At 40.6% G+C, this 280,023-nt stretch overlaps 16 protein-coding genes across 18 annotated transcripts; 13 read left to right on the top strand and 3 right to left on the bottom strand.

Annotated features, from left to right (window-relative positions):
- Window positions 1-2,346: 2,346 nt before the first annotated feature.
- On the top strand, window positions 2,347-8,632 carry kat2a (K(lysine) acetyltransferase 2A). The gene is made up of 18 exons (XM_053339309.1): window positions 2,347-2,574; window positions 2,910-3,033; window positions 3,197-3,342; window positions 3,456-3,545; window positions 3,722-3,903; window positions 4,069-4,260; window positions 4,383-4,489; window positions 5,297-5,401; window positions 5,849-5,985; window positions 6,066-6,274; window positions 6,351-6,477; window positions 6,890-7,000; window positions 7,087-7,230; window positions 7,358-7,472; window positions 7,560-7,596; window positions 8,056-8,119; window positions 8,220-8,304; window positions 8,430-8,632. Exons 1-18 carry the CDS (start codon window positions 2,347-2,349, stop codon window positions 8,621-8,623), a joined length of 2,397 nt encoding a protein of 798 aa, XP_053195284.1. The 3' UTR covers window positions 8,624-8,632.
- Window positions 8,633-11,130: 2,498 nt separating this feature from the next.
- On the top strand, window positions 11,131-15,512 carry LOC128379624 (ATP-dependent RNA helicase DHX58-like). Its single transcript, XM_053339312.1, has 12 exons — window positions 11,131-11,223; window positions 11,468-11,658; window positions 11,835-12,039; window positions 12,176-12,366; window positions 12,460-12,573; window positions 12,834-12,966; window positions 13,120-13,305; window positions 13,428-13,678; window positions 13,784-14,095; window positions 14,177-14,364; window positions 14,463-14,556; window positions 14,681-15,512. Exons 2-12 carry the CDS (start codon window positions 11,482-11,484, stop codon window positions 14,867-14,869), a joined length of 2,040 nt encoding a protein of 679 aa, XP_053195287.1. The 5' UTR covers window positions 11,131-11,223; window positions 11,468-11,481; the 3' UTR covers window positions 14,870-15,512.
- A 1,468-nt stretch (window positions 15,513-16,980) lies between these two features.
- LOC128379623 (ATP-dependent RNA helicase DHX58-like) lies at window positions 16,981-21,481 on the top strand. The gene is made up of 12 exons (XM_053339311.1): window positions 16,981-17,079; window positions 17,324-17,514; window positions 17,676-17,880; window positions 18,001-18,191; window positions 18,285-18,398; window positions 18,735-18,867; window positions 19,022-19,207; window positions 19,330-19,580; window positions 19,696-20,007; window positions 20,089-20,279; window positions 20,378-20,471; window positions 20,600-21,481. The coding sequence occupies exons 2-12, from the start codon at window positions 17,338-17,340 to the stop codon at window positions 20,786-20,788; spliced, it is 2,043 nt and encodes a 680-aa protein (XP_053195286.1). The 5' UTR covers window positions 16,981-17,079; window positions 17,324-17,337; the 3' UTR covers window positions 20,789-21,481.
- A 1,645-nt stretch (window positions 21,482-23,126) lies between these two features.
- On the top strand, window positions 23,127-27,537 carry LOC128379622 (ATP-dependent RNA helicase DHX58-like). The gene is made up of 12 exons (XM_053339310.1): window positions 23,127-23,243; window positions 23,488-23,678; window positions 23,880-24,084; window positions 24,205-24,395; window positions 24,495-24,608; window positions 24,933-25,065; window positions 25,249-25,434; window positions 25,548-25,798; window positions 25,904-26,215; window positions 26,297-26,487; window positions 26,571-26,664; window positions 26,793-27,537. The coding sequence occupies exons 2-12, from the start codon at window positions 23,502-23,504 to the stop codon at window positions 26,979-26,981; spliced, it is 2,043 nt and encodes a 680-aa protein (XP_053195285.1). The 5' UTR covers window positions 23,127-23,243; window positions 23,488-23,501; the 3' UTR covers window positions 26,982-27,537.
- Window positions 27,538-89,890: 62,353 nt separating this feature from the next.
- znf385c (zinc finger protein 385C) lies at window positions 89,891-166,429 on the top strand. Its single transcript, XM_053338422.1, has 9 exons — window positions 89,891-90,218; window positions 144,423-144,565; window positions 151,347-151,457; window positions 155,834-156,053; window positions 162,026-162,394; window positions 162,538-162,725; window positions 164,082-164,180; window positions 164,746-164,835; window positions 166,199-166,429. The coding sequence occupies exons 1-9, from the start codon at window positions 89,891-89,893 to the stop codon at window positions 166,427-166,429; spliced, it is 1,779 nt and encodes a 592-aa protein (XP_053194397.1).
- Window positions 166,430-174,424: 7,995 nt separating this feature from the next.
- nkiras2 (NFKB inhibitor interacting Ras-like 2) lies at window positions 174,425-179,312 on the bottom strand. Of its 3 annotated transcripts, none has more exons than XM_053338059.1 (4): window positions 179,259-179,312; window positions 178,077-178,199; window positions 176,704-176,945; window positions 174,425-176,124 (listed from the first exon to the last, which is right to left on the bottom strand). In XM_053338059.1, exons 2-4 carry the CDS (start codon window positions 178,168-178,170, stop codon window positions 175,882-175,884), a joined length of 579 nt encoding a protein of 192 aa, XP_053194034.1. In that variant the 5' UTR covers window positions 178,171-178,199; window positions 179,259-179,312; the 3' UTR covers window positions 174,425-175,881. The 3 variants fall into 3 exon arrangements, with proteins under 3 accessions (XP_053194034.1, XP_053194035.1, XP_053194036.1); XM_053338060.1 differs by having other exon boundaries at window positions 179,263-179,276; XM_053338061.1 differs by having other exon boundaries at window positions 179,132-179,264.
- Window positions 179,313-179,348: 36 nt separating this feature from the next.
- Window positions 179,349-186,212, top strand: dnajc7 (DnaJ (Hsp40) homolog, subfamily C, member 7). The gene is made up of 14 exons (XM_053338734.1): window positions 179,349-179,440; window positions 180,202-180,290; window positions 180,415-180,539; window positions 181,120-181,233; window positions 181,537-181,611; window positions 181,700-181,818; window positions 182,699-182,852; window positions 183,056-183,220; window positions 183,625-183,716; window positions 183,859-183,932; window positions 184,085-184,231; window positions 184,364-184,516; window positions 184,636-184,698; window positions 184,806-186,212. The coding sequence occupies exons 1-14, from the start codon at window positions 179,367-179,369 to the stop codon at window positions 184,841-184,843; spliced, it is 1,482 nt and encodes a 493-aa protein (XP_053194709.1). The 5' UTR covers window positions 179,349-179,366; the 3' UTR covers window positions 184,844-186,212.
- Window positions 186,213-186,463: 251 nt separating this feature from the next.
- odad4 (outer dynein arm docking complex subunit 4) lies at window positions 186,464-189,251 on the top strand. The gene is made up of 11 exons (XM_053338719.1): window positions 186,464-186,589; window positions 186,674-186,805; window positions 186,944-187,097; window positions 187,203-187,264; window positions 187,533-187,683; window positions 187,783-187,989; window positions 188,069-188,276; window positions 188,362-188,448; window positions 188,694-188,890; window positions 189,036-189,136; window positions 189,216-189,251. The coding sequence occupies exons 1-11, from the start codon at window positions 186,464-186,466 to the stop codon at window positions 189,249-189,251; spliced, it is 1,461 nt and encodes a 486-aa protein (XP_053194694.1).
- Window positions 189,252-193,942: 4,691 nt separating this feature from the next.
- On the top strand, window positions 193,943-199,357 carry cnp (2',3'-cyclic nucleotide 3' phosphodiesterase). Its single transcript, XM_053338769.1, has 4 exons — window positions 193,943-194,028; window positions 195,853-197,502; window positions 197,603-197,730; window positions 197,903-199,357. The coding sequence occupies exons 2-4, from the start codon at window positions 195,891-195,893 to the stop codon at window positions 198,362-198,364; spliced, it is 2,202 nt and encodes a 733-aa protein (XP_053194744.1). The 5' UTR covers window positions 193,943-194,028; window positions 195,853-195,890; the 3' UTR covers window positions 198,365-199,357.
- A 1,823-nt stretch (window positions 199,358-201,180) lies between these two features.
- Window positions 201,181-219,084, top strand: aclya (ATP citrate lyase a). The gene is made up of 28 exons (XM_053337910.1): window positions 201,181-201,294; window positions 204,045-204,224; window positions 205,570-205,692; window positions 207,103-207,165; window positions 207,262-207,452; window positions 209,196-209,275; window positions 209,902-210,032; window positions 211,021-211,139; window positions 211,752-211,888; window positions 211,982-212,043; window positions 212,131-212,248; window positions 212,353-212,507; window positions 213,261-213,354; window positions 213,812-213,953; window positions 214,091-214,259; window positions 214,343-214,447; window positions 214,549-214,745; window positions 214,820-214,901; window positions 215,020-215,130; window positions 215,253-215,380; window positions 215,517-215,610; window positions 215,960-216,114; window positions 216,197-216,347; window positions 216,447-216,590; window positions 216,824-216,937; window positions 217,061-217,143; window positions 217,243-217,319; window positions 217,413-219,084. The coding sequence occupies exons 2-28, from the start codon at window positions 204,066-204,068 to the stop codon at window positions 217,505-217,507; spliced, it is 3,279 nt and encodes a 1,092-aa protein (XP_053193885.1). The 5' UTR covers window positions 201,181-201,294; window positions 204,045-204,065; the 3' UTR covers window positions 217,508-219,084.
- A 1,963-nt stretch (window positions 219,085-221,047) lies between these two features.
- On the top strand, window positions 221,048-225,035 carry LOC128378568 (kelch-like protein 11). The gene is made up of 2 exons (XM_053338131.1): window positions 221,048-221,605; window positions 221,854-225,035. Exons 1-2 carry the CDS (start codon window positions 221,139-221,141, stop codon window positions 223,436-223,438), a joined length of 2,052 nt encoding a protein of 683 aa, XP_053194106.1. The 5' UTR covers window positions 221,048-221,138; the 3' UTR covers window positions 223,439-225,035.
- A 1,711-nt stretch (window positions 225,036-226,746) lies between these two features.
- Window positions 226,747-232,304, top strand: LOC128378460 (cytosolic 5'-nucleotidase 3-like). The gene is made up of 9 exons (XM_053337984.1): window positions 226,747-226,833; window positions 227,231-227,329; window positions 227,973-228,042; window positions 228,170-228,216; window positions 228,793-228,878; window positions 229,128-229,217; window positions 229,828-229,990; window positions 230,092-230,292; window positions 231,324-232,304. Exons 1-9 carry the CDS (start codon window positions 226,831-226,833, stop codon window positions 231,432-231,434), a joined length of 870 nt encoding a protein of 289 aa, XP_053193959.1. The 5' UTR covers window positions 226,747-226,830; the 3' UTR covers window positions 231,435-232,304.
- A 1,066-nt stretch (window positions 232,305-233,370) lies between these two features.
- fkbp10a (FKBP prolyl isomerase 10a) lies at window positions 233,371-239,167 on the bottom strand. The gene is made up of 10 exons (XM_053338130.1): window positions 238,867-239,167; window positions 238,053-238,198; window positions 237,227-237,416; window positions 236,972-237,117; window positions 235,158-235,347; window positions 234,929-235,074; window positions 234,631-234,820; window positions 234,224-234,366; window positions 233,948-234,111; window positions 233,371-233,829 (listed from the first exon to the last, which is right to left on the bottom strand). The coding sequence occupies exons 1-10, from the start codon at window positions 239,055-239,057 to the stop codon at window positions 233,644-233,646; spliced, it is 1,692 nt and encodes a 563-aa protein (XP_053194105.1). The 5' UTR covers window positions 239,058-239,167; the 3' UTR covers window positions 233,371-233,643.
- A 2,618-nt stretch (window positions 239,168-241,785) lies between these two features.
- On the top strand, window positions 241,786-246,444 carry p3h4 (prolyl 3-hydroxylase family member 4 (inactive)). Its single transcript, XM_053337858.1, has 7 exons — window positions 241,786-242,229; window positions 243,518-243,667; window positions 243,758-243,929; window positions 244,013-244,141; window positions 244,231-244,376; window positions 244,579-244,662; window positions 246,113-246,444. The coding sequence occupies exons 1-7, from the start codon at window positions 241,786-241,788 to the stop codon at window positions 246,254-246,256; spliced, it is 1,269 nt and encodes a 422-aa protein (XP_053193833.1). The 3' UTR covers window positions 246,257-246,444.
- Window positions 246,445-249,507: 3,063 nt separating this feature from the next.
- LOC128379268 (disintegrin and metalloproteinase domain-containing protein 11-like) lies at window positions 249,508-266,212 on the bottom strand. The gene is given in 26 exon segments (XM_053338894.1): window positions 249,508-249,628; window positions 250,989-251,079; window positions 251,883-251,994; window positions 252,317-252,485; window positions 252,599-252,718; window positions 253,021-253,126; window positions 253,271-253,385; window positions 253,468-253,548; window positions 253,978-254,070; window positions 254,183-254,254; window positions 254,510-254,609; window positions 255,174-255,225; window positions 255,763-255,853; window positions 256,326-256,410; window positions 256,521-256,687; window positions 256,957-257,028; window positions 258,385-258,566; window positions 259,015-259,075; window positions 259,191-259,254; window positions 259,364-259,446; window positions 261,597-261,663; window positions 261,988-262,064; window positions 265,071-265,267; window positions 266,015-266,115; window positions 266,117-266,172; window positions 266,174-266,212. Coding segments are annotated over 26 exon segments (2,574 nt in total).
- A 3,342-nt stretch (window positions 266,213-269,554) lies between these two features.
- On the top strand, window positions 269,555-272,067 carry 42sp43 (P43 5S RNA-binding protein). Its single transcript, XM_053338892.1, has 9 exons — window positions 269,555-269,689; window positions 269,786-269,886; window positions 269,959-270,055; window positions 270,193-270,281; window positions 270,554-270,627; window positions 270,843-270,923; window positions 271,026-271,255; window positions 271,400-271,453; window positions 271,804-272,067. The coding sequence occupies exons 1-9, from the start codon at window positions 269,555-269,557 to the stop codon at window positions 272,065-272,067; spliced, it is 1,125 nt and encodes a 374-aa protein (XP_053194867.1).
- The last annotated feature ends 7,956 nt before the right edge of the window (window positions 272,068-280,023 follow it).

The following is a 280,023-nucleotide window of genomic DNA, read 5'->3' as shown; positions in this document are numbered from 1 at the left end:
GCTATGTGGTATTTCTCAATTACTTAATCTGTATTCCTTAACAATTCGATCACAAAAAACTGGAAAGTATCATTTACTGTTAATTTTTCTGCAGATAATCTGATCACAGGTGTAATATGAGTTCACATTTCTTGGCTTATCTAAATGAAAATAGTGTTAAACTGTGCTACCTGTGAAAGTGCTTGAAGGTTCAGCCAAGGTTTGTATAATAAAATGTTGGTGACACAAGTTTCAATCAGCAGTTAAAACATGTAAAGTCATCTCATCCCTGCTCTGAGTCCAGGAAATACTTTAAAATACTCAAATGATAAATTCAAGTAAACAAAATCTACAAAAGTAAAATAAAAATTAAATGTTTTCCTGAATTGAAATATTACCAGTGTAAAAGCTGATCAACATTTGCACATACTTCCTTTATTTAATTATTGTGTCCAAAAACTACATTACCCACAATGCTTACTACAGACGAAACATGCTGCTTTCAAATGCACTTACGTTGCTGGGTGGTGTGATTACAACTCCTGTATAGTAGACTAGGTCATGTACTACGCTTCGTTTTTGTGCTGAATCATGTCTTACTACACAAGACCCTAACCCATACAGTCACTTCCGAGGAAACCTTAACATAAGATTTAAAAAAGAGACTAATATTTATTGCACAGCTGTTGAGAACTCATTGCATGGTGCAGTCCTTGAGATTATTTGATAATAAAATTATTATTATTGATACATATCCAATTAATATGACTACTAAATGAGAATACGCTTATGTTATTGCTTAAATAAATAGCCTATATGTATTACTCCCACTGAAGAATGAGGATGTAGTCTTTGAAAGTGACCACTAAAAATAAAAAAAATAAAATTAATTAATTCATTTTCTCTGCTGAAATTATTTGATCATGGACTTTAGTTTTACCTATTTAATGGCTGCGCTTATGAATGTGACCACTAGAAGGTAGTGAACACTTGTGATTGTAGACAGTCAAATTACATTTTAACTAGGCTATAAATACCAGGACCACTGTGTAAGATTTTTTTCAAATAGGCTACATACAAACATTCATAATCATATTTTCATTGTATAATCACATGAAAAATAATAAATGTTGTGTTTTCGTTATTTTAGAATGAGCCTTTTATATTTATATAGGACGAAACTCGCCATGTTCCTACAGTAGCCCAGAACAAAATTAAATACATTTAAGGTAAAATTAGATAAAAATATGAATCAGGAGAATAACCACATCGCAATGAAAGAGAAGAATGAATTATCTCAATTTATAGTCAATACGTGTGTATTGACTATAAATAGGCCTACTGTAGTAGGCTACATTATACTAACTAGTGGGACCTCTAGTGGTGATGTGACACATCTACAAGACTCTCAAGGCAACAATAAAACCACCAGTGTTAATTCTTTAGACACAGCATATGTCTACTACCAGTTTCCAGTAAGCTTTCACAATATGACTTTAACGTGTACTTTAATCACTGAACACTATGACTATACAATACCTATCACTTTGACGAGCATCTGTGTAAAGGAACAGCATACATTTAATATTTTAATTGGGTATAAGTGTAAATTCGTGCTCTTATCACAGGAATATGGAAATCTGCTTGGAGTATAAAATGGTGTAGTGTGCTCAAGCACCCCTAAATCTGATCTCAGCACCCTTAAAAAAATTTAAAAAATAAATTATTATTGTATTTTTCCCCCCTAAAAAATGATTATTTTGCGAGCCTGTCTATTAAAGACGGAACAAATACTTGCTACAGGTTTATTTTAACAGGCCTAATGTACTCTAATGTAGTTGTAGCTTCAGGGTTCATTAACTATCTCAGGGTCCTTTCTGTAGAAATCTGTGATTGTTTATTCTGGACCATTATTATTATACACTATAGTAGACCACTCTACTATGTATTAATATTTCTTGTTGTAATTTACGTTATCCACTGAAATCAGGATTTAGGATTGTAGTTGTACGTTTAAAAAAAGAAGAAAAAAAGGTGTCATTTCCCTGCAAGTGTGTGTGCACAGCTTAGGAAATAAATTGGAGTAAATTTAGCAGAGGGGTTTGGACACTTGCAGAGCATTATATGTCATATTCTCATTAGGAGCTGAGCCCCCCTAGAGGTCTGATTTTACAGTCGCCCCTGTGTTTTGCTGCCTCGACGTCTGATCTCGACACCTCTGCTTGAATGGAAAAATCTGGAAAGCTGATTTTCCAATTCTAAACACTGCTGCTGCGGAGCTTCCGATGTGATTCTATTTTTCCCGACGGCACTTGAAGGCAGCACATGAGCTAACCGGGAGCAGAGGAAGAGCCGAGCAGCGCGGACATGTCAGACCCGGCGGCGGCGCAGGGCCTCCAACCCCGGCTTCTCCAAGCCCAGGCGACTGGGTCAGCTGGGTCCAGTACCGCCGCCACAGGCTCCGGGTCAGGGAGCAGTGATCCGGCCAGACCGGGACTGAGCCAGCAGCAGCGTGCGAGCCAGAAGAAAGCCCAAGTTAGAGCTTTTCCACGGGCGAAAAAGCTCGAGAAACTTGGCGTATTCTCCGCATGCAAGGTAGCTTAGCTTAGCTTAGCCAGCCAAAGTTCACCACAACAAAGCACTCATAACATAGCGTTATTGTGAGCGGTGTAGCAAAGAGGAGCACACTCAATATATAGCAGACATAAACAAAAAACAAATAAGTAGCTTAATGAGCTCATGTTAACTTTTGCAGCTAGCTAGCAGCACAGCCTCTTTGCTACTTGTGTTATTCACATTGCATCTTTGAAGGTGCATTTATTATCAGCTAGCATAATTGTGTAGTCATTGATTGACGCATAGAAACAACTAATGAGCTGACTGTTCATGTCGCCTTCATTTGGTGTTTTGCACGTTTTGCTTATTCCCAGGCTAGTGATACATGCAAGTGCAATGGATGGAAAAACCCAAATCCACCGACAGCCACTCGTATGGACCTGCAGCCGCAAGCAGCCAGCCTGAGCGAGCCTTGCCGCAGCTGTGGACATGCTCTGGGTACAAACTACTCCCACACACACACAGACACACACACTCCCCAGTACTCCCCCAGCCCTCCTCCCAGTAGCTAGTAAAACTGTATTCCACTGTTTTGACACCTCAGATGTTTGTGCATTGACTTAAGTCATGTGTTTTTTTGTATTTGATGCCTCCTTTACAGCTGATCATGTGTCCCACCTGGAGAATGTCTCAGAGGATGAGATTAACAGGCTGTTGGGAATGGTGGTGGATGTTGAGAACCTCTTTATGTCTGTGCACAAAGAGGAAGACACTGATACCAAACAGGTCTACTTCTACCTATTCAAGGTAAGCAAAGTGTAGCTCATGTCTGTGTAACAATAGAAATGATAAGTTAATTTGCAAGATTTTTTTCCAGCCCAGTTAAAAATCCCTCTTTATTTCTGACCCATTACCCTTAGCTACTGAGGAAATGCATCCTGCAGATGAGCCAGCCAGTTGTAGAGGGATCTCTCGGAAGTCCACCCTTTGAAAAGCCCAACATCGAGCAGGTGGGGTACAAACATATCCAGTTCATGTCCTGATCTCCAACAGTAGCTGAAAGAGCAGCAGGCACCAAATAATCACATTTCTCAAAGTTGTGACAAACAGTTATCTGTGGAGAAGAATTCATGAGGAGGAACTCATTTAACATTTTCTTGATCTTTTGTTTCCTTTTCATCCGAAGGGGGTTTTGAATTTTGTTCAGTACAAGTTCAGCCACCTGGCACCAAAGGAGAGACAGACCATGTTTGAGCTGTCAAAAATGTTCCTCTTGTGCCTAAATTACTGGAAACTGGAGACGCCAACGCAGTATCGCCAGCGCACCCAGAAAGATGACGGGACAGCGTACAAAGTGGACTACACCAGGTTTGTGCTTTTGCCGTCATTAAGTAAGCAGTAGGACAATATCAGTGTCTTAAAAACATCTTTTAGTCAGTATAAAGGCCAATTCCTGCCTGTACATGTTAGTTTTTTGTGTTGAATACTGTGTTATTAGTTTGTAAAATCGCAGTTTTTCCTTTTGATTCCCAGGTGGCTGTGCTACTGCCATGTCCCTCAGAGTAATGACAGCCTACCGCGTTATGAAACCACTCAGGTGTTTGGTCGTAGCTTGCTAAAGTCCATCTTCACTGTGACGCGACGCCAGCTCCTGGAGAAATTCAGAGTGGAGAAGGATAAACTGTTGCCAGAAAAACGCACGCTCATCCTTACACACTTCCCCAAGTAAGGGCAGATGCATTTGAAATAGTGTATGTGTGTCTGAAATTGAATGACAAAACACTGTTGAAAAGTCAAAGTGCTTTAGCTTCATTTTGTTAAGTATATTTGTGCACGCATGTCATCAGGTTTTTGTCCATGTTGGAGGAGGAAATCTATGGAGAGAATTCACCCATTTGGGAGGCGGACTTCACCATGCCTGCCTCTGACGGCACACAACTGGGACATCAGACAGGTGAGGCAGGTGTATAGTCTTAACTATGATCTGTTAAGTTGGATGGGACCAGACCATATTACAGGATCACAACATTTTGAGTTTTATCTTTTGAGCTGTATTCATTATAATTGCCATAAACAATAACTTCTAGTCTCAAATCATCAACTAGGTCACCTGATCATAGCAGCAAACATACTGCCATTATTAAACTGGGATTCATTTTCCTTAAGTCATTTTATAAAAATCACAGGTGTTGAAACTAAGCAATAAGTGAGTGCAGGCTGATAAGGGTGGGAATCACCAGAGACTCTACGATACAATATTATTGCAATTTTATATATATTGTGATATGCTGTGATATATTGCAATTCATTACCTTTTTTTACCTGCAAATTAAAACCCTAAAGGAACAATTTTCATTTGCTATTTCTATAATAAAAGATAGGTACTTGGTGTCCGTGTATTGATACAATATTGCCATGCAAAACATCGCAATACTTTGCTGTATCGTTTCCCCCCCCCCCCCCCCCACCCTTACAGACTGATGAACGTAGAATCGTCCCATTACAAAAACAATTGAGTTTTGGGGTAAAAAGTAAAGACTTTGAACATTTGCAAATGTGAAATACATGCACCTAATGAGTGTAGTAGTACAACTCTGAAAGCCTTATTGAAGGAGTATGGTGACAGAAGCCGAGATAGGTATCTACAGTGTATGTAATTTGCATAGTATAAATATACTGTGTCTTCGCTAGCTTTTACTGTTGTCACAGTTCCTGTTGTACAATAATAAATACAGTGTATCTTGGTGTCTCTCCTCTGCAGTGATCAGTCCTGCTGCAGTGTCCGGCTCCCCCGCTCTGGCCAAGGGTCTGAGCAGTGGCTCCTCTCTGGGCAGTTTGGACACTGGAGGTGCAGAGCCCATCCCAGGTGTGTGAGCCCTGCTTTACTTCTTTGATTCTCTCTTTTTGTACAGTGGCCCTTAAAAGTGTCTGTTGGAGCATTGTGTTATATTGAAGGTCATTATAAAGCATCCAACACACCTGTGACTACATGGGTCAATTAAATACAGAATTAATGTGCTGTATAAAAGTCACTCAAATGCCAATGGGATCACAACCATGTTTAGCTGTTGTTGGTATTGCCTGCTGCAATAAGAATAATTATTGTTTGCAGACTAACATACAATTATTTATTGGATACAATGTGGATTTTTATGCTTTGTGAAAGTCATAAACAACAACAAATAAGTTGGCAGCTTGGAGGCTTTTACTCTGTGTCAAACAAAACCTTTGATGGTTATAATATCATTGTTAGCTATATTTATTCTCTCACCTTGACTTCACTTTGACTTGAGAAATGTCACTGTCTGCTCAGGAGAGAAACGTAAACTTCCAGAGGCGCTGACATTGGAAGATGCCAAGCGGATCCGTGTGATGGGAGACATTCCTATGGAGCTGGTCAATGAAGTCATGATGACAATCACTGACCCTGCTGCCATGCTCGGACCAGAGGTAAGTCAGTCAGTGTTAGAGGTAGTTATATTCTTACAAATAAAGACTGTAGCGCTCACAGTTTATGTTTATACCCCCAGACTAATCTGCTGACTCCAAACGCTGCTCGTGATGAGACTGCCAGGCTGGAGGAGAGGCGAGGCATCATAGAGTTTCACGTCATCGGAAACTCTCTTTCCCAAAAGTCCAATAAAAAGATCTTGATGTGGCTGGTTGGCTTGCAGAATGTCTTCTCTCATCAATTACCTCGCATGCCCAAAGAGTACATCACACGGCTGGTGTTTGACCCGTAAGTAGATATCTAACACCACGTGGTCGACATAGAGCTGCCCCACACACTATCCTGACATCTCCAACTTTCACAGGAAGCACAAGACCCTAGCCCTTATCAAGGACGGCCGGGTCATCGGAGGCATCTGTTTTAGGATGTTTCCCACTCAGGGCTTCACGGAGATTGTCTTCTGTGCCGTCACATCCAATGAGCAAGTTAAGGTACATAACCCGCCATTAAGTCTTGTGAGAGCTGACGGATAAATTAGATGTTTGTCTGTGGCTCGTTTAGCAGCTTTTTGGCACCATCTGTAGTGAATGTATACTGACATTCAAAAGTCTAGAGCATGAATATAAGACCATCATACTTTTTCAGACGTATAAAAACCCTGTCTTATATTTGGATCAATACAGTAATTATAAGCATTTCTTAAAATTTCTTCCACGTTCTTTGCTCAAGAAAGAAACAGCCACACAGTACTTCTTCCAGATCATCCTTTATTCATCCTCCTCATAGCCACGCATTACTTTTTAACTTAAGAAGGCTGAGAATATTATTAAAGTGGCATTGTTTTAAAAAAACCCAACACATTTTTAAATGTTCATATTCTTTCTCTGGTCTTTTTAATGTAAGGGCTATGGTACCCACCTGATGAACCACCTGAAGGAGTACCACATCAAACACAACATCCTCTATTTCCTCACTTACGCTGACGAGTACGCCATCGGCTACTTCAAGAAGCAGGTACTGTAGGCACGACCTGTACATTATCTCTGCTCCTGTCCCCTCTTTCTTCCTGGACCTTTTTGTAATTTGTTCCTCCCTCACAGGGCTTTTCCAAAGACATCAAAGTGCCGAAGAGTCGTTACCTCGGATATATCAAAGACTACGAAGGAGCGACTCTCATGGAGTGCGAGCTGAACCCCAGAATCCCCTACACTGAGCTGTCTCATATCATTAAAAGGCAGAAAGAGGTATGTGAGCGACCCAAAAGTTCAAGTGAGGCTGTGCCATGTTCTCATTAAAGCAAATACTTTTTTTTTTCCTGTTGTTAATCTACGTGTTTTTTAATATCACATAAACTTGAAAATGTCACATCAGATCATAAAGAAGCTGATTGAGAGGAAACAGAGCCAGATCAGAAAGGTTTACCCAGGTCTCACTTGCTTCAAAGAAGGTGTGCGACAGATCCCTGTGGAGAGTATTCCAGGCATAAGTAAGTGTTTGGTTTGTGTGCAATGAAAAAAAAAAAAAAAATTACAAATCTGTATTATCATGTTACTTACAAGTCATTTTCTTCTAGGAGAGACAGGCTGGAAACCTAGTAACAAGGAAAAAGGGTAAACACTTGCATATACTATTTAAATTGTGTTCCAGTCTTGAGTTGCTATCTGCCTGTATTTTTTTTTTTTAATACTACCACTGGGGTAAAGTAAAATAGTTTGTGCCACAGTGACACTCGGCTCTCAACGCTTCACTTAACATTTAAAGGGTTAATGTTTAAAATCAACAGTTTGTTCACTCCAATCATGCATAGTCTTCAACAACACAAATGTCCAATCAGACTTGTTTACTTTCATATGCATAGTTGAATTGTATGGAAGTAGTAGGCTATAATAAAAGCTCAATTAAATCCAGCTGCAGGAAAACTAAAACTGAAACCTTAATGTCACAAATGTGCAATCTACTATGAACCAGAGTACAGTGAGCAATCTCATTTAGAAACCTTGTGTAGGTTTTTGTGTGTAGTTTATTTACATGTAGTCTTTTACCCATCTATCATTTCTCTTGTATTGCAGAAAAGAGGTGAAGGACCCTGATGTGTTATACAACATGCTGAAGAACCTCCTGGCTCAGATAAAGGTAAGTGACACTTTGGCACCAATCTAACACCCACCACAAGAGAAACAATAATGGAGACAAACTAAATCTTTTTTGTTTTTTTTTAAAATCATGTTAACAGACCCACCCTGATGCCTGGCCATTCATGGAACCAGTGAAGAAATCAGAAGCTCCAGATTACTACGAGATCATCCGCTTTCCCATCGGTGAGAAAGCATCCGTTTGATTATACTACAACTTTCCCTCTTCCTGATTATATTGTCTTGTTCTAGTAACATGAGCTGTTCATTAGTTTAATTATGAGTAATTTACATACATTTTGTCCCCACAGACCTGAAGACCATGACAGAGAGACTGAAGAACAGATACTATGTGACCAAGAAGCTTTTTATTGCTGACCTGCAGCGTATCATCACCAACTGTCGCGAGTACAACCCTCCAGACAGCGAGTATTGCAAGTGTGCCAACACCTTGGAGAAGTTCTTCTACTTCAAATTAAAAGATGGAGGCCTGATTGAAAAATGAACTCGGCCACAAAAATATTTACAGATTTCCCAATGGATGTGGATCAATTCTCACCGCTGGCGCACAGCAAGGTGGAGCAGGTCGCGAGGAAACCATCGCTAGTTATTGTCATATGAGTTAATAAAAGGGTATGTACACGACTGACAGATTTTACAAGGGAATTGTTGGACTCTAACAAACATAGCAGAGGGTTGTTTGGAAATATCAGAGCCTGTTAAGTTCAATGTAAAAGTGTCAAAATGGCATTACTTTCCCCTTAAAGTAATCCTGTCTTTTTTTCTTTTCTTTTCCAGTACTCACAGGGGGTTAATAATCTTATTATACCTGTTTCATTACGTGTACCAAAGTTGTAGGTCCAACTTAAAACGATGCCACTCCTCCACCCTTATCTATATGGGTGCCATTCAATGACATTATTTCATTCCAGTTTTGTCCTGCTTAAAACTCATCACTCATACAGAAGTACTGTATATGTACTGTAGAGTTCCTTCACAGAAAACTGGACCTCGGGACCTAAAGCCACGTTGCCTTCCGTTACTGACAGACACTTGAACATCCCAGCCATTTTCATGGGTATAAAGATAGACGTACTTTGAAACTTGACTGTTGAGTAGCCCTGACACAAAATAACTGACTGATTAGTTGATTGACAATTGATTGAAAATTAATCGAAGACAGTTGCATTAATTGGTTAATCATTTAAGCTGTTTATCTGTGCAAATACCAAACATTTGCTCATTGAAATGTAAGGATTTGTGTCTTTAATTCCATTGTATATATTTGTTTGACTGTCAGGATAAAAAGGCAAATATTAAGCATTATTGATTATTGGGCTTTGGTAACATTATTATCTTATTCTAAACACACAATTGGTTGCTAAAGAATTCTAACAGATTAATCAGTAATATCAGCCCTACTCTTTCTGGAGTAGTTTGAGACACTGCCAGGCTGCTAGTGATGGACAGGGCTCATGTGCTAAACAAAATAAATTCCCTTGATCGTTGCCTTCAAGGAAACCGTTGTTTTCATGTGGACAACAGAATATATGTTTATTTATACAGTAAATGGGACACATATTGTTTATGCACCATTTTCCACTGGCAGGGTTTTATTCCAGACCATTTAGTATGAGGTCTCACGTTAGTATAGCTTTTACCATGCTTGCAGGTGACACTGTAGTAGTTGGCATTGAATCGTTCTGTTAATAGACTCTAGTATAGTCGCCGTCACACATATGCTAATTAGTCCTATTTACTGTACAGCCACATGTTTGTGGTGGTCACAGGTTTACTGGATAGTTTATGTTAAGAGTTAAACATAGCGGGGGAGAAGCTAACCATCAGTTCACACACGTTCTGGGCTTTTGGTCGTCAGTCGAAGAAAAGAATTCTGGTTTATTTATCGCAACATACACAAGCTGTAGTGGCTGTTAATGCATGGCAGATAGTTTACAATTTGCATTCATAAAAACCATCCAACTTTTGTTCATTTATGGAAACTGATATTGCAGGTTGGTTTTTTTACAGTGCTACAAACGTAATTAAATGTTTGAAACATTTCTTTGTTCAACGGTCAGTATCACATGGAGGGCGTCCTGAGATGCATCCATAGTTACTGTCCAATGCCGGTTGAGCCTGCTTGTTTGTTCCACTGACGTGAGTGTATGTGTGTGAGTGTGTTTTATTTTGTACTTGAATCATGACTAGCTTTGAATTACTGAAGTGATGTCAGTGTTGCATTATTCAGGGTTGTCAATTGCGTACTTCTCCCTCAATCTACCTATGCTGCATTTCAGATTTTCTTAAAGGTCAGTCTTTCCACCTGTTTGAGGATGGCTACTGTCTCTAGTTATGGTATAAATGCCAATTACTGTAACTGTAATACTGTTCATGACAATAAAGTTTTTTTATAAACAACTTTTCAATGTGCAGGTGGTTCTTAAGCTGTAAGGTAACTGATAAAGGTTGGCAGAGATGAGTTCACAACCAGACTGGCGTGTATTTGAGTCACTGATTTGGACTCAAGACACAACGAAATCAAGATTTAGGGGATTTCACACTTGACAAAATAATATTAATAGTATTCACTTGTGACTGAACTTGGTGTTGATCACCATGACTTAACAAATGTTACTGTAAAAGCAGCCACACGCATTTCTTTCATTAACATTAAACAGAGGCTTTAGTTTTGCTTTCCTGAGGTAATGAAGCAACCACTGGGGCCCAGTTAGGGTCTATGTGACAACTAAGGACGTTTTCAACACTCAACAAAGCACCTCCGCTGTGAGCCACACATAAAGGTATATAAATACATGAGGTACATAGGTTACCTTTTAAAATTGGATAGTGTATGTTTGGCCATGGCTACATTACAAAAGACCTAATCTATGATCTAATCTATATAAACTCTCTGTCACTGCATAATGACCACTAGTTGTTGTTCCTCTAGAGCCTCCCTCAGTAGAGCCCTTTTTCTGAATGCAAAGGGTTTTAACTTTCGTTTCAGACAGCTGATCGCAAACCAGTTTCTACCTACACTAGTGCTGACAGTGGTCAAGAAGAAGCTCCATAAGACACACTGTTCTTTATCACAGTTGACTTGTGAGTTCATAAATGCTGATTTACTACCTAACAGCTGTTAGATATGTAACAATGAGTGGCTCACTTACCCAGCATGCATCTCTCTCAGAATGCTTGTTGTTTTGCTCTCGCCAGCTCTCTATTATGATGTATTGAGACTTTAGGGTGTTAAGTATTATAATTATTATATACTATTGAAATGTATTGTTCAGTTCTTTCTTACCAGTATGTGAATTCTGTGTAATTGTCATGTGTTGTCAAATAGGAGGAGAGTGTAGGATGGCAGATTTTGGACTTCGTTCTTACCAGGAAGAAGTGGTTGAAAGGGCCCTTCGAAGAGAGAACATCATTATTTGGCTGCCAACAGGAGGGGGGAAGACTCGTGCTGCTGTGTATGTGGCAAAAAGACACCTGGAGACTACTGAACAGGCTAAGGTGGTGGTCCTGGTAAACAAGGTAAAAGACACAAAACAGAAAAGGAAGGCAAAGTTTATAATGATTTTCATCACATTAATATGAACAATAGTTAATTTTCCACCATTTAGCTTGAAGAAAGCCAAACATATGTGAGGGGTAGACTTGATAAGTGTTGTTACCATAGTATAAATGCATTGATGTACTCTGTACTGCAGGTCCACCTCGTGGAACAACATTTCCACAAAGAGTTCAAACCTCACCTGGGCCCTGAATACAAGCTGGAGGCAGTCAGTGGAGACAGTGTACAGAAGGACTTTTTTGGAAAAGTGGTGGAAAAATCAGACGTGGTCATCTGCACTGCACAGATCTTATTTAATGCGCTGACTAACACGGAGGAAACCAAACATGTTGAGCTCTCAGGTTAGTAAATGGAGCTACAACAGCCTTGATTATAATGTTTTTGAAGAGGTGAAATGTGGGATAGGTTTTGTAATTACATTCCTGATAGATAATAAGATGCAAGAGAGATCCTTGATGCATTCATGGTTCCTTACAGACATTACTCTACTGATTATTGATGAGTGCCACCACACCCAGAAAGAGGCTGTCTACAACAAGATTATGAGATACTATCTGGAGAAAAAATTGAAAGGAGAGCAAAAACTGCCACAGATCCTGGGTCTCACTGCATCACCAGGGACAGGGGGTGCAAAGATTCTGGAAAAGGCTGTGGAGCATGTACTGCAGGTGAGGGTTTATCTAGTTGCATTTGGCTCTCACTGTATTTCTTACTAATATGAGCAGGTTTGTCTGATCTCCTTTTATCTCTCTCCATCATAGATTTGTGCCAACCTGGACTCAACCATAGTTTCAACTAAAGACTGCACTGCCGAGCTGAAGGAGAAGGTACCCAGACCCTATAAGTCAATGGACATTGTGGACAAAAGGCCTCAGGTAATATTTAAAACCTCCATAGCATTTAAACATTTCCAAATTTGAAAACATATGCACCACACCCCGAAATGACCTGATCTGGGTATACTGAGATAAATTGAGTAAAAGCAACATAGACTACTCGTAACATTCAATGGGATTGTCAGATTTCTTTTTTTAAATAAACAAAATCTTAAGCCATCAAAATAATTTCACATATGCTATAATCACATAAAAACTATACAAACATTTGACAAAAAGAAAATATTTGTATCTTTTAGGATCCATTTGGGGATCACCTGAAAAGTATGATGCAGAAGATCCACAACTTTATGCCTCTACCTCCAGACTTCAGACTGAGAGAGTCTGGCACACAAGAATATGAGCAAGATGTGATGACACTGGAGCAGAGAGGCAAGAAGACAGTTTCTGTTTTCATCCTGTAATATAATGTCATTGCACATTTGCCTTTTTGACTGGGAGGGGCAAACATTAAATAAAATTAAATGTCCAGAGAAAGGAATGCTTCTTTTGACATGTGCATAATTTGTGTATTTATTGGACCAGGGGTAGAAGAGCAAAACAGAATTCTGGCACAATGTGCACTCCATCTCAGGGAGTACAACGACGCCCTGCTCATCAATGACACCCTGCGAATGATCGATGCTTATCGCTCCTTAGAGGATTTCTACGATACCAAGACCGACAATTCCATAGATGAAACAGACGACTTCCTGGTGGGACTTTTCCAAGGTAGGAGTCCAGATATATTTCTTTCTTGTCTTTTTGTATATTTGGCTGAATGGTTTTTATGATGTAGCTCACAGTTTTCACCATGCAAGCAATCATATATAATCACTCTCAATTATACGCAGAGAATCAAGTGAAGCTGAGGAAAATAGCAGAACATTCTCAGTATGAGAACCCCAAGATGGGCAAACTTGAAACTGTTCTTCTAAAGCAGTTTGGTCCAGATGTGCAATCAAGGGGGATCCTTTTCTGTAAAACTCGTAGAAGCACCCACTGCCTAAATGACTGGGTCCTCAACAATAGAGTCTTGCAGGAAGCTGGCATAAAGGCAGCAGTCCTCACAGGGGCTGGAGGTGGCATAAGTCACATGACACAGGTGTGTTGGCAAACAATATTCATTTATTAGCTTTTCAATTAAGTAACAACTTATCTATTGACATGTTTGTCCTTACTTGCTTATGTATCCATCCTTCCCTTGCAGAATGAGCAGACAGACACAATCCGCAAATTTCGACAGGGTGCTCTCAACCTCCTGATCTCCACCAGTGTGGCTGAAGAAGGCCTTGACATCCCTGAATGCAACCTGGTGGTACGCTATGGACTGCTTACAAATGAGATTGCCCAGCAGCAGGCCAGAGGACGTGCCCGAGCACCAGAGGCTGAGTATTCAATGGTCGGTCAGACAGGGGGGCAAGAAGTGCGTAGAGAGGGCATCAATGAACTTTTGGAAGAGCTGACTGGACAAGCCATTGCTAAAATCCAAGAAATGAGCCCCCATGATTTTAGCACAAAGGTAAGGATGCAGTCCATCCCTATCCCTTGCTTTTACTGCTTAGTGTTCCTGCCAACACATTTTACTTTTCTTTGTCTTCAGATAAATGCGCTTCAGAAAGAGGCACTTATTGGCAGTAAGGTTGCAGAGATGCACCAAAAGGAGAAGAGGGGTCGCTTTGATGCCTCCAGAGTCCAACTTTTGTGTCGAAACTGTTTCAAGTCTGTGGCCTCTGGAAGTGACATTAAACTTATTGAAACACTCTTTGTCAATGTGAACCCTGACTTTCAGTGAGTTGAACTCTTTGGCCTGTATATACTTGTATATGAAATCTTAAACCACAGAGTCTTTACAAACCACTCTAATCTTGGCTTATCTTTGTTCTCAGGAAGCACTACAACGTCGGTGAGCAGGTTATTAAAGACAAGATTTTTGAGGACTGGGAGCCTGGGTGCTCAATCAGTTGCAATGACTGCAACAAGGTACAGTAGGCCTTTTGCCAAATATTACTAATGTAAAACTCAGAAACACATGCTGTCCTGCTCAAGGCAGTTCATCAAGTTGATATTGGTGCTCATTTTGACATGTGAGTTTTATACTTTACAGGACTGGGGATTTGAGATAAAGTACAGGAAGATCGTCCTGCTGCCCACAATAGCCATCAAGAACTTTGCTCTGCAAACCCCTGAGGGCAGGACGACTGTGAAGAAGTGGAAGAATGTTAGTTTCACTGTTGAAGAGTTCGACTTTCAAGAATACATCCAAGACAACTTTCCTGACATTACTATTGATTGACACATCAACATAGCTCTGTGTGGGGTCTTTCCCCATTTCTCAAGTCAGTTTTCATCAGTTTTTTTTTTCAATTTGTGGCTGAATCTTAGATTGTCTGTGCTCATTTAGAAAAGGTATACCATCATTTTATTGTTTGAGGTACTTAAATGTGAATGCATGCTTTTTAAAGATTCCCTCAACATAGTTACCCCATATTTGTGCTGCTGGTCTAGTGAGGCAAAACTCATTACACATCGATCATGATTGAACAAGCATGACAGCTTTGTTTATGCCATCCAAAACCATCCAACTTTTGTTCATTTATGGAAACTGATATTGCAGGTTGTTGTTTTTATTACAGTGCTACAAACATTGTAATGAAATGTTTGAAACATTTCTTTGTTCAACAGTCAGTATCACATGGAGGGCTTCCTGAGATGCATCCATAGTTACTGTCCAATGCCGGTTGAGCCTGCTTGTTTGTTCCACTGACGTGAGTGTATGTGTGTGTGAGTGTGTTTTATTTTGTACTTGAATCATGACTAGCTTTGAATTACTGAAGTTCAGTCTTTCCACCTGTTTGAGGATGGCTACTGTCTCTAGTTATGACACAAATGCCAATTACTGTAACTGTAATGCTGTTCATGACAATAAAGTTTTTTTATAAACAACTTTTCAATGTGCAGGTGGTTCTTAAGCTGTGAGGTAACTGATAAAGCTTGGCAGAGATGAGTTCACAACCAGACTGGCGTGTATTTGAGTCACTGACTTGGACTCAAGACAGAACTGAATCAAGATTTAGGGGATTTCACACTTGACAAAATATAGAAATAAAATCACACCTTTCACTTGTGACTGAACTTGGTGTTGATCACCATGACTGAAAAATTGATACCACCAGCAGAAAACTTGAGCATATCAAACATTCAGACCTGTGATCAAGGTGTACGCTAGTTCTGGGGATTTATTTTTGTCATTTCTTGCCTGCAAACGTGTCTATCTAAGATCCTCCCCATTGATTAAGCTTGTAAATATATTAACACTAATTACAGTGAAGTATTCACAATACAGTTTGGATTCATAGTTGGTGAAGAAAGCTTTTTCCCCTTTTGATGACTTAAATTCCAGTCAGTGTGCTGCCTCGGCTGACTTTAGTAGCTAAAATTAAAACCACTTGTCCTGTCCTCAACCTGTTTTTGAGGGTGTGGTAATAGTCCGTAGGTTTTGCTTTCTTGACACAAGGAAGAACATCAGGTAGGGCCCATGTGGGTGAATTGTACAAACAAATAATCTATGAATAACCTTGGCAGTGGCTTCTTTTGTCTTTTCTTTTTTTAACTCTTTCAATGAAACACTTTTACACTCAGACACATTCACAGAATAAGATGTGATTCTCCATAAGTAAATCATAAAAAGTTTGTTGAATAAGTATTTAATGTGTCTAAAGTTTAGACTTACCCTGTCACTTCATAATGAGTATGAGGAGCTTTTACTTCTCTATCACACAGGTTATAATAACAGGATTTAAAAACCTTACAGTGAATGTAAGGTGCTGTATGTGTGAATCACTTGGACAGGCAAATAATGGTTAATATACTTAATAAACATTTCCTATAGGTCCTTTGTATCAACTTGTGCAAGGTTAGGGATCCCCTGAATATATATCTATTATGTATATTGATTGTATTAAATGTAGTATATTAACTTCTTATACTTGTTCAGTATCTTGTGATATCTACCGTAGAAAGTACTGTATAAGCAGCTACACATATTTATTTAATTAACATTAACCAGAGGCTTTAAGTTTTGCTTTCCTGAAGTAAGGATGAAACCACTGGGGCCCAGTTAGGGTCTATGTAACAACTAAGGACGTTTTCAACACTCTCAACAAAGCACCTCAGCTGTGAGCCACACATAAAAGTATATAAACACATGAGGTACATATGTTACCTTTAAAATTTGATATAGTGTATGTTTGGCCATGGCTACATTACAAAAGACCTAATCTATGATCTAATCTATATAAACTCTCTGTCACTGCATAATGACCACTAGTTGTTGTTCCTCTAGAGCCTCCCTCAATAGAGCCCTTTTTCTGAATGCAAGGGGCTTTAACTCTCGTTTCCGAGAGCTGACCGCAAACCAGTTTCAACACCACCCACCTACACTAGTGCTGACAGTGGTCAAGAAGAAGCTCCATAAGACACACAGGTCTCTATCACAGCTGACTGGTGAGTTAATAAATGTCCATTTCTTATCTAAGAGCTGTTAGATATGTAACAATGAGTGGCTCACTTACCCAGCATGCATCTCCCCCAGAATGCTTGTTGTTTTGCTCTCGCCAGCTCTCTATTATGATGTATTGAGACTTTAGGGTGTTTGGTATTATAATTATTATATACTATTGAAATGTATTGTTCAGTTCTTTCTTACCAGTATGTGAATTCTGTGTAATTGTCATGTGTTGTCAAATAGGAGGAGGGTGTAGGATGGCAGATTTTGGACTTCGTTCTTACCAGGAAGAAGTGGTTGAAAGGGCCCTTCGAAGAGAGAACATCATTATTTGGCTGCCAACAGGAGGGGGGAAGACTCGTGCTGCTGTGTATGTGGCAAAAAGACACCTGGAGACTACCTCACATGCTAAGGTGGTGGTCCTGGTAAACAAGGTAAAAACACAAAACACAAAACAAAAAAGGAAGGCAAAGTTAAGAAGAACAATAGTTAATTCTCCACCAGTTAGCTTGAAGAAAGCCAAATATATGTGAGGGGTAGACATGAAAAGTGTTGTTACCATTATATAAATGCATTGATGTACTCTATACTGCAGGTCCACCTCGTGGAACAACATTTTAAGAAAGAGTTCAAACCTCACCTGGGTCCTGAATACAAGATAGAGGCACTCAGTGGAGACAGTGGACAGAAGGACTTCTTTGGAAAATTGGTGGAAAAATCAGACGTGGTCATCTGCACTGCACAGATCTTATTTAATGCACTGACTACCATGGAGGAAAACAAACATGTTGAGCTCTCAGGTTAGTAAATGGAGCTACAAATGCTTTGATTATAATGTTTTTGAAGAGGTGAAATGTGGGATAGGTTTTGTAATTACCTAATGAACCTAATACCTAATTACCATTCATGGTTCCTTACAGACATTACTCTACTGATTATTGATGAGTGCCACCACACCCAGAAAGAGGGTGTCTACAACAAGATTATGAGACACTATTTGGAAAAAAAGTTAAGAGAAGAGGGAAAACTGCCACAGATCCTGGGTCTCACTGCATCACCAGGGACAGGGGGTGCAAAGATTCTGGAAAAGGCTGTGGAACATGTACTGCAGGTGAGGGTTTACTCTGTTGCATTTGGCTCTCACTGTATTTCTTACTAATATGAACAGGTTTGTCTGATCTCCTTTTGTTTCTCTGCCTCACAGATTTGTGCCAACCTGGACTCAGTCATAGTTTCAACTAAAAACTGCACTGCTGAGCTGAAGGAGAAGGTACCCAGACCCTTTAAGTCTATACACATTGTGGACAAAAGGGCTCAGGTAAGATTACTTTCTTTCTTTTTTCACCATTAAAACCTCAATGGCATTTAAACATTTCCAAATCTTGCATCCTCTAGTGCTAATAACAGAGACAGATGCAAACATAGGCACACAGTAATCAAACTATATGCACCACACCCCAAAATGATCTGATCTGGGTACACTGAGATAAATGGAGTAAAAGCAACATAGACTACTCGTAACATTCAATGGGATTGTTGGATTCCTTTTTTTAAATACACATCTTAAACCATCAAAATAATTTCATATATGCTATAATCACATAAAAAAAAATATACAAATATTGGACACAAAGAAAATATTTATATATTTTAGGATCCATTTGGGGATCATCTGAAGGAGATGATGCAGAAGATCCATGACTTCATGACCCTGCCTCCAGACTTCAGACTGAGAGAGTGTGGCACACAAGAATATGAGCTAGATGTGATAACTCTAGGGCGGAGAGGTGAGAAGACAGTTTATTTTTTTCATCCTGTAATATAATGTCATTGCACATTTGCCTTTTTCACTGGGAGGGGCAAAAATTAAATAAAATCAAATGTCCAGAGAAAGGAATGCTTCTTTTGACACGTGCATAATTTGTGTATTTATTGGACCAGGGGAAAAGGAGCAAAACAGAATTCTGGCACAATGTGCACTCCATCTCAGGGAGTACAACGACGCCCTGCTCATCAATGACACCCTGCGAATGATGGATGCTTATCGCTCCTTAGAGGATTTCTACGATACCAAGACCGACAATTCCATAGATGAGACAGACGACTTCCTGGTGGGACTTTTCCAAGGTAGGAGTCCAGAAATATCTGTTCCTTGTCTTTTTGTATATTTGGCTGAATGTTTTTTATGTTTTAGCTCACTGTTTTCTCCGTGCAAGCAATCATATATAATCACTCTCAATTATACGCAGAGAATCAAGTGAAGCTGAGGAAAATGGCAAAAAATCCTCAGTATGAGAACCCCAAGATGGGCAAACTTGAAGACGCTCTTCTAAAGCAGTTTGGTCCAGATCCGGAATCAAGGGGGATCCTTTTCTGTAAAACTCGTAGAAGCACCCGCTGCCTAAAAGACTGGGTCCTCCACAATGGAGCCTTGCAGCAAGCTGGCATAAAAGCAGAAGTCCTCACAGGGGCTGGAGCTGGCAAAAGTCACATGACACAGGTGTGTTGGCAAACAATATTCACTTAATAGCTTTTCAATTAAGTAACAACTTATCTATTGACATATTTGTGTGATTTAGTCCTTATTTGCTTATGTATCCATCCTTTCCTTGTAGAATGAGCAGGACGACACGATCCGCAAATTCAGCCAGGGTGCTCTCAACCTTCTGATCTCCACCAGTGTGGCTGAAGAAGGCCTTGACATCCCTGAATGCAACCTGGTGGTACGCTATGGACTGCTTACAAATGAGATTGCCCAGCAGCAGGCCAGAGGACGTGCCCGAGCACCAGAAGCTGAGTATTTAATGGTCGGTCAGACAGGGGGGCAAGAAGTGCACAGAGAGCGCATCAATGAACTTTTGGAAGAGCTGACTGGACAAGCCATTGCTAAAATCCAAGAAATGAGCCCCCATGATTTTAGTGCAAAGGTGAGGATGCAGTCCATCCCTATCCCTTGCTTTTACTGCTTAGTATTTCTGCCAACACATTTTATTCTTCTTTGTCTCCAGATAAATGCGCTTCAGAAAGAGGCACTTATTGGCAGTGACATTGCAGACACGCACAAAATGAAGAAGAGGGGTCGCTTCGATGCCTCTGCTGTCCAACTTTGGTGTCGAGGCTGTTTCAAGTCTGTGGCGTCTGGAAGTGACATTGAAGTTATTAAAAACATGCACCATGTCAATGTGAACCCTGACTTTAGGTGAGTTGAAGTCTTTGTGGTTTAAGATTTCATGCAAAAGTATATACAGGCCAGAGTCTTTACAAACCACTCTAATCTTGGCTTATCGTTGTTCTCAGGAAGCACTACAAACTCGGTGACCAGATTAAAATAGGCAAGATTTTTGATGACTGGGAGCCTGGGCGCAAAATCCATTGCAATAACTGCAACAAGGTACAATAGGCCTTTTGCCAAATATTACTAATGTAAAACTCAGAAACACATGCTGTCCTGCTCAAGACAGTTCATCAATAAAGTTGATATTGGTGCTCATTTTGAACTGTGAGTTTTATTCTTTACAGGAGTGGGGAACTGAGATAAAGTACAGGAAGATCGCCCTGCTGCCCAACATAGCCATCAAGAACTTTGGCCTGGAGACCCCTGAGGGCAGGATGACTGTAGAGAAGTGGAAGGATGTTACTTTCACCGCTGAAGAGTTCGACTTTGAAAAATACGCAAAAGACAACTTCCCTGAAATGACCATTGATTGACACAACAACAGACCTCTGTGTGGGTTTTTTTCCCATTTCCCAAATCAGCTTTCATGGGGTTTTTTTCATTCACAGCTGTATCTTAGATTGTCTGTGCTCATTTAGAAAAGGTATACCATAATCTGATGTGCTTAAATATCAACGCATGCTTTTTAAAGATTCACTTCACATACATATTTGTGCTGCTGGGCTGGTGAGGCAGCAGTGTGCTAAAAACCATTACACATTGATCATGATTGAACAAGCATGACAGCTTTGTTTATGCCCAGTGTCTTAACTGCCTTTGCGTGTGATCATGTGACAGTATTTCATTCCAATTTTGTCCTGATTAAAACTCATCATTGATACAGATGTACTGTATATGTACTGTAGAGTTCCTCTACAGAAAACTAGACCTGTGGGACCTAAAGCCATGTTGAATTGTATGAATGCATTTATTGTTGCTACAGGTTTACTGAATAGTATATGTTAAGGGTTGAACATAGCAGGGGAGAAGCTAACCATTAAGTTACAGTCATTCTGGGCTTTTGTTGTTGTTGTTGTTGTTGTTGTTGTTGTTGTTGTTTTTTTACAGTGCTACAAACATTGTAAAGAAATGAAAGGAGGGTGTCCTGAGATGCATCCATTGTTATTGTCCAATGCCGGCTGAGCCTGCTTTTTTGTTCCACTGACGTGAGTGTATGTGTGTGAGTGTGTTTTATTTTGTACTTGAATCATGACTAGCTTTGAATTACTGAAGTGATGTCAGTGTTGCATTATTCAGGGTTGTCAATTGCGTACTTCTCCCTCAATCTACCTATGCTGCATTTCAGATTTTCTTAAAGGTCAGTCTTTCCACCTGTTTGAGGATGGCTACTGTCTCTAGTTATGGTATAAATGCCAATTACTGTAACTGTAATACTGTTCATGACAATAAAGTTTTTTTTATAAACAACTTTTCAATGTGCAGGTGGTTCTTAAGCTGTGAGGTAACTGATAAAGGTTGGCAGAGATGAGTTCACAACCAGACTGGCGTGTATTTGAGTCACTGACTTGGACTCAAGACAGAACTGAATCAAGATTTAGGGGATTTCCAACTTGACAAAATAAAGAAATAAATCACATATTTCACTTGTGACTGAACTTGGTGTTGATCACCAGCAGAAAACTTGAGCATATCAAACATTCAGACCTGTGATCAAGGTGTACGCTAATTCTAGGGATTTATTTTTATTTGTTGCACGCAAACATGTCTATCTAAGCTCTTCAGCAGTGATTAAGCTTATAAATGTATTAACACTAATTACAGTGAAGTATTCACAATACACTTTGGATTCATAGTTGGTGAAGAAAGCTTTTTCCCCTTTTGATAACATAAATTCCAGTCAGTGTGCTGCCTTGGCTGACTTTAGTAGCTAAGATTAAAACCACTTGTCCTGTCCTCAACCTGTTTTTGAGGGTGTGGTAATAGTCCGTAGGTTTTGCTTTCCTGACACAAGGAAGAACATCAGGTAGGGCCCATGTGGGTGTATAAACAAATCTAACAAAAAAAGTGGCAATGGCTTCTTTATTTAACCCTTGCATTGAAACACCTTTACACTTAGACACATTCACAGAATAAGACAAATATAAGATGTGATTCTCCATAAGTAAATCATAATATGTTTGTTAAAGAAGTATTTAATGTGTCTAAAGTTTAGACTTACCCTGTCACTTTATAATGAGTATGAGGAGCTTTTACTTCTCTATCACACAGGTTATAATAACAGGATTTAAAAACCTTACAGTGAATGTGAGGTGCTGTATGTGTGAATCACTTGGACAGGCAAATAATGGATAATATAATTACTAAACATTTCCTATAGGTCCTTTGTATCAACTTGTGCAAGGTTAGGGATCCCCTGAATATATATGTATTATGAATATTGATTGTATTAAATGTAGTATATTAACTTCTTATACTTGTTCAGTATCTTGTGATATCTACTGCAGAAATTACTGTATAAGCAGCTACACATATTTATTTAATTAACATTAAACAGAGGCTCTAAGTTTTGCTTTCCTGAAGTAAGGATGAAACCAGTGGGGCTCAGTTAGGGTCTATGCGACAACTAAGGACGTTTTCAACACTCAACAAAGCACCTCAGCTGTGAGCCACACATAAAAGTGTATAAACACATGAGGTACATATGTTACCTTTAAAATTTGATATAGTGTATGTTTGGCCATGGCTACATTACAAAAGACCTAATCTATGCCCATGTGTTTCAAGCTTCCTGTCACTACATAATGACCACTAGCTGTTGTTCCTCTAGAGCCTCCCTCAATAGAGCCCTTTGTCTGAGTGCAAAGGGTTTTTACTTTCGTTTCCGACAGCTGATCGCAAACCAGTTTAAAACCCTCCCACCTACACTAGTGCTGACAGTGGTCAAGGAGAAGCTCCATAAGACACACAGGTCTCTATCACAGCTGACTGGTGAGTTAATAAATGTCCATTTCTTATCTAACAGCTGTTAGATATGTAACAATGACTGGCTCACTTACCCAGCATGCATCTCCCTCAGAATGCTTGTTGTTTTGCTCTCGCCAGCTCTCTATTATGATCTATTGAGACTTTAGGGTGTTTGGTATTATAATTATTATATACTATTGAAATGTATTGTTCAGTTCTTTCTTACCAGTATGTGAATTCTGTGTAATTGTCATGTGTTGTCAAATAGGAGGAGAGTGTAGGATGGCAGATTTTGCACTTCGTTCATACCAGGAAGAAGTGGTTGAAAGGGCCCTTCGAAGAGAGAACATCATTATTTGGCTGCCAACAGGAGGGGGGAAGACTCGTGCTGCTGTGTATGTGGCAAAAAGACACCTGGAGACTACTGAAGGGGCTACAGTGGTGGTCCTGGTAAACAAGGTAAAAGACAGAAAACAAAAAACAGAAAAGGAAGCCTAAGTTAACAATGATTTTCATCACATTAATAAGAAGTATAGTTAATTGTCCAACAGTTAGTTTGAAGAAGCCAAACATATGTGAGGGATAGACTTGATAAGTGTTGTTACACTTGGTGGCGATGGTATTGTAAGTATAAATACATTGATGTACTCTGTACTGCAGGTCCACCTAGTGGAACAACATTATGAGAAAGAGTTCAAACCTCACCTGGGCCCCAAGTACAAGATACAGGCAGTCAGTGGAGACAGTGGACAGAAGGACTTCTTTGGAAAAGTGGTGGAAAAATCAGACATGGTCATCTGCACTGCACAGATCTTATTTAATGCGCTGACTAACATGGAGGAAAACAAACATGTTGAGCTCTCAGGTTAGTAAATGGAGCTACAACAGCCTTGACTATTATGTTTTTGATGAAGTGAAATGTGGGATTGGTTTTCTAATTACCTAATGAACCTAATACCTAATTACCATTCATGGTTCCTTACAGACATTACTCTACTGATTATTGATGAGTGCCACCACACCCACAAAGAGGGTGTCTACAACAAGATCATGAGACACTATTTGGAAAAAAAGTTGAAAGGAGAACGAAAACTGCCACAGATCCTGGGTCTCACTGCATCACCAGGGACAGGAGGTGCAAAGATTCTGGAAAAGGCTGTGGAGCATGTACTGCAGGTGAGGGTTTATCTAGTTGCATTTGGCTCTCACTGTATTTCTTACTAATATGATATGATGAGGTTTGGCTGAACTTTTCTTTATTTCTCTGCCTCACAGATTTGTGCCAACCTGGACTCAGCCATAGTTTCAACTAAAAACTACATTCCCGAGCTGAAGGAGAAGGTACCCAGACCCATTAAGTCAATGGACATTGTGGACAAAAGGCCTCAGGTAAGTTTTTTTTTTCCCTTTCTTTTTTTACCATAGTATTTCAACATTTCCAAATCTGGCATCCTCTAGTGGTAATAAGAGAGACATGCAAACAGTGGCACACAGTAATGAAAACATATGCACAAACCAAAAAATGACCTGATCTGGGTAAACTGAGATAAATGGAATAAGAGCAACATAGCTTGCTCTGAACCTTCAGTGGGATTATCTGATTTTTTTTTTTAAACAGACAAAATCTTAAACCATCAAAATAATTTCATATATGCTATAATCACATCAAAATGATACACATATTGGACACAAAGAAAATATTTTATCTTTTAGGATCCATTTGGGGACCATCTGAAGAGTATGATGCAGATGATCCACGACTTTATGCCTCTACCTCCAGACTTCAGACTGAGAGAGTCTGGCACACAAGAGTATGAGGCAGATGTAGTGATTCTAGAGCAGACAGGTAAGAAGATGTTGTTTTTCTCCTTGAAGTTTCTTTTTTCATCCTATTGTATAATGTCATTGCTTTAAGGGATTGCACATTTGCCTTTTTCACTGGGAGGGGCAAAAATTAAATAAAGTTAAATGTCCAGAGAAAAGAATGCTTCTTTTGACACGTGCATAATTTGTGTATTTATTGGACCAGGTGTAAGGGAGCAAAACAGAATTCTGGCACAATGTGCACTCCATCTCAGGGAGTACAACGACGCCCTGCTCATCAATGACACCCTGCGAATGATGGATGCTTATCGCTCCTTAGAGGATTTCTACGATATCAAGGTCAACAATGCCAAGGATGGAACAGACTTCTTCCTGCTGGGACTTTTCCAAGGTAGGAGTCCAGAAATATTTGTTCCTTGCCTATTTGTATGTTTGGCTGAATGTTTTCAGTTTCAGTTTTCACCATGCAAGCAATCATATATAATCTATCTCAATTATACACAGAGAATCAAGTGGAGCTGAGGGAAATAGCAAACAAATCTCAGTATGAGAACCCCAAGATGGGCAAACTTGAAACCGTTCTTCTAAAGCAGTTTGGTCCAGATCCGGAATCAAGGGGGATCCTTTTCTGTAAAACTCGTAAAAGCACCCACTGCCTAAATGACTGGGTCCTCAACAATAGAGCGCTGCGGCAAGCTGGCATAAAAGCAGCAGTCCTCACAGGGGCTGGAGGTGGCATAAGTCACATGACACAGGTGTGTTGGCAAAGAATATTCACATATTAGCTTTTCAATTAAGTAACAACTTATCTATTGACATGTTTGTCCTTACTTGCTTATGTATCCATCCTTCCCTTGCAGAATGAGCAGACAGACACAATTTGCAAATTTCGCAAGGGTGCTCTCAACCTTCTGATCTCCACCAGTGTGGCTGAAGAAGGCCTTGACATCCCTGAATGCAACCTGGTGGTACGCTATGGACTGCTTACAAATGAGATTGCCCAGCAGCAGGCCACTGGACGTGCCCGAGCACAAGACAGCCAGTATTCAGTGGTTGCACAGAGAGGGGGACGAGAAGTGCACAGAGAGCACATCAATGAACTTTTGGAAGAGCTGACTGGACGAGCCATTGCTAAAGTCCAAGAAATGAGCCCCCATGACTTTCGCGCAAAGGTGAGGATGCAGTCCATCCCTATCTCTTGCTTTTACTGCTTAGTGTTTCTGCCAACACATTTTATTTTTCTTTGTCTTCAGATAAATGAACTGCAAATACAGGAAGTCATTGGCAGTAAAGTTGCAAATATGCACAAAATGGAGAAGAGGGGTCGCTTCGCTGCCTCCAGAGTCCAACTTTTGTGTCGAAACTGTTTCAAGTCTGTGGCCTCTGGAAGTGACATTAAACTTGTTGAAAATGCGCACTATGTCAACGTGAACCCTGACTTTCGGTGAGTTGAACTCTTTGAGTTCATGCAAAAGTATGTACAGGCCTTTACAAACCACTCTAATCTTGGCTTATCTTTGTTCTCAGAAAGCACTACAAAGTCGGTGGGCAGGTTAGAATAGGCAAGAGTTTTGAGGACTGGGAGCCTGGGCGCACAATCAGTTGCAAGGACTGCAACCAGGTACAATAGGCCTTCTGCCAAATATTATTAATGTAAAACTTCAAAACACGTGCTGTCCTGCTCAAGGCAGTTCATCAATAAAGTTGATATTCGTGCTCATTTTGACATGTGAGTTTTATTCTTTACAGGACTGGGGATTTGAGATAAAGTACAAGAAGATCGCCCTGCTGCCCAACATAGCCATCAAGAACTTTGCCCTGGAGACCCCTGAGGGCACAATGCCTGTGAAGAGGTGGAAGGATGTTAGTTTCACTGTTGAAGAGTTTGACTTTCAAGAATACATCCAAAACAACTTCCCTGACATGACCATTGACTGACACACCAACAGAGCTCTGTGTGGGATTTTTCCTCTTTTCCCAAGTCAGTTGTCATCTGTTTTTTTCCTATTAATAGCTGTATCTTAAGATTGTCTGTGCTCATTTAGAAAAGATATACCATAATTTTATTGTCTGATGTGTTTAAATAGGAACACATGCTTTTTAAAGATTCACTTCACATAGTCAGCACATGTTTGTGCTGCCGGGCCAGTGAGACTTTCTGTGTGTTAAACTCCATTACGCATTGATCATGCTTGAAATTAGCATGACAGCTTTGTTTATGCCCAAGGTCTTAACTGCCTTTGAGTGTGTTTGTGTGTATTTCCTCTGCTTCAAGTACAAAATGAACTCTGCTGTTACATGAACCTTAACCATTATGGACCATAACATTAAGACAATCTCTCTTTTTAGCTATTTTCCAATGTTTTTACAACTGATCTTGAACATGTACTGTATGTATGTATTGTATGCCGATATTGTGATTTTTTTTTCTGTTGATTTTGGCCTATGTAAATAAACTAAAACAAAAGATGGGATGAAATTTAAATAAATATTCTGGTGAAAAAACAGTTTTTGTTGTAATTATTATTGCCCACTAGATGTCACTGTTGGTCAGGAAATGCCGACACCGGAGGACAAAGTAGATCAAAACAGTATTCATGTTAAAAATACTCAGATTTTTGAGTGTGGTTTGGTGTGAACGGACACTATTCTCTCTCAATGCAGCAGACATATGAAATATAGGGACTACTCACAGCTGGAAAAAATGTAAAGTACTAGTGGGTTGTGGCATTCTAAAGCCACAACTTAATGCCTTTGCACAGCACAGGTATTACATAATTTACTGCTAGTATCAAACTATTTTGCATGTTGATTTCTTATGAATGCATACTATGAAGATATGAAGATACTATTTTTCTCCTCTACTTCCTCTAACTCCTCTATGGAGACTTTCTCTAGTGGTTGTCAAACTAGGGTTACAGGAGTGAGTCTGAATCCTCAAATGGACTATGAGTGAGGATTAGGGAGATTAATACTCACCAAACTTTGCTGATGTACCATGGAGAAAGGCACTCATCCCCAGCTGCTTCAATGAGCATCTCATTTGCTGATGGTGCAACATCCAAATGTGTGTACACGACAACTGGAAAAGAGAAAATGTACTCCGTTGACAGGAAAAAAGAACAAAGTATTTTCTTGCATCATGTCAGTGTTTCTTAATGTATTTTTGAGTACAGAAGCAAGAAGGATCCCTGAAACCTCACTGCAAGCAGGAGCTTCTCTTCACTGACTGTTACTTGTGAAATATTCTGACTCCAGCAGCTCTCCATGCTGCTTCTGCATCAGAATGGATCAATACAGGGTTATGTATTTCAGTTTGGATCATTTAACACCATCTAAACAGTCTACACAGAGGAACAGATTTATTAGACTTGCAAATGATCATTTAACACACTGGCTTCAAAGATACATTTTTATTGCTTAATAACTTCACTGTCACTCAGAACTCATAACAGCTTGATTTTTAACAACCCCCAAAAGATAGATTTAGACAACTAATCACAGAAACTGTTTATTTTGCTGCAGTGTTTATATACTGTACATGAATCAAGCTTAATATACAGTAGCACATCTTCAGCTATAATGAGCAGCCTCCAAAACAAACCAAGATTATGAAAAGAAAGCAACTGGCAAGGAAACTTTTCATTTCAGGCTGGTATTGGGTAGATTCACTTTTGACCCACTGCACATCTTTATGTGTCTACAGGCAAGACATGATTAGGTCAACCTCACTCTGTGTCACATGCACCGTAATCCTTTCAAATCTGGCAGTGGTGCTGCCATGGACATAATCACACTAAAAACAGGCTCTGTTCCGGTGTCATGCCTGACTCAGATTCAGGCAGGCAGAGTGGAGGCGAACAATAAGATTTGCTCTGATCAGGCTCAGGCTCTATAATCAACACTGATTACTTCCTTTTACTTCCCAGCTCAACACCCTGTGCATCTTAATTGCAATTAGCTCACTTCTGAAATTAAAGCGGCTTGGAGAAGTTGAGCAAAGGATGATAACACAGCACTTTGTGTGTGTGTGTGTGTGTATGTGTGTGTGTGTTTGTATAAATTTAGAGGATGCCACTGACATTTATAGTAGGCCCCTTATCATTGGTACCTAGGGAATCTGTTTGTCTACTGTATGTCTCATCTAATAGAATATATGGGAACTATTTTATGTGAGTCATATTTTAACTTTACAGCTATGTGAGGGGACGTAGCTTAGCTGTGAGATGTTACTAATCTATAGAAACATTGTCTAACATTCCAACTATATTACTAAAGATTAGTGTTACAAATTCACCAAGTTATAAGACATCACATACAGATGTAATTCAAAATGTGAAAGCAACTGGATCATTATCTGCACAGTCTTACACAAGAGGGATCCCATTTTCTGTGAGGTATGTTTTGAATCAAGTTTAAGCTAACTGTGTTGTAATCAATAACTGTTTATGACTTACCTTTTTTCTTCTCCTTGTTTTCCGGTCCAGTTTTGAGTAGTTTTGTCACAATCGAGTAGGCCCCAAATCTTCACTGCTCAACCCTGGGTGTGGCCTATGGTGTGTGATTCACAGGTTAATCTAATTAGCTACCAGAAATTGAGGGAGGATGACCTATCGACCTCACAGTGTTGAACTGAGTAAGGGTCAGACTACTACAGGAGAAACTTGTCCACTCAGGTGGATTTCTCACGAAATATCCAGAAGCAGGATGTTTATATTCAGCATTCAGCGATATTTACTTGACACAAAACAAACATATTTCGCCAACAAGACTTTGTGCAAGATGTGGCACAGCTTAAAATCTCTGCAGGAATCCACCACCAGGTAAGTGTTTCCAAATTAATTATGAATTGGCAGCTCATTTATTACCTACTCACATATTGCTTTATAGTTGTAGCTCTGGGAGAACGTGTGGTCTTAAACATTTGCTGCTCCTGCTTTCTTTTCCGCAAATAGGCCTACACACAAATACCTTGTTTTCCCTCTTCGTGGCATTGTGTTGAATCAATTTGGTGCGTTTGGCGTTTGTAAACTGGTGGTCTCTCAGGTGCATTGACTCAGCCACAAACTTTCTATTAGGTTCGTTGCAGGATTGAACATGATTGTAGCTGCTCTGAGTTCACATTGTTAAACACTCATCCTTATCAGTTTGGCTGTTTTTCCTCTTTTCGCCAATGTGTGCTAAATTGTTTCTATGTTGTATTTACATAATAGAGACGCCCCCTAGAGCCCGACCGATATATGGGTCAGCCGATATTGGCCTATCACAGATATCTCTGATGTGCATCGATATATTTTTTAAGTAGGCCTAATACAGGAAACATTTTATTTATATCTGATCATTTTTATTGATTCAAGTTAAATATATACGTACATGTATTTGGTTGTTATTGTGTTTTATTATTTATAGGAATGTATAATTATTAAACTTTACTTACTTTAGTTTCAGTGCACTAATGTAATTTTATAAAATAAAGTTTATAGTTAGACTGTAAAATATATGCATATATTCTCGATATCGGAATTTTTTTACTCCTTAATGTCAGTATTGGCATCAGGCCCAAAAATCCAGTATCACTCAGGCTGTAGCCCCTACTATGGACACCCAGAAAAAAGTCAGGGTAATCTATATTGTTATATTCACTTTAAATGTGAATCTGTGTTTAGATGCGTCACCTTTTTGGCTCATGACCCCATAAAATGAAGCAATGTGACTCTTGCTCATGGTTAATACATTTTGCAGACGAAAGTTATGAGAAGTTCAACTAAAGAGTGTTTAGTGAATTTGTGGCTTGTAAGATTGTTTAATTTGATGATTTTTTAAGAGGCTTGTGTAGAAATATAAACAAGGTGTGTCCACTTCCTACAGTTCCATGAAAAGGGTCTCTGGGAGGTGAGGTCATTTGAAGCCAGAGTCTGCGCAGTAGAATTGGACGACGGGATGAAATACCTAAAATGACAGAAATCATCTTTATGAAAAATTTAGTTGATGTGTACTTTCTGAAATTTGGCTCATGTCCCATCTGCTTACATGGAGGGGGTGGTACTTATGACCTGTACTGCAGCCAACCACCAGGGGACGATCAAGATGTACTGGCTTCACTTTTGTGCAGCTGTCATGATCTTATACAGTCAGCAGGTGAAACTGTATTTTAGAGAGAAACAGGAATTTTTTCTTAATCATCTTGTGACACATCAGATTATCCAGTTCGCATTACATATTATTGTTTCAGTGATTTATTTCCTCAATTTCCTGTGACTTTTAAATAAGAAAAGAAGTCACAAACTAGCTCAGGATTGTGACAAGGCAGGAGTCCATACAAACATTATACAACATTAATTTTTGTGTGTAGAACAAGGTGTAAAAAGTAAATGAAGGTGATGCAGGACGAAAGGAGAAAGAGTAAGTACATAAGCCAGCTCTTCTAGCCTGGAAGGCCCAGTTGAACCAGATTTCACTTCCTTCGAGAAAAGGAGGGGTGTCACAGAATAAAATTAGCATGGCAAGGCAGCATTTATGCAAGACTGTAAAGCCCATCATTTGATCAATTTCCTGGTTGTAGACTGAAGTCACACCTGCTAGTCTGGTCTCACACACAGCTACACACTCACACTGTCAACAGTTTTGAAACACACAGTTGTTTTCTGCCTGTGCAGTCTTCACATACTCTGTCCAGGATACTCTCTCATTGGACACAGACAATGACATACTGAAATATCTCATACAGTTCAGTAAGCCGGTCACCAGGACGGGGCATATCCTCCAGGACCGGTACACTTGTCAGCCAGCTGCCCATGCTGTCTGTGAACTTGCTGTGTTGCTTGTCAGCGATAGAATGATGTCATTAATAGTCGTACTGTACGTTGTTATGTATGACGTTTGTAGTTCAAAGTGATTATCAAGCTACCGCCCAGCCTGCTTGGATGTACAGAACAGCAAGTCAGCTATGTTGGGGATCTTGTGGGTTGGAGGGAGTGTTGGTATCTTCGACATCTCTGTCTGTTAATGCCATCTGACCTTTTTCTGGACCATCGTGTCAAGGTCATTAAAAAGCTCTTGGCAAATTCAAGATGGAGAGTATTTAGAGTTTTATACAGAACATTCCTTTGTACATTTTAATTTAGTTCCCTTTTGACGCCCAGACGCTTGAAAACATGTTTGTGTGTATTTATAGAGCAACATGAAACCAATTATATAACGTGAAGGGTGCATCTTTGTAGTTACACGTCTCCTTTGATTGAGAATGTAGCCCTCTGAAGTGGACTGGAACACTGCTGGTGCCAGAGTTGAGAGTTAACCAGCCTATTTCATGCTTTATTATAGAGCAGATAAAAGAGACGCTTGTCTTTGCTGTCTGCCACTTTGTGGCTGTTTTTTGTCTGCTACTCACTGTCTTGTGCCTTTCTTCAGTCCTGCTTTTGACAGAATTGCTCGCTAGATTATTGGAGTATGGAAACTCAAGGATGAAGTCCTTATAAGCCCCCCCCCCCTTCCCCCGCAGATTATTCAGATGTTTCACTGCCAAAAGATTTCAGTTCTCTATGTTTTAGCTCTGGGGATGGGCCATCCATCGCTGGTGGTTGACAGTCATCAACCGCTGAGCACTCTACCATCGTAAAATTGTGATTTAAAAGCCACCAGCTACCCCCCGCATACACACTAACACTTGGGCATACCCTGCCACACAAACACACACCCGTGTCAAATCTGCATGCCACACAGTAAACTACACCTAAGCAGATTTGTTGTCTGTCTATTTGTTCAGTCACAACCCAAAGTCCCAAGGTTTATTGCCTGCTATAAAGCATGGTGATTTCCCAATGTCACTGATCAATATCTGCTCAGATTTGCTAGGCTGACGTCCATTATCTTTACATCACTATGACTATTTAAAATATTTTTATAATCAGATTATCTGCTTTATGATGTAAATTAAGTATACTATAGGGAGGAACAGTAAGGAAAGGAGGGGCTGTGAACAGGCTCACATGTGCAAAAATAGAAATGGTAACTAATATCCACCAGACATGCATATAAAAAGTATAGAAGAAAGTATATAAAACATTATAGTGCCCCCCTCCCCCCCAAACAATATCATCGTCCATTATGATGTTTCACTGTGGGCCTATTGGGCTCATAAAACATTATGACACAGCAGTAGCACAGAAATTAGCACTTACATCAGAATGTAGAATGAAGTAGAGACTGTTGACAGATTCATGATCTTGTTGTGCGAATCTATTGTGAGTATGTGCCCATGAACATAGCTCTGTGTGTGTGTGTGTGTGTGTGTGTGTGTGTGTGTGTGTGTGTGTGTGTGTGTGTGTGTGTGTGTGTGTGTGTGTGTGTGTGTGTGTGTGTGTGTGTGTGTGTGTGTGTGTGTGGTTTGGACTAAAATAAATGTCTTTCTGTCCTTCTTCCTCTGTCTCTGCCATTGACTGCAGTTTGTGTCACTCTAATCCCTGTTATTAATCCATGTTGAGTCGCTTTGAGTCATTCAGGCTAGTGGTGGGGATTATTGTGGACTCGTGTGACAGCCCACAGTTATTTATTTACTCTTTTCTGTGCTGATCACTGTAGGAAGATTGAGGGTGGCCTTGTTTGCAATGCGGATTTGTGTGTCCGTGTGGATTGAGGAACCTTTCACTTTGATCAAGAAACTGGAACTGAAACAATTATTCATTTAATCAATCAGCTGTGTTGCATAAAATGTGTAGACAGCAATATTGATAGTCGATTATGTTGATTCAAGTCATTTTTCATGTAGAAAAACGGCATTAAAGTTTCCCAAAGAATTATATTTAAATTGAATCTTTGGGTATCATTAAGCATTTGGGCAGGGTGTAAGGAACTGCAATGGGTATTTTTCTCTATTTTCTTAGATTTTATAAATTAATTACAAATACATTTGGCAGATTATTCAAAAGTGTAAATAATTGTAACCGTGGCAGCACCACAAGACATTATACCCCAACCTGTGTACACGCTGTACCTGTACATGAGTGCTTAATGCATAAACTATATTAATGTGTATACAGCTGACAAGACTAGGGGCAATTTTGTGGGCTTAAATAATTGTATAACGCAAGAGGAACCCAAAAACCATGTCAGTAAAACAGGCTATCCCTGGGGTTGCTGCTGAGGGTATTGATTACACCATGAAAACCACACCAGTATGAAGCAGTCAAGGCTCAGACGTGCAAGCTCTGTTATTTCTAATTTTTAAAGATGAAATGAATGAGAAGAGTTAATATGACTAGTTTCCTGAAATGCATTTTAGAAAAATTCTTCATGTGACATATGAGGGGGCAGAAAGAAGAGGGTGCAAAAAAAATGATTATTGAAGGAAAGAATAAGGAGAGACAGATTAAGACAGAAGGGAGGAGAGCTGTAAATACTTTTCATAGAGTGTAAAAAGTGGGAGGTTGAATTGGCGAGAGAGAGAGAGCAGCAGCATATGTCCTGGAGGAGGAATACTGCTATACGAAAGTAAAGTCGTTGATCATCTGTAACCTTGCAAGGACACTGGGCAGACTCCCAGAGATATGATGTAAACAGAGACAGCAACAACATAACAGTCTCGCAGGGCTGGTTGATACACAGCATTACAATCCCAGAGAAGCACAGTCAAACCTAGAAAAAGCCTTGTTTCTGTGTACTAGTTGGAGCCAGAGATAAGTAGAGGGCTCATATGGCATAAAAAGATTTCTACAGATTTATGAGGCTCTGGCACAGTGAGGTATTGATCCCTCTCCCCATCTGAACCAGTCAAAGGAGAGTGCAACTGCAAACCTCACAATGGCTTTCATACATTTTTATATTTTGGGTGTGTAGGTTGTGTTTGTTTCCAGAGAGACTTACTGTTACTAGAGAATAAGGCATAAGCAGAATTGCTGTGAGCAAAGGCAGCTACAGAAGGTCAAGTTACCTCAATGTCAGGAGTGGAATCGTAGAAAATAAGAAGAAAATACCACAAGTGTTAAAAAGCAAGGTCTGTAGATTTCCCTGAATAATGACGTTATATCTGTTGAGTTTATTACTATTAAATTCGTATTAGGATAGCAGTAGTTATTTCAATGGGTTACAACAAAGGTCAACAATAGATATCATGAGGGTTGAGTGTTTGTTTTTAATTGGGATTTACTTGAACTCTGTCCCTTAAAGGATATGGCTAGTGGTTTTCAATATGCTTCTGTTTCTCAATAAATCTTACATGCAGAGCCAAACAAACTATGAATTGATCATAGTTGTGTGTGTGTGTGTGTGTGTGTGTGTGTGTGTGTGTGTGTGTGTGCGCGCGCGTGTATGTGTGTGTGTGTGTGTGTGTGTGTGTGTGTGTGTGTGTGTGTGTGTGTGTGTGTGTGTAAAGCCTGAAATATCTTATTCCTCTGTATGCTAGACCTCTGTTGTTATTCAGAAATTGATTATTTATATATATAATATATTATACACACGTCAATGAGCCACAGCATCACCATAAAGTTTAAGGCACATTAGCTTATGCAGAAACCGCTCCAAAGATTAATAACACAATCACATTTTAATCTCTGGAAAGTAATTCACTGTACGGCAGACCCCATTGTAGACCTTCAGTACAAAGTCAAAAGGTTGTGATGTAATCTTTCTTTTTTTTTAATAGCTTTTGAACAACGGAGGAACAACAGCACAGAGGAATAAGGCTATAAGTAGATCAATTAATTGTTGGTTTGGCCCTGCACAGGAGATTTGTTGACAATAAAAAAAAAATCTTAAGGAAAATCTTTTGCATTCACAAACATACTGTTTATTCAGCATCCTAAAGATTTACTAAAGTAAAAGAATAACACATTTTTGAAAATGTTCAACAAACTCTAGCTGTTTATCCAATATGGATAATCTATATTATAATGAAACAGCATTTTTGACGTGTCCACAAGGACCAGCTTTATAAACACAAACGCCTGTCTCTGTTACTGAGTGATGAAGTTACACCATAAGTCGATAATATTATCACCTGCCTCGACTGGGCATCACTACTTGTCACCACTTTATTTTCAATTCATTTCAGTTCATTCATTGACATTCATTGGTGACACTGAATCAGCTTGTTAGTCTCAGTCATTTAGCATAATATCTTGAATGTAGTCATAAAGAACACATTAAAGAGCCCTTACTCTTAAAACAAGTAAGCAGAAAAATGAAAAATCAGCCAAAGACAGCATTTTCAACAAACATTAATGTAACTAAAGTTAGCTTAGATTAGTTTAGAGCTGATAAGACCTGGCAGCTCCTTTTTGTCTTTTTCATTTGACATTGATTCAGTAATTCAGTAAGAATCAGTAAATCTACCACCACTGTCACTGTAAATTGCATGTGTGCCAAAAATCTTGTAACAGTAAAGGTCCAGATACAGCTTAGCGAACAGTCGTTTTATGCCCCACCTCATTATCATCATTATCATCATCATCGTCAACGTCATCAACATCACAACCTACAAAAACAAGCACAGCAACAACAGCAAAATAACAAATAGAGCCATCGATCACGCTTGGAGAGCAGCAGGTCATGGGCTGCAGCTTTGCTTAATAGAGGCACTACATTAACTGGTGGAGAATTTTGACAGATCCAATTACAATGAGCTCCACACCTCTGCCACTGCCCTGCCCGCCAGGCAACCCTCAGACAAGCTGTGGTACGGCGGCATGGCATCCACACCACTCCAGCTCATGCATGGCCTCACTCATGGGGAACTGCACAAGTAAGTACATGCAATAGTAATTAGTGCCATCATGCAAACATTTATTGTTGCTTTTTCTTGTCTTTCTTGGCTTTGGATATTGTCATAAAACTAATCATACAGTTTTCACATACAGTATATTGGTAGAAAACACATGTTTCCACACTGAATACTTTTCATGGTGCCACCACACCCCCCGTTTGCCGCATCCCTCAAAATGTCTATTCCTGTCTTTTGGTAAAGCTGCTTTTCTCTCGTCTATCCACAAATGTCCAAATGATAGGTTTTGTGTCTGAGGAGAAAAGGGAGTCATGCTTCACAAGACGGAGCACAGCAAAACATCTGACTATTGCCAAGGAGGGGAAACAAAGCAGCCTCATTTTTGCAAAATCTATTCTTTTGTCCTCATCCGAGGCCTGCTTTCATTGTGTACCCTTCACTCTTCCTCCAGCCGCAGTCCTCCCTCTCAATTATTCCTGAGAAACAACGTTGTCAATCTTTTCCCTTTCAATAGCTAATGTTCTATCAGCTGTTGAAAGTCATTTTTAGTCGCAGTAGGAGGGCAGTGCCAGACTGACAGAGTTGACTCGCATATCCATTGTTAAGAGAGAAACAACACTGAGTAAACCTGAGGTAAATTAGCCTGAATGGATCCCAAAGTAATTTTTTTTTATCTGGACCATTCAATTATGTTTTTGTATGTATCATTTCCCTGTTATTTCTTCTCCACCACACATGCATGTGTACTTTTGCAGTCACATTCATTGCAGAACATGTGGTCAGGCTGGCATGAATCAGTATGCCTTGTCAGTGTGAAGACTAGTAGAAAACATACAAGGCCATGAGAAAATTCAGTCTGCGGTGTGGCCTTGACACCCGTGATGTTTTATGTGAAGAGGGTAAGTTGTCTATTTTCAGGTGTCATACTGTACCTGTAGTCCTTACATTTTGTATGCTTTCCACTCTTGAGTCTCAAGGCAGCGTGCACATGCCATCTGAAAGGAAATATCTGAGAAAATGCAACCTCTGTGACAAGTGCACTGAAAGATGATGAGTTGTCCAAATACTGAGCGAGAATTGTGTGTGAATGATTTTTTTTTCTTTTCTGTTTTTTTTCTTCTTCTTTTTTTTCGCTGATGCAAGCTATCAAACCCCTCATGTAGGCCTTTGATGTAGCTCTCCATTGTCTTGCAGAGCTGCAGGAAATTGAAAGGGAAGATCAGGGGAGTGTAGGGGGAGTAGAGGTGGAGGACGGGAGTGACGCGCAGCACGTCAGGGTTTTCTGGGACACAGCACACGGAAATGAACTAGCCTTGCATGACCTGCGACAGCTCGCTCTCAAAATGTGAAAATATACAGGGCAGAAATGCATTAAGAGTTGTTTTAGCAAACATAAAAGATCAAATAAGTGATTTTTTTTTTAAATTCACATAGAAAGACTTGGAGAATATATCCAGATTTAATATTTCTATAACATCCTCCCAAGCCCACGCTGCCTCTCACCACTGCATCCAAAGCTGTATTCTAATTCAGAGAAAACATTAAACCTTTGGAGAATTGCACAAAACACACTCACTCAGCCTTAAAAGAGCATCAGTCCCTTGAGTTTTAAGAGTAAAGTTTTAATGGAACCAAAAATTGATTTGAAGCTGTCAGTGGCATGAAGGAAAGACAGAATCTTCCTTCTTTTTTTACGCTGGCTCTTATTCTCCTCCTCACTGTAAGTGCTTTCTATGTGTCTGTCAATGAACACACATTTTCACATATTTCTACCTGGGCTGATAAATTATAATGACAGTATGAACCTCCAGTTTCAGGTTAGGGAATTGAAAGTGGTTTTAGGCAAGGTTAATAAGTCCATTTCTGCTCTTTTGTGAGACCTGGAAAGTGGAATTAGCATTTTATTTCAACATGGTGGTTGCATATTTCTGTGAATATATTTGAATATTTCAACCATATTTCAAGGCGTGATTAATAGTAGCTTGGTCGTCCATTAGAGGCTGTAAATACAGAACATTACAAGTCGCACAGTTTTCGTCTTGCTTTCATAGGTAATATATTTAATTAGCCTATTCAACTTCAGATTAAATTTCTGTCCTAATTAGTATTAGCATAGGCTAATCAGTACAGGAATGAGAGCAGTTTCATTTGAATTTATGTAGCGCAGCTTTTACCTTCTGAGTGTAGGTTGTTTAAATGGAGAACGTGGGGGAGATGAGTACAGAGGACAGTGGCAGAAGTCAGTTATATTAAAATGACAGATGCTCAGGTAGTGTAGAGAAGGAGTGGGAAGTGTGGTGTGCAACGTGGCAGGTCAGACCCGGGAAAGTGGGTTTGCTCTGGCGGGAAATGGCTATTTACGTAGCTAGAAAATGGAGTGGGCCTTTCTGACATTTTCATAGCCCTGCAGGCAAGAATAACCTTCAGCAGAAAACAGAACGATTAAAGAAAAGGGAGGGGGAGAGGCAGAGCAAGAGGTGGGGCAGAAAGCACGGGATGTGATTGCATGGGAAAACTGAAAAATGACAGAAAACTGAGTTTGGGAGAAGGGACGGGAGAGAAAATAAAGATGGGTAGAATCAGACTAAAATGGTTTGGAGGTCATTGAAAAGTGTGAGAGGAGAATGAATGCCTTACAGTGATTGACAATAGAAAATAATGGGAATTGTGGAGTTTAATGCTGGACAAGGGTAACAAAATATTTACATCTCATCTACAAGATTACAGCAAACAACATGTATTACTGTATTTCAGCCTTTTTATAACAGCTTCACACATTTTTGTAACTCTTAATCACTGCTATCTAACCATGCAAATCATTCAACCGTGAAACTTCAACTGATGTGACATGTCAGAGAAATGATGCACATATAAATCCTAATAGCCTTGAGCAACAGCCTCAATTAATACTTCAGTCGTCAATAAATTTGACATGATAATGTGTACCATAAAGTGTCCTCTTCCCTGTTATTGTCTTGTGCGACTGAATAAGTGAATGCAACCAGTTATCTCCATCAATTACTTGCATCAATGGGCTGCACCAAGATTTTCAATCACAGGTGCTGTCAAGGATAGCGTATTTCTGTGGCACAAACTGAAAATGAAATATATTACAATAAAACCACGTGACACAGGGGATCTTTAGGTGTATCTCAAACAGGACAATAGAAAAAATAAATGTATAAGTTATGATTGGTTTTCTATCTTTCACTCCCTTACTAAAATGTTGAAAGCAACAATAAACAATGTTATATAAGTAAAATCAACTGGGTAGATAAGCTGCCTCTTTCTATCATTGCTGTTGGCATGTTTTGCCCCCCCCCCCCCCCCCTAAATATTTAACCAATGAAAAGTTTTACGAAGAGCTTGTGACTAAATCTCATTGCTCCATTTGATCCATTCGATTTAATTTCCTGAGAAGTAACAGTTTTGGACATAAAAGGTTTGCACTTGACAGCAATGCAATATTACATGTTCAGAATAATTATTTAAGCTCTCAGAACCAAATTCTAGATCTGTTTTTTACCTCTCAGGGACATGAAGACTGGTTTCTATCCTAGTATACAGTCAATGGAAAGCAGGGTAACACCATTGGCAGGTTGCTTGTCAATCACAGGACCTCCAAATAGCCATATTTCACATTCACACCTACAGGCAATTTAGAGTTTTTACTTAATTGGGCCTGCATGTCCATAGACTGTGGAAGAAAATCCAAGCATAAAAGCATAAGTGTAACAGCGTCTATAAACGAGGCGAACTCCAGTCAGAAAGAACAAAAATATTCCAATTCTATTAAATGATAGGAACTCCAATTAAAGGCAGCATGCAGTGGTTTCTTTAGGCTTTCTATCTCTCATACATCTCTTCTGCTGATACAGTAGCTAGTTTCCTGATGGAAATTGTAATAATTATTACTGTACTATAATATATATGGCTGTGTCTCTTATCAGAGGGTCATCAGACGGGAAATATTCAGCAGAAAGTACATTTTTTCCATGTGATTGTGTTGCCAAGGAGGGATGATTATATCAGTAGATGCAGCTAATAGACCCTGATTATGAGCAGCTTCATTTCCTATAAATGACTCCTTTGCTGAGCCACGAGGAGAGTCGGAATATATTATTTTACTATAGTCACTCTTTCTTTCACAGCATAACAATGACACTGTATTGAGAGACTTGTAAAAGACACACATTCAACTAATCTCTGCATTTTCCTTCCTATAACTTTGTCTCTCTGGTGTAATTAAGTGAGGCGGTGGGTTCTTGAGCTCTAACGTTTTCATTACTTTTGAATAGGTGAAGCTGTGCTGATATTGGTGGGAATAATATATCCATATGTCCACTGTTACTCAAGTCTTTATTAATTTTATTCTACCATTCACTTCATCCTTCACCTTCAGTATCCTCCTAAGGCTATATGCAGAGATAGAAAATATTTTTACGTGACTATCATTTGGTGATTTTCTTCTTTTTTTTGAGGCGAAGCTTTGGTTTATTTACGTATGCATTTTCTCTTGGATTGAACTAAATATACATGTATCATCATGTTGAAATCAATATACAGTGATTTAATAAAGATGGAGCACAAATACAAGCTTTTGATGGTATATTGGTCCAGCGCGAAGGCTAAAATTCAGAATTTCTTCCTCTCAGTGCTGCAGAAAGCTACAGACAAGAGGTGTGTGGATGGTTCCTGCATGTCACTTTAACAATTAATCCAGCTGAGACCTGGTAGGCGATCATCTATGATAATTTAGGTTCAAGAGTAAAAAAGCCTCAGTTTCAACACAGTGAAGTGCTTTTCTGGACTCTCAGGCAGGGTCATTGCCGAACAGATGATAAATTCTTTGCTGCATTTAAATTATTATTCTTAGCAGACTGTGTACAATAAACTATTTTTAGAGGTTGCCCATAGAAATATGCTCACATAAGTTATACATGCCAGAGGGTGAGCATCCTGGTAAACTGACAGTGGTTCAACTCAGCAGCAGATTCCTCTGTGTAAAAGGTGGGGAATAAGCATTTCTACTTATTAATATGTATAGCTTTTTCTTCCTCGTTCTCCCTGTGGAATAAAAATCTGATGGTGTTTGGTAGTGTGAGAGCTGGGAGGCTTTGTTCCTCAGCTGGTACTGTGTCTCCTTCACAGGGAAAAATGCCATGAAAGTCACTAACAGCCCTGGGAGGTTAATTGCTATGTTATAATAACACAGAACTGTTAGATTATTGATGTTGTTAGCATATGGCTACAGTTACTTGGGTTATGGCTAAAAACTCTCCTGTTGTATGCCCAGTTTGCCGTTAAATAGCACAATATTAATGTCCCTTTTGATTTGTAATATTCCAGGTAAACAGAAGCTGCATGTCACAACCAGTACTGAATACATTTTTTCTCGAGTCATTTTAATCACAATGTGACCCTCATAGGATGTGTGAAGGTTTGCACTGTGCATACTAATCCAATCAGTGCACATTTTGATTGGTGTTCAAAGATTTAATCAAGCGATTTCAATCACACTTATTCCAAAACATTGTTGAGTTCGCGAAAGGTGCTCATCACAAATTCATTATGTGACATTTCAGAAATGTTGAGAGTCACTCTATCAGAAAAAAGTTCAACTCTGTGTATAGAAACCATTAATAACTGATGCATCATTACTTTTGTTCATCATGTGTCACTAAGACAAGCAGTTCTTGCCCACATTAACTGTTTAATGCTAGGAAAAATGTTGGCTGACATTCCCTTCAAATTATGTCTTCATTTATAAAAACTACATAAAAATAAAATTCACACTTGCTGACCCATTTGATATTTGCCAGAAGGCCAACAGTGACCTCATATATCACCATAACTAGTAATATGGAGATCTAACCATTTATATTATGCTGCACTCTTCATCTTTAGCAGTGATTCTTCCTTTAGTAACTGTCAGTCACATATGAATCTGTCCCAGTTTGAGCGTCAGGAAAATTGATTGAGCTACGATGGGAAACCAAAGTCTGACTGACAGTGTCTGTGGTGCAGATTATTAAGCAATGTGTCTCTCTCAGGAAGTCCATAAATGTCTGAGAAAATGCCAACGTAGGGTCTTCTCCACTGAAACTTATGAGTTGTGATGTGCCTTTGCCTTATATAACCTCACCTAAGTCAATGTGCTGCCCTCTAATTTGTACCAGCCATTTGCCATTAGTGCCTCGATGGCCGGCCAGCATAATTAGCTCTATGGTTATCCCATTGGACCCTTCTAATTAAAAGCAACGCCAAGGGCAAGTGACCACAGACGGGGCAGCAGTGTGCCCCTGCTGTGGAGAAGCAGTGCCAGTAAACTATAACTCATGTTGCACTGGGTTATGGGATTTTAAGTGGCATCCTATTTCTTTTATACAGGGCACATTAAAACTATGACTTATTTCCCATGGAGCCCAGTGCAGCAGCTAGGTATACAACAGTCACACTGATGTGGCGCTTTAAACAAAATCACGGAATATCGTTGAGAAATGCCTTCATTTACAAGACTGAATGTGTTAAAAAAAAGTTCCTTACAATGAAAGCAGAGATATTTCATTATGAATTTTTTTTTTTAATTCATCCTTAGATACTGTCAAAAGAAAGCACAGAATACAGTGTGAAATGATCCCTGAGTGAACTTGTGCTTAAAAATTCATGAATGAACAAAATGAGCTTTGAAACAGGAGTTTGTATTCCTTTCATACTTAAAGATGACAAAACCGTCTCTAACAGAATATGTATATATTTTTGTGCAACCGTTTCAGAGCTACATATTGTGTTGGAGAGCGACAGGTGTTATGGATTGTGAACACAAATGTCCATGAAAAGACTCGAAATGGAACCACTCAGAAGACTTTTCATGGATTGCTCTCTTGTCAGCACCCTTTTTAAACCTTTTTTTAATTTCTTTGCTCTTCTTTTTTTATCTCCTTCATACTCTTTCTCAGCTGCACTGAAGCTGAAGTTAATCAACTGCCTGAAGTGCCATTGCTCCTTTACCCACCCTCCTCTTGTTTTGCTTGTTTCCGACTCCACTCTCTCTGGTCCATCAAAGGCTCCATTTAAAGATGGGTTTTTTTAAAGTTCACGTTGGATGGACACAGCTTGCCACTGTGGTTGCTGTGGAAACCAGGTTGACGCATGGACAGGTTCTTGAGTATGAGTCTGAGAGGCTATAGATGCCTGTCAAGATTTATGGATTGTACTGTACAGTTCAACTTTGGTGATTTATCCACCAGGAGGAGAAAGATTTCACAATTGCATGCAGATAAAAGAAGAAATAGAAGTCCAGAGAAAAGACATTTAATAATAGGGAATCAGTTCATCTTAGTTTGGTGTACAGAATGATTTACCTTTTTATTCTGATATAAATCTTGATTATTTGTGTAATTATTTTCCAATATGGAATTTTGTGGCAAAATTTAAAAAGAACATAGCTGCGATTTTGCATTTTTAAGTGGCTTACTTACACCTCCTGTTAGTTCCAATGATTTACAAAAACCTATAGCTATATTTTAGCCTTAAGTTTAGTGTTTCATTTTACAAAATTAAAACAAAAAGACAAATTATTAGCATTCTCTGTTAAGTGTTCAAACACCATAGCTTATGAATGCAATGCTATGTTTCAGCTGATTGGAGAAGCTCTCTTATCAGACTTTCATTTCAACACTTGAATGCACCACCAGGAATAATTCACTGATCACTCGGATGTGTGTTTCATTATGTTGTATTAGTTATGTTGAGTAAGTTTCAAGTCTCTGAGATAATTTGGGAAATGGCTATTGGTAAAAGGTAAGTTGTACTGTGCTTAGCTGATGGTCCTTTTAATGCTTATCTTATTATTATTTCTCTTTATATTAGACAGTGTTCTTTAATGATGACCACCAAACAAAGGTCAAAGTTACCCACCTCTAGTCTATAATCGGTACTGTCAGCATGGAAAGGGCAAGTTGCACCAATAGTGTGGTCTAGGGCCTCATGTGAGGCAGGTGCATGCTGGTTTGATGGGGTGCAGGGTTTGGACAGTGACTTGTCAGATACCTCTTGAGGCTCTGAATTTGGCTTACATCCTGCTCTGTGTGCAGGTGGATGGGACTAATACTGGGGCCATGAGAAATGAGCCATGCTGTTGGCACATGGGATTCTTTTGAAAGCAGAACACCACTGTAAAACTGACACGCACAAAAAAACTACAATTGATGGATTGAAGACATTTTGTTTTAGACATGGTTCTTTGTAGTGTTAGGCGTCAGCGGGGAGAGACAGCGGTGTTGTGTTTCACTCACACCGTGGTCCCCATGTTCTTGCCTGTGGGTTATTTTTGTGATCACTGCTTGTTTGAGTGCCAGGACATTTGCATGAAGAAGGACATATCTAGTGCTCATAAATAGGAGAGCCGAAAGTATCCATCACCTCACTGCTGACAACCCCTTCTTTGCATCTCTCTGTTAGAGTCACGCTACTGTAAAGGAACCCAGCACATGTTATTCAGGGCAGTTGGCCTCTCTGATAATAACAACATGTGAGATTATAATCAGTATGCAAGCCAGTAGGAAAATAGAATTTAGTGGAACAAATGAACGATAAAAAGGCCCTAAAAGTGGTGAGTATTTAAGTCATATCTTCAGCAAACTCAGCATACTAAATAATGTTTTCTTTGGATGAGAAAGACCAGGCTGGCACTGTGGGGTATTTATTGTTCCTGCAGTCACTATTTTTGAGTCTAGGAAACTGTTCAAAACTGCCAGGATAAACACTTAATTGAGTAGACTATACACAGTCGGTCACATTAGATTTGACCAATAGGACTTTTGAAGCAGATCAACATGAAAGCACGGTATGGTGTCAAACAGTGACATTAACAGTCCATGAGGGGCAGCCACATGAATGGGGATGACTCAAGTAACGTAATACTGATGAATCTCTGTGGCTCATATTTAACTAGCTATTCATTTGTGGTGGCAAATATTAAAGTCATATTACATTAAAGTGACTAATATGATGGCATAAGCCAAAACACAAATCCACATAAAAGTCTGGAGAAAAATAGAGAGACTCCTTTTGATGCTAAAAGTGTAATAATATAGATGTTGACATTGTTAAAATCACAAGTGAATCTAACAGTTTGGATCCACAGTGGGTCGATGCACCGCTGGGTCAGTGTGAACTGAGAGTCAAGCAGAGTCAAGGTTTACTCAGAAACAGTATTGCCAGATGGGAAATGTTGAAAATGATCATATCATATCATATCATATTGAGGAAAGTCATAGCCAAGAGAACAAATAGGTGTAAATATGTAATTTGAACAAACTACTTTTTGACACCGCCTACAAATCTTATATAGAAAGCCATGTTGTTAAAAAAAAAAATACTGAAGTAGTTATATGATGAGTGAAAAGTCTCTCATGACTCACTCAAATAAAAATGTCCCAGCATTGAAAATAAAAACCTTTCCTTTTTTCTACATGGATGTAGCAGTAAGCTATCTCTTTCGCGACAGAACGACAGTTGTGCTCGTGAGTCATGATCATCACAGCAAGCATGATTGGCTGGAAAGATGTCACGTGAGAATAGATGCGTAAACACCATTGACTGCATATAAATATGGACGTTATGACAGCTCCCCAAAAATGAAGCCAAAACATCTCGATCGCCCCCTGGTGGCTAGCTGCAGTATATGTCATAAATTCTGTCCCCTCCATGTTAGCAGATTGGACATTGGACAATGTCAAAGCACTTGCAAAATTTATCTGATGGTTTCTGTCATTTTAGGTAGTTATTATCACACTGATGTTTGTCCAAGTGTTCATTTTTCTGATAAGTTTGTTTTTAATAAATACATAAAGGTTAAAAATAAGCTTTCAAACAGACCTTTTTATGTATTTGGTTTAGTCTGAAGTATGTCTGGCCTCCAATGTTGAGTGTCAATGGGATCAAATAATATAATCATGATCATCATCATAGGCATCCAGGACGTGAGTGAAACTAAGCCAAGGGTGGGGGGGTGGGGGGTATGGGTGCGGGTGCCTTTTTCCAAACTTTGTCTGAAGGGAGGCCCACAGTGTCAGACTTTGAAATCCCCTGGCCTAGACCGATTACAACTACCAAGTGTCACAAAATTATCAAATTATCATTCATTACGGTCATTTTAACATTATTGATTGTGCAAAATGATCGTACAAATAAAATTATTGTACATTTGGCCATATAGCTATTTCAAAATGAAAGTCTGATTTTGGGTTATAAAGTAGACTAATTTCAAAATGTCAACAAAGCATGTTTTCTGACCTACTTTTGACCTTGGTTTGGTTTACTGAAGTGTACCAGAAACTCAAATTGAGCTTCTAGGCATTTATAGAGCAGTGATTCCTAAGTGAGGTCTGGGGACCCCCAGGGTGCCTTGAATTGGTTACAGAGGGTCCCCAGCAGAAAGGGGAATCATTTATTTCCACTATAATTCTCTCCATAACTAACACGAGGACAGAATGTAGGACTGTTTTGGACATGGGTCTCATATACACTTTCTGTAATAAAACATCTGAAAGCAAAAATCAGATGGGGGGACCCTGGGAAAAAATCTTACCAGATAGGGGGGGACTGTGGTTTAATTTGTGTCAGTTTAGGGGTCCTTGACGTGAAAAAGATTAAGTCCGACTGACATGTGCAGCTGTGCAGCCACGTTTTACTCTTTTATTATGAAGGGGCACTTCCAGCAGTATCCAGCCTGTCTGTGTCTGAGCTGACAAACCGCTGCACAGGAGAGCTCTGCTTTTTTGCGTTGGCAGCCAGTCTTTACCAATCTGTTTCCACTGTTGCTGGGCACGGACGAGCGCCGGGAAAGTCGGAAACGGAACGGGACCGGTAAGACGAAAGCGCTTTCAGAGGTTTTGATTTGGCTTGATAAATGAATGTGGATATAGTTTGACGCGTACAGTTGTGCTGACAGGCTGGAGTATTTAAAACATGCGGTGCTGTAAAGTTTTATTTCGCTCATCGCTTTCGTTGGATTTGTGGATTAACTGTGTGGTTCAGATAAAGACTAATTGCGCATCAGCAGCACCAGACGTCTAATCCCGCTTTTTCACACTTGTCGTCCCATAGGAACAATAGGCTACTGTAAAGTGTTTCATGAGTCAGAAAGTAAACTAATATCACACATAGATGAATGAATAAAAGACAAATAACACAATAGAATAGCTTTAATACAACAAAGTGGGATGGATCTTAAAAAGAGGTACTGTATCACTGTAACATGGATTTATGGATTTTCCTTCTGGACATTGATAGTAATACTCTTACCAAAGAAAAGGTTGGATATGAAAATGTTATAGTCTGCTGCAAGTCGATACTGGCAACATTTCCTTTACTCATGTCTTCCTCTGTACCCAACATTATGCCCCCATCCCGATTTATGGCTTAATAGTATTTTTCCACTGAAAATGGTCAATAAGTTCCTTGTTATGCACTTTCTGCTCTGCTGAAACCATGATATTAAATTTTGTGTAATTATGGCAAATAGAATATGCACTTTGCTCTAAAGGGAAATGACTTTAATTTTTTTTACACTTACATTACATATGGAACTTATTAATGAAAATGACAGTGCCCTTATCAGACTTTGCAGTGTTTCTCTCACATTTGCTAGCAGGAGATAGTGCTGAGGAGATGATATTAAATGAAGACATTCAGCTTTACTTTAATAATCATTGTCAAATGTCCCATTACATCGTCATATACTACTGATGAGCGTAAAGTTACATTTTTATAACAGACTGGACACTGCAGGGTACATTACCTTTGAATTAGGCATACATTGTACTTTGCATGTAAGACATGTTTCCACTATTAGTATTAATTCTGCACACACACACACACACACACACACACACACACACACACACACACACACACACACACACACACACACACGCTGTGAATCAGATCTGGTCTACTGGGACCAATATTGACAGATTTAACAGCCTTCTGCTCATGGAGGAATTCTTGAAGTTTGACATCAATGCTGGCAGTGCTCTCATGAAAAAGAAAAACAGGCAGTAAGTACATATTATAATTATAACTATACAGAGAGAAGGATGTTGGAATAGACTTCAGGCTTCCTAAAGAAAGGCTCAGAGTGTGTGAAACTGTCACTTTAGTAGCCTATGTTGAATTTCTACTGAACACCACTTTTGATGTAGTCTTGGTGCTCAGTAGTGGTTGTAACAAGAAAGAGCTCTGATAAATCAAGTCAAATATCACCGGGTTGATTTAGAGAAAGTACGACTGCTCTATACAGACTTTATTTATGGACAGCACATTTTGAGTTGGCTTCTCCTGCTGAATGGCCCTGGCTGATAAATGCTGCAATCTGTCTTGCTGTTATGATAAAGTGCTCTGTAAGTTTCTCATAGTAATTTGTGTTTTATTGTTTTGTATTGTTTGCTGCAGGGAAATTTATATTTTGAGACTTGTTTTTTAACCCAGACTACATGAAGTAGAGCAAACAGAACATTGTATTTAATGGTATACATATTGGTAATGAGCTGCTCAGTACAAGACCTTTGCTTCCAGGGATACAGTATAGTAATTACAGTCTGGGTGGATATGTGGTACATAAATTCAAAAGTGCAAATTCAATGCTGAAGTCTTTGGCGTTGTATCAGTTGTCGGCTGTTAGATAAACCATACTAGTTAGGTTAACCCATGTACACAATTATGGTGAGCACAAATGAAAAAGATGGAACAGCCTCCCAGACCACCTAGATCCCCTGTTATGGGATATTATGATTTCCCAGTAAATTATAACAACACTGAATAGTAGTGCAGATGAAAACTGCTTCAACATTTTCATGGAGAACGTGAAATGCTCAAGCTTTACTCTCATGCTCATTAGTGCTGATTCTCACTGTGCAAGATGTATCAGTAGTGACATACATATTTCCTTTCTTTACTGACTGTATCCAAAAGTTTGAGTGCTTTAAATTTTTGGTGCATCACTAACACGCCGTATAAAAAGCTCAACTTGCTCGCAAATTCATGTTTAGCGGACTACAGATTCTTCACAAGGGGGAGCTGTCAGCTGTCAAGTTTGTTTTTCTTTGCATTACTTGCGTCATTAGCTAAAAACATACGAAAAAGAAAAAAACAGCCATGCAATTCCAGGGTAATTTGCAGTAACTGGTTGAATTTATACCAAAAGGGTAAACTTCCATGTGTTTTGCCAGCACAGTGGAAAACCAATATTTGAGTGTACAGGTATATCCTGACTTCCTTGATTTGTAACTTGAAAAGTTTCATATACATTAACTATTCTACATTTTCCATTATATTGTAGAGTGTCATCTCTCAATAATATGATGTATATAATATTTATGGTTATTTTCAATTAACAATTTCACTAAAGAATCATTTCAGTTGCTTCAGGAATTCAGTCTGTGTGTGACAGAGATAGATAAACAGAAAAGTGTTGGCAGCCATGATAAACCACAGTGAGGACGGGTGAAGTTGTTATGTAAATGCAATTATTTTTTACAACTTTCTGTGCCTGTAATGTATGTATGTAACCAGCAACCACATTCAGTACAGCAGACAGAATATTCCACCTACGTGCTCCTACTGTATGTAGATGATCACATTCACAGCAACAGGGTAGGATGTGGCCATGTTACAGTACACCACAAATTATGGCCCATGATCTACTGTCTAAACGTATCTCTTTTTATTATACCGAAAACATATCGAACCGCAAACTCATATTGAAGTTTTGTGTTCTGTTACACCGTGAGGAGTTGTAGGTTGTATGTGTGTGAGTCAGTGTTATTGCTTAGCTTTAAATCATTTAATGCTGACAGCAGGAAGGCAGGAGTGGCAAGGGACCAACATCTTGTCTGCTACTATGTAATGTAAGTAGCGGATACTTGTGTTAACTTCCACCTCAGAAAGCCCACACTGAAGTATGTCCTGGTAAAATGCATTAAAGTGGCTTCATGCTCAGTAGTGCTCAATGCTGAAGACACTCATTCATCTCACAGGGTTATTTGAGGGTGAGCATTAATGTTAGATGTGAGACCGGTTATACTGGAGAGAAGCACTTCTGCCAATACTGTCAAACTTGGGATATTGAAGGGAACAGTTCTTTTCCGGAGACTAGGAGTGTTACTTAATGGAGATGATGGTGTTGGAGTGCACCAAACAAGGAGAAGGAAATGTAAACATTGTTAATTATTCAAGTCACTACAGAGACAGAGTATGATTTATCTTAAAAAGAGAATCATCCCAGCCCACATATCTTGATGAAGACGTTGAAGTTTAAATTGTTTTTGACAGACCGAGTGAAAAAGTTATCATAACGCTGAGTGGTTTACAGTCACATTCTCATTATGACCACAATGCAAGGCGAAGCGGAGTGTTTCTGTCTGGGTGTCTTGACCTCAGAGCCTTCCAGCCTTCCCCTCCTCACCCACAGATGCATTGCTTGGGCATCAGGCTGGCTCGTGGCTCACACACATAACCCCATGTAAGAGCACAAACTCCAATGAATAAGTATTTGCATGTTAAGGATGTTACTTGCACTGTTTGCGAAGGTTTTCTTCATAAATATACCTATGTGCAAGGCAGCCTTATTCAAACATATTTAACTGCTATGTATGTTTATCCTTTCAGAGCAGGATGGAGCTCTGTTGTTGAAATATATTTGCAGGGTTTTTCTGTCTGTCATTTGCACTTATATTGCTGCCTCTCACCTTGTAATCTGTGATTTTGCTCATCTGCAGTTGAAATGGCCTCTCACTATTTTGCTTTGACCTTCTGTTGATCCTCCTCCTTACTGCTGTTATCTATGGTATCATCACCTGCTGAGCCAAGGTGACCAGCCCGTTCACACTGATCAAAACACACAGCTTGAGCCTGCAATGTCCAAGACTGAATTTAGAGACTTTTGGATGTTTATTGACCTCTTTGTCTTTCGTTCTCTCTCTCTTTCATTCTCTTTCTCTCTGTGTGACTGCTACTCTTGATTTCTTCCTAGCATAGTGACCTTCAGCTGGAGTCTATGAAAAGTTTTGTGCTAAAATGGTGACGTACTTGCTGGTCTCTTTTCCAATTGCCAATACAAACATACAGTTAATTCCCAATTAGCCAGGGAAAGCTTGGCATCGGAGGACATTGCTGTCCTGTCATGGCTAGGCAGAGCAGCACTTTCTTACAATAGCTGATAGTTGCTCATGTGAAACACACACACACACACACAATTCCACGGTATTCCACGGTAGTGATGGTATACCAAAACATGTTTTCATATGTTTTACAATGATTTCTTGAGATTTTGAGATATCACTTGAGGACTGATCTGGATAAACTGGGGATAGATCCATTCCCACATATCATATTTATAGAGATGTCACATCACAAATTACTTCAACAAAAAAGTTTGATAAATTATAAATTCCTTCACTACACCACACTCCAGGGGTTGGTTGAGGAGAGAGGCCAGATAACATGCTGTGCTTTTCTGGGCATTGCATGACAGGTGAAATGAAAAGGAAAACTCTCTAAAAGGCATGAACACTGACCCTTCTAGCCATGCTGTCTCTCTCTGCTAGAAGGAGCAATGGAGTTGTGGTACCCTTCCACCCCTGAGCCCCTCCGCTGGCCAGGGTTGGTGCCCTGTATGAGCCTGGAGGTGGCAACGACAGGGTGGGGGTCAGAGATTCTGACAGCTGCACAGAGTCTGCCTCGGGGCATGCAGGCTGCCCTTTTCACGTTGTTAGCCCCCTCCCTCCCTTAGCCCCCTGCCTGGCTGACTGGCAGGCCCGACCAGAGGTGTGCAGCCTGGGGATAGACTCAGCAGAGGCTGCCTCACGCCTCAGCGGGGAGGTGGAGAACCGACACTGTTGACCCCAAGGGAGGCCAGGCTTGGGTTTCAGTTTCTCCCTGTCTGTGTCTCTATGTAATCCCCCCTCACCCATCCTCTCTTGGCGCCTTTCACACCTCAACCTCCCCTCTTAGCCCGTTGCCCAAACAGGAGGTGATCTGGCAAGAGGTTATAGCAGAGAAGAACAGAGAATGGTGGGTTGCAGGGGTGGGGGGGTTAGTCAGGTTTTTCAGCTACAGTAGAAGCGGGGGGCAGAATCCCCTCTGTGGCACATTCAGCATCTGTGTTGAACTTCATTTGATCTCGTTTGATTCGTTGTTATGAAATCATTATCCTCATTAACAGAAAACACCAGAAGTCTGCCTCACTGCCACGAGCCATAGATGAATGCACACGCACACTCGCACATGTGTAACGACTCGCGTGGACAGTGGCCCCAGTGTTAGAGCGGCGCATTCATTTAGACAAACACATGCACACACACAGTGGTGCGTTTATGCTGCTGAGCTGCTGGTGAGTGACGGTGCAATGGGGTTGAACACTGGCTCAGTGTGTTGGGCCAGGTAAACCTCCTCAACCATTCTGCACAACAACAAACACTAAATAGACCACTTGTTTGGGTCCAGCTGCACTCAGCAGGAAGGGTGTCGGCTAAAATCATTTGATCAGAAATATTATTATAGGTTGCTTTCATGAATATGCAGTGTGTGTGGGTATGTGTGTGTGTGTGTGTGTGTGTGTGTGTGTGTGTGTGCTATCTGGTATTGAATTTTTAACATTTATTTATGTAGGAATGGCTTGATGAGCATGCATGGCTTTTTTCAACAACGCCCCGCTTCATACAGTTATTCATTCAGTTACACACATTCACACCTGGTGGCTGCCCAGTACAACCAGTCTTTCACACACTGGTGTTCTGCTGATGCTGCCGTGGGTTAATTGCCTTGCTCAAGGGCATAATCGTCATCAATACTGACAGAAGGGAAAGTATTACTTGTTTGCTTTCCCTGCCAAGAATTATTTATAGCTGAGAGAAGACTAGTTTTTCAGTCTTGATGGTGTGTGTTGAGCCCTTGTCCTCATCGCTTCGCAGACTTTCCACCGTCAGGATTATGATACTGTAGCAACATTCATGAAGGCTTTTCATGTGGTGTATTTCGATAGAAAGTTTACTTTACTGAGAAATTGCAGCCACTGCAGCAGAAAAAAAATAATACTGATTTTCTCACAGGCTTTTTTTATGTTTGGTGGCTAAATCTGAATGAATAAAATGCATTAATTTAAGTAAAAGATACTCAACTGCCAGGGATTACTCAGAGGCTAAATTTTTGAATAGCTCTGCACTCTAAAAGATTTACAAAACATAATATTATTTTGATGCCACAATACTTTATCTGTCATTTAATGGTGGTGGTGGTGGTGGGGGGGGGGGGTTCTCAAGTTTAATCAGGTATGCTGAGGTTTGCACTGACTTTACTGTCACTCTGGCTTACACAAAATCTAGTATTTAGTATCATAATAATTATGAATAATAGTCTGTCGTTTGTTTGCTCTCACTATCTTGCTCCATTTCGTCACACTGAAATGGGTATTTGCTGTCATTGGAAAGATTCAGATGTAGTTTGGCATAGAAGCCATATAAACATGGCATATTGTAGCATTAATGTTTGAGCAAGGTAAAATAGCATTTGAGGAAAATAATATCTGAAAAGACAAATTTTTTAACAGCAGGTCAAAGACATTTTGCAGTCGCTGCTGTCACCTGAATGTGAAATACTGGCAAATGATGAATATGTAACACTAGCAGCCGTCAGGTAAGACTAGCATCCCGCAGATATTTGGATCAGCATCTATTTGGATCAGCATCTATTTTGAATTCAGCTATCAGAGCAGCTTGGGGTGAAATTAACATTTTGTTCTAACTAGTGAGCCTTGTCATTCGATCACAGTGACAACTGTGTGTAACAATATGTGCTATTTATGAAATATTGTTGGAAAAAAAACAAGCCCACAGTCTTTTTCATGAGTGTGAAATATTAACAGGTCCTATTTTCAAGTATTTGCTCTGAAAATGACATGACTAATAAGTTAGAAGAGCTTGTTGTTATGCAGAAAAGCTTCATAGCTTTGTTAATGAAGCAGATGTGTGATTTTTGTGTGTCACACTCAGATTCCACTTGACCCGAGTCTTTTTGATTAAACACAGTGAGCTCCAGAGAAAATGATGCCTGACAAAAATCTGTTACACTGCTGATGATCTAAATTATTTTTTTATTTGTGTTTGACAATAATACTTTCACTTGAGCATCATTTATATATATTACAGTGCTTTCACTAACCTAACTACATAATCTGGCACCATGTGTGTGAATGAGAGACTGTGTTTCTGTGGCTTTTCTGCTTACATTCATACGCTTGTCCTTTGGGAGCAGCATTTGTTTTATCTCCTGCACAGCAAACAGCTTCTCTTCTGCCTGCCACAGCTACAGATATCAGCTATCAGAGTCATTACTGCCCGCAGGAGGTGGTACCAAAGCTTCCTCCACCCCACCAAGCCACCAACCCCCCACCTCCATCTCTCATTGATCAAGCTGGAAAGACATCTAATCCATGCTGATCACAGTAACCTCCACCGTCTGTGGCACACACTCTTGTCTTACTGTGTCTCTTATTGAACCATGCAGGCTGTGAGGAGAGGAGGCTGGATATTGATGGGTGTGGCTCAGGTCGCCTCAGATAGCCTGCATCCGTGATGCTGAAGATGGGCCTGTGATGCCACCATTGACGTAGCGGCTGACTCAGAATTGCTTATATCATGCAGGTCTGCCGTCTTCTTAGAATGAAGTGCGGCTTAGCAAACCTATCACTGTTGTCCTGGCCTTTGATTAAAAGTCAGATTATCACCCTTTTACCAATATGTTGACTAAGCAGCTTTAGGAAACTGAGCTTGTTTATGTATCTGAATTCTTTCCACAGTATTTCTTCACCTGTTTTGGTTAGTTTAGCTTTCTTTATCTCCATCCTCTCATTTATAGCTGAGGTGCTTTTCATTTCTGTGTTGCACAAGTCTGTGTGGGTGATGTGCATTTGCTCTCTGCTTGTGGCCTCTTATCATCTGTGTGAAACTGGTGGGCTGAGAGTGGATGAAGAAAGCAAGGCCACCTCTCTACTCTTCAAGATCCCACATTAACGCCACTTCCTCCAGTTTAAAATCCCTCTTAGCCCTGCAGCAGCAGCCGAGACATCAGCTCTTAACTCACACGGCTGACGCACACATTGACTCACTGATCCGCTAAATCACTTCTGTTAACTGCATTGATTCAGTGTGTCTCTGTCCATTCCTTACCTGTTCGGTGAGTCAGTGCTTCTACAGTACATCCGGCGTATCCTGAGTTGACTGGCTAAGTTGCTTCTGCCTGTGATTCATTGCATATTTTTCACAGTTTCAATTTGTTAATTTCTCCTTTTGTTTGCCAGTCTGACTTTTAAACAAAGTTGTGTTGAATGAGGCAAGAAAAGCTGAACCCACAAAGAGCTCCTTTTGTACTACATAATAAACGGCTTGACTTTATCTTCCCCTAGCTCAGTTCAAGCCATCACAAACTCATACTGGCCTGACAGACCCTGTAATTGAACCATATATTTTTTCCTCTCAGTAAAGAGAAGAAGGGGCATCTTTCAGTGCTCGGCTCCTGGGAGCGTTTTTGCTGACAAAACGGGCTGCTGGGGTTGGGTTAACATCGTAACGACGCTGCTATCAGAGAGGGGGCACAGCGAAAGATAAAGGGTGGAGAAATGGATGCACCTGCTCTCTGGAAGAGCCTCATATAGCTAACACTTAGTTTGTTCAGCCAAACCTTGAGACACAGGGCAGAGGGGAAAGTACAGAAAGCAACTTTAAAAGGCTTCCTGAAACAACAATATTGTATTAGAAAATGCTTTCAGATAGACCACCTCCACTTTGCACTAATAACTGTCTGCTGCACTCTTGGACAAAAGCATAATGCAGCCATTTCTTTACGATAATGGACATGATTTGGAAACCTTGAACCAGACTATCTTTAAAATGAAGGTTATGTTAGTGTATCAGGGTTGTTTCATCCAATTTTTGTCAGCAACGTTCTTCCAGATTTTGTTCTTGTATACATAATATAACATCTGTTTGATATATTTACATACATTTTATCAAGAGGATTATGTACTTATTGCTCAAAGTACAAATTGTTCTTATCTCTACTTCTTACCGTTAACAGACTGACATACAGTATACTGAAAAAGTCTAGAGGAACCTGAGTTGGGAGCTTATTGCATCTTAATTCTCCTTTTGGTGTGAACAGGGTGGTTCAAGATCTGCCACCCAGGTACACCTCAGTAACTCTGTTCTAAGAAACAAGGCAATAATCAAAACAAGGCACTCTTCTTCTTCAAAGCCAAATTGAACTACAAAAGTCTGCAGGAAATCAATCACTGTACTGAAAGAGAACACGCTCGCTCTGGGCTCTGCTAATGTTTTCTGACGGTAAAGAAAACACAGGAGGGGAATGTCTGTCTGAGCAAGAGGATGTGAGAGAACCTTTCATGCTCCACTTTTCCTTTTTCTTTTATATATATATAATGTGTATATTTATATACAGTAGATGCACATATAGTATATCCCCAGACATATGGAGTTGTGTGGGGCATGAACATACACACATAGTATACGCTGAATTTAGTCGACGTTGCACACTCTGGCGTAAGGAATTGAAATAAATGCCAGTGGAATTTCTTCAGTGAGGTGGTAAAAATTAAATCTCACATGCAGTATGTAGATTGCTTGTCACCTGTGTATCCTCATGATTGCAGAAAAAATACTACATGCTGTGTTTAGACAGAGGAGACATCAATTATTAAAATAAAATAGTATAAATGCCATCTGAGGTAGGTAGCAGCAATGAAATGCTGTGTTGCAGCAGAGTTACAGGTGCTTGTTTGATTACATCACCTTGTTACATCCTCTTGAGCACATTTACATGCCTCCTACTGATGTAAACACACACTTACTCACATTTTATTTTGCTGATTTTTTTTTTTTTTCCAAACACATTTGGGTGGAAACATGAGTTGGACGGTGTATACTTTACTTTGCCTAACCTTACAGTATATTGCCAAGCACTTTTCCTCGGATATCTCTATCGGACACTGTAAACTATGCTATCATTATAGGACAATTAATACCAATGATACCAATAAATTCTCCAAAGACTTCTCCCTGCATGTTTTGTACTGTAGCCATGTTGAATAGAGGAATGATATTTCGCTTAAATTCTTTTTCACAGCAGGATGGAAATGTGTAGTACAGTTCAAGGAATTTGTTTAATATTCGTAACACTGTGCTCAGTCATTGCCTGCTGGATCTCGACAGCCTGCCCACTTCACAGCCTGTATCAAGGTACTCCTCCTTGAATGTAAACTTTTCTGTGGCACATGAACACACAGCCCTCCTCGCCCGGGCTCACATCTAACCCCAAAAGCACACAGTAAACGCTGCTTACAGGGAGACTGACCCCTCACAAGATACAGAAAACACAGAGAGCAGCCCTGTTCCCCCTCTGGCCAGGGACACAGGGGCACACTGGAGCCTTTAGATGGATGAAGGCAGAAGGACAGCACTCGTAGGAAGGACATATATTGGAGCTCTGTATTTCTGTATTTAATTTCTTCCTCCACCTCCCTCTGGCACAGCCCTTTCCGCCCCGTCCAATTTCCCTTCTGTCCACACATACGCTTTTGAGACACCCTGCCCCAGTGTAGAGTCTGATTTTGGCGGCTGCTATACCTTCTGCTTTCTTGCCTGTTTTTCTTGTCTGCTCTGTGATCTCCCAAGCCCATAAATCCCAGCCAGGTTAATCCAAGTCCCTCAGTACCAGCTAGCCAAAGTCTTCCTAACAGCCTGGACATATAGTGATTTATACCATAGAGAGAGAGGGAGACATGAGAGGAAGCCTGTCTTTCAAAGAGAGGAGTAATGGGCCCTGAGGGCACTTCTCAGCTCCCATGTAAGCCCGCTGGCCCTTGTTTTTTCTACATGCCAAGAGAGGTATTACATAAATGACAGAATATCCTCGATGGCCACTTTTTGTATGCTAAAAGCCTTCTCCCAGGTTGGTGTTTATGTTAATGACTTTAGTCAGGGTTTTGAAGTGCCTGGATGATGAGCATCTAGCCTAGAAACGAAGGAGTGCCTCTGACCTTGGCCCACTTCAGGGAAACGCTCCGGTTTCTGACTAATAGACTATGCCCTATTCTTTCTCCCACAACATGCACTCAGAATAGCTCTGGCATGCCCCATTAAGCAGCATTTTAATTGTTAACATGGCATACTCTGTCCTTGGCACACATTAACTACTTCATTTAAATGTCAATCCCAATTAAAGAGGGACTGTGGAGACGATCATTTAACCAGGAGTAAGCATGGTGCAATAGCCATTATCAGCTTTTAATGGTGTTTGAGTGCAACCTCAAATATTAGCCATCAGCTTTTTGGTCCTTACTTGATGACTGACAGATCACTCGAGGGAATCAATCGTGAAATAGATAAATATAGAGGATATATATAGAGCATATTTTACAAATTTAGATCAGTTTAATACTCTGCAAAACACTTTTATAAAGTCTTCTGAGGTTGAGAAAATATATCAGCTATAGGACTTCAAGACTTGACTGACCCTGCTTACACCACAAGTGGATAGCCAAGACATATTGCTGTTCACACCGGTCTTTATTATGCATCTCGAGCTGTCCAGGTTTTGTTCCCATGTCACTTCTACTAGAAGGTCAAAAGGCCCCGCTCATAGTTAATACACCCGTCAGACAACCGTCAGATTTGTTTTTAGAGTGAGTATTTCAAGAACTAAAATATACATGCACTGGTTATTCAAGGTTCTTCCTGTTCAGATTACTCCAGCCACATACATCTGTGCTCATATATATTTGTATTCAACCATTATCACGTTTATACCAAAACAACTGCCACGTCCTGCATTGAGGACATATTTTCCTGTTATGTATAAGGACACATTAGCATTTACGCTACAAAATATTTGTGGTCAAATGTGTCTCAGACTACACTATCAAAAGTTTTAGAACACCCCAATTTTTCCAGTTTTTTATTGAAAAAATGTTTTCAAGCTTACCATCCTGGGCTTTTTTCCTAAGGTAGTTCTGGCTTATGTTTTGGGTCATTATCTTGCTGTAGGATGAACCCCTGACCAACTACATGCATACCAGAGGGTACTGCATGGCGCTGCAGAATGCTGTGCTAGCCGACCCTGGATCAAAACAACAGAAACAGCCCCAGACCATCATGCTTCCTCCTCCATATTTGACAGTTAATGTCACACACTGAGGAACCATTCTTTCGCCTACTCGATGGCATACAAAACTCCTGCGTGATGAACAGAATATTTTAAATTTTGATTCATCAGTCCATAACACCTTCTTCCAGTCTTCAGTAGTCCATTGGTGGTGTTTCATGGCCCAGGCAACCCTCTTCTTCTTATTCTGACATCTTAGCAATGGCTTTCTTGCTACTTGACCTGTCAAACCTGCAACTCAAAGTCTTCTCTTCACAGTTGAAACTGACACTTGCTTACTACAACCACTATTAAGCTGTGCTTGAAGCTGTTGTCTTGTGAGCCGCCAATCACACAAGCTGTTGTCTCTCTGTTGTGGCTTTGGGTCTGCCAGACCACCTTGACTTTCTTCGCAATTTCTCTGTAGGAAAGACCTACATTTTTAAGTGTTTTTGTATAATTTTCAGTTTTGGGTAACCTTACCTCTTTTTTAACCTCTGGCAGGTCACCACTTACCTTTGTACCATTTCAAGCTATTCATTGGACTTGAACTGCTTGAAATTAAAAAATTGGAAAAATTGGAGTGTTCAAAAACGTTTGACTGGTAGTGTACGTCAGCAAGTTGTTGGATCACAATGCGTCTTGGTGGTTGTTTACAATTGTATTTCGCGCTGATGTCCACTAGTGATCAGATCACCTGAGACACATGTTAATGCTGGGTGCAAACAAAGTAATTGTAATGGAAAGACAACAGAAATACTTTATTACAACCTCGGGGATGGGAGTTTGAAAGACATGTGAATTTACCAGGTAAAGAAGGGTTAACGAAGAGGAACTATTATTATTTTATACATCATGGGAATTATAGGATCCAGTCAGTTTGACTAAAGCCTTGGCAAATATGTTTTTTGACCATTGAAGGTCCTTGTTTTGTTTGCCTCATGCAGGAATTAAAAAAAACATGCAAATATTTTATCAGGAAGGGAATGAATTCAACATTTTACTCAAGTTATGGTGAGTATTATAATTTGTTTGTTTACAAGAAAACTCCACAGGGCACCATTAAAATCTGTCATCTCTTTTAAGTCCCCCTACTTAATGGAAGTGCAATATTAAATGGCTGGAGTACTCTTTTAAATGAAATGGGGGTTAATGGGGTAAATGTTATTCATGTCATCACTTAGTCCCAGACTTCTGCGCTGCATGGCTAAAGAGGAGCAGTTTCTTATTTGTCGTAATGCAGTGACTATGCAGAAGCATGTGACGGATGTTTGTTTCCCAGTGTGTACAGTTCCTCCCTTCCTTCCTCTAACTGTTGCCGTAGGACCTACCCTCAGTGAAAACGTCTGTGGTTGGCAACCCCCTCTTTCATCCCTCCAGCCTTACCCCTCATGGTCTACCCCCACCCCCTTCAGCCTGCAGCCTGCTCAGCTGTGCTGGGACACGAACCCCGTTTACCCTGGAGAGCAATAATGCTAGCATTAGGTTCTACACAGAGTGGTGCCAGCCCAGGGCCCTGGCATGCAATCGTCCACTGCTGCAAACAGAAGCACACATCCACTGAATCCATTCCCAGCACTGCAGTACCAGATGGATGGCAAACAGGGATGCTCCCAGGTCCAAATCACCTCCTGCAGCTGGGTGATAGAGTCCCACAGCAGGGAGATGGGGTAGGCAGGGATTGGGACCTATTGAGTCTGTTTCTGCTGTTTTGTTGTCGTGCTCCTATTTGCTGCCATGTAGGTCTTTAAATTTTGGATCATTACCACAGTGTTGTGATTGTTTCAGAGTGTATTTGTATTGCTTTGTTGTTTTTGGTGCGTATTTTTTCAATGAGGGACTAGCTGCTTGTTATGCACCATCTGATAATGGGTAATGCATCGGTGGCTGCCTGCCTAATGAGTTAGATAGGTAGAGGTGCTCATATTGGCAAGCAAGCGTAGTGTTGTCATGGGGATGATGTGTGGGCCTCTTCTCCTCTACTGGAGTGAACCGGTGAGCGGTACTTGACCACCCACCACCAAAAGGCACAAAAAAAGGCTAATACACACATGCTTACACACACAAGTACACATGTAGAAGCACCAACATTGAAGTACTAGCAAAGTGGATGAATCAGTGAGTTCTCTAGTGTCTCAAAGTGGAGGAGGTGGTGGTGGAGGAGGAAGAGGAGGAGGAGGAAGAGTTGTCTAGGTTGATCTCGTCACATAGTGCGAGCAACAATGAATCACAGTGTTACCTCAGTGTTAATCAACATACTTAGGCTACAAATGACTCACTTGTGGAAACATGCATCATTTGCATTGCTGGTTGTTTGCTATTTTAATGCTAATGTGTTCTCCAGTGCCCACCAGCCTACTTGAACACACTTCATCATTCAGTCTTTCTTTTTATAGCATAACTCTTTTCTATATCTGTCTATCTCTTGCGCTATCAACCCCTCCACCCACTCATCTATTCCTTTCCTGTCCCACAGTCCCCCATTTCTGTCTGCTGCCATGCTCACATATCTCCCATTAGGAAAGGAAATGAGGCGAGGTACCGATGCAAATATCTTGGACCCCTTGCTGCTCCCTGACTCATCATCCGCAGACAGAAACAAGGATGGAGTGAGGAAGAGAGCAGGAAAATGGATGGAGGAAGAGGTGGAAGGGGGCACGCCGATTAGATAGAGGAAAAAGAGGGACACAAAACATGCAGATGATACAGAATGGAAAAACGGGGGAAGGGGGGGCTCTCCGTGAAGGAGTTTATTATCATGCAGAAAGGTTTCTCCAGCAAATACAAGGAAGAGAACATAAACTACCAAACACACTGCAATATTTCTCTCTTTCTCTATCCCTCCTTCTTCTTTTGTGGTGTGGCTATTCTATCATTGAGCCTGCACTGCTATTTCAGCAGTTCTGAGAGGTCATTCCTTCTCTCTGCCTCTTGCCTTGTCTATATCTCCTAGCTTGCTAGATTGTTTTGCAGATTGTATTGTGAAGTGCTCAGCAATGAAGGCTTTCCTGTTGAGAGCACAGTTTTGCTATTCATTAGCAACTTATTTTGTTTTATGACCGGAGGAGGTCAAAAGAGGGGTGTATTAAGATTATGCATTAGTGATAGACAGAGTAATAGGGAGGAAAATAATGTAATAAATTAGACAAAAGAGTGTGGGACATAAAAATGTATTTAATGTCACAATTGGCACAGAGCTGGCAGCCTACGCAAATTTTCAAAAAGTGCTGTCAGTCTCGGCTCCACTAACCAGCTGTAGGTGGAACACTGTTCAGCACAATCACTGTGTGGTTAGAAGAAACTGCTATTGTAACAATGTTCAGTCAGGATGTGAAATCTGTCATGCTCTTCTCAGGGATACCAATCACCTTCCTTATCTGTAGGATTATGGAAATGTACTGTAGGTGGGTATTGCTGTGTCATATTACATTCACAATCACAATATGTAACTGTAAAAATAAATATGAGGTTTTAGTTGCCCCAAATAGACATCAGTGTTTTCACTACTCTGTAAAGTGACTGCTACAACTGCATTTTTTGTTTGATCTCAGTGATGTTTGTGGATACAGAAACAGCAGTGAAAAATGATCAGTGAATTACACGTAGCAGGTTGGAAACAAATCCTCAATTTGCCCCAAACATAATGCTTCCGAGTTGTTATGGTTGGAATCGAAACTGAATGTGAAATCAAAAGTTATCACCAAACCAAATAAATATTTATTACATTTTGTAGCTCTGTTTCATCGTTCAACGATGATCTCCATACTTGCTCAGTGTTGTGCACACATACACATGTTAGTACTGTAATAAGCATATTGGGGGTGTGTTCATCTCCATTTTCACCTTATTAATAATAAATATAGGGTTTGTCCTATATTAGATAATAAGTGGTCTTTTGCAATGTTGTTCAGTCCTCAAATATCAGAAGTTAGTCAGTAACATGTTATCACTTTGCATAAGAAATGTAACATTTCAAAATCAAAACACAACACTACAACTTTGTTGTTGTTTTTTATTCCATCAGTAAAATGAGACAATGCTCTGCCATGTGAAGACATTTGTCCCAGCTGGATGGCTGGCCCACAAGGCTTGACCATGCCTCCAGCATGACAGTTTTGCTATAATGGCATGGGGTGCCCAATGATTTGAAGAGAGCGCAGTGGAATCCTAATGAGTGTAATGATTATCTCTGTGGCCAGCTGAGCCATTTGCCCGGCTGGACTCTGGCTTTACTGGATCTCCTGCTCCATTCATGCTGTTTGACAAGCTATATGTGAACAGAGAAGACAACATTTCTCTTTGTCCTTAAAGGGAAAATATGTATCATCCAGACAAGAGCTGAAGGGAAGAACACTCATCTTTTCATTGCAGTGCCTCCTGGTAGTCCAAGCTTTGTTTGTGTGTGTTTGTGTGTGTCTGTGTGTGTACTTTTGTGTGGTTACCCATGCTGTGTAGACTGCGATACACTTTATCTCAAGTGTCAATTCCAGCTATGTTGTTGCCTGGTCATACATTTTGTGTGAATGTTCTCTCTCTCTATTTCTGTTTGGCACTTCTAATATTAGTTAGGTCTAATTGCTGTGTTGAGTGCTAACTAAGAAGTTAATTAGGCAGTGATCTCTGGTCAAGGAGGAGGAGGAAAGTGAAGAGAGAGTTGTTATTAAGAGGATTCTCCACTTAGACTCTGACATGGTGGTCTCTGACCTTGTACTTATTGCTACAACCAAATGATCACAGGAAAAGATTTTTTTTGTTTTCGCAACCATTTATTGGGTTAATTGTTTGGTCTATTTTCGCACCCACACATAGAAATGTTGGCTCAGTCAGTGCATTATTGTGACTGTCAAAGTTGCACTCAAGCAATTTGGAAGTAGTTGCCGCAGAGAGATTGGTTGAGGATTTTATTCCACTGCAACATTTCCACTACAATGCATTACAATGAAATTTAAACGTCTGCCTGTAAACTCTTTTGGTTTGCTGAGGAGTTATTTCTGCCTCCATTTCAAACATGAATCTACAGGCATAGTGTGCTCAGTATAGTGTGTATGAGTGTGTGTCCAGGTAAATTGCACCGAGGAACAAGAGGACAAATTAGCTCCAGAGTATGGAGGTGGCACTGCCAGTCTGCATGTATAAAAATGATGTGTGATATCTTAACCCACTCATTTTCATATCAATTATCTGATTTTTTAAAACATTTTCTTGTTAAGATCTTATCTGCTTTGACCTTTTGTCATTTTTGTTCATGAATGTTCCTCCTTGCTTTCTCTCCCTTTTTTTCTTTTTTTAAAAAGTACGGGCAACGTGAACAAATTAAGATCTAGCTTATTAAACAAGTGAGCCTTTAAATTACAACAGACTGGCCTTGCATGCATGGGTGACTGTCAAAGCCCTTTCCCCTCCACCTCCAGCGAAAAACAAACACAACAGGGAGGGGCTGCGCTTCTCTGTCCCTTATGTTATGTCCATTCTCATAGAGTGACCTGATCTAACACTAATGTTTTTAAGGGTGCTGTAAGGGTGATTTAACATGATGTTGATGAACCGAGTGTATGAGTGTGTGTGTGTGTGTGTATGTGTGTGTGTGTGTGTGTGTGTGTGTGTGTGTGTGATGTGCTTGCATGCCTCCTGTTTTTTTTTTTTTGTTTTTTTTTTTTTTTGGGGGGGGGGGGGGGGGGTTGTCTTTTTCATTAGAGAGAGGATAATGAAGCTAAATGTTGATGCAATGTTAATGCAAAAGCCTTCCTTCATGCAAGGGAAAGTAGTTTTTGTTTGACTTGATTGAGTTTGAATCCTGACAAAATCTTGATGCTCAGTTAGGTCTTTCCTAAGTTGCTGATTGTTGTTGATGTTGAGCACATATTATGTCTTAGTCTGTGTTAAATTGCAAGGATGTTTTTGAATGTGGAAAGAAGATATACATTGTTTTATTTTGAACACCAGGCTCAGAGGATGTGGCTGTTATTGCAGAGATTAGTCTTTTCTGACTACTATATGCTTTAATGTAGTGACTGTTCGAGCTGAGTCTATGTGTATATTTTGTCTCAATGAGCCTTTTATATGAGACATTATATTCTTATTCTCCTTTTGTATACTTCAACATTTCCTACTTTTGTGTATGACTGTGTGGATATGATATTCACACTGCCAAATCACTGTAAACACCTTAATTGTGTTTTCATAATCAAGACAAGCAGTTCAGTTAAAGCTGAAATAGTGTATTTGCAGCGTGAAAAAACAATTTATGCTACAGCTAAAAGGGGTTTAGAGCATGATTTGAAGACTTTTATCACAAAGCACTGACTGTATTTGTTAGCTAAGAATAAATTGGAGCAATTAGACTTTGGGTTTGAGTGTAGAAGAAGCAACATTGACTCAGATATGTATCCTTCTTTATTAGTAGTGACTGGAAATACTTTGAGGTGTCTTTTTCAGGAGTGCACATCCTTAGCATTTCTTAAAGCTGAATGAGTAACAGAGTCTTTTGCCAGAATATATTATAGAAATAAATTCAAAGGAGCATACAAGCATCATTAATCCCAACATTATGTATACCGGTATAGAAAGGTGTGTGACTATCAACCCCTTCATCCTCAACCCCCCCCCCAAGGGTTTATGCCTCCAATAACTGGTGAATAAGACAGGTTTTGTCATGGAAATGCTGTTGTCATATTTTGCTTCCTCTGTGTACAATATGTCTTTGGCTGAGCATCCCAGTATATTTTTGTATCTGTTATGAAGGCATGACTTTCTTTCTTGACCGACGTTGGATGTTTGGGTCTGATGCCGATACCTATATTATTGAAAAAAAAAATTCAGATATTGATATATTGCCCGATAATGTTATATTTACAGAATATAGTTGTTTTTTTTGTGTTGCAGTGATCCCTCAAATGTAGTTATCAAACGGACAAAGATAGGTAATGGAGGCATCAAATTTCCCAGTTTAGCAATAAACTTATAAAATGACATCAATGCAGCGAAACAGTAAACTTATAGAGGCCCATATAAGACAACATACAGTATACTCCAATACCAATATATCTGTGATAGGTCGGGTTCTACACTGTGACTTCGCCACATCTTTAAAATGCTTTTAAAAACTCCTTACAATATAATGGTGACATGTTCTTTTGAGGTACTAGGTCACAGAGCTAAAAAAAATCTCTTTGATGTAATCTGTTGCCTCTATGTCAAACCTTAGTATTTGTGTAGAGTAGTACGCCTCTTACAAAACTCACCTTGGACAGTTTAAAAAAAAAAGATTTGTATGAATGTTCTGACTTTCACTTCGAGGACTGTAGAAGGGTTTTGGAGCACTCGCCTTTGACAGCAGAGTGTGGGCTGATTCGGCGAAGTGTTACTGTCTAATTTGAAAAGGAGAAAGAGGCTCAAGAGGAGAATTAGTGTGAGAGGTGTAAAACCAGCTCTCAGGTATGTGCTGGTGGTTGGGATCACCGGTTAACAATGTGTATTAAATCAATTACCTTTGCAAGTTTACTTCTGTAATTAATTCATATAATATTTTTAAACTAACTCTTTGTAAGGCACATAGAATGATAACCGAGCATTGATTGTGCTAATCAGTTGTGTTAAATCAAATATCAGCTACTGACATCTAAAAATACAGTGCTGGTGTTTGCCAAAAACTCATAGCAGATGAATCTTAAAGCATAATATAAATGCAGACAGTATAATAAAACATTCTAGACTGAGAAGTTTCTGAACTGTACTCTCCTCCGCACCATCGTCCAGACACATTCATGTCTAAATGGATTTGACGTGCTTGTCATGTTGTTACAGCTACTGTCGCCCAGATTCCTGCCATAATACAACCAGTTGCCTTTTGACCTTTTTATTGTTGCCATCTTCCCTTATGTGAAAGGACTATTATCTGATGGGGGTCATACAGCCCCAGCCGCAGCTGCAGCCCTAAGCCCTCTGTACTAAAGATGAAAAGTAAGCTGAAGCCGTGCAGACATATTGGAGGAGGCTCTGTCTGTACCCAATTTTCCAGAAAGTCCTTCCCGTCTTGTATGAAAGATAATCACTGGCTCTGGTATGTATATATAGAGACCATTCATGTAATGAAACCAGAAAAATGGCTTCCTAAAATATAGTCAGGCTCATCCAGGGATGTCAGCAGGCTCACAGAGTCTGACATTGTACTTTGATTTGATCTGATTTTGCCACATTCTCAGACTGTAATAACTGAAAACGATTGGAGTGACGCACTCCTTATTTAATCCCTTGTGTGTGTGTGTGTGTGTGTGTGTGTGTGTGTGTGTGTGTGTGTGTGTGTGTGTGTGTGTGTGTGTGTAAAAAAACAACAAAATAATCCACCAGTAAATGCTTGGCTGTAGGGGTTTGACGGTGAGGAGGAGTTGAGAGCAACCACGAGGCACAGATGTTGTTGGGATGTAGGTGGGACATAAAAAAGTGTGAATAAATACTCAGTATTTCATCCCTTACAGGTGTGTGATTTAGTCTGCTTGTCTGTCAAATGAGAAAGGCATAAAGGACATGATAAAGGGCATACCGTACTGTATATAGTAAATTCATTTTCTGGCATAAGACACTGTTCCTCTCAGATGTGGCAGACCTTTGTATGTATGTGTGTGTGTGTGTGTGTGTGTTTGTGTGTGTGTCACTGTTTATTTCCGATCAGGATCCCTCCACACTGACGGCCCAGTCAGTACAGCAGGTGCCCTCTCCATTGACTGGCATGTTAATCAGGTGGGATTAGGCCACAAGAGAGTACAAATGTGATGGAAAATGGTTTGAATTACATGCTAAACCCCGACTGGCCTGTAATCCACCACCCCTCACTTGGAAAAGTCATCCACCGCGTGTGTGTGTGTGTGTGTGTGTGTGTGTGTGTGTGTGTTATTGTCCTCGTGCAACCATGTACCTCTGTGCCACACACTCTCTCATGATACAGCCTCACATGAACCAACCAAATACTAATTAATTACACTCTTAGCAAAGTTTGTGCCCTGGCAGTGACATCATCTGTTTATTGTGGCTCTCCTGAACTGACACATTAGTTAATAAGAAGGCATGTAACTGATGTGTGCAGGGGATGGAGGGAGTGAGAGAAGAGGAAAACATGGAGGCAGGGAATGGCTTGACAGGCTCAACTGAGACATCCCCTGTTTTTTTTTTGAGCGACATCTAATCAACGTGTTTGTCCCCCCTGAGCGACAGACGGTCTGGATTGAGATAGTCTTGCCAGCAAAGCAATAGATCAGTATCTCAAGGACAGTTTACCCCCATCACACAGTAAATAGGGCATTGGCTTTGGGACAGTTGTGTTTACCCTTTTCCTGTCACTCAGACCTCATACCACCTCTTAACCCTCTCCAAAACAGCGTGGTGAAAAATCTATCTGACCCTCCCCCCTTGTTGCTTATTGCCTCTCTGCCAGGTGGTCGAGGTTACATTATCATCATGATTAACAGATGGTAAATAATCTGCGCAGAGAGGACTAAAATCCCTTCAGTCGATGGGAGAAAGGTGAAATCTTTCAAAGGCAGCAGAGTCCAAGAACAGTTTGTGCTTGGAAGGTGAGCGTAAGTAAATTAAATGGGTAACATTGCAACAGCTGTCATTGAGATGCCTTTGAGGAAGATACTGATTCCGTATAGCTGCTCAAATGATGTTGGTAAATATAGTTTGACAGAAATGTTGCTAGGTAGCTTACCTTAGCACAAAGACAGGAAACAGAGGGAAACAGCTCGTCCAGCTCTGTCCAAATTTCACTAAATCTGTCTACTGAAACAACTTAAAAATTAAAGCATTAGCCTATATCTTTTTATCTACACACTGTTCAACTGGTCTCACTGTTTCCAGCCTTTTTGCTGAGCTAAGCTATGCGGCTGCTAGCTCCAGCTACATATACTAACATGAGAGCACTATTAATCTACTCATGTACTTCTTCACAAAGTAGCAAATACACACATTTTCAAAAATGATGAACTATTCCTTTAAAGGTCAGTTCACCCAAACTATGAAAAACATAGTTCCCCCCCTAGTGGCATCTAGCCATTAAGCTAGTTTCAGATATACAGTGCCAACAGTTAGGAGACACTTTCCCATTCCCTTGAATAAGAAAATGTGTCTTTTGACTGGTACTGTATATGCTGTAACATTTCCTTACAAGATGTATATGTTTTTTATTTACCTCCATTATATTGTGATTTATATGTATTTTTATTGAAAACATTTAATATTCTAATCATCCACACATTACATGGTGAGAAATGTTTACTCAAACTACTTTTCCACTGAAGAAATAGCACTTGTCGTCAGTACGGTCACTATTTCTGTCAAGAGATTTTGCAATTTTGCAATTTTTCAGCCATTTTTAATGCTCTAAGATCTACATAAAATAAAATCTGTTTACCTCTCAGAGATCAATCTTGAAACGTGCAAATACGAACATAGCTATCTGCATGTGGACATGAGTAAATTAAGTTGGATAAACTGAAAGAGTAACTGTGCATAGTTGACATTCCTTTACTTAATAAAAGTCTAAAGATTTTTTTTCACACGCTAAGATACAGATCTTTGTGTGCGTGTGTGCGCGTGTGCGTGTGTGTGTGTGTGTGTGTGTGTGTGTGTAATCATTCATAGGCTGTTCCCACCCTAGAGATGCATCAAGGCAGATATGAGCACAGAGAGACCTGAACACACACACACACACACACACACACACACACACACAGATGCCTCATGAATAGATAGTAGGGTCATTTGAAATAAGTGTTGTCCATGCGACAAGCAGAGTGACTGTCCTCTGTGGAGGAGAGGGGTAATTCTCTTTCACGCATCATTAGCTCTCATCATCTGTGTATGTGTGTGTGTGTGTGTGTGTGTTCAGCATCTGCCACAGCCAATCAGAGCTGCTCATCAGTCTTGGACCACTCCAACTCCAAATTACTCTATGATGGCATCTTGTTTCTGTCTCATCTATTCCAGGGACCGGCCCTCATTTCTTCATTTTTCTCTCTCTTTATGTAGCTTTCTCTTCTTCCTTCTCCCGTTCTCCCTCATTGTCTCTTTTTCCGCCTCTTTTTCTCAGTGATGGAGAGACACAATCAGAGTTGCTCCTGGTTTTAGCTGACAGTCCATTTAGTGTTGGAAAAGTGATTTCATTTCGCTCCTCGCTTTCAGCAACCTTTCCCGTTGTTATCATTTGTAGTGCAAAATAGGTTGTAATGGCTGCACACTGCCATTCTCCTACCTGGGATAATAATTGAATGAGATCATGAGTAATGGGGTGATAATGGCATAATTGGTTGAAAAAATTAGCATGTGCTCACCATTTTTGCACAGATTGTTTGTGAGAGAGGTAGCTGTGGTGAACACGTGGACATCTTTTCATTTCTATTTGGCTGTAAAGGTGCTGAGAGCAGGGGGGTGGGCTTCCAAGATGGCTACAGACTAAGGTTGATATTGCCGAGCTCCTCCATTAAAGGTCCTCCATTTGACTAATTTTCATGACAGTTGCACTAGCTTCTTTGTTGAAAGCAACCAAATGTCGAGTTGTGATTGAAAAAGAATCCAAAAAAGCAAAAATCACCCTCCTTGTGCCATGATTATGCTAGCACTACATCAACAGTCGCAGTCTCCATGTCAGAGGAAGAATTTAATCCGCTACCTTTGACTCTGTGTAAATCCCTTGCTGCAAAAAAGGCTCTTTATAGGATGGAGCATGAGCCCACATCCAAAAACCCACATCGACGTCTCTCTACTCTCTTGCAGCTCATAAATGAGTGAGCAGAATCTACTGAAAAGTTAAAAACTTCTCGGAAAAAGCACAGAAGAAAATGGAGAAAAGGTTTGTCAAAGTTTGTCTTAAAGAGGAAGAACATAAAATGGTCAACTTCAAACACGTGTGTGCGAGTTGGAGAAGTGTTCAAGAAAATCTGAGAAAAAAGGACAAGCTTCCAGATGCTATTGAGGTTGCACGTGTGGGCACTGTGGACCAGCTTGGGTTAACTTGGTCTATCCAATGTGCTCGTTTGATGACTGGGATGGGAGCAAAAGTATCACTTAACTAAAGTGGCTAATGTGAACCATTTTTTCCCCTTTTTAATTTACTGTAGGTCAAGCTGTCTTTAATCTGTTAGCAAACCTATAAAACCATGTGTGCTCACAGTGTGGATTGAATTGAAATTACTCTTTGTATTTTTTACTTGTCATTTGGGGAAGTGCATGAGGGATTCGTGGGAGGCATTAAGATGTCTCATCTTTAATCAGTGGCTTTTACGCGACTTATCTTTAAGAGGCAGGCACTGTCGCTCTATGTAGATTATCATGTGTGTAAAAGGCAAAGTGTGATATTGTCTGGAAAAACAGCTCATTATCTAAAATAATCTGTTTGGTTAATGAGCAAGTTAAGTAAAGGTCTTGATGTTGTAAACTAAACACTAAATTAATTGGATCAGGTGTTGCACAACAGTCTACAGTATGTCCTCTCCTCAGTTGAGGGTTTTAAGTTTATGTTGTTATAATATTGAGAAAATGTCCCTCAAACTTTCTTTATTCCATAAACAAATGCTATTGGCATGGTGTTTAATTTACACGCATAACTTAACTCCTCACAGTATTTTTCTTTCTTTTTCTGGAAGAATAACCCATAATTTGAATGAAAGTAAATATTTTTTCAACAGTGGTTTAGTAATAATATTTTAACTGTTTGGTCAGTCAATTAAATCAACATGGTGAACTCAATAATGTTGAATTTCCTCAACACAAGGAATCCCTATTTTACCAGAGGACCCCCCCCCCCCCCCCCAATTGTCTTTGATGCTGTCCCTTTGAGTATTATTTCACTTTTTTAAGGTTATAAGGGAAATGACGATCACACTGTACTGTCAGATACAACTGAAACAGCTAGTCATTATTTGAAGAAACTCAAGAAAGACATTGATGTAAGTTGTACCTTTTTATGGGAAGCTCAGAGAAATGCTGGTACATTTATTTTGGTCGTGCCTATAAACAAAACAACTGTGGAGTAAATTGTCAAAATGTATTATTTATACTGATCATATCTACTCTCACTTCACATTACTTTGGAAAATGTATTGTTTACATTCACTAAATCTCTGTTCGCAGTTCTACTGATTCATTTTCGTACCATTTTGACAACAATTTGTATTCACAAATCCAAATTCTTAAGCAAAAACCAAAGTTGTCAGAGCTGACTGTCCATATCAAACAATACATTTCTTCAATATCTGAATGTACAAACAAAAAAGCTCTTAAAAAATATAACTATTGTAAGCTTTACAAGATATTAAACTTGTTTTTGTTTTATTATTACAGCCTTTATTCCACCTGGCGTGTTTGTGATTGTAAACACCAGATGCTGTAAACTTGATGTATACTCCTCCACAGTCATCATCATCATTATTCTGCTAGTTGTATATCAATAGTCATGCTCCATAACCTTCCCCCGTCTTTTCTTTGGGATCTATGTAACTATATTGATCAACACTGATATGTTGATCATTAAAGCTGCGGATAAATCGAGTGAAGGCAGTGAGCCAGCTCTGGTAAACACCTTTCATCAGACGCAGCGTATTAAGTCATATTTTGACAGATTAATGACTTTGTTTGGGACCCTTCCAATGTTCAGCGACATCAGACACAACAGAGCTTTTACTGTAAAATATCACAAACCATGTCCATTTATAAACTTTGATTATAGAAGATACAATCAGGGAAGTTTCCCTGATTGATTCATTTCTGTCAGTCGACTAATCAATCTGTTGACTAGTTCTTTTTCCTTTTACACGTTTTAATAAAATATTGGTGGTTGATTTATAAGTATTTTTTTATTACAATGTCTAAAAATTTAAAGGACTGTCTGCTCAAATTTTTCCAGTTTTTCAAAGTTTAAGATGGAAAAGTCTCAAACATGATGCTTTAGGTCTAATGCGTGTTTTCTGAAGTTTACCCTTGATAACACTAATACAAGAACAAAGAATATCAAAGTTGTCACGACTGAGATGAAAATGATTGGGCAGAGAGATCATTACAGTCTCTGGAGTCTCTTTTACCAGTGTGTACTCAGACAGGTTAAGATTATCCTCTGTGATCCATCCCATTTCCTGCACTCTGAATATGAACTGTTACCATCAGGCAGAAGATGCAGAGGATGCAGAGCTGATGGAATAGCATTTGGAATATTAAATAATAGCCTAAAATAAGTAGAGGTTACAGAAAGGGTGGCTGACAGTTCAATGCTGTTTGTCGGCTTTTAGGCAGAATCATGCCTTGATGTTTTTGTTTTGTTATATGCTGTTTTGGCGTTTCCGTTTTGGCTGCACTGGAGGTGTAATACAAACCTTAACTGACTGATGCCTCAGTGTGTGTGTGTGTGTGTGTGTGTGTGAGTGTGTGGGGGGAATTCTACACTGTACCCTGCACTATTTTTACAATATTGTTTTGTATTCTTTTGTATACTCAGTGTCTTATATGTGCTGCTGGTGTGCCCATATTTGCTGACAGGTTTAGCTTTGTAGAATCCAAGACAAATCTCCCCATGAGGACAATAAAGTATATATCTATCTATCTAAAAGACAGCCAGTGATGAAGCCATAATTTAGTTAAGCAATCAAATCAGACATCTCAGCTTAATCAAAAGACATTCAACATCTGTTATCGTTAAAACTGCTGTAGCTAATTTAAATGGATTGTCAGTTCATACAAAATAAATAGAAAATACGCACCTTGGTGTATTTGTTGAGAAGAAGCAAACAGGCTTGTACTTTTCGCCACAATACCATAAGCTCCTTTCCTCTGCTGTTCTGTGTTTTAAAGTTTTACATGTGCAGATAGTCTTTCAGCCAAGAAGGTGAATCTTTATCATCTCTATCTAATCGACCATAGCTAAAAAGAAGTTGAAGGAGAAGCTCATATAAAAGGAAAATGTAATGCAGGTGTAGTATAATAGTTTGATACCTTTTTATTATGGGCTGGCAAAAGAGTGGAGGACGCTCATACAAACATCTGGAGGGCCTAAACACTCACAACCAGCCTTAATTTCATTGAGCCTACACATGCTGGCTGATAAGAAGCTGCCACACGTCTGTCAACGCAGAAATCTTGTGGGATGGCTGAAATAGACTTTATGACCAGCTAATCCCAACAAGAGCTTTTAAAACAGCTTTGCTTACTGCTGGTTTTCCGGAGGGCTTGTGTTGGTTTGAATTTCTCAAGCCTCTGTTCTCTCTTTCCGTCGTTATGGTATTTACAGCAGCTTGAGCTCACCAGCGTTTGATATTAAATAAAAGGCAAACATATACAGCTTCGGCCTTGTTGATATTCCACACATGGCAGGTGGCCTGGAGGGTTTAAGTCAGAGTTTTTCTGTGGTCCCAAGGAGAGAGACTGAGATCTGTGGTAGTAAGGCGATGCTTGAAGGCCCCCTGCCTCACTCTCTTATTGCCAGTCTGTCTTTACCGTCTGTCTGCTTCTTTGTGTGACCACTGGGGCATCAAGTTTGTGCAGTCAAAATTGGATCAAACAATTGCATTTCTTTTCAAGCAAACCCCCCCCCCCCCCCTAAGAATCGATCAAAGTAAACTGGACAGTAGGCGTGACATGTTCCCAGTACCAGACCAGAAGTTAATCAAGCAACAGCAGTGAGCCAAGGCCAAATTTCAGAGTGACCGTATATCCATATATCACACCATATCTAAGTATAGGACTGCTGTTACACCCAGTGACATTCTCACTTGTCACCACTGTATCCACTGATCCATCACACTATTCTAAGAGCGTATCCTGTGTAATAGACAGTGTGGAACAACAGCAGTAGCTCATCATTGTGTCACACTGACCCACTGAAGTGTTAAACTTCTGGTGGCAGGCCAGGTTGGAGAGATTACTCTGAACATGTATTTGATTACAAATGATTGTCAGAGTCTCAAACATGTGCTGTCAAAGTTGTAATTAGTAACATATAGCGAGCAAAGGGGATTACCCAAGCCCTGTAATTAATCGGGTAATGTATTCAGTTACAGTACTTTGGTATTACAGGCTTATTAATTCAGTAAATGGAAAAATGAAGTCAGGCAATTTATTGGTGTTTTGTTCTAAAATATAATATGAAGACATAATAAGATAACTTTGGATTGTACTTTCTTAATCAGAAGCCCATTGGTGGTTTCTATCAGTTTTCACTTCACTTTGTGTTACTAGAATAAAGTTTTTAATGTAACAAAGGGCTTATTAAAAAATGTGGTATTCAGTGTTCTCTTAGCAAGAAAAGTAAAAATGTCTGGGTTAAAATCAGCTGTTTGTGTCAGTTTCACATCAGAGACCTTCAATGTTGTTGTTTTTCCCAATTTTACATTTATCTGTAATAAGAGGAAAATGGAAATATACATCTTAAATGTATATGGAAATATACATCTTAAATGTATATTTCCATTTGTGAGCGTATACTTGAAGAAGGTCAGTGACCAAAAAAGTATCTTTATTGAGCAAGTGAAGACTGCAGGTGTTTTATTTTTTGTGTTCACTCCACCAATGCACCTGTCAACAAGACTTCACAGGTTTTTTTACTTTTTTAAAAACATTTATCTGTAATAGAATAATGTTCGATTTTATAACATAATCCTTTTTAAATATAAATATAACTACAACCTTTAGCTTCCTTCATTGGCCAATGAGTAAACCATTTAATTTAGGTCCTGTATGTTCGTGCCCTGGGCATACATTTGCTCATCGACACCTTCTACAGTTGCTTATCGACACCTCCTGGGCTTTCCTCTGCCACGGGAAGTTGCTCCTACACTTCTAAACAGCTGTTAGCATGTTCATTCCTCTACAGAGGTTTAGCGTGTGATCGATGAGCACCAGTTGGCTCTGTCACTACCACTAAGACAGTGATGGAGAGAGCCCTTGATCCTTGCTGTTATCCCAAAATACATTATGAAGCAGATACATAACCAACACTGAATTGTCGTTACAGCCATAAAGAGCATGCAAATTCTGTTTACTGCCAAGTGTTGAATAATTGATATGGTGATAAAACTATTTTCCTACAGGAGTCATTCCTGACTGTTATGGCTGTTGTGGAGGCAACGGCGGAGTGTTTTGTTATTAATAGCCTGGTAATTGTGAGTGGCAACCTGATTGATTCACTTCACTTCCTGTGAGAGCAATCGCCAATATACAGACGTTACCACACGCCATACACAATCAGGCAAACGCACGCTTAAATCTCACACACTCACATTGCTTGCACACACACACTTTGTCAGTGTTAAAAAGTGTCTGCTACATAATTAGCCTAGTTTAACAGTGTTAATAGGTTCCTCAGGGTCTTTCACGTGCTGATAGAAAAGAGGATGCGAGGGTGAAAAGTGTGTGTGTGTGTGTGTGGGTGTGGGTGTGGGTGTATGTGTGTTGGTGCATACTGTACAGGTGTCTGTTGTTATATAGAAATACAGCTGGTTCTTGTAGCTCTGCATTGTTTCATTTAACACATACACATATGGTGCAATGTTTTTCCTCGTGACCCTGATCTTAGCAGGTCACTTGACCTTCTCACATCAGACAGGAAATTGGCAACATGCTTAAAATCCCAAAAGGGCCTCAATAGGGCTAGTGTGTGCTGTGCCAAGTGAAGGGTAAGACATGAGGTTTAGCGCTTTCAGACACAGATCTGGTCACATTGGAGGGAGGGATGTTAAGGGGCAACTTAATTGGCCCATAGAGTTCAAAGGTCAAGCTAGTTTGTCTTTTATGACATTGTGACAGTTTGGTTTCCGATCACCAGTAGGACTGGAACGGGGTGTCTAGTGAGTTTACTGTGTGTGCACTGTGCATGTGTGTGCTATTGTAATTACACTGCATCAATCATGGCAATACCACAGTGTCCCCCAGACAAGCCACGTTTCTCTCTCCTAAAAGATTGCATGTGACCCAGATACCACACCGAGGTTACTGCAAGTTGATTTATGACTATGAATGTTTGAACGCGTCTATTCATTTGTCTGTTTTGCTACGCCTGCTCACTTTAGCCCATCAGCTCCCACCATGCTCACGCTTTCCGTTTTTTGGAAAGCGTCCAAAACACAGAATGCATCTGTAGTCTTTTTGTCAGTGTCTGAAGGTTAATAAAGCAGATACACTTTCTCATCAAAGCCTTGGCATGGATGTTGCTCGGAGTACAGGAGCGTGCCTGGCTCCATCCACCCTGCACCACTCACTCCCACTGCTCTCCATCTCTTCTTTGACTTTTGGAGTCTCTGCAGGGGCAACGGAGTGCAGCCTCGCTCTGATTGCTGTAACTTTGTCGATCACAGCAAGGGGAGAGGTCTGGCTCAACCACTTTGTGGCATAGGACCGTAGCCATGATTGTAATCTCTTCCATACATTTTGGACAGTAGGGCAATGCAGTTACACTATCTGTTTTTTTCAGAGATGGAGAGTTAAAAAATGTGCCTTGAAAACAGACCCCTAAATGAAGCAACGTGTTTTTGAATGGATATTAAGTCAGTGCAAAAAATTGGTAATACTTCTGCTAAATGGATAAACTGTTAAATATGAATATGAATTAATTTGTTTTCTTTTACAAAATAGAAATCTAAAATTATAAAATGACTCCTTTAAGGTAACACTGAGCATGTGCTATTGCTATGAATACAAACCTGTAAATCCTTTACTAGCTTATACAGATTTATGACTGCCAGCAGCTCATTTCTCACACTTGGACTCTCATATATCCCGACACCAAGGACTTGTTGACAAAAGATCTGGATTATGTAAACCTAGACTAAATTAAATTAGATTAGTGGCTTAGATTAAATCAGAGATGCAGACCTGGCAAAGCCCTGTGATCAAAGAAGTGTAGTACAGACGAACGTTTCTATGAGTGACAAACAAGCGGGGACCTACATATGAGCTGAGAGCTTTATGTGTGTCTTTATGGTAGGTGAGAGGCATGGGGATATACAGTATAGTGTGCTGTGGGAGCTCTATGGCAGTGGCCGGTGTTAATGTGTTTATAGGTCCACTGAAATGAACTCAGCAGGGGACTGCATGCGTCACTACCTATTATTCACAATGTCAGTCCTTTTGCAGCATTGTCCTTCTTTCTCTTGATTTTCTTTTCTGGATACACTACAAAAAGGCAATTCAAGAAACTCATGATATTTTTCAACCAGTTGCTTTTGATATTAAACTGGTTTCAAGGTAAAAGTATGGCAGAAAGAAATAACACTGCTTATTTTCTTTTCTTTTGTTGAATTGATGAATGGCTTTATACCCATATACATATACTACTAATCATAGTAAGTTATTCTATGATCTTTTATTTAGATTTAAATGTAGATGCAATAAGGAAAGCTTCATTTTAAGAGGACTCAGCTTTGTGTTAGGGTTGAACTGGAGGGTTCGACCTGCATGGAAGGGTGTGTGATGATGTCTGTATCTGTGCAGGAATTCATGTTTTCATGGATTCATATTCTAGTTTCAACAGTTGAATTTAAAATCAGGCGTTTTCCTACTAGTTACAATGTCTGATAGTGTTTTGTCATGGCCAAATTTGTCTGCTAATTTGAAGACATTTCATTAAAGCCACACTCAGCGATAGTATTATGTTAAAGAATCCTTAAAATGTGTAATGTGAAAGGGGTTTTTCACAGTGACACACCCACAGAGTATCCTCATCCTACTATACAATTTCGATCTCCGCCCACTGCAGTCTGGGCATTTCTAAGTTCACAGTAGTTGCTCGAACGGCTGCTAACAAACCCCTCACATTTTATGACTACACCTAACATGAACGACCACCTTAAAGACTTTGGATTGGTTCTGCAGTACAAGGTTTGTTATTTTAAAACTCTCTAATTTTTTCCACCCAGTTTTAAAAACGAAAGCTGAGAGATTGTCCTCAGTCTCTATGAGCGAAGTGTTTAGCTTTGTGGTGTCTTTTTAGCGTCTTTCAGCTCACTGCTTTGGAGATGTGTAAAAAACAGTTGTTTGCTGTAACAACTTTATAAGGTGATAAAAGGTCAAATTTGTGTTCTCATCTACTTCCCCTGCCCTCAAGTGGCAAAAAAAATTAACGTGTAATTTTTAACTTTTGTCTACTTTATTGGCAGTTTTTTCTTCTGGTGAACATAAAATGTACTGTATGTCTTTTCATCCTTTCATCCTTTTTGCCCTACACTTTATATCCACGTACTCCTCTTCCCTCCTATATACACATATATCCCTGTGTCCTCCAGTCATTTTTTTTTCTTCTTTGTGTGTCCCTCTGAGTAGCATGGCAACATAAATAACGAGTGCTCGCAGTTCTGGGTAGGTAATCCTTCCTCTTGTCGGAGCTGGCACTGGGAGTGCGACAGCGACTGATGGATGCAGGAACAGCTTATTGGCAAGGACAGCTTGCATGCCAGCATCAACACCATAGCTGATCCCTGGATAAAACTATTGGATCCTTACTCTTGGATACCACAACACATGCACATAGACAGACATACGCAGCTGAATCACACTCAACCCGCATGCTGACACAGCATCTCAACAGCAGAAGAAATGCTCTTTATCAACCTTTATTGGGACAGTTCTGCCTTTTGTCTTTCCTCTGAGACCCATTCTCTCAGCTCTGAGGGGGTGTGTGTGTATGTGTGGATGTGAATATGTTTAGTGTATCAAACATGCCCCCTCCATGATAAGGCGGCCATTTTGCTTCATTACCTGTGCATTTGATGTCAGAAGTTGTTGGGTGTTTGTGTGCTTGTTGCATAAGTACTCCGCTCAGTGAATTACATTTGTTTACAATGGAGCAGGCAATTTGTCTGTTTGTCTAACTGCATGTGCGGGAGACCAACTCAGCTCTCTCTCTCTTTCTAATGAATTTCCGATGTCATTAATGACAGGTAGGGATGAGGCTAATGTAATCAAACGCTTGCAGTAATTACAACTCTCCCCAGCCAGGCCTAGGTACGCCACATGATGAATAGAAGCAGCTCATTAGGAGCGCTTGTAAGCAATACAGCATCAACGAAGGTGCCTCCTCCCGCGAAGTTGCCATCAGGAAGATCCAGTGAGAGAAAATGAAGCAGCTGAAAATCCAGTGGGAGTTTTTTTTTTCCTCCCCCTTTTTAATTGGGCGGGACATATGAGGAAAACATTTTCAGTGTCAGCAGGTCATTGAGCAACATTTTACTCCCTCATTCTGAAAGTGTGTGTAATGTGTTCATAAGAAACAATAAATAAATGAGTTTATATCTTCCTCTGTCTGTTTCATAGAATACACTGACTTTGGTCTTATTTATTACATTTACCATGTTTAGAATTACACCAGCGCCCTTTTCGGTAAAATACAGAATGGAAGCATAATATTTCAAGTCTCAGCCAGCATAAGTCAAATAATACTTTGAAGATAGTTTGCAAATTGTTACAACGTAAGCCTTTAAGGTGAGGCTGTCAACAGAGTATGCAGTATAAAAGCATTATAGTGACAGTTTTTGAACCCATTGTGACAGATTTCAAGCAGAGCACTGACTTGTGCAGCGAAGTGTTGCTGGAAAAGAGGAACATGATTGCATTAATGTCATGACAGCAGGGGTCCTTACGTTCTCTCACTCTCTTTGCCAGCCGAGGTGTCTGATTCTGTTTAGGTCACTCTTGTCTAAATAGTGTGTGGTCGGAGCCCTGTGGATTCCTCAGTTATATGTGGTTTATGAGAAGCTTTATGAAAGAATGTCTGGTCTACACATCTTCTGTGTCCCTTGAAAAGAAACAGACCAGAAGCTATTCCTGTCCACAGATGCCAGCTGATTCACTGTGGTGTACTTTTTATTTAAAGAGTTACAGTCATCTACCCACTTAAAAAAGTATTAGCGGGATAACATGTTTTCATGAAGGGAGGAGTGTGGGCGTGTGGATGTGTTTGTCTTTGGGTGATGTGACGATACAGTATGGTCTTTACACATGCAGGAATGTGCAAGCATGAAGGAAAGTTCCTCAAGAAGGGATTTTCAGTGCATAATCTCAACAGTATGAAACACAGTGCTGCACCCGCACCAAACTTCCATTCCTCTTCCTATTCTCTTGTCTCCCGAAGGCAATCTGTATCCACCCATCTCCATCAGTCATGCTATCCAAGCTCAGGCTCTCTGTCTTTCTGCAGAGTGCATGCAATACCTGTTTGTCACACAAGCTGTGTGGGGAAAATTACATGGTTCTGTTGCTGGAGTGTGGGAGCTTGTTTGGGCTCTGCAGATAGCTATTGGAGCGTATTAAACAATAATTGCATTGGTGTTTAGAGAAGGAGATGAGCTGATAGATGCACATCATTCTTACTTAGCATATTAAAGTCTCTTATCTTAAACCAAAAATCCATCTTCTTCTTTTCCTGCAAAATCTGTGCCCAACCAGCACTGAATTAATCCCATTCCCCAAACATATGACAGAGCACACAACACCACCTGGATATTGACTCTGATATAGCTGGCTGTAAATTATTAGTTTAAATTAGAGGGAAAACTAGTATAAAGACTTCCCTCAGGGGTTGTTGTACAGCTTTTCTGGCACGATTTAAAATGAAAGTGAGTACAGGGAAATCCAGTGCTAGTCAGTACTAATAATTCTGAGTGATTCTCTGAACCTTTCATGTTTAAGCCAATGGTGGCAAAATGTCCTTGATGCTATTTCTGAATCTGGTCATCATCGGCACAGGCCAAACACCATTGGCATAGCTCTCAGACCACTAGCTTTTTGTGTAACACCTCAGCCAATGGATGCCTCCAGGGATGAATATGACCACTTATTAAGAAATTAATTGGATTAATTCCTGGCTGGGGAAAGCTCTTCTACACGTCTTCCAAATATTGCTATGACTTTGGCTGTAGCCCCTAACTGTCATGAGACATAGATAGATGTTACAGATTGTGACAGATGTTTGCTGAAGCAGGCAATAAATTGACAAAAGGTGGAAGGCAGTGGCCAAAGCAGTTTGTAAGATAAACACCTCTTAGATAGGCCTTGGCACAGATTGCCATCCAAAGTGTTTGCACTCCAGGCCGGGAGAATAAAGAGTGTGTCCTCTCAGCTGTGTATGTGTGTGTGTGTAGCTGGTTGACTGTGCAGTGTGTGTCTGTGTATGTGTGTGTGTGTTGTGACTGTGACTGTGGCTTAGCCTGGGTTTGTCCATGTCTAAGTATATCTAGTGTTGTATGGAACCTCTCCCAGTGTCGGTGGTTACTCTTAGTGGGCAGTTCCCCAGTTGAGTTTGTGGTGAAATGTGAACAAGGCGAATGTGGGCCTGTTTTCTTGCATAAGCTAACTTTAGCAGGCTTAAGGCAGATGGATGTTTGAATAGTGGTGCAAAAACTGGACCGGTCTGTTTTTTTGTGGTTGAAAAATGAATAGGGCTTCATTGAATGGAGTCAGTCAACGTAATGCAGTGGTTGTTGCAAATTGTGAAACCTGGCCTGCTTGATGAAACACAAAAATAAATGTTATTTGCTGAAGTTCAATTAAATGTTTTTCAGATATATTTTTCAGTTTGACAAACAACACTAAGCATATGATTACATGCAAATGAGCAGATGTTTTCCCTCGTCCTTTGATGGGCTTTCTGCTCAATAACTCATACACAAGATCTATAAGGCCCCATTCATACCATCCTTTCTACATTGTTCTCCAAGGTAGTACTTAAATTTTGAGCAGTTTCAACAAGAACCTTACAGAAAGGATTAAAAGGCACTTCAGAGACAATATAAACAGATGAATAAAAGCAGAAGATTGCCCTCGCTTTTCACAGAATTCATGTTTATGTTGACCAAGCCTCAGTGTGTTTTAACCCTTCATTATTAGTTATAACAAAAGTGGGTCTGCAATTTAGTACAATTTTCAGGATGATATTTTACAGGCTGTAATTATACTGTATTATTGATCATGTTGTTAAGAATGCCTGCAATCCATACCAGCAAATGAAAATGTAAAACACATAAATCCACAATTCTCTGTGTATTTACATTTCAAAGAGTATAAAAAAACAGGTCTGCCTTTCACTTAATTTGGGACCGCTCTGCAAATATTAATAGTTTATCTGTTCCCAGAGGCTGCATGTTGTAGATGAAATATATCAGTCTGAGAACATGCAAAGTAGTGAGGGATGAATAAGACTCAGAAGGGCTACTTTAAATGCAGTATTTAATTATTTGCATTACTGCAACTTTCACAGAAGGATCCTAGAAAGTAAGTGGAGTACATTTAACAGTCTTGTATGTTATTGGAGTCTAAGCTTAGTGTGCCAAGTAAAAGAAGAACTCAGTGCATGTATCTCCAATTCCAGTTAAAGAATCTCCAGCTGCCACCAGTTACAGCTGTGCTGGTAGCTGCTGTAGTCAGTCATTTGATCTATTTAGCCCGCATTTTGTCCAGAGTGAAAAAATGTTTGAATGGATTTCCATAACAAGATACTTAAAATACTGACCTCTGGAGTCTGATGGCACATATATCTAAATAATAAGATGGTCTTTCATTTGACGGCAATTCTGACAGTTTATAGTGTAATTTATATCACTTAAACATCCCATAGAAGGTATCAGTATCCCAAATGAATACACAATATTAATACACCACTTATTAATGGAGATCACAATTGATTTGTGTATAGTTGAGTCTATGTTGCAACAGAGTCAGTCAGACTCCACTCACATGTCTTCAGCTGGTACAAAATGCGGCTGCAGGTTTGCTAGCTAAACCCAAAAAAGTCATGTCGCATTACTCCAATTTCAGCATCACTGAACTGGTTACCAGCAAATTTTTGTTTCGTTTTTGAAGCTTTGAACAGGCTAGCTCCAGCATATCTTAGTGACCTTTTACATCCCCACTGAACTCATCTGATAAGCTGCTGCTTTCTATCCCAGATAGTCGTTTGAGACTTAAAGGTGGCCGAGTATTTTCTGCGACCGGGTCAAAGTTGTGGAACAGCCTTCCTCTACTTCTTCAATCAGCCTCTACCATCAAATGTTTTCAATCTAGGCTAAAAACCCACTTGTTTTCTCTGGCTTTCAATGGGTTGTACTGTAGATGTACCAGTATGTGTTTTTATCATTGTATCTGTATCATTTGTCATTTTGGGTCATTTGTCAATTTCTGTACTTTCCTTTATTGTGTAAGAGCACTTTGGTCAGCCTCTGGTTGTTTTTAAATTGCGCTTTATAAATAAACTGACTTGCTCTCAATATTTGGAACAAAATAGCACCCGCTGAATAATGTGCGGTTGCATTTGAGTGTTCAAACTGTATCAAATTGCTAATTGTGCATTTATGGTATAAATTATGCATGCTCTCCACCATAATCTGCTGGTATAACATGTATTGTGTGTGTGTGTGTGTGTGTGTGTGTGTGTGTGTTAGCTCCAAACAGGGACAAAATGAAAATCCTTTAAAATGTCAACCTTTTCATGTTTGCTTGCTTTTTTAAATTAGCTATCTTGTCTTGTTCTTATATCTCCTCTGTCTGATGTGTGTCCCAGCTTGCACACATACACACATATACGAAGGCACACACAATACAGCTTCAGTGATAGGATCAGTGTGATGCTGTATAAATTTCCCCCTGGTGAAACCCTTTTTTTTTTTTCTAGGACACACTATGCACAAGTAAATACACACACGCACGGTGAACGAATGCCCTCCCTGTGCACTGCCAAAGAACTGCTGCAAACAAAGATTAGAGAAAACACATCAATTTATGTGCCACTGCGTTTTTATTTACTCTCACGCTCGGCCCAGGGGTGACAGGGTCTGCAAACACTCAGTTCTAGCTTTTCGACTCCCAAGCCCGCCCCGCCATAGTTGAAGCTTCTTTTTCAATAAGCGCCAAACTGATACCTGCGTAATAACACTCATTAGATAATCGTAGTCTAGACTTTTAATAATCAACACTGATGCACAGGACACAAAGACATGGAGCTACAAAGACCTCAGGCCCGTTCTGTAGTTGCAGTGATGACAATACAGCAGTAATGATACTTTGATTATGCCAATTATACAAGGGCCTTTGTGCTCCCTTTACCAGTCTCTTTCTCTTTCTCTTTCTCCATCTGTCTCTCTTCCATCACTGAATTGATGTAGTGAAGTGCCCTGAGCTCCAGCTGATTGTCAGGAGAATTTTGATCCTTATCCATCTGATAAATGTCAAACAGGGAAACATAACATACTCGACCGCAGTCACAGTGAGGAATGCTAAATATTAATGTTTTTGCCTCCAACTGTTTACTCAAGAGAGCCATTTTTACTACTGTTTCCTTTTTTTTCATGCTTCTGTATCCATGTCTCCTGGGAGCTGGTATATGTTTGTGTGCTCTGGCTGCCGCAATTGGCTTCATCGTAATATAATTATTTTTGTTGATTGTGTTTGTTTATATTGCTGAGGTCAGTCCGTGTGCTCTGGGCAGCAGAGGATATATTTAGTCAAGTTTAAATACCTCTGTTTATTTCTGCATGTTTGTTGAATTGCTTACTCCTCATTCTCAGAATCTGAGCAACTTATGTTTGTGCCTGTAACTCTACACATGCATGTGTGTATGTCAGCAGTGTGCGCATAAGCTTGTGTCTTGCCGACAGTTTGAATTGCATGTGGTCATGGCCTTTATGAGAATCTCTCCGTCTCATTGGCTTACACTCGCTTTCGGTGTCCCCCTCTTATCAGAGTGATTTAGGAGCTGCTAACATGCCTACAGTGTTTTCACTGGTCCATCTGGAGGCCAGTTTCTGCCTACAGCAGGAAGAACCGACGCCCCCAGTGGTTGGGTGGGGGTGCTCTTCAAGGTGGGCCCTTGGTTAGAGCTGGTGAGAGCTGGGGAAAGTGCGATAGTATTTCAGGATCAGTGAGCAGCAGACACAAGATCATAAATAGAGTTTTTATTGCTGGGCTGCTATGCTGGGTGAGCTTGGGTCTTTCAGCAAGATCACAGCAGTGATTGATGGTTCCCATGTGCCACGGCAGGAGGGTGTGTGGTGTAAGCAGGGGGCGGGTGCACATCAGACAGCGGAAACAGCGGACATGGCAAGGCTGGCAAAGCCCCCTGCCCTTCTTCTCCTCCCTCAGGGTTACCCCCTGACAATCTCCTGTCCTGTATTAGCCTACAGATCTCTGTGCCCAGCCACAGCATGGGATCCTGTCTCACACAGCTTCAGTCTAGAGCTGAAAGGGTCTCTGCGATCGCTCTGACATATGTACAGGTGAACGCTAGGAAAACCTTTTGGTCCTAGTGAGCCTCCATTTATTTAGCAGGTGGATATATAGCTACTGTTCTTAAAAGCAGCTTGCCCCCTTAACTCTCCAGCTACTAGACTGCACAGAGAAGTGTGGACCACCTGGGGTATTGGTTTATAGTCTTGCCTTGCCTTGCCTATAATCCTCAGATGTGACATATATTTCTTTCTGTATTTAGAAATATCCATCAGTACCATACACATAATGCAAATATGGCACAGGAGTATAAATGTGTGAGATTTTGAGTGTACAGCAGTCTGCACATGCCATTTTTAAAACTGAATTATACCAGATAGAGTGCAAAATGGCAAATTCATGCATTTATGATTTATTCGTATTTTTGTCCTGTTGCCCACAGCATGTATCACGTGCCCAATTATATGTTATTAAAACACCTCTTACTGTTTAAAAAGCTAAGTTCAAACATGTTTTCATTTTCTAATAGATTTAAAATATGCAATCCTTGTTTAAAAAAAAAGTTTTCCTGTTGCTCCATAATAACATAACTCACATTCAAAATGCAGATGGTGTAGCGGGTAAAAATACTCTCCTCTCTGCAATCTGCCCAGTTTTGTATCATGCTGCATAAATATCCATTGAGGCTCTAAGGTTAGTGTTGGGTAATGTACCAATTTGGAGGGGGAAAAAAAGCACTGTTAGCATCCAAAGCTAAATGTACAGTTTTTGCAGCAAGAAGATTTTGTCAGAGCTGTGCCAGTTTGGTCACTATGGTAACGGGTAACTGGTATACTCATTTAATCTCTGCAGGAGGTTAAGACCAACTTTAGCAGGATAGATACTGGACTTTCTTTTTATCCTCCAAAGCATGAGTATTTTTTGAGATTCTGGTCTGCTTTATGTGAATGTTGTGATGGAGGACAGAGGGATGTAATATGTCCTGTATGTTATATTCTATAGGTCGTTATTGAGGGTTTTGTTTTTACTACCATGCTAATTTGGGGTGGCTAGCTGAGTAGTTTGGCAGGAGTGTGAGGAGGTTGTGTGGTTAAGGACCACAGAGATTTTTTCATTCAGTGCCAGAGAACAGCATTGCTCAAAGCTTTCGAGAAAACATCTGATGGAGCCTCTTGAGTGCTCCCAGATTGGCAACGTGAATGGCAGCTTTCATGGAGACTGCTTGCCCTAATGTGTTTTTGAGCGCTGTGTGTGTATGTCTGAGTGTGTGTGTGTGTGTGTGTGTGTGTGTGTGTGTGTGTGTGTGTGTGTGTGTGTGTGTGTGTGTGAGAGAGAGAGAGAGGGAGAGAGAAGAGAGAGAGAACACATTTGTGTGTGTTTTTTCATGCATTTAGGTATGTATGCATCATAGACTTCACTTTACTTTGGTCTCTGTGTATGTATGTGTGTCTAAGCGGGTTTGGGTGTTTACGCAAATAACTCGAGGTGGAGGCCAAAAGCCAGAAAGCACAAATGCACAGCTGGGTGTATTTCAGGGACTTTTCCAATGTTGATGTCTCAATCCTTTGCAGAGCTACTGTAGACCTATCTTTTCATTTATTTATAGAGAGAGACAGTAACTGAATATGAAACAAATAGCTCCTTTCTCTGACTCTCTAACCTGGGAAGGCTTCTTTTCTGACCACAGAGTCCTCCTCGGAAAAAATGAGGTGTTTAAGCTGCAGCTGTTTTTTGACAGAACTGTCACTTTGCTTCTTTTTCTCCTTCTACATCACTGTCATGTTTTCTCTTTTAGCCCCCCATATATCCAGCCCTCAGGAGGTTTTCAGACATGTTTATAGCTAGAGGTTTCTTGTAGTCACAGGAATGATTTTTGCTTCCGCAGTGACTTCTTTGAGTTTCCAGTTTAAGCTCATACAGTTGTATATTTAATGCAGCTTCGGTTGTGTCTGTAACTAATTTGGATCTAATGCCTTTCCATAGTAGCATAGAGGCAGTGTAGCTATTCCTGCAGCATTTTGGCTTGTAGGAGTGCACAAACAGTGAGCAGGCATGGAGTTATCATCATAACTAAAACAGATTGTCATAGGGTCCTCACTAGTCATCAGAAAGCCACACTGCAAGCACTCTGTCTCCCCCAAGTGGTGCCTCATTGCACCCCAGGACCACCAACACATGGTCTTACCATTTGAAGTATAGTACAGTATGATCATGTGTCATTTGTGCCCAGTCTGCTCTTTTCACTGTGTTTCCTGATGTCTTCAGTGTGTTTGTGTACACTGAGGGTGTAACTGTGTTTGCAAGGTGCTGACAAGCATGACTTGCATTGGACAGGAAAGGGGTCAGATTCCACACACTCCACTACAAAACTTTAGGAATTTTTGCTTGTGTGTGCTCTGTGCATATCAGATTTTATCAGGGTGGCTTTGTATGCTGGCTGGGCCAGGTCAGACTAGGCTGGGGGAAATGATACCTCCATCCGCTGGAGACAGGATACACTCTGTTGCACACTGTGTTCCGCATGCTAACACTGGAGTGTTTTAGGAAGGGAGGGGGCAGCATCAGACATGTGGTCTATGATAACCTCTAAAAAGATATCATCCAAGCAATACTACTCTTTTTGTATTTTCGTTATGTCTTTTCATTTAACTATGTCTGTTGTTTATGTTGTCACTCTGTATGTCCTTTCTTATGTATTCATCACCTTCTGTTCTCTTCTTCTGTTACAGGTATGAAGCGTCCGTTCAGCCAATCAGCTCTGCCCAACACCCAGCTGGACAGGACTGGGTTTGATGCTGGGTTGGGAGAGCAGATGGACAGTGACACTTGCTGTGATACCCAGAATGAGGCTGCTGTACCAGATGAGCAGTCACCAGGGGGCGCCCTGCCTTCTGCACTCTACAGACCCAAAAGGGAGAGGAAGCAGCGGAGCTACACATTGTGTGAGGTTTGCAACATCCAACTCAACTCAGCCGCACAGGCCCAGATCCACTACAACGGCAAATCCCACCAGAAAAGGCTCAAGCAGATAAGCAATGGCAAGATGCCAAGTAACACAGGTAGGCCTGGGGTGCTGCTTGACTGACCATTTGTTTGTTGATTGTTGCAAATTTAGATGTAAAAGCAGAACACTGGATATAATGCTCTGCCACTGGATTTGGGAACATTGTCTAGCACAATAGGGCCTTGCAGATTAACAGAATCCCACACACTGTTCACAGCACACTGTCATGAGTCTCTCTGTGCCAATCCCCCCTACTTGTATTCAATAGAAGTTAAACAAATGGGATTCAATTTGCTGAAATGTGTTCAGATGCAGCCTTAGGCTGAGAACACATACACACACACACACACACACACACACACACACACACACACACACACACACACACACACACACACACACACATACACACACACACACACAAGTAGAGCAGAGCTGAGTGAAGTCAGCAAGTGAGAAGCTAATTAAGTGTCGGTTGTGTTTGATGGTTGTGTTCCTGGGAGTGGTGCGGCTGGAGTGAAGTTGGACATTTTGTGATTCTAGTCACAGCCTCGATTAGGACTGTGCTCCAGGAGAATCAGTCTCTCAGTTAAGTTTGACTCTTTCACACTCCTGGTCTGTCTTTTGCTCTTTTCCTCATCCTTGTCAAAAGATGCACACACACCCAATACTCACACAAAACACCTAAACACAGAAACAAATGTTTGCTGACAGGCAATAGTCTCACATATCCCTGTACAGAATATATGGAGAGAAATAAAAACAATACCTGGAAACCAATGTCAAGCACAAATTGTCAAATATGCTGTATCTTTTAAGTCTTGACATCTTGACATGGATGATGATTGTGTCTCAGTACAGCAAGTTTCCTGAGCTGGAATATGTCTTAATTAACCAATCACATGACTTGCATGTACCCTCCAGAATTGAGCTGAGAGACATCATGTATAACCAAAAAGAGAAAAAACATATTTCAGTGTTTGCTTTTCTCCCTGATGATGACGATGAGTAGTTTGTAGTCAAGGATGATGATCAATCAGTCGATCTGAGTCGCTCTCTGTATCAATGCCTAACCTTTGCAGGAGATGGTTGCTTTTCTCACTCTTTCCCACTGTACTCTTGGAAGGATAAATGAATTACATTAACTGCACTCTAATTCAGTGCAATTAAGATTACATGTCTTCTTGGGATTAGTTTAGTTTGGGCTTTGTCATCCATTCTCAATTAAGGATTATGCAAGAGCCTCAGGAATCATATTTTGTGACTAATGTGTATTATGTTTGAATCAAATTGAGACTATTTGATTGACAGGTATGCAACTCTTCAGTATATTTATGTTTTGTCTTTTGTCATATGCAAGACGTCATGTTTTTGTTAAAGGTAAACTTTTTTTTTTTTTTTTACAAACATGACTAACATACAGCACACCTGCTTACATTGCAATGTTAAAAAGCCAACTTTTGATGACTGTGATTCTTCCTGCGATCAATGTGCATATCCTTGTCATTTTGTCAGACAACTGCACAAGTTCAAAATATTGATTTAATTCAAAGTGTTTCTATGCACTAAGGAAATACTTTTCTTAGGCAGCAGTTGTGACAGTCAGTCAAATCAACATTTCATAGGCTGTGCCTCAGCTGACAGCAGACAAACAGAAAATACATCTCTAATATATATATATGTATATATAAGAGCACATGGCCCTATGGAAACGGGAAGCTTATTACAGAGGAAACAAGTATGTTATCAACACTGTTTGTGGAAGGTAAAGCAAACATCAGTCAATGTGGACAGCAAATCTTTTGGAAACTTGTTGTGTAAATGCCAGTGCTGAAAGAGAGCCATCGACAGTGAACAGTGTTTTCAGATTTATCTTCATTAGCGTGGTTAAAGCCTGAGAGCAGCACAAAAGAATGCCACTTATTTTTAGCTAAAATTGGTTTTAGCATTTATATACAAAGTGCATACGTCCAAGTTCTTGGTGAGAACTTCTTCAGCCATTAAACACAGATGAGTCTAGTATTTCTGTGATTTTGTATTGTATGCTGATGAGCCCAGATAAATATGGATCCATAGATGTTTTGTCTTATGCTGTATGTTCATGTTAGCCACGCACAGGTAGACAAATAACCCATCAGACTGGGTGTTTCCTTTTAAAAAAAAAAGACATAAATAACATACACCCACTATAAAAGGGCTGCATGGTCCTTTTTATAAGACATGAATAATGCGATTCATTTACACATACAGGGACACACAGCAAGCCCTGGCACCGTTGACTCTCATCACCCATTATCAACAACTTTTTACCTTATTCAGCATGTTGAAGCTGCAGCAGGGGTGAGATGGAGCCGTCTGACTAACTGTGCAGCCCAGCGAATCAGCGAGTTTACCAATTACGTGGAGTAGCTCCTTAATTTTCACCTTCACATTTGCTTTAGCTGTTTCGCCTGGAAAACACTACAAACTGACTACATCAGTTAGAAATAAAACAAAACATAACTTTATATAGCTGAGACTTTTTTATCATCAGAATGGTTGAAAATGATTTACTAGTGGTACGACAATGACCTTTCGTTCTTTGTATGGCTCTCCTTCATGCAGGGTTTTGGGGTTTTACTTATTAGATTATTTCTCCTCGTGGAAGCACATGCCGGCAGTCAGATTGCTGCTGGCTGTAGTCTTTGCTGCGTGTTTAAGTGCAACCTTTAACAGAAGACATGAAGTGTTTTATCATTCAGCCTTTGTTGTCACTGGCTCTTTGAGGTCGTCTTGGTGTGTCAGGCCACTTACACGCAGCCAAACATGAAACAAACTTAATGAATTCTTTAATATACCAGAAACTTTGTCAAACAGGGCACAGTGCACATGTTGTCTAGTCTAAATCCCCCGATTTGGTACACAGCTGCAGGTGATGCAGACTGCATATATAAAAGTTTGTGTGTTTGTGTGTTGTGTTGTGTAGAGTAAGTGTGTGTAGAGTAAGTGTGTGTGTGTGTGTGTGTGTGTGTGTGTGGGGCGCAGGGCATGCTGAACTGTTGTGGTGTGCAGATTCTCTCTGACATGCAGTCACAATCACACAGCCTTATCTCTGCTCACCTTCTGCTGACTCCCCCAGGCAGCCAGCTCCACCACAGCTTCTCTGCCCTATATATGTGTGTGTGTGTGTGTGTGTGTGTGTGTGTGTCTGTATGCATGTGCGCATCTTGCATGTCTGGTTCAGATATTTTTAGAATTTCTTAAATGCTGCAGTGTCTCTAACTTGTGCTGTGGAAACATAAATATGCGGTTCGTTACATCTGTGTCAGCTCACATATGTACAGTAAAGGCAATCGGTATGGATGTTTATAGGTTCATAGATTACAAGAATAAAGAGTAGAGCAAATTTTTATCTCGTAAAACTGTGTGTGTATTTCTCGCCGTCATTGTGTCGGCGTGTGTTTCCTTCCTTCTCTGCTTCACTGAGCTGACAGTGGGTCCAGGCTCTTTTTTCTCTCTCCTGATTTCTCTCCTTCCTCCTCTTCTCTCCATCCTTCTGGCATGGATGCTGGACATGTGGCGCAGCCAGTCCTACTAAAAGATGAATGTGTCAGTGATTAAGTGATTTCACTCTGTTATCATGGAGAATAATATGTAGAATAGCTTGCTGACAGACCTGGAGAGAGAGAAGAAGTCCAGATGTTTGGATGACAGTATGAGTTCAGGTGTTAATTTATGCTGTTTAAATCTATAATATTTCACATGGAATAATATTAAAAATTCACTGTGAATTCACGACACCGTTTTTAATACAGTAAACCTATACAGTATTACAAGTATTAAAGTAAGTTGGTAATAACATGATGTGGCAGTACATCACAACAAAGCAAAAAAATTCAAATTCAAATTAGGTGTTTTCCATCAACTAAGCCGAAGCAAACGGCTTTACTGAATATAAAATATATAATCTTAATATAATCCAGAGGGGTAAAGCTCAGAGTTGATCAAAATGTTAATATAATCATCTGACTCACAGTCAGTTATTAAAGTATTTCGTATTAAAGTATGTGCTCACTTCAGTGAAGTTTTTTGCCCTAGGTTTCACCTGTCATGCAGCATACACATTGCTCTATTATCTTAGGGTCTTTCCCTGTCCCTATCACTTAAGTGCAATGTGACCCCATACTTGATGCTCACTTTTCTTAATACTGCTTTAAAGTCATATTCAGAGCCCAGTGTATCCCACAATTCCTTGCAGTATATAGACAACACTAGTCTAGTTGTTGGCAGTAGTGTGCTTATCAGATGGCTTCAGGACCAACATTAACAGAGAAGAAATGATAGTTCATGGTATGTTAGATTATTAGTGAATAAGACTATTAATATACAAACTCCAAGTTAGGGCAGAACCTCTACAGGTTATCGCATAATACTATCTGTTCCTCTTGATGAGACTGATAAGAGTAATATTGCATATCTGGCACTGTAAATATTAAATAATATATCCATTATTAAAGATTTTAAGAAAACAAAATGTTATCAGAGAAAAAATAACCCTTTTAGCCTAACTCTATTGAATGCCTTAGTATTTCTCCCTTTTAGGTCCTGAATGTGTCTAATTGGACTGTAACTTTAATACCATTCAGTTGATCCTCCTCCAACAAATCATCTGAGCTAGATTATAACAAGCACAGTATTTGTATTTGCATGAGTGTCCTTATTAATCAAGAGTGAACCAGTGAGCTCCAACAAGCCTTCACAGTCTTGCGCTCTTAACAAACACTTGGGCACTGTGACAGATACCAGAAATAAGTCACACAAGTACCCACTAGACTATTGGGACAGACCCTTCATCAAAACCATTGGAGCTGAATGAAAGACACTACTCAGGGCTGAAAAGTCTCCAATCACCTCTCTTAAAAGGACAATAGAACTGATCATCAATCAAAGACGATGCTGTAAAATAAGCCCTCCATGCTGGCTATATTTTATCCTATGTATGTTTCACCCATTTGCAATAGTAGCATTTTTACATTTTTAACCTGAACAAGAGCTGGTAGCCGATAGCTAACATTTTACAGATACTGATGTGTTCATTTGATAAATGTGTTGACATCACTTGCCTAATTTGCGCAACAATGGAAAATAAAAAATAAAAACCACACCTCTTTATCTCAAGTTTGGAGAAACTTGACAGTAGAGAGGAAAATTAGGACAAATTTTCCATTCAGTCTTTGTTCATCATTATTTGCATAAAAATACAAGGAGAACAGCCCAGGTTTTAAGGGTGACTCATCACTCCAGTCTTGCTCACTATCTAACTTTAAGCTGAAAACAGAAATTGGGTCCAGATGCTATTTCTCATTCTCCTTATCTCATTATGTCTGTCTCGCTTGAGATTTTACCCTCACAGTATGATCCATGTCACTGAGTCATACAATTATGTGTGATGTGAAGCTGCAGATAGATGCATGTTTACAGTACACCTTCAAAAGACCTGTGTTTTGTTTGTATTCAGCTTTCCTGATTTACATCTCGTCTTTTCAGGATCAAGGCTACTGTATGTCTGTAAAGTTTGATTGTTGTTGAACTAACATCCCTATGGATATTATGTAAGACACATTACTTGACTGTTGGCAAAGGGAGCCTCAAGGGAAGTCGTCAGAAGACCTGAGAGCACGTCTGCCCTATAGAGACCTGAAATACTTATGATAATTGGAGGTCCTTCAGGTCTCTGAATGCTGTCGATTAAAAATAACATGGCATTTGAGTATTTTTGAGTTAACATTAATAGTGCTTTTGTATAGCTGACACCAAGTCTTTTCATTGCTGGCTTTAAAATAAATAAAAAATCAAGGTGCTTCATTGTGCCAGAACTTCAGGTGGGATAGTAATTGTTATTGATCATCACTGCGTGTGATCTTTATATAAGACTTAAGACTTTCTGTAAACAGCAGGCAGGGCTACTCATATAAACTAGTTTTTTACTTAATTATTTGCATGTGTATGGTAGTAAGTGTGATGATGCATGTGAACGTGTTAGCATGTGAGCATGAAACCCCATCTACTTCCCTTTTTCCTCCAGTGCTGCTGTTGTCAGTGGTGAGGCTGGGAGGGCTCAGACTTCCTCTGACCCAGCAGTAAACAGCAAAGAGTCCAGTCTTCACAGGGAGACAGGCTGTAATCCTTTATAATTAGCATTGTTATTAATTCTGGACAATGTCACACGCACAGACACACCAAAATATGGAGACAGGCAATTAAAACATACCATGCCCCTGATGGAAATGCATCTCACACGTACACTCACACACTTGCTCACACTCTTTGTCTGTCCCCTTCTCACTCACACATGGCTGGACTGTGCCGTAAATCTCCCTCCTCCTTTTCAGAGCAGATGATCAAATGATGATGGAAGGGTGTGGAGAGAGAGACACACACACGGAGAGAGAGGGGGAAGGTTTAGAGAGAGTGGACAGCGGCCTCGCCTAATATGACCCAGCAGAGGCACCTGTGCATCTATAAATCAGTCTGACAACACATTGTTTGCGTGTTTGCGTGTGTGGGTGTGTGTGTGTGTGTGTGTGTGTGTGTGTGTGTGTGTGTGTGTGCCCTTACAGTAGCTTTGTAAGCAGGCATAAATGTGTCATGTGTTTTCTGAGAGTGAGAGTCTGAGCGAGAGAGAATTTGCATTTGTTTTTTTTCATGGTCCTCCTTATCTCATTTTCCTTTGATTTGTGCTTTTTCTTTTTTCTTTTCTTTTTTTTTTGCAGTGCATGTGTGTTTGTGTATGTTTGTGTTCTATGTGAGCCTCCTCTTCATGGTTAGTCTCTTCATCATGGTCCCTGTCTGACGCTATCTCTCTGGCTCTGTTTTAATAAAGCGTGAGGAATTGGATTAAAGGCAAGGATTTTCTGCATGAATGCATTTGCGCATCTGCGTTTTATTTTTGTGCTGCCTTGCCATTTTCCTATTTTTTCCCCCAACGGAGTGAAATGACTTCTCCTGCCCCCCACCCCACCCCCCCCACCCCACATCTATGGACATGCATGTATGTGTGTGCGTATCGGCCTTAGCGGTCTATCTTGATTCTTTTATTTTATAAAGTGTTGCTAGGACTGGTTGCTTGATGTTTTTTATCAGTTCATCTTTTCATATAGTATGAAAGCCGATAAATTACCATGTAGCTGCTGGTTGGCGGCTGTGTCTAATTCCAGAAAACAATTGCTCCCACTTGATGTAATTTCATAGTGTGGAATAACATTAAAATCTCCACTGACAGTTGCATCTATAATTACAAAACCATCTTTCTTTAAATAAATACATACTGTGTATACAAATCACTCAAAATCCAGTGAAGGCGTAGAGCTGATTGCAGTGACCTATTTTATTTCTACACGAGTTAATCATGCTTTCAATTAATTTAACTAACGGAATAACCTTTTCTTATCATTGGTGCCTTTTCCTGGTGTTGGCAAGTGCTTAAAATTATCCTCAAATGCAATGTGGCGGTGGAGTTCTGTACTTGTGACGGGGGTGAGGGGGGGGTGGGGGCTCTCCCGTTCTCTTGCTCCTCTACGCTTTGCCCCAGGTGACGGCAGTTCAAACTCTGGGAAAAGGTCGATGGGCATACCGGGTCGGCACACAGGGCCCACTGGAGCGAAAAACATGAGGAACGGCGCTTATAAGGCCACGGGGAAAGGGGAGCATCTCTCAGAAATCATCCGATGTCTGTGTTTAGCTGAGCTCTGACAGGTCGAGCGGCTTTGTCTGTGGAGAAGGCCAGGCGAGTCTCGCTATCAGCCCTTATCTGGCCTGTCTGATACATAAAACCCACATTGCCACAGCTGCTGCACACATATCTGCTAAATGAAATGAGCCGTTTGCCAGTTTGCTAAATGTCAGAAAATATCAACCGGTTTCAACAGTATTTTGTCAATTTGGTCACTTAGTATGACCCTCCCTTTCTCTTTCTCGATCAGTGTTGCCCTTGTTCCCTTTTACTCACAGTTATTTTTCTATCTCCATATAGATTTTAACTGATTGGACTTCAGTAGCTTAAACACTTTATATCAGTGTGTGTGTGTGTGTGTGTGTGTGTGTGTGTGTGTGTGTGTGTGTGTCTGCACTTCATGGAGAAAATTATATTTATCCTGCTCCTCCAACACACACTAAGCATCAGTGGATATCTTGTACATTTGATATATAAACAACAAAGGCACAATGTGACCTGATGAGCCTCCTTCTCTCACACTCTCTCTCTCATTTGGCCAATTTTGCCCTCTTCCCCCATGTGGCTTATTGCAGAAAGCCCCATGAAAGGCTTTCTTTCTGGGCAAAGAAGAGTCCCTTTAACCCCCCTCATCTCACCTCCACCTTAGCCATCCTCTAAGCCCAATCATTACAGGCCTCCTAGAAGGGCAAAATTACAGCAGAGTGACTTATTACCAGCTGTATCCAGGGACAGGGATGGAGGTTAGAGAGGGAAAAGGTAGGCAGGAATAAAAAGGGAGATAGAGAGTGATAAAGATGAGGCAGAGTGACAAGGAAGATGGAGGTTCTAAGAGGGGAAGGATCACATCGTGTGAGACTCAGCTAGAGGGAAAGGGGTAAAGATTAGAAAAGAGATTGAGAGGCTTGCTTGAATAGAGAGAGTGTGTGTGGTGTGTGTGTGTGTGTGTGTTGAGAGACAGAGAGAGAGAGAGAGAGAGAGAGAGAAGCAGACGTAGACAAACACTGTCATTTACTCAGCTAGGCATAGCTGTCTGCTAATGGATACATGATATATGGCCCCTGAAAGTTTCCACTGCCTCACAGTTCCCAAAGTTCACACATACCTCTCATCCTTCACATCCACTGCCTTGCCAACGGATGCAGTACACTATGGGATGCCAAAACCAAATCTGTGGTGGGTCACTGAGTTTCGTCTCCCAGCGTTGGGACGTTAGAGCATTTTTATTTATTTATTGTAATTTGATCTAATCTCATGAGAGTACTCGTATCACATCGAATAAGCAGAATCAGCAGCAAAGTAGTCTGACAGTGTCGGAGTGTGCTACTACACAGCGTGGTGGACCTCCAGAGACCTTCGCTGTGTTGTACATGGAACTGAAGTCGACAAGCTTTAGTAAACAGATGTAACCTAGCTGGAGTGGGACGAGAATGAAAGTTGGAGGAGGGCATGTATGGCGTGCTAACAGACAATAGCTTCTCGCCTAACACGCCCACCAAGAAAAAATGCACATTCACATAATTATGTCTTTATTTTACTGCAAGAAACAAACATGTTTTACTCATCTGTGTTTGCACAAAACTCTTAACAACAGTGCACAATAATACATATTTAAGTAGGTGTTAAGACAGTACAGTACACTGTGAGCTAAATCATGTTTCTGCTAATCTAGTTTTATTCCGACAGCAATGCAAATTTACACCATATAAATATACATGTTAGTAGTTTTAAACTGATAGAATATATAAGAAACAGATTTATTTGTATAGAATTGTTCAAAGTGCAATATGGATTTGAACATTTAAAAGCACAATTAAAGTGGGACAATTTAAATTAGATCAAATGAATCAAAGTAGTCCAGTCATTTATATTTATATAGCCCCAAATCACAAATTAGTACCACATAAGACACACTCCTTAGACCCCTGAACTGCAAAGTAAAAACTGCAACAACAAAAAGGAAAAGAAAACCTTCTAACCAGGAAAAGTTCAAATAAATTAAATATTGACAAAAAGGAAAAAAAGATAAAAATACAGTTTCTGTGCAGTTACAGTGTTGTAGTTACTCCAGATAAGAAAATCAATCCATCCAATGTACAGAGAAACAAAAGTGAACATTGAACAATACTTCCAGGCAGATTTTTATTTCAGTTCCTAATAACTATGATCATTTATATCAGTGCACAGAATATGATGTTTCTCAGGACATCACTGGCCTGGAACCAGTTTGTGCCCTGACATCCCATTGCCACCTGACTTGTGATCTTTACCTACTGTACTGTACAGCAGGTATGTCTGTTCTTAAGAGGTGTTATGCAAATACAGTACGTCCAGTTCCCTGGTGAGTACAGGCTAAAAGAGAGCAAATGCATCTCCTCCTGACTCTCTCACACACACACACACACATACACATGCACACGCGATGCCATTTAGACAGCAAGCGAGGCAACTCATGGATGATTTTCATTGTTATTCATGTATTAATTTATTCGCTCATGGCAGACGTGAAACAGGGCTGTATTATGCAGATGTGGGTTTGTTTCTCGATGGAAATTTTCCGGTCCACTGCCTCTGGCTGCCACTAATAATAAAGACAGGCAAGGAAGGTAGAGGAGGAAAGAAGGAGGTGGAGGGGGATGGAAAGAAAGAGAGAGAGAGAGAGAGAGAGAGAAAGAGAGAGAGAGAAAGAGAGAGAGAGAGATGAAGAACTGGGAGTTGGAGAGGGAAGGTTGGAGTTTTTAAGATGCCTCCAGTCAGACATCAGCCCTCAAACAAATCCCCCCACTCCCTTTTCTCCACACACACACACACACACACACACACACACACACACACACACACACACACACACACACACATTCAGGCAGTGACCAGGTGTGATCTAACTGTGAATGAGCTTGTCCTTGACATGAAGGTGAGCATGTACAGTTGTCCTTTCGCTATAGTTGACAAGACGCCTGAGCAGCTGCAGGCTCTTGCTCTTCTGTCTTTAGATCAGCGTTAGTGGCTGATTGTAAAGTGGAAACACTCAGTAATTGCAACACATTAAGATATCAAGCAAACACACACATAACCCCCGCTACCCATGAGACAATTAAAACAAAAGATGTCGACAGTGCTATTTACCCACAGTGATCCGTAAAAGACACAAGTATGTACTTCTTGACCCTTGTGAACATGAGCTTTTGTTAGCTCATAAAAAGAAATCTCTGTTATGCAGCTGCTAAAAAGCTAATTCATTTTTATGTGCTACTTTATTGAAATGCGTGCAGCCTTGGTAGGTTGAATAAACTGACTGTGTCACTACCCGAGACATAAATAGCCAAAGACTGTAAGACACCCTGTAGGCAATTGGCTGTGAGACATGTTGTTTTCTGTGCGTGTTGTTGTGGTGTGGCACCGGGGTTAGTTCCTGCGGGAGGGTCATAGGCGTAGAGCATTGCCGTGCTGGAGGAGTAATGATGTCAAGCACAAGATGCTAACAGGCAGCGAAAGATTCTCTTTATTTTCATTCCCTTGCTGCATTCATAAAGGATGTTAACCCTCTCTTGTCTGTGTGATTGAGTGATGAATTGCCAGCTTTAGGAGGAGAGGAAGGGGAATGAGGTCCTGGGGGAGTTTATATGAAGATGGATGAAAGACAACGCCACTCAAACAATGACGTAAGTCACATGTTGAGCTATTTAGAATTACAGAGGGAGGGAAGCAGGAAAGACATGTCATCAAAAAGGAAGAGAGACAAGTGGAATAAACAATGTAATATATAATGCTTATACTATGTAGAACATGTTACTATCTGACATGCAAGGTTTAAAGTGGTAATCAATAAAATAGCAACTTAATTAAAAAGGATTTTAACTTTGTAAAAGCTTGATTACAATTGTATAGCAATTTTATAGATATTCATTTCCATTAGGGGATGAATCCTACTGACTTTGGTGATCCTCTGACCTTTCTGCAAGCATCACCAACAAGTCAAAATGTTTACATTTCCTGTGAGAGATATCAACATCTACAGGATGGATTGGCACAACATTTTATACAGACATTCATGGTCCCCAGATGATGTATCCCCCTCTCCTCGATGATCCCTTTGACTTTTCCTCTAGATGAAGGTGTGATGAAAAGTCTCAACAAGTTTTGGATGAAATATCTATATAAAATGTCATTCACACATTCATTTTCCCGTCAAGAATAATTTAATTAACTTTGATTATGCGTATAACTACTTGTTCAATCTGTCAAATACTTTGGTTTATGATAAAACACATGCAAAAGTATTGATATTGCCATCAGCTTCAGTTGTTGTCAGCTTTGTGTTTAGTGCTAATTACCACATGTTAGCATGCTAAACGCTACACTGAGATGGTGATCATAGTAGAGATTACACCATTTAGTATCAGCATGTTAGTACAGTATTGTCATTGTGAGCATGCTGGTGTTAGCATTTAGCTCCAAACATTAATGTGCCAAAGTACGACCTGACAGAGCTGCCAGCATGTCTGTAGACTCATCTTGTTTCATGATGTGGTTGTTATTTTATCTATTAGGTTTTCTGCCAAGACTTCTGGGTATAGTCTACTCCATGAATAAAACAAAAAGTGGGTAGGTTTACCCTTGACTATAACCAAAACACATCTCAAAAACATAAAGTAGAAATGTTAAAAGCAAAATAAAGTCTTAGAGGTAAACGCAATCATAATGTAATGATCCCTAGCAGAGTTTATTACCTTATTTTATATTATTGTACAATTATACTGAAGCATAAACAAGTAGGAAGCATGTTTAATGTTTCAGCCAGTCGGGGTATTGTTAGTAATCTATAAAAATGTATACTTTATAAACCGATAAAGTTTTTATCTTAGTAACTATAAACTATAGATTTCAAATACTTGGTGTAAGAACCAGAATATTTCCTGAGGAGGAGGAGTAGTAGCAATATAAGGTTGTATAAAATAGTCGTCCTCTAGCAAAATACATGTATCACAAAATTGAACCTAAGTGCAGTATTTGTAAATGGGCTTTTACATTTCACTGCTGCTATAAACACAAACCTCACAGCATTCATCATGCATCCTGACGTCTTGTTCCGCTCAGATTTGTAGACACACGCGCATGGCTATCTGGAGCTGAAGCCCACAGGCATGCACCCAGGCCGGTGTCCAAGCCGTGTCAAATCAGCAGAGACTTCACCAGAGGCCAAATCTGTAGCATATAATTAGCTTTTAATCAGCACCCTCATTCAGGCGAGCAGTAAAGATTAGCCCAGCTTGGGCTCTGCTTAAAATAAGCATTCATAAATGCGTGTGAAAGCCTCTGACCCATCGCATCCAATCATACACACACAATACAAAGCTCTCTCCCTAACTCTCCTCTCTCTTCTTGCTTCCCCTGCTCATGCCCATAAAGCTCCTCTTTATTTTCCCCACTGTCTGCGTGTCTCTTCTCTGAATGTGTCAGTATTTTCCAGGGATGTTGGTGTGTCCATTCCCATTTTTTTAAGGAAATGTATACATTAACACCTGCTGTTCCAATCTATTCAATAGTTTGCCTGTTAACAAGGCCACAAGGACATACACATGCACTCAAGCCTATACATAACATAACAAGCCTGACCTTCATGACACCTTCTGTACTGGAGGGTCTATTTGGATAATCCAATATGGAGATTTTAAAGTGAGTGTCTTTATTAAAAAAGCTGCTGGGGTTCGAGAGCGTAACATTTTAGATGAGCTCGTCTCGTCTAATCCCTGCCTCTCTCTGGGGTGAGCCGCAGCATTTATGCCAGTAATGAAGTGCAGTGAGATGAAAGCCTTTTTAATGGGATTTAGTTAAACTGGGACACAAACCAGAAAGTCAGGGAGAGGGGAGGAAAACGCTTCCGCATCATCACAGCCAACGTCATTTTTATTTCTGCTCTCTGGCGTGACACGCTTACATGTCTTATTTAATGAACGAGTGTATCACCTCTCTCTTCTATTGGCTATGAGAAATGTCACTTCCAGATCGCTCCTGTTGTTTTTGTTTTCCTCCAGTTTATTTTTCCAATCGACGTGGTAATATTTCTTTCCTCCTTGCTCTTTGCTCACATGACTCATCTTCTGTTGCTCGACAGTGAACAAGGAGTGACTGTAGTGTTTGTTGCAGGTTGAGTCGGCACACAGTGCGAGTGTATATGACAGGTAGAGTGTCTAGCAGCTAGTTTAGGTAAAGTCTGGCAGTCTTTAACAGCCACATGTGTTTGGATTCAGACCTGCATCGTGTGTGTGTGTGCATGCGTAAGTGTATGACACAATCTCCTGCTACACATATTTGCAAAGTGCAAGTGTGTGTGTGTGTGTGTGTGTATGTGTGTGTGTGTTAGAGCTTGTTTCCCATACTTTACTATATCTCTCTTACATCGAGGCATTATGTTGTGTGCAGCAGACAGTCAGTGTGCAGAAGAAAGGATGCTTTGCTAGAAGTTGAGACACAAAAGCTAGCAGCCCCAGGCATTCTCTTTCTTCTGTGATCTGGAAGAAACCACAGACACACACACACACACACACACACACACACACACACACACACACACACCACAGCTTTATTAAAGCACCAAGGGACCTAAACTAGAGTAAAAGATGCATAACTACCCACAAAACTGCGTATACAGAGTTGTATACTTTGTTCCAAAAGCATCAGCAGCAAACTTATCGTAAAGGTGTTGTTCGCAGATATAGATTGATGGTGTATTGAGGTATTGAATGACAGTTGTAGTTGGTATAGTAATACTGCACACGAACAGTGGCATGTAAATAAATAAATCATTTCACATGCCCAATGATGGCAGCTAATCAGTCTTAAATATTGTACGGTAGATAAATATTGCTCGTGCCCAATGATGGCAGCATATTAGTCTTGTTCAGGCTGAGGAAATCTCTTAGTTCAATAGTGCCACAGCTTTTGAGAAGTAGCTATTTTTCAGTTTATTTGTGTGTGTGTGCGGATCGTTTTGTACCGTCTGCCTTAAACAGATGGTGTCCAGGGTTTGTAATATCTTTTTATGATGTTCTTATAGCTGTCCTTACACAGGAGCTGGGCTGTAAAGCTGTTCTGTAGTGATGGCAGCTCAATGCTAACAGTATGCTGTGCTGTTTTCACAACATGCTGGAGAAGTTGACACCGGGTAGAAAAATCAAACTGTGTGTGATGTTTAAGTGTTTGTATATTTGGCCTTCTAGTCCAGTTGTCGCCAATCTTTCCAGTTTTATTGACCTTGTTTTAGTTTTTATGACAAGAATCAGGGCTTCTGGTGTGACAAATGTGAGAAGAGAGTAGAGAAATAACATAAAAAATGCTTGAAAAAAGAAAACAGAGACAGTCATATTGTGCCAGTTACAGTCCTTGTTGCACACATTGCTCCATTTGTACCATGTCATCTAAATTAGTTTTTTCTCTTCTGTTTTTTCACCTCCCAAAATTGTATTACAATTGTTGCAAATGCAGTGACTGTTTCATTGTGTCATCTGATTCTGTTGTTTAATGTGTGCCTCTCTTTGACTGGTTATATGTGTGTTGAGTGTCTGGGCTCTGTATTATTTTTTAGCATTCTTCAGGTCAGTACCCAGCTTTAGAAGTACCACACTCTGCACCCTCTAACACTGCAGACAAAGCAAAATGGGATTTGCATACCACGAAACAAATCACTGTGAACGGCTATCGCAGTGAGGCGTTCAGCCTGCGAGAGCCAGTGTGTGTGACTAGCGCGGAGTCCAGCTTGCTCCAGCCAGCTAGCGATCCTGCTGCTGCTGTGATGAGTTTGGCTCATGACCTCCTCGGGGCCGCGCTGCCGTATTGGCCCCCCGCTTATTGTTCTGTCAACAGCATCTGTTGGGCCTGATAACAGGATTAAACCAGCCCCCTATAGGGCTGCTGGAGCTAGCCTGGATTAGCCAGCAAGGCCTATCTTTTTCATACATGTGAGTGTGTACTATAGTGTAGTATAGTTTGGTGTGTGTGTGTGTGTGTGTGTGTGTGTGTGTGTGTGTGTGTGTGTGTGTGTGTGTGTGTGTGTGTGTGTGTGTGTGTGTGTGTGTGTGTGTGTGTGTGTGTGTGTGTGTGTGTGTGTGTGTGTGTGTGTGTGTGTGTGTGTGTGTGTGTGTGTGTGTGTGTGTGTGTGTGTGTGTGTGTCTTCTATCCTGTCAGTGAACCTACACCAGTGCAAAAGAGGTCTGAAACTGGCTCTCTTTCTCTCTCACATCCAGGAAATACAACCCAGTTTAATCTTTCCTATCATATTTTCCAATTATAAACACTGTCTTTTCCAGAGCTCTTCTAGTGCAAAGAACCTATATAATGTGTTCACTACAAAGATGGACATTTGTATTAAGAATGGGCTCTGAAGTCTGAAGTGCAAAATAAATCGAGCTTGATAATCCTGACCAACGGATCGAAGGTCATGCCAAGGTTCAGTTGTGTGTTACTCATGAATATTATATGTGTCTCTCCAACTTCATTACACGCCGTCCTGGTTTTCCAGGTAATAAACAGTTTTGCGGGTCAGAGAAGCAGGAATCTATGCTCTTCTGCATGAGCAGAGATGATTCCCTGGATTACAATAACCATGAAAAGACAGTAATAGTGTGTTTCGAACGGTGGTCTTGTTTGTTGTGGCACCTTTCGGAGTATCAGGGAATCAGTACAAAAGACAGGCCAACAATAGCTCACACACAGGTCGATAATGGCCTTGGCATCTGATAGGGATGTGAGAGGCACACAGGAAGGGCACAGTCCCAGAATACACAGTGGGAATCTCACAGGAGCGTGGCAACAACGTCCCCAGCCACCTCTACTTCCCCTTGGGATACACAAATCCCACCACCCACCACTCCTCCCAATGTTTTTTTTTTTTTTTTTTTTTTTTTTAATTTCCCAGTGAGAATATACCTGCCAAAGTGCTCGTGCTCCTGTGACATTCCTGCCAGGCCCCGCACCGGCTGATGTGTTTGGTTCCACTCGACCCAGGAATTTGGCAGTATTTTAGATGAAATGAGGAAGAGGAAGACCTGGTTTGCCGTGTGTATATTTCCCATGTCTGTGTGTTTCTGTGTCAAACAAACAGGCAAGACCTTTGGTGAAAAAATAAATAAATCAGAGCTTCTCTCAGTGGCTCAGAACAGTGTGGTGACTGTGGAAAAGAAGCTGAGGCGAAGAGTAAATAAACTAGTTGTCAGTCACGTACCACTCCCCATCCTCTCTTCTCCACACTGCCTGTCTAATCTCCATCCTACTTTCCTTCCAGAGCTGTAATCAGGGAAAGGACTTCCAGCTGCTTAAAACATGAAGCTATTGTGCAGCTTCATGTCATGACACCACAATTTCTGCCATCGCCAGCCCGCCATCTTTCCCTGGTCAAACTGACATGCAATGTTCTTATGAAAATGATTTAAGACATTTCACAGTAAAGCCGATTCTTTTTATTTCCTCTCCCATCCTTGCTTGTCAAGAGCTGCATTTCAAATGGCTGGCAGATGCCACGCTGCAGTGTGGTGATTGTTTAGTGTGTCACCATGACTCGCCGTGTCAGACTGCACCATTCCTTTCCGACCAGTCAGATTAATCAGACACTCTTCAGAAGGGGCCAGTGGCCATCGAGCCTTCATCTCATGCTTTCTAACAGAAGCCGAGCTGAGGAATGGACTGAGAAAACTGGTGGAGAGATGCAGTTTTAATCTTAGCTGGCCTCCCGCTCCAACTCCAACTGGTCACTCTCCACTCTGAACACATATTCGCAGTATACACAGCTTGCAGAATACAAAGCAAATTTATATTATTTATATTTTAATCTATAAATCATCAATCCTCAGTCTAATAAAAGATGCACGGTGTGTATATACTTTGAGCTCACAAACATTTTAATGTCAAAGCCCTGAAAATACGTAAATAGATTAAATTCTATCTGATCCGGATCTGAGAAAATGATAGATATCCTTTTACTTAGACTGAAACGGCAGGATAAGGAGAAAGACCCTATCAGGCTTATTTTCAGTTTGTAAACTGCCTGATTAAATACTTATGTTTACAGGCTGCAAATATAACCTTATCTTAGGAAATGTGTTTATATAATTCTACAAGTCATGATTTACATACAGTGACAACATTCAGTGCTAATAATGACTTTCATGCAGTAGACATTTTTAACTGTGACCACACCTTTCCCTTATCTTAACCACAGTATACAGTATACTGTAACAGCAATGTTTCTTTTCCATACTGTATAATTCCCTCATTAATATCATAAAGAAACAAGAAATACCTAATTGTTTGAAGTATTGTTATTGAACATTAACAAACATTGTGATTGCATATAATCTGCAGAATTGTCCATTTCTTAAAGCTCTGTCTGGATATAGGGTTGTGACAAATGGTTTTCTTTGTTCAGGGGATCAATATGTGAAGCTACTTTCACACTTCAAAACTCAATATGGATTGTTTTAAACTCAAGTTGAAACTAGAGAGAAAGAGAGGGAGATTCAAATTCAAATAAGCTTTTCAAATAAGCTTTACTTGCATGACTGATCAGAAACCAATACTGTCAAAGCAGTACAGAAAACTATTTACATTGACAAATGATTAGCAATAAATACTACAATATACAAACATATGAAATGAAATATAAAATTGCAATATTTTTGAAGAGATGTAGTCATACAGAAACATACTGCAGAGCTTGTTTCTCACACAGTATGACAATATTTAACATATATTGCAGCCATTACTGCACGTTGACTTCACTATGCATAGGGCAATTTCTGTGGGTTGGGGAGATGAATGAACTCAGGACATATATTATTTATTTTTTCAAAGAAAAGCTTTCTCAAATCCTTATATTTCTCACAGTATAATAGGAAGTGAGATTCCGTCTCAGCCTCTCTTTTATGACTAAGTGAACACAGTCTGGCCTCCCTGGATAGCCTTTTCTGAATTTGAATTTAAGAGGGAGATGCTGGGGTTGTTGCATGTTGATGTGCCCATAAAATTAAACATTATTTAAAGCAGCCATGTGAGAGTATTCACTTGTAGTGATGAACCTACAGAGAATTATCAACAGCTCCTCGCGGCTTTACAGAGCTTTGTAGCAAGTTTCAGCTCATTGTTTACAGCTGTACGGCTGCAACTTTACTGTTTCTGGTTCACTCTCAACACTCTCATAGTGTCATTTTCAGCTCCAGGTATTTCCCTGAGGTGTTGATAGAAACAAAGCTGAAGAAGAGTGAATATTGGACTTACATTCACCAGGTAGACAGAAACATGACTCTAATCGAATGCTAATGTTGTTCCCATAACTTCTGGATGTCAAACAAGTTCAACATATCAACTTAAAAAATAATGCAAGTGGTACAGTATGTTCACAATTCCACTGCCCCCAAAGTGGCTTAAAAAAACAGTTAATTCATGTTTAAACAAATAAACAGGACTTGCAGTGTATCAAAGGGGTGGATGGATGAATAAGTGAGAATGAGGACCATTGTTGGTGTCTGTCCATCTAAGCAAAGGAGGATGTCCTTGTGCACAGCCCGAGAGATTGCACTGAGGTGATGGAAAGAGTGACAGCTAATCAATACAGACACTCCAACATCATTCTCTCATTGACCTCTCTTCAAGCCAATTAATCAATAATCAATGATAGTGAATGAATGAGCCCCTTTAGGAGGAGAGGGTGGGAGAGGGTGATGGCATTGTCACTAAAAGGAGCTTAAATTGCTTCTTTCCCTCCAGTGTAGTAGGAGGAGAATGTTGTAAGGGCAGACAGAGTCCTTCAGACGCTCCGTTTTGCAACTTTCAACAAAAAGCCGCGGCTTCTTTCTGCCCGCCTCGCTCCTCTCACTCCATCTGGCTCCCCTGACAAAACCAGTCGATCTGTCTATTGTCTTGGCATCACATTGACTGCCTCTATCTATTATTCGAACTCTTCTGTCTGTCAGTCTCTCCTGCGTTCTCTTCCTCTGTGCACTGTTAGCCTGTTTCTGTCAAACAGTTTTTCATTCCCTGTCTTCACGGCGGCCCCTGCTCTTCATCCCGACACTTGCTCTGTTTCTTTTTAACAGGCCTTTTATCATATATAACCACGTCTGTCTATGTGCATGCACACACTGCAGGCGTGTGTCTGGCCCGGATCATCTTGATGATGACATGTAGGTACAGGCACATATTATTCAAACAGGTCCACATTTGCATCCACACATGCACACACACACACACACACACACACATATACACACAGACACACACACACACACACACACACACATGGTTGCAGTTGCACACAAATACACAGATGGTGTACAGGTGTAAGATGTGACATAGTCCAGATATAAGGCCCTCACCTCTTCCAGTCCACATCGCAATATCTAACAGCCGAGGCTGGATTCCAGTGGCGCAGCTCATTCCCCATGGTTGCCTCTTGCTGTACCTGCTTTGTGGATCTGTGTTTTTTTCCCCTTGTCCTTCCTCAGACTTGATTTGTGTCTATCTGCTTGTGGGCCTTGTGTTGTCCCTGGTGATCATCAGTCATATTTTGTCCAATTTTTGACCCGTAGCAAGGTTACAAGGCAGTCTGCACCATCAAAACAGAATGAAATACAATGCTTTTACTGGTTTTATGTTTGTTTGTTTGTCTGTAAGCCTGCAAATATTATATTATGATGTCTTAAATAGTAATCATTCATAACTGTTTCTGCAAAAATACAGTTGGCTTTATAAAGCTCCAAAATACCTTCTGGTATGACTCATATTTGTACTGTAGTGACACAGTTCCACATGCATACACACTGGATTTGCACAGTGGTGCACTGTTGCTATGTTGTTTGTTCCCTACTTTATATGTGTGTGTGTGTGTGTGTGTGTGTGTGTGTGTGTGTGCGTGTGTTTGTGTGTGTGTGTGTTTGTGCATGCATGTTTGTGTTTGTGTTTGCCCGCGGAGGGAGGGGGTGGCAGTTGCAGATTGTGCTCGGTCCAGTAGACCCCTCCCAGTCAGAGTGGAGCTGTCTCAGCTCGTCAGCATTAGACTCGCGTGGCACCCTGATCCGCGCCGACAGTCAGCCACAGGAAATGATGGGACGTGAAACCGCCCACAGCACCCATGTGACCCCGCATGCAGGGGCGGGCGGGGAGCTGTTGGATGGGATGGAAAAACATGAAGGCAGCGAGGCGATGTGTCCTCACTGTTGCTGTGGCAGAAACCATAGCACTGCCTGGCACGACGCAGACAAGACGCACAACACCTTGGCGCGCACACATACATCCACAAACAGACAAAACTCACACACATGCACACAAATAGGCACACAGACAGACCCGGGCACATTATGACATTGGGTGCAGGCCACAACTGCTGTGATATTTTATCCGGTTGAATGGCAGTGAAATGAATCTCAGCATGCCTGGCTCTAGACCTTTAGGATTGTGCCATTGTCTTTCTCTCCACATGCCTCAGCTGCTTCAACCAAACACAGACACAGACACCGACACTTACACACAAGCACAAATACACACACTTGGGTCCAACCAACTTATGGAATAGACACAGAAATCAATTCTAACTGCAAGAGTAGATTTAGTCATAAATGAAGTGTCTTACATGCATGAAATCCCACGTTTTAAAAAAAATGTATTCATTCATTTTTTTAATGAATCACATGCTAACTCAGGTGTGGTCAGCCAATGCTTTGTTGTTTGGTCTGGAAGAAATAAAATAAAAAGTGTTTTTTTTTATCAATATGCTAACATGTTAGGTTGAATAAAAAGGAAGTTGTAAATAGTTTTTTATTGGGAGATTTATATTATACTTGGCATAGCTTTTTGGCTTTTTGAACACAGCTTTCTGATTCATTGAAATGTTAGAATATCATTGTATTTTACGATTTTAGATTAGCCTTTGAAATAAAATACTGTCTAACCAACAGCTCAGTTTTTACCTACGGTGCATGACAAATAATTAAGATCAGATTAGGTGATTTTTTTTTTCTTCCCATACAGTGTCATGCAGCGTCTCTCCATGCAGAGTAATTCCTCCCAGCAGGCCTTCACGGTCAGAGGAGAGTGATGTTATGGGCTGGGTGGGGCTGTAACTTGGCCTAGATGTGAAGGAAGAGGACAGGGAGATACAGCATGCGTATGTGGGGATTTTCCAAGGCGCAAACCCTATAGCCTTTCACATTTATAGGCCCTTTTTTACAGATTTTCCAGGCCTTCCATCAGGTGCGTCAGACGCTGTCATATTTCCAGAGCCGAGTGTTTCCACTGGGCCGTGCGTGGCTCAGTGCATACCTCTCTGTGGATTTCTTTCCCCTCTCACCTTCAATATCCTCTCTCATCCCTTTAGATTGAACTGCATCTCAGATCATAGCTGTTTCTTCTCTCTGTGCCTCTCTTTCCATCGACCGTAAGATGGTCTGCTTCCATACTGTCATATTGTGTAAATCTGACAGAGACTGAAGGAGCCCCTTTGATTCTTTCTATTTCTCTGTTTTCACTGTCACTCTTGCTGCAGCTTTGATGTGTGGCACGCGGTAACCACACTACAGCTATAATGGCTCTCCATGGTAGTTTCAAGTGTGTGATATTTTCTCTAAAGCAGGAAGCCTTGTTCAACATTCGCACGCCACCCATGTCATGTATTGCTTAACTTATGGACAAAGAGATAAAAATGGTAAACATGGCTTAGCTGTTATATTTTAGTGTCTGAGGCACTTCATATCGCCCATTTTGTTACTTTCACTTCACCTGGATAAATGTTAAGTTGACCTTGCTCACTGTGAGGACAGTCACTAGTCACATTTATTATGTGAAGGCCCTTGCTTTCAACTCTGAATAGCCTTATCTTCAGTGTACAAAGCAGCATTTTGCCACTGCAATGATTCTTCTTCCCTTTATCTGAGTCAACGAGCAGACTTGCATCCACAGACTGCCTTATTGTATTATTTATTGAACTCAAAGACACAAGCTCTTTCAAGGTCAACACCACCAAAAATGGACAAACATCGTTGAGTGCTGTGCCTAAATATATTCACTCTTCATATTTATACATGCATGTACTCACACAACAAACAGAACATCATCAGAAATGACTAGCTCTTTATTTTTTACCTTGAATTTACTGTACTGTAATTACCATACCCAAATTAAAGTGAAAAAATGTCTTAATGGGTTTTCCATTTGCTGCACAATAAAACTTATAAACATTTGAAAGCATGTGTAGACATTTTTCTTTTTAATACTAGGTTAGGTGCTCTCATCGGTATGTGTGAACATGAGCAACCCCGCAAAAACAAGAGAACAAAAGTCTAAAATGTGGTAATGTACAACCCGAAACCACTCCACTGGTAATGAATAAGAGATTGATTTTTGGCTGCAAATAATGTTTGTCTGTTATAGTAGAGCACTAAAGCAGCAGATGATGCATTTATTCAACATCAGTCATGTTGTCACTGTAATCGTTTCCATATTTTATGATATATAAGTGACTCACATACTGTAGGAGCTGTACATCAATCTGACAATACAAAGTAAATCTGCTTTCATTTCTGCCTTTAAGAAATAGTCATCAAATATACAGTCTGAATAGTCCTAAAACATCATAATAATACATTACAACTTTCCTACAAATGTGTAATAATGCACAGATTGTTGAGAATGATGTGAACATGAAGCTGTTATTGGAAAAAACAAAACTCAAATCAAATCTAGCAAAATCATCTTCACTGCAATCCCACCTTGTACTTGAATTACAAAGTGAATGACATTTTAAACAATTACTGTAGGGAATATAATGAAAGCACAATAAAGTACCTTACGTCCATCCAGTGTTGCAGTAGTGATGTCATGTTGTATCAAATTCAAGATTGAGCTATAAATCAAAACTTGTAACAATCACAAATCTGGTTTTAGAGGAAAAGTAAAAGATAAAGAATTTGTGTATTTAGAATTGAACCGGTACAATGTAAGATTATCATCAATATACTGACAATTGACTCTATTGTTGGGGAAAACATTTCCTCGTGAAGGTAGGCAGAAGAAAGACCATTAGGTCACTAAAATTGAAATGGGTTAATCAAATCAAATTTTATCAAATTTCATGGCAATCTGTCTTTTAGATCTTTGGATATTGTGCAGTAATTATTGCCTGAAGGAAAGGTCAGAGAGTCATTAAAAAAATATTAGGATTCATCTGTTGGGTTAACATGAATATTCACAGCCAATTTCATAGAAATCAAATTATTTTTCTCATGATTTTTTGTCATGAATCAAAGGTCGATCCCAGAGACATTTCGACCCAATGGCAGACGGTGAATATTCATAATGAATTTCATGATAAAGTGACCAGTGGTTGAAAAATAATCACAGTGCAACTAAACTACATGTAACACAGTAACCTTCCAAGGAGGACAACAGCAGCAAATATTTCAAATATGGTAAAGCTAAACATACCCAATGACTGTGTGTATGAGTGTGTATCTATCTACTTGGCAGTAATTACGTCAGTTTGACTGCAGACATTCCTGTTTGTTTTTTTTAATTCCATTTGAAGTATGAAACAGACATTAGGATTCCCACCTGCCTTTCTTTCCCCTCAGCCGGTAGTTTCCCTCTCCACCTGATCTGTTTCACTCTCCCTCACCACCTCCCCATCCTGCTCCTCTCCTTCATCTTCTTCCACTTGTGAACCCAGCCAAGGCGATGAAACACATTGATGATTTATTTATGTTAGGGAACCATCTTTCCCCTCTTTCCTTACAACTTTCTGTCTCTCTCTCTCTCTCTCTCTCTCTCTCTCTCTCTACTCACACACACACACACACATACACTTTTTCACTCTGTCTCTTCTTGTATTTGTCTGTCTGTGAAACCGTATGTGACGGTGATGCTAAATGGGGCGTCCTCTCTCCCGTTGTGATGAGATAGAATGTGCAGGTGGCAGAGCTTACAAGCACAACACACACACACACACACACACACACACACACACACACACACACACTCACACATACACAAACATACCCCTCCTCTGCAGCGTCATGCTGAGAGCATCACCCTGCTCTGAGGTTAACTCATATGATTTTATCATTTGACACTATCTGCTCCACTTTTTAAAGAAAAACACTTCAAGAAGCCCATATGTCGAGTGACATTAGGCAATGATGTCATCTGACATAAGAGGACCAGATGTTACAGTTTTCATCATATTTCCATTAGTTAAAGCATTTCTAAGATTCAAATTCATCAACTCCACAAATCTCTTGCACCCCAGGTTTATTTTTGGAACAGTTTACATCTCCGTTCCCTGCACTGTGACTGTTTGCTGCATACAGTCTCGCCAGCCATCGCCCACGACAGTCATGTCTTATGTAAACAGGGGAAGGCTGTTGGCACAAAACATTATGTTTTCTGTACATGTAAAAATCTTACTGATGAGCAAAACTGACAAGTCTGGCCATTTGAAGATCCTTACTGTGCCATGTTACTATCTCCCAGGCAGCATACTTTGCACGGAGTTTAATAATGTATAACTAATAGCTTTTATTAAATAGTTTATTAATGTCTTTTGGATCCATTATAAGAACAAGTTTTGGGTTGCCAGGTTGTGAAAAATCCCTTTAGCCTGCTGCACTTCCTCCACCATGAATGTGCTTTTTCTTTTGTACAGCTCTTTAATTCATCAGTATAACCTTTTTGTAAAAGATCTGCAAACCATTGCACCAAACTTTATCTATTAACAACTTATTCTTGCAACATTTGCGGCGCAAGACGTGATGAATTATTGGAGTGAGCTATTTGAAAAAGACAAAGGAGGAGGATGTATACCTGAGTTCTAAATGTTGCAGTATTAAGTTGTTAATCAATGCACTCTGGCTCGATGCTCTACAGCTCTTTTAAGTTAAGGTGAATTAAATGATGCATTAAAGGCAAAACATGTTATGCTGGAGGAGGACATCATACAAATGGGTTTTTATAACCTGGAAACCAAAAACTTCTTACTTCTTATCATTGATCATTAAAGTATTAAGTTATTCGATCAATAAAGCCATTAGGTATATGGAGGTAATAGAAGTATGATTTATTAGAAATGAGTGCCTAAAGGATATGGCTGGTGATTTTCCATAGTTTTCTTATTGTCGACAAATCTGATCTGCAGAGGTCACCAAAGTATGTGTGCTGTAGTCTTCTGTTGTTGTCAAAAAAATATCACAAACATTGGTTTGACATGTTCCTTCGCCCGGAAGATTACAGTCATGGTAGTTTGTTGTAGGAATGCCTACAAAGACTAACTGATCACAATTTTTTTATCTCATGCACGGAAACTTGGTTCGGTCTGCAGAGCTTCACTAGCTTGTTGTGCTAAATATCACAACAGAGGTTTATGACACGGAAGAATAGGATACAACTGGCTTTGGATACACTTACAATACTTCTCCAGCCATATGCGTTAATATTAAGCAAGCTGTGTTTTCTTCTGAAATCCTGCAAAATGACTTATTATTGTTATTCAAGTCAGTATACCTATGAGCAATCAATGCCAGGATATTTTGTCATGGACAAGTTTACTAATAAGCTAATTACCTAAATTGTGGTCTGTTCCCTGTAACATACTGAAAGTGTTTCCTTCAGGTGCCTTCATGGTCCCATCCACCCCCCAAACCGTATGTCACCCATCAGCATATGTCTTTCTTGTCCACCCATCTTCAAATTACTTTAGCTTCTCACAGTCAACCCTCTCAGTGCTTCTCCAGCCTCCTGTCAGTCTTTCTGTCACTTAGTTAGTTAGTCTGTCTGTCAGTCAGTCAGGTAGCTGGCCGGGTTGTTACGCTCTGAGGGTGTTCCCTCCCAATGCTCTTCAATTAATTTGTTTGTTTGTCAGAGGAAGAGGGTGAGAGAGGTGCACGGGAGACAGAAAGAGAGAGATCGGGGTCTTGAGAGAGATTGTGAAAAGGGGAAAAAATATGCCAAAGAAGTAAACAAAGTGAGAGATTGAGAAAGAGATAGGGAGATGTCAATTTACAGAGTGAGAGCTTAGTGTAAGACTTTAAGAAAGAAGAGAGTCTGAGAGAGAGAGAGAGAGAGAGAGAGCGAGAGAGAAAGAAGTAACAGGGGAAAAGAGTGAAAGCCGTTAATTTGGGGGTTAGGGGTTGAGAGAGCAAGAAAAGAAAATTGTTATTTAAGAGAGAGAGAATGAGGGTGAAAGATAGACGGCTGTTTGCCTCCTCTGCTGCTGCCAGTCATTACCTAGTCGGGCCTTGGCAGCAGGTTGGCAGAGCGAGCTCTAATTGAGGAGGCCGGTGGCTCGGAACATCGGAGGGAGTGAGAGAGAGGGGGGGGCGGGGGGGGGGGGGGCTGGCTTTCCTTTTTGCTTGTTCTTAAATTAGCCTGTCACTCATTACCTCCTGGCATGTGGTTGAAATCACAAAACACGTTTGCATTTGTCACTAGTTTCTATATACTATAAAACACAAGCTCATAAATTCTTGATGAATACTTTGTTGTGTTTATGGTCAGCACCATTTGCTGTGAACTACCCAGTAAATTCCTTCTACACAATAATGTTACCAGTTGAATAAAGAAGACAATATCGATATCTATATCTATTATAACTGTGAGGACTGGCAACAGCATCTTGTCTAGTATAAGCTACAAAACTCCCTAACCCTCATTCTGCACTATCACACACACAAACACCTGTCACTGCATCACACTCTTCCATGTCTGTTGCATATTGGAAAGCAAAAAGGTACACATTATGACGCTTTCTCGCCTTGAGTATTGAGGTATTGATCAGGCTGCTACTGAGACAGAGCTAGATGAACTTCACATCAGCACCGACGAGACGAGAGGCTTTCCAGGGGGTTTGTTGCCATCTGTTAATGACTAATGCAAGTTGGGATATGTGAGGAGAATGTGCGGAAGAGAGGAAGGGGAGGCGACTGGAAGGATGTTGTAGAGATGCCCAGATGCCACCACTAAAAAGATGTCACATGGTATTAGGCTTGCAGGAAGCGTTACGCCGCTGTCATCCTCTCAGGTGACAGCAACTGTCTCCATATTTCATGGTTTCTCTTCTTCCCTCCACTCAGGTCTCGTGCCCTCACTGTCACACTGTCCCAAAGCAACCAAAGCCCTGCCAATCCTTCCCCCCCTATCTCCACCGCCACCCACACCCACCTCACAGCCCATCCACCCTGTACCAACTCGGCCCATTGTGGCAACAGCACCGGCATGCTGCAGCACACACACACACACACACTGCATGATAATTACGAGCCACTCACCTCTTCAGTACCTTCCAATCCTTAAAATCACAAATACAATGCAAAAAGACAACAATGCACATTCACCATTTTTATACATCTGTAACCGTTATCACGAATCTTCTGTTCAAACATGTAGGATATAAATGAGGCCTGATTAGTATTTGCAGACGCTAATTTCCCCATACGATCACAGAAATGTAATTTGCTTATGTAAAGAAAGAATAACGTGCGTGCTCATCCCTGCTGTGCACACTCATCTTACCCAAACATGCTACTGTAGCACAAGGAGAGTGAAAGAAATAACAGAGTTGTAGAATGACAAGACAATTTCATGTAGACGTGAAGTGTGACAGCCTGACCTTCTCCTCTCTCCAGGGTCCATCACCCATCATCATAGATATTCAGCACCCAGCAACCCAGTAAATACTATGAATATTAACATTACGCATCATCATTATTAAATTCAGATTCACCACCCTCTCCACTCATAAAAAGTAACAATCATGTGAGAGATTATTTGAAAACCGATGCTACTTTTTGCTGTAGTGTTATTTTAACCTGTGTCAAATTATCATGTTGATATAATGTTGGACAGTGTGAGGAGTATGATCCCCATCTCGGCATATGCACTGCAATTATTTTCATCTTGGCAGTTGGCAAGTCAGTAAATCTACTATTACATCTTAAAAGACTGTCTACTAGTGAATTGAGGGGAGAATGTCTATGTTCCCACAATTTGATAATACAATAAAGAATTTCACCTGTCTTTTAAGCATCTTCATAGATGAAAAAACAGATTAAGTAGGGGGGCAACAACACGTTATGTGCATTAGGGAATAGCCATACCTGTGCTGTGGGAATGCAGGCCTGAGGAAACATATGGCCTAATTTGGTTGAAAATCCTTGAGGGGAATATAAGGCTTGGGGAACATAGGGATGACCCCAAATTGAGCTAACATGGTGTGAGAATGTTTGTCATGGTTTATCAAGTCAAAACTGTAAAGCAGATCACTGTACTAGCTCTAAAAACCACAAAAATATGAAACACTTCAAATTATATTTAACTGGCTTTTGTTAGTGCCTGTCATAACATCAGTTTGGGTGTCAGAGTTAGAGATTTTCAGTAATTCCAATTCTTAAAAACTAAAAAATAAGTATTCACAAGGTAATAAATCATCTTGGCTGAGGCTGAATGATGTAAAGCTTGTAGCCGTTACTGCATTTCTAATTATCCCTGGGTCTGGTGTGCGGGCCAGCAATCTGATGGTTGGCATGTGGCAGCTCAGCTACTCCTGTGTCCGCCACTTTGCCCCAGGGAAGTGTTTGTGGGTCCACTGTGGCCCCTTCTGAATGGTGAAGAACAGAAACCTGGATCAGAGGGGAAAGGTAGCTCACACCCCACATAACACTTTGTCAGAGGCAATAATTCAAGTTTAAAGGGAACTCTCCATCAGCAATCTGATCCTTGCCCCCCTCCGCCCCCCTCCCGGCGCTGCCACGCGCCACTTTCATGCTTGCAATGTTACTCAGAGGAGCAGTACTCCAACTACACCATAACTAACTGATGGCTAAACAATGTCATAAATGAATTAGTGATATACAAGTCTGAAATTACAGATTTTAAAAGCGCAAAAGAGAAAACAGATGAACCTTTATGATTTCCAGCCGCACAGTGGATGTCAGGAACAATCAAGACACGTTTAAGGCCTTTTCCCTCAATGATGATTAACACAACAGTACAGTGAGACCAGCAAGTGCAAGAAGGAAAGAGGGAAAGCAGAGAAGATGAGCAACAAGAGATATAGAGAGAGACACAGTTTGAGGAGAAGCTCAGAGAGAGAGAAACAGAAAAAGAGCAGGAAGGGGGAGAAAATAGGAAAGAAGGGGGAAGTGAACTGAGAGCGGGAGCGAGGCAGAGAGGGAGCAATTTAATGCTGTAATTAAGTTCCTGATAGCACCCTGGGAGATGTGCTTTGGCATAGCTCCAGGACAGCTTAACATTGCACCAAGGCTCTTCAACCCACAATCTATGTCTTCACACACACACACGAGCGCACACACACCATTTGAACAAACAGAAATTTAATACGAGCAGGCTCTCTGTGCTCTCGAGCCAATTCCGAATCCCTGAATATGTGTCAGCTTCACCAAATGATGCATCGACAAGAACAGACACAAAGGAGGAGCAGACTGGCAAGAGAGATGGCTGTGAGAAACCATCACTTGCAGTCACTCTCACGTCGCTCTCCCTCACACACTGTCATTGCACACAAGGCAGCAGCCTTGACAAGTGCACACAAATTATTCTTATGGGAGCAGCAATGGGAACCTGTCTCAGAACATATTCTTTTCATTCTCTTAATGTTTACAGTGCTCCTATCATGCTTCTGCTACCCAAAGCTTTTCAGTGCCTCCCATTCCACCTGGTGCTTTTTCCTTTTTCTTTTATTTCTTTTTTTCCCCCCAACTCTCCTCTTTGGCTGTATGACAGGACATATGATCGAAACATATCAGTAACTGACCTGTAAAACAATAAGTTTGACAAGAAAGCCAATGGAGTGTCAAGTTGTACAGGCTTCAAAATTGTGAGGAGAATACCAGCTAATTTCCCCATCTGTGCAGTCCTGTCAAGTTAAAAGGTATGCACTGAGTGGAGGAGAGAGAGAGACAGAAAGGTAGAGGACCACAGAGAGAAAAGGATGACAAGGAGCAGACTCAGAGAGAGAGCTAGAGCGCAGAGAGAGAGAGAGGTAGAGAGAGGGAGAGAAGGAACAGGCAATTACACCCAGCTCCTCTCCAACAGCCCCATTCCTCGCCTCCTTCAGGCCGAACGGAGCAGCAGCACGAGCAAGAGGATTTTAACTGAGGATAACGCGCATCAATAGGATCTGAGATTTCTCGGGGATCGGTCACCAAAGACTGGGAGGAAAAGGATACAGTATCGCAAAGAAAGAAAGAGTTGTCATTTACAGACACAAGAGAAGGGAACGAGTCCATCGAAATCGGACTCCAGTACATTTCGAGGCTTCTTTTTTTTTTTTTTTTTACAACTACAGCACGCTTCTAGTTCGCACCTGTGCGTCGTGCATGTCCCCTTTCTCTGGGGATAAAAGTGCGTAAATTTTGCCGTTTTTACGCACGGTGACACGCCGAGCTGGAGAGACGCGGATACGGTCCTGGACGCACGATGCTGATCGGTAAGTGTAAAATACCATCAGTACTCCACTGTTTACCGGTGAGGATGTGGCTGCATAACTATGTAGTAACCCGTCTGACAAATTTATGACGGAGCCCAGAAATATTCCGACTTTACGTCCATATGGATATTAATGAAATATCGCAACGGGAGCCTACTTTTGGATTTGCAATTATCTTAAAGTGAGCTCTGCGTTAATGTCACTCAAAACGCATTACTGAGTGTCAGAGGCGCACTGAAATTCGCTGTTAAGAAATTTTTTTTGAAATACTGAGAGCTGTTTTAAGAGTGAATCTACTCGTGTATACGCCATTGTAACATTGTTACTGTTTACAACAGAATTGAGTCACTCATGAATCAAGTAGTAGGTTATATGGAGCTCAAAAATATAGCCGCAAAAATACAATTATTGCGTCCTGACTGATGCGGAGTTACGGATGCCTCGGCATGGTAGAAGTTTAGTCTTAAGCGGGGAAAAAATAAAAGTGTACTAATGCTGTAAATTAATAGTGATGTTAACGATGTGTCTCTTTTTAGAAGTGAGGAAGTCAGAGTGCATCCTGAGTATTTGGAAATAGGCCTACAGTAACCTGACCTGCTCCCGTCAAACATCAATCTGTCACCAGTTAACCAAATTAAAATTCTCTCAATCAGCAAATACATTTTCGTTAAAGATTCATTGCGCATGAATTATTGGCTATGTGTTTATATAGAGTATTGATTTGACTGTGAAACATGATTATGGAAAGTGAACATGGTCTTTTTTTTTTTTTAGAAATCCAAAATATATATTTTTTAAATATATTTTGTCTCTGAATAATAATACACGGAGTAAGATGCATCTATAATAATCAATAAACATGTTTTTTTTAGGTTTCCAGGTGAGGCTTCAGACAATTTGTTGTTCATTTATTTTATTATAGGCTATTGAACACATTGTCTTTAATTATCATAGAAGAGAGGTTGAAATAGAATTAGTGGATTTGTTTTTTTAAGGGTGGAAAATGAATAAAACTTTGAGTATGTTTGGTACTTTTGATTGGAATTGATTCTGGCATACCTGACATTGAAACAAAATGACCCACTAAATCCAGGAGAGAACTTATTTAGTTCATTTGCATAATGAACTCATCATATTTCTGATTATATCAGAGAATGAAGGTGTACATTTCTTTTGTGTTAGCTGAGCTGGGGGATAACTAATGGACCTGCACTACTGTGCTCCCTGCTTCACCTGAAATGCTTATTTATACCTATGGGTTCTACCTTATGGCTTTTCTTCCTTTCCTCTGCCACAGTGCAACGATTCTTAGGTATCTACATTTCACTTGCTTGGATTGAGCTTTGAGCCCTTCCCTCCATTTCAGAGACGAAGAAAGAGAATACGAAAGAGAGTGTGGAAGTCAAAAGGATGAGATTATCCCGAAGATCCGAAAGAAATGCGCTGATAGTCTTGTTTACTGACTTGGATTTAATGGTTGTATATTCACACATGGGCACACCGGGCCTCTGCTTGTGATCGATCTCGCTATAAGTGAGATTGTGGGGGGGCTCTGAAATCTCAGTGCTCTTAAAATGGCTTCGGAGCACATGGGCCAATGACTCATGCAAATGGATGCCACATTAGCATTTCTCCAGATATTTACTTCCTCCTCCCAAACGCCACCTCCTAATCTTTCCACTAGTGAAGATGGAGGTCACCAAGAACTCCAGCGTTGAGGTGTTTGACCATAATGCTGTTTTTCTCCCGCTCATGACAGAGAGCGCGCCCTTTCTCTTTTCTCGTCTGCTCATAAAAGAGCAGCCCTACTGTCAAGTGGAGCCCTAACTGCTCAGGTCTTGTCTTGTGATGATTTCACCTCAACCATTATGTCGTCTTAAAAGCTGTTTGGTGGGTCACAGGGGAGCTCTGTGGTCGCAGCAGCTTCTTCTCAGTTCCAGATAACAGCTGTTACCTGACAATGGACATGATTATTCACTATGTTGTTGCCTTCTGAGAGGCAGGGCTCTGTTTTTCTTTCAGTAATGCCTAGAAGAGTTGAGGAGGAAAAGAGCTGGTGCTGGGGAGGGGGCTTGACCTTGTCTCACTTTACCCATCCATCCGCAACCCCCCCCTGCCAAACCCCCCAGGCAGAGGGCAGGTTGTGGGGCTGCGGGAGGGCTGATTACAGGGCTGCCCCTCTGGGAGTGGGTGCTATTCTTCCTCTCCCACTCCTTTTTATCTGCAGGATCTGTGGTGGGGGGGTGGGGATCTGGGAATGCATGGGAAGCAGGGTTAATCTGCGCTAAACAGGGTCTCAAGCTTGATCAGGGCTAATTACATGAGGTTAGGGTTACAGCCTGTGGCCCCTCAATGGGAGTTGACCACACCCTGAAAGCTGTGAGAGATTGATGGAATGGCACTAAAAAGCTGGTTTGTTTCTCAGCAGATATTTTTATAAAGATAGCATACTCCCAAATTTGGAGCCCACATCTTACACATATTCATCTTTTAATATATAGCCCAACTGGCAGTCCTTGACCTTGAGATGTGTGGGTGTCCACTTGCCCCCAGCTCCAGCTTTAATGTGCAGAGGCTGGAGGGCTTCCCGAGCAGCAGGGAGCAATAGCACGTCTGTTTTGAAGTGGTCGTGCAGGTGGAGGGGGTGTAAATCAGGGGGAGGTTAATGAAAAGGCAGTACTGTTTCTTCTGAGGGCTTTGGTCCACTTCCCACCAACTCCACATCTCTCAGACAAACCAGCTCCTCCTCTAGTGTGTGTTTTTCTAAATGTTCATGTCTTTTTTGGTGAAAGCAGCTGTGTGCCGCTGTCTGGACCGGCTGTCTCCTTGTGAGAAGGGAACAGACGAATGTGTGTGTGTGTGTGGGTGGGGGGGCGTGTGTGTGTAGATGCATGCTAAAGCAAAGTGTGAGGCATTGAGACATGATGATGGATGGATCTCCTGAGCCTCCCGTCTCTTTTCGTTCATCCCTTGCGGGCCAGAGGGATGAAGGTGGCAGCTCTCCAGCTCCTGCTCAACCCACTTCTACCTACTCTGTCTGTCTCTCTCTCTCACTCACACACACACACACAGACACACACAGAAGAGACAAATAACCCACCGCTCTATTAGCTCAACAAACACCTCAGCTCAAATGACAAATCTGCAGTCAAACTGACTTTTTTATATTTCATTACCTCAGCTCCTATTAGTCTGTGTCATTTCAGTAAAGACTCCTGTGAGAATGAAAGGAAAGTCTAGTGTGATCACAAACTGTATGATATATTATTTCGTAGTCATTATTTCTCATCCTGCCGCATTTGTCGTCCCGCTGCAATAACGTTCTCTCTCCCAGTTTTATTCAGTATAGTCAATGTATGTGTGTGGCTCTTTTTCACTTTAATGTGCCAGTCAGCCAGTGCTTCCAGGTACAGGAACAATGGGTTGTGTTATCACTCCAAAACTCTTTTTCTCTATCCTTTTTTTTTTCCCGGCATTGCCGTAGTCACTATTCTTGATCTTGTTTTATCTTTCCCTGCAGAGATCAGTCCAGGAGGTGATGTGAGTTTAGTAGAGGATTCTATTCAGGGAAGCTCTCACAGTGTTGTATATCATCAACCTCTGATCTTCAGCGCTTTTCAGGAGCTGTTTTGTGATCAAATGCTGGTGTTCGAGAATGAGTCACACTTTCTAGACGTAATACAGCGTGCCATGTGGCATTGTACTCTGTCTATTGAGGCAATTGTGGAAAATAGGAATTTTGGCTCTTCTTTGATTGATTTCTCACTGTATTATTAGTCCATAATGAGGCCTAGAGCTGTTTCTGAAGCTTTATATTCATTGCTTATGTTGTATTTATTCACTTTCTTTTTTGTGTCCTAGATTAAAAAAAAAAGTTTTCTTACTGTACTGTATCTCTTAAACCAGCTCCACCATTAGCAACACAATACAAGATACGCGTCATGCTGTAAAGATTGGCTTTTTATGCTTGTGTGTGAATTATATTCAGAAGGGGGGTCAGAGAGCAGAGTGTTGTGTGTGTGTGTGTGTGTGTGTGGGGGTAGACTGGCTCCAACCTTAATGATTAGACCTGTCTACATGTACCTGCAGGTGCTTTTCAGACAGGTCAAAGGTCAGAGCCCGGGGCAGAGGTCACAAGTCAGTGTAGTTACTGAAACGTTACCTATTTCATGCTAGTATTCCCTGACTCCCATCTTTCCCATCAATATTAATGAGATTTTTGCTTTTCGTATGCTGTGTCTAGCTCAGTTTATTAATATGTAAGTGTGCAATTTGTATTGTGACAGAAATGACATGGCTGCTTTTGCACATAGAGCGTTTGTATGCACGGTTCATATGTGCCCCTTCCTGGCCCCGAGGCCTCCCTGTAGAGATAATGCCTGTGTGTGAGTGACAGTTTGAGTCATTTCATTGAAGTGGCAGCATGGGTTTGATTGGCCCGCCTGCTGAAGTGATGGCTTCTGGATGCTGAGAGCTGTAGGCATATGCGAGACCCAGCGGGAGCTCTGACAACATGAGAAATTGTCCCATGCTACACATAGCACCAAAACCTCACTACTTATCCTCTCATTCCCTGGGTGCTAAGGCTAAAGATGCGGCCCTTGAAGGGAAACAGCAACAGTGTGTATTTCTGCGTATGTGAATTCATCAGTCTCCGGCAGGTAAAGCACATTTCAACTGAAGTGGGTGATGCTCTAACCTTGACTTAAATGAGCAAGAGAATAGTTGTGTGTCTTAGCTATAGAAGAGAGAGAGAGAGAGAGAGAGAGAGAGAGGGAGAGAGGGAGAGAGAGAGAGAGAGAGGGGAAGAGAGAGGGAGAGAGACAGAGAGAGAATTGAAACATTAAGTGAATATAACCTAAAAAGAGGATGGAACTCTTATTCTCCTTTGTGGTTCTCAGTTCTCTCTCTGTCTCAAGTGTATTTCCAAGTCATCAAACCACTGTGTATATAACTGCCCAGCTCTCCAAGCACTAGGATCAGCAACTCAGAAGGTAACAAAGGCCATCGATTTTACAGTCAACTCCAGCCATCAAAACCTGGTGCCCTGACCACCGATCTGCAATACTCCAGGGTCCAATGCATATAATGGAGTGCAGCTAGTGTGTAAACGGTGGTAAGTGTAAAAAGAAGACACAGTGATCCAGCTCTAATGGTTGTCTTTGCTCCAGCTCTCTGTTAGCAGTTGGGATGCTGATCTCCACCTGTACTGCACACCATGTCATGAGTGTTTAACAGCCGGATTAATTACAGTGGCTGGGAATTAATGTTCAATCCTTGTCCTAGATGCACACGGGCAAAAGCACAAATAATATGAAAAATACTGGATGCAGAAAAAAGACTGCTTACACACACACATGGGACATTTCTTATTATTATAGACAGAATAACACAAGACAACTGCTTAATCTGAGTTATTAATGTTTTCTGGTGATGTTAAAGGGTTTTTTTTACATCACAATTTTTTATAAAAATGGTCAGTGGAGAAACACAAATAGATTTCATATTTACAGTATGGTTGAAACATGAAGAATTAGGTTTCTAATCATTGGAGAAAATAGTATATGGTTGTTATAGACACATGCAGAAGGTAGAGCTCTGGAGACTTCCTAGCAACAAATGAATAGAGATAAATCAAATGGCAAAACGCAATCACCAGCACATACAGTTTGCATTTCCTGCACACACACACACGCACACACACACACGCGCAAGATTCAATCACCAATATATATAGTAAGCAATTTCTGTGCACAAAACACACAGCTAAACATGCAGGGACACATACAAATAGTCAGAGCTCAGTGCACAGAGGACCGCACTTTGGCAATTTATGACATACATTAATGACATGAAAACACAAACATAAATAACATAAATTCTACCAAGCCTTTTTGTTCACACACCCACACACTGAAATGCAATCAACGAACGGTAAGTATGAATTTGTTGTGTAATTGGACTGCGATGAGTGCACACAAAAGTATATGAATATACATAAATGAGCAGATAAAAAGGCAATTTCAAATACACAAATACAGTGGGTGTTATTGGGCACACAAATGTAATTACATATAAAACATGTGGAGTATGTACAAGCACTGTACATAAATACATCTCTAGTCATCTAAAGCCTGCTGTTTAGTTCAGCTGTCTCACTTCAACATGTCGATATTTTGCACTACAAAGGTGTCTGTGTGTAGTTGTAGTTGGTGTGTGTGTGTGTATTGGCTTGCATCTCTAACAGGAATTGGCATTCTCACTTCTTTTCGTCAGTGCCAAGCTTGTGTGGAGAGAGCCTGACTGAGAATGATCAGCTCTAATGATTTTATGAGAGTCTACATGATTAATGTTGGCACGGCAGTGTGTTTGTGAACAAACCTCTTTCTCTGCTTCTCTGTATCTCTGTCTCTCTCTCTCTCTCTCTCTCTCTCTCTCTCTCTCTCTCTCTCTCTCTCTCTCTCTCTTTCTCTCACCCCTTCATCCCCTCCCACGCCACCCTTCCTCCCCCATCCTAAAGACTCAGAGGGAATATCCAGTCTCAGTGTGTGCTGATTTCTGTGGCGCTAGTTGCCATTCGCCACGTTAGTGTGTGACAATGGGTCTCTTTGAAGTGGGTTATTCTAGCGCGGCTCACAGCACAGCGGAGAAGATGTGCCAGCTCGCTGTGCAGACAGGGCCAGCTACGAGCACAGGGATAGACAGAAGGTACAGAGGCGCACGTGCACACCCGCGCAGACAAAATACCGGGGTCAACACAATGGCTTTGACACCCACATCCTCTAAATACACTTTATATAAACACTTTCATCACAGACAAGAGCCAAGACTGCTCATCTGTATGCATGCATCTGCCTTAAAGCACAACACAGCACCAAATAAGAATCAGCACCGTCTTTCCATCACTTCATCAACAGTGCACCCATCTATCATCTGTCCATCCTCTCCCTCTCTGTTTTTTTCCCATCCTCCTCTGTTCCCTCCGCAGGCCCAGTCCAATCTGAAAGCTTAGTTGAGCTCCGTCTCTCTCTGCTTATCTCCAAAAGCTGCCTCTTTCATTTGAGTAAATGCCTTCATTCCCAGCTCCTCTATGAGGAAGCTGATAAGGGATGTCTTTTATCCACAGCAGATAGCCCCCCCTACCCCCCAAACCAGTGTGGGTGCTCGTGTGTATTTATACGCCTGCATCACATATGCAAAATTATGTGTGAGAGATTATATTTGTGAGTCTTCTGTGAATGTTTTTTTTATGTATGAGAATAGCTGTTGATTCTATGATGTAAATATGCAGCACATCATGTTTAGATCCGCCCTCTCATACTGGTTATCATTCAAATGTGACATTTCTTTGATTGCACATAATCGCACAAGACTTCTGCAACCTTGCAGGTGCTTCTAATAGGAAGTGATTAAGTGGAACAAGCTAATCATCACAGTGCCTCACTCACGTGTATGCATGTATGTGTTCAAGAAGAGGCTGTCTAACGAATTGATTAGGGCTGCAGAGTGGATTTGGCAGCAGGCATGGAGAGATTAGTTTTGTCTGTTTGACTCCGTCTAAGCCGTTGCCAAATGCTGCACCTCTGCTCCCCCCCACCCCACCCCCGAACACAACAAATGTATAGATTGGCATCTGATGCCGCAAATGTCACTGCGTCATTGAAGAAATTTTGTGCACACAAGACTTACTACAGACGTCTGAGCTGAACCAGCTTTTGACCGTCTTGATTTGTGAGTAATACCTCTACATCCGTTCTGTATTTTCTACTAATTGTCCTTGATCTGTCTTTACTGTCTTCCTGCTTCTGTCTCTCTCTGATTTTACTCCCAGTGGTCACACCCTGCTGTGCCTTGTAGTAATGTGTCTAGTAATGGCACTACACTGCTTTTCTCTGATCTGGGTGTAGTAGTAGTAGTAGTAGTAGTGAGCTGGAGGAGCTGCCCCGAATCGCTTTTAGCCTCAGTGGAAGTCGCAGCTTGTCTCCTTGGATCTGCCTTTTCCAACATTGCCTTGCCTGTTTGGAGTTCCTGCCCTCCCCTCTAGCACAAGCACTCTGCAGCTGGTTCTCTCAAGGGACATATGAATAAAATTTGTAAAGCTATTGGAGCCAACACCAGGAAAATAGTCCTCACTGCTCCCTGCGGAGATCCTCAACCTCATTGACTTGGATTTGTTTGCTTGAGGCCAACAATTGTGCTCCGGCTGATCTTAACGGAATGGCAAACGCAGAGTCAGTCAATGAGGATGATGCATTAGGAGCCCTGCATCTATTAAAGCTACTTGTTTTGGTTGAATCCAGACACCCCTTTGCAGGGATTTATCAAGCCGCTTACCAAAGAGAGGTTATTGAATTCATTTGCTTACTAATGAGATGGGATTGCGAATTGTACACTTCCTCAGCTACACTTCCACCTGTTAAAACCATTCAGCTCATTACTGCTATGAAATCCAATGTTTGTTCTCTATTACAATCAAACCCCTTTTTATCACCTCATCAGACGCTTTTGTGCCTTTTTGGTGCTCAAACCCATTTCATGTGTGTTTGGTTTTTGTTGCCTTGTGTAGTTAGGGGTGTGAGTAACTCTTTTGCAGCAAATTGAGTGGCAGAATTCATATCTTACGCCAACATGTTCATGTTTTTCAGTGGAAAGTCTGACTAATTCATGTTGTTTGAGGAATTTTCTAGAAATTAGTCTGACTATCTTGAAACACAGCTGAAATTATAAGCTCATTTACATTAAAAAGAGGCTGAAATTAGCTTACACCAGGGTTATTTTTTATTTAATACAAACACAGTCTTTTTTTACTTCTTTTCTTTGCATGATCCTTTACAAAATACTCAAGTGTAATCAAGTCAAATCAAATCACTGTGTCAGCGCTTGCTCCTCTAGTCAATCAGCAAAATTGATTTCATTAGAGGTAATTGTACCCTGTTTGATGTTCATGATGTCTTGATTAGTCCTATTCTCTGGAGTGTTGTTGTGGAGGGAGTACTCTCCTGCTATTGTTAAGGCCAGATTAACGTTAAATCCTCTTTGTCTCAGCAGACAGCAACAGACAGACTGTAGTAAATCAGCTGAGGCCCACACGGTCATCTGAGGTTACAGTGTGTTACCAAAGGTCAATAAAGCATTATGTTTGCATCAATTGTATATGACAAGGAGGAGTAATACCAGTAATACCAGAGGGATTCTTCATTTTCAGTTGATGATATGACTATTACTCACTTTTCTTGTTTATAACAACAGTTAATGTTATATTTGGCACAATACTTGCAGCAGTTATTGAATTTGAATGTATTTTATATTTATGTGTGATATAGCAATATGTGATTATACAATTATGACTGCAGAAATAAGCAAGGAAACAATATAAAAAAAGTATAAAGAAGCTAAGACAGGTGGCTAATTAGGCCTGGCAAACACATTTTAATGTAAAATCAAGTTCTTCACTCTTACCAATTGTAGGCAATAGGCAAAGTTATAGATTTCACAATTGAAGACATATCCCACAAACCTGTCAGTGAGTAATGACTAGTATTTTCATGTATATTGATGTTTGCAGGAGGAAAAAAGAACAGGTTTCTCCCTCACAACAGATAAAGGTACCTCTACCTCTGGGAAGCATGGCAGTGAATTAATTGATGTGAGCTGTCCATGATGACAGTTATTAGGAATATTCATACTATTATAATGAAGGCTTCTTAAAAATCCCAGTGAAGTCCGATTATGAAAGACATAAAATGATGATAAACAAAGCAATATTCTTATAGTCTGACAAGTTGCAGAAAAACAATCTTGTTCTATTATTTCTATTATATTATACAAATATAATGTCAGTGTGGTATTTGGTTGCCTTTTCCCTTGTATGTCTGTTTACTTAGAGGATGCGGTGGCGTTTTCCTTAATGTCATTCTAATCATATCACATCTAAGCTTGTAAATAAAACATAACAGAGCATCCTAATTCCTAAAAGCCATGAAAAACATCTCAAATCAGTTTTACCCAAAATAAATATTACATAGTAGGAATAGATACTACAATCTGATGAAGAGTTTAGGCAGTGTTGCACAGTGAACCGGTAACAGTACAGCTAGAGTAACTCATTAAAGTCATGTTTCAATTTATTTAAGTCCATGTGAGAGGAACCTCTTTTTTTTTTCAGCAGCCAAAACTGTGATGATGTGATGCTGATATGAGCAGAGGAAACATCAAGACCCATGCAGCTCTGACAGCAGCAGTCCAAGGCTTATTACAAGCAGGTAGACAGGCAGGAAAATCAAGATTTCAAATGATGAGGGCTTAATCCTGTGTGTGTGTGTGTGTGTGTGTGTGTGTGTGTGTGTGAGTGTGTGAGTGTGTGTGTGTGTGTGTGTGTGTGTCTGCATACACTTCACAGTTTTGACTGCTTTGTGGGTGTTCGTCCATCCCAAATGACCCCGGAGCTTATTTTCCGTCTTTTCATTGGGTCGTCTCCACCGCACCCTCTCGATAAGTAGTAATGCTTTGTCGCTTGAGGACACTTCAGTAACTTTCAATCGAGATTAATCTGTCTTTGAGATCTGCCAAGGTCTCTGTGGATGCACAGCTGAGACAGCGAGAGAGAAAGAGATGGCGGTTATAGAGATGGGCCATTTGTAGCTGCTGTCTCAGAGATGTGGTTCCATCCCCACTTTGCAACCTGAGGGGACAGCTCACTATATCATTCAGCCGTTTGTTATTTTGTCTGAAGCAAGAGTTGGCCGAAGGGAAGAAACGTCTGTCTTTTCCCCTTGTTGCCCGAAGGTGAAACCCATGCATCACTCCGCAGCGAGAGCGCGCACGCCTGTTTGCTTTTGCATGCATTCTTGTGCGTGCGTGTGAGCTCATGCAGATGTCCACATCAATATGGGTGCATAAATGGGAGGCTTACTCTTCAACTATCAGGTGTCGGAGACTATTGTTCAGGCTGAGTGAATCAGATTGAATTCCTGTGATTCAGGTTGGTATTTCATTGGTGTTAAACTAAACAAACGCGACAGGTTGCCTGTGTTTTTTTGACAACATCCGTTTATTTCTAGCCTGCTCTCTCTATTTATCTATCTCACCTTGTTTGCTTTCAGCTGTGCCTCTCTTCTTTTATTTGCTGCTGTACCTCTCTGCTATTACATCTCATTTGTGTTTTTTTTTTGTTTGTTTGTTTTTTTTTAATGGAGCTGACTCTCAACTGCAGCCAGTGAACATTAGACTTCACCAGTCCATTCTGGATGTTTATGTGCTCGGTGTGGCCACGAGCGGTGGGGGATCTGTTTGCAATTCCCCATGCTCCCGAATGAATCGCAGTGATCCGTGTTTCTGGTGTTTCTGCACTGGTTATTAAAAGCCAGGGGAAAGGTTACAGTAAATGCCACTCAGCTGATGTGCAGCTCAAGCTTGGCAGACCTCCCCAACCCCCACACCACCCAGAGTTACGCACTAACATTTTTGGTATATTTTTTTCCTGCTACACCCCCAAATTTGGCACCTGCATCTCCACTTTCTGTCCAAAAATCTGTTTCTCTCTTTGTAGCTTCAACTAAAAGTCTGCTAAATGTTGTATTTCAAGCCACAGAATTCAAATTCATATCATGAAAAGCAAAATCAGCACCTGAGTCTGACAACCTGGCTGTTTCCTTTGAAACCTCCCTCCCTCCTCCTTTCGTCTCCTGTACTGTCCCTTCAAGGCCCCCCACTTCCCCCTCCTCCTCCCCTTCCCTTGTCACCACTTCTCCCAGACACCCATGGGCACTCATCACAGAGGTCACGCACCTGTTCCCTGCTGTAAACAGGAAATGAATAATTCAAGAGTCGGAGCTGATTGACTGCAACAGCTGATGGTCTCTTCATGACGAGCAAAGATTCATCCCAAGGATTCGCATTATAATCCTCAGCTGGAATCACACTAATTAGAAACGCTCTGCGGAGAGTCTGAGGACCCACTTGGAGCCAGACTTCACGTCCTTGACCTCTGTGGGTGATAAAGTTAGTTTGAAATGACAACCTGTAGTGGCACAAGAAACTTGCTACACACACTGTTTTGCATTTGCAGATTTCCTGGACTGTCCCAATGTACAGTAGGGCCAGCTGTGAAGAATGAAAGAGCATCTCTCTTGGCCTTTAGTATTTCCTCCTCTCCCCTCGATGCCCAACCTCTCCTCTCTGAGGTGTCAGCCCCGCAGAGGAAGTTGACCTATAACAGAGAACCAGTTATATTTGAGAGAAAAACCCAAGTAGCAGATTGAGAGGCAGAAAGATGCCAGTTGGGGCTGCCGGGTAGCTGGAGAGATTGCTTTTCACTTCTTATCACCACACCAGCAGGTGTCTAAGATGTGCTGTATACTGCGGCACTCTCAGGGGATTCACAATTATAACACCCTGGCCACCAGCCACCCATCACCCCCATACACACAACTCCCATCCCCACCTCTACACATTCTTCCTTTTGCAATTTTTTTTCTCTCTACTCTCTTCTCATCAGGTGAAATCCCGCTGTCCAATTGTAACTTAGGAATCCCGTTATGGCCTCACTCCACCAAACACCTGCACAGGCTCTGATAAGAATCCTTATCTGCTGAGGTCCATGTCTCTTCTCTGCACCCAGGCAGAGCGGGAGGGCCCTACAGCTGGAGTAGAGCATATATAACATCACCATGGGTGGTCATGTTGATTGTTTTTTAACCACATTATCCTGTTTGGTGCGTCATGTGAGGAAGTAGGCAGCTGCAGCAGAGGAGCGATGTGTTAAATCCTTTACTGTGGTGAAGTTTTCCTATTTAAAAACATGCTGGCTTCCCGGCTTGGGTGTGCCGCCTGCAGTACAATGCCTCATATGAAGAATCATCTCTTTATGTCACTCTCGCATCTTTGTAATTACACATGAGGAATGAGAGGAGACATCTGCATGCCAGCACTTTGAGGAGAGGAGGAAGGAGACAACAAAGGACAGCCCGGCATTTCACAAAGGCTTTTCAATTTGCGGCTTGCAGCTGTTTCTCTTCAGAGAGCTCTTCTCTCAGCCTGAAAGTGGCTCACAATCCAAATGCTGATTTCTTAGTCGCTGCTGACTGGAGGCCAATGTTTGGCAAACAATGACACGTTTCCTCCTTCGTAAGAATTAGTTGACTGTCTCTGCGCCTGACTCTTCTCCTCCATTAACAGGTGTTTAGATTTGGAAGTGATAAGAAACAAATCAGGGAGGGAAGAGAGGAGGGAGGGGAGTTAGTGGAATGACAGTTTTTCATAGCTACACTACCTGATCCTGTCTGCACTGCAGGTTAATATACTCAAATAAAATCAACTGGCACATGCATCAGCCACTGTTCATGAACCAAAGTCTTTCTGCATCTGTCTTCATTAAACACTATCTATGCATGTATTGACACAAAGTGTGGAAAACTGTGCACATGTCAGTGTGTACAAACATTGAGCAGTTTGTCCATTGTGTTTGCTTGTTTCCTGGTATTTGCCCACCATTATTTCGACTTTATTTAGCTGCATATGCTGTACAGGATTGAAAATGAAATGAGTTTAATGGATCCACAAGGCATGGCACCGCGACCCGTAAATTAAGTCCCACAGATGTGCTTCTGTAGATTAATCTTCCCGCTCATGAGCAATTATTGTGGCAGTGACGCTGAGGCATGAGGCTGATTTGAAACAATTACAGCCCAGGTTGGGCAAAATTAGCTCGTTCATTTCCCAAGGCCGCTGCTGATTGAGAGTGAGGACATTTTGAAAAGCAGCCAAGGGGTAATTGGTTTTTAACATCAGCATGTCCTTCAGCCATTCTTTTAAGCTGAGCATGAACACTTAGGGGTTAAATCCTTTCCAAGAAATTATCAGTTTTGTTTTCAGTCCACCAAGATATGACTCAGGATTTTGTAAGGACATGTTGCTAATTAAAATGATCATTGTATTGCTACTGTATTTGTTTTGTATTTTTCATCTAGCGTTATCTACCTTATAGAAAGTGAGGTAATTTATGCATTACCACTGTACTAACCTTCACAGCTGGAAGACTTTTTATTATCACAGTTGTTCCTATGCTACTGTATGAGTCTAATATGAGAGCATTTCTGTTCTTCAAATAATATAAAAGCTGTCTTCTACTTCCCTGCTATGTGCATGTATTAAAAGGTTGAGGGAAGAAAGTGATTTGGGCCTAGAGCTAGGACTTAAAAAGAACATGAAAGTGCTGTCTTTTTATAACTAGTACACATTTCCATTAAGAGTTTTAATTGGCCATAGACACATGCCTTAAAGCAGAATTAAAATTAGATGTGTGTTATAAGAAAAGTGTAAAACAAAGATCCTTGAAAAGTGGAAATGAGTGAGGGAAAGAGACATTTGGTGGAAAAACAAATTCAGGTAGATGATCAGGAAGCCATTTGATAACAAGAATAAAAATGTGCTCTGAAAGGCAATTTACTAGCTCGCTGCAAACTCAACTTAGCAGGAGCTCTCTTTTGCATAACAATGAATGTAATAATACACACATAATGTACAGTACAATTCTTTCTGCAAGCATTTTGCCAGTGTCATTTATATAAATAAAGTGAACGCTCTCGCCTGCAATACCGAAGAATCTCAGAGAATATTTGCGACTTTGTAAATGAACCATTAATAGTAAAAAGCTTTTGTCCTCTGCGCGTGTCGTAACGCAGTGTTCATCTCCGAGGAGGAAATTCAGGAACGGATACTTCCACTCGCATTTAAAACAGCTACAACTTCATTTTCATTTTACATTCGTCACAGCCTCATAACCACCTTTATGTCTTCCTGCCAGTGTCTGAGTGAGCATTTTCATCTCTTGCTCTTCTCATCTCATCAGCTGAGGAGTTAAAATTAGAAAGCAATCTCTGTCTTGTGCTTATTTTCTTTCTCCTGTACGCCACATCCTCTTCCTCGAAGATACAACCGGCCTGGCTCACCCACCATATCTAATCAATTTATAATGAGTTGTCACAGTTGGCATGACGGCTGTGTGATGCTTGGTTGACCAGCCTGATATTTATTCATGTAAAAAACGATGTTGCACTTAATGCCACTTCCACAAATGACTCAATTTGCTGAGGAAATGAACCTCATCTGAGTTCCTGTCAATCTTCCAGAATTCCTAGACGTAGCTTTTTGCATATGTGTGGGCATGACAGAACTTTGAATATGTTTATTTTGTCCTATTTGCTTTTTGATGTGTACCACTAAGGCAGACAGCGTATCAGCAAGATGCTAATGCTACTTATGATAATGAAGATGGAGGTGACGCCAACGTTAATTCTCTCCGACAGATGTTTAAACTGTTCGTCGTATTTTACCTTTCATCATTCTTCACCTTTTCACCAGCGTTTGTGTTATAGAGATTCATTTTGTTTTACCTCAAGGGAAAAGGTCCGACAGCTGTCCTTATCTTTGTAAAGAGAACGAAGCAGATTAGGAAAAGTGCGGGAGACTTATTAAAGCTCCTCACCCGAAGGCTTGAAAGTGAAACCTAACAATAACAAATCTTGAGTTTTTTATTTTCCTTTTTTTTTATTTTGCTGTTTATCGTCATGCTGAAGTTCTGTGTGCAGCTGCTGCAGAGCAATGACTGGCCATCGGCACCATCTGCATAGATTAATGTGTTTGATATTTCCCTTCTCTGCCGCCTTTTTCCCTGACATCAGGAGTCAGTAGCTTTTCTGTTGCCCGCTTGTAGCCGACTGCCTAGTAGGGCTTCACAGTGGGGAAGCTGAGCAATTTGTTTCTGTATGGCTCCAGGCTTATCGTCTCTGCTTGACAGATGGGCCTTGCCTCTGCTCAGGTTGGGTTCGGTTGCAACGTGCTGCTTGCTGCTTGCCTGACAGAACTCATTATAGACACTCCCCGGGAGAAGAAGCATCTCCACGAGGTCCTGTTACCACTGCGGGACTGCCACGACTCACTTCCACGTCGTACACCCACACATACTGCTGAAAGCTACTGTCTAGTTTGAGATAATGTGTTAAATTTAGGAATTACTCATTCAAAAGTTAAACACGTTTGCTACTGTATGAGTCAGCACTCATCAAATATTACATCTCCTCATTTAAAAAATAATGTCAACAGTTTTTGCTCTGATTATTATCTCCTTCCAGCTATTAATTATATCATGTAACATTTATTATTTAAAAAGAGAGAAGATGAATAAAGTAAGGTAATTTAAGGAACGTATAATCCTGACGTCCCTCATCGTACAGCTCTTAATTAAATTTGAGCCCTAACCTCGTTGTTTGTCAATGCAAGTAAACACAGGCAAAGGTTGATATCTTAGTCTGATGAGGCAATGTCTTTGCCGAAGCCAGAGGCTGTGTATTGATTGTATTTAAATTTCAATGTCAGGTCATATTTTATTTATTGGCAGTAAATTAGCTTCCATATACCTTTATGTACACCGTGATGGAGCTGCCTGCCTTTATAAATCCCTTCGCACTCATTTTCAACTCATACTTCTTCCTCTCCTCTAATTAATAAAGCACTAAACCAATCCTAATGACATAACTGTACCCCTGCTTACAAGAGAGCTGAAGCATCACTGAGTACAGGTGAGGTTTTAGGATCGACAGAGAGGTAAACTCAACAAATTCAGTGTCTGACTTTGTATAATTTCTCTAAATTTTGCATGTGAGAGAAAAGTTATGAAGTCATCTCCCTTCCTGGGGGTGCTCTATTTTCAGTCGTGGGTCAAACTGTGCTTAGCCTTGCATATAATCAGGCCACATGGAGCAGTCTGCCACCTCCTGCAATCCAGGGAAAAGAAGGAGAAAAGAGGACAGAACTACACATGAGAGATTTTTTTTTTTAAAAGGACAAAAGAAGACAGAAGTATACGTAAGAGATTTTTTTTTTTTTTTTTTTTTTTTTAAGAGCGGATTACCTTAAAATAGTGTGCCAGGAAGGAGGTAACAGTGCTGAGATTATATTTAATCCTCATAAGATAAATCTTCATAACCTTATTAGAGCTAAACTCCAGTATCTCTGCTGGAAATATCTCAGCCGACTGTGAGCTCAGTGGACAAGCAGAGACTTGAATGTCCAGACGTTAGACGGGGTGAAGTTGAAGTTCAGTTGTGCTCAAATATTCCTTGTGCATATTTACAGCATAAACTGTATCTTGCCAGCTGCACACACACACTGGAATACAAACTGTCATGTGCAGCTCACACAGTCATCAACTCACACACTCCACTACACAATATACAGTTGCAGTGTAGCTGGCATGGCGAGTGACCCAGAAAAAAAAAAGAGGGAGAGTGAGGAAATGTAATTCACATAAACAACTTTAAAAGGCTTACAGTTAAAGGTCAGAAAATGACACACAGAAAGGAGGGGGGATAAAATTGGAGGCGGCTTTGTAGATTTTTTTAAATTCAGTGCCATTGAAGATATTTTACATTTCTCTACTGAAACAGAAAAAAAGCTTGCAGACATAAGTCTTCAAAAAGGTTGATTTGTATGCAAAAGCACTTAGAATCATATCTTTATTTGGCCACTTTCCAGGTTTGCGTCTCATATTCATAATAATGCTGCACGCATCATCAGCAGCGATCTCATCTGCAGCTGTGGCGAAAACGTATAATTTTTGCCGGTTTCATGCAACTGAGCCAATCAAACTGACTTAATTTAGGGATAATAGAAGTTCCTTCATCATCTCTGTACTGTGTCATCTAATCAGTCCAGTCACATCCTGTCTTAAACTCAGGTTTGCAGATTATCATCACACTTGAAAGAGGACGTGGAGAATGGAATTGAGGGAGGAATGGCTGGGGATGGAGAGGAATTTAAAAAAAGTGTCAGTCTTTAATTAAAACTGATTGTGGTTAATGCTCTCCATCTATGCTGTAATGGTTCCCACAGTGGCCCTCACACCACCTCCTGATCAAGCAGAAGCTAATTGGCTGTTAAGAGTCATTTTTTTCCTATCCCTCTCTCTCTCTCTCTTCCTCCCTCTTTATATTGTCTTTCACTGTAGTACTTTCGGACATCCAGAAGCAGTGCAATGTCATTTCATGCCCTCAAATGGCCGTGAGCCTCTTATATGCCATGGGGCCAATTTACAATTTCCAGGCACACCGTGTGGGAGTCATTTGTATGCATGGCCTGCATGTGGGTTATTTCATACCTTGGTCAAAAAAGGCTGTGTTGGTTGGGTTATTCTGACTAAAGAGCTCCAGTTTTTTACTCATGTGTAGAGTAGTAGTTGCTGACTCTTCCTGTGCTGTCAGATTCAGTCCCATCATCCCATGGTCTGAGGCAGGGCAACAACTGCTGGGGAGTTGGCGGGGCGGCTGGGGGATGGTGAAACAGTGTGGCAACAGTGTGGCAGATGCACAATGAGCAACATCGTGTTAGCATGACTCTGAGTGTGTGTGTCGTGACTCGACTGTGTGCACATTTAGTACGTGACCGCTAAGATCACTGACTGCATACATCATATAAAAATGAGAGCTTATTACGTATACTCGCAAATGCAGAAAGATTCATCCACATGGTACGGAGTAATTATGCTCATATTGTGCTTGTACTCAACGCTCATCATTTTACCAGTCAAATTCCCCCATTCAAGTTTAGATGTGGAGGGGCTTTTTTAAATTATTATCACAGCTGGATGATCAGATCAGAGGCCTGATGGCGAAGGTTTAGCTGACAGTCCAACTGTTACTCAGCAGGATGAGCTCAACAGCAGAGATGTGGGAGCATATTGCCTTTAAATGTTGCTGAAATCAACCCAGTCATTTTTAAGCCAGTGATTCCACAATCAATGGGTTCACACTCTACAAAGAACAAAACATAAAACCATAGACAAAAGCCAACTCCATCTCTGGCAAAGTGTTCTTACACAAGGATTTTCATCATGTTTTCATTTCTGCCAGGCAGGCTAGGAAACTGCATAATAGAAGTAATTCTTTTTCTGAGCTTCTTCTCTCTGCTGCGGTTGTTAAAAGACTTTGCAAAGTAGAGGTCTTGTACATTTTTTTACTTCACTTTTTGTTTCTTTTTGTATGAGCTCCACAGTCAAACCTCAGGGGTGTACAAGGGTGCATCACTAACACCACTGCAGTGTCCTTGTGGTTGCTGTCTCTGAGGGCTGCAAAATCACAGTGAACAGAGTTTGGCCGAGATGTTACCTGCATTGAGAACAGCTAACCTCACAGAGCCAGAATACATCTTGTTGGCTCAGTTATGCAAGATTTTATTTTGGGAAATATCTACTGAAACCCTACCATGTCTAAACTGGCCTGATTGGTGTGAATCTGCAAACTATGAGAGCATTCATTAATGAATTTACATCTCTTGAAACTCCTAAATGCATTTAACATCGATTGAAACTAGGCATAAAAAAAAAATTCAAATGAAGCGTAGCAAAACAAGAACATTGAGTGTGATTTTTCATCTTTGAAAGTTAGCAGCAAAAAGCACTGACAGTCCAATGAATGGTTGTTTGTCTGTCAATCATCTCTTTTCCTACTTACTTGAAATGGCACCTATTTTAACTTCACCTGAGATGAAATCGTGGTTTGTCTTTGAGTGGTGAGCTGACAGGAGGCAGAAGTAAAAGAGGGTTGAGATCCACTCACCCAACTCCAGGACCCTGCTGTGCCAGCATCTATCCCACATAATTACACTGGGCCACAAATAGAAAGGCACTTTTCTCTCCTCCCCGACCCTCTCCTTTTCTCCTTTATTTGCCACTCAGCAGCAGTTTGCAATGATATGCAGAGCATGGAGGCGGGATGGGGGTATTTAGATGTGAGAAAAGGCAGTTTGTCAGAAATGTTTGGAGCACTGGAGTGATGACAAGAGAATTACAGTAGAAGGACTAAAGGGTTGAACAGCTAATTCTGTGATAGGGGAAGAGGAATGAGAAGAGAAGGCACAGTACATTTGCTTGTGTATGTATGTTGGAATCCATTATGTTTTTTCACATGAGCAAGTGGAAAATAATTGAAAAATCAATGTTTGAATTCTACGGCTTGGATGCACCGCACAAGCACACACTCATCCGAGTAGATGCGATGTGACGGTGGCTGTTGTGTAACCAAGCCCAGTGAGTCATGAGAGGGAGGAATGCGTTGTTGTGATGGTCGGAGGAAGAGGAGGAGGAGGTCTGCCCGGGGAAAGGCTGGCGGAGACAGTCAGATCCGGTAGCAAAGTTATCTGGGAGAGAGAGAAAGAAGCTGGACATTTGGTTTCAGGCCTTGCCTCAACTGCCCGTGGTTGTCTGGACCCCGGACCACAAGTGAGGCGTTAATAAATCAGAGCCTTGATGCAGACATGACTTCGGACAGAAAGAGCATATGTGCTCATAACCACATTCACATGCAAACACATGCATATGTGCAGGCATTAAATGAGTGGAAAATGACGCAGTGTGATAGAAGGAGGTTATCAGGGGCTGCAGGCTGAAATAAGTCAACCATCTTCCTTACACACACACACACAAAAATATACACACACACACACAGAAGCACAAAAATATAAGAAATTGGCTGTAACACTCAAAAACATATGTTGTTTTGCTTTAAAGTGTGGAGCTACTAGAATCACACACAATACATGCCAAGTGCAAAATTATACCTTGTTTGATGTTGTGTGCCTGTGTGTGCATGTTGTGTGACTGTATGTTTATATTGACTTCCCCCTCGCCCTGGGAGCTATTTGTTTTCAGAGGTGCGTAGGCAGTTCTGTTTGTATGTGTTTGTGTGTGCATGTGATACTCGTCTCGTTCATGCGAGCCGAACACATACACACTGCTACGCGCGTTGTCATACATGCCTGAATTCGGGCTCTGCTTCCGTGGCAGTGTTATCATCCAAAGAGGCAAACAGCCAGCCCCTGATTTAATAAGTTGCCTAGGGAGTCACAGAGAGGTGAGGAAGTACTATCAGCTGATAACTGTCCTCCCTGCAAGCCCAGCTTTTTCTCTGATAGCCTTGCCAAGAGAAGACTCAGCTTCTCTCCTCATTTTCTGTGTGTGAATGTGTGTGTGCATGTGTGTTGCCTATGTGAGCAATCTCCCGCCGGCTGCTGCCCACGTGTCTGAAGGCTGCGTCCGTCCCGGGCTGCATCTCTCTTGGTGTCAGACAGACAGCAGTGGAGAGCCCACACATGGCAAAGGCAGGCTTGAACGTAGTGCTAAGGAGCATATGCTCAGAGCTTGAGTCTCTCAGCCCCTCTCTACCCAGCAACCACACACACCCCACGTCATGGCTGCCAATCCTGCCAAGCCACAGAAAGCCATGGGCCAAAGTACTGACATATTCCCCATCTATCACTCTGTTCTGTACCTCAGAGGCCATACAGCAGTATTACCATCATACCAGAACCTTGACACCACTGCTAATTGAAAAAACATGACTATCATGCAACAGCAAAAACAGAAGGAAAAAAAACACCAGGAAAAACTGTTAAGTATTATTTTGACAGTTGTTGTTATTTTGTTGAAGGTGATAGCTTTGCCATGGCAGAAGTTGTAGGTGGAACTGTACCATATATGTCTGGCTGTGCAGTCTTTCTTGGACTTATGTTCATAGAGCCAATTCAGGAGGCAGTGTGTCCTGAAGCATGGTTTTGCCTTGTTTAAAGCAAGGAAAAACAGAAGGGGAGAGATGGTGGGTGATTGTGTAGCGTGTTTGGTTTTCAAGCTGGAGATTTGGAGTTTGCACCCATCGCAGGCATGCAATTCATGCTGGCTTTTATTAAGCATAACCACAATCTTTCCTGAACTATTTTAGTTTTAACACCCTTGACTATGCTGCAGTAGTGTTGGAATGATGAATGTAAGAAGCTTGGCACTAAATCTCAAAAAGACCATCACTGAATGTTATCTAGGTTTTGCAGAATTTGCAAATATTAACTTTCTGGTGAGTGGGTTGTATTTGTCAACAATTTTAGGTGGATGAGGATTCAGCTAATGCAGGTGTTTGTTTTCCAGATAAATTTAAAGTTTTGAATGTCATGCACCACACAGTTTATAATTTGATATTAAACATCTAAAATTTTCATGATTGTATTCTGTTTTTATCATAGTGATGAAGCATTTTTATTTCAATAGTGTAATATATTACTGATTTTTCCCTGTAGCACCAGTCTTTTTGTCTTTCACCTCTTGCCTTCTGTAATTCTACCATCTGTCTTTGCAATCTTGCACAATTTCCTTCCTCCACTTTGAGAAGGAGCTTTTTCTTGACCAATCTTTTACTGTTTCTAAGAATGCCAATGGTGTTATTGTAAGGTCAGTGTTTTTTTTTTTTACCTGTGATGTGCGTCATCACACACCAGTCCGTCTTTACTCACAATGTATATATGTGTGCGTGTGTATGTGTGTGTGTGTGTGCTGCACAAAGGGCTCACATGATAGGCATACTTTGGGGTGGCCATGGTGACCCACAGCTGACACCGATGATTGATCCTGGTGCTGGGATAAGTGCCTGCACACCGCTGAGCGCACTGGTCCACTGAAACTCAGCCAGGCGGAAAATTAGAAATCTCTTCATCCCTGGTCCATTTGAAATGCGATATCGCCCATCTTCCTCTCGCGCAGCGCCTTTCTTCAGCCAATAAATCAGTAATTAAATGATGTGGTTGTGGGTGTGTATGTACATGAGGCAGGGGGCGCGTGTCCTTGGGGATCAGACTTGGCAACTCAGGTGATGGGGGTATTCAGTCTCCAGCAAGACTGCCCATCCCCCACAAACATGTACACCTCCTTATGTCTGCATAAAAACAGAAACACATACTGTTATCCCAGATACGTGCACATGCCCTTTTGAAACCACACACACACACACACACACACACACACACACACACACCCACACACACATCTGAGTCGTACAAAGTGTGTTGGATGTCAGCTGGAGCCGTAATGGTGCCTCTGGTATCAAATGAATCAAAGTCAGACCTCCTCCAAGTGCTGCACCTGACCTCTTAGAAGTCATAAACGCAGCTCCGCTCCGACAGTCACAGCGGCACAGAATTGTTAACATTTCCCGTTGCTTCCTAACTTCCAACATCTATCTCGTTGTGCTTTCCAGGTACGTCAACCCAGGGCAGCCCCCTTCTGGCTTCCCTCCCTGTCCCAGGACGGCCACTACAGCCTCAGCTCGACCTCAAACATCTCCTGCCCTTCAGACTCAATGGATCCTCCCCGCTCAGCCTCTTCCCTAACTTTAACACAGTAAGTCCGATAGCAGACGTCTGTCTTTCTGTTGCTGCTATAATGAAAGTCTCTTGTGGATTAGATTTCATGGAAATAAAGATAAACAGGGATGTAATGGTTGGAAACAATTAATCTATTATTTTTGTCAACAAAGAATTTCAAGGTCTCCGCCAGAGCCTGGTATGCCTGTAAATTACAAAAATAAGTGTAATACGGCAGCTAATTAGAGCTGAAATCCAGCAGAAATATTGTGTAAATAGGTGACTCATCTCACTGAGGAAAAATATTGTGATTATACAGTTTGGTAACATGCTTTTTTGAGCTTGAGAACAAAATGTCTTTTAATATTTTGTCATTTTTCATCTTGTACACTCCTTGAAAATACAAGGTGTTAGGCACCATTAGGCCGGGGGAGTGAGAGTGAAAAACTGAAGCACCTGGAAAAATATCACTCAGTCGTTGAGCACTGTATCGATCAGGAACCCCCAACAGACATATTATATTAACATAAGTTTATACTCTAGCAAGACAAGTGTATTGCCTTTATGGGGTAATGGTCAATACTGTGATCTACATACTTCATACATTTTGTGGTTGTATTCCACATCATGCTGTTTTTTTATTAAAAGACAGGTCTATAAAATCATGTCTTTAATTTTAGCTACACTGCCTTTCACCATATCTCTGTGCCTTACGCTTGGAATGCTTATCTTTATTCAAGCAGTGTTTTACCTCTGAGCCATGCTGTTGTCACCTCACTATCAGCATTTCTGCACACACGTCTCTTATAACTTTGTTTCGAACGTCAGCAACAAACTGTTCAGTTTTCAAGCTTCTTAGCTCTGATACTTAACTTACCTCAGTGCTTGGAATTAAAGGCTTGAATCTTTGATCCTTTACTTACTAGAGCTATACCCATTGTCATTTTGTGTGTGTGTGTGTAGGCACCTCTGATTTCTTTGATCCTAGTTTTACGTGTGTGTGTGTGTGTGTTTGTATGTGTGTGTGTGTGTGTGTGTGGGTGCGTGTGCGTGTGCGTGTGCGTCTGTGCATGCGTGCGTGTGCATGTGTGTGTTCATTTTCCTCATCCCACACTATGAAACTGTCTGCAGTTCTGTGGTCTGTAAATGAAACATAAGCCAGAGCTTTCGCTCCAGCATACACTTAACACCTTTTCAAACCAAGCAAAAAAAGGTAGCATGAGAGAGAGAGGGAGAGAGGGAGAGAGAGAGAGAGCCACACAGTCATCTGGCTGGCTGGTTTTTACAGTGGAAGACATGTGTGAGGGGGTGGATGAGACATAAACGTGCACTGTACGATGTGCATGTGTGTATGTAGGGGGTCTCAAACCTGCAATGTGAAAAGTGCTGTTTATTCATTTGTTAAGCCACCCACTGTTTTGGGTCACGGTGTCGCCTATACTGCCTTATGGAGGACTGAGCATGCCTAGAAGCTAATTCCTCAAACACTCTTGTGTATTTATATTAGTGGTGAAGGCAGTAGAGCAAGGTCTCTGGTCACTGTTTTGTCTATGTTTTGCTTATGTTTCAATTGCTCTTTCTATTCTCAAACCAACGTCTGTGCCTCAAAGCTCTTTTCAAGCCTTCATGTTGTCTGATAAAAATAATAGTCATTTATGGAAACTCACAGTAAACACACTTTGCTTCTTATTTAGAAAAAAAGTCAAGGTAGAAACATTAGTAACAGTTATTGTTGAAGAAAACTGCAGCAGATTAATAATAAATGCAGCAAGTTCATACAGAAGAAATCATATTTATGTAGTTGCAAAGATATTCAGTCAGCCATTGTTAAGTGGAATGCAAATCGCAGTAGAACGTGGAGTCTACTGCAGCCAGAATGCAGAAATTATGATAACCGCGGAAATAACATCAAATCAGTGTCGCTTCAGTCCCGGGAGGAGATGATTAGCCTCTATAACACACAGTCTGACAGCGCAGCTCTGGCATTAATCACAAAGTCCATTCAACAGGGAGCCCCAGGTTCTCTCAGCCCTGATAAGGCACACGTTGTTCAGGACGTGTGCAGGCGGGAAGATGAATGCACCTGTCTCCAAAACTAAATATCCTCCGGTTCCCCTGGTGCCTCTTCTTACATCCCCCCCCCCCCCCCCCCCCCACCCCCACACCTCACTCTCTCCTCGTCTCTTGTTGTGACTCCTTCTCCATCTCTCTCTCTCTCTCTCTCTCTCTCTCTCTCTCTCTCTCTCTCTCTCACTCTCTCTCTCTCTTGCCCCCTCTCTCTCTCTCTCTCTGTCTACGTTGAAACCCCATCACGGACTCAGCTGCCTGGTGCAGGATAAGTTCTGTCTGCACTAGGATGGCGGGGGAGGACGGTGGGCTTGGACAAAAGACGCATTTATAGCAGTCGGTTCAGGATGGCTGCGGACAGACAATGGGCACATTCTTCAGCTCCTAAAACAAATAGCTGTGTGCAGCCTGCCCTGCTAAGGTGGACAGAGGCCGGCAGGAGTGGGAGAGCTAGGTTTCCATGGTCGGGCTTCGACTTGTGAAGGGAAAAGTCAGTTGCTCCCAGAGGTAGCGTTGAGTCATGTAGAAGAGACCAAAATAAAACAACAAAGGCAAAGAAAACCCTTAGGGAGAGATGTACCTCCAGCGTGGAGGTTTCAGTGTCAGGTGTGTTTATATTCCCTCTCACACCTGGCCTTGAGAAGTCTGTAGTAAACAGACTCCAGTCTTGCAGAGGATTCAGCTGCCTGGACATGGTGCAACTTGGTGTGTGTGTGTGTGTGTGTGTGTGTGTGTGTGTGTGTGTGTGTGTGGTATGGAAGGAGCGTGTATCAGAAAGAAAGCAAAGCAATGTGCCATCCTCACCATCATCAATATCCCAACACCCCTTGATCTCTAGGCAACTGGGACTGTCAGCACCGCCTCTGGCTCCAGCGAATGTATTTGTCTTATACTCGGTATGGGAAGAGTGATCTCTCCAGCCGTCCTGTGACCCTTCTCTCATGCAAGCAGGGTTGTGGACTGAGCCAGGCCTTGTGCCAGCCTGGGGAGAAATCCTAGGTGATTGTTATATGTGATACCATACTGAAGGTTGCTGCAGTGAGATCAGCTGTCATCATGAATGCAGACCTTCTAATGAAGCCTTGGCTTTCATTCTGCTGTTTATAGTTTGCCGTTCAGGGACTCTTTGCAGTCTCTTCACAGACAGTTAAAACTGTAGCCTCCATTCAAAACCCTTTTCAGAAACACTTCCCCCAGGGCTGCAATGACTCCCAGTGTCATTCTCTACATGCAATAAAATACTCGACCTGCATTAAAATACAGGCTGTAGCTCAGTTTGTAACAAGATGACGGTGTTGTAATGACTTTTGACTGTTTGTTTGGAGAGTGACATGAAGACTTTCTGCTGAAACACACAAGGCACGGACAAGATGTGTCACATAGGCAGGGTGGAGCAGGGTTTTCTTCACCTCTGTCTCCATCACTGCATGCATATTGAGTTTGTTATGCAGAGTTTAGAAGTAATGGATATATTAACTGGGTTATTTTAACCACACGGTCATGAATACACATTGATTGATTTTTAATGTGCAATGTAAAAAACAAAAGCAAAAACACAAGGTTACACTGCTGCATTGCATTGCCTCTGGTACAATGAGATTTATTTAAAATATTTTTAAACAGTTTTGCTCAGTTCTATGTATTTTCTACTTGTTGGAGGGCTGCATAGCCACACATAGAGAAAGAAAAACAGTTCAGACGCATAAAATAATTGATATGAATATCAAACTCTGAAGTTAAAACTTAAAATATAGCTACAATTAATTAATACTTCAAACTGTTACTTAATAATGTCTACAAACTGATAGCTGGAAGAAAAGCACCAGATAACTGTACCGGCATTATCTATAGCAGCGTCTGGCTGTCACAGAATAAGTCACAATTTAATTGTTAATTATTGAAAGAACAGAACTGTCAAAAAGGAGCAATAAAAAGAGCCGTAGCCTGCAGAATATGTTTTAATAAAATATTGCTTATTTAGTTTGTCTGATGTCTTTTTCAGTCTAATGATGATTTTGTAGGAGACACACAGCTGTGTCATATTCTCCTGACGGAGCTGAGCCGTACTGAAAAGCCTCTGTTAGTGTCGTATTGTTCCTGTTCTAGTAGTTTTCCAGATCGGTTGTATTACAACTAAAACTGTTTATTTTCCCATAAGATCAGATGACCAATCAATAATCACATTTGATCACAGTGGTGTTGCCATCCAATGAAAAAACTTCCGCACAGGATACACCTGTCGTTCCTCATTCTAAGGCCTACGATGATGATGTGGGGGATCGATATCCGAGTCACAACCAGAGGACAGAGGAGACAGGATGCGAGGAAGCGTTAGCTCAATTAAAAGCATCCTATATATCTTAAGAGATTTCCTGGTTAAATAAAAGCTGAGAAAAAGCTGAAAAATAATTTAACACTTTTAAAAATTAAACATCAAGGTCATCACTCCTGGAAAATATGACTTCAAAAGTGAGTGAGGAGTAGACATAATATGAAAAACATCAGTGTTTTTCATATAAAGATGCATGAAGAGATTTGCTGCTCAGGTTAAAGTGGGGCGGAGCTGTGCTGTGAATAAACTGAGGTCACCAATCTGAATGCGTCATTAGGAATATTTTCCTGCCCTAACAGGTGAAACTAAAGACTGAGGCAGATGTCAATGAAGCACATTTTGTACACACCTCTGCAATCCTGAGAAGTCACCTAATCAGGCAAATAAGTGAAAACACCTGTGTGACATTGTCATTAAAAGCTAACAAAATCTTTTAGTCAGTATTTCAAGGACTGTTTTTTAGGTGTTACTTGTAGTTATCTCTTCTGTAGTCATGTAAATATCAGTACTGTTGTAATACTACTAACAGTTATTCAGTTATAAAGTGAACTCAAACCATTACTGTAGGACTGATGAAAGTGTGATTCATCTTTCAAAGGGGCTGTATTTTGAGGTCCTCTATTTAGTTCTGGTTATCTTTTCAGTTATCCACCACACAATAGAAGCATTGTGTGGTGGATAACCTTGATTCATCCACTCTCAATAACAATTTTCTGAAGGCCTAAAGACACATTTTCTATCATTCAGTAGCCGTCCTCTGCTTAAAAATATGCAATACACCTGAATTTATTTCCTTACAGTCGCATCACTTTTGAGCATTGTTGTGGAAGTGCACCGGCAGCACAAGTACCATAATTAGCTGGCACGCTGTATAGTTTGATAAGAACCAAAGCCGAAGTACGGCAGCTCGTCATGTTGCTTCATGCATGTAGATGAAACAGCCACTGATATCAGCAAAGTCATGCACAAAGCTCAGAGTCTATCACACAATGTCCTTGTAGGCACAAACTGAGATATTCCCTTCACATCACAACCTCATGATAATTTATAGTGAACTTTTCTGTTGTTTCATATTTATGCTGCAAACCTGCTCAGCTGTCACACTTGTCTCTTTGTTCTTATTTTGTATTATAAGGTTTTGTTTTAATACACCATGAGGAGCAGAACACCCCTTGAGCAGATATGGGTACTCTTTTTGATAATAACATCATATTAAGTGTGTTATTCAGTGCACTCCTAGAATTATTTGATGATTTCTGAATTTTCAATTTACCTGTGTGCCCTACTTTCATTTTCCCTCAATGTCATTCAACAGCTCTCATAGAGAGTATGTGAGCATGTTACCTTTCAGTAGTTATGATGTGTTTAAATATCACTTTGAATGGCTTCATGTATTGATGAATCGAGCAATTCAGATACATCACTGCAGGGTCAAGGTGACTGTGACTGACATTCTGGTCAGTGCCTACAGTCTCATTTACATCAAAACTTCTTCATTCTGTTTTCATGATTTACTCTTTGGTGTCAATACATTTCTCAGCAATGGTGCCAAATGTTGAAAATGCCCCCACTAATTACTAGTTTTTCTTGGTTGCTAAAACACATTTCTTGAAATTATGCTCCATTTCCAGAAACTTTAAATACAAATGCATAACTTCAAACTCCCATGTCAAAATAAAACTCTCCATCCAAAACCATGTAATCTTACATTTAAACCAAACTTTGCCTTCAGACATCACACAAAAGCAATCAAACACTACAAAACAGCTATTACACACTGGTGAGATCAATTTCAAACACTAGCATAAAAACCTGTTACTGCAGTGAATATTCAAACTTTTTATTTCCTCACCATACTTAAAATAAACTGAAACTGAGTGAAAAAGAAAATGTAATGTAAAAATATGCAGCTCATAACAAAAGTAGAATACTATGTATTACCAATATAAAACAATTTGTGACTTAAGAGTTAATGATTTGAGCATATGAGTGACAAAAGGGGAACAGTGTTTAAAGTCTTGGGAAATAGGGTCTGTCTTTTAGTAGATGGTGTCATGCTTTGGGAAGTTTAGTTAATAGACTCAGTTATAGTGTGTAAGTAACTCAGGGGAAAACTGAGCTAAACACCAAAACATGATATTTGTCACTAACAGCTGAAATGATATCCCCTGTTACACTCTTCTGTTGCTGCTGGAAATATCTGGATGTGATGTTGTTTTATCCTCTGATGTATTAGAGGACACTTTATAACAAGAATGGCCAAACTGAAGATTGAATCTCTGTCTAGCTGGGGAGCAACTTCACCTCACCTCTGAGGCGAGGTTGTTCTGTTGCAAAGAAATTTTGTCATTTGGGAGAATAACATTGTATAGAACTAATGTTGTTTGTACTGGTCTTTTTTTTTCTTTCTGTCTCTCAGATGGATCCTGTCCAGAAGGCAGTGATCAACCACACATTTGGTGTCCCGCAGCCCCTCAAGAAGAAACAGATTATATCCTGCAACATTTGCCACCTGCGCTTTAACTCAACGGTAAGAAATGTTTTAGTGGTTTTATGCCGTGGTTTGTATGAAGAAGATGGAGAAATTGATGGACAATAAGAGAGAGAAAGTGATGGCACACAGTAATTTAGGACATGAAAGCAATTTATAACAAAAAGTGAGTCAAGCCTCATAGAATAACATCTCTTTGTTTTGTGCCTCTGCTATAATTTTGAATGTTGGTTCTTAAAAATATGGTCTAAAATTACCCGAGCTCTTATCATCCACACTGACGCTTTGTGTTTGTGTCTACTGTGCACGGCTTTGTGTGCATCTTTGTGTGTATATGCAAAGCCTAAACTGTTTGTGTACCCGTCACTGCAAATATATGTACCTTTTTAAATCAAAAGTTATGTTTTTTTTTTAGTTTTGTGTGTGTGAAAGTTTGGTTGGTTTCCTTTTAGTGAAATCTTTATGTATGTGTTTGTGTGTGTGTGTGTGTATGTGTATGTGTGTGTTGTTTTGGTATGAGGGATTAGACAGCAGGGAGAGCTGCCATTTATCAGCAAAGAGCAGAAACAATCAGCAGCCCCAACAGGAAGCAGCTCTCAGCTTCTCGTTCCATTTCTCCCATCCTTGCCACCTCTATCACACACTCACACAAACACACACACACACACACACACACACACACACACACACACACACATTGCATTCAAACATGCAGACAATCTCTATCTCTCTCTCTCTCTCTCTCACTCTCTCTCTCTCTCTCTCTCCCTCTCTCTCTCTCTCTCTCTCTCTCTCTCTCTCTCTCTCTCTCTTTCTCTCTCACACACGCGCGCAAATATCTCATGACATTTCATGCATATTCACATAAACAAATACATAATAGTCCAGAATGCCTTAAGACATCTCAGGTCTGGGCACAGTAAAACAAACACACACACACAGACACACACATTTTTGGACTCCATCTTCAAAGAAGGGCTGAGGCACAGGAGACAGGGAGCTGAGGGGGGAAGAGGAGCCGCAGACGTGCTCTTCACACACTAGAGCAAATCCCATTCCCTGCCTCCACACATTGACTTAAAGAGGAGTGTCAGCTCTGACTGTAGCTTTATCTGTCTCTCTGAGAGTATGAATACCTTCCATGCACCCTCCTCAGAGTTTGCTCAGATATTATACCAAGTTAACCTTATGCATAATGCTCAAATGGGAAATAACTAAGGGTCCTCTTCTGCTCAGTATAGCACAAATTGGCCTTAAAGAGCTATTTAGGATGAGATAGATTTTTTTTTAACTGAACTTCAGCAGATTAAATCTCACCTAGCTACAGTGACGTGGAGGTGTACTCCAGGAAAGGTCACTACTGTGGGGTCTGCTTACAGGTGCACAAGGGCCCATTTGAGACCATACATGTATGTGTGCCCTAATGGGGACAGATCTGTGCTTCATTTTTGTGTTCTGACTAATAATAGCCCTGCACAAAAAAGGTTGCCCCTACATTTGTTTGAATGGAACTCATCTGTGGACGCTCAGGCAAAAAAACAAAGTGTTGTCTGGTCAAAAACTTTTTCGCTGGAACGCAACATGCCATCCAGCAAGGCACTGCATCAGCCAACCAAATCCATGCAGATGCAGCTTCTTGGAAGAGTACTCTGTAACTTGAGAGCCATATCTCAAGTGTTTACCTTGTAATCGTCCCAACGAACGATAAAATTATTGCTGCTGTAATCATTTTCCAAAGCAGTAAAAACCCATAATATTGTGAACAGCTGTGCAGCGTTTTGGTGTCTGATTATCCTTCATAGTCATGGGTCTGTGACTATCAACTGTACTTTCTACATTTTATCTCCCTTACAGTCATTTAATGCAGGGCTGTTTTCAGTCTACACACCAATTTAATTTCACACCATAGCTTGGTGGTAATGTTTGGTAATGGTCCAAATGCCCTCTGGTTGTCCCTAGAAGTTGTTCAGCCTTTCTGACATGAAACATAAATGCCCTGTCCAAACAAAACAGGGCATTTTGTCAGATACTTTATTTATTGTTTATTTCAATGATGGTTTCTGCTCCTCAGATGACTCACAACACTAAAGGATACTCACCTAAAAATATTCTTCTTAATTACATATAAGATAATGTTTTGAGCCCCAATTGGTTCTCTGTACCAAGAGGTTGTTTAAATGTTGCGATCCCTAGAGGCTGATAGATTGTCCTTTTAATATTAATTATCGTATAGAGGGAAGAAATCTAAAGATACTACATGTTATAAGTCCATTTTTAGGACTCGCATCTGTAAAAGCAAGAGAAAAGTCCACACACTGCAGCTCCCATTGCAGGTACATTTAATAGGACGTTTCAAGCTTACTGCTCTTCTGCACTTGGGTCTGGACATAATCATTAATTAAAGTGGGGATTCTTAAACTCTTGCACCTGCTAAAATGTTTTACCATATTACACATTATACATTGTCGTAATAGAATAGAACATAATTGAAGTGTTTTGCAGTGAAAAACATCCTAGACACATCTGTGACTCTCAATTTTGGTAAAGGCCATATTCTTTTTTACATCCATCCATATTGTTAGTGACTCTAGGCCTGCTGTTCATCAGCTTGCACAATCAACAGAGGCAGCTCAATGATTGTTAAATTAAGCAAACCACCTGGAAGATCCACTCAATTTTTATGTCTTTGTTGTTATTTTTGCTTCAAGCTAGTAGTTATTGGATGACACGATTCAACATCATATCATTGCAATCATGGAGGGGGCGGTGGGGTAGGGGAAGGGGGGGGTTCCACAACCCCTCAATGTTTACTTTGATCACTGGACAAACAGGAATCCCCTTAGAAGAGAACTGTATCTCCCCGTAGTCCTGCTGCTTGAGGTGGTGATGTGAAAACCAAAGCTCATTTCACACCTTGTCCCTCTGCTTCCACTGAGACTCAGTTGGATGGAGGGACTGGTGGTGGGGGAAGGCGTTGGCTGAATTCGTCACATCACGCAAATCTCTGAAGCCTTTTCACAGCAGATCAGTCACATGATGCACTGAGGTATTAGAGTTGTTATCACAGATGCTTTGACAGCCACATTATTTATAGGCTTCCATTATATTGCACCATTAGGCTCGCTAATGTGAAGTGTACATGTTTAACTCCTGCTGGTGTTTACAGAGAGCTAACACATGAGACTGGTGCCAGCAATGTACTGTAATGTGTCTGTAACCTTTTATCTTCACACTAAACAACGCACCAGCAGTCATCTTTTTATTGCTTATGGGACTTAATGTATTGTTGATGCTCAGATAATCAGAGAAATCCATATTGCGCTTTCAATAAAAGAGTCTTGCGGTGTTTGCAACTCCCTTTGTCATTTCTGTAAGGATGTATTCCTCACTTCAGAGTCCTTCAAAGAATGGTCCAGTCTCTTCGCTCAGGTTGTTTGGTGCCTGAGGATTTGCATGATTTATTTCTCGAAGAAGCGTTAACTGGATGAGAGCTCGGAAGGAAACATTGCTGTCTTGAAGCAATAACTGCACCACATCTTACTCTACATATCAAAACAAACATAACACCTAATTTAATCTTAATCATTATTTCTTAATCGTCCCATTTATAAAATATGGAGGGTACATTCTGTAGACATTGCCAGTATTACTTAGTATTGTGGACAAGTGTACATTTTTCACACTTTGGACATGATTTAAAACAAAACTCTTTATTTAAACATGGCTCTTCTGTTTTTATTTAATGTATCTGGGTTCTACTCCTGCTCCTTCCCTCTATAACTGTCTTATCCAGACCGGGAGCTAATGAGAGCTGATCCCCGGAGGTTGTTTTACCTTTTAATGAGTGATCTCTGTATTGATTTCCTTGCTATTTCTATGTATCAACGCTTGCTCTGACAACAGGGGCTTTGTTCTTGGATTTGAACGGGGCCGTGAGAATGATGAGAACGTTAAAGGTACATCCTGATCCACCCAGACGGAAATTTGCACAAATGTGTTTAATTGCTGCATCGCAATCAGTCAGAATGTTTTGATTGTGATATGTGGGTTTGTGTGCTCGTGAATGCGCTCAAATGTGTGTGACATTAGTATGTATTGCCATATGTGTCTAGGATTTGCAGAGGCTGACTCTCACAGTGCACAATAATTGGGTAGTTGTGGAGATGGGATCCTCTCTCTTGTAGCATATTACACATGCAATTATACCTCTGGACTCCCAATGTGCCAGCGCTGTTATCAGGTGGAAACAGACTCTCCTCTTTGCAGCTTGTGTATGTCTGCGAGAGAGCAAATATTCAGGCGCACATTTTAACATTTAATGCACGTGGGCTCGTCTTTCCGGCAGATAATGTGTTGAGTGAAACACTCCTTTCTGCTTTTCTATGCTAACCTGGTTTCCTCTCATTTTCCTGCAGAACCAAGCAGAGGCCCACTACAAAGGCCACAAGCACGCCCGGAAGCTTAAAGCCATGGAGGCCCAGAAGAACAGGCAACGACGAGCCGGGGAAGCCTTATCCGCAGGAAGGGAGCGAGAACGAGATAGAGAGCGGGAACGAGAGCGGGACAGGAGCAAGACGGTTATGTCTGAGGCGGCTCTCCCTGCACTCATGGATACAAGCTTAGTGGAGGGAACAAGTACGTAAACTGACAGAGAGATTGGAGGAAGGTTACAGCACAAGCATGCTATTTGTAGCCAATCCGTCTCCACCTCTCACCACCTTCTTGATGATTATTCTATCGCACTGTGGTTCCTTACGTCCTCTAATTCCCCCTTTCACTCCATATCATCTTTATAAAACCCCCCTCCACCAATCCTTCTCTTCACTCTCACATCACTGACAGCTTGCACTGTCTTCCCTTATCTTTCCCCCTCTCTCTCTGCCATTATGTTATACTTTGAGATTACATCTTCTGTACACCTTATCCCTTACCCTCTCTCCCTCCTATCCCTACCATGTTTCTGTGCATTCAAACCTCAGCAGTTTAAACCCACATATCCTCCCCCAAACCTATCTGACCCGGCCTTCTGTCTCTGCGCTTTGTGATGGATTGAGGGCTCCAAAGGCTGAAGAAATGTTGTGTAAATAAAGAGACAAACTAAGATCAATTGGAGCTTCTGGGGGAATTTTTACCCCCTATGCCTCTTAATTTCCACTGCTTGACTCTTCCTTGATCCCTGCTGCCCTCTGCTATCTATCTCGGTTGGAGAGGGTATTTGCAGAACCAGAATTGGTGTATTTGTGTAGCATGAAAAGAATGACACATTGGGCTGGCTGAATTGAGAGGGAGTAAAATAGTGGTGAGAGAGTTTTCATTTGTGCAGCTGTCAAATAAAGTTGAAAGAAATCAAAGGCAGTCATCTCTCCTTACAAGAAGTTGGAATGTTTTCCCATTTGTGGTGTAAATATAGACATTTTATAAAGAAAGAGAGAGTGCACTGGTTTTCTTTCAGCTGAACATGAATGTTGACTTTTCCATGAGTCAGGGCTGCAACCTTAGCTTGAAGAGCATGAATTGGTCCAATGGCATTTTGACGGCAGACTGAACCCATTACCTTCTCATGTTGCACTTGTCTGGGTCCAAACTTTTCATTTACCCATCCAAAGTGATGGGAGTAAAGGGGCGGCAGAGCGGTTTCCCCCCAACCCCCCCTTTTCTCTCTGCGACTTTCTTACTTCATCCTCCTCTTCACTTCCTCTGCCCCAGAGAAGATCACTATCTGAGCAGAATTTCAAAATGCGCTTGGATGCTAGACGGAATATCAGAGAAGAGATATGACGGTTTGGGAAAAGGAGGGGAGACAGTCTGTACTTTATCCCCGCTCATAGGCATAATCATGTGCACGTGGACACATTCACACGCGCGCACTTTTCTGCCTGGAGCACTAAGAGTCTCCTTCAGAAAGGAGAAAGTGGACAAAAGACTGGGAGCCTGATAACGCTCTCATCAAATCTCATTTTAATATTCCGCTGTTGCAAAGGAGAGCTCTGAAAGGGGGAAGCAGCAGCAGAGACGAAACGAGATGATGAATGGAAAATGAAAGATAAGATTAAATGAATGAAGGAGACAGACGGAGAGAGAGAGAGGAATAAGGGAGAAGGACCATGGCGGAGGGGGTCAGTGGGGAGTAGATAAGTCATAGCTGGTTTTTGTGCTGTGAATAATTTTACAGTTCCAAGGCAATTTTGTGAGGAGGAACACTCTTTAATAAGCCCAATTGTGTGATTGGCCTAATGTGAAATTGAAATGCAGCAGTGCGAGCCAGTGGTGGCACGCACCACAATGCCAACCTGTAATGGAATAGCATTCCAAATTAACACTCTATGAAATGAGTTATGTCTGCCATGAAGCTGAAGGCTGCTGGGGAGCTGTCTGAGGGTAATGCCCACATTGTCTGCCATCAGGAACCAATAAAGCACCTGGCGGCTCTTCCTGTAAACAATCTGTCTGGCTCAGAATAAACAGACTTCCTTTAGGCCCACAAGGTCAGCCTCCACAAGTCCATTACAATACCTACTAATGTGCATTTGGACACAGGAGGCCGCTGCCACTCATATACCACCTTTTGACTGTGAGGTCCTGGAGGGTGTTCGAAGTGCACTTCAAATTGCTCACAAAATGGCTTTCCAAGTATATTTAAATGGGGAAAATATCAAAGTAATGCAACAAAATGATACATAACATGAAGAAAACTAGCAAAACACACTATTGATTTAATAGCATTATGGCAAGTCAGAAACAAACAAAAGACTTTAAAGAGGACATATCTTCTGGAACCGGTATATTTTTGCATGATTTACAGCTCAAAAAACTCTTTATTTATTTTATACTGGCTCATTATGCAGTCCCTCAGTTCAGGCTCTGTCTGAAACAACCCGTTTAAGCTCCTTTCTCTTTAAGGCCCCCAGTCTGTTCTGATTGGTTAGCTCCCCAAAACTGCATCTCAGACAACTTCCAGCAGCTCCAGAGGCTACGTAAACAAACAGTAATAGTTGGATTTCACTACTTTTTCTCATCTTTTAGCCCAAAATGGAGATTTTTCAAATACATCTGAGCCATTTGTGGGCATGTGCAAACAATATGGTGTCATCACGAGGTCCTGGCTTTTGACTTGCATGGGAGCATTTATACACCTTATTTATATCACCTCAAGTTTTGGCCATGTTTTACATAGACATCTGACGTCATGACAGTATAAAAATAACTGGAAATCTCCTGAAGTACCAACACAACCTCTACACCAATGAGGATATCAGTAATCCTACTTTTCTCAATTCCATTAAGTGTTGCCTGGCACAAACCTTTTTGCAGTAAAACTGTCTTGCTTTCTGGAGGTGTTCTGTTTCTCAGGTTAAATAGTTTGTACATTAAGTCAAGGACGAGCAGAGATAACATTTTCAATCTTACAAAGGGACTAATCGATGCTTGTAAACCATGTCCCAGGCCAACAAAGGAATGGGCAGAGAGTGAACGAGCAAGTGAGAGAGACAGAGCCAGAGCAGAACTATATCAGTCATGACAATCATCACTCATCCTTGGCTTTGATCGACTCTGCTGTTGAAACCATCTTTCGCAGGAACTCTTTGTCACCACAGCAATGATGATTTAAAGCAAGTATTCTTTTTTCTCCAAGGGAAGTTGTTTATGTTCCAAGGCTGCCTTGGATCAGTGCTCGGTGTGCGTATGTGAGTGTGATTCATATTAATTTGCTGTTTAGCTGTGGTTAAAGTTCTCAGTAGATCAAGCTGATTAATAGCAATCTCTTCAGATATCTTCACTCTCTAAAAGCCTGTCAGATTTCATTGGATTGTTAAAGGGACACTTTGCTGATTTTCAACCAGCATTGCATCATTAAAATGGGAGTAGAATATGCAAATGAACAATGTTTAACTTCCCTCCATGTTACCTGCACCCAGAGCTCCCTGCTCCAGTTTAACTTTGGACTTTGGAGATCTGCCTTTGACTACAAACTATGTTTCTGTATTTTCTGTAGTGATGCCTTCAAGGACGGTAAAATGTGAGTCTCCCATAACACTACCATCTACAAACGTTAAGCTAGAGATAGTGAAAAGCAGACACAAAATATCATACTAAATATTTTAAAGTATCAGAATATTTAGAATAAAACTTGTTTCATGATACAAGGCCAAATATCATGCCCTGCAGTCGGACACAAAAGAGTGTGGAGGACAAAGTGACCACTGAAGTTATGGCACAACGGCAGCCAAGAGAGAGGTGGTGCAGCCGGAGAAGCTTTGCAGCATTGATTGGTTCTCATCCAGTGAGGATGGTCTGAAAGAAAGAAAACTCCTCCCTTCAACAAATGAATTCAGGTTTACCAAAGCAACACAGAGTAGTATGTGTATTATGACTTAAATTCTGAATACAGAATAACACAACCGTGACTGTTTGTTACCTGTAACTGAGACGGCTGCATTCAGCTTTTAGCACAATCTGATGTTAGTTCCTCATTTTCCAAAATGATAAAAGAAACAATGTTTGGTTGCAGTTTGTCAACCCTTCATCTTTAATTGTTTCCCTGCAGTTGTTGTGTGCAGCTCTCAATAAAAGTTTGCAATGATGATGCAGAAATTTAGATAATAATTGCATACTTCTACTACATAGATGATCCAGTTTTAGGGAATCATTATATTCACAGTGATCTAGACATCTATAGTTTGCTGCTGTGTAGTCTTCTGGCATCGCCAATATGTCAACCTTTGGTCTGACAGTTTGCCAATCTCTGTGGCAGTGTCTGCCATCTTGTAGATGGTCTGAGGGACAACTGAATGATGGCAAGGAGGCATTCTTTAACAGGACAGATGCAGGGAGAGCGCCTACTTATGAAATATTGTATTTATTTTGCAAGATTTTTACTCCATTCTGCTTCAAATCACCAGCTCTTTCTACTACTTTTGATACACGCTGCAATTTAGGTTTATTTCCATGATCTCATCAATAAGGACCCCCACAAGGACCCCCATCTCATGATATCTATCCTACACTACAAATGACATTAACGTAAACTTTATAATCCTATATTTGCACATCTTTGCACATCTAACATGGCACATTACATTAATGCAATTTGTATTATTATATTTATTAATATTAGTATTAGGATAAGTATTAGTATTAGGATTGTTACACAGTATGAACATTTGTACATTCCTGGTGAATATTTTGGAAATTTAATTTAATCTTCAATTAAATTTGAAACATATAGCTGCTCTTCTTACTTAGAATATATTTTACACATTCGTAATATTACATTTATTGATTTCTTTTTAGATTATTTAGGATTTACTTAATTTTATGTATGTTATGCACCACAACACTGAGGCAAATACCTTGTATGTGCACACCTACTTGGCAATAAATCTGATTCTGATGATCGCTTCATGCAGTATGGGAGGTTTGGCTAATTGAGTGTATTAAATGTCTGAAAATACTATAAGTTTTTGCAAAGAAATTGCAATAACAAAAATAAAGTAATTTTTTCTGTTGATGAACTTTCATTGTAGCACTACTTTCAAGAGGATTCACTGGTGATTTAGCTTTTCAAGTTTGAGGTGTGCTTAAAAAAATAAAAAATTAAGCTCCCTTGAAACTCAGCAGTCTTATCTGAAATTATTCTCTGCTGAATGTGGTCCTTCATGAGTCAAGCCTTTGGATTTTCAGAGGGCTTTGAATCCCACCAGCCTCTATGTCTTCCTGTGTAAGGTTCCTGTTAAATCCATTGATCAGTATCACTCCCCTCTAGAGTCTTCTCAGGTGGCCCCGTCTATCACATAAGCTCAGGATCATACCCAACCCCACCCCCTACAGAGGAGCTCCAATCCCCCAGGGGTCACTCTCATTACAGCGAGGGGATTGTCTAATCTTGCTCCCATATAGGTTCTTTTTCTTTAGCGGGAATGAGAGAGGAAGACCCTTATCTCCAATGATGAATTTACTCTGGGACGTAAAAGGGAAAATCAATGTGCACAGTTGCATTGTGAGTGTGTGTGCGGGGAGAAATGGAGATATTCAGGGAGCATAGCACACAGTGCTCAGGGTTGAAGTGTGTGAGTCCCTTGGGAGGGCAATGGGGTGAAGGGGAGATGTGTAATGGAACTCCAGTGACTTATCGGCCGGGCCTGGTAGTCGATGGGTTTGTTTATATTGACTGAGACTCCAGGTCCACTTGATATTTGAATAGTGAGGTAAAGTAAAGGGAGGAGTTGATTTGCCTAAACCACTGCTAATCAAATATGTTCCACATGGTTTAAAACAAAGGCTGATAATCAGAAAATGCCTCAAAGTCAGCACTTGAAAGGCACTTTTCCTGTCTGCCTCTTCATTTCATAGTATCCAATAAAGGCAAAAAAATTAAGAAAAAAAAATTGAAACACTTTTGGAGATAAATTCTGCCAACATTTGCATTCAAAAAGTGTTTTTCAGATTTTTTCTTATTAAGTCAGACTCATTGCCTTTTTCAGATAACATCCTGCTCTGTTGGGTCTTATTGACTGTAATGAAAAAGCGTTATTTGTATCTACAATAAGCTACTGCTCAATGAACCACCATTTGCTAACATTCTCTTTTATTGCTACCTTTTAATGCAGGTCTTCAGTCTGAACTTGAACCAGCCAACCTGGAGGTGAAGCTTGAGGAGAGTCCCAGGAGCTCAGTTATGCTGACGCCAGTATCTGAGATTTCCTCTGTGGAGCTGGTCACCCTCTCTCCTCCTCAGATTTCGCCTTCCTCACAGCTTTCTGAGATTGCCTCCGACACCAGTGCTCCTGAAGTCCCAGAAGCCGCTGAGGCTGCGGGCCTGACCACTGAGTCAAGCAGCCATGCAGATTCATCTAGCACAAATGGAGATGCACGTCCAGATGAGGACAAGGACCCCAAGAAGAGCAAAGCTCACCTCCATTGTCCTGTCTGTAAAGTCACAGTAAACTCAGTCTCCCAACTGGAAGCACATAATAGCGGTAAGAGCATAGCTTGACTCTTATGTTCACAAGAGTAATTTTGTATTTCCAGTTGATATTTGGTTGGCTGTAGTCAGATATAGGCTTGCTATATTTAATTTGTACTGCAACAAACCTGCTAATTGTCTTGCTCTTCCCACCAGGTACAAAGCACAAACTGATGCTGGAAGGTCACAGTGTCCTGCCGCGACGCAGGGGGAAGGTGGTGGCAGCTCGTGCAGGCTGCAAGACCAAGAGGCTTGGCAGCAAAGGCAGCGTTGGGGTGCCCAGCAAGAACTTCCAGTGTGAAGTGTGTGAGATCTTTGTGAATTCTGAGACCCAGCTGAGCCAGGTGAGGATCATATACAACATGAATATTCAAGTGATACTGCACATAAAATATATTGTTGACTGTTTAATGTATTATTAATATTGTAGATTTTGCCATATTTCATTGTGCTCCGTTAGAAAATGTGAAGTACAAATGAATACATGTTGAGGAATTTTTCGACCTTTCACAAATGCCACAAATGCCATCAAGTTTTTCACTGTAAAGTAGTAGAGCAGGAGTGCGAACAAGCAAGAGCTATCACTCAGGGACCTCTCTATCCTTCTTGTGCTGTATGATATGAAAGATGAAGAGAGACGCGGGGGTTCGGAGAAGTCCTGCAGATTGGTCAAGGCATACTAAGTGAGAGTGTTTCTAACCTGACAGGGTTATATTGAAAAGGGCACAGAAATACTTTTGACTCTGCAGGGAAAAGTACTCCAGCCCAATCATGTCAGGTGGTGGAGAAAATCTTGCATCTAATTACCTCACCTTCACAGACAGATGATGTGGCCACAAAATTAATCAGAAAACAGAACTGCCTGCACATAGTTAGCAATTAATTTACACATCAAGAGACTGATATTACACATTAAACCTCAACCAGACTGACCTCTGATGCCACAGCTATGAAAGTGAGCACAAATGATGCGCATTAAAGTGTTAAATGCGAATGATGAGATTTTAAAGACCTTAGTTAATCCAAAAGACCATTTTAACATCACCTTGACGGAAGAAATGTGTACGTGCTTAAATCAAAGCAGCAGTTTCATTTACAGCCACATGAATGAAGCCATTGAAAGCAGGTTGCGAGTGCAGAATATATTCAAGCGGCAGCTATTTTTCCACATTAGTATAGATATCATCAGAGGCTTTAACTAACTGCAAAGCTCTTCACTGAGCAGGGATGTATTTACCACTCATTATTGCAAGCTACTAATGCCTGCTGTATTTAATTTTCTGGTTACTTTGGCATCAAACCATGTTGGGAAAGTAATTTCTCCCCCTTTGATGTTCATTAAATACTACATCTGAGTGAAGGGATTGTCTTGGAAACTTTGCCTGTGCTGGAGTGGAATGTGGAAAAGATACAGGATATGCTGGCATGTGTGAGCACCCAGGCTGCTTTAGCTTTAAATGCATTCCACTGGACTTATATAAACATCCCCTATCCCAGGGGGATATAAGCCTGTTAGTACAGCAGCCAGAGAAGGAAATAGTGTGGCAGTGGTAGAAAGTAATGTGATGTAATTTCAGTGCACTTCAGTCATACTCAATGTGTATCCATTATTAATTCAGCAGATAACATTTGAAGTTGTTCCACTGTGGTACAACAGATGCTTGTTAGCTCGCTAATGGTATTTCTACTGGTCTCGGCAGCACATGAATAGCAGAAGGCACAAGGATAGGCTGGCCGGAAAACCACCCAAACCCAAATTTACCCCCCACAGCAAGAGCCAGCCAAGCTCCAGCTTAGCGGTAAGTCTCAGCATAAAGACACAGACAAACAAAACACTGTCACGCAAATATGCATGCATACACACACTCAAGGAAGACAAACAAAACATAATTGCCTTTCTCTTACAGCGGATATGCTTGAAAATGCTGCGCACATGCGCCAACATTGGAATAAATTCAGTCTAGCTTGTAAACTAATGCATTTTTAAACACCCGTTTTAATTTATCCCTGTTACAGTTAAGTGATTTGACCCCAGCCCTGACTGACATACAATAAAACGCACACACACAGATCTCATTATATTACGCTTCGGGGCTTCTATGTCTCAGTGAGGCAGCATGTGTGTTTGTGTGTGTGTGTGTGTGCCTGTGCTGTCATAGAGGTTAAGCACACTGTTGTACTCAGTGAGTCCCCTACCCCTGAGACAGGTCTAAAATAGTCCTGCTCTCCCCCACTGACCAGCTCTGACAACAGCAGCCTGAATCAGCACTCCAGATTAATCACTTCTCTGCTCCTGTCATATACACACCTCCCCATCTCTCCCTCTCCTTCTCCTCCTCCTCCTCCTCCTCCTCCATCCTACAGAACGTGAGATGGAGTGGCTATGCAGGCGTGGCTGTGTCTGCCATGAAGAAAGCATTCAGCCAGTACAACCTCACCTCCCTCTCCTCGCAGGTTAGTGGCAGGAGAGGCAGAGACTGTGGTTGGATTGGAGGGCGAGAGCTTCAGCGGGCTGAACTTTAGGCCTGGCCATGGGCAGGGGACTGAGCAGAGAAAAAAGAGAAGTCATGCTCATGTTAAAGTTTTACTCACTGGTGGTGTTATTGATGCATGGACCTGAGCTCAGTTTTAATCCCATGGAAAAAGATATTCCAGAAAACCAACAAATTCTTGGACAGAAATCAGAATTCTCCCTCAACAATATACAACATCCTCCTCTTACACCTCTCTGTATCATTGAACTATTTTCTTTATCGAATAGTTTTATGATGCAACCAGGTCTGAATTAAAGATTGCAAATTACACTTACAAGCAATACTTAATCAAAAATTTGTAGTGTTATCCTTTATTGAAGAAGTAGTCTGCTTGGATTCATAACAGTCAACACTGAATTGAAATTGGTGTTGATGAGTAACAGCAAGTTTTGAAGCATTCATAAAAAAGTTTTCCTCATTTTATCTTTATGTTCAGTAGGTAATACTGCTAAATATGCCACAAGAAGGCAACAGCGAAACACAGGAATGGTGTATTTACTTATGCTGTTACGAAACTGCATCCAAGCTGAAAACAGCTGAAGCTCTGAATGACCAAACTAAAAACTAAGTAAACTTTCCAAAGGCACCTGCAGGCTTACAGGTGGTAAGTATTTGATTAAAAAAGAGCTTGAGAGCAGCGATGTGGTTTTTGGCTGCTGACTGGCATCACAGGATCTGTAGACCAAGTTGGGAATTGTGTTTACGCAGTGATGGGATTCATAGGTAGCTACAGATTGCACAGAGAAGCCGACCCAAACTGATCCAGCCGGTAAAGGAAAAACACGCTAACATTTGAACAGAATGTGTACAAATGTAAAAGAAACATTTGTGAATGTCTCCAAAAGTTCCCCCTTGTGCAAATTTGCCTATGAGCAAATTTATTAGCAGCATGTTCCAGCCTTAAGCTGCATCATTATCATGACCAGTGAATAAATCTTACCCCAGGTTAGGTTAAAAAATCAGAGCTATCCTGTTAACATTACTGAGCTTTAGAGTAAATGCTTGCCATTTAACCCTGAATGAAATAGGATGAAGTATGTCCATGCCATAATTCTAACATATTCTATATTTCTGTTTGATGAGTGTTCAAGCTATTACAAATCCAAGTCTGTCTGGTGTTTAGTGTGGAGCAATGTGTGAGCACACATTCCACCACAGACTATGTACTGCAGCTTTGTGTTTAAACAAGGGCCATGAGTTTGGGAAACATGTTTTCCTCAATAAACATGCCGTCATTGTGTTCTTCTCTCACTTCTCACCGCTCACCCTCCTGTCTTCTCTAGACCAAACTGGCCTTGCAGAAGCAGCTGACCAAGAGCTTGACAACTGGCTTCCTGCCCAGCCCCCTCACCCAGCCAACTCTGTGCACAGTGGCAACTAACCCACTGGCTCTGCGCCACCCAGTGGGCACCACCACATTCATCCAGACCCCCTTCCTGGGCCCTGCACTGTTCCGGCCTGCCCCGGGGCCACTGCGGGCCACACACACACCCATCATCTTCTCCCCCTACTAAAGACTTGACCCCCATTTGAGCTCCACCCCTGTCCCTTTACCAAACCCCAGGCCCTCCTTTAGTGTGACCCATATGACAAAGGCCACACGCAAACTATGCAGCCCACCTGACTTAAGATGGAGAGAGTGCACAAGTTCTGACGCTCAGTAGGCCACAAGGCCTGAGAGCTGTTCCTATCATAAAGGCCAAGATCCCCCATCATGCCTTCTTTCTGCTCTTCTTATCATGACCTAAGGAGCAGGACAGGCCTCCAGACAGTGACTGGTGCACAGAGGCCGCTTTTATAGCCATTTCATGGGTCAACATGGTTTGGATTCTGGATATTATTGTGTAATTTATTAGAGAACAAATATAGACAAGTCTAGATGTATGTTTAGTGTGGTTGCCACAAAATAAGGTCCCTTTACTTGATGCTCTTTTAAAACATTTTCAACTTATTGGGTTTGGGGGGTTTATGAAAGCTGGGATGATCATACATCATAGATCATAGGTCATTGAGGCAACAACTCTCTGGACAAGTACACCTTCTCAACTTTAAACATTTTAAGGACAAATGTGAGTCCTCATTGTGAGCTGTATGTGGACCTATAACTACATATTGTATGTCCATTATGTTAAAACCCCATTAGCACCATTTTGCAACTCCAGCCCTCTCCGAAAAAACTGTTTCCCCAGGCTCTTAATTTGTGCGATTAAAACATTTCTTTCTCTCTTTCTGAGTCACAGCCACAGTCATAGCCCTCCAGATTTTTGTTCCTCCCCTGTATCCCCAGGATTAAGCACTCATTAAGGTCCAGAAAAGGTCAGCTTGTCAACTTGACTCTGTTTCAATTTGCAAATCTGTCTTCAGACCGCTTTCTTTCTTTTTTTTTTGCTCCAGTGCATCATTCATGCAATGCAGCTTGAACATTATGTTCTTGCAAAGCTAGTGGCACAAAAACATTTTTGCAGCTATGGATGTCTTACATTGCAAAATGCCATTATTCTCCTTGTGACTTCTCTTTTTCTTTTACCTCCTCCTTCACTTCACCGCTGTTGTCACCTCACTGTTACCCTTGATTTACTCTGGTAAGCATGAGATGATGAGGAGCAGGGGAACTCCAGACACGTGCACAGAATCACATAATGAAAACATAACAATAACTTGAAGACTTGATGCTATTTCGAACTCATTGAAAACTTGGATGACAGTGGGTGGGGAGGCTGCTCAGCCAGTACTTGATTGACATCCTGTTGCAGCATCTGAGCACAGCGTGGGAGGGAACAAAGCACAGTGCCATGGCAACCACATTAAAAGCACCTTAAAACTGATTTACTTACAAAAGCAATGAAAATTGTGTTGATATTCATCTTCTTTTTTTTGCTTTAGGTGTATGTTTTTACAATCCCATGTCAATTTCAGTGAGATTTTTGCTTTGGGAAAGAAAAAAAAAACAATCAGGTGAGAATGATTACATTGTAGTTTATCAATGACTAAGACAAATCTCACATTTAAAGCAATACATTCAGTATGTTTATGTTTATGATGTGTTTTCAGTGTGTCAATGGCTTTATCTATTCTATACTGTACACTACTGTACACACCTGTAACAGTGTATATGTACTCCAACACAACCAAGGGCCAACTCTGAATTGTCAGTGAAGAGTCATTTGAAATGATGGGCTGTCCTGACGGTTTTGCCCTTGATGTTTCATGCTCATGGTCAGTCTCCACATGTTGTGACTCTGGGCTGAGCTGTTCCATTAATAGCTGCTGTTCGTACTGTGGAGAGGGTGCTTCAGTGCCGTATGACATTGCTGTTTCACTCTTAAATGGAGCACTGGGGAACTTTTTTGTGTGACTTCCTCTGAGCAAAACAATGTTACACCAGAGACATAGAAGTGTTTGGGATAAGTGTCACAAGTGCAACATCAACTGTCATATTGCTATTCATGCCTGTGTGCTGTCTCAACCAACCGCCCACCCTCCTGGGACATCAACTGACATTCAACCCTCCCTCCACCATTACAGACTGTTGGGAAGGTCCCATAAGGACTCGGAGCCCACTCATCACCCTTCCCTCAACACTCATACCAAATCATATTCTCTTAAATTACAGTAATGGAGCAATTCCTATGCATTTTTCATTGTGCAATATGTATAGTTGTCTGTGATGCAGCAGTGCCATCTGTCGTGAAAACCCTGTAATTGCCATCGAGTACTAGTGCTTCTATAAAACCTTTGATTCTATGTACATTTCTGTTTAAGGACCCCCTCCCTTCCCCCCTCCTCCTTCTCCTCAGTCTTTTTGGAATAAGCAAAACGGCCAGGTCTCCTCCGCCATACCGATGTGATTCTCCCCAGTCGCACTACTCAGTGAACCAGCCAGCCTTTAATCTTCATTGTTTGTTTGTTTCTATTGCTCAGTGGGAACTCTGACCTAAAGAACTGAAACTTTCTTAAAATAAAGACTCTAGAGAAGGCGAAGTATATGTAGAAAAATAGAATAACTATAGAAATTTTATCAGAGTTGCTATTGTTATCTGTATCATAAAGAACTGCTATCATAGAGAAGAGTAGATTATGTTATTGTAGACTCTGTACGGCATACAGGGAAAGGAAATATGCTTTTCTTTTTGTTTGTTTGTTTATTTACATGGTTTTATCGACATGTTTTTTTAAGTACAAGAGAAAATATTTAAAACAACTTTTTTTTGAGTGACCTTTTATTTCCTTGTTGATGGTGACTGAATTAATAATTCAAGGCCTTTTTCGACAATATCCTAAAGTCACATTAGCCAGGCCTTCTCAGGGGTGATAGGTTGAGCAAATACTAACATGACCATCCATTCAGGGTATCCCTCCATAGCTCTAAAGAGCAGGAAACACTGTACGTATGGATGGACCGACAAAAAAAGCAACAAAAAAACAACAAAAAAACAAAACAGTGCTGTACCATAGAGAGGACAAGGGATGGATTTTGGAAAATAAAGCTTTTAGAACTTGTATAAAAATGTTTTTGTAATGATTATGCAAATATCTGTGTGTGTGTGTGTGTGTGTGTGTGTGTGTGTGTGTGTGTGTGTGTTTGTGTGTTTGCACTTTTCCTGCATTACGGATAAAAATGAAAAAAACAGCAGTAACTGAGAAGGCAGCACTTTGATTCAGATTGATATTTGAACAATAACAATATGTGTGTGGGTGTGTGAAGGGTAAAAAAAAAGACTCAGGCAGATGATCGCTAATGAATAAACAGAGACAACATGAATGCTCAGATTTTCTTGAGGACGCACATAAATTGCACTTGCTCTCTTTTCTTTGATCAGTCTGTGTATAAATGTATTATTTATTAATCAGTCAGTCAAAACCAAGCAGATCCAGCTCTGAGTCGGGATGTAACCGGCTAAAAAGAAAAATGACACGTAAAGGGGATTTTATATGTGATCCTGAGTTTGCAGGTGCAGGTTTGCTGGCTGAATGTGCACAACACCCTCACAGCATCTGTTCATGTGGCAACCAGCAGACACTCATTTTCCAGCCATTTCAGGAAACAACTTATGACAGCAGGACTGGTGTTTAGCCAAGAGAGAATGGTGAAAGCAAATGGAAACAAGTTAAAGCTACCGTGTCTGAGCTCTGGTGCATCTGTGGCACGCAGAGGGAGCGATAGAATAATACACCTGAGTGGCTGATGTGGTTTAGAGACAGGCTAATCTCCTTTATTTTCCGATGATTCTCCACAGATGGCCAATGCAGAGTGCATTGTGCTGCAGAAAGATTTGATACTAAACAATGAATCCTCCTGGACTGTGAAGCAGGACTGCTGACTGCTGTACTCAATATCTTCTATGTTTTTTCCAACATAATACAGTCTCTTTGCCGATCTCTGAAACCAAGCAGAGTCTTCGTCTATCCCTGAGATGTGACTCAGTGTTTTTATCCATCACACTGGATAATCTTGTCTTTAGCTCAGTTGGCTCTGTTTTAATTTTCCAGTTGTCTTTTTTTGTTTATTTGAAGAAAAGCTGTTACATTGATATTGTCCTCCATGCCCCAGGCCATCATGCCAGCATATCCTTTGTGGAAACAGTAGATAAGGACAACATCAAGTCCAGCACCTCCTGTAGTGCCAATCAAAGCAAAACCATCGGATCCTCAGCACTCACTAAACCCGTTGATATGGCAGGAGGACACGATGACCTTGCTAAGCTGTGACAATGGTGTATCCGCTGTATTGATCCATTATCTTATCTGACTGCTCTCCATGAAGGAGGGTAACACCCTTATCTCCTGCTGTGGTGGTCAGCCGCTCCTTCAGTCAAAAGTCACTCCATACAGACATAACTTCAGATGACAGCAAATGGATGACTTCAAATTATTTATATGGTATAGGAAAAAAATACACCATAGGAAAGGACATGGAAATATGCAACATATTTAGCTAAATGTTTATTGTAGATGAACTAATGTAACATAATAAAACAATAAAGTAGTACTTTACATACAATAATCATGTAATGAAATTAATACTGAAACTACGGATTGTCCAAAATTAGTGAAAAATGCAAGGTATAATTCCTTAGAGCTCAAAGTGACATTTGAAATACCTCATTTTGTCTAATAAACAAAGTTTTTCAAAGTATGACATAATCAAAGCTTCAAATCATCACATATGAGAACTAGCAACAATCAAATGTATTTTCCTTGGCAAATAACTGAAATGGTTATTTGATGTTTGTCAAAACAGTAAATTTAAATTTTTCAAGAGCAGGAAGGTCATCACTAAAGTCATGAGCAAAAGGGAATTTTTAAGATTATGTACATTAGCAAAAAACAGTCCAATATTTTACTTATAGGTAAAGTAATAATAACATATTTAGGTAAATATATGATTTTATTCATTATACTTCCAGTAAATTATTTATTTATTGTGTATTTGTTTGTAACCCATATCTATGGTACAATTATCTGCTTTACACAAGCTAATTGTTACTCATATAAGATGTATGTATGTTATGTAAGTCACTACATGTAAATTCCCTTTTTTTTATACATTGTAAACTGTAATATAATTAATCAATATACACATGTAGATATTCACTTATTTATTCTCAGCACAGATAATTACCCTTTTTAAATATATAAATAACTACGGTAAAATTATCAAGACAATACTATTCCTTGATGTACTGCAGTGTGGTTTTTTTCATAATTGAGGGTAAAACCAAAAAAGATAATAAAGCCAGAGACAAAGTTGAGTTAGTTGAGCAGTGGAGTAAATCAGTCTTTATTCAGTCTGTTATTGAGCTTAATTGTCTTTCTATTGATTGATGGAAGAGAATGTGTCATCATGTTCCCCTGGATAATGTCAAAGGTGTCAAGCAGTTTCAACATAGCCAGTGAATGTACACAGTTTGGTTTATCACATATGCAATAACCAACATTGCACAGTTCACAATGCCTTACACCTGACTTATCCCACATTAAATCACCAGTGCTTTCAGGACTAATGACCTGTCTCAGATGCTCGTGGGCATCCAGCATGACGGCTAACATTTGACTTAAATGATGGCTGGAGGGTTGCTGATATTTCCAGGCCCACAGAAGAAGTCTGATACCATTGAGAATAAAGGTAGCATTGCCATTTAAACCGTAAGTGTTCACTGCTGCGTGGAATTGTTTTGTTAATCTGACACTTCATGTGGCCGCGAAAAGAGGGTCAATTCCCCCATCTATTTCTCTTCTTCACAAAAAAAACAAAACAAGGGAGGATAAAATGTTTCTAGTTTATGGCTTTTCTGGGAGAACTGGATGCTTGGCTGCAGTCAAGAGACACGCTGTCATGCAACAGTAAAAGAGTATTACTAGAAGCAACACAAGGGCATTGCCTTCTTGCCCTGTGACTGTGACAAGTGAACATTTTTTCTTTTGTGGTCAGTGTAGTCTAAAGCAAGAAGACGGTTCATAAATCACACAGGAAAGTGATAAATCGATCCCTTTGTCTGCCTCACTCACGGTGTTTATTTCTCAGTTTGTGTTGTGTGTCTTCCGTTTCTGTTTTTCTTTTTTAATGTGGGTCAACACATCCACGGAGCCTTTACACAGACAAGCTTTAACAGGAGAACATATTAACAACAGGAGACTCTTTGTCATGATTTGAAGTCTCACAGACATAAAATTAGCACCACTGTTTGCTGCCAATCATAATGTGTGATACAATAACTGAACCACTGTAAGTGGAGTAACATGGATGCACTGGCACTGGATTCTAGTCATTAAAAAGAACAAGATTGAAATGAGATGGTATATGATAGCACCCTCTGGGGAAACTAAGGTGAGTGTAATATCATTTCATAAATGTTCCACTTGAGGTTTTCTCATTATCTTGCATTAACCTCCCCAGTCAACACTGTCAATGTGGAGCTAGGAGATCATTTTTTCTGCCTTAACATCTCTGACCTTGTCTGAATGACATTGTTTTCACAGTGATTTCTAAACTGGAATATTGGACAGCCAATATAATGATTGATAAATTTGACTTTTTTGACAGCTATGAAATACCAAACCAATTCATATTCTGGTAATTCCCTCGTATGATTATCAACCAATTTTCTTGGTTGCAGAAACATACACCGCAAAATTTGGAGAGCTGTGCACAGATCATTGTGGGTACCTGAACACAACACTCCTTCAGTGATTGCACTGACAGAAAATAAAATTAGTAGTCAGCACAAATTGCACCACAGCATGTCTATTAATCAGTGAATCACTGGCACAGCAAGGGGTCAAACTTCCTGAACATGTTTATCATGAATATTTCAGTTTTGTGTATTTTATGATCTGCCTTCTGTTACAACACAAAAAAACATCACATAAGCTGAAGGTAATTTAATGCAGGCTTCCCCCCTTCTGTTTGACTTTTAAACTGATATGAAACTAAATTTATTCGTTAGCATTTTTCTTTCAAGGGAGACGAAAATAAATATATGAACAAATAAATAAATAAATAAAATGCCAACTGTCTGTAAATCCTCCCACATGACAAAAGTTGTTAACAAAACACATTCCGTTCTTTATTACTTGATAAATAACTGTGGATGGGCAAACTATCTGGCATGACACAGAAATAAAAACTAACTAGCTATAAATATTTACAGGGATTATTCTCATCATCTATAATTTTATGATCATGATAGGACATGTTACTAATGTGTATTCATTATGTAGTCTTTCTTATCAGAACATCTGAAAAATAAAGGGTACGGTTTAGACCTGCTTTATGTGAAAAGACAACCTCTGCTGTGATCTGTGTTTATTTAAATACAATTAAGTTGAATTGAATTGAAATGAATTGAGTGGAATTAAACTCCCTGCAATATAATTCACTGCCATGCAATAAGTAACCAAATACTACCTTACCTAGTGGTAACCACAGAGTCTTCACCTCTACATTCTTCATACATGTATTCATATAAATGATCATTATCATGATTTTTAGAGGTATCAGTGAAGACAACCTCACGAACAAAATGGGCAGTGTTACATCGTAGCCTCTTCATTGGTGTTTGTTGTAAGTGTGTGGTATGAATTTCACATTGAGTGCTGCAGTTACTCACTTTGACCACTAGGTGGCAGTGAACACGCAACACACTGACAGGGCTGTGAGGTGACAATCAGTGTTAACAGCGTTACATAAAATGCAAATATCCAGAAATAGTTATTAATATCAATACGAACAGCTCATTATTAGTATTATTGTTACAAATAACAACTGTATGAGTAACAATTATTCATATATCATTGTTTTCTAATGTGGAGCACCAGTTTGAGTAAAAATAAATCTATTGAGGGTTTTAAACTACCTCAGATAATTAGAGCCTCTGTAGAGGAACGTAATTTTTTTATTTTTACTGAAATCTATAATTAAACATATTACAATGTGCATTAACTGAAAGCCACTGATTGTGGGGATTTGTGTTTATTTGAACCTTTTATTCTGCATATGTGAGCTATTTTGTCATTACACTCCAATTTGAAATTGGACTTTGCTTTCGTGAAGATAAGTCACAATGCGGAGAAAGGTCAGCCTCCTCTTCAGGTCACAATGCTGAGTGAAGTGCATTCATGATGCATGAACATTTCAAATACCAAATAATTTCCATGATGACACAAAATTACGTCAATAAATGTAGCACCACCAATTCACCTTAGGCACAGAAAAAAAACTTTTAATTTGTTTACAATACATGCAAACAAATATCAAGTGAACACAATTTAAGGATATTGTTACATAAATGCTTGATATTCACAGAAAAGGTGACTTAGAATACTGAGTTTCCACCTTTTTTTTAATGAACCAAACAATGAAAAGCTGCACACATTTTACCTGAATAAAGCTACACAGTTCAATGATCTAATTTTATCATATGGGTTTTAATTTCAGAGCTTGGTAAAAAATAAAGGCTTCAACTTCAGCAGTGACTTAAACTGATAATATACTGAGATGTGTTGTTAATAATAGGACATTTTACTGTATGAATTGTGCTGTAGGCTTTTTATGTGTAGCAACAGAAAATAAAGTAGCACCTGAGCCTGCAGAAACCACCGTTCACATGAACATCTTTCAGTTATATTTTCACTCTCCTAACACCTGTACAGAAGGCCATTTACGGTAAGGAATGTCAATCATTCACTCTACAACATCAAACAGTGAATCTCGGCACAGAAGATATGTAGTGTAACGAATCTCCACATCAATAAACATCACATTTACTGTACATCATCAATAATGCTATAATAAAATCCCTTCACCTAACTTTTACACACACAACACACATGATTCAGCTTTTGTGTGATGCAATAATAAGGTAACATTTGTAACTGCTGCCATGTGTGATTCAGTCTGTGTATACATGTGTTGTGCATGTATATAAATCAGTAGCCTGTGGATACGTGTGCTAGTTCCTAATTTATCTATGCAGTGAGCGCCATTAATGTCTGATATTGTAAAACTCTGAGATTCAAGTCTTGATTGTCAGATTATAAATCAGCAGAATGACCAATATTACTCTGAAGATTTATCATAAGGAATTTGGATGAATAGTTTCACCATAATCCAAACAAAAATGAATGGGAATGACAAAGAAAAGTAGCTTGGATTCGTTCATTTCTTCAATGAAATGGCAAAAAAGAACATTTAAAGATCAGCATTTTCAGTCCTAATTAAATATACAGTATTCATCCAAACCTCAACATGAATTCAATTCCAGCAGTGCTCTCTGCATATAAATACAATCATCCTGCCTTTTTCTCTCATTACCACTGGCCAACACTATCAAAACTAACTTTCACTTCCTCAAATCCTTCAATAAATCAAAACTGATTAAAAAAACAAAAAAAAAACAAAATTCCCTTTCACACACGTCTTCTCCCTTTTTCCTCCCTATCGAACGTGACATCGATGTCTCATCACTCAGGTATCTGCAGAACCACCGCCCTTATTCTTATTGCGGCTGAGAGGGAAGGTGGACTTGCTCTGTGGCTGGGTCATTTTGCTGGCCAGGTAGACAAAAGGTTCGATGAGTGTGCGCCGTTCCACCACCGACACCTCCCACAGACGCACCTTCTCATTCTTAGCCCAGTTCTGGGCCATATTCAAGTCAACTCTCCTCTCTTCCTGCTTGTCCAGCTTGTTACCCAGCACAACAATTGTCACCTGTGGATCAGGAAAATCAGATTAGCTCCCCACATCAATTTTTAACATACCAGTTCACTTTAACTACATTAACTTATGTATTAGTAATGGCAACAGCTATGTTGGGAATTAAAGAGAACTGGAAGGAAACAGCATTTAAATCAATCATTTAGAGAGTACATTTGATGCTTTGGGATTATTAGTCATTATTTATGAATGTGTACTGCTCTATCCAAATATCAAAAACCAACATAAGACCTCAAAAACTCAAATGTATTGTGTCATTAATTTGTAAAAATCTGGAGTTCCCCTTCAAAAGTCTAGCCCCCTCTTTGAGTATAAATATAATTTAAACTGACCTAAAAAGCATGATTATAACAGTGTATTATAACTGTATTTTAGTGTATTCTCTCTTTCACTGTTATTCACATTTCTATTCATTTACCAGCAACATCTGTACCTGTGATTAGCACACATGCAACAGCTTAGCCAAGTTATCAGCTAAGTTTACCCTCATTCCCTTCAGTAGAATTAACTCAGCTTTATTTAACCCTAACCCTAACCCTTACCTTCCCGAGCATGCAAATGATTTGCCCTCACCTCTTTCTTGTCTCTGTGACGGTCGATGTCCTTCTTGAGGATCTCCATCCGCTTAAAGGACTCTTTACTATCGATGCTGTAAACAAGCACGAAGCCGTCCGCAAAAGTGTAGTAATGTCGAGGAAACTCCATCCCATCCCGGAGTCCGCGGGTGTCGTAGAAGCGCACCTGCTCTCGTGTGCCGCGGTCGGTTTCTATAGAGCCAATGTAGATGTCCTCCAGGGTCTCCATGGGCTCTGAACCTAACATCAAAAAACAAAGCCAGGGGCATTTTGATTGATATACTTTACATTTAATAGATAATAACTGAGCTTAAGACAAACTAATAATATTTTGACTAACAATTGCAGGAACCTAGAAGTATATATTTCACCTTTGTCCTACTTTATGTAACAACCTTCATTAAGTTTTAGGGATGGTGCTGAATGTCTGAAATCTAATGATGTTCGTGGGCAAGTTGATTATGTACCGCAATTAACTAGGCTGTAATTAAAATAACTAATGTAATAAACAAAGAATTAATGTATGAGATATCCTAACGCTTAAAAAAGGCTCCAGTCTGTCAAGAAGAATGAAAGACAATTAAGCTGAATGTTTTAAATGATTTAATCCTTTACACAGACAATAACACTCTTGACAACCGATGTTACAGGAAGTCATTCAGAAGAGAGACTCCTCTGACAGTGATGACGGGCTGCTCACCTTATTATCAATCATATCTATTATATTTCAGATTCATATTTTGGTCAACTTTAAATACACTGTTATCATTTGTATATATATTGTGTAAATTATTCAATATTTAGTATACTCAATTCTAATATCTATGGACAATCATGTATCTTACTACCTCAGCAACATCCCCCTGACCCATACAAATGTACAGTGTACTTTCAGCATATTAACATCATTGAACAGTGTTTACTCAGCACATTGTATATTATAATTATGGTTATATCTCTAGTCTCTATGTTAAATTTTGGTTATTATATTTATTTTTTATATTTGAGTGAGTCTATTTAGTTATTATATATAATTAAGTCTCTACTTTATTACATTTATTACTTTTACTTGCCCTGTTTTTTTTGGAATTTTGATTTATGTCAGCTGGCACACAACACTATAATGTATATTACTATATATACTACTATAGCACAACAACAACTACTATAACATAATACTGTAACACTTTAATTTCCCCTTCAGGATTAATTAAGTACTCTCTCTCTCTGTTTATCTATCAACAATGTACAGAACAACCAATGCACACATTTGCTCAGCTGTTGGCATGTCTCCTATACTGACCTCTCAGCAAAAGGTCTAAAAGACCAATGACTGTAATATATGAAACACAGCCATATTATTACATTTACCTGCAACATGATTGGCATACAGTAGTTGTTCCAAGACAGCTGTTTTACCAACTGCAGCCTGGCCACACACCACCACTTTACAGCTTTTTCCCATGATGATTCGTCACCCTCAGGTCAGAAAATCTGTTTGAGAAAATACACAGATGGAAGATTAGTGGGTAAACACGGTTGGGAAGGTTACTTTGGACATGTAATAGGTTAAAGATTACTAGTTACCCTATTGAAAATGTGATAAATAATGTAACTATTTCAAATACTTAATCAAAGTAATGTAACGTATTACATTTGATAATTTATTGATTACTTTTCAAATTTTCTAACAAATGTTTTCAACTGTTAGGATAAGTGTATCCATTAAGCCCACAAATAATACAGATACTGACATGATTTATACGGGAGATCATTTCTTATAAAGTAAGATTTATCCCTCATTTAAAAATGTATTCATTAGTTCATGTAGATTTTTGGAATATAAAATAAAGATATTTTATGACAAAAGTAAAAAGTCTGGCATCGGCTTAATTGACACTGTGACACCATTTAAGTCCATGTGTGCTCCAAATAAGGTCTATGCCAGGATTTATTTAAAAAATATATATAAACTATATTTATTTCAAAGAATTAAAAACAGCAGTATTCAGTAACATATTAAAAAATGAGGAAAAACCCTCCCCCTGAGCAAAATCTTAAAGGTCTGACTTCAGATGTAATCATCTTTGTAATCATCAACCTTTTCATAAGAAACTGTAATTTAACAACACATTTTTTCTCATGTTAGATTTATTGTGTAATAAAACTATATAACACCATTATAACTAGTTACTTTCCAACATTGTGGGTAAACTGGCGTTATTACAGTGGTGCGTTTGTCACTACGTTAAAAATATATATGTTCACATTTGCTGACTTAAATGTCTTGCTAGCGTTCTAATGAAACAGATATATTAAGATATGTTAGTCATACTTCACCTACAAGATTAAACTTTTGATGTCTGTTAGTAAAATATATTAACACATAGCTTAGCATTAGCTTACGGAAAGGCGATATAACATACCAAGTTGCTTATTTTAGCTGGAACCAAACAACCAAGAATAAAACGCATGTGTTCCAAAAAATATATGCATTGATATTTGGCTTCTATTCGTCAGATATGTATTAGTTAAAAGAATATTTGTTTTTACTTGCAGGCTAGCTCCTTCTCAGCTGATTCGCTCAGTGAACTGCTTCCTGTTTACAGTCTGCGTCACTGCTGCAGTGTGAGGCCCCGCCCCCTTCCCACTCACGGCAAAATGGCGGCGGAGCAGTGTGATGCTGTGAACATGGACCCTGACATGGAGCTGCTCAGCGACGAAGAATTAGAAAGGTAAAACAAATTGACACAATGTTGTCAGCGACTGAAATACTCATGTAACGATTTGACTTAGTGATATGTGTCGTTAAAAGTCGTTGTCACGTCTATTTTTCTTGTCACGCTGCGAAAAGCTAACTAGCCCAGCCACCGCTGTTTAGCTAAATTTGGCCCCCCGGGCAGCTTTTAGCTCGGCTGTCCTCCAGCAGTTAACTCCTGTGTGCTGGATATCTGTGTTACAGTCAAGCAAATTGTAACATCTGTAAGTCTGCTGTTGCCTGATCTGCCTGAGTTAAAACGTGTTTTCTCATTATTGCGATATTCCCATGATGATAATGCTGACACCATTCACTCATTGTGTGATCGTGATGTAACGGGAAAATGTGAAAGGTTTCCAAAAAAAGTAATGGCATTTGCCCCCCAGCGTGGTGTCATATGTTCCTGGCTGTGCTCCCCCTTTAGCTACGTGATTTACCCTGCTGGCTCTTTCTATGTTTAGCTAACGCTGGCCAGTGCGCTATCTGATGCACACTGCCATTGACAGTACTCGACATGCTCTATTTAGATAATTATGAATGCTCGGATGTCACACCCTTACAGTACAGATGATGATGAACTTTTACACACACACAAGTTCAGTACTTCTCTTTTTAATCTTTGATCAGGCGACCATCACATGTGATCACGTTGGCTCCTCTACTCTGCTCCTCTGAGACTTTGTTTTCTAAATTTTGCATCTAACCTTGTTTTGTGTCTTTGTGCCCACTTTTGCACAGGGAAGCGGAGGGCTTCAAAGAGCAAGGCAATGCTTTTTATATCAAGAAGGATTACGCTGAAGCATTCAATTACTACACCAAGGCCATAGGTGATTATTCTCAGTATAATAGTGATCAGTCCACCTGTTGTTATTTTAGGAGATGATGTTGATTTCCTGAACGGATCGTGTTTGACTTTGACTGGATGTCAAAAACTATTTTTTTCCTATACAGACATGTGTCCAAAGAACGCAAGCTACTATGGGAATCGGGCTGCCACGCTAATGATGTTGTGCCGGTACAGAGAGGCTTTAGAGGATTCCCAGCAAGCAGTACGACTAGATAACACTTTCATGAAGGTGAATTGTGGGAGACGAGTAGTGTATCCTCTGGGATTGTGAAATATTTCAATCTGCAGTATGTTGTATTGTTCTGCATACACTTTCTCTTTTCATTCACCTTTATCAAAGGACTTCCTACATTTACTGGAATAATATGGACAAGCTCTAGACAGAGGGCACAAACACACACACAGCAAGAACCAGATTTATAACAGCATATCTTTTGCACCTTGGATTTTAGCTCCTAGCAAGTTGTAAACAAATGAGTGAGTGTAATTCAACACATTGCAGGGCCATTCAGCTTGCACAAATTACTAGTTTAATGCATATATACATTGTTGTGACAGTGGTTCCTTGTTACATATGCTATAACACACCCCTATAATACTCCAGTGAATAATAATGCATTGCAGCATGGTAGCAATATGATGTTACAATAGTTAATAAACAGTTAAATCTCAAATAAGTAATTTACAGCTAGTCAACTGTTGTTTGTATTTAGCACACAGTGCCCAACTGAATTAACAAGCATGCGGGCTCTAGACAAATTGCCAGTGTTGTCACTTCAGCGTGTGAACTGCATGTCTCTCACCCACAGGGCCATTTGCGAGAGGGCAAGTGCCACCTGTCCCTTGGCAATGCTATGGCTGCCAGCCGGTGTTTCCTCAGGGTTCTGGAGTTGGAGTCTGACAACAGCCAGGCTCAGCAGGAGGTAAGCTGCCCTCAGTTTTAGAGGGCATGATCTGACAACCCGTGTGTGATTATCCTCTATCAGGGAAGCTTTGGCAAAGCTAGTGAAAATAAAGTGCAAAAGTCTGATACTGAGCGGTTTAAGACGAGTTCTGCTAGAGTTGCTGTTAATCTCTAATGAGCAAGCTGCGAGGCAAGTTTTAGTTGATTTGATTTTACAAGCGTATCACAGTAGTGTTGCCAGTGGTAGCTGAAAAGCAGTGAAGTTATCTGACTGCTACAGGTCTTTCACATTGTCACTGAATACCACAAATTCCTTTGTCAGCTGAAGAATGCAGAATCCATCCTCGAATATGAGAGAATGGCAGAGATTGGATTTGAGAAGAGGGACTTCAGGATGGTAAGCTACTCAGTGGTTACAGTCTTAGTTAAAGGCACTGACATGTTAAGCAGCACAGACTATGCAAATGTGCTGTGGTTGTCCCTAGGTTGTCTTTTGCATGGACCGTGCCCTGGAGCCTGCCTCAGCCTGTCACAGGTTCAAGATACTGAAGGCAGAGTGCTTAGCCCTGCTGGGACGCTACCCAGAGGCCCAGTCTGTCGCCAGGTGAGGCAGCATATTTAATAGATGCTTGGAGATTTAATTATTCATTTCTCATTATTAGAATTATTCACACTCAGCTCAGTGGAAACTAATGTAAGATGATAACACAAAATGCCATATTTTTGTTGTGGGGTTTGCGTTTTCTTTAAGATTGCTATTAAACCTGCAATGCAGAGCTTTTGTCTCCCCCTTCTGGTAGTGAGAGTAATTACACAAACACTGTTGTCACATGCTTAGAATGTATGCTTACAGGCTGCTGTAGTCTACTCCGTCACTGCTGTTGCTCCCTTCCCACACATTCATGGGAAAAGGACCGGCTATAAAACGGTGGATACATTTTTTTCGTCAACAACCTCCGCAAAATGACTAATTTCTCTATCAGAATTTCATCCTTTGGGCCCAATCATTTTTGGAAAGTCTTGAAAAGCCACATTATTAAATCATTTTATCCCCATTCTAGTTAGCGGAGCGCTAAACTGGAAGTTAGCCGGCTCAACCAGCGGAGGTCTCTGATGTGCATGCTCTATGGGTGCTGGGGCCCACAGAGCATCCACAGTATGCATGCTTCAAGGTAATTTCTTTACATCAGGAAGTAGCTGTTTTGGATTCACGAGCCATTGAACAACTTTCGTAGGAATGAACAGAGACCCAACTCCTATGCTGTATCCAGTTCTTATAATACATCCGTGGTTGATCCTTCAGCTCTGCCAAACCAATTACAGACACCTCCAGTATACTGCGAAATACAGAGAGATTTACCTGGCAGTGATATGCTTAATCAACGTTGTGTGAATTCATTTGGCAAATGCTTGAATGTAATGAATGTTTATTTATATGTTAAAGTCCTGTACTCCAGCTTTTAATGTTTTTTTCCCTTATTCAGTGATATTCTGCGAATGGACTCCACTAATGCAGATGCACTGTATGTGCGTGGTCTTTGTCTGTACTATGAGGACTGCATTGACAAAGCTGTCCAGTTCTTTGTCCAGGCCCTGCGTATGGCTCCTGACCATGACAAAGCTCGGCTTGCATGCAGAGTGAGTATTTCAGTAAATAAAAATAAACCATTTTTCATTTGTGTGTGAATTCCTTTAAGTACAACTATGACATTAATATCTATATGGGAGCCTTTTGCTTCGAGACGGCCAAAGAAGAAACAACATTATGGTTTTCTTTAATCCATTTAAGTGTGAGTAGCCTAGAGCAGCTTTTAAGGATGTCCTATATAATGTTTTCCCAGAATGCCAAAGCACTGAAGGCCAAGAAGGAGGAGGGGAACAAGGCCTTCAAGGAGGGAAACTTTGAGGCAGCCTATGAGCTGTACTCTGAGGCACTAACAATAGACCCTAACAACATCAAGACTAATGCCAAGCTGTATTGTAATAGAGCCACTGTTGGATCTAAGGTGAGTAACGTGCAGTGGTTGCATTAACATCTGGCAAGTTGTTTTTTTGTTATGGTCAGTTGCAAATTACTTTTTGGCACTTTTGACAGCAGATAAGAAAATATTGCAAAGGAGAATTGACCCAATTACAGCTCTGACAAAACACACACAAAGGGTTAGAAGATAAGAAGAGCGTGAGACTTGTAACCAAGGTAGCAGGTGTCACTCAGATACTTAAATGAATACGTCAGCAAGAGGACAGACTTGCAGAGTTCTCAAACTGCCCCTGTAACAGTATACAGTTTTAGTTTTTGTATCTTTGCCACATAGTACTTTTCTCTGTTATATTATCAGAAGAAGGCCACGGTGTCTCCCTCTCTATATTGTCCTTGTGTGTTCATGTTTTTTTCTTTTTCGTTCGAAAGCTGAAGAAACTAGAGCAGGCCATTGAAGACTGCACAAAGGCCATTAAACTGGATGAAACCTATATCAAGGCCTATTTACGGAGAGCACAGTGGTATGTGCAGGATTTCTAACCTGACTTTCATTCGAGACAATAAATGACATTGCATTTGGTTGTCAGACAAACGGAACATAGTGTCACAGTTATTGTAATTGTGTAAAGAAACAATAACGGATATGTGCGTTCTTTGCTGCAGCTACATGGAGACAGAGATGTATGAAGAGGCAGTTCGAGACTATGAGAAGGTTTATCAGACAGAGAAAACAAAAGGTGAGAATCAGACTCTTACTTACAGCACCTTTTATATACTCCTTATTCTACTTTATCACACACTCCCAATTTTTGACTTGTTTTGAAATGCAGTTTTGCCACCTGCTGAAATATTGCTTGTTAACATGCCCAGTCTTGTTTTTATTTCTTAGAGCACAAACACCTCCTAAAAAATGCCCAGCTGGAGTTAAAGAAAAGCAAGCGAAAAGATTATTACAAAGTGCTCGGGGTGGATAAGCATGCCACAGAAGATGAGATCAAGAAAGCTTACCGCAAACGGGCACTTTTACATCACCCAGGTGAAGAAAGAATATCCTTTAACCACAGAACAACCATTGTGCATTTCCTACATATTGGTATATGCAGTTGTTCTGCAGCCCAAATGACTCTTCTGCTTTTGTGTTGTTTTTTTCTCCTTTCTTACCCTGTAGACCGTCACAGCGGAGCTAGTGCCGAGCTGCAAAAGGAAGAGGAAAAGAAGTTCAAAGAGGTGGGCGAGGCCTTCAGCGTGCTTTCAGATCCTAAGAAGAAGTCTCGCTATGACACCGGTCAGGATCTGGAGGATGATGGCATGAACATGGCAGGTCAGTACATGGACAAGCCTTGAAGTGTGGAGGGGGGGGGTCTCAAGGGTTGAACAGATGCAATTACAACCTGGCTGGAAGGTTCTCTGATATTGAGTTTTGCTTTCTGTTTCCACCAGATTTTGATGCCAACAACATTTTCAAGGCATTCTTTGGAGGACCAGGAGGTTTTAGTTTTGAAGGTAATTTATATATTGTGTATACAAAATCATGCTTTCTACTGTCAGCCATATGGACTGTATTAGAGTAAGAGTATGTCAGTGATTGACTTGTTTGTTGTTTGTTTCAGCATCTGGACCAGGAAATTTCTTCTTCCAGTTTGGTTAATTGGAGGATTTATCTACCTACACAATTACTACATCAGGACTTTTCAACAATGTCAAACCCCCCGAACCACCATCCGTATTTAATGACTGACTGATTGCAAGTCAGATTTCTGTCTATGCCATTGACTGATTGAATGCAACCCAATGACCACATGCAGCAAAACGATTTAACACCCGTATAGCGAGGAGACGGAGGCGGCTCAGTCTGAGTTGATAGTGTTACTGGTTTTGGATTTGTTTTTCTTCTCTCAAAATGAAACAAGCTTGAAAGTCAGTAATGGCTAGCAACACTGGTCCAAATATTCTCAGATTTTTTGAGATAGGAGAGATCGTGCAGCTATTGTATCAGAGCTTTTAGGGATCCATGCAGGAGGTCACATCCTGGGGAAACTTTTGAGATGCAACTGAGCATTGAGCAAGCTATTATCTGACTCGTCTCAATTTACTGCTGAAGGAATATTCTCTGCATGAAAATAAATAACTTGCTTAATGATTTCTGAAGAAAATCACTGAGCAAGCAACCCCCCCTCCCCCCAAAACCCCTACTTTTGAAGAATCTGTCAGACAGACAGACAGTTGGCTGCTACAAATTCGCACTGAAAACTGTGTCCTTGATATAAGCCAATAGGAGCAGTTGAACTTTTTTTTTTTTTTTTAATTCACCACAGCTGGAGCCTAGACCTACATATAAAATACAGCCGAAGCACACTAGAAAGATGGCAGCAGAGACAGCTGTGCTGGCTTTGTTGCCTGCAAAGTCCCCTTCCCTTTTGTTGTCACAGGTTTTATGTTTGATGTTGCCATTCACAGATTGTTGCATTGCACATTTTACTGGAATGTAAAGTGTTGATGTGTGATGATGGTTGATTGTTTATTTTCCATTTTTTTTATTTTGATATGTATATTTATTGTAAATTTTGCTGTCTGATTGAACTGTCATGGTAAGATGAGGACGCTCTTCCGCTATGTTTAAAAGAGATGCCAATAATAAGACACAAAATCAGGAAGATGATTGTTTTGCTTGGTAAGCATAAATATGCACAGAAATAGAGTTGCTTTTTGTGTTCCTTGAATGTCATGCAAGCTGTCTTATTTTACTCAATGCCACAGATATGCTTATGGATAGAACAAATTTGACTGTGTTTTGCTGTTGTCTAAGAATGTGAGGCGCTGCGTGATGATTGGAAATCTTGGCTGTTCAGTCACTTCCTGATGAGTGCGTTGTTCACTTGGTGCACTTCATGAAGAAAAAGGAAGGCGTCCTCATCTTTTTCTCTCATTGTTTTTGCCCTTATGGTGAAACCATCCTGTCTTTTACCCTTTTGAACAGTACCATCCATGTCAATAAAGTTGGCTTCCTCAGAGTTTCCCCTAAATTGTGTTTGTCATTTCTTCTATAGAAAAGAGTTGGCATTAATTTAGGTGTTTATTAGTTCATGAGTTATAATAACAAAATATAAATAGGTGTAGTAAGTAGAGCCGAGCTGTAGATGGCGCGGTTTCCCCTATTTCAATGTATTGTGGTTGCTAGGATACGAGTGGACGCTAATGTGCTTGGACGCCTTTGCTGTTGTCTTGAAAACTGTCCGCTGTTGTGAAAAGTCATTCATCCTGAAAAAAAATGTCAGAACCAGGCGGAGATCTCGACGGCCAAATGCCAAAAGGTTTCTTCTCAACCTTAATGGCCGATGGGGAGTGGTTGTTCATGAAAGGGGAGTATAAGAAAGCTATAGAGAGCTTCACAAAGGTAAGTCAACCCCTAAAATACACACATGGCACTTAAACTGCAACTTATACAAGTATGTATGGCTCATGGATGCTCCTCGTTTAGGCTCTGACTATAAAGCCTGATGACAAGACCTGCTTTGTGGGTCGGTCCAAGTGTTACTTGAAGTTGGGTCAGTCTGACGACGCCTTAAGAGACTCAGAGGATTCACTGAGAGAAGACAAGTCATTTTTCGAGGTAAAAAAGGAGGTTACAGAAAGATGCATATGTGGGTGTTTTCCACTGCTGTCTTCTTTGTGACAGCCCTGAAGTTAGCCCTCAATGATTCATGAAAACTGGAGCAAATGAGTGTTTATTTTTTCCCATGTTTTTTAGGGCTTGTACCAAAAGGCAGAAGCTTTATACTACATGGGAGAATTTGAGTTTGCACTGGTGTTTTACCATAGAGGACAAAAACTACGTCCACAAATACAGGAGTTCAGGCTGGGCATCCAAAAAGCACAGGAGGCCATAGAAAACTCTGTTGGCAGTAAGTTTACTAGTATTTTGTCATGTATGCTTAGTTGTATTACAGCTAAGGAATTCCTCCTCACACCTAAAAACTAAACCATTTTTCTTCTCTCCAAACCTACAGGCCCTTCCTCTGTGAAACTTGAGATTAAAGGGGACCTGTCATTCCTCCAAAAAGATGAGGAGGTAAGTGTGTTAGGTACTCCTTTAGTGAGCCAGTGTTTAAGGACAGCTTGTAGGCAGATCTCCTCTATAGATAATTGCATACACAGCCGCCAAGCAGCTGCAGCTCAAAATGGTGCTTTTCAGATTTTCTTATCCTTTCCAATAAAAAAAAAAGACAGATATATTCCAACCAATGAATTACCATAGATTAGTTGTGTATATGTAAAGTTCAACCCTGCCCTTCTTTCTAATACACAATATTATATTTCTTATTGACTGGCCGGTAAAGAGGGCAATGCCGATTACTGCCATTCAGCATCTGACGACAAAGAAAAAAAAGCTGACCAAGATGACCCCAAAGAGTGAGAAGACCACCAAACAACTGCTGGGAGAGTTTTACAGTGATAAGAAATATCTTGAAAACCTGCTGAAAGATGAAGGTACTGTGTTATTATTTATTTGCACTTCAAACCCACCTACAATTTAGTTTTTAACTTTTGATAGACTAATATTTAAAACTGATACACATTGTTCCGCAGATTTAGTAAAAGCTAAGACGAAGGATGGGGAAAGACTGCAGGACGTCATTCAGAGCTGCCTCACATACCTCGACACTTGCACTGAGTTTTGGAACCAGGAGAAACCTATCTGCACTCGGGAAAGGGACCCTAAAAAAAGGCCCCGCCATACTGCCCCCTGTGAACCCGCTCAGTTTATCCTGAAGAGTCTGGATGACATTGACACAGGTAAGGCTCCTGACTATGCTCGTTGCATTTTAGAAGTGTTTCAGTAAAAAAAAAGCTTTTTGTATTTTTGCTGTTTTAGAGTTGGTGTCTGGAAACCCACAAGGTAGTCTGCAGAAGGCTGAAGAAGTCCTGAAGATGGTGCAGAAATGGTCAGAACGAGAGGTGCCCCATAAAAAAGAGGTTTTGGGAAATTTGCACAGTTGCATCGGAAATGCTTTGATCATCCTGGGAGATATGGACAAAGCACTTCAGCATCATAAAAAAGACTTGGAGTTGGCTAAAGAGTGGTGAGAATTTGAAGAAATGATGAGAGAGGAGTGACTGTATGTGACAAGAAGAATGAATTTATTAATCTTTATTTCTTATCAACAGCAAACTCCCTGATGCAAAGTCCAGAGCTCTGGACAACATTGGCCGAGTCTATGCCCAAACTGGACAGTTTACACAGGCCATTGAGATGTAAGTTAATAAAATAACTGACATCTTTTGCTGTTTAATAGTAATCTTGTCTAGTCACACTTCTGAATTAAAGAGTACGGCCTAGACCTGCTCTATGTGTAACGTGCCTTGAGATTACTTTTGTTGTGATTTTGGCACTATATAAATAAAGATAGAGATTGAGATTCTGTGGCACTGGCATTGTCTTACACTGCAATTACACATTAATGACAATGAATTTATTCCATTTTCTTTGCTCTCTCCAGCTGGGAAAAGAAGATTCCCTTGATCCGTGGCGGATTGGAGAAGACCTGGTTATTTCACGAGATTGGTTGGTGTTACCTGGAGCTTAATGACCACGAAGAAGCCCGAAACTATGGCATCCGCTCAGTCACTGCAGCTGATGAGATTGCTGATGAGAAATGGCAGCTTAATGCCAGTGTTTTGGTGGCACAATCAGAATGTAATCCTTTCTCAGATTTTTTAATTTAATATTAGAAACTTTCATGATGTCTTGCTATTTAACTTTAAGTATGGTACTGTAATACTGCTGTCATTGTACAAACTATGGACCTGATCTTTGTCTGTACTCTTGTGTTTCCTCTAAGTGAAACTTGGAAACTATGAATCATGCGTCTCCCACTTCGAGAGAGCTTTGAACCACGCCAAGCTGCAAAAAGACGACTCTGCCATGAACGCCATTCAGAAGGTCTCTGTTGTCATCTGTTTCACTTCGTCCTATTTGAAGACATTTTTCAATGCTGACATTTTTTATTCTTGTTTTTAAGGCTCTGGATGAAGCAAAGAAGCACCTATCACAATGAGGATGTTTCCAATCATTACTTGTGGTGCTTCAGGGAGCAGCTAGAGAGAAATACAGAAGAGAATGATCATTAAATGAAAGTTGATACTTTAGAACAAGTCCAATAAAAGTAATTTCCTTCAGATGTGCAGCTGAGATATTTGACTTTTTATAAAGAAAGTGTGCAGAAACTGCTTAGAAAATGCATTGATGCAAGCCTTAAAAGCAATTGTGCTCAGAATGTAATTGTGTGGTGGTTCTGTTAAAGTTATATTAGGACCACTGGTCTCATAATTTTATAGACTGTAAAGTTGAACTGTTCTCTGTAGAGTACAAATATGTATATGGTACAATGCTTAAAATCTCCATTTCTAGTCTACTGCGCTAGAAATGATTTGGGGAATTGGATCCAGTAAGGGCATTTTTGTGGTGTTTCAAGAGTCACATTTACCAAAGCTATTTGATTTTACAGAATACATTTAAGAGAACAAATGTTTGTATTCTCAGTGTTGCTCAATCCAGTCCAAGCCTATTTGTGATGATGGATTTTGACACAATTCTATGAAAAACTGATATCTACAGACAATACCTCAATTCAATCACACTGACATATGCCCATATGGTTTGATTTATAGTCCAACCAGATGACTTTTCTGCAGGGTTTACCCTAATATCACTACTACTGTGATCAGAGACAGGACAATAACAATTACTGAATAGTTTCTGCTTTTTTTATGCTACCTCCCTGTATCTTAAATTTTGATCATGAATGTGTTCAAGTTATGAACTAGGAGTATTTAGAGAGGTGTTTGAAACCTGAAATTTTAGACCTGAACTTGTTAAAGCTAATGTCCCTTATTGTATTGAATGTACATGGTAGGAGAATGTGCATCTGTGTCTCAGCTTCACCTGTCGAACAGTGACCACATGTTCTGTTTTCTTTCAATTGCCCATGATTTTTTGTGTTGTCCCTTTTCAATCGCTGATTAGTGGTCACTGAGCCTGTACTTGGTTAGGATCCGTCTCTGCTTTCTGTCTCTGACAATGGAGAGATATTATGCCAATTCATAATTGCTTTTTAGAACCGGATAACATTTTAATCTACTTATGCTTTAAATTTCTTCCCACAATGTTCCAGATAGTTTTTTTTTTACATTGTGTTATAATTTGGTTTACTCTAAATTTGTGTTTTGAAAGCAGTGTTGGTGTGAGACTGGTCAGAGTGTGTCTGAGATGGAGCAGTTAGTCTCAGCACAAACTGACATAGGAGACTGTTTTCTGTGCTCAGCTCTGGGTTTGAAGGATTTAAGAAGGAGGGGTACTAGGGGGGCTGGATTCAAGGTAATTCTGCTCTGCATGCATTTGTTGGTGTTTTTCTTTGCACATGTAAAACTTTGGCTGCAAAATTCTGCCTATAAAGATTCTGCTGGATGCTTGTCTGAGCAGGTATAGCTATGATGACTGAGTGGACCCCATACCTCACAACCATGCGGCGCAATGGGCATCAAATACTTTAAGCCATATTTTAATTGGAATTTGGAAATTATAAGATTTTCTTGTAATTGCATTTATACCTCTGAGCTTTTTCTTCTAGTGCATTCACGGCCTTGTTGAAGCTCCCTGATGATTTTACCAAAGTAGGTTTAATTTATGCTATGTTCAGTTCTGACAGTACGTTTCTATTATGTCTAGCTGTTGCCTCCGTCTCGTTCAGTAGGACACAGTAGAACAAGGTCATCAGCACAAAACAGAGACTTCACCTCTCCATGTAGGTGGGAGAGGCTATAGGAACACTGAACAGCAAATTCAACCACTTTTTGTTGAGTGTACATGAGATAAAAGACATAACATCAACATCAGCGTATCACAATATTATGCAACCCCTAATTTAGATTCTAGTCTAACCGCAGTATTGCACAATGTCTTGGTTAAATACAGGTTTAACCACATTGTATACACAGCACAGACCTTTGGTTATAGTGTTGAAGTTTATATATGAAGGGTACATCCATGGTCGGTGCTGCAGTATTTTGGGAGGAAGCCAATATGATTTTTAATTAAGATGTAGGCCTAGTGTTTGTCAGTGAAAACTAGTATTCTTCTGTTATAACAGTAATTTAATGCTGACACAGATGCCACAGTGGTTACTAGAGTCGGATTGATTCCCTCTCTTTTGAATGAGGGGAAATAAGACCTTTGCACCAGATGTCAGGAAAACATCCAGACTACTGCATGCTGCATCTCTGGGGTGCTCTATTTGAGCATTTAATTTTCGATGCTGTATGGACCACAAGCTCTCCTTGGCCAGAGAGATTTCGTCTATGTGGTCAGTTCTTCCCAAGCAATTGGGAAACCGAGGGTGTTTTGGTTGTCTTTATTGTTTCTTATATAGTTTTTCTTTTATAATGCATTGATCTGAATTAATTAGATTTATTGGTAATTCTTTGTGCAGATTTCCCCAATGTGCTCTCCAGATGTCACCATTTTTGATGGGTAATGCCTGAGGTTGTTTTATGTTGAAGTTGTTCCACATTACAAAACTGATTTTGATTAATGGCGTCCTCTTTATCTTCCAAGTTTCACACGGGTATAAATTTGTCTTTGTTTCTAATTGTACATTTATATTTGCTTAAAATGTCATTGTTCCTAATGCATAAGGCTGGGGTTTTTGGTCAACAGTGTTTTTCATTTGCTGTTTTTCTCAGGTCTTTTCTGATGGTCTTGCATTCTCCATGAAACCATTTATCAGCATTTTTCCTTTTAACAAGCTTCCTTTTGTTTTATAAGGTCAGCTTTAGTAGCTGCCTTATGAAATATCATATTGATGTTGTCAGTGGCCTTGTTTACACCATCTCTTTTAGGTGCATATTGATTTCTGGATGTGTCATTCATTAGATAAGGTGAGTTCAAGGCCACAAGGACATCTGGGTTATTGGAGCACATTTATTTGGTCGGTGGTCTGAAAGGGGGGGGGGGTGGGCTGCTGTCTGATAGTGAATGCACTGATAGTAGAGGAGTCCATGTCAGTGAGTGCATAGCCTACTCCACTGGACTCAAGATATGAAAAGTATGTGTCTCTCTAAAGTGACACCTACTTTTTGGGATCAGAATGGCGTCACAGATGACGTGATTGTGGTTTACAGCAGCTCAGGAGTGGACTGGGATCCAGATGAATCTACGAGCTCATGTTATTTGCTCTGGCAGATGCGTCTGGACCACTGATGAATTATAAGAGCATGGTCTGATTTAGACAGATTTCAAGCCGGTCTGGACCGGGTCTGGACCAATCACAACCGCTTATCTAATATGGGGCGATGACTATACAGAAATGTACGTTGCACGCACGGTGCTACGTCACATGTTTCGTTTTCTGTGATTGTTATTTTACAGCTTAATTGGTCTGGCGATACAAGGCTAGCTCAAGAGGTGTGTGTGTCTTTCTTCTTCTTTTACTCATAAATAATAAAAATACAAGCAATATGATCTCATCCTTATTTGTTAATGCTTTATTAAACAATAGAAATAGCAAGTCAAGTCAACCATGGCATTATTAAACATTTGGGAATGAGTCCAAGAAAGAGAAGAAGCCATACAATAAATGTATTAAAATACATAATAGATAAATATGTTGTATTTATGTATATATTTAGATTTTTTAGATGGTGATTGTGCTGCTGTGTGTACTTGTCTGGGGATGACAGATGGAAATTAGCTAATAGCCTAGCTAAATCTGGCATGAGTCATCTTGTCATTTTGAGATTAATGTTTGTGTGTGTGTGTGTGTGCATGGTCCTCGTTTAACAAAGACTAAATAAATGAAGTTATAAGAAAATTAACATAAATCAATTGTCACTTTAATTAAAAGGAGAGTCACCCACCCTTTTATGTCTACTTTTACTTATTTTCTTCTTATCTTTGTTTTCCTTTTAATACCCCTCCCCACACTCCTGGTTTTACTCACTTTATTTTATAGTGACCTTATTTTTTCCTATTATATTATTTATTTTTATTAATCTTTTATTACCTTTTATTTTATTTGGGTAATCTTAATTGTTTACATTTTTATCCCTTCTGGTGTTTCCTCTATTTTTTTTCATATATAAAGCACTTTATGTTACATGCAAACTTCTATTTAATGCTCTATTCTAGTCTAGTTTTTATTTTATTTTTCTCTTTTTATTTTTCAGTACTTTATTTTTTATTATTAGTGGCATTGTATGTTTTATATTGTATATTATTTTATGTTTTCCATGTTTTTACTATTATTGGGTTTTATTTTTATTTTTCAAATTGCATGTTTTTTATGTTTTTTGTGTCCAGTTCTTACTGTTAAATGTTTGTTTTTATGTAAAGCGCATTGAGTTTCCCCTGGGTATGAAAGGAGCTATGTAAATAAAGCTGCCTTGTCTTACACCCTGTATGAAAAGTGCTATACAATTAAAGTTTGATTGATGGATTGAGTAACAACAACAACAACAACAACAACAATAATAATAATAATAATAATAATAATGATGAGTAGAAAAATACTTTTTTTAATGTATAAAATATAAAAAATGATTTCTTTGTTATTTTATTTTATTATCTTCTTCCGGTCTTCAAGGGCGTGTCCATGGTCCCGCCTTTATGCGCGTTCCCGACCCCCCCCCCCCCCCCCCCCCTCCTCCTCCTCCTTTTCTTGAAGAGTGAAGCGTGTGCACGTCAGCGCGGAGGATTGCCTTGTCATTGTATCCAGAGAGAGAGAAACGCGTGGTCAGCGGCACCACAGACCGACAGCTTCTCACTGCAGCCTGTATCTGGTAAGCTGACATTTTTACACATACACACACAAAAAACCTTTCATACAGTTTTCTATCAGTCTGTTCGTGATTGTTTCACTCACACCGACTGAGAGAAGTTGTTCCGGCAACACGCAGCCACTTTTATACGCCAGAGAAACAGCAAACGTGGCGCTGGTGATGATAATGTTGGTGCCAAAATGTTGAGGCTGGCAAGCTAAATTGTGTTTATTGTGCGGCGTGCTAGCGCTGGGTTAGGTGCACGCCACTCCCCGCCTGGCCACATTGTGCACTTATTGAAATGTTGTCTGTTAAATCCATCGATTCAAGTCCGTTTAAAAAAAAACAACACTTGAACGCGGCCCTGAGCACTTTAAAAATCGTCGCTTTTGTTATATGAATGTATTATTTAATCCAAACTTGCCTTTTAAAACAACAAATAAAAGATCCTCTCTCGCTGCGCCATTTACTGTACCTCGCTTTATAAACGTGACGGGATTTGATAAATCAGATCAAGTGAGACTACGTCGTTTATTTATGCCATCTGTTTTGATGCCATCCATCTGTCGTGGTGTATTACAAACAGTTTTTTAACATTAGCCTGCTGGTCTTTGTTAGTGTGCAGCTTCCCCTTCTAGTCTCATGACACGATGTGGTTTCCCACATCTGCTTGAATCAAGCACAAACACACATTCGAAACTGACACATATAAATATAAAAAATCAAGATGCCACACATGCTGGTGGAGGTCGCTGCACTATGCAATGAAGTAATCATCCCGTTTGTAATCACCCTTTGTCTTATGTTTGCTGGCAAGGGCTGGCGCTGTTCATGTCTCTCCTGCGAGCTTTCAATACATCATCCAGTCTTCAGTTTACTGGAAACTAAAATGTGTGAGGTGTTATGTGCTTAAGGTGATATTATTGTATTATCCATCTCCTGCACATCCAGATTGTTTTATGAAAAGATGGGAGAGTGAGATGCATCATATAAACGTCCACAATCTACAACCCCACCCTCTTTTTTTTTTTTTTTTTTTTTTTTGGGTTTTGTTTATCATGATGATTTTTTTGATTATGATATTGAGTAACTTCCTGTTTAAGACATAAACCCCCATTAAAGTGTTTGATATTTTGCCTCTAGTTAAAAAAAAAATGCAGTCAGAAGGGAGCACAGTTCAGCATCTACAAAAAAATGTGACTCATTCACTTTTTACACACTGACTGCGCATCTAAATATTTTAAATTGCGCCAGCGTAGCTACCCAGTATAACCACAGTGTGATCTACAGGCCAATGAGCAGCTCCCATTGTGGAGCAGTTGGGGATGAAGGGCCTTGCTCAAGGGCACCTCAGTGGTGGTAATAAAGGTGGGGCGAGCACTGCTTCTTCACTTTCCACACCCAGAATTATCTTGCGGGTTTGGGCGATTGAACCGGCAACTCTCTGGTCACAAGCTCGCTTCTCTAACCTTTTTAAGCCACCATTGTCCCTTTTATATTATGATTAATAAAAAGGCAATTACATATTATGTTTTTTAAAACCACTTAGCTGATATGAAATAGTTACATTTCCGTATAATCGTAGTTGTGTTTTTTCTCTCTTCAGATGCTGTCAAGCCCAAAATCTAACATTTTTAAATCTGTTGAGTCAGATTTGATTTAAATATGTCGCCGTAGAGAATTTATTTAATGAGTGATGGAGTAATTAAACAGAAAAGAATCAGCTTAACGATCCTGTATGTTTCAGCTTGTAATGGGTGGGGAATGGTTGCTGAAGCTTGTATGTGTTTAGTCACATTTGGACTTTTCTCTCTTCTTTCTTTTCTTTTTAATGATATATTTAAGGTACATGGTGGTGTGCAAAGTCGGACTTGAAGCCAGACATGGATACTGAAATAAGCGGCGAGGTTTTAGATGCGTCAGAGACTCCACAGCAAGAGGAGGCTGTAATGGAAAAAGAGGTTGTGTCAAAGCTGGAGACGCCAGAGGAATCCACAGAGCCTGAGAATCCACCAGCTGCTGATGAAGAGACTGAGCAGCTGGCAGTGAACGGTCATGATACTGAAGGAGCAAACTTAAAAGAAACAGAAGAGTTGATTGTGACCGAAAATGTCACGCTGTCTGATGAGAAAACAGAAACGGAGACTGAGGACGGCTCGCCCAAAGCAAAATCTGAAACGGAGTCGCTGTCTGTTGCGGTGCCACCACCAGAACCAGATGAGTCATCTGAAAAGATCTCTGACCCAGTTGCAGCTTTAGACACAGAACCAGAAAACATTCAGCCTGGACAGCCGCCTGTGCCAGAGAAAAACCCAGAACCTTTGCCTATGCAAACGTCTCTGGCAGACAGCAGCCCTGTCCCAGAGCCAGATGAATTGCCGGAATCGGTTCCAGAGGCAGAGCTGCCAAAGCAAACATTACCTGAACCAGTCACACTGCAGCAGCCAGTAGATACACAGCCACCCAAACAAGAGGAGAAGGCACCAGAGCAAGGGGACACTGAGCCAGAACTGAAGACTACAATGGAAACTGCAGCAGAAGGAGTTGTTAAAGCGGGGGCAGGAGATGATGTCGTATCTCAGCCTACCAAGGAAGATGAAGAAAAACAAGAACCAGCAGTAGCTGTAGCTGCAGCAGCAGCAACAGAGACTGTGCTGGTGAAAGAAGCTTCCTCAGAAAAGCCAACAGAGGCTGTGACATTAAAGGAGGAGACGCCAGCTGAAAGTGAAAATGTGAAACCTGCGGAGGACGAGAAGAAAGCAGAACCAGAAAAATCAGTTGAGTCTGATACTCCGAAGGAAGCTGAGCCGGCAGCAGCGGCAGCAGCACCAGAAGATGTCAAACCTGAGCAGAAGGATGCTGAGCCTGAAAAGGAAGAGGAGAATACAGTCCCTGCATCTGGCTCCCTGTCTTTTGCCCTCCTGGAGCGAGAGGAGACCAAAGATGCCCTACTGAGCTCTCGTACCCTTGTTGTCCTCAGAGGCCTTCCAGGAAGTGGCAAAAGCTTCTTGGCACGCGCCATAGCCGATACCTACAAAGACCACTGCACTGTCGTCTGCGCTGATGAACACGGTGTAAAACCAGAGTGTCCAGAATCCTCTGCGGATGGATACAAGGCTGTGGACGAGGCTGTGGTGGCCTGCTGCAGTTCAGGAACGGCTTCCTCTGTGCTGATTGTGGTCGATGACACCAACCACACCCAGGATCGGCTGGCCCGCCTGGGTGAAATCGCCAGGGAGCACCATCTTGTTACTGTGTTCTTGGAGCCACGTACAGAATGGAGACAAGATATAGCACAGCTGAAAAACAAGACCAAGCGTGGACTGGAGGAGGCCCAATTGGAAACCATAAATAGTCAACTTGAGGAAATGTCCCTTCCTCTTTACTTTGGCTGGTTTCTTCTGTCATCAATCCAGGATAAGATTAGGTGCACATCAATGGACTTTCTGAAAACGCTGGACACCTTGGAGGCCTTCAAGAAACATGCAATTGACTGTGAGTTTTGTTTAAAGTTGTTTCATGTATTACCAACATTTATGTTTATGTCTCTTGTGAGCAGACTAAATATTTTTTTTTTTTTTTTTTGTATTTACAGTCACTGGGAAAGCTGAGAAGGAGGTGGATCTGGAGCAGTACTTTAAAGCCAAAGGAACTCTCCACTGCACCACAAAGTTCTGTGACTACGGAAAGGCGGAGGGTGCCAAAGAGTATGCACAGCAACCAGTAAGACACCAGTCATTCAGCTAATGGTTTGGTTATAGAAAATTAGCAGCAAGTGATCAGATAGATATACATTTGATTGCAACATATTGTTTGATGTTTATTACTTAAGAACTTCTTGTGTAATTGATTCTGGGATATTTCCTCATTATTTCCTTTCTCTTCCGCTCTGTAGGCTGTTACAGATTTCTATGGTTCTGCATTTGAGCTGTCACTGAGCGCTCTTTTTGTCACTCCTCGCACTTTTGGTGCCAGAGTGTCACTCACTGAGGAGCAGCTTTTGCTGTGGCCAGATGATGCCGAAAAGGAGGCGGCGTCTACTGTCCCTGCAGCTGCCTCCCTGCCTCTGGGAAGCCGCGCCCACGTTACTCTGGGCTGCGCAGAGGGTGTCCAGCCAGTTCAAACAGGTCTGGATCTGCTCCAAATTGTAGCCCTGCAGCAGGAAGGCCAGCAGGGGGAGCTGGTCGAGGAGATGGAGCTCGGCTCGCTGACCTATTACGGTGAAGGAAGGTGGCTGCTCAGTCTCAGAGAGCCCATCGGCGCCCCGGCGTGCTTCTCCAGCCTCTACAAGAGCAAGTCCGACTCAACCAAAAAAGAACCAGAGAAGAAAAAGAAGCCAAAGTGCACCATATTGTAAATGGCATGGAGGATGTGTGGCTTGGGATGACTGGTGAATTAAGATGTAGGCTTACTCCGTGTAAGATTTGTGTGTCTGTGCAGTGTTTAGGGTTTCAGTTATAGCCACCCTAAATCCACGAGCTGTGTGCCTTTTTACTGTTGATTTGCACCACAACCCAAAATGCCTTCAATCCAGCTAGGCTTGTTGTTGTTAAACTTGATCAGTATCCTCTTACACATATCAATGCCAGAGTTGCAGTACCTGGTTATTTGCTGAGGCATTGTTAGCTGCAGTTCTAGACCGGTAGTATAGCCTTCTCCCACAGCTCCACAGTTATCCAAAACTTAGATTTAATCTTCTATACATTTCAGTGTTTCTCCGTATTCAGATGTGAATGATAAACTATGTACTTCCATAGCATGCATCCCAGGTTAATGGTATCAACATATAAACACATTTCTGACCTGCTTTAAGTAGCTCTGCCTCTTTGACAGAATTTGTCTGGTGGTTTACTTTGGCTTAGTTGTAAGTTAAAAAAAAAAAAAAACAAACAAAAAAAAAAAAATAGGTGTCATTTCCCTGCAAGTGTGTGTTGCGCACAGCCTAGGAAATAAATGTTCCAATAGCATATGGGCCAAAGTTATCTATTTGATTAAGTGTATTAGAATGAATGTCATTTATAGAGATCCCTCCTTGTAAAATCTTTGCACTGTGCATTGTTTGAAAGGGAGACTGCTGGTGAATTTGGTGTTTGTTTCAACAGCTTGCACTTAGTACTTATCAAATGCTGTGAATCCAACTCCATGTTTTGGAATCTTTTCTACTGCGCAAGACTGCACCATTGATCCCTTTTTATTCTCTTTAAACGGCACTTCATGTATTGCATTTTTTTGATTTGTATCCTCTGTGACTGTAGTTTTTTGAAGGGCAAGTCCTACTTTGTGTAGCTCTTATGAATCACTATTTTTGCACTTGTTTTGTACACTTAATAAAAAAGAACATGCTTTGCTCCAGGAATGCATTTCGCTGTCTGTTCAGTACTGTTTTGTGAAGCTCAGCCACTAGCATGAAGGGTGATATCTAGGTCAGTTTAACTGCACATGGTAATTTTTTAACAGCATGCTTACTGTAGTTAACATTTAAACCAGCAGAGGGCGCACTTCACTTGTACAGAGCTAAGGGGGGAAAAAAGTTCAGTAGAGTTCAGGCACTTTGTGGTAACTTGAACATCCCACCTCACCACATGACTAAATATTGTATTTTCAAACATTTCATTACAGACTGGATTACACCATTTGTCCGAGACTGAACTCCATTTAGCTTGCCCTTGCATCAGAATCTGGCACAGTAAATATGGTGCAAATTTAGACCGTACAACTGCCAAACACTGATAACTGTAGTTGAGCAAGTGCACAGCTGTAATGTCAACACTCCGGTGACCCATTTCCTACCACAAAGGTGCATCACACTCTCACTCCATATCTATTATGCTGTCTTACACTTACAAATTCTAACATCATACAATATTGCATGTGTGCTTATTAAACATAAAACTAATTCTATTATGATTATTTTTATATGATCAGGTGGATGGACAACTGTTTCCACAATCTGCTGCTCCCACTAAATGAAAAAATAGAAACTCTTTCCTTAAAAGTTACTTGAATAAACTTACACTACACATTTCTTTATGAACTGGCTCTATGTCAAACAAAAAATAAATAAAATAAAGATGCAACTTTAAAACTAATTGGTTCTGTTAAAATAAAACAGTGGAATATAAACTAATTGTTAATGTTTTAGGCCATGTACAGGTAAAACACTATGAACCGTGTCACTTTCATAATTACTAAGACTTAAAGTCCACTATGGTGAGGTGTGTGTTGGCTGTATGCAATATCAACTGGTTTTCTCATTGGCTACTGTGTAGATAAAGAAACAATGCCAACCAATCAACGCAGGCGGCTGATAATTGTCCTGTTTTCTCCTGGAGTGGTACGTGGGAGCTTTTGTGAGGAAACTTATGATACGTTCAGGTGCTCTCTGACACCCACGTGTTTTCTTTTCTGTAAAGTCATCTTACGTAGAGTTACTGGAAACTTCTATTGTGTTTTAATCAAAACCCAGTACAAACAAGTGCACTTTTATTAATGAAGCTTATTTCTTGGCGGCATTTTTAATGGTGCGAGGAGCTATTTTGGCTTCAATGAATAGGAGGTGTCATTTTGAAGTGTCACCTACACAAGCTAACAATAATTTACTTTTTTTTAATTAAAACGAGAAATTAACAGAACAGTTTTTTTCTTTTATAATTGTGTAGTCTGATAAAATAGAACCCATACTAATAATAATGAAAACAATGATGATGAAGAGGAGGAGGATGGTGATAAATGGTGATTTTGTTTTTCCTCTTTATTTCCTTATCATTTTTTTGGTGGGTAGCTTAATTTAATGTGGGATTATATGTAGGATAGGCATATACCTTTTCACTCATTAACATCATATGCTGTTATTTACAATCATACTTATTATATACTGTAAGTACTTTTTTATTTGTTGTGTTGTGATGACTGAATACACACTACAACAACTACTACTACTTAATTACTTGTCTAAGCACGTTAACTAACGCACCCACATTCACCTCACCATATTAAAAAAAAAAAAAAAAGCCTACCTCCGACTTGTCCCAATGAGTCGTGCCGAAGAATTCCTACAATCCCTGAATGCAGCAATAGAGCATGGTGTGGAATGAGCCAATCAGAGGGCGAGAAACATCAGCCAAGCCTATCGGCAGATGGGCGATGGAGACAAAATTCACAGGAAGCGTCTCTCCTCGGCACCACTGGTCCCCACAGGCACAGAGAGTGGAGCTGCACAAGACAACTCACATCCAACCTCAAACCCCTGATACAGCTTTCAAAGGAAGAACTCTTTTTTTTTTAAAGGTGAGTATTTATCTATCCTTTTTTTTTTTTTTTTTTTACCCTGCTGCTTCCTTTAACTCTCTCTCTCTGTGTGTTTCTCTCCAGTGTCTGTTTTCTTTTTTCTCTCTCACAAAAAAAAAAAGATTAAAACAAGTTGAACTGCTCACTCTAACACATGAAACCTGTTCTCCTGCTCACTTCAAGTTTCTTTGTAACGACGAGGTGCCATTAAAAGATAAAAAAAAAAAAAAAGAAGGAGAAGAAGCATTGCTGTCTGACCGGTTTGCTAAATGAATGAATCCTTGTTCTCCAAGAAAGTGAGTCACACTCTTTGGTGTCAGTAAGTAGGTCAGTTTAAAAGTGAGAATTAGGCTTTATTTTACATTATTTTACATTATTTTAACCTTTTTCAGCGTAATGTTTGATTTTAGTGAACACTTGTGCTGACTTAGATTTCTGTCTGATATTGCACCCCTCCTCCTCCTCCTCCTCCTCCCTCAGTCATCCATCATCATCCCCTGTTTTCAGATGTAATTGTGCATCATCAGGACCGGTGTTATTGTTGTTATAGAGCAGTGATATTTAATAGTTTTGACAGCCCAGAAAGTGGATGATACATGGCACCTGGATGGGCTTTGGATAACCCATGTTTGTTTGGCCTGAAACCAGCTCCGTGGTGACTCAGGGACAGCGTTGATCAATAGTGTAAAAAGGTTCATGACAGTCCCATTAATCCCTTTAAGGAATGGCTGCCAGGTCCGCAGTACAGAGTACAGAGCAGAGAGTCCTGTTTGAGCCAACATCAGGGCTTTCAGCTTAATGAACCTCGCAGTGGAAACAGGCAGAGCTGTTACTCCACCTCTGCAAGGTTGCACGACTCATTATGGTTGACTTGAAATAAATGGTAATTAGTTGAGCCTGAAATAGTCCCATTTCTCAACATTGTTGATATTTGATTTTGGAGTAAGAAGAAGTTATTTGCCTTTCAGGACTACAGCAGGATCATCTGTTGCAATCTGGTGTTTGGTTTAGTGTGTGTAACAGGGAGTGTTTCATCAAATATCCTGTAGGAACACACCAGGACACTTACATGTAACTTCTCCAGCTTCATCCAGACTCCTGTTTGTGTTTGATCTGAGATTATAGCAGATCAGACTAAATGGATAAAACTGAAATAACCGTCTGCTCACTGGTTCCACCCTCGTGTATTTTAATATCGGTGATTGAATCCGAAGACATAACAGGTGAGATAGATGTGCTGTAAATGTTAAAAAGTTACTGCATTAAATTTCAATCTTCCTGTAAATTCACATCTTAACAGGTTTCTTCAGGAAGAACGTGATATACTCGCTTGATGTTGTGTTCCTCGTGTAGAAAGGGAGCGACACCTATCAGCGGTGGCTTCAGTCAGTGTTACTGTCTACACCAAAGTATTGCTATTGTGGACTTATCATTGAACAAAATGATTCAATTCTTCTTGTGTTATGTGTCTAAATCTAGAAAGATAAAAGTATCTCAACAGTAGAAGAAAAGAATGTAGCTGTAAGAATGATCCACATGACTGTTCATACTGTATCAGTTCATTCGGTTACACGTAGGGCTGCAAATAACAATTATGTTCTCAATTAGTCAATTAGTCATTTGGTTTATAAAATGTCAGAAAATAACCTAAAAGGTCTCTAAAAGCAGTCGACAACCCAAAGATATTCAGTTTACTATCACAGGCTACTAACCAAACCAGAAATATTGACATTTAAGAAGCTGGAACCAGATAATTTTAGCTTTTTTATTCAAAATGATCAATCAAAATAGCTGGGGAAAAAAATGTCTATCCATTGATTAATCATTGCAGCTCTATTTCCATGACTACGGCTCGATACTGTGCCGTTACATCTCCAGAGGGAAGCTGGTGCTGTGAGAAATTAGTGAATATCAGATGTTTGGTGACCTAATTGAACAAAGAGTAAAGATCACAACAACCTCTCCCTTTTTATTTTAGCAATAAAGTTTATTGCTAAGGCTTAATGATTTTTTTATTTTTTATTTTACTTCCGTCAACTTGTGCCGGTAAAGAGAAGTAGTCCATACCTGCCTCCCAAAAAATCAATAAAAATCTTTATCACTGGATGTTTGTATGTTGCTCTTCAGTGCTGGTAATAATAGGTCACTAGTGGAGTCTGGTTATTTCACTCTATATACACACACACACACACACACTCACACACACCACGCTGCTGTAGCTCCAGCAAGAATCTGATTGTTTGAGTGGCATATAAGTGCCTATTATGTCATTAGTGTGCAGGTCAAATAAACCGAGGCTGATTGGGTTAGATTTAGCTTCACTGGCTTCACTGTTTGCTGCGTAGCTGGACTCAGCGTGAGACGAACAGAAAGTGTGACTGTGCAAAAGGGACAAAAGACCTGAATCTGCACTTAGTGTGTAATCCCATTTTTCTAGCCGTCTCTCTTAATCCTGTGCAGTAAATTGTGTTAAATCAGGCAGTTTTTGTTCTGTTTTTTGATTTGGCCCTGTGGTAAATACAAATAGGAATCTGTCAGACCTTTTCTTGACAGTTTTGACAGCAGAGGAAGCTGAAATGTTGTTTTTTCTTTCCTCATTCATCAAGGAGATCGTTTTATTTATTCAGAGAGCAGTAGAACCACATTGCCCTTTAAACTTGTCTCTGTCTATCACCTGTATCTGCCTTACCTTCATCTGTCTTTCCACATCTCTTAATCTTCTCTCCATCTCTCTATCATCCATCTCTTAGGCCACTCTAGCCTAAGCAGTCATGTCGGCCAAAGCCATCTCCGAACAGACGGGAAAGGAGTTCCTCTACAAACACATCTGCACGTCGGCGGCTGTCCAGAACAGGTTCCACTATGCCTCCGTGACCGCTCAGACCGACTTTGACCGACTGGCTCAAGAGCACCCGTGGCTGCTCACGGAGGTGAGACCGTACGAAATGAGCTCTGAGAACCAGGTGTGACAAAAAAATGCATTTGGGTGATGAAGTAAGATTTTCTTTAGCTGTGTGAACAGGACCACAAATTTACTGTATAAGCCATAAATGTCGAAAGCAGAGCCTCGCCTAAGCTGGTGGAAAATGATCTGCTCTTTATGGAGACAATTACTTAGGCTGGCAGCAGAGTGGTCTCTTGGCGCTTGTTAGCTGACATCACAGCCAGCAGAGAGATCCAGCGGCTCTGTTACCTTGTTAGTGGAAATTAAGTGAAGTAAATGCAGGAGATGGAAACTACTCCGCTATTTTCTGCTCTTAATTGACAAAAAACGAGAGAGAAAATCTCACTTTCCCGTCCTGTCCTCAAGGAGGTCAGGGGTTAACTAGGGAAGGAATTAGGAATCCTTACAGTCCTCCATTTACTTCTCCTCCATAGCAACGCAGTAGCAGGTAGACAGACCGTAATAATAAAAGTTAATTTAATTACAGCATGACTCATCTTGCAGGATAAAAACCTCATCCCCCCCTGGCTCTCCCCTCACGGCTGAAGGTTTTTATCTGGAAGGAATGAGAAGGATGTAGAGGGCAGATACACGGAGATACGTGCTGCAGTAGAATTGATTAGAAAATTACATTAACTTTCACCCTCGGCCCTCTCATCCTCTGCTCACTGGCAAGCACCCAGATACTAATGGCTCCACTGTCATAAGTCATTGGCTTTATCTGACTCCTAAGTGAGATGAAGCCGGTGAGGGGAGGAGGAAGAGGAGGAGGCGGGGGGGGGGTTTGTTGGATGTAATTTTGCGTTTACGTCAGATGGGAATGATGATGCACAAGGGATTTATTCTTAAATAATGTTCAGCTCAACTTTCTCTTTTGTTATGTGTATCATTGGGGGAATCTGGGATTTGCTGATGGACTCAGATTTTTCTCTGAGTGACATCTTGTAACTTTTCTGTGTTGGATTTGTCTTTCGTGTTTTGATTTCAAAATGTTTGCTTTGAAACAGAAATGATGTCTGATGTTAAAGTAAAGAGAATGAATCAAGAGCAGTGAACAGATGTGAAATGACATTTTCATAACAGATATAATTAATGAACATCGTCACTTGGTTGATTTTCAGCACATAATTATTATGTCTTGAGAAATCATGCCTAGAAACACAGCAACACAACATTGTATTTTCTTCAGATTTACACACTTTTAAATATGTATTCAGTCAGATTGCAGGTAATTATAGGTGTTCTGAATAAAAATAAAACATAAAAAGAACAAAAAAGAAGCCTGTTGGTCCTGCTGATATAATACCAACATTTTCCTCTTCCTCCCGCAGAGGCTGGTGGTGAAGCCGGACCAGCTGATCAAGAGACGAGGGAAGCTTGGCCTGGTCGGCATCAACCTGGACCTGAACGGCGTCAAAGAGTGGCTGAAACCCCGCCTCATGAGAGAAGCTACAGTACGTCATCCCCCCTCTACCTCTCTGTTGTCTCCCTAGCCAATTACATCCACCCACCCTCCTGTTTGAGAGTGTGTACTCCTTCAATCAATATTACTCCGGGGCTTAATTCAGACCCTCCTTCTGTTGCCCTTTCCTTCACCCTCCTTTTTGATTTTTTGCATTGGTGCATTTTGTGTGTATGTTTTTCGGGTAGGGGGGGTTTGCCTGATGTGTGTGTTTGTCTAAACAGCTGCCCACATTGCTTGAGTACAGTCCACAACTGGTAGTAAATCAGTCCAGTCAGCTGAAGCGAGCGCTACCACTGAATAAACAGTCAGTCCATCTATCCAGTCAGCATAACCATGACACAAAAGATTCATCACTGTGTCATAGAGACGCCGCCGCTTTGCCTCATAAAGCAAGAAGTTATGAAGAGACTAGGATGGCTCATAAAGCATCGAAAGAAGAGCGTTAGTGGGTGTTGCAGCACTGAGATGGCGTAGACGTAGCTTTTCACAGATGAAATGAAACTGTCCACAGCTGCTGGTGGCAGTAAATAAAAATAAATAAAGCCACAGCTACTCTGTTTCAGCTTGTTAGGTTATATTATCTTTCATGCTGTCTAAAATGTAATTTAATGGAGTTTAAATAGAAGTATGAAAACATATGTATTTTTGTTCCCCCTCTATTGGTGAGCTTGTTGTAGAGAAATCATCAAGGTCACACTGTTTTGAGGAACATGTCAGAGACCAGTGACAACAGATCATTTTAATCATATCCTGTCACTTCCTTTCATATCGAATTTACAGTTTGCTCACTTCTGTTCTCTGCTGCAGTCGTCCACATCGCTTCACTTTATTGAAAGACTGTTTGATATCTTGTGTAATCATGTTACCAAAATTGGATTAAATGGAGTCATTCATATACAAATTACATTCAGAACAATAATACCTCTCTTTTTCTCTGTGAGACTGTAATGGAAGCGTCAATTTATCTGAATTGGTCTGAGCCCCCTGTGGGTTTTTCAATTCTTTTATTCCCATCTCTTCAAAATGACAACTCCCCCTCTCTCTCTCTCTCTTTTCTCCTTTTTATTTATTTATTAATTTTTCTGTTCTCTCCGGCTGGCTGCTCTGAGCCAGTCCCTGGTTACTTTGTGCCTGTTGGCCTTTAACAAAGGAATGGTGACAGCTTCAACAAATGAGCTGTGGCAGTGTTAGCGGGACTTTGCCTACAGTAATATCTGACATTTTCGTTTTCCTTCTTGAAAACCTGTCGCCTTTTTTTCCCATTTTGAAACACCAGTGCACCTGTCCCAAGTTGGGGCCCTGTGTTATTTTTATATTGTATTTTAATTTAAGAGATAAATGTTGGTGTCTTTTTTTTTACTTTTGTAGGATTTTATGATAATATTTTTTTTCTCCTCAGGTGGGAAAAGCTAAAGGTATTCTCAAGAACTTCCTCATCGAGCCGTTTGTCCCACATAAACAGGTAAATGAATCATTATGCGTAGTTAATGATTCAAGCCAGATATGAGTTTTATTATTATTTATACACTGACATGTTTTATTGCTCCTTTTTATCTAGGAAGAGGAGTTCTACGTGTGCATCTATGCTACCAGGGAGGGGGACTACGTGCTTTTTCACCACGAGGGAGGGGTGGATGTAGGAGACGTGGATGCCAAGGCGAAGAAGCTGCTAATTGGTGTGGATGAAAAGATCAGCGCTGACTCGGTGAAGAAGGAGCTGCTGACCAATGTTCCCAATGATAAGAAAGAGTGAGTTTGAAGGGGTAAAATAATTGGGAGTGCCTTTTGTAGAGATTCAGCTCTCTGTCAATGATTGAGAGTGTGAGTGGACACAATATTGGGACTATAATACTTATAGAGTCTATTGCAAAGCAGTGTAGTAACTTACGGTGTTAACTGTTTGCAAAGAGTCAGAGAGGTTTTTATTCAACAATGCTGCATAAAATAAAAGAAAGAAGACAAATACATCATCCTCAAAACTGCAGACTCGAATATAGATACTCTGAACAATCTCGACAGCATAACCAAGATATTTTGAATAAGACAAGATTAGATATGGAAATGTGCAAACTGCCAGTGATTTGCTTTTCCAAACAGTCAATCATGATTTTCGACATTAATTTATGCGTCTACTTTATCACCAACTTTACATAGAAGTGGCTCAATGCTACTAAAAGTAGAGATATTCCATTACATAATTAAACCCCCGACTGACAGTGTAAAACAAAACTGGCACACAAATAAAAGACAGAGAGAGCACTCTGATATTGCGGTGTAAGTGGGGGGAGGAGAGGGGCTGTTTGTTTCCATTAGAGAAATGACAAACTCCCTCCTCCGCTTCGCCTTTCTTCGATCAGGCTTCACCCCCCCCCCCCCCCCCCCCCACCTCCCTCCAGCTGTTTTGAACACTGCAGCTACATTCAGAGCACGTCCATTTATTTTGATGGGTGTGATACAGTGGCTCACCCGTTCCAACCCCTGCTATCCATCTTTCCAGTGATGCTCGTCTGGCCTGAACTCTCACTGTCTTGGCTGACATTGAGGAAGACGCCCCAGAAATCACTCTGCCAAACCCCCTGGCTAACCTCCTCACCCCCGTACCCCACCCCCCACCACCCCCTCTGAAAACAAAAGCAGCACTTGGCCAGTTTTCCTTCCATCAGATGCAGACATGGGAAGCTGAGTCACACAGGAGCCTGTCCCAGGGGCCAGCCACAGTCCTGACAAAAGGCTGACGTGGTTACAAAGGCTCCAAGCTGCCTGCACGACTGACAGGCAGGGGAGGAGAGCAAAATACTGCCTGCCTCCCTCCTCCTCCTCCTCCTCCTCCAGCAACCACACACTCTTCACTGCCCTGTTTTGACATGTGAAGGAGAAAACAAATTAGATTTGGCATTCTCTACAGCAGAGCTCCATGAAGCTAATTTACAGGTGGACTGTTTCCTGTCCAGCTCTGTCTTAACAATCCTTCATTGATATCGCCTGTAGTTTGTCATGGACTGAATAATGTGGGAATTGTGTTTATTTTTATTTTTACCCTCAGTAAGTCATAGAGGGAAATCGTATTGAATAGCCTGTATATGAAACAGCATATTGTACATATCCTGTCATTTAAACCAAATGACGTCCAGTAATGCTTTAAGAATACTTTTAACCTCAACTTTTATTATTCTAAGGAAACTTGGGTGTGGAGCCATTAGTCACATAGATGATAGCCAAAAAGCATAAAAGCAGTATAAAAACATACAGATAAGAATTAAGGAGATTTAACCACATGGATATAAGAAAACAAAAGGTGTAGATGAACATGAAGCAAACTGTATATGCAGTTAAGATGAATTTAAATGCTATTAAACATTACATTAATTTTTTTATTTTGTATTATTGCATTAACTGCTGGTGATGTAATGGCAGTAAGCAGACATCCCCAGTTAATTCAGGGGCTGAAGCAGCAGGTCCTAAGATGTAATGTTAAATGTCATCTCTCTACAGGGTCCTGGCCAGCTTCATTATTGGGCTCTTCAACCTGTATGAAGACCTGTTCTTCACATACCTGGAGATCAACCCACTGGGTAGGTTTTCTTTTCTTTCTTTCTTTCCTTTCTTTCTTTCCTTCTTTTTTTGAATCCTTCATTACAGGATGTGTTTGGTCTGAACAGGAAATCATGATGATGAATTTCCTTAATTGCAACACATTCATAAATATGTTATCGGATTATGAGATCGAAAAGGAAACATCAAAAGGAAACTGGGGAGGAAAACATCGATTTATTATAAACCGGCGTCTTGAAACCAAGAGCCAGAAGTTGATTTTGCCACGTTTTCAACACTGAGGAAGGAAATAAGTGAATAATGCATGCACTTGCTGTTTGATGATGGCAGTGTGTGTGTTTATAATAGAGTAATTAGGCACCAGTACATGCCCCATGGCAGCTGTTCCTGTGGATGAGGCTGGGGCTGCTGAGACTTATTCTCCCTGCTTTGATGTCCTATAGTAACAACCCTCCCACGCCCCCGCCTTCACTTCCCCATGCCGACCACCTCCTGCAGGGACAGCAGGAAAGTTATGGGTCACCTGTGCCTGTAGTCCCATAGTCTATTTAAAGATCAGACCCTCTGTTAACATTGTGAATCTCAGCATGCGGGCGTGTGTTGTAGTATAGATCCTAACACACTTCTTTTTTTTTTCTTCTCTCAGTGGTAACAAAAAAAGGAGTTTACGTGCTGGACATGGCAGCAAAGATTGATGCCACAGCGGACTACCTCTGCAAGGCCAAGTGGGGCAATGTGGAGTTCCCTCCCCCATTCGGCAGGGAGGCCTATCCTGAGGTGAGGGAGGACTGGGGGAGAGAAAACTAGCAAAGCATCAGGTTTCAGTCTGTCAGTGTCAAATAGCTGATGATGTCCTCCAAAGAGGGAAAACATAGGATGTAAAATGATAAATCTTAGAGGGGGGCCTTTAAATCAGATTATCACTACATTTATTGTAGAAAACCTCAATTTCATAGCTCAACTGTAAAATTCTACATTCATAAAATATCCAATCATGATTTACTGTTAAAATAAAGTTATTTATTACATTAATTGGTCAATGGGCAACTTTAAATTTACAAATAACAAATGTAACAAATGACTGCTGCTTTAAACTAAAGAAATAAATATGACAAAAAAAGGGTATGACTCCTAACTGAGATTTAAAACCCATCTCTAAAAATCTAAATGAACCTGCTCTTCCTCTTAAGTTCATACTGGGGGAAAAAAAATAGAGCTGGTAAGTATCTGACTATTGAATAATATACACATGAATTCACCTGCATGACAATAATAAACATAATCTGGTTAAAAATAAAGGAACTTGGCTGTTCAGCTTCTGTATACTTTGGACTTTTTCTATTTATGGCTGGTGCTTGCAGGTTCTTGTTTGAGACAGAGTGTCTGTGTACCAGACGGGTCGGTCTAATTGGGCTGCTGTGAGTGTAGAGTGGAGGAAAGGGACAGCGGGTGTCTTTGATTGGAAGCTTTTTACACTCAGCCACCAGCTGTGGCCCTGGCTTTCACAAACAACCACTCATGTACATTGCATCTAGTATCCATCTTAATGTTTATGTAATATTTCCAATTACAAGCGCTTTAAAAATGAATCCAAGCACAAATGATGAATTGGAGCTACATGAAGTGGTGCTTGTTTAGGTCTAGCTCTGATTAATGCTCTTAATCAAACACACAATATAACCCCCCCCCCCCCCCCCCCGCCTCCTCAACATTCATTTAACTATTCTCTCACCTCTTCAATGACCTTTTTCTTCGTCTTGTTCAGGAGGCTTACATCGCCGACCTCGATGCCAAGAGTGGTGCCAGCCTCAAACTGACCCTGCTCAACCCCCAGGGCAGGATCTGGACCATGGTGGCAGGAGGAGGTGCATCAGTGGTGTACAGGTACTTAGTCACAATGTCAGACCGGGACCAAACTACATAAAACAGACCCTGAATAAATAAGACACCAGCAGTCGTGTCTTTATAATCAAGCTAAATGTTTCTTCTGGTTGCTTAAAATGTCTCTTCGCTTGGGTTATATTTATATTGTTTTGATTGCACTATACATAATTAGGTATAGTTTCATGCCAGCGATGCAGCGTTTTGGTCGATGGTGCAGCTGCTCAGACTCTGCCTGTTCAGCTGCCTGCTAAATTGGATTCTTAGATGTTGCTGTTTTAGTGAGAGTCTGGAGGAATGAGCGGTGTGTCCGCCGTCTGTCAGGGGTGTAAAGCATGACAAGCAGATATCTCAGCTGTGACTAATTATTCCCTCCGTGCACTATTAAGTTGTATTTGTTTACAGTACATTTAGTGTTTTAAGTACATCCTAGAGTTTAGTGTTCAGGGTCTGAATAATCTGACTTTTTTTAACTACAGCTCAAACAAAGGAACATTGATCATTACAGTGGTGCTACCTCCCAAAAATCCAGTATCCCAGGACAGGAAATAGATAGCTGCTATTACTATCGCTTTTTCCTCTCTGTGGGTGACGGATGTATACCTCTCCTCCTAGTGACACTATCTGTGACCTGGGTGGGGTTGACGAGCTGGCCAACTATGGGGAGTATTCAGGAGCACCAAGCGAACAGCAGACCTACGACTACGCCAAGACCATCCTGTCTCTGATGACCAGACAGAAGCACCATGACGGTAGGAAAACTGCTTCATGATAACCTTCTGTGTGTACTGAAAGTATTTTTTTCCCCCTCTAATATAAGGTTTCTATTATAACTATGCTTTCAGGAAAAGTACTGATCATTGGGGGGAGCATTGCAAACTTCACAAATGTTGCAGCAACATTTAAGGTAGAGAAGCACTTTTTTTGTAATAGGCTCAATACATACTTACTAAATGTTGAAGTTCTTCACTTAGCTTTTCCTTTTCCTTGTTAGGGAATTGTTCGAGCCATTAGAGACTACCAGGTGCCACTTAAGGAGCATGAGGTCACCATTTTTGTCCGCCGTGGAGGTCCCAACTACCAGGAAGGTCTCCGAGTGATGGGAGAAGTCGGTATGTTCTTTTTTGATATGTTTTGAAATTAATCTTGAGTGCATTTTTGTCTTCAAGCACCTACTGACTTTCATGCACCGCACTTAATTTGATTCTCCCCACAGGCAAGACCACTGGGATCCCCATTCATGTCTTTGGCACAGAAACTCACATGACTGCCATTGTTGGCATGGCACTGGGCCACCGGCCAATTCCCAACCAGCCTCCTGTTGCAGCCCACACTGCCAACTTTCTCCTCAACTCCAGCGGCAGCACATCGGTATGACATATACTGGCTCCACGCAGACAAATAGGCTGTCACGATGTGGCGTCGATTCCTCGCACAGTCAATTTACATCATCAGATCCACCAATAGTGTGCTACAGTTTAGTGGCAGAGTGAGCAGAAGACTTGCATGCCACAGCCTCTGTTTAAGTCACTGTTGTCTTGTCCTTTTAGTGAAGCAGGCCATGCAGTTAGGTTATCAGAGGCCCAGTGGTTCTTTTGTATGAAAGCATTTTAGGGCACTGTTGACTGCTCTCACTCAAATAGTGAGACCAGAGTCAGGAACGCACGGTGACTGCCCCGAGGCATCCATTAAGAATGTGCAGTGAGTGTGTTCGCCTGTACTTGTGTGCACATACACGTGTATATGCCTACTTACTTCAAATTTAGAGGCAGGTATATGATAGAAAGATTACAACAGAGAATTTGGCTATTACACAGCTCTACGTAGATATCCTTCACAAAGCTCTTGTGGTGTAGCCAATGACACAGAAAATCAGAAACACTCAGAATCACTGTGTGTCTCGTGTGCAAGTGATATGTTATATAATGACCCGAGGGTTTGAAGCTTGCCTGTTTTAACAAGTTTAAGACATTTAACGGACGACTGTTATGCCAGTTTTAACAGTGAAAGCAGGCCAATACTCAACAGACCTGTCCTTGTTAACATAGACACTTCGGGGGTTTTTGTAGTGTGTGTGTAGCTGAATAAAAAATTAATGAATATTGTTGTTCTTGTATTTTCCAGACTCCAGCATCCAGCAGAACTGCTTCTTTCTCTGAAAACAAAGCAAAAGTTGAAAGCTCTCCAGCCAAGAAGGCCAAAACTGGAGCTCCAATCGGTGGGAAAACACACACAGTGGGAAATCTTTGAAGGCTTTGAAGTGTTTTCAGACATGGTTCCACTGCTGGGTTGCATAATAGAGAGATGGAGGGATTGTGATCATGTATGGTTGAGTTCTTAGGTATTACAGCTCCCCCTTTGGACAGCAAGAGGTCCCTGCAGGCCTAACTCAATAAAATGGAAGTTGACACTGTTCAGATCTGATCAGATAAAATTACATCTAATCTGTGCAATCTTTAAAACAGCATTTTTAAGTACTGCTGAGATAAGGCATCAAAGCAGTGTTATATTTACTGATGGCATGAATGGCCTGTCACATTTTAGCACTGGGAACTATTGTACAATTGGCCTATGGCATATTTGTGCATGAGAAGTAGAGGAAAGAAATGGGTCTATAGATCATATCCATTTTAGTGACCTTGTTTTCCGTTTCCATCTGCTTTTTTCCCCCCTAGCCAAGGGAACTACCCTCTTCAGCAAACAGACAAAGTCCCTAGTGTGGGGCATGCAGACGAGGGCAGTGCAGGGCATGATGGATTTTGACTACGTCTGCTCCAGAGATGAGCCATCTGTCGCAGCCATGGTCTACCCGTTCACGTAAGGGCGCTCTATCCTTTTTGTTTTCTTTGGTTTACTGTCAGTAAAACAACTCTTAAATACACATTTAGGAATCTCCTCATAAATGAAGTCCTTTCACTGTGTGACCATCACTTTTCTACATTGCTTCATTCCAGTGGAGACCACAAACAGAAGTTCTACTGGGGCCACAAAGAGATCCTCGTCCCTGTGTATAAGAACATGAGCGATGCCATTAAGAAACACCCAGATGTGGATGTGCTCATCAACTTTGCCTCTCTGCGCTCAGCCTTTGACAGCACCATGGAGACCATGCAGTACTCACAGGTAAAAGTCCCTCCTGCGCCATCTGCAAGCTATAAAATAAAGAAAGGTTTTAAAGTTAAACCTTTCGGGTAAATTACTTTCAGATTCACACCATTGCCATCATCGCAGAAGGCATCCCCGAAGCCCACACCAGGAAGATCATCAAGACAGCCGATCAGAAAGGTGTCACAATCATCGGACCCGCAACTGTTAGTCTTGCTTCACTTCTCCCAATATTGCTCAGTATTTCACTCTGTGTTTTTTTTATCTTAGCAAACCAGCAAATCTCTGTGTTTTTGTTTTTCTCCAGGTTGGAGGAATCAAACCAGGCTGTTTCAAGATCGGGAACACAGGAGGCATGCTTGATAACATCCTCGCCTCCAAACTCTATCGTCCAGGCAGCGTGGCCTACGTGTCCCGCTCAGGCGGCATGTCCAATGAACTCAATAACATAATCTCCCGCACCACTGATGGCGTTTTTGAAGGTGTGGCCATTGGTGGAGACAGGTATGTGACCATTTCATCTGCAGTATATTAACATGTGGGTTTGAATTGGTGTCTAATTAAGGAGTTTTCTGCAGATACCCAGGCTCTGTGTTTACTGACCACGTGCTGCGCTACCAAGACACTCCTGGAGTGAAGATGATTGTTGTACTGGGAGAGGTGAATAATTAACTACACACGCACACACACACACACACACACAAACAGAGGTACCTGCAGCTTCAATCAGCTATTGATTTGTACTGCTACAGCCTGTGTTTGTCTCTACCCTCTACAGATCGGAGGCACAGAGGAGTACAAGATCTGCCAGGCGATTAAACAGGGCAGGATCACAAAGCCAGTGGTGTGCTGGTGTATTGGCACCTGTGCCACCATGTTTTCCTCAGAGGTGAGAGGGCAGATGGGCAGTCTGGTGCTTTTCAGGCACTGCCAAGCAGCTATAGATCGAGAGAGATTTAAAGACTCTTTTCATGACATTTCTGACTCATGTTGCACCTTTTTTTCCCTTAGGTCCAGTTTGGCCACGCAGGAGCTTGTGCCAACCAGGCTTCTGAGACAGCAGTGGCTAAGAACCAGGCACTGAAAGAGGCCGGTGCCTTCGTACCCAAGAGCTTTGATGAGCTGGGAGAAGTCATCACGTCAGTCACATTCAGTCCTTTAATTCATAATAACAAAAATATTGCTCAGGATATCATTTTCAGATGGGTTTGTCAGTGTTCTTTTGTAATCATTATTGATCTCATCTTAGCTTTTGTATCTTTTTCATCCATGTAGATCTGTATATGATGACCTTGTTACCCAAGGAGTCATCCAGCCAGCTGAAGAGATGCCTCCTCCCACTGTGCCAATGGATTACTCTTGGGCAAGAGTGAGTATGCCAGCACACTGGAAAGGCTTTCTTTTAAATCTCCCTATTTAGCATAACACTTGATAAATGGTTTATAACTCAGTATAAGTAGTTTTAATAAGATCATTAAATTACATTTTCATTTAATAATGTACAGCACATCTGTAATAAATTATTATTTTCATTATCGATTGATCTTAGGATTAATCTTGTTAAAAAAGCTGTTAGTGCTGCAGTTCTGTGAATAGTATTGTTGACAGATATAAATAATAAACACTTCAAACTATATTAGTGTGTTTTTTATATTAATACAGCTAAAACACAACAAGTTGAGTGACTTTTTTCCTTGTTGCGTCTGTTTTCCCTGCAGGAGTTGGGTCTGATCCGTAAACCAGCTTCCTTTATGACCAGTATCTGTGATGAGAGGGGTCAGGAGCTCATCTATGCAGGCATGCCCATCACTGAGGTCTTCAAGTCTGAAATAGGTCTGGGAGGAACTCTTGGGCTTCTTTGGTTCCAGAGGAGGTAAGACTCTTTACCCAGTTTTTGTGATAAATGAACTCCTGAGAAACCCAGGAAGCCCATAACCATTATTCCTTGTGTGTAGGTTGCCCAGGTACGCTTGTCAGTTCATTGAGATGTGCCTGATGGTGACCGCTGATCACGGCCCTGCTGTTTCTGGTGCCCACAACACTATCGTTTGTGCCCGAGCCGGCAAAGATCTCATCTCCAGCCTCACATCTGGCCTCCTCACCATCGTAAGAAACAAGAATTCATTAACTGCATTTACTGACAGCAAAAGTCCAATCATGAGTAAATCCCATTTTAACATCTGTAATATATATTTTTTTTCTTAGGGTGACCGCTTTGGTGGTGCTCTGGATGCTGCAGCCAAGCAGTTTAGCAAAGCATTTGACAGTGGCATGCTGCCAATGGAGTTTGTCAACAAGATGAAAAAGGATGGAAAGCTGATCATGGGCATTGGGCACAGAGTCAAGTCGGTGAGTACCACGACTCCTTAGCATGTGTGTATCAACAGCAGAATTACTGTCAAATTAGAGTTTAGCACTACTATTAAAGAACATCAGGAACAGTACTGTACTATACTGCAAATACTGCCCTGGGAGCATAAATGTCATCAGAAAAACTAGTTGGTATTTCTTGAGGGGGGAAAAAAAAGATTTATTGGAGGAGGAAGATTTTGAATAAAAATGAATTTTCTGTACCACTTCAGATTAACAATCCCGACATGAGAGTCCAGATCTTGAAGGACTTTGTGAAGCAGCACTTTCCCTCCACCCAGCTGCTGGACTACGCTCTAGATGTAGAGAAGATCACCACCTCCAAAGTAAGACTTAATACTTCATTTTTATTTTTTACAGCCTTAACTAAATAGTGACACACTCATTTTTTTTAAAATTCCACAATCCTTTTTTTTTTAAACCCCTCTCTGTTGGTTTTGTTGTATTAGAAACCCAACTTGATCCTGAATGTGGATGGCTTCATTGGTGTGGCCTTTGTGGATCTGCTCAGAACTTGTGGTGGATTTACACGGTAAGCCAAAAAATACTTTACAGTTTAAACCTGTTCTCTCATATTTAAAACCTGTCTTTTTCATTATTCATAAATTCTTCTCTCTCGTGCTCACCACAGGGATGAAGCTGACGAGTTTGTGGAAATTGGAGCTTTGAATGGCATCTTCGTCTTGGGACGCAGCATGGGATTCATTGGTGAGTTGATTCTGATATGATACAGTATGCAACATGTCAAACACTCTCTCTTTCTTGTATGCTAATCAATTCTTCCATTCTGTATCTCCTCAGGACACTACCTGGACCAGAAGAGGCTGAAGCAGGGTCTGTATCGCCACCCCTGGGACGACATCTCCTATGTGCTCCCAGAACACATGTCCATGTAATCAAACTGACTAAACCAGAGAAGTGCCAGCCCTCTGTCTCCAGTGTCTCCTCAACCCACTCGTCAAACCCCCGCCCATACTATGATCTGCCACCATAAAGCAGTGGCATAATGTAGGCAAGATATTACTGTTAGTATAGCTATAAATGGCAAATATCAAAAGGGAGTATTTCAAGAGTAAATTTTTAGTTTTGGAAACCTGTTAGTGCTGCAGTCCTGTGAATAGTAAGAAAACCTGCTAAACTGTGAAGCTCCAGTCAGACAAAGTCAAGGTCTGATGATATATTAATGCAGTTAAAATGGATTATTGAAGCGTTCAACACTACCACTGCTACTCTTGTGGCTTCTGCAGTAAAGTTACTGCTATTTAAAACATTACATCACTGTATAATCCCAGCATGTGTGTCTGTATCACAGACTGTTGTGTCTCTGTGCAGCTGTCTCCATCGTGCCACTTGAGAATCATGAGCTTGTTCCACAGGGTGAACATGTAGTGCAATAACGCCTATAATATGAGAACATACTGTAGATCAGAGCTTTATTTATGTATAGGTGTATTAATTGTGAAAAGGAAACGGTACGAGAATGTCGTGATTTTTCCATAATGTTTTCACATGGCGGTAAAAAGGAAGCAGCAGTCAGCTTACTGTTGTTAATGGGACCATTTTATGAGTCATTCCTGGCATTCGTTTGCCATTTGCTGTTCCCGGGAAATATTCTCTGTCATCTGGTGGAAAATGTGGTGTATTTTGGACACTGTTTTAAATGTAAGCTATAACAAATATTAAATGTATTTTTTTTTCTTTCCCTAATTAGTTAAACAGATAAGGGAATTTTTGCCGAAAGCCCCAGGAAACCATTAGCATAGTGCTTTCCTCTGTGAGAAACTGACTACAAAAAGATATATATTCACTGTTTTTAGGTCTTCTGTCGTGACATTAACATCAATGCACTAATCCCAGCACTACAAGAAAGGAGTTAGTTTTAATAAGTAGAGGTTTTTTTCACATATTTTTTCACAATTCATGTATTAGGTCCTATTATTATTTAAGATTGTTCCATTTCTCTGTTAGAGTAAAGCCATTTAAAGGTCTTTACACGCCTTATGTTGAACATGTGCCATCTATTACCCACTGACTTTCTTTCTATTTCAACAAAAATCCATTCAAATACAGGAAAACTGGAAAAGAAGGGTCATCTTTAAAAAAAGAAAAAGAAAAAAAAAGAAAGCAAATTGACCTTCCAGATTGTCATGTTTGTATCCAACAGAGTAACTTTTTAGACAATCTGGATTTTAGATTTAGATCTCACTGCTATTCTTTATAAAAATATACTTTTAACAGAAAAATGATCTGTTTCTGAGGCCACAAAGAAAGCAGTGTGCCAGGCCTCACCCAGTCTCCTGATTTTTTTGTGAATGTTACACAACTGTAGAAGAATTCTGTGGACAACCAGAGACCTCACCAGTGTTGTTGCAATGTTTTTGTTTGTTTCGATGTGAATTGAACGTGCCTCCGTGCTGATCTGTTGTGTGTCGATAACTGTGTAATTGAGTCAAATAAAATGTAATTAATGTAATGTAAGAATGCAGTGGTATTTGTCTTTGAACTAGGGCTCACAATTATTTTCTATTTTAATCATTTTGTCTATGAAATGACCAAAAGTTGTGAAAAATTTCCCCGAGCCAAATGTGAGTGATTCAAATTACATGTTTTGTGTGACCGACATTCCAAAAACCCAGTCCAATACCCAAATGTATGCAGTTTACAAGGATTATAAAAACCAAGGAAAACCATAAAATACTCAAATTTGAGAAGCTAAAATCAACACTTGGAACACCAGTAAATGTTAGGCTCTTTTTTTTTTGTACTGAATGAATGCTCAGCATCACGTCACTCCAACATTTAAGGACTTTAAAATATTTTATGTCTCTCTCCATATCTGAACATCTTCGTATCTGCAATTCAGCACACACATATCTACTAAGATCGTCTCCAGCTATTACATATGTAGAATCTGCAACTATGTAGGGATATAAATGTCTCTGTGACATTTTAAGTTTTCAAACGCAGGTGTAACAAATAACATGATGATAATGTTTGCATTTACATCATCCGTGACCCAACACATCCTGGTACAGAACAATTCAGTACAGTTCACTACAAGACCCTTTAGTGTAATAATATAACCTGTGTGCCTTAAACTTTTTTAGATTTTTTTTTTTACATATGTCCTACTGTTCCAACAAGCATGGCTGCTGTGTGCTGTGTTTGCACCTTTTTATATTGCATATTGCACTTTAATGCCCTTATAGATTATTAATGTTTTATTTGTGTATTAAATTGTCTTAAGTGTTTTTATGCCTCAGGGAGTGCTATCTAAATATCGTTATATTGTTGTCTTACCCTCATTATAATGACAATAGCAGAATGATGCCATTGTACATTTGACATATTATGCATATGTTTTAGCACACCTAAATGAAATAGACTATCCTGTTATTACAAGTTAAACCTGTCATCACGAGCTCTAGTGAAAGTGTAATGTCTGTTTTTAGGCCATAAGAAAAAAGGGAGTACACTTCTTTGACACCCATGATAAATATAAATAAGTTATATATGCAGAGAAATATGAAGCTGTTGATTAATTGCAGACTTGAATGAATATGCAACAGAGTTTGTGTCTAAATGCAGCGTGTGTGCAGCTCACAGGTCCAGACCAATGATCCAGATTCAGACCAGCACTAAAGGCTGTTGACGTCAGACGCGGTTACGCCTTTCTCTACTGCGCATGTCAGTGTTCCTGTCTGTGTTTACCAAGCTGAAGTAAGTTTCGTATTGGGAAAACGAACGCTTCATTTGTCACCGGAAACGACGCCGAAAGGCTTGTTTTAAGTTGTTTTTAAATATTTAACATGTTCAATTGCTGTTTAAAATAATTTGAAATCAATATTTTTTATCATATTCTGTAAGTAAATCATGACGTGGGCACATGGGCTTAAATGGTGGCACAGTACCAATTAAACCCATGGCAGACTTTTGACTTTTTTCATAAAATTATATTTTATTATATATATTATATCCCAAAATCTACATGAACTAATGCATACATTTTCAAATGACAGATAAATCTTACTTTATAATAAATGATTGCGCTTATAAATCATGTCAGCATCCATGAAAAACACTTGAACTTAGATTTTGGTGGGCTTAATGGATACACACTTACACCAAGAGCTAAAACATTTGTTAGTAATCAAAGAGTAATCAAATATAATACGTTATATTATTTTAATAATAATTAATAATAGAAATAGTTGCATTATGTATGAATAGGGTAACTAATAATCTGCCCCAACCCGGTTAACAGTCTATAACACTTATTTAACAAGAAAATCAACCTTTTGTTTTTGTTTCAGACTAAATGAATGACACTGACATCTGCGTTGCATTTAAAACAGAGCAACATGATTTTACATGCATTTTAAAGCTGACGAATACGAAACGCACTTCTCCGCCGCTCTCTCTGTTTTGACTCCATATCATGTATGTGTGGCTGCGTATGTCGCCTCCTCTCCTTCACTAGTTTGCTTCATTCCTCCACCTCTGCTCACCCCCAGCGCTGGCAGCAGAATGGCAGCGGCGGCCCCAAACCCGGACGACTCCTCCAGGAGCGGTGGCAGCGGCGGCACCGGCACACCCAGCAGCGCCCTAGCCGGAGACGGAGACACGGAAGAGGCCGAGGACTTCACCTCCTCCTCCCACTGCTCGGAGCTGTCTCGGCGGCAGAACGAGCAGAGGAAGCAGGGCTTGTTCTGCGACGTGACGCTGGCCTTCAGCAGCGGGGTGGCAACCGGGAGCGTCCAGAGCTGTGAGTTTTCTGCACACAGGTCCGTCCTGGCTGCAGCCACCGACTATTTCACGCCTCTGCTGGGTGGGCAGTTCTCCGAGTCCTTGTCCGGACGGGTGGAGATGAAGGAATGGAGCTCAGAGCTGGGGCCGGATCCAGAGACGGTGGAGAGTGTCATCCAGTATATGTACACCGGGGAAATACGTGTGAGCACCTGCAACGTACATGAAGTGTTGGAGCTAGCTGATAGGTATGATTACAATTACATTTTTCTTTGTGTGTGTGTGTGAGAGAGGAGGGTGTTTGAGGGGTGGAGGGCATGACAGTGACTTTGACAGTCAAAGCATGAGGCCTTCTGTGGTTGCTCAAAAGGATTGTTTTGTGCTCTGGTTGCAGAAAACAAGACTGGCTAGCCCTGGCTTAACCAGTCAAAACTTAATTTTATTACCAATTAAACATCTGACATCCTATACTTCTTTTCTGTTGCTTCTATTTCAGGTTCCTCCTGGTGCAGCTGAAGGATTTCTGTGGTGAGTTCCTGAAGAAGAAGCTGAGTTTGACCAACTGCGTGGCGGTGCACAGTTTAGCCCACATGTACACTCTGGACCAGCTGGCTCTACGGGCTGCAGACATGATCCGCCGCAACTTCCATAAGGTCATCCAGGATGAGGAGTTCTACACGCTGCCCTTTCACCTGGTCCGTGACTGGCTGTCTGATGCAGAGATCACAGTGGACTCTGAGGAGGTGTTGTTTGAAGCTGTGGTCAAGTGGGTGCAGAAGAATCCAGACGAGCGAAGCCGCTACTTTGAGGAGCTTTTTCGTCTCCTGAGACTACCCCAAATCAAACCCACCTACCTGACCAGGGTGGTGAAAAATGAGCAATTGGTGGCCGCCAATGAGGCGTGTCTCCGGCTGGTGTCAGAGGCAGTAGAGGGCCACGCTATTCGCTTTGAGAACCTTAAGTCAGCTGATATGGAGTTCTGGTCTTCCCACATGGCCTCCTTTCAGCCTCGCTTTGGCCAGAACATGGACGTTATCATGGTAGTGGGAGGTGTGTCAGAGGGTGGGGACTACCTGAGCGAGTGTGTGGGCTACTTCATTTACGAGGACCGTTGGGTCAACCTGCCGCACATCCACAACCACCTGGACGGCCACGCCATCGCCGCCACGGAGTCCCACGTATATGTAGCTGGTTCTATGGAGCCGGGTTTTGCGAAGACGGTGGAACGTTACAACCCGAATCGCAACACCTGGGAGCAGGTGAGCAACCTGACCACACGCAAGCACTCCTTTGGCCTCACCTGCATTAAGGATATCTTATACAGCATCGGTGGCCATGGAAACTTCAGTCCAGGTTTCAAAGATGTCAGTGTGTACGAGCCCGAGCAGGACAAGTGGCACAATCTGGAGTCTGCCCCTAAAATCCTGCGGGATGTGAAAGCAGTGAGTGTGGAGGACCGCTATGTGTACGTTACAGCACGCACACCTGTGGACACAGATAACGAGGATGGACTGAAGACGGTAACCACTCGCTATGACACAGAGAGCCGCCAGTGGCAGGATGTTGACTCCCTTCCCCTTATTGACAACTATTGCATCTTCCAGATGGCTGTGGCCTCCACTAACTTCTACCACACGGCCTCCTGCTGCCCTAAGAGCTACACAGTGCGGGAGGAGGTTGCCAAACAAAAGATCAGCGTTCGCATCTCTGATGAGATCCTGGAAAGCCTGCCACCAGAAGTTACCAGCATTGAGGGCGCAGCTATCTGCCATTTTGATGAGGATGTCTTCATCATCGGAGGTTGGAAGAACAGTGACGACGTAGACAAGCAGTACCGCAAGGAGGCGTACCGCTACTGTGCTGAGAGGAAGCGCTGGATGCTCCTGCCTCCCATGCCTCAGCCTCGTTGTCGAGCCACCGCCTGCCATGTCCGCATCCCCTATCGTTTCCTGTACGGCTGCCAGCGTTACCCCATGCCCCAGAACCTGGCCCGCCAACGAGATCGCATGCAGCAAATGCAGCAGCTTCATCGGCGCACCCTCACCCTGCGCCGGCAGCTCCAGTCACAGATAGAGTGCTGAGCAAGAGCATGTTCGCTCCATCCAAGAACTTCACGGCTCTGTCCGAAGATAAACTGCAACCCACCCTTCCACCACCCTCCCCATTCATTCATAACATGCTACAGCGGGTCATGCGTTGCTCTCTTACTGGATTTCATCAAATGGAAATCTGTGCCATTGGCTCTCATGTTGTTTTGTGTTGATGGCTGATTTGTCGAAAGCCATGAAATGTGTGGGCAGGTCAGGAGTGCACTGACCAGCTGGTGGTCTGTGTGAAGGTATATGGAGAATGTAAACATGTGAATAAGAGTGTTATATAGCAGCCAACAACTGAATTCCTTTTAGTCAAGTATGTTGGTATAGATGCTGTTTATCTGTTTGTACATGAAGAGTAAAAAAAACTGTATATGTATACATTGATATGGATATTTTACATTCCTCTATTGTATGCCTGTAACGGGACGTCTTATGTAACATTAGTAATAACTGCATTCCTGTTTTCAATCCAACTTGCTTAATGAAGTTTAATTCCATTGTAACACTGTGACAATCTCTTAATGCAAGGATAATATTGGTCCAAAAAGTTTCTCTTCATCATCGCTCTCGTAGAATTGCTCCGCTTGTTACTCTGTAGCCTCCATAACAGAAAAATAAGAATGGGTTCTGCTGAAAGGCTGTTAATCTTAAAATCCTGTAGACTAGTTTGCTTTTAGATTGCAGTTTCACCCCCCCCTCCACCCCCCCAACAGTTGTACAGAGTATATCAGTCTTTTGTGCTGCTCATGTAACACATCTCCAAGTTTCTGAAGAGGATGAAATGATCAAGGAACTGTAATGTCCAAATCAGACTTAAAAGATGAGATGAAATCATTCCTTTTTGAATTATCTTAAAGTTCAAGCATTTAGTTCAGCCACTGCGATAAGCACCAATCATTGGCATTGGCTGAATCATTCCTTTCTTTTTGCACTTTGGCAGTCGATTGCTAAGTGTATTCCCATTCATTCAAGAAAGATACTTCGAAAATGTGTACGTCGTGTGTGAGCGCGGGAGTGTGTATGATTTGAAGAAGGTTCAGTTGTCTATCTGCAAAGAATGATAAGCTTCTCTAGAGCTGCACTTTTTTGACATCCAACTTTAAAGTCTTACAAAAGCATTATATGGATTTAAGTTGCCACTGCACTTTGACTTTGCTTATGTTATTAATTTTAATATCAGACAAGGTGATTGTATTTTGGAAATGAATTGTTTTATCCAGCTCACAAGAAGTCGGGTATGATCTTTGATAAAAAAAAAAAGAAAAAAAAAGAACATGTCATTATCTGATGTTTTGTTTCCTACATTAAATGTCTTGTAAAAGTTTGTGTTACTGTACATCACTTCCAGCTGGGTGTATATTCGAGATCTGCTATGTTGTCCTGTGGTCTCCTTTCACCCTCCAAAAATGCTTAAATATCAACTGAAAAGAAACCAGACCTAAAGGCAAGACTTGTTATATGAATGTGTTATGACTGACATTCAAAAAAAGAAATACCCCGATGTCGATGCAGTGCCTGTTACAGAGTGCAGAAACTAAAACCATTTTCACTTTATGACCAAGCTAAATAGCACTGCAAGTGGAATAAGCTATGTAATTTGCTTTGCATGTGATAGTCTGACATTGTGCTCTTATATTGGATGTAAGAAATGCTAATGTCATCACTTGCAATTAAAGTTGTTTTGTAAGACACATGGTGGCACATATAGTGTATTATTCTGATCATTATTAATATTGTTACTTTGTTGGAACTGTTTATACTGAGAAGATCTGAACTCACTTGCCTCTTTATTAGGTTCACCTGTGCAATCTAATGCAATCCTATACAGCAGCTCTGCTTTAAATTCTACATTATGAAGTTTATACATTTTTAGTTTTTGTTAACATTGTCAGGAAGGTGATGATTCAGCTTTATGTTTATTATTGAGGTCATAGTGGTTGATGGTGATGTATTAGGGTGCATTATATTCAATTGCGTTCCTAATATTTTGTCCACTCTATTAACATACATGAGAGGGTCAAAATATTAGGAACACCAGTCAATATAATTCATCCCAGTACACTACCACCACTCAGTACGACCTCAGTAATAATCAGTAGAATTATCACATTTTTGACAATGTTAACAAAAACTGAAAATGTATAAACTTCAAACATGTAGAATTTATAGCAGAGCTGTTGTATTGGATTGCATTAGATTGCACAGGTGTACCTAATAAAGAGGCCAGTGACTGTATATATCTTTAATATATGAAAGTACATACTGTATAATAGCTTACAGTTGCAGCTGAATCTGTGCAACATAATTTTGCACTGTCATACTTGTAACAGAGTTACTAACCACATGAAGTGTCATTTTCAGGTCTAAGGGACTTTTTCAGTTTAATTAAACTGTAAACATGACATTGAGCACTGTCTGCCTTCTGTAAACTGAGCTCATGTTTGTTCCCCTCAGTATTATTTAGGGCGAAAACGATACCAAGTACTATCAAAATCGATCCTTTTTGCAAACATATAGAAAATATGATTATTTGTATGGACTTGCTCACAGCCAATCAACACAACATTTTGCCCCCTAAATAGTATGCAAGCACACATTCATTGTTCTTTTATAACGGGTACAAGAGTGTGTGTTATGTATGCTGTGACCCACATACTGATCTTGAGCATTTGTTGTCTATAATAAATATTAATAGTTCGAAGACTTTCAAAGCGCAGTTCAAATCAAATCATTTAGATGTAGAGGAGTGGTGGTATTTAAATTTAATGTTTCTATTCACCTGATGGGTATCAAATTAAGTACTCATCATCACTTTAAGGGTACTTGGTACTGGTATTTTAATTTTTAAAACCATACCCAGCTCTAGCATTATTTAATGGACTGGGATCCCTCAGACGAATCCCAGGGTGGAGAAGGGGGTGGGAACCATATATTGATTTATGTATATATAACCATATATGTCTTTGCCTTTAGGGGAAGAGTAGTCTAACTCATCCCATTTCAAGTTATGCAAGTAGTGATGCTGCCTTCTCGTGTTGACTTTAGGCTCGTAATTGTGACAGTTTCGGAAAATGAAATATCTGGCGCGTTTAAAACCAGAGTATACATGATTGACACGAGGTCTCAACACTTATTAAGACGACTTTCACTATGTAGGATAAACCTCACATCCCCAGTTGTTAGCATCTCACCCACACGTGTTGTTTCCCATCCACTGCTTTGTTGTTCAATTGCCGGGTTATTAAAATTCCCACAAATGCGGAAGAACATGAAGGCAGCGGCTAACTCGTCAATCATTGAAACAGCGGAGACTGACCGCAGATGACACACCGTGTGTCAAGATAACCTGAAACGGATCGCCAGCACATTTCAACAAAATGGTAACCGTATTCAGCAGGTTTTATTTGTTTTTGGGGAAGGAGAGAAGCCACATAGATACATAGATATAACCAACCAACTTGCTTACTATAGCTAAGCCATGCGCAGCTATAGCTAACTCCTCTAGTGTAGCTAACATCGTAGCTAATGTTACACAGACTCCTCTTTGTTTGTTGTAAACGCTACCGTCTTATTGAATTACAGGTGGCGACAAGGAAGTGCATATTATTGTGTCATGGGGTTTTGTGTGTGCTAAGTAAACGGTGTATTATGTATAGCTAACAATGTCTCTATTGAGCTGTTGCTGCTGCTGCACTCGTGTTTGATGCTTAAACAAACATTGAAGGTTTTGCAGATCTGCAGCCTGTCATTGTTGTGTAAGCTCTATCTGTCTTTTAGCTTCCGGAGTTGTCCAACCCCTCCGTGTGTATGAGGGACCCTAAGAGGGTGCAGGAGATCCTTGAGTCCATGCAGAAGGCTGGGTCTAACACTTTACAGGTACACGTAATATAATCATGTGTCTATGGACTAATTGGAAAGAGTGTATGTTAGAGCAGCAACGATTAATCAGTACAATTAGTCACCTACTTATTTCTCTGTTTTGCAGTTATTTTCTGTAGGGCCCGAATTATACTGCATTTTTAGGGCCGATGCTTAATACCTGTTCATTTTATATATAAATAATATATACATAATCATACATTTTGTTTTTGCAGTGCACTGAAACTGTAAACTACACTGAAAGTGTAATAATTATAAATAACTAAATAACTAAAAACACATAATAAAAAATGTGCGTATATATTAAATTAAGAAAAATATCAAATATGCATTAAATGCAGCTTATATAGTTTAATAAAAAATATCGGCACATATAAGACAACATATCTGTGATAGGTTAATATTGGCCAGTAATATTAGTCGGGCTCTAATTTCCTGGTGTCTTTAGACCTCTATGACAGTAAATCTAATATATTTGACATCTGAGGTTGAATCTTGGGTTTTGGATACAGTGATTGACATGTTTCACCATAGTTTTACAATTTATGGACCAAACAACTCATTTATTAATTGAGAAAATAATCGTTTGTTGCATATGCATTATATTCATATTCTTGTCTCCTTTTTTTGGTAACCCTAGGTCATCTCAGATTTTGACATGACCCTAACAAGATTTGCATACAATGGGAAAAGATGTCCTACCTGTCATAGTGAGTATACTGTAAAGGAAGGTTTTATTTGGGGATGTCATACATGTATGTGTGTGTGTATATATATATATAAAAAAAGTTGTTTTTTGTCGAAATGTTGATTATTTGTGTGTGTTTTTATTTGCAGATATTCTTGACAACAGCAAACTAATCTCAGACGACTGCAAAGAAAAGGTAAGATACCAGTTAATAGCATCAGTATTTTGTTTAAAGATGCTGTTACACAGAGTGAAATCAGCAGTCCTTGGCAGAAGGTAATGATACTGTAGCTAACTGCTTAATACATAAACTAGATTATGGAATAGTGCATTTTAAAATATATTTCCTATTGCACAAAGTCATGAATTAGTGGAAAGAGCATGTAATTCAAACAGTCTCTAATTCAGGACTTAAAATGTCTCAGCAAAAATATCATGTGGTAGATACCTGGTATTTCATGTGGCAATAAATCATTAATTTATACATTAATTCTGCCCTCTAGTGGGCGATAAGAGGAATAGAAACAGGCAGACAAACTCAAATATGATCTGTGACTTGAATTCATCTGGATGCTGAAATGTAAAGCTGATCTTGTTATCAAATCTTATTTTTGTATATGCAATGTGGCTCATTTATTTCAGAAAGATCAGATATATCTTAAAGTAATATTTTTAAGAGATTGGACTTTTAAGAATAGGCTAAATTAAATAGACTGAGGTGAAGCAAATTGTCCCTAAAATGCACCTTGTTTGTTGTCTTGTCTCCTTTTAGCTGAAGAATCTGCTCGACACATACTATCCCATAGAGATTGACTCTACACGGTCAGTAGATGAGAAGCTGCCCCTCATGGTGGAGTGGTAAGTTAAAAAAATGTTGCTGATGCTGATATGGGAGCTTGTAATTTAGATTCAGGGTCACTAGTTATAACAAATTTATAAAAAAATCTCTTAACTTCCCAGCACAGAAGAGTTCGGTTTAGAACCTGCTCTGTGTAAAGTGCCTTGAGATAACTTTGTTGTGAAATGGCACTATACAAATAAAGATTGATTGATTGATTGATCAATGTTAATGTGTTAATGACACTGTGTTGCTTCTGTATCTCATAGGTGGACTAGAGCTCATGATCTGTTGGTGGAACAGCGGATCAAGAAAGATCTGCTGGCATCGGCTGTGCGGGAATCTGAAGCGATGCTGAGGTAAGAAAACCTACTTCCTCTGAGAGCCGGTGTGAAGGGACTGATGGAGAGCTGGTTAACCCAAAGTGGGAACATTTATTGAAACTCGATCGAGGAGAACAGAGTTACAGTAAAAGTGAAAACACTGTGCAATGCAACTCAACTCTGTGATCTACTTGCAGACAAGAGAATTTAAACCCCTCACCAAATCCGTACTATTAGTTCCTCCAAATAAGTTTATTATTTATTCATCTGTGCCTCTGTTGGTTTTTGAACTATAAACAAGACACTGACTAAAGTTAACTGAAGTCACTTAGTCTGTACACAAGTCTATGCAATCAATTCTATCAGGAGACGCATCTGACCGTCTGCACAAAACACAGCGTATCTCCACCCGACCTGGGTTACCATAGGAGACAGCCGTCTTTATCAACACAGCTGTTAACCCTAGTCACCCTCAGTAAACAGATGAATAGCTCTTAAAGAGACATGTCATGACCTGCTGCTCCCAGGATAGAAAATGACCTGAGAATGACCCAGGGAACAAATATTTCCCCCACAGCCAGAACATTTCATTTGTAGTTAACATTCTGATAATATGGATGCATTTATTTTAATAATATCTTCACAGAGATGGGTACCAGCTGTTCTTTGACCACCTGTATGAGCACAGCATCCCTCTGCTCATCTTCTCTGCTGGGATAGGAGACATCCTGGAGGAGGTGATCCGCCAGGCTGGGGTCTTCCACCCCAACGTCAAAGTCTTCTCCAACTACATGGACTTTGATGAGTCTGTGAGTAACCTCACCTTTGTGCATACTATGAACCCCACAGCAGGATGGAAGTTTGAGTTGATGGAGGCTTACCCTGTGCAACTCTTGATTTGCTTACACAGGGAGTGTTGAAGGCTTTCAAGGGAGAGCTGATCCACATCTATAATAAAAGAGAAGGCGCTCTGCTCAACACCGGTCACTTCCAGGAGCTGCGGACACGGCCCAATGTGCTGCTGTTGGGAGACTCTTTGGGAGATCTGACCATGGCAGACGGGGTTCAGGACATAGAGAACATCCTCAAAATCGGGTTCCTCAATGACAAGGTATATTTATCATGTTCAAAAAAGTGGCAAAATAACAATAGAGACAAAGATTGTATTTATCTTTTAATATTTCAGTTTTAAAATGTTGACAACTTGCATTAATTACATTATATAGTCAAAGACACAGCAGCACATCTACCCTGTAAAAGAATATAGCAGCTAGAAGAGCACAGTCACAAATTTCAACAATTTACAGGAATAGTTCAACATTTTGAGAAAAATGATTCTGTTTCTTGTGGAGAGTTAGATAAGCAGATTGATATCACACTGAGATCAAGCCAGGAGACAGCTAAGCTAAGCTAAGCTGAGCTGAGCTGTGCTAAACTAAGCTAAGCTAAGCTAAGCATAAATACTGGAATCAAATAAATAGCCCACCAGCACTTCTGAAAGTTACAATTTTAAGCTGGAGAGCAGGACTTTGGTCTCTCCATTCTGGCAGTGAGAATAATTACAAAAACACTCAACATCTGTTTATTTCATAGGCTCCATGGTAGCCTTACTCCATTGTTACTATTGTGGCTGTAAAAAGGTAAAATAAATTGTTTTGAGTGTCACACAACTCCCGCAAAATGACTTGTTTCATATCAGAGTTTGATCCATTTGACCCAATAACATTTGAAATGTCTAGCAGAGCCACACCATTCAATTATTTTATCCCTCTTCAAGTTAGCAGAGAGCCGGCTTGCTGGTGCAAGTCTGCATTCATCCAACCATTGCAGGAATGTCAGACCCAGCACCCGATTAAAAACTAATGTTATACTGTGAAATACAGAGAGATTCATCTGGCAGCGATTAGATTAATCAGCATTGTGTGAACTTTTTTGGCAAGAGGCTGAATGTAACAGATGTTCATGTGTTTGTAGAAGTTCTGTACAGCCTGTTTAACATCTTGTTCATTGAAGCCATGCACAAAAAGAAATGTAAAAATGACAATTAGTGTCTGTGCTGGAACTATTTCTACTCTCCTTGCTCTAGTTTTCATATTTACCCGACACTCACTCCTCATCTGTTTGTTTTGTGTTTGTTTTCAGGTGGAGGAGAGGAAACAGTCTTACATGGACTCGTATGACATTGTGCTGATAAAGGATGAGACTTTGGAAGTCTCAAACGCTATTATGCTTTACCTCACTGGCAACAAGTGAACTGAGGATGTTTCTTTTATTTATCACTGGTATCATTTAGTATCGGACACTCCAGTGCCATCAGCTGAAGAAACTCCTGCTCAGAATATGCCAGTTGGAAGTTCATTTACAGCCAACTCAGTATTCAGTCTTTTTTTCCTTTTTCTTTTTATATAGTTTCACTAAAAATTACATATTATGTGTGCATGATTCTGAGATAGAGACAAGTTGTTTTGCCAGACTGTTCACAGGTCACATAGACAACCACAGGTCTCATCCACCACTGCACCCTTTTTTTTATATCAGTGTCCACACAAGCTTTCCCCTCATGGTTGTGGGTAAACTGTTTTTGGATCATACTGTATTTGGTTGGAAGGCTGGTTTACACTGTCTACCTACTGTGGAGCATGTGAAGTGTGTTTACGGTTATGGGTGTTTGTTTTTTTCTTTTTCTTTTTCAAATTTGTTTTGGGGATGGTCGGTTTTGTCAGTTCATTCATACAGAATGTGATGATAAAGGGAAGGAAAACAACGCACAACATAAATGGCAGCAAATGACGTGGCATTTGGTTTCAAACTGATTTCTGGCGTCTTGCAATAAAACCTGTCAGGAAACTTTTAACTGGAAACCTGACGTTTTAAAAAAAACAACCCAAAGCTTCATGTTCTCCTTGTTTTTTATTACAGTGCAAAGTCTTCCAGTTACTTGAATTCCTCTCCACATTGTCAAGCAGAAAGAACAGGTTGTATTCTGTATATTGATGGTAACTATTGTCTCTCTTATATTACACCACAGCTGCTAAGTGTCTTCATTTTTTATTATAAAACAGTTTAAATGTTCAACAACACACTCCAATATAATTTTATAATAGAATTTCTGCTTTTGTACACACTAGCCACACTCCCAAACATACTGTACAACCAGTGGTTTTTCATCATTTTATATCAAGGGGAAGTGTCTGAGGCATTTGAGTGATAAAAAAATTGAATATTCTTGGAAAATGGACCCAGCCCAAATACCCATTTCAAAAGTCTATGCATTTTTTTAATCAACAGAACAACAGACACCTTTTCTTTCACATTTTTAAACACCTATTTCTCGTACCCGACATACTGACCCTCAAATATATATGTTTTCTTTTGCTGTCAGTGGCTACGTTTACATGCACAAAATATTCCGTTTTTGGCCTTTATTCCAAAAAGGACGATATTCCTACTAAGTTGTTAACATGGCTATTGAGAATGAATATTCCACTAATATTCCTGTTTACATGCAGAGGGTTTTAACGGTTTGCCTCTGCTCCAATGGGAATGGGACTCACAAGATCTCAGCAGGGAGTGAACTAAACCAGCGAGGTGAAAAACAGTGAGTTGCTGCAAAAATGTGACAAAATACTAACATTTCACTCATTTATCTGGCTCACAACACAAATACACAAGTGAAATATTAGCTACTTTGTCCTCTTTGACTTGGAAATTTGAGATGTGCTACTTTTTCACATTTTTGGAACATTATTACTGGATTTTAGGTTTAGTACCCCGCTGAGAATCCCCTTGCTGAAGCACAACGTCCAATCTATGGCTGCATGTCAGGATAATAAATCCCATCAGTTCCTGTTGAGCAGAAGACGTGCTCTGTTTTTCCAAACCAGCTCTCCACTCTCCTCTCCTCTGTCTGCTTTCCTGCTCCAGCATGTCATTTTGCCTGTGCACAACCACCCCACCATGCATCTATATTTCAGCCTAGTTGGTTAGTTCACAAGGCACAGAGCTGACCATAAACAGGCAAGAGGCTGTGTGTCACAAACTGTGGTATAAACCCTAAATGAGATGTGTATTCTGGATGTGCTGTAAACGTGTACAAAGAACGCTCCCAAAACCTGAATAATAATAATAGCATAATATATATTGTGTCTTAATCAGGAAAGCTTAGATTAGGAATATCCAAACAGAATATGCTGTTTACGTGACCCGTATCAAATTCGGAATAATAGTGGCATATTAGTGTGCATGTAAACTTAGCCAGTGTTGGGAAGCTTCATTTGAAGGGTTTGATATATTTCCCCACAACCTATGAAACCAAACAGCCTAATTGCCTTCAACAGAGGCTCACCAGTGTTTCAGTATCTGAAAAACATTTTAAATAATTGCACGACAGTGTTGCTAAGGTGACAGTGCAACCTTAGCCACTGCATGCTTGATCTTGACAGCCACTCAAATTGCGTCGTCTTTACAACTCATCTCGTGCCGCTTGTTCAGACTCATCCGCGTTAACTTTCAGTTCATCTTCTACAATCTTCCCGTCTTTGTTACGGTCCTGGTTGTCGAACATTTCCTTAATAATTCTGTTGGCATCGATGCCTGGTCGAAGACGACCTTTGCCCTCTTTAACCTGGAGCATGATGAAGCGTGAAAACTGGAGAAACAGAGGAGATGTAGTTACGCTGTTAAAAAGACTTATTCTAAGTCATTTGTCGTGCTTTCAAAGATACTTTTAGAGGGATTTGGTTAGACTCAGACTGTCTGCTTCTTACCTCCTCTAGAGGGACCTCTTTGTTACCATTAAGATCCATAGCAGGAAAGAGAGGATCTGGGTCATCTTCCAGCCACAGAAACACGTAGCCTTCTGGCACACCCTTCTGCAGATCCACCAACTCCAGCTCAAAGAAGAGCACTGCACTTTGTGGGACTTCTCCAGCTGAGGACACCGAGATAGAACATGAAATAGGGAAGTGTGTCCAGATAATAATAATAATAACAATAATAATAATATTATATGTAAAGTGATCTAAGCATTTCCAATGAGTCACCTCCATTTTCTCCATGGCCCCAGTGAGGTGGAACAACCACTTCCCTCCTCTCGCCAACGCACATGCCACTCAAACCTTTCTCGAGACCAAGGATCACGTTGTTTGCTCCAAGAGTCGTGGTGGAAGGTGAGCTATAATGATCCCTGAAAACGAGCACACAGCTTGTTATCGCTCTTAAGAGACCGAATTTCAAAAATTTAAATAATCCAAGCTAATTAAGACTTTTCTGTGTATCAAAACCTCGGGCCATGCAGGCGTACGTGCTGTTGTCATGGATATGTAAATGGTATGATATCTGCAATTCCAGGCCCACAGAAATCTGTCAGACAAGGAGCCAGCAATGATTACATGCAGCGAAACCAGCAGAAGGATGCAGTGTAGCAGATTGAACAGCAGGGGGAGCTCACGAGGAGTACAGAAGGGTGCCGTCCATCAAGGAGCAATTATAACGATACTGAATCAAATCATTGGCTTCGCTGGTCATTTTGCATTCCTGTGGCTTGTGGGTCACTTTAATCTCCACTGGATCTCTGGGGTTGTGGAAATCAATGACGTGGATGTCAAAGACCAGCACAGCAGAGCCAGGAATGAGGTCTCCTAAAGTCAGGGAATATAAAAATAAACAGGGCAGTGTTGAAAATATAAATAAGCCATTCAGTGGTTGTTTTTTTTTTTTTTTTTTGTCTTTTCACGTGTCAAACTCACCAACTCCGTCTTCACCATACGCTAAGTGAGGAGGCACAATAATCCTCTTCTTCTCTCCTATGCACAACCCATGCAGAGCTTTATCCATCCCTCTGATGACATATCCCATGCCAATGTAAGTGTTGTAGGTGGTATTTCTCTGGTAGCTGTCAAAGCAAGAGTGTTCTTTAAGTTTAATTTTGCTTACACTGTATTGCACTTCTGGAAAAAGCAAAATCTCAGTTTTTACCTTGAGTCGAAGGGAGTACCATCCTGGAAGGTGCCGTTGTAGTGGTAGCGGATGTAATCTCCGGTCTCCGTCCTTCGGGTGCAGATTTCAGGCACATGTTTCACCTCCATGATCAGATCATCTTTAGGGTTGAACACATCAACCATCAGCACTTCAAACACCAGCGTAGCCTGAGGAGGGACTTGAGTTCCTGTTGGAAAAAAGTACGATCAGCCAAGTGTAAAAGTCGAAGCATACTCTAGATTTTTTCTTTTCACTTTTCAGGCAGACCTGTTGTCCTTTCTTGCCCTGAGACCCTTCTTGCAGTGACTTGCAGAGGCAGAGAGGCTTACGTGTCATTAGCAATAACAATGCAATAAGAACTCATGCACCCAGAGGGTAAAGAGTAATTAAGCATGGACACTGAGAAGGAGAATGCCAGCAGTTGAGTCTGATATGTCAGTCTGACACAAAAACACACATCAGTATCGGTTTTCAGCCAACAGATAAAATGCCTGACTATAGAAGACCTACCTAATGTACTTGATTACAGGTATTTGCTGGCAAGTGTGCAGGATCATTTTCATTTTCTGAAATCAAATGGACCCAACCCTCTTATGTAGTAAATCATACTAAAAGCTTATAGTGTGCTTTTGATAATGGCCTGCAGTGATGAAAATGATATGCAATTTGGGGTTATTCTGCTAAAAGGTCTGCAAAACGAACTAATTACACTTCCTTAATGGGGCTATTAATGAGACTATGAAGAGGCTACGGAGCAGTTTTTTTTATGAGTGGGTTCCTGTTTTGTTGGGACCACACACACACACATTAGGGCACACGTGTACACGGGTGATGCGAAACACAATCCTGCCAATGGTTTCATACTCCACTGATCTACAGGTGGCTGAAATCCACCAAGAAATACAGCAAGCCAGGGAAGAAGAAGAAGAAGAAGAAGAAGAAGAAGAAGAAGAAGAAGAAGAAGAAGAAGAAGAAGAAGAAGAAGAAGAAGAAGAAGAAGAAGAAGAAGAAGAAGAAGAAGAAGAAGAAGAAGAAGAAGAAGAAGAAGAAGAAATGATTTCAGTGAGTAACATTCAATGTAATTCCTTTAGGAGCCATGAATTATGAATGGTAAACGGTTTTGTGATGGTATATATTTTGGTTATTACATTTCTCATATTGTTATTTATTACTGCACAATTGATGTAGTTAGGTCACATGGATATGGACATTCATATAGTTAATATAAGTGCCTGCTCATCTGCATGGTGGCTGGTAAGAAAGAGAGAGAAGGTGAAGTGGGTTGGCGTATTTTTCTGTTGACATTAAGTTGATTATTTTTATTAATAAAAGTTGTAAAACACATTTTATATCTCCTCTTATCTTTTTGGTAGCTTGTCAGACAATCATCAGTCAAGCCCCTACCTCAGCCTGTCAGTGTCTATTTTACTTTGTTTCCAATAGCTTTAGTATAGAGAATAACACTCCACCGGTTAAAGCAGGTAAAACAATAATTACATGCTACACTATTACAACTTTTTATAAGCAGTGTGTGTGTGTGTGTGTGTGTGTGTGTGTGTGTGTGTGTGTGTGTGTGGTCTTTAACATGTCTCAAATACTGCCACTGACACTCTCTCTGGGACTGAGCAAGTCAACTCTTCAAAGTCAGTCAACGTTTGTTTAAACATGAATTAAAATATAGATGATTTTGGCTTCTAAAATTATTCTTAGCAGAGACGTTTTATATAACAGGTGAGCACAAAAGATACAATTGTGCAGAAATTAGCCACAGCCATACTGAATCAAGTTTTAGTATTAGTAATAATTAGTACCGTAGCCGTTCTCTCCATATGCCAGGAAGGGTGGGACGATGACGATCCGCCTCTCTCCAACACACATGCCCAGAAGACCTTCCTCCATGCCTTTGATGATGTGGCCCTTCCCCAAGTAGGTATCATAGGTTCTATTCCTCGAGTAACTAGATTTAACACAGGTCAAAATGCTTCTTAGAAAGCACAAAAAACAGAAAAGAGACGCTTAGAAATCCAAAAACTTGCCAACACTGTACTAAACTGCAGCTGTCTCACCTGGAGTCAAAGGCTTCACCATTCAGCAGGGTGCCGTTATAGTGGTAACGCAAAAAATCTGATGCCACAGTGGTGCGGTTGCAGCTCGGTGGCTTGCTGATTGTGCGGATCTGCACGTTATCCTCAGTGTTCCATATGTCCAGTAGGAGGACATCATACACCAACACAGCATCAGGAGGAATAACACCACCTGTCAGATTCAAAAAAAGGAAGAAACCCCACATGTTAGGGAATTTTCCATATTTAGGGTCAAGCATGGGTCTTGAGGCTCCAGTAAGGGCCACACTAATATTTTGGCAGAGAGACATACTGTTCTCTCCTTGAGACGGTGAAGGTAACTGTCTGTGGTGTTTTGGGGGGATGTAGGACTCACGTTGATAAGTGGCACAACATTTCTGTGGCAAGGTCAGAGGATTTGACTGTTTGACTCCCTAAACACACAGATGGGTAAGTGTATGTCCTTGTTTGTAGAATAATGAACCAAATAAGCTCATTCCATTACTGCAGATGCATTGAGGATGACCATTTATGGGCATTGAGTATTTGCGGTAATATCTGTGAAGGCTTAAAGAGGACAGTTTCCTCAGAACTGTGGTGGCATCATGCATCAGACAGGTGTATTGATAATACTTTGATTCTTCTTGGCCAAGCTCCAATAAACCTGTTCAGAGTAAGACATCCTGGGCTCCTGGGCATTTTCTCCACTGCTGAGATTAACCATAGACAAACAAATTCTCCATAGCAACACACACACAGATACACAGATTAGCATAAACCAACACAAATACTGCCACCGACAAAGTGATGTCACTGTGTTCCTCCACACCTGTTCCTATGCTTCCATAAGCCAGGTGTGGGGGGACTACGATCCTCCTGCGTTCATTGACACACATGCCCTGAAGACCCCGGTCCATCCCTGTGATGAGTCTGCCGAGGCCGACCTGACTGATGAAGGCTTTGCCTCGCTTATAACTGTGGAGAGAAAGGGAGAAGTGGATCAGAAGTGTGTAATCAGTCCATCAAAGGTAGAAATGTTGGTGGATATTATGAAAATTATAGGTTATCTGAGTAAAAGACACTTTAAAAATGTGCTCAGGAGGTTTGAGACATGTTACTTTGCTCATTTTATGGTGCAGCAACATTATTTAAAAGGGTTTTATCATCTTTGTGGCTTTTTTTATTTTATCATCATTTTGCAAATCTGTGTCTTCAATACATTTTTTGGATGCTAAATGAATATGCAATGCTGAAAATAGAACATCCTAACAACATAGCAATAAAGTTTGTTTAGGTTTTCAGCGTTTTATTTTGGTAATTACGTTGCTAAGCAGTTAAGAGGGCTAAATATGTGAGTGACTCTTCTGCACTTATTATCTCAGCTGCAGATAATTGCCTGTCAGCTTAAATCAATCAGTTTATGTACTTATTCAGGTGATGCTCAAAACTTTATGAAGGGAAAATGCAATCTTACTACTTTGCACCATTTTGTCGCTACTAGAAACAGTAACATAGTAACAGCTCTAAAAAATGACTAAAAACATAAAACCAAATATTCAAGATGTGGACACTTTTTTTAATGCCACGAATGCAGTGTTGGCTCAGTTAATGAGACCCATAAGTATTTGGCTGGATAACTTCACCTGGAGTCAAAGATTTTCCCGTCTTCATGGAAGCTGCCGTTAAAGTGATACCGGATGAAATCCTCGGTTTGCACCTCCCGGGGACAAAGTTTTGGGATGTCGTACCGATCCACTACCACGTCCACTAAAGGCCCGGGGCTGCAGTTTACAACGTGCAGGACAAGAAACACCAAGGATATGATCAGGTCCATTTTCTGAGAGTTTTGACAATGAGTGCGGAAGTTTGCAGAGTAGAGGGAGCCCGTGCTGCCTGCCAGCGGGGTGATGCGGTTCAAGAAGCGGAGGAGCACCGCAAGAAGTCTGCAAGAGTCCGGCTGTGTGAAGCCAGCTGGAATAAGATGCAGCACGTCCGGTTAGGATGAATGATGAAATAACAGCTTTCTATAACGACATGAAATAATGATAAGAAACTGTATTTGTATAGCCCCTTTCATATAAGAAATGCAGCTCAAAGTGTTTTACAAAAAAAAATGCACCTATTTTTATGAAAATAGGCATGAAATGAACATTAAACGTAAAAAAGTGATAATACACAGAACCTACATAAAAAGATTTACAGATTCATATTTTTGATGTTTTGTTAAATGTGTTGTTGTTGTTTTTGACTCTGGTAGGTCCACATTGAGGACAGCTAAGAATGACAAAATTGTATATTACCCTACTGAGGGAGAAAGTTGCAGGTGTAGAAATTCAGAATGATAAAAATTCTTGATGTACATGATTTTTCACCCTTTTCTGGTAAATGTAAAATAACATATAATCAGCTTTATTGATTCCAGCAGTGCAAGAACATGAAGTATAGAAGTACCTCTTTAAAAAGACTATAATTAATGCAATATTATACATGTACTCAAATCTGAAAATCAGCACAAATTATTAAATTGAAAGTGTATGGAGGCAAGAATATTTTTGCCATGTATTTATGACACATTTATTTACACTGGCAGTGTTAACAGCGAAATACAGATATTTTTTGGTCATAAAGTTACCATGGATTAGAGCAGTGGTTCTTAACCCTTTTGGGGTCACAGAAAGTTGATACACATCCCACTGATGACTGTATTTGATAAGAGTCTCAGTGATCCCCATCTGATGAGATTTAATTATTCTATAGCTGTCTACACTGTAGATTGGCAGATTAACAGAGAAGAGTGTGAAGCCTATGTCATTATTATACTTTCTCTCACTGGATTATTTTCTAGTCAATTAAATAAAAATGAGGTTAAAATACTCCACATATTTCTGGGACCCACTGGAACATCCTCATGGTTCCTTGGGAGTCCCTGAACCACAGGTTGAGAACTGCTAAATTAGGGTGCGGAATAGGCGAACACTTGAACAATTTTCTGGATGATGAAGCTCTTGGGAAAAAATAAATAAATACTGTAGATCAAACAAATACAAAGAATACAAAAAAATGTTTCATAGCTTGAGAAAAGTCCACGTAGTGTACAAGGGGATATTACATCAAAAAAGGAAACAGTCAGGTATGTTGCCATTTAAATAATATATTTCTATCAATTAAAATACTGTGCTTTTACTTTGTGGGAAATCAACCAAACTTCCGGCCTTGTTCTATCACTGTTTGTCCCTCTTAACACATCTAAGGGGTCTTACTCCAGCGAGCAGGAGGAGTGGCCCCTGCATGCCCCGCCCACTTTTTAATGGAATTCTGCAAACGTGTAATGCCTGTCCTGGAGGCCTGGCCCCATGATTTCACTCACGTATGAGATGAACCCAAAATTATAACGTACGTCCCTATAATCTTAAATTCACCATGGTGTTACCGTTAACTGTGGCCGGTTTAGTTCTTATTTATTTATATATGCTTCTACACTTCAGAAATCATCACACTCACAACTGCTTGAGCATTGTTGAGCATCTGTTTGCTGCCATATCCTCTGGGTCCTAACAACCACCCAACTACCTAAACAGTCTGTGATGCTCCTTAAAATTATGAGTTAAAAATCCCTCAGATGTTGCAGACAAATAGTTAGACGTGCCTACTAGTGATCTTTCAACTATGTAAAAGGATTTCATGCTCATCAGTCCATGTCTCAGCTTGTCAGTTTGCTAGGAATGTAGGTAGATGATGCTTTTAACCATATAGGCTGAAAAAGACCTTTTTCTTTTACAATGAAAATGTGTTTCTTTATTAATACAATATGAGAGCCAAGAGTAAAATATATAATAATTATAATGAATAATATCCTTGTATAAATGTTTAATTTCAGTTCATGGGTCTCTTGGGTGGTTGGGACCTGGAAAACACTGAGGAAAACTGGACCCTGACGCCTTCTTTGAGGTCCAAACTCAAAATGTGAACTTTGTGTCAAGCAAGACACAGTGAGCTGCTTTTTTACCGGAAGTGCAGACTTCTGTCTTCAAGTTAATTGTCAAGAGTTGCATTTGTCAGCTGCAGGGGAGCAATTAACAGTTAACTTACACAACTGATTAATTTTCCATATAATTTTGCATTATGTTAGTAAATGAAAGATGTCCCACTTACCATATGCCAAAGATTTTTCATTTTTTGTTTAATTTAGCCTATTTAACCAGATTTGTCCCACTAGATCAAAGATAAGACAAGAATAGAGTTTCAACAACGAAATTAACATAAAATCACATAAATATGACTCACATCACATAAAACATTATCACAGAGACAACCTGGACTCAAAAAGTCCCCAATTTTAAACCCCACCATACCAATATTGTTGACTTGTGATATAAGACATAACTCGGTGCGGCTTTTATATTGAAAGAACTGACCAGATGTTCATGTTTTCTGACTCTAGCTCGACGTCTCTTCCTCAGCCTACGTGCAGACAGTCATGAGCATTCCCTGGTAAAGAAAGAGGAAGTTTCCCTGCTGGTCCATTCAAAACAAGAAGTCTTCTGCCGGAGCCGGTGAAGTTGATGATGCTCCTGAGAAGCTTGTGTGTGACCTTTCTCCTCTTGGTCCTGGTCGAGGCTCAGTATGAGAAGTACAGTTTTAAAAGTTTCCCCCAGAAGGACATCATGCCCCTGGACTCTGCGTACGGTTACGCGTTGGAGCAGTACGCAGCGCAGAACTGGGCAGAGAGCATCAAGTTTCTGGAGCTCAGCCTGCGGCTACACCGGCTCCTGCGGGACAGCGAGGCTTTCTGCAGCCGCAGCTGTAGCTCCGTCAGCCGGGACAACGACACCCTCTTCTCCGACAACACCCTCCGAGTAGTGCGCCACATTCTGCTGAGAGCTGCGTGCCTTAAAAAGTGCAAGGCGGACTTTCCAGTGTTTACCCTCGCATACCCAAAGAGGGATTTATTGGAAAGTTTCGAGCAAAGGATACCGTATCGGTATATCCAGTATGCGTACTACCAGGTGAGACCAAAGGCTTGTGTTAAATGGGGTGACCTAGACTGGATGCCCGGCCTTGAACAAGTCTGGAGTTATTAAGTACTTTAACAGGAGCCTATAAATGCAACCTTGTGAGTGTAAAGTCCTGATACACTTTATGAGCTCAGAATGGAAAGGACATAGGAGGATTTGGCTGATATAAACTCATTTTTAGTATGAGAGTGCACCACAGGATCATAAGTGTTTACTATTGTTAATAGGTGTGCGTAACGGAATCGCCAAAATAAACAAAAGTGTGTGCAGTAGCTTCATCGGGGCAGATCCGCTCGGTTTCACTCACCGAGAGGAAAATTCTAGACGGCGAGATGTTCAGTAGTGTTTCCCTGCTGCTTTTGTTGCGCCCTCCTGCCGACCAAGAAGCATTTGAGCATGTGCCACGTCTCTTCCAGTGTTCCCCTTTAACAATCCCCTTATTATTCGTCTCTGCCAGACACATGGTGATGTAGAGCGAAGTGGACAAAGTTTGCTTACAATGCAAAAAGGCTGATTTACTGCAGACTGTCTTACATATTTGTTTAAAACTATTTTCCCCCTATTAAGTGTCGAATGATCTACAGGTTATTGTAGACAGCATTCAGAAACCCTTTAACTCCATCTGCTGTCATCACAGAGAAGGTCTATAGGTGTAAATAGAAAGGTGAATCCATGCTCTGCTGTTGGTGGTCAAACAGCAGCCACATATGACTAACATGGCTATGATATTACTTTATGTGTATTATAACACTGGGCCAAAAGGTGGATGAGCTCTATTCCTCAAGGGAAGTAGAAGAGCTGCAGTGATTAATCGATAAATCAATTAGTTGGTTGATAGAAGATGAATCGTCAACTATTTTAATAATCAATTAATTGTTTTGAGACATTTGTAAGCCAACATTTAAATACTTTATTTAGTCCTCTATGAAAGGAAACTGCATATTTTTGGGTTGTAGACAAAACAAGACATTTTAGGTTGCATCTTGGACTTTGGAAACCGTGATCAACATTTTTTAGACACTTTACAGATCAAATAAGTAATTGATGACTTAAGAATATAGTTGTCAGATTAATCAATAATGGAAATAATCATTAGATGCAGCCCAAGACAAAAAAAAGTGAGTTGAGAGAAACAAGAAACTACGTGGTCTGTATTTGGTGTTAGTAGTTGTGTTGGCTCAAAGGAGTCAAAGGTCATGTTATCCACTGAGCAATGGTAATAGAGTGTTTCATCTTTTAGAAATCTTGAAATCAACTGAAACTGTGTCATTTCTGTCAGCTCAACAACTTGGAGAAAGCCGTAGCAGCTGCTCACACCTTCCTGAAGAAGAACCCAGACGATCCCTATCTGACCAAGAATATGAAATACTACAAGACACTGTTTGATGTGGATGAATATCTCATCGACCACGAGGAGCAGCCGTATGAAGTACGTAGCTTAAATTGCTACATTGCACCAATTAAGTTCATATATACTATTCAACTTCCACCTCTATAAATTCATCTCTTTGTTCTCCAGAGTGTGTTTTTGAAGAGCGTGGTGCTTTACAACAGCGGAGACTTCAGCAACAGCGCCCGAAACATGGAGCAGGCCATCACACAATATTTTGAAGGATATAACCTCTGTTCAGCAGGCTGCGAGGGCTCGTATGAGATATTAGAGTTCAAAGATTTCTATCCCACTCTAGCAGGTGAGTAGAGAGCAATTTGTTGCCGCTGCAGCTCAGTATCTTTGAGACGAGACAATGATTTCTCCCATCCTGCTTCCCCTCAGATCTCTACACCGATGTGCTGAAATGTAAGATAAAATGTGAGGAGTTCCTAACACCCAACGTGGGAGGCTTCTTTGTGGAGAAGTTTGTAGCCACCATGTATCACTACCTCCAGTTTTCCTATTATAAATGTAAGAACTGTGACACAGACTCTGCTTTTTGAGAGCATTTTGTGTTCTGCATTTCTTTAAATGTGTGTTATTTTTGTGCTTCTTCACAGTGAACGATGTAAAGAACGCTGCTCCGTGTGCAGCCAGTTATATGCTGTTTGACTCTAAAGACCAGGTGATGATGCAAAATGTAGCGTACTATCGCTTCTACCGGGAGCAGTGGGGGCTGGAGGACAATGATTTTGAGCCTCGGCCTGTGAGTGAAACAATGATTTCATAGTTTGATCCATCTGTACTTCCATGACTTTGGTGATTTAACCAGTAGCTGAGCTGACTTAGTATAAAGAAGATAGAAAACAAGGCCAAATTTATGAGCCATAAAACAGTTGGAAGTCAATTTGTGATCTCGCCTGCTGCTTCAGTCAACACAACAGCTGATGTCACGTTTGTTTTCCCAGGAGGCCTTGACGTATTTTAACCAGACAACCAAGCAGAAAGAGATGCTGGAGTTTGCACTGAACTACTTACAAACAGACGACGAGGTATGTTTCTGTCCATTTTTGCAAAGCAGAGATGGTTGCAAATAGATTTTTGTACAGCAGAATGGCATTTTGAGGACAGCAATCACACTTAAAGTGGACATATCATGCTTTTTATGCTGTTATAATGTTGGATGTCTACATTAAACATGGTCAGAGTTCCAAAACTTGAGGTAAATGTATATAAAAATGCTCCCTGCAAGTCAAAAACCAGGCTTTATCCTGCTTTGATTGCTCTGTTTGCAAAGGCTGTGTCCAGATGGTAACCCTAGATTTGTGAAACCCTCACAAACTGCTTCAAAATATTGTCTCGCTGTTTACTGATGTGGCATAACAAAGTTAAGGTATGTTTAGGTTTAGGCACAAAAAACACTAGGAAAAGATCACGGTTTGGGTTAACATGAACACTTATAATGTGGTGTGGGTTAGTACTAGTTACTGCTAAATTACTACATCCTTACATATCTCTAGTGTTACCATCTTTACACGACTGTTTGCAAATTTACAGGTTATTCGGATGGTCCACTTGCATATTTCAGATCATATTTCAGCTCGAATATCTGTTGATGTATTTGAGAAATGTTCATATTAGGAGTAGGAAATGAGATAAGTGAAATCATATTTATTTTGTTAGTTTACATGGAATCCTGAACTGTCAGAAGTATGTAAACTAAATAGAACAGAGTGGGCTTATTTGGAGGGGGGGGGGGCTGCATTGTTTACTGTAAATAAAGACATTCGAGTAAAGCTCGAGGATAAAAGTATAGAACTGGAAATGTGCATGATTTTATCTGATGAGGTTTTCAGGCATCCAACGCCAAGATTATTTTTAACAGTACAAAGAAATTCCAGCAGAGGTTTCAGAGACAAACATCTCATAATTCATCAGATAAAACACAAACTGTCTACATGACTAGACTAGACCTCCAAGCCTAAGTAGATTTACAAGTGTCCGAAGTAAACACATTCATATTTTCATTCTTTAAAAAAAAAAAAGTGTCATAAAATAAAAGTTTTGTAATGTCAATAAAAGTTGTTGAGGAGTAGACTAAATGCAGGGTGCTGTTGAGGTTATAAACAGGGGTGTAAAAAAGGAGAGAAAGAGGGGATGAAAGCTGCGGAAGGAAGGGGCGCGGGGGGTGGGGGGTGGGTCTGTGCTGTCCGCCAGCAGCGTGTGGTATGTGGCTGGGAGGTGTTGGCCACGGAAGCTGTGCCACATCCATTTAACTCAGGTCAGCTCCTCCCAGCTTCAACACACTGCCTGGGGAGGGGTGGAGTGGGAGGGGGGGTGGGGGTGTAGAGGAGGAGGACCGTGAGACAGTTTAGGCTGAATTACAGAGATCACAACTGACAGATTTATAGACAATGAAAAGAATCAAAATGACCAGATGGAGTGAATGTAAGAGAGGAATGCTTGCTTGATGTTGACTGTGAGTGTTTCTTCTTCTTTTAGGATGTAGTAAGTCCAGAAGAAGTGGTCACCTCTGAGCATCCGGACGCAGAGTTTGAAGGTATGGGAGACTACGAGGAGTCCTTCCTGGCTGAGTGGTGGCAGGAGCCCAAAACTAAGTGGGACACTGGAGAGGTTGCAGACTGATGTTTGTCCTCGTCCTCTGTGAAGAATGCTTCCTCGTACAGCTCTGTCTCACCTCTCACGACGTCATACCAGAGAACATTGACGTCCCTGCAGACAGACCTACGATCCCAACAGTATTTAGCAGAAAAGGCACAACTTAAACACAGTTGTGCACATTCAAATGAACTTATGTTGATCAAGATCACAGATTGACGTGCTCTGTATTGGCTGTCATCAGCCTTTTATAACTGTCAGTAGCCTGTAAGCCTGCAGTATAGTGTACTGGTTAATGACTTTTCTAGTTTTTATTTAATGTTCTGCAGAAAAAGGATGGTGAGGGGGCTTTTCTTGCGTTGAACAATTTGTCAACCACAGAGTGGGTTGTTGTTGAATTAGGCATTAGCTGCAGACAATGTGCTCATAATTAAAAGTAATATTTTAATATATATTGTGTTGTTTTGTCGCTTAACATGGATCAAGATGATTGAATTTGCAGGAGGTGATCCAGTGCCAATCTGACTGCTGAAATTGGTCATTTTGATACTAAACTGAATCATTATTTAAGTCATTAATTACTTAAGTCACTGGTTCCACCTTCTCAAATGTGTTTTACTGCTGTTTTTCTATTTATATCAAAAATCAAACTCCTTATAGGTTGGAATGAAAGACATCGTCAGTGCTTTTGCTATTATTTGATTTCATGGACTAAATGATTAATCATAAAAAATAATATTAATGGATTTTGTTAAAGTAAATGCCACGTTCAGCCCTAGATTACATGGAAAAACAGATTTTACACTTTACATCTTTATTTATTGTTTATCCCATACTCACTATGATTTAAGAGCAAGATTATAATGAGATTAAGATGATTATAATATTTAAAATAAGCAGAAAACTGAAGCATAAGACTCTCAACTCTAACTGTTAATTAAAACCATGAAATACCAAGACAGAAAGGCAGCAAGATGTGAGAGTGGGAGGTGTGGTTTCATGTTTTAGTTTTTTATTTTCCCTTCATTTCAATCCATCTACAAGCCTTAGTTCATATCTTTCTTTAGTTTCAATTCAAAAAAGTTAAGTGTCTAAAAATATGGGATAAGATGCATCTCATTTTCTCTTTTTTTCCTCCTTTTAAATTTCAAAATGATCAAATCAATTGTATTTGATAACAACTCTGTACATATTGTAATCCATAACAATAGTGCATCTGCCACAGTGCAAAGCTCAAACGAACCAAACTGACCTCATACACGCATACATTATCAGACAAGCTGCCTTCTCAATCCCGGGGCTGGATCTCTTTTTAAATCTCATGTACAGTGGGGATCATTACAAAGTCTCTGGGCTGTGGCGTTCACCCAGGGCTCAGGGCTATCGACAAAATGTACAAAAGATTCATGACATTTCTGTGATAGCTGGAATGATAAGAGAGATGGCGAGAGACGGCTAGCTAAGCTCTTAGGCCACACTGAAAGATGCGTGGACAACTTCAGGAGAGAGAGAGATGCGAATCGTGTCAAGAGACCGATAGCTATACGTTTGCTGAAACAGATAAAACTAGCTTTTAAATTTTTTTTTTTCATACAGTGCATTTAACATTCAGTATATCTTGCACATATTTACAAATAGGTGTGCATACAGTTGGCTAGTGCTCATTTTCTGTAGATACATGACATACAGTAAAAACAGTTGTATTCTTTATTAATGTGCTGCCTTTTATGGTGCCATGGCTGCAGCGCACAACAGGCTGTAGAAAGAGATGATATTCTAGAGGTAAAAACCTGCCTATCTACCTGTGATAGGAGGAGTGTTAAAGTGTACATGGACACAACTGCCCCAAACACTAATGTAAACACACATACATTCTTCTCTTCTTTTTAAAAATCCCTTGCATACCCGTACATTCACTCATGAACAAACACACACAGATTAACCCTCTGAAGCGTACAAACTTTTGGGCCTGAAAGTGGTGAGCACGCACACAGACAGACACGTTTTGTGGAATGTATGTTGTGGTTGAAAACACTAAGTTACGGTCTCTGCTGCTTCAAAGTTTCAATGTTTTTAAAATGATCCCAAAACCTTAACACCTAGCTTCCCTTTTTGTACCTGAAAACTTGTGTGAGGGAGGGGTGGCAGGTAGGACGCCTCAAAGTTAAAAGAACAAATAATGAACATAAAGTTAAGTTATCAGTCTGGGCTCTGGCTAATGGTTGATTGGTCATCCTATATGATCATTGGTCCATCTTCAGCCTCTCTTTGGAAAACATGCTAATGACAGTCCAGTGTTAGTTTTCTTTTCAGTTATTTCTATGTTGCCAAACATTTTAGATTAAAACACGTCTGTGTCCATTTGAGATGCACCCAGTCATGGACTGGCTTTGGAGGAACTGTGCCTCGGGTCCTTCTTCTTTAAGACAGAAAGAAACTATTCAACTCCTGTTACATTTCAGCATCATAATAGTCTATTAGATGGCCAGTCTATGTGCTAGTCCAGCATTAAAATGTGGACTCGGTCGGTGGCCAGGTTGAGTTTGTGTGCAGGCAGGCAGGCATTGGAAAGACATGTCTCATATTAAATTGGTCCACCGTTGATATGTTCTCTATCAGACTCTCCGAGATGTGAGGAAAGGGGCTACAGACACCAAAGCACCTTTCTTAGAGCCACCGTCCTGGTGGTGTCTCCACCTGCTCTCTCTAGATGTGGCCCAGACACAATCCTCAGTGCCCTGCTGGAAGCAGCCACACAAGTATGATTTGGCTGGTATGGTAAGAAGAGCTCCACAGCCTGGAGGGCAGCAGAGCCAGGCAGGAGGACAGACGAAAGGAGCAGACAGGGGTGTGGAGGAGACGATAATCGGAAGAGGTTTGGAGAGATTTAGGACAGGAGTGGAAGACTTTTTTGAAATTCCCCTCTTCTCCAATGTGGAAACGACACAGTGCGAGGAGGAAGACAGGAGTAGACAGGACACATAGACAGAAAGACAGACTGACATCTTATCCCCCACCAGATCTGAAAGACAAGTAAAAAACAGATTGTTAAAATAAATACTGTGGTTGCATGGGAAACAGGAGATAATGGTGGAAAATGGAAAAAGCAGTTATGCTTTATTATAATTTTATAGGATGGGGGAACAGGGATGGGGAGTTCTGTGATTATGTAAATGGAATGAATCATTCAAGAACGAGGAGCAGTGAGATGAAACTAAAAGCCACAGAGGACAACCAGACTGCATGATGCTCTGTAGGAATGAGTCAAGGGATGATCCTCAGAGGGTGGATAAAAGGATTAAGAACCATGCTGGGGGGATCTGGGATGTGATGGGATGTTTTGGGATGATGCTCCATGGACAACACCCTGCAAAGTTATACCTTCCTCTTCGAATGTTCCTGCATCCCATGAGCACACGAGAGAAAAGACAAAATGTCAAGATATATCAGTGTCAATAGGAAAAATGACAAAATAATGACTAACAAACTTAACCTTTTAGAGACATGTTATAAAGTTGATCTACTTGCATTTAAACTAGCATGAAATTGAAAGGATAAGTAAAAATGAACAGTATAACTGGACAAGAAGACATGAACAGGTTTATAGTTAGAATTGTTAAAACCTCACATACACATGATGTTATAATACATGTGGATATAAAATCGCATCAATATTAGAATAATTCTCTTTCACTGGCTATACTCTGTTGAAATTTACCCACAGCGCTATCAGATTTTAGGACAAAAAATGAAGCAATCAATGACTCAGCCAGTCATTCAATCCATTATTCATCTACCAATCCTCTCCAAAATCTTTCTTCCCAAAATAGTAGTAATGACATCACATGCAGCGGGTCTACAGCAATCATGGCGTTGACCCTCTAAGTCCCAGAAGGTTTGGATCTGACAGGGCGCCACAACAGAAATGACTACGCACCCTCTAAGCCAGAGGGCTGACTAGGAAGAGAACATTTCTTGCTTACAGCTCATGCACAAATGCACAGATACTTACCTCTGACCCAAAAAGGACTGTTAACGACATGTTACATGCTAAAAGTGTTTTAAATGTTACTTTTTAAAATAGCTTTTCATCTGTTGCAACTGTCTAAGTATGAGCAGTCCTTTTAGGTCAGAGTATAAGGAGTGAACAATAGCAAGCATGCACAGGTGGGATAGTGCAGAAGAAGCACTTCAGGCATTTAGGGGTTAGGGTGCTGCCTATAGGAGAAGAGCAGGATAATGCAGGCTAAAATAGCACCATAGGTACATTATTTTTTTTAAAAAGAGTGAGTTAATCCACTGCAACATTACACATTTGCATCACTTCATGGAGACTGAAATTGGGAGATGGATTCAGGGAATACTGCAAGTAGGGGGAACTTCCAGATGTGGCACCAGTAGAGTAAGTGGGATCAGTTTAGTGGACTTCAGAAAATTGCAGTAGTGGTTCCTGGCAGATTATTACCTCTGTCCTTCCCTATTATTACAATAAAAGGCTAGGCTTGTAGAGGAGGGAGGGGAAGGAAAGGTGCAGGATGGAGCTCAGGGTTGAAGAATCTGTGTTTTTTTGCATGGAGTTTAACGCCAAAAGCTGTTCAATAACATGTCTCAAACTCGAATCCCTATTTCCCCTCCTTGGGTTGGGTGATGACTTGCAAATGGGCGTCTACTGTATATCAGAGGGGTGAGAGTGGGAGGGGGCGGGGGATCCTTTGAGGTAGAAGCAGACAGGTACACAAAGGCATGCCAGAACTCTTACTTAAATCCCCATCCTGTTCCCCCTAGGACTATAGCTGCCAGGAGAATAGCACCTGCGATGGACCCTATTATGATATTGGTGCCACTGGGACCTGCGCAGAGGAAGGAGGGGGGAGGAAGGGTGCGGAGGAGGAGGAGGAGGAGGAAGGGCAGAAACAAAACAACACCACTAAAAAACACACGTCAGAGGACAGCATCAACACTGTACATCAACAACATCAACTAGAAAGAGAGAGAAAGAGGCAGATGGTAAGATACCTGCAGACAGAGACAGAGAGATGGAAGGAAAGAGAAGGAAACCAGCACGTGGGGTGGAGGTGGGAGAACGGGCGGGTGAGCGAGGGAGGTCAGGGAGACAACAGTTACAAAAACAAAAGGAGAGAGAGTGTTTTATTACTTTGTTCTCATTCCCCCTCTCCTGCTCTTTCAGCTGGACACCCTCTTGCTCAGGGTGGATTTTTTGGCCCTATGAGAGCAGCTGCTCAATTGCTCTGTGTCATTGGCAGACTGCAAGAAAGTAAGGAAGACACTTGAAGATGGCAGTGCCTGAAAGACATACAGTTTCACCATACACACACACACACAAACACACACACATACACTGACATACATGCACATATACTCTAATGAATAAACATGGCTCAACAAACACCCACACGCTCTCTCCCAACACTGAAAACCAGGACGCAGCAGGAAGGAAAACACTGTGTGGTGTAAATATTGATGTTAACTTTCTCACAGTAATCAGGTGAACTGCCCACTGTGTTTGAGGGCAGAGTATTGCCCTCCACTTCAGTACATTTAGAAGCTACGATGATGATGGGCAGAGACTATGAGGGGGATATGAGGGGCAGACAGAAAGAGAGACGTGATCAGCTTGAGAGGCGCTATGGACCTTTCTTCTCTGGGCCCGTCGGGACCGTAGGCTCAGGGATAGGATCAAACACACTGCAGTCCTTCCCTGTGTAGTCCCTGTCACAGATACACTTCACCTCATTACTGCAGGTCTACAAGAGAGACAGATGACATTAAGTGAAATAGTTGCTAAGAGAAAGAAACTAGCACAGCGAGGTGCTAAAAAAAACATGTTGCAGCAGGTATGGATTTGGAGCTTCTGTGAATTTATGTTAAAACTGGGCTTAATTTGATTGTAAAGTGAAAGTTGTTTAAGGATCTTAATGTCTATATCTCAATGTGAAGCATGTAACTTAGACATCTAAAAAACATTAATTTTTCAATTCAATTTAGTCCTGATTTACTTTAAAATCTTAAACCTGCAAATCACTAAATCAATGTTTACTGGACCGTTGAAAAGTCAGGATTTTTTACCCCGTGGTCGGAACAGATGCGTCCAAAGTTGGATCCTGCACAGCTGCTAAGGTTGAAGGCTGCCACAGGGAGGCAGCGTCGCTCCAAACACATCATGTTGGGGCCACAGGGAGTGCCATCCTCCACATAGCCCAGGTCTGAGCCGTCTTCCAGCAGAGCATGGCCACCTCTGAGGGAAGCATCAAAAAACATGTCATATAGGTGAGGAAAGGAGGAATAGAATTAGCCATTACACTAATACTCTCTTAGTTGTTGCATATCAGATGGATGTGTCCCACTCACCGGCAGTCCAGGTACTTGTTCTGGTGGTAGATGGTGAAGCTGGTCACCTCACCTTGCAGGTCTCCGAACTTTGGCTTGATGGTAATGTTGACACAGAACAGGAAGCCACATAAAACATCCCTAAAACAGGAAAAAGTGAACAACGCACATAAACTTGGGCTACTCATGCTACTTACTTCTTTTGGTTTTCAATACAGGTGGTCCAGTTACAAAAAAGTATTTCATGCCCCCTATACTCCTACATTATGAAGGAATATGTCATTTAAATGGAGCAGTTTATGCTTTGGCTCGACACTTAAAGCCAGTCTCATCCAAGCAATATTTACACAAAATGGATTTGAGATATTACTACTACAATAAATGAATATTATTTTTCTACAAGAACATAAGTAAAGATCAGGGATCGGGATAACGTGACTCACGGCTTGTTGCATTGTAGCCAGCCCTGACCGTCAGGGCCCGGACCACAGTTGCCTTTCTCTGTCCCCTCAGCGTTAAGCTTCTCATAACAAAACCTGTCTGCTGAATCTGGGAGGACGAAGAAATGTAGTGTCATAAATATAGCAGGGAGAATAGCACTACAAAGCCAAGCAGGAGAATTATGATATGCCTGTAAATCATACTGCCTCGGTGAAAGAGGATGATTGTGCTGTGAATGAGTTTAACACTTACTGTAACCCCAGAGTCCCTTACACTGCCCATCACGAGTCCTACATCGCCCGCCGTAACACCGACCCTGAGTATTATCACATATGTAGCCATCCAGCTTGTGGACATTATGAGGGCACTGCAAAAGAAGAAAATTACAGTATGTACGTGATAGTCTGGTTAATGGGTTTTTTTATAGTGTTATATACAGTCAAAGCTACCTGGCTGGAGTCTCCGGTGCAGGTCTCTGGGATATCACAGTCGTTCACAGCATCTCGACACACCACGCCTCTCCGCTCATACTGAGACACAACAACAAAAGGCATCAGGTAAATGCTGGAGAAGTCTTAATAGTTATCAGAAAGATGATTTCTCATGCATGTTAGAGTGCCATACATGCTGTATGGTAATGCAGATTTAAGGCAATATACAGTTTTCTCATTCTTGTTTCTGCCCTGGTTTAAAGCCTTAGACCTTCTGCATTTTAATTATATTTAAATAGATTGACCTGTATTGGGCTGAAAATAAGGTATTTGATGGTCAAAAACATACATACACACACTTATGTATATAAGTCTATAAGTTATTTTTAATTTCTGAGAAATTGATAATCAAAACTGGGACAGCTGAATGCTAAATGTGTTGCTAGTCCACAAAAATCACTTATTTAGCAGAAATGAATGTTCATTTTGAGTTCATTTGGGTTCAATTTGACTCAAAGGTCAACTCACCTTGCACCCACTGCAGCACAGTCCATTACTGCACATGGCGTCATGGGTAAGTGTGCACTTTTTGCAGCAGGCTCCTCCACTACGGGCGCACTCCTGTAGGTACAGACACAAAAACCAAGCCTTCAGCTCTGTTCCAGCAAACACTGCACCCCTCCAGTGCTCATATGGAGACCTGCACAGAGATGATGTAAAAATGGGTACTCACCACCTGGGATCCACAATCACACTCTTCCCCTGGCTCCACAAAGCCGTTCCCACACTCTGGAGGGTCCAGCAGCTGAGAGAGACAGAGAGCCAAATATACAGTATGAGCACATCTAAGTGACTGACAGATGGGGGAGAGATGAAATGTGTCAGTAGGAGATTGTTGGCAGGAAGTAAAGAGGGCATTACTGAAAGGAAGAAAACACAAAATATACCACAGTCCAGTCATTAGTCAGTAAATAATAAATACATGACCTAATGGAAATGACACTGTAAGGGTAATTAATTATTCTCAAAGGCTGCCCCTCTCACATCACATGGCCCTCACCTTGTTGGGCTTGTTGAAGAGGCAGCTCCCACCCCCCTGGAGCAAGAACTGGATGTACTCGTCAACACTGCAGCGAGAAAACTTCCTGGGCAGATAGTATCTATGTTCACACACACACACACACACACACACACACACACACACACACACACACACACACACACACACACACACACACACACACACACACACACACACAAATTGAGACCAGGACGTGTTAAAAAACTGACACAATAAACAAATCAGCACAACGCTTTTCTGCCAGTAAGCAATGCCAGATCCGATGTGGGTGTCTGTGCCATCACTTTGCAATCTGACAGAAATATAACCATCTGTAATAAGATATTACTCAAATGAATAATTGAAATCTGTATTGTTCCATCTGGTATCGAGAGCCAAATCTAAATCACTCATGTGGTAAATACTTTTAATTTATCATTTGTGATTCTTTCTTGGTGGTCGGCACACTAATCACCACTTTGGCTCATTGAAAGCTGAACAAAAGTCGAAGCATCCATCTGTTACAGGTGTTTAATTGTCTAATTGAGTGAACAAATCACAGCTTAGAGCAAGTGCCTCAAGAAAACAGTCATGCTGTCTACTGTTAAATCATGTCGCCAAAGGAAGAGGAGAGGTGTTATACTGGTTTGAATCTTATCCTTACCCCGTGTCTTCCATGATGCAGCCCAACCAGGTGTCCGGGCACCTGCAGTCTCCTGGAGGAATAGATCAAATACACAGTGATCAGCATTTACAACGCTACCATTGACATGCCTTAGAAACATATCTATAATCAACAAGGAGGAAAAAGGTTGAAGAAGCCACTCCTGGCTCGATATCATTTTCCTACACATTAGTGACAGAGGTACCGGCCCTATCGCATGTGCACTGAGCTCTTGTCCTGGCATTGAATAATGGATCTAATGATTCTTCAACATAAATCACAAATCCCATTGTTCAGTGGCAGCCATTCTCTAACCACCACCCCCTCCTTCTAGGACGCAGGTGACTAATCACCTAATGGAGAAGTCTAATTACAGGAGAGACCTACTGGACAGGGACATGACCCCCCCCCTTCACACACACACGCACACACGCACACACACACACACACACACACACACACACACACACACACACACACACGCTGCTATCAATCCCCTCCATCACTGGTGTCCTCTGCCTTAACCTTACCAACAATGATCTTCTTGAACCTTTCTCTCTATTATCAAGATCTTCCGGTTGTCTTTTACCTGCAGAGTTGCGTGCGTTGTTCCACCTCATCCCGATGTTCTGGCCAAGGCTCTGGCACAAAGTGATGGCCATTGCACCTACATTCCCATACTGAAACAAACATACATATCCACACATGAGACATTTATATATAAAATCAGATAGATATGGTGTGTTGTGCTAAACAGGATTAAATCAGGGTTTATCTTACAATTCTGTTGCACTGATACTTCAAATATTGTTTTAAGCTTAACAGGTTTTTCTTTACATCTCAGTTTAATTTGCGCAAAATTAAAATCATGTTGCTCCAGACTCTTAAATATTTTATCTCTGATGTCAAATTTAAAGTGACATGTGAGATCATCTAAATTAATATTCAACTTTGGTTTAAAAATCATTAAACATAATAGTTTTTCTAATCTAGGATTTGTTTTAAATTGTGCAACAAAGATGAATTAAAATCTTTATTTGGCTCAAACATTTGAAGCTGCTTTTAGCTAAACACTGATTAATCTTAATCTGAGTCAAAATGAATCTCATCCTGGTGCAACGTCAGATTTAACCTCTTCCAGATTTGTCTCACCTCGTTGATACCTCCTCCCCTCATTAGAGAGCACACTCCTCCTGTGTATGCCGTCCCACTGCGGCTACTTTGAAACGTACGCCCTCTGGAGTGCACAAGAAAGATATTATTTACAAATAAATACTGAATTATCAATCAAAATTCAATTCTTTAAATATTTGATTGATTGATTTATTTTTGGTTCAGTTCTCTTACGAGAAAAGATGGACGACGTCACTCGGCTCTTTGATGTTGTCTTTTCTGTACTTCATGAAGTTCTGTAGCGTTATCAATGGGTCTTCCACTACTGGCATCATATTTTTAGACGTCCAGGTCTCCATGGCAACCAACACAATTCGTGTGTTCAGCTGCTCCTTGTAGATCTGGGGACCAAACATGTCAATCACTCCACTGCTTTGCTGGTGTGACAGCCTGAGTGTCTAAAACTGTGCACTGCTATTGATAAATGATTTTTAGATGTGGCAATAAGCCTGCATGCATGTCTTGACAGGTGGTGGTGGTGGTGGTGGTGTGTGTGTGTGTGTGTGTGTGTGTGTGTGTGTGTGTGTGTGTGTGTGTGTGTGTGTGTGTGTGTATGTGTATTCAGAGTTTAGGAGAAGGAGATTTATAATCCAAGAAACAAAGCTCATACCGCATCTGCCATGTTGACCACCGCTTTGGCAAAGTTCTTGGTTTGGCTGCCAGAACGACGCAGCTGTACAATCTGTGTAGAGACAAAGATACACAGATGGTGTAAGAGAGGGATCACATTCACACACACACACACACACACACACACACACACACACACACACACACACACACACACACACACACACACACACACACCAGACACATAAATATGCACATAATGTCTGTAGTTAAGAAATTTTTCATTGCCATAAGTTCAAATGGATGTTTCACTGATTTTGTGGAATCACTAAATCATGTTTCTTTACTCTACTGTTGGACAAAGCTAACCTTGTTGAACATGAGTATCCATCACCATATGTAAGAGCCCCTTCTTTTAATTAATTTACCAGAAAATAGGATTTAACTCAGCTTAGATACACACTAAATAATGGAAGAACTTGGGACATCATGAAACAGCCTTCATATCTTACTCTTGTACTGGCATACAGAAACAACTGTTGATTAAATGAAAAAGAAACTGACACTTTAATCTGTTGAGTGCTGAGAGAACAAAATGTTACTGAAAAACACTTGACTCACTGTCTCAAGTCCATTTAGTGAGTTAGAACCATTAAAAAGGGCCATATTATGAAAACCTCACTTTTTCAGTGCTTGTGTGTATGGATTTGGATGTCTGATGCACGGACTAAAACACAAGCTGTGAAAGACAACCCTGTCAGTTTAGTTAGAGCTGGCTTGCTCTGTACTGTTGTAATTCCACAACTATCTGGATTTGATCTTCCATCCATGCCTGTATCTGAGTTTCCACCCACTAAAGTTCCTGCGGTCTGCACTGTTCTTTTTTTATGTTGCAAGTGCTGGACAGGATTGGCTAAACTGAGCTGAATTAAGTGAAGCTAAGGGCGAAATATTTGCATGTATCATGGGGCTGGATGGGGGGGACAGACAGAGCTGCTTGTTGACAGATGGCTGCTGAGTGCCATCCACCTCCAGAGGAATAAACACCCGATTCTGCTCTGATCCAGAGCTGTTTGGGGGGAGTTTATTTTTTAAACTTTTGGGATTAAGTGGATTTATCTTCAAACTCACTTCCTCAGCATAACTGGATTTAACACCAGAGTCAAAGACCACCTCAGCTGCTGTCATCAGTAATAAACATCTTTAAAGTCGGTGAGCTGATATCATTTTAAAGTTACACAGTATGTCGATATAACGTCACTGCCATATTTATGCCTTTAGATGTCATTAATTTGACCTGACAGGCATGTATTCAGACTTTTTACAATCATGATGTAGTTATTGTCAGAAAATCATGTTAAGCAACCACCAGGCAAATAAATTAATTTCCAATTTTCCTAGACTACAAATATCACCTGTGCACATTGGACATGCACATAATTAACAGAATAATTATCATCTTACTGACCATGTCATTGTCGTTGACCACCATCAGCTCAATGTATTTGGTCTCAGTCTGGACGGAGGGCTTGCGAACATATCTCTTGGATCGCCTCAGCCCCCCAGACACCTGCCGCTCACTCATTTGATCTGGTGTGTTGTCATCACCGTCACCTCCTCTGCTATCCCACTCGCCATCCTCTGTACAGTCTGGACACACAGAGAAGCAGAGTTGCAGGCACTTAAAGTAATATTAAGTACGGCGAGGTGCAGTGGGACACATTACTATCTCAAATTCATTACAGATCCTGATAAAAAAAAATGAATTAACTTTATCACTTCAGTCTTGTCTCTAAATTGCTCACTCTCTGGGTCAAAGTATTCTTACTTCGTTTTATTCCATTGAGAAAAAACAATCAAGTCATCCCAATATTTGTGAGTAGGAGAGAATGCATTGTTGTGTTTTTGAGTTTCATTAGAAAATAATACACACAGTTCCCATGGGAATAATAAGTACTATTTACAATGCACAAGTGGTTTGGTCTTATTTATCTAACTGAAGACAGGGTGGTTATATTTCAATGTAAGAAAAATAAGAAAATGTATAAATTATACTCATGTGATAAGCGTCAAATATGCTATAAATGTGCTTCTGTACCTGGGCAGTGTGGGGAAAGTCTGATATCAGGCATCCTGCGGATTAAGTGAGCGCCATTATCCTACAACAGAATACAGATGGATGAAATTAGAAACATCAGAACCTAAAAACATGAGCATCAGCACCCAGAATCTTAACCTGCAGCTCTTAACAGCTACTATCCCCAGACTATTTACCTGATTGCTCCCATTGTGAATTGGTTCAATCCCATAAGAGAAGAAGCCATCAGAGAACATGCCGCTAAGAAACAAACAACAAGAAAAGGATGGTGAGATGTACAACAGGAAGGGTCAGAAAAGTAGAAAAAAAAACAGGCCTCTAATAAGTAAAGGTTTATTATCAGGCTCACCACAAGCCGTGGCAGGTGGAGACAGCTGCCCAGGACTCTGATAAACCTCTTAACCTTCCCTGGTAGTAGCAGTGCTCCCCTCCCTGTGGACACAATGGAACAACCACTACTGACACACTTGAGCTTTACATGTACATTTTCATACTTCATTGGTTATCGTGATAGGCCAGCGATAAGGAGAAAACCTCTCACAACTCCAACATCTCCCCCCCATCTTCCCCACTATGGCATTTATGGCACAGTTTGTGACCTACTTGTGCCATGTGCTCTACTCCACTCTACTCCACTGACAATAGAGATGGAAGTAAACCCTGCGCAAGGATCTCGTCAATAAATTAACACCCACACGGATAGATATGAGAGTTTAACATTAACATGGGATACTGCAACACTAGGACGGATGCTTGCTGACGTAGTGCCTGAAAGACACCATATGAGAGCAATAGGAAGTCTTCTTTTTCCTGTCCTTTTAAAAACCTTGACTCCCCCATCACAGCTCTATCTTTTATCTCCAGCTAACACTCCCTCAGAAGTGGGCGCGCTGATTCACAAGGTCACAGCGGTGAAGTCGAACCAGCGGGAAAGGTGAGAAAAGTGAGAAACATTGGTTCACCTGGATCAAATTGAGTTCAGCGGGATGTTTCAGCATCGCCACGACGGCTCAGGCAAAGGACACCTCGGTGCTTTTCAAATGGAAATGTAAGCGTTTTGACTACAGAGAGAAGACTGGTGACGCGCCGCCCTGGATGTATCACGCCTGCCATGTCCAGCAGCAGCAGAGGCATCACGTGAGGCCTCCATCCAGCTGAGAGACAATCTGGCCTGACTACAGGCCTCCATCCCCAACCCTGCAAGCCTCCTCTCCCTCCCGCCACTCTGCACACAAACCAATTGTCTATGAACCCACATGCACCCCAAACATAACTCCTCGCAAAGCCAAAGCTAATCTTGCCTTTGTATTAACTGGCATTTTACTCCCATTTTTCCTCCTCCTCCTCCTCTTCCTCTCTCGCTAGCTCTGCTCTTCCCTCCCTCTCGGTATTCTTTCATTCTCTTTGCTGCCAAGAACTTAATGACACTGCTGAGCTAACTCGTTGCTATGGAAACAGGCTCGCGATTGGTCAGGAGGACTGAGGGAGAGTTTGGAACGACTGTGGGTGGGGACATGCAGTGCTGGGTTGGCGGGTGGGTGCTAGGGTGGTGGTGGTGGGGGGCAATGAGTGCCACATTTGTACCAAAAAAAAAATATATATATATATAACTCATCCCTCCTGGCTAGCAGAATGCAGTGACATTCCTGTGTTCTGTCTGACAAGCACACATCACATTAGATGTCAGGGCTTTCATCTATTTCCCGTTATCTCTAGACGGTTCTCTCCCTCTCTTAGCTTGTGGTTTTTATACCACAGGCATCCACTGGCTTTTCTCCTCGGCTGTCTGAGAAAGGCCACGGCCGAGAGGCATTCATACACGCGCCACTGACGGGCAAACCCACGTATGTACAGAACCGCATCATGCACAGGTGTAACAACGGTAACATAGCCGCCTACTTTTGAAGCAGAGGGCACACAACGCATTTGCCAAAAATAGATAAAACAGGAGGATTACATCAAACTGTAGAATCTGAAATCAAATGTTTAAAGTCAGCCTTTAAAGATAAAAACAAACAAAAAGCACATCTTCTGTCTCTAAACTGATCTGCATTAGATGACCTTAAAATATGACATTATGTTATATAATGAGCTCCAGATTATGTAAAGCATTTAAAGTTATAACAATCAGTCAGGTTTGATTTTGATTCATCATTTCAGTCTATTTTCAAGCCACAAGGTCAAACATTCAGTGATTCTTGGTTCTCAAATGTGAGACTTTGATGCTTATTCTTGACTTAACACGATGATGAACTGAATAGCTTTGATGGTCGGACAAAAACAAGACATTTGAAGTCTGGGAAACTAGGATGGAGATTTTTCACAGTTGTCTGATGTTTAAAACTAAACAACTGATCAAGAAAATGATCAATAATGAAAATAATTCCCATAGCAGTTGCAACCCTAAAGTCAATGCGTATGATAAAAAAACTTCAAATGAATTCAGTTGCCAAATAACCGAGTGCTGCGCTGCCACTCATCTCATTACTATTCTGCCTTCTGCAAGCCAAAAGACAGGTTCACTCACGACATTCAATATTTCTTCCCATTAGTATATATCCACATCCCACGCAAAGCCTTACCACAGACTGTGAGGGTCTGCCATCCTGGTTAAAGTGCCGTTCCACATATTCTGAAGACAGGAGATGACTGCAAAAAAAGAGTAGAGATGCTATGAATATTTCTAACATCATCATCTTCATCATCCTGAATTCAAAATTTGCTCTCTTCCCTTAAAATGTATGTCACAAACAATATGTGAATATATCAACAGGATAACCATGAATCAGAATTGCTAATAACATCAGAGTAACCTCATAAGCATCAAGTAGTGTGTGTCAGCTGTGTGCTACTTTGGTATTCCCCCATCTTGTCACGTAACATAATAGAGAGCGCAAAGTGCATTTGCCTAAGTGCGGAGAAATGCTAATGTGAGTAGATCAGATGATTCTGTATAGTGACGGTGATACTAACTGGTTTAACTCCAGGTCCAGAGTGAAAGTGACTCCAAAAGCTTCCACTTGGAAACAGCTCTGGGCCAAGTGGACGGGCTGCAAACAAAAAAAAAGTGACAGAGACAGATTTGGTTGTTGATAAATCAAAGTGTAATAAAACATTTCTGGTTAAGTGTGACCCCCCCCCCCCCCCCCCCCCCCCCCCCCCACAGAAGCCAAAGAGGGTTTTTGAAAAAGTCCCATGAATAATTCAAAGCAATCAATAGTGTGTACACTCTAAAAGCATCTCAACAGATGAAATACTACGATTGATAAAGTCCTCATTGATCAATGTTGGCTGGCCGCATTCAGGCTAATTTGACTGCGGAGAGCTATTGCTGTTTAAGAGCAGAGCTGGAGTTTTGTGATAGTGATGGATAGAGTGGGGTTTGACAGAAGACAGAAGGAGGAGAGGTGGAGGAGGAGAAAACTTTACTTCTGGTGTCGTCTATATTCAGCCACGCTGTGCCAATGTCCCTAATGGACACCTGCCAGAGCTAAGGAGGTGAGGAGACAGCAGGGCCAGGAGAGAGAGAGATGTACTGCAGACTAAACAGTGTGTCTCTTCAGCTGCTCTGACTGTGCCAGCATGGCTTTGATCTCAGTCTGGAGGAACCAGGCTCCAGTGAATCATTGGGCTTTTACAATAAAATGCATCACTATCCAGGAATTGTTCCCTCCAGTGAGTACAGACAACTGATTTCTTACTACTGTCTTGGAGAGGCTGAAGCATGGTGACCATCAGCGCTCCAACTCTGTACAATAACATTGTCTCTCCTCTTTACATTCAATGGATTTGTGTTCTGATCATTATTTAGATCCATTTAGAAGCTGTTCTGGTGCTTTTGACTATATCACACAATCTTCCTCAGCTGATGGAGTCATAAATGTTCAAAATTCAACTCTTCTGAGCACAGTTTGTAATGTTGTATGTAAACACACTTTTATTGTGGCTTGTGTCCATGTGCAAAGTGTCTATTTTATCTTTTCTCTCTGTTTTTAATGTTTACTGATGTAACATTCTGCTGTCTTTCAGTATACTATACTACAAGAGTGAATTCATCAAATCAAATAAATCAAAATCATTTAAGGGACTTCTCATCCATTGTTGCTGAATAGCTGAGATTGAAAGTTCATTATGGGAAAAAACAATCTCACCACAAAGTCCTTTAAGGAGCTGGCTCTGGAGCTTTCCATCATATGACATCATCCATTTCCTCTTTGACTGATTAAAGCAGCAACTGTACAGCCTTTTTAAGCCACAGTGGATATTCTAATGTGAATTACTAATTATTGAGTATACAACCAATATGCATAATTCAATCAATATATATCATTTCTTTAATATTAAACAACTGGTAGATTTATGTGAGAACTGCGCTCAGTTTGTTGTTTTTCTTCATTGATTTATGATAATAATTACTGTATCTCATATAATTCACATAACTTGGTAAATTTAGGTTATTTATTAATTATGAATATTAATATTATATGCAGCATATGCACCTGAAAATCTTAAAATAATTGTAATTCAATCTGTGCTGAAAAAATGTACACTAATGCAAAAAATACCCCAAACAACAAACAGAAGAAATAATCAAATCAGTAAAGCTAATAACGATGCTTCATCTATTTTCAACACAGCATGATGTGACAGGAAAAAAAAACCTCTGCTTGTCCACTGCTGCTTCTAAATTTATCACATTCCCCATCCCAAGCTTCTTCAATATTTTAAAAAACAAAAACACCAGCAGGTCCGAAGAAGCACAGCGGCTGAAACAGAGACTACTGAAACCTTTTCTACTTGAACAGTGTGATAGCTTATTTTTTGTAAGTGTATTTTACGTTGGTTTTCTTACTAACATATCATTCTTGTTTAAGACAGCTTCTCTCCTCTGGGGGCGACAATATTAATCTTTAACCTTGAAACATATGACTCAAGTGAGTGTAAGGTACTCTCTCATAACAGTTATAATGAACTACATCATATCAGTGTGACAGAGAGAAAGAGAGAAAGAGAAAGAGAGAGAGAGAGAGAGAGAGAGAGGGAGAGAGAGAGAGAGAGGGGCAGGGATGGGGTGGATGCTCAAGAAGACTCTTGGACCATGCAGCACTTCTCACACAGGCCTGTTTCATAATTAATGGGGACATACTTCAACACACCACTGAATAATGAAGAAGTCAGAGGCCTCAGCACGGCAGCAGGATGATCGGCTGTGACGACTGAATATTTCAGGAGAGGCTGAGCTTTGTCATGCAGCTCTGAGGGCCATTATATACATGCATGCAAACATTTAAGTGGCTCTTTGATAAAACTGTGCCTCCTCCACATGCAAAGCAGGTCAGAAGGTTTTGTTTTGAGAACTTGTTGCCAGATGGAGAGCAGAGTTAAGGTATAGGGATAATTGTCAGTCTTGGTTTACTCCTGCTGCTGTTAATTCACTGTGGACATTCGAAGGGATTTTCAGTGACTAACTGGGTCAAAATAACAGGGAGCGAAGACTGCTGCAAGACACCACCCTGCACTGTCATCCCTGTGTAGCAGGAGCCGCATGAGCAGCAGTGAGCTAAGTGCTGCGCTGTTTTACAGACAAGGGGGAAAATGAGGTTCCCATCAGAGGAATGACATGTCTGTCTTGGTGCTGTCACACCCATATATGTCCATACAGACATGCTGCAAAGCCACAAGTACTGAATCTTTTTTCAGTAAGGGTGACTAGACTTTAGATTCTCAAACATTTTGAGTTTACTGACCAATGTGTCAAGCTGCAGGAACAGAAAAAAGATCCACCTGTATGTGAGTATAACTTCTCTGATCACAAAGAACATCCCCAAACATTCTCCTCCTACTTTCTTTTCAATCAAATCATATTCAGATTAATCTACTCTTCATTTTGCTTAAAGACTGCTGAAACCCTGTTAAGGACCCCTGAGTATCTCTGGGCCCCACTTAAAGACCAATGAGTTGAGAATTCACAGCATTTTCTCACTTCAGCATGAAAATAAACAGAACGTGGATATAAGAGAGAAATGGGAGAAAGGGAGGGATTATTACTAACTTACCAAAGTGTCCCCGGTATCATTCTTCACCCTGGTATCCAAGAAGCCATGAGCCATTTCCTCCTCCGACCGGGTCTGCTGCACCAGCCGCTTTGGATAGGTAACTTCAGTTGTGGCGTCCTCGCCATTTGGCCGCCCAGCTGGGGTAAACCAGTCCCAGATGCCTCCATCTCCATCCTGCACCGGGCTCCTGTCCACACCTACAGGTGGTACAAAACAACAGGGACACTTACAGGTGTGCAGTGGGCTTAGAAAGGTAAAGTGACACACCTGAGCCTGGGTGAGGCTAAAAATTGATCTGGCAGTGATTTTAGAAACAAAGCAAAATCTGGTAGATTTAAATGTCATAAGCAGTATATTAAACAAGTCACACATATTGAGAGAGCATTCAGATCAGTGTTCCCTGTGACCTAATTTATCACACTAATGAATTATGTTTTTTCAGCCATTTCTCTACAAGAAATTTGATCAACAATGGGTTTTAAGGCTTTGATGGAAAATAAATAATGGTCTTTACTGGATTGACGCCCATTTAGACACATACATCTGGCCTATATAACTTAAAATCCAGTCAATAATCAATCAGGTTGAAAAACACACTGCTTTGGTGTTTTAACAAGTTATGATATAGTGATTTTATATGTTTAATGGATAAAGCCTCGTTGGAAATGTTTATGGGTACGTTGAATATAGGTTATGAGGCTGCGATGGAAATGTGTTGATGCAGCAAATCTACCGCATCAGAGAGCGCTTTTTTAGGCCAGTAGGCTTCTTGGAACCGAGATCCCACTACAATAAAATCACAGCCTACTACAGGCTAGAAAAGTGCTGGTGCAAGGGGAAAAAATGTAGATGCAAAGCAAAGGAAAAGGGTGCTCCCGCTCTCCATCCAAACCCCCTTCACTCTCCCTCTCTCGCTCTCTCTCTCTCCCTCATCTCTCGCTTACCTGAGACTGCAAGCCTCTCGCCCACTGCAGCAAAGACCATGAAGCACCACACCGACAGCATGATCTTCACATATTCCCCGGGATTACAACATCGAGAGCCGCAGATGTCACGAACCCGGCCGGTGGAGGGGAGGAAAAAGAGCAAAAACCACACAGCAAGAAATGATGGCGAGGATCCAAAGTGAATCTGCTAAACATCTGATGATGCACGTCCTCTCATCTCTCCCCTCCTCTCCCTTTCTCTCTCTCTCTCTCTTTCTCTCTCTCACCTTTCTCAGCTCCGGTAAACACCGCTATGGAGAATTATGATTTGCATATCAGTGCGATGAAAAATGGATCATAGCCTAGGTTTATGGTGGAAATGATCAATACAGGCTTAAAGACTGATCGGAGAGGAAATATGAAGAACGGGAGAGTGCGTATGGGTGGATGAGGTTGTACGAGTGTGTGTGTGTATGTATATGTGTGCATATGCGAATCTGCGGTATGCGGAAACGGAGGATGGGAAAGCGAGGAGAGATGCTCTGGGTCTGCGGTGAGGAGGACACGTGGGACCGTGGTACCCTCCCTTATCCCGAGCAGTCTCCTCCTCCCGTTGCCATGCAGCTCTGCGCAGGGATAGGATGCGACAGGTCCAGATGCTGAGGTGTACGGCCGTAGAAAAAAACATGAAAGAGATTAGGGATTAATATTCATTCATTTTTTCAGGGTATGGGTATGAATGGTATCCCGGATTGTAGGTACATGAAGACTATGGCTCTGCAGAGGATGATGGTGTGTCTCGATCGAAGAAGCTGAACGCAAACCTGACCAACATATCAGAGACCCTGAATGTTCATAATGTTTTAACATGGACTCTGTTGCTGTTGACGACTACTCAATCAGTTTTGTCATTCATATTTTATGATCAAACTTGATGTTCTCACAGGGATTTTGTGTACTGCCTTCTCTGTTGTGAAATAAGAAATAAAGCCAAACATCAAATAAACTACATTTATCACTTACCAACTCGACAAAATCTATTGTGATGATAACCGTAGCAGCACTGATATCAAACACATTTGAATAATCAGATATCCATTCTTTGCAAAAGTTAAGACTGCCCTAGTTGCACCTCTAAAACTTTTCATGACTATAAAAAGATGTCCCCTTTTGATATTTGCTAAAAGCAGGTTTTCACCTCAGGCAAAAGTGAAAAATTTAGCTTTAAAGCTTTCAAGGAACCTGTTGAAAAATGCAAGGATAAGACATGTCTTTGCAAAACAAATTAAAGTTACATGTTGCGTTCCGAGTCCTTTCCTTGAGTCAATGCAGAGATGTGGAGATCATGTTTTAGTAACCATGAATGGAGATTAATCAAACCGTGAATCCAGAGACCTGCAACAGCGCTCTATGTGCTGCTTGTCTTAACTCTGTGACCTGCAGGGTTGGCTTCCTTGATGCAGTGAAGTCCTCCAAGCAAACGTCCTGCAACACATTCTGCTAATGGAAGCACATTGTGAACTGACAGCCCCCTCTGAATATTTCATCCACCCCCCTTTGAGACTAACAGGGAGCAAGATATGGTGGGAAAAAGACAGAGAGGAGAGCAGCAGGAGTGAATGAAGCATCAAGGGGCCAAATATGTGTTCACAGTGCCCCTCCTCCCAAAATATAAGCTCAGAGAAACCTTGCAACACTAGTGTCCAGCCATTATTGAGTATAGATTGAACATATCCACTGCACCTTTCAGTCCAGCACCATGTAGTATGATAAGCAGTGTGACTGTAGTCTGTTGGGCATTACTTTTTTTTCTTTTCCGTGGGCAGTGAAGGAAACAACGTTGTGGTTATCAGCTGCCATCACTCTTCAGGACATCACTGCTTTAATCTGAGAATGGTTACATTTGATCACACAGTGCCTATGCAGTCAATTAAATATTCAGACGTAGTACAGCTGAGCAATTCTGCAATGAGAACTGCGAGGGGTCTATGCTGCAGAGAGGAAATAATGGCTGGTTATATTTCTTGAACATTTAGTTATAAGTATCTGTATACTTTGATCCACAAACTTTCTCTACCTACAGCAAGAATCAACCTCTATGTTGGCTAACCCTGAAGAAAACCCCTCAATCATAGTTTGTTTTGCCATAGGGGTCCCTTACATGAGAAAATGTCCCTACTTATTCTCATATTTAAAATTAGACTATGTAAAAGTTTTATTGCTGCAGATTGAAAAAAACCACAATTAGTCTTAGATTGACTGCATTCATTGCCTTTCTAGTCTTACATTACAAGTAGTTCATATTACACAACACATTCATCCATTCACACACTGATGACAGAGGCTGCCATGCAAGGCATCGTCAAATCCAATACTCATTCACACACAGTCGCACAGCCTTTGCAATCTGGGGTTCAGTATCTTGTCTAAGGATACTGGGTGAGACAGGGATTAAACCACCAATCTTCCAGTTAGTGGACGTCTCGCTCTACCTCCGGAGCCACAGCCACAGCCAACCTTGGAAAATCTGTAAGAAATAAATGTGAAAAGCTCAACACCTGGACAGTCTGTGTGAATTTAAATGCCATCAGCCTTGTATGAAAGAGACACAGTGCCCTCTTCTGTGCAAATAGCTGTATCACACTTACAGCAGTTATTTGCAGCTGCATCAAGTCCAGACCTGCAATGATTAGATGATTAATCAATTAGTCAGTTGACAGAACTACATTGATAATCAACCAATCAATTTTTGTCACTTTTTAAAGAAAAAATGCTAAAATTCTGTGTTTCCAGCCTCTTAAATGTGAACATTTTCTGGATTCTTTAGTCCTGAGTGAAAGAGAGCTTAATATCTATGGGTTGTGGACTGTTGGTCATGACAAAACAAACACTGAACAACAACTTTCACAATTTTCTGACATTTCATAGACCAATCAGATATTTAAGAAATTTATAGACATATTAATAGATAGTGAACATAATTGTTAGTTGCAGCCCTGATCAAGTTAGACAGAAAAAGCACAAATCTTAAATATGACCGATTTTGCCAGCATGAGTGAACAACTAGTGATTTTTGGAAAATAATAGAAAGGCTGTGTTGTGTAACGAAGGCCTGCTGAGTGGATAATCGTATGTTTATTACTAAAATTGTAGCTGCAGTCTCGTTTTGTACTGATTTTTATCTATGTTACTTTGTATTGCCCTATTATAAACTAGCCTACTTTAGACTGTATCATTTCCCTAAAAGGTCTACAAGGTGCTTTACCCCTGATGGCAACAGCTGTCTCGCTTTACATGTCCTGGCTTGCCCCTGTTTCACGTTTGTTGCGCACGGCTGAGCTTAGCAGGGCAATTAGGTTAATTAGTTTCAGATTTACTTCTTGAGAATTGCAAATATTTGAATCAGTGAACATTGTCTGACTCAGCTGGTCACCTGGCACTGCCAATTACAACCAATTAAGCGCCCTCAAGAGACTATAAGAAAGGCATACAAAAGCGCCGGCGTTTCCAGTATCTACATATTTCAGCCGGAGAAGTGTTTAGACATCTGAGGTAAAAATGAATGGTGTGCAAAGTGTGAAATCTGATGGTGGTCCCCCGCTGCAGCTGTTCAACTGCGCCCACGCTGACTGTGGAGCGACCTTCACCAGGCAGTGGAGGCTGAAAGAGCATGAGACGGTGCACACCGGAGCGGTATGGAGAGGAGACTTGAAGCTTGCAATAAAAGTTTGCATTTTAAAAGTAGGTCTGGGTTACTTAACTTTCGGAATTAAATTTAAATGTCCACAGCGTCCGTGTCAGTGCACAATTGCGGGCTGTGGTCGTCGTTTCTCAAGAAAATCTCACCTGCGCGGCCACATGCTTCAGCACAGAGGAGTGAAGCAGTTCCAGTGAGTTACCTGTGCCACATTTTCCAGTTGCTCCTTTGAGCCACCACCTCACTTTATCTTTGTTTTACGCAGATGCAAATTTGCGACCTGCACGAAGAGTTTCTTCAACAGGGGCAAACTGAGAAGACATGTGCTCTACGCCCACGGAGATAAAAATAAGTACTTCAAGGTTTGTATAACTGAAAAAATATACCAAATTGATCCACTAGATGGTGCTAAAACGTTGCATTTTAAGCACAAGCATTTTTTTTGGACGAATAACCAATTTTCGAGCCTTTTGTGATATATCTGTTTTTTCCTCTGCAGTGTAACCAGCCAAAGTGCTCCTTGACCTTCAAAAAACGCAGAATGTATAAGCTGCACTTACAGAAGCATCAAGTGGCTGCTAAATTCAAGTATGTTTGTAATACAACATTTAGTTTGAGGGGGGGAAACATGGCATAGGTGATTTTTCCTGCAGAGATTGAGATAATGAAATGGCTGAGATATGATCCAGATTAATCTAATGTTAAAGATTATGCACTTTCCATTTTAATTAATGATGTCTTTGATGCCTGGAGTACAGGCTCCATCAGGAGATGAATGAATGGTTGCATGCTGAGTGGGTGTGGCCCTAGTGACTGTTAATGTTATTTTTACCTCTGTCTATCCTCTGCGGGGTACTTAGGTGTTCAAAGCACGGATGCACTGCAACGTTCGACTCCCATATCGCCCGCAAAGCCCATGAGAACAAACACGCCGGTTGGTCTATTTCAGTATTAGTAGGGGGTCCTTTCATCTTCCATCCCTGCAAAATTTCTTAATTTAAAAATGGGTTGTGGCTGTATTTGTATGTAACCTTTTCTTGCATGTAAGATGTCTTTCAGGACAAATGATATGTATGGTGTGTGTGGTTACTCAAAGGGGCCCAGAAGGGAAGCCAGCTGGTAGTGACACTTGTTGTTTGGTCCCTGCAGGTTACCGCTGTCCTCATGATGACTGCCAGGTAGTTGAACACACCTGGGGGAAACTTAAGAAGCACATGGCTAAACACTCAGGTAAATATATTGTGGTTATGTTGCAAGTCATCTATAATCCATCACATACCTCAATGTATGGTGGCAAAGAACTACTGTTAATTTTGCTTATTTTTCTTAAAGCCACATTTGCATGCCAAGTGTGCAAGAAGGTGTTTAAAAAAGCAGATGCTCTGCGGCGCCACAAACGGATTCACGCTTCCCATAAACCTGTGCTGGTTTGTCCCAGGGATGACTGCCAGGCTTACTTCTCTACAACCTTCAATCTGCAGCACCATATCCGCAAGGTGCACCTTAAGCTCCTCAAATACAAATGCTCCTTCCCTGAGTGCCCACGCACATTTGCTATGCGGGTAAGTAACATGTATTGTTACTGGTCGATGTTGGGTGGGTTGTCTTGAGATTTAGTTAGCAACATTGATGCATTACATGATTTCTTAACATTTTAATGCAATTTCCAGAGACTTGTGTATTAGACTCTCTGTTCTGATCCACAGGAGAGTTTGACAAGACACCTGCTTCGCCATGACCCGAGCGCCAGCATTCTGAAGGTAAGAGTGACGTCAGTATCCCACAATGCATGTGGGACTAAAGCCACCACACAGCAGTGAGTCAAAGCTATTTGACCACAGGACTATTGATTTTGTATTTCTTTTGACTTGAGCTTTCAACCTGTTGAAAGCTGACTTCTCTTTGCTTCCGGTCAACTGAAGGGAACAGTCAACTTGAGGGAGTTGGGCTTAACATGATTTCATTTCCAAGAATATCAAATTCCTTTTGAAGTGTTTTCAAAGACTATGTTGCTATACAGTCAGTATTGAGGACTCAAACTGTAGAAAACCTGAATATTGTCTGAAACATCGGCCTGTAACAGGTTTTTTTTTTTGTTTTACCCCAACAGAAACGTCAGCGTCCCAAGAAATCCTGGCAGAAACGTCTGGATGGACACCACCTTCCCCTTGTGGAGGAAAACCTGCGAAACCTCTTTGCACTGCGCATGCGGCTCTCCCGGCGTACCAAAGTGGAAACCAACCTCTCAGGCCTCTTCAACGAACGAAAGATCCCTCATTATGTTGACCCAGAAGTCAACCTGCGCAACCTGTTTGGTATCAAACGGCCACGTCCTTTAGAGGAAAAACCTGAGGTCACACCACTGAAAGATTAAATGAAAATGCAGAGAGTGGTGTGCATTTTGACTTGAGTTTGAACTTCTTTGAAATCTTTTCACCACACGAAATTTGGACTTTTTTCTCTGCAAGAAATTGGGTCTCCTTGGTTAGGTTTTTTTTAATGTAGCTGACATACATTAAAATATTTATTTCAAGTTATTTGAAAGATTGAAGATGATTTCTTCTTTTTTGGTGAAGATGTGCCTTCATTTAAATGCTTTTTTTGTAATACCTGTTGACCCAATAAAATGAGTTACATTTTGCTCAAAGTGTTCTTTTAATGCCATTTACCCTTCCACTTCTACTGTTTGAACAATGCTGGAGGTCTGCCCATTAGTAGCAGCTGCCGGCGAGTGGTGTCATCTGGACTTGATTTGTTTGTTCAGTCTCATTTAACTGTAATAGGAAGGAGCTTCTCATTGTTTGCACTGTCAAACAGCTGTTCTCATCCAGCATCTATCGCCTGCGCTTGCTTTGGCTGCACGTATCAGTTGACATTTGCTGAACATGTTGGAGCTTATTAAATGTGAACAAAGAACTGCACATGAGTAAGAGCTGAGTCACAGAAAGCATGTCACTTTGGGGGTGGATGAGACTTTGAACACAAGGTGAATGAGTCTCAACTGTCAAATCTGTTCAACTGAGATTAAGATGCTAGAGTTTAGATTAACACTCAGGAACATCGACAAAGTGTATAGTGTAATTTAAGAATTAAAATTTGTAGTAGACAAGAATGCAAAGAATGAGTCTTCGCTTTTGTTCCCATAAATGCAACAGAATTAAAATCTATTTGCCGGATGAATAGTTTTGAAGTGCGATAGCTTAATGAAATACTGACTACAAAGGAAATGGTGTGCTGTGAACAAATAAGTGTGAAATATGAGGGTGCCAAAATTAAATGTGATGTGCAATAAATAATGTAACAATGGAGATTGAAATGTACAAAGTTAAATCCAGTTTGATGAAATATATCAAAGGGACTAGTGCAGAGAAAAAATGAGGGATGTGAACTCTAAAGTCCAGTTTGATAACAGTACACTTCAACTGTTTAGCAGGGCAGCAACTTCAGTATTTGCTGATAGAGGTTTTTATGGTTCTCAGTCTTTTTCCTGAGGGAAGAAGTTCAAAGAGTCTGTGTCTAAGGTGGGATAGGGTGAAGGATGATCTTGCTTGTACGCTGCCTGGCCCTGGGGGACTGCAGCTGATCAGTGGGGGGGATTTTGCAGCGGATGATCTGGGCTAAGCGAATGATACACTGCAGCCCCTGAATGTCCCGTTTGGTTGCTGCACTGAATCAAACTGTGATGGACTCGGCGACAGCAGTGTAGAACTGGATCAGCACTGCTTTGACAAGTTGAGCTTCAGCTACCTCTATTGGGCCTTCTTGGTTATTCAGCTTGTGTTGATGCCCCATTTAAGATCTCTGGAGATGGTGGTGCCAAGGAACTTAAATGACTCCACAGATGCAACTGTGGTGATGCTGATGGTGAGTTGAACGAGGGGTAGACGGGGTACCTCTACTAAGGTCTATTGCCAATTCTACTGTCTTGAGGGTGTTTAGCACGACCATGTTAGCCACACCACTTCCTGTCTATATGCAGACTTGTCCCTGTCCTGGATCAGACTAATGACAGTAGTGTCATCTGCAAACTTGAGTTTTACAAAGGAGCTTGTGGGAGGTGTAGTCATTTTTATACAGACAACAGAGGAGAGGACGCCCCAGTGCTGATGGTCAGAGGGGTGGAGGTGTGCTTTCCCAGACATCGCACACTGCTTCCTGTCTGTCAGGATAGTTAGAGTCGAAGGGCTCTGGCACAATAATGTTAAATGCTGAGCTGAAGTCAACAATTACGATCCTGGCAATGGATCATGGACTGTCCGGACAATGGAGGATGAAGTACAGGCCTGGGTTGACTGTGTCATCCACCGATCTGATAGTCTAGTATATGAACTGCATGTGGCCAATTAGGGGGTCAGTAATTGATTTAAGGTGGGATAAGATGAGTCTTTCAAAAACCTTCATGGTCACAGGGGTCACAGAGAGTTAATTTCAATAAAAAAGACCACTTAATCGAATAGGTCCTCTAAGTTTACAATAGAAGTGGAACTAACAGTTTTCAGTATTCGTTGGGTTTCTAAACAGATAGTCAATAAAATTCCAAAAATAGTGAAAGGTTCAGTTTCCCAGCGTCTGACTCCTTCAAATGTCATGTTTTGAACAGACCAACAGTCTAAAACTCAAAAATATTATGTTTGCAATGATCTAAAAGAGGAAATCTACAAATCATCACAAAGGAGAAGCTATAATTGTTGCTTTAAAATTTAATGATTCATTTATTATTCAAATATCTGTCAATTCATTTTCAGATGAATTGTTGCTGTTCAAGTTTGCAGCAGGACAGAGGTTTGCAGCCAGGAACATCTCACTGCCATTTAAAAGAGGCCGATGGAGGAACATTTAATGTATGTTTTAAACTCAATGGTTCTAAACTTAAAGTTAATATTTGGGCTCTGTTAAACAGCTCACTTTTTATGTTAAACAATTCCTTTTACTGTTGGTCCAGTGGAGTGAGACGGACTCTATTTCAAGCTTCTGCTAAACTAACAGCCTGTCACTTTGAGTTCAGATGGTGTCTTCGCTGCTCCGCTTTTCTTGACTCTGCTGAAGGTCATTCTCTTTGCTTCGCAGCCTCAGGCTATCTCCCTCCCTTCACTAGCTGCTGCTCCTCCTTTTTAGGTCCCATACATTAAACTATCCTACAACTACTGACCTACACGCTCTGTCAAGTTGCAGGGGCTTCACATGATACAAATGAATGCCACAACAGCTGACACTATTACATACACAGTCATCTTTACTGTGGTTATTGTGTATCTTGATCCTTTGTAAAATGACATTTACAAAGGGCTGATAAAAGCATCAATCAGACACTGAGTGCCTCTTAGACTAGCTTTCAGAGTCAACAGTTCTCCAGCAGAAATGTGAAAGGATGGTCTTGTCTTTATGGTGATGTGCACAGTAAACAAGGTTTTCTTAAATCTTTGTTACGTTCCTCTTCTTGTCAGTGGGGTTTGTAGAACAAATAGGTCTGTGTTTGCAGGTGTTCAGCGGGTGTAGAAAGTACTCCAGTGATTCGATTTTTCCTTGTTGACTGCAGAGTTGATAATTGTTTTCCACTGGTGCCAAAAAGTCCCCCAAGAATGATGACACTGCCTGGTTTCATAAGGGCCGAGCAAGAAACGCAGGTTTAACCACACCCTTGCCATCACACTCTCACTCTCTGGAAAGGCCATGGCAATTATCCACATACTGAGAGTGACCTTTGGTGTGATGTGCTGAGCTTGATTTTTGCAACATGTGCATCACAGAGCAGCGTGGAGGGAAAATTAACCACTAGCAGAGCAAGGGAGACTGGGACATAAAAAAAAATCCACAATAATATTTTTCTGAGATCCAAGAAACATTTATTAAGTGTAAATTTTATTCAGAGAAAATCAATTCACATATCTTACATGTTAGCAATAACTGAACGCATTTGAATCATGCTGGGCTAAACCTTAGCAATCCCAGTTTATAAAACAAATTACACTGACCTCACATTTCTAATAAAATGTATGAGGTCTAATTGGCTTCTGTGTCATTGACTGTTCTAATGACTGACTTTTCGACAGGGCTGAGAGGTTGTCGATCCATATCCAAGCCCACACTAATGTGTTTTGACTGCTAATGTTGGCAATTTATACAGAATCTGATTGTTCATTTATCAGCCCCCAAAAAAGAAGAGATTTCATTTCAACAATTAAGGTGAATCTGTGGGGATGGGGCACTATTGTCGATGCCATTACACCTGTTAGAATTAAAACATCTGTATCATCTACATCTGTAAGATCCCACAAAAAAATGCCAGAAAGCTGACCACAAATGGAGAAAAACTAATATCCAGCTTCACTTTGACATCTTTCAGAGAGACGCACAACTTTCAAGCATTTTTCTCTTACATCATCCATAAAAACATGCTACTGTTGATGGACTGACAAGCCCCGGGCACAAATGTCCCCCAAACTATTCTCTTCTAATAAATGCAAGGAGTTTGCTGCCTTTTTTAGTGATAAAATTCAGAGCACCAGACAAGCTATTAATAACGCCACGTCAAACTGAACAGTTATATCACCATTACAACTATATAAAAGTACCCATGTAAAACACTGGAAGAAACAGTGCAACACCTGCTGCCTTGATGATCTGCTCCTAATGGTTTCCTAAAAACTGATTTCAAGTCCTTGGAAATGTAAATACTGCAAATAGTTAACAGTTTTCTCCTCTCAGGCATGATCCTTACAGCTTTGAAAACCACAGTCATTAAAAAAGTTATTTAAAAAAAGAGTAACCTAGATCCCTCTGTAATTTCCATTCACAGGCCTATAGCAAAACTACCCTTCATAAATAAAACCAAAAAGTGGTCTTGCAACAACTTAGTAACTTCCTTACCACAAATGATTACTTTAATAACATCCAATCTGGGTTTTGCCCCTAGCACAGCACAATCTCATTCCTGGTGCTGCTGGATCCTAGTAGCGATTATGGTCCACTAGATTTCACTGACACAGTGCTTTGAAGATATCAGTTATTGGATGCACCAAATCTTCTTATAACTAAATAAAACAAAAAAAGGCTGAAAGTTAGTCAAGCCAGAAATCTTGATGGAGTCAGACTTAAACTATAATAGTCACAATAGTCAGCCTTCTACCATCTCAACAGCATAAGCCAGAATCAGTTGATTCATGTCAAACAAGATTACTAGAAAAACTCCTCCTCATGCCTCTATCTAGTGTTCTTTTTATGGGTCTCCCCAAAAAAGATATCAGACAGCTTCAGCTCATTCAAAATACAGCTACAAAGTTCTAACTAAAACTAAAATAAGATGAAAACATCACACTCCTTACAGCGGCTCCCACTGAGTCACAGGCGTTAAAATGTTGCTACTAGTTTGGTGTGGGGCCCAGTTACATCTCTTGCCTTCACTCTATGAAGACTTGAGAAATCCCAGGTCTTCCAGGACTGGTCCACTAACAGCGTTTAGTTATCACACTGCTTGGAGCTAACTTCCTGAAAATCAAAGGAACCTAACTTTCATGTTCTCTACTGCAACATGGTGAGTGCTGAATTGAAGTTGTGAACCGTTGAGTACTATTAACTAGACTGAGGTTTTATTTGCACATTGGTTTTTATCTTTCCTTTGCATATGTTTCTTTTTTTATTCATTTCGCTTGCTGTTGTTTTATGCCTTTAGATGTCCTTTTGTGCCTTGTGTAACGCACCTTGAATTGACTTTGTGTATGCAATGTGCTTCACACACAACCTTGCCTTGCCTATTCTCTGCTGCATAATCAGTTTGTGACTCATATATAAAAAAGAAAAAAAAAGTCTATCTCGATAATTCTAACTTTAGAGTTGTATTTGCAGGTGTTGTACATTCCTATGACTCTGTTTTTCCCACTCAGGGCAAAAATCCACGAACAAAAAATTCGAACCCCTCATGAATCATGATGACAGCTTCTGGATAAAATTGCCTCGACCTGCGGGAACAAGTGCTCACGAGTGGCTTGACAGGCAACAAAAATGATTCCACTAATGTGTAAACTTTTAACATTTTACTACCGACATAACAAATACTTTGACATATCTGTAGGTGTTTGGTGCTTTGTAGTGTTGTGCAAATATTTATTTAACATTATTATATTACAGTCATTTGTTAGATGCTGCTGTCCAGAATAATAGCTAGATTTAATCAGTAATTGTAAGTGCATCCCTCCTATAAACAGCTAAGAGCATGTTCAGAGTACATGCAGATACAATAACATGATTTATTGAAGCTCTACAATAAATACTACTATTCTGAAGATTTTATTTCTATTAATAAACCTTATTTTCTATTCCACACAGGAAATGATTTTGTAACTTGAGTAGTAACCCACATCCTCCTTTCCCAGTCTTACTCACAGATTATACAGGAGAAAAAAAAGGGAAGCAGTCACAGAAAGAGAAAAAACGTTGCCTGAGAAAATCCAGAAACAAGGTGATAAACTGAAGTAGGTTAACCATACAGCCGTCATGCCCTGATTTAGCCTGCTTCCTCCAGAATAGATGACCCAAAACCTCTTCTCCCCTCCCTTCTCCTCCTTTTCCCATGGCCCTGTTCGAGGAGAGCTTTTCACAGCTGTAACACAACTACATGCCTTCTAAACTGACAGGATTAACAAAATAACCATAAAATAAAACATAGTCTAAATATAGTCTGCTCCTCTGCATGCCACAGCAATTTACAGTACAGTATACCATACAGGGAGGGTTAAACAACACTGGCCAAACTTAAATTAAAAACACAGAGAGAAAGGCAATTTGTCACTTACTAGTGGGCACCTGATGCTCTAAGTGACAAGGCCATGCAAGACAACATGTTTCTTTAAAAAACAACAGTAAATTAGGTTTTGAAATGTGGTTTATGTTGCTCTTAGAGCCACCACTTCATGGTAATATTTAAGATTGTATGAGAGTAGTTTATGTCATTTTTTCTCAAAGTGGTTTGAAAAAGTTGCACAACCATATGTCAAAATTGTCCTATCAATAAAATAAAATATATAAAATATACAACCAAGAAGCTTTTCTCACACACACAGCTGAGGTCTTTTATTTAAACAGTGAAATTGATCCAGTGAAAATCAACACAAACAACCTGTTGAATTATTCTATAAGGACCTGCAAACTCTCTGCATGACCTTAAATTAACCCTATGCTTTCCACACCCCTCATTACTGACCTCTTGATAGACATAAAGGATAGGTTCACAATTTTTCAGGTCCGTCTTAAAGGTACAGTACAGTGTGTAAAATTTGGTAGCATCTAGCAGAATTGACTTGTTGACTACTTGTATGTTTTCATTAGTGTATAATCACCTGAAAATAAGAATTGTGTTTCTGTACTTCAGAGTGAGCCCTTTATATCTACATGGAGAGCAGGTGCTCTTTCATGGAACCAAACACCGGCTTTAGAGAGGACCTTTCACAGTTTTCGTGGCCAACTGTGTGTTCTTCTACTCTGTTGGAAGGGAAGGAAGAGGGGTATTAAGTTTGTTGCAGTTGTCAATCTCACCACTAGTTATCACTAAAGCTTACACACTGGTCCTTTAAAACAACAGCCAGCTGCCCAAATTAACATTAAAATACTGGCTATTAAAACATCCTCTTCAAATGCACTTTTCATCTAAGTAATGAGAGCCAAAATCAGCACAGTCATTTGTATAAAAATTCATTTTAGGACTCTGTTATTTGTTCTTTTTCTCCAACAGTGTTTCCCTGATGAACTGTGGTGGAAGTACAAAAAGAAGGCCTTTGACTAAAAAGACTGTAACGTTGAACAATATCTACTTGATTTGATTAATCTGCACAGAAGGAGGCTTGTGGACTTTGCCCCCCGTCACTTGCTTTGTAAGTGCATTATGAAGGGATGTTTTAATGACAAGTATGAACCGGAGAAATGATTATGACCAGAAAAACCTATTTCATTGTGAACCTGACTTTTGTTTTATGATAGACTTTTAATAATTGTGAACACGTCCTTTAAAGCATTTGAGTGTGCTGAAGCAATCACATCTCACTTCGCTTTGCTTTTACTCTGGATAATTGTGTGTTCCTTCATGAATGATTGAACAGTCTGAAAGGGGCAGTTTTGCCCCTAGCCTGGTTGCTTTCCTGCCTGCAATCAAACTTCATAATTCTGTAAATCCACGACACATACATATAAATCAACTACTGGACAAATTGCAGCAGAGAGGCTTCAGAGTGACAGTGTATTTTTATTTATGTCGACAAAATTTGCCAACACAAATTAATCTGGTCCACAAAATTGGCTATCTGAGCAGGTGGTCCTAGTTCCTAGGAAACTGGAGCAAGCA

The sequence above is a fragment of the Scomber japonicus genome, chromosome 18 (assembly GCF_027409825.1).
Source record: "Scomber japonicus isolate fScoJap1 chromosome 18, fScoJap1.pri, whole genome shotgun sequence".
NCBI lineage: Eukaryota > Metazoa > Chordata > Actinopteri > Scombriformes > Scombridae > Scomber > Scomber japonicus.
This window is presented reverse-complemented; position numbering and strand designations above follow the sequence as displayed.

Coding starts and splice junctions, on each gene's coding strand:
- kat2a (XM_053339309.1), top strand. CDS start 2,347: ATGTCAGACCCGGCGGCGGCGCAGGGCCTCCAACCCCGGCTTCTCCAA. Junction 4,261..4,382: donor ATCCTTACACACTTCCCCAA/GTAAGGGCAGAT, acceptor GCATGTCATCAG/GTTTTTGTCCATGTTGGAGG. Junction 8,305..8,429: donor GATCATCCGCTTTCCCATCG/GTGAGAAAGCAT, acceptor TTGTCCCCACAG/ACCTGAAGACCATGACAGAG.
- LOC128379624 (XM_053339312.1), top strand. CDS start 11,482: ATGGCAGATTTTGGACTTCGTTCTTACCAGGAAGAAGTGGTTGAAAGG. Junction 12,967..13,119: donor GATGACACTGGAGCAGAGAG/GCAAGAAGACAG, acceptor TTATTGGACCAG/GGGTAGAAGAGCAAAACAGA. Junction 14,557..14,680: donor GTTGCAATGACTGCAACAAG/GTACAGTAGGCC, acceptor TATACTTTACAG/GACTGGGGATTTGAGATAAA.
- LOC128379623 (XM_053339311.1), top strand. CDS start 17,338: ATGGCAGATTTTGGACTTCGTTCTTACCAGGAAGAAGTGGTTGAAAGG. Junction 17,881..18,000: donor CAAACATGTTGAGCTCTCAG/GTTAGTAAATGG, acceptor GGTTCCTTACAG/ACATTACTCTACTGATTATT. Junction 18,192..18,284: donor CTGTGGAACATGTACTGCAG/GTGAGGGTTTAC, acceptor TCTGCCTCACAG/ATTTGTGCCAACCTGGACTC.
- LOC128379622 (XM_053339310.1), top strand. CDS start 23,502: ATGGCAGATTTTGCACTTCGTTCATACCAGGAAGAAGTGGTTGAAAGG. Junction 24,085..24,204: donor CAAACATGTTGAGCTCTCAG/GTTAGTAAATGG, acceptor GGTTCCTTACAG/ACATTACTCTACTGATTATT. Junction 26,488..26,570: donor AACGTGAACCCTGACTTTCG/GTGAGTTGAACT, acceptor CTTTGTTCTCAG/AAAGCACTACAAAGTCGGTG.
- znf385c (XM_053338422.1), top strand. CDS start 89,891: ATGAAGCGTCCGTTCAGCCAATCAGCTCTGCCCAACACCCAGCTGGAC. Junction 151,458..155,833: donor ACCTGCGCTTTAACTCAACG/GTAAGAAATGTT, acceptor ATTTTCCTGCAG/AACCAAGCAGAGGCCCACTA. Junction 164,181..164,745: donor AGCCAAGCTCCAGCTTAGCG/GTAAGTCTCAGC, acceptor TCCATCCTACAG/AACGTGAGATGGAGTGGCTA.
- nkiras2 (XM_053338059.1), bottom strand. CDS start 178,170: ATGGGAAAAAGCTGTAAAGTGGTGGTGTGTGGCCAGGCTGCAGTTGGT. Junction 176,946..178,076: donor GTATGCCAATCATGTTGCAG/GTAAATGTAATA, acceptor TTTTGATGTTAG/GTTCAGAGCCCATGGAGACC. Junction 176,125..176,703: donor GTCACAGAGACAAGAAAGAG/GTGAGGGCAAAT, acceptor CCTGATCCACAG/GTGACAATTGTTGTGCTGGG.
- dnajc7 (XM_053338734.1), top strand. CDS start 179,367: ATGGCGGCGGAGCAGTGTGATGCTGTGAACATGGACCCTGACATGGAG. Junction 181,612..181,699: donor AGAAGAGGGACTTCAGGATG/GTAAGCTACTCA, acceptor GGTTGTCCCTAG/GTTGTCTTTTGCATGGACCG. Junction 183,221..183,624: donor GAGCCACTGTTGGATCTAAG/GTGAGTAACGTG, acceptor TTCGTTCGAAAG/CTGAAGAAACTAGAGCAGGC.
- odad4 (XM_053338719.1), top strand. CDS start 186,464: ATGTCAGAACCAGGCGGAGATCTCGACGGCCAAATGCCAAAAGGTTTC. Junction 187,098..187,202: donor CATAGAAAACTCTGTTGGCA/GTAAGTTTACTA, acceptor CCAAACCTACAG/GCCCTTCCTCTGTGAAACTT. Junction 188,891..189,035: donor TTTGGTGGCACAATCAGAAT/GTAATCCTTTCT, acceptor GTTTCCTCTAAG/TGAAACTTGGAAACTATGAA.
- cnp (XM_053338769.1), top strand. CDS start 195,891: ATGGATACTGAAATAAGCGGCGAGGTTTTAGATGCGTCAGAGACTCCA. Junction 197,503..197,602: donor CAAGAAACATGCAATTGACT/GTGAGTTTTGTT, acceptor TTGTATTTACAG/TCACTGGGAAAGCTGAGAAG. Junction 197,731..197,902: donor AAGAGTATGCACAGCAACCA/GTAAGACACCAG, acceptor TCCGCTCTGTAG/GCTGTTACAGATTTCTATGG.
- aclya (XM_053337910.1), top strand. CDS start 204,066: ATGTCGGCCAAAGCCATCTCCGAACAGACGGGAAAGGAGTTCCTCTAC. Junction 216,115..216,196: donor CTTCTTTGGTTCCAGAGGAG/GTAAGACTCTTT, acceptor CCTTGTGTGTAG/GTTGCCCAGGTACGCTTGTC. Junction 216,348..216,446: donor CATCTGGCCTCCTCACCATC/GTAAGAAACAAG, acceptor TTTTTTTCTTAG/GGTGACCGCTTTGGTGGTGC.
- LOC128378568 (XM_053338131.1), top strand. CDS start 221,139: ATGGCAGCGGCGGCCCCAAACCCGGACGACTCCTCCAGGAGCGGTGGC. Junction 221,606..221,853: donor GTGTTGGAGCTAGCTGATAG/GTATGATTACAA, acceptor CTTCTATTTCAG/GTTCCTCCTGGTGCAGCTGA.
- LOC128378460 (XM_053337984.1), top strand. Junction 228,043..228,169: donor AAGATGTCCTACCTGTCATA/GTGAGTATACTG, acceptor TTTTATTTGCAG/ATATTCTTGACAACAGCAAA. Junction 228,217..228,792: donor CAGACGACTGCAAAGAAAAG/GTAAGATACCAG, acceptor GTCTCCTTTTAG/CTGAAGAATCTGCTCGACAC.
- fkbp10a (XM_053338130.1), bottom strand. CDS start 239,057: ATGGACCTGATCATATCCTTGGTGTTTCTTGTCCTGCACGTTGTAAAC. Junction 238,199..238,866: donor GGGAAAATCTTTGACTCCAG/GTGAAGTTATCC, acceptor TTCTCTCCACAG/TTATAAGCGAGGCAAAGCCT. Junction 234,821..234,928: donor GTATGGTGAAGACGGAGTTG/GTGAGTTTGACA, acceptor CCCTGACTTTAG/GAGACCTCATTCCTGGCTCT.
- p3h4 (XM_053337858.1), top strand. CDS start 241,786: ATGATGCTCCTGAGAAGCTTGTGTGTGACCTTTCTCCTCTTGGTCCTG. Junction 243,668..243,757: donor ACGAGGAGCAGCCGTATGAA/GTACGTAGCTTA, acceptor TTTGTTCTCCAG/AGTGTGTTTTTGAAGAGCGT. Junction 244,663..246,112: donor ACTTACAAACAGACGACGAG/GTATGTTTCTGT, acceptor TTCTTCTTTTAG/GATGTAGTAAGTCCAGAAGA.
- 42sp43 (XM_053338892.1), top strand. CDS start 269,555: ATGAATGGTGTGCAAAGTGTGAAATCTGATGGTGGTCCCCCGCTGCAG. Junction 270,628..270,842: donor CCATGAGAACAAACACGCCG/GTTGGTCTATTT, acceptor TGGTCCCTGCAG/GTTACCGCTGTCCTCATGAT. Junction 271,256..271,399: donor CACGCACATTTGCTATGCGG/GTAAGTAACATG, acceptor TCTGATCCACAG/GAGAGTTTGACAAGACACCT.